Source organism: Nematostella vectensis, chromosome 8, assembly GCF_932526225.1.
Source record: "Nematostella vectensis chromosome 8, jaNemVect1.1, whole genome shotgun sequence".
In the NCBI taxonomy this organism is placed as follows: Eukaryota; Metazoa; Cnidaria; class Anthozoa; order Actiniaria; family Edwardsiidae; genus Nematostella; species Nematostella vectensis.
The window spans coordinates 1,204,053-1,461,276 of NC_064041.1; the positions used below are offsets into that span (position 1 = coordinate 1,204,053).

The 257,224-nt window shown below is 41.6% G+C and overlaps 18 protein-coding genes, 3 long non-coding RNA genes and 1 pseudogene across 36 annotated transcripts; 9 read left to right on the plus strand and 13 right to left on the minus strand.

Annotated features, from left to right (window-relative positions):
- Positions 1–483: 483 nt before the first annotated feature.
- On the minus strand, positions 484–2,066 carry LOC125570188. The gene has a single exon (XM_048731455.1). The coding sequence runs from the start codon at positions 1,789–1,791 to the stop codon at positions 484–486; it is 1,308 nt and encodes a 435-aa protein (XP_048587412.1). The 5' UTR covers positions 1,792–2,066.
- An 8,061-nt stretch (positions 2,067–10,127) lies between these two features.
- Positions 10,128–14,697, minus strand: LOC116615520. Its single transcript, XM_048731456.1, has 2 exons — positions 14,525–14,697; positions 10,128–13,885 (listed from the first exon to the last, which is right to left on the minus strand). The coding sequence occupies exon 2, from the start codon at positions 13,800–13,802 to the stop codon at positions 10,128–10,130; it is 3,675 nt and encodes a 1,224-aa protein (XP_048587413.1). The 5' UTR covers positions 13,803–13,885; positions 14,525–14,697.
- Positions 14,698–29,937: 15,240 nt separating this feature from the next.
- Positions 29,938–32,997, minus strand: LOC116618187. The gene has a single exon (XM_032381647.2). The coding sequence runs from the start codon at positions 32,995–32,997 to the stop codon at positions 29,938–29,940; it is 3,060 nt and encodes a 1,019-aa protein (XP_032237538.2).
- A 1,932-nt stretch (positions 32,998–34,929) lies between these two features.
- LOC116615514 lies at positions 34,930–35,509 on the minus strand. Its single transcript, XR_004294974.2, has 2 exons — positions 35,466–35,509; positions 34,930–35,341 (listed from the first exon to the last, which is right to left on the minus strand). It is a non-coding gene; the product is annotated as an uncharacterized LOC116615514 (long non-coding RNA).
- Positions 35,510–36,828: 1,319 nt separating this feature from the next.
- On the plus strand, positions 36,829–40,086 carry LOC5508412 (hemagglutinin/amebocyte aggregation factor). Its single transcript, XM_001628931.2, has 5 exons — positions 36,829–36,965; positions 38,073–38,281; positions 38,559–38,769; positions 39,070–39,225; positions 39,798–40,086. The coding sequence occupies exons 2-5, from the start codon at positions 38,080–38,082 to the stop codon at positions 39,850–39,852; spliced, it is 624 nt and encodes a 207-aa protein (XP_001628981.2). The 5' UTR covers positions 36,829–36,965; positions 38,073–38,079; the 3' UTR covers positions 39,853–40,086.
- Positions 40,087–41,373: 1,287 nt separating this feature from the next.
- LOC5508400 (uncharacterized protein K02A2.6) lies at positions 41,374–44,754 on the minus strand. Its single transcript, XM_048731457.1, has 6 exons — positions 44,675–44,754; positions 44,344–44,516; positions 44,083–44,214; positions 43,220–43,999; positions 41,809–43,150; positions 41,374–41,743 (listed from the first exon to the last, which is right to left on the minus strand). The coding sequence occupies exons 1-6, from the start codon at positions 44,752–44,754 to the stop codon at positions 41,374–41,376; spliced, it is 2,877 nt and encodes a 958-aa protein (XP_048587414.1).
- A 2,113-nt stretch (positions 44,755–46,867) lies between these two features.
- On the minus strand, positions 46,868–89,936 carry LOC5508415 (low-density lipoprotein receptor-related protein 4-like). 3 transcript variants are annotated; one of them, XM_048731788.1, is made up of 16 exons: positions 89,702–89,936; positions 88,421–88,544; positions 87,376–87,629; positions 87,032–87,192; positions 85,866–86,269; positions 85,169–85,309; positions 84,209–84,632; positions 83,112–83,557; positions 82,530–82,646; positions 81,478–81,892; positions 80,592–81,001; positions 55,437–56,618; positions 54,970–55,010; positions 54,762–54,850; positions 53,547–53,954; positions 46,868–48,465 (listed from the first exon to the last, which is right to left on the minus strand). In XM_048731788.1, exons 2-16 carry the CDS (start codon positions 88,464–88,466, stop codon positions 47,493–47,495), a joined length of 5,511 nt encoding a protein of 1,836 aa, XP_048587745.1. In that variant the 5' UTR covers positions 88,467–88,544; positions 89,702–89,936; the 3' UTR covers positions 46,868–47,492. The 3 variants fall into 3 exon arrangements, with proteins under 3 accessions (XP_048587745.1, XP_048587747.1, XP_048587746.1); XM_048731790.1 differs by having other exon boundaries at positions 83,139–83,557; positions 89,702–89,934; XM_048731789.1 differs by having other exon boundaries at positions 85,169–85,294; positions 89,702–89,930.
- Positions 60,490–64,175, plus strand: LOC125570288 (dermatopontin-like). The gene is made up of 5 exons (XM_048731791.1): positions 60,490–60,682; positions 60,992–61,197; positions 61,839–62,049; positions 62,115–62,270; positions 63,885–64,175. The coding sequence occupies exons 2-5, from the start codon at positions 60,999–61,001 to the stop codon at positions 63,937–63,939; spliced, it is 621 nt and encodes a 206-aa protein (XP_048587748.1). The 5' UTR covers positions 60,490–60,682; positions 60,992–60,998; the 3' UTR covers positions 63,940–64,175.
- Positions 65,578–71,206, plus strand: LOC116615511 (hemagglutinin/amebocyte aggregation factor). 3 transcript variants are annotated; one of them, XM_032377176.2, is made up of 6 exons: positions 65,578–65,948; positions 66,836–66,864; positions 67,086–67,267; positions 69,317–69,536; positions 69,994–70,152; positions 70,888–71,206. In XM_032377176.2, the coding sequence occupies exons 3-6, from the start codon at positions 67,093–67,095 to the stop codon at positions 70,940–70,942; spliced, it is 609 nt and encodes a 202-aa protein (XP_032233067.1). In that variant the 5' UTR covers positions 65,578–65,948; positions 66,836–66,864; positions 67,086–67,092; the 3' UTR covers positions 70,943–71,206. The 3 variants fall into 3 exon arrangements, with proteins under 3 accessions (XP_032233067.1, XP_032233066.1, XP_032233065.1); XM_032377175.2 differs by having other exon boundaries at positions 65,582–65,986; XM_032377174.2 differs by lacking the exon at positions 65,578–65,948 and adding an exon at positions 66,097–66,364.
- Positions 89,937–90,845: 909 nt separating the features above from the next.
- Positions 90,846–95,103, minus strand: LOC116615510. Its single transcript, XM_032377173.2, has 4 exons — positions 95,000–95,103; positions 92,639–92,878; positions 91,574–91,801; positions 90,846–91,192 (listed from the first exon to the last, which is right to left on the minus strand). The coding sequence occupies exons 2-4, from the start codon at positions 92,864–92,866 to the stop codon at positions 90,956–90,958; spliced, it is 693 nt and encodes a 230-aa protein (XP_032233064.1). The 5' UTR covers positions 92,867–92,878; positions 95,000–95,103; the 3' UTR covers positions 90,846–90,955.
- Positions 95,104–95,936: 833 nt separating this feature from the next.
- LOC125570192 lies at positions 95,937–97,111 on the minus strand (annotated as a pseudogene).
- A 4,114-nt stretch (positions 97,112–101,225) lies between these two features.
- Positions 101,226–110,139, plus strand: LOC5508402 (low-density lipoprotein receptor-related protein 8). The gene is made up of 10 exons (XM_048731640.1): positions 101,226–101,405; positions 102,820–103,101; positions 103,664–103,702; positions 104,057–104,277; positions 105,059–105,285; positions 105,857–106,248; positions 107,878–108,006; positions 108,080–108,877; positions 109,362–109,644; positions 109,890–110,139. Exons 1-9 carry the CDS (start codon positions 101,351–101,353, stop codon positions 109,640–109,642), a joined length of 2,424 nt encoding a protein of 807 aa, XP_048587597.1. The 5' UTR covers positions 101,226–101,350; the 3' UTR covers positions 109,643–109,644; positions 109,890–110,139.
- A 2,202-nt stretch (positions 110,140–112,341) lies between these two features.
- LOC116615522 (lactadherin) lies at positions 112,342–127,446 on the minus strand. 2 transcript variants are annotated; one of them, XM_032377190.2, is made up of 3 exons: positions 127,215–127,446; positions 113,654–113,988; positions 112,342–113,174 (listed from the first exon to the last, which is right to left on the minus strand). In XM_032377190.2, exons 2-3 carry the CDS (start codon positions 113,930–113,932, stop codon positions 113,028–113,030), a joined length of 426 nt encoding a protein of 141 aa, XP_032233081.2. In that variant the 5' UTR covers positions 113,933–113,988; positions 127,215–127,446; the 3' UTR covers positions 112,342–113,027. The 2 variants fall into 2 exon arrangements, with proteins under 2 accessions (XP_032233081.2, XP_032233079.2); XM_032377188.2 differs by lacking the exon at positions 127,215–127,446 and having other exon boundaries at positions 113,654–114,169.
- A 191-nt stretch (positions 127,447–127,637) lies between these two features.
- LOC125570193 (uncharacterized protein K02A2.6-like) lies at positions 127,638–131,600 on the plus strand. Its single transcript, XM_048731464.1, has one exon. The coding sequence runs from the start codon at positions 127,638–127,640 to the stop codon at positions 131,598–131,600; it is 3,963 nt and encodes a 1,320-aa protein (XP_048587421.1).
- Positions 131,601–132,525: 925 nt separating this feature from the next.
- LOC5508420 (dolichol phosphate-mannose biosynthesis regulatory protein) lies at positions 132,526–135,213 on the minus strand. The gene is made up of 4 exons (XM_048731088.1): positions 135,117–135,213; positions 134,866–134,955; positions 133,678–133,780; positions 132,526–133,175 (listed from the first exon to the last, which is right to left on the minus strand). Exons 1-4 carry the CDS (start codon positions 135,117–135,119, stop codon positions 133,120–133,122), a joined length of 252 nt encoding a protein of 83 aa, XP_048587045.1. The 5' UTR covers positions 135,120–135,213; the 3' UTR covers positions 132,526–133,119.
- Positions 135,214–135,439: 226 nt separating this feature from the next.
- On the plus strand, positions 135,440–157,772 carry LOC5508405 (rab-like protein 6). Of its 2 annotated transcripts, none has more exons than XM_048731086.1 (21): positions 135,440–135,723; positions 136,121–136,227; positions 136,556–136,583; positions 137,359–137,406; positions 137,537–137,580; positions 138,102–138,199; positions 138,631–138,694; positions 139,076–139,152; positions 139,483–139,588; positions 140,023–140,070; positions 140,147–140,202; positions 140,998–141,155; positions 148,094–148,210; positions 149,003–149,189; positions 153,034–153,265; positions 153,661–153,804; positions 154,452–154,486; positions 154,621–154,727; positions 156,209–156,247; positions 156,427–156,464; positions 156,986–157,772. In XM_048731086.1, the coding sequence occupies exons 1-21, from the start codon at positions 135,597–135,599 to the stop codon at positions 157,211–157,213; spliced, it is 2,088 nt and encodes a 695-aa protein (XP_048587043.1). In that variant the 5' UTR covers positions 135,440–135,596; the 3' UTR covers positions 157,214–157,772. The 2 variants fall into 2 exon arrangements, with proteins under 2 accessions (XP_048587043.1, XP_048587044.1); XM_048731087.1 differs by lacking the exon at positions 135,440–135,723 and adding an exon at positions 135,769–135,852.
- Positions 157,773–161,980: 4,208 nt separating this feature from the next.
- Positions 161,981–168,582, plus strand: LOC116615497. 3 transcript variants are annotated; one of them, XR_004294963.2, is made up of 3 exons: positions 161,981–162,187; positions 167,656–167,742; positions 168,446–168,582. It is a non-coding gene; the product is annotated as an uncharacterized LOC116615497 (long non-coding RNA). The 3 variants fall into 3 exon arrangements; XR_007312463.1 differs by lacking the exon at positions 161,981–162,187 and adding an exon at positions 167,005–167,361; XR_007312462.1 differs by lacking the exon at positions 161,981–162,187 and adding an exon at positions 167,006–167,423.
- A 17,104-nt stretch (positions 168,583–185,686) lies between these two features.
- On the plus strand, positions 185,687–192,681 carry LOC5498963. Of its 4 annotated transcripts, XM_048731090.1 has the most exons (5): positions 185,687–185,852; positions 185,958–185,996; positions 186,319–186,385; positions 192,052–192,125; positions 192,202–192,681. In XM_048731090.1, the coding sequence occupies exons 1-5, from the start codon at positions 185,850–185,852 to the stop codon at positions 192,364–192,366; spliced, it is 348 nt and encodes a 115-aa protein (XP_048587047.1). In that variant the 5' UTR covers positions 185,687–185,849; the 3' UTR covers positions 192,367–192,681. The 4 variants fall into 4 exon arrangements, 3 of the variants coding, with proteins under 3 accessions (XP_048587047.1, XP_048587048.1, XP_048587046.1); XR_007312464.1 differs by lacking the exon at positions 192,052–192,125; XM_048731091.1 differs by lacking the exon at positions 185,958–185,996.
- On the minus strand, positions 185,934–189,085 carry LOC116616715. The gene is made up of 2 exons (XR_007312465.1): positions 188,334–189,085; positions 185,934–186,395 (listed from the first exon to the last, which is right to left on the minus strand). It is a non-coding gene; the product is annotated as an uncharacterized LOC116616715 (long non-coding RNA).
- Positions 192,682–197,192: 4,511 nt separating the features above from the next.
- On the minus strand, positions 197,193–213,434 carry LOC5509769. 2 transcript variants are annotated; one of them, XM_032378706.2, is made up of 7 exons: positions 213,326–213,434; positions 207,748–207,944; positions 206,776–206,951; positions 204,358–204,398; positions 204,210–204,260; positions 203,741–203,798; positions 197,193–199,299 (listed from the first exon to the last, which is right to left on the minus strand). In XM_032378706.2, the coding sequence occupies exons 2-7, from the start codon at positions 207,872–207,874 to the stop codon at positions 199,264–199,266; spliced, it is 489 nt and encodes a 162-aa protein (XP_032234597.2). In that variant the 5' UTR covers positions 207,875–207,944; positions 213,326–213,434; the 3' UTR covers positions 197,193–199,263. The 2 variants fall into 2 exon arrangements, with proteins under 2 accessions (XP_032234597.2, XP_032234599.2); XM_032378708.2 differs by lacking the exon at positions 213,326–213,434 and adding an exon at positions 210,152–210,625.
- Positions 213,435–213,640: 206 nt separating this feature from the next.
- LOC5509762 (endophilin-B1) lies at positions 213,641–221,631 on the minus strand. Its single transcript, XM_001630214.3, has 8 exons — positions 221,474–221,631; positions 221,259–221,400; positions 219,387–219,515; positions 218,632–218,765; positions 217,237–217,329; positions 215,775–215,864; positions 215,238–215,513; positions 213,641–214,409 (listed from the first exon to the last, which is right to left on the minus strand). Exons 1-8 carry the CDS (start codon positions 221,579–221,581, stop codon positions 214,302–214,304), a joined length of 1,080 nt encoding a protein of 359 aa, XP_001630264.2. The 5' UTR covers positions 221,582–221,631; the 3' UTR covers positions 213,641–214,301.
- A 344-nt stretch (positions 221,632–221,975) lies between these two features.
- On the plus strand, positions 221,976–250,770 carry LOC5509746 (outer dense fiber protein 2). Of its 4 annotated transcripts, XM_048731395.1 has the most exons (35): positions 221,976–222,169; positions 222,489–222,522; positions 223,129–223,257; positions 223,339–223,395; positions 223,820–223,903; positions 224,466–224,543; positions 224,835–224,918; positions 225,553–225,648; positions 228,117–228,208; positions 228,635–228,764; positions 228,935–229,066; positions 229,317–229,391; positions 233,317–233,388; positions 233,787–233,903; positions 234,189–234,260; positions 234,473–234,516; positions 236,000–236,069; positions 236,366–236,454; positions 237,266–237,317; positions 237,844–237,927; positions 238,444–238,503; positions 239,088–239,168; positions 239,716–239,799; positions 240,074–240,157; positions 240,453–240,536; positions 240,793–240,876; positions 243,819–244,070; positions 245,126–245,209; positions 246,143–246,226; positions 247,935–248,099; positions 248,385–248,584; positions 248,908–248,989; positions 249,318–249,431; positions 249,718–249,810; positions 249,928–250,770. In XM_048731395.1, exons 3-35 carry the CDS (start codon positions 223,141–223,143, stop codon positions 250,072–250,074), a joined length of 3,243 nt encoding a protein of 1,080 aa, XP_048587352.1. In that variant the 5' UTR covers positions 221,976–222,169; positions 222,489–222,522; positions 223,129–223,140; the 3' UTR covers positions 250,075–250,770. The 4 variants fall into 4 exon arrangements, with proteins under 4 accessions (XP_048587352.1, XP_048587353.1, XP_048587351.1 ...); XM_048731396.1 differs by lacking the exon at positions 222,489–222,522 and having other exon boundaries at positions 223,108–223,257; XM_048731394.1 differs by lacking the exon at positions 222,489–222,522.
- Positions 250,771–257,224: the final 6,454 nt, after the last annotated feature.

The following is a 257,224-nucleotide window of genomic DNA, read 5'->3' on the forward strand; positions in this document are numbered from 1 at the left end:
TTTTTCATTAAGAGTACAGGTCAAACTCGGTCTTTAAATGTACAGGTCAAACTCGGTCTTTAAATGTACAGGTCAAACTCGGTCTTTAAATGTACAGGTCAAACTCGGTCTTTAAATGTACAGGTCAAACTCGGTCTTTAAATGAAAAGGATGGGTTTCCTTTCAATTATGCAAATACTTTTTACCCGCTATATCAAATCGTAAAAATATGAACGAAAGTCCGTTTTACTGCCGTTTTACTGCGTCTTTGAGTATATTCTAGACATATAATCGGATGACATTTTAGTAGTACAAAAAAGAAATTAACACTCACGACACCTGGCGATCTATGACATACTTTGTCGAACAGCCATTCCTTTGTTATTATTCATATTTGCAAATAAAACAGTACATTTACAAGATAAATGACTCAAAATAACCATCCAAGAATGAAAATCTGGAAAATCTGGTCGAACTAATCACTCTTCAACCGAGATGAACAGGTCAATTGTCAGTAAGTAATGTCATAGTCATCTGCGGCAGTTGATTACCAACACAAATAGAACCGCACCCAGAAACTTGCTCTGTAGTCTGAGCATTAGGCTGATCACGTGATTCCTGGTCGCAAATAACAGTGTCACGTGACGCCAGCTGACTACTTACGATGACAGGATTATCACGTGACTTATTGCCTCTCTCTGCAGAATGATCACGTGACGCCAGGTCACCAAGCACACAGGCAGGGCTATCACGTGACACATTGCCTCTTTTTGTAGAATGATCACGTGACGCCAGGTCACCAAGCACGCAGGCAGGATTTTCACGTGACATATTGCCTATTTCTGCAGATGTGTCACGCGACGCCAGGTCATCAAGAACGTTGACAGGATTATCACGTGACATATTGCTTCTCTCTGTAGATTTATCACGTGACGCCAGGTCACCAAGAACGTTGACGGGATTATCACGTGACATATTGTCTCTCTGTGTAGGTGTATCACGTGACCTGTCATGTTGATAAAGTCTGATTCGTCTACAGATTGCACACTGTCTAACGATGTCACGAAGTTCCTTCCTGAACTCCGGCATGCGTATGGAATATACCAGAACATTCCAGAACGAGTTGCTCAAAAGCAACATTTGGAAAACATTAATAATGAGGGGGAGAACGCACGAGGATATTCCGCTCACGTCAATTGCCAAAGATATTACATAAGGAAGATAACAAACGAACGTTGTTGAGGCGACAATGCTCAGTGTCTTGGCGAGCTTGGCGTTGTTCCTTGAGGCTCGCTCGTTATCAAAAGTTTTCCCGAATTTCATCTTGATCCAAATAGAGACGTAGCAAATAATTATGACGGCTGAACATACTGTGAATACAGGTATTCTGTAAAAATTGAAGGATTTGAGTACACGCAGAAACAGCGAAGCTAATGACCATGTCCACAATAAGGCGATCCATATGACGTAGGTCCTGGTTCGAGACGAGCGATGCTTGAACGGAAAGAACACCGCATATGCCCTCTCTACTGCAACACCAGTTAATGAGAGAAGGGACGCTGGTAAGGTAACATCAAGCCAAAAACTGTTAACAATGTCTAAGTAATACAAAATTCCCGCGATACCGACCTGCAAGTCTGCCAATGTCATACTCAGTACGAAGAAGGTCGAAGTTTTGGTCCGGAAAGACTTGCGGAGTAGCACAATAATCGCGATGGCGTTGGCTGCAGTTACTACACATCCCTCACTAATTTTGATAGCTTTAAACATATCAAATGGAATCCATCCTTGACCAAATGTAGTGTTATTCATCGTTGCAGCCAAAATCAAAAACCAAAAAAATTAGCCAAAATCTGGTGTGGGATTATTCATGTTTTGTTGATGTATTGAAAATTGAATGTTAAAATACATGAATAGACCAGTAGCATATTTGTAGGCTCGCCTTTGTCTTGTCGAGATGTGCTGTACTTCAAAAAGGTGTCTGTTGTTTCCGTGATGTTCGCAGCTCTCAGTAAAAGAATCTTGAAGTGAGATGATACCACCACTTTAAAACTCAACTTGTTGTCTGCTGTTTACCTTTGGCGCTCCCCGATGTAATGTTAGAGCTTTAAAGAAAAAACTTCGAAACGTTCTGCACAGATGGGATGCTTATTACAAACCACTGTGTCCTCTTATTGGTCAAACAAAGGCCACGTGGTTAAGCACAAATAAAATAAACTACTTTCATTTTAATTACAATGAGATTGGGCACATGTTGTTTGATTAAATATTAACAAATATTTAGGTATTTGGCGCTAAAGTGAAAATGCCAGATGGGGCGAGACTTCTGTCTCATCGTCAATGAAAAACAAACCCGAGTTTGACTTTTTCTTATTATCCTCTTGATCTTTTACATCTTCTGGCTCATTCGAAGAAATGAGATGGTTTTGGTCTCTGTAGTATTTACCAATTCCTTATGCAAAGTTTGAGACAGTTTATTAAATATTGAAGACAATTAATTCGTAACTCATAATCTTTCGCAGTTGGAATCGTTTTAATGAGAACATTGCGCTTTTAATAAGAAACGAAATAGTTTAACTGTCAAGAATGTCTTTCGTTTTCAAACTTGATCGAGATCCGATAGCATGGGCTCTCAGGCCAAAAACGTTCCAGCACTTGGGCAACACCGATGTCTTCGAACCTTTTCTGAATCGACCCTCGCTTGGTGATTATTATTCATGTTAAAAATGTTAAGATTATCATCAGGAGGAGCCACAAGGACCCGGGTTCCGCTGGGCCTCGGACTTTGTGTACAGTGCGGAACATTACCATTACTCGGACTTTGTGTCATATGGGACATGGAAACATGCGTTCTAAGTTTCTACATTTCTGTCTTTTATAGATAGAAATAGAGAAAAAGCTAGAGAAAAATTAATTTCCCTTTTCTTTTGCAAAATTATTATAAGCTAGATTTTAAAGGAAAAGGTATGACATTATTAACTCTAGACAAGGTTCGATTAGAAAAAAAATGGATTTTAATGTATTTTCAAGATGGAAAGGACATAATTTTTTTTTATTTCAGTTACCTTATTCGCCTGAAAAGTGAAAAGTAGAATTGCCTAAACTGGTCACGGATTCCCTTTATCAAGCTACCTCCAAATAAGCAGCCATCCGATTTCCCGCCGACCTAAATACAAGAAAGAGAGAGGGCCCAAGGAACAACGTTGGACAGCTATCATCACTTTCCAAAGTTTCAGCAAAGCGCAACGTCAGCGGAGCCCCATACCTAAGAAAAAGTGGTATATAAGTAAAATATGGTAACAAATATTGGTAACCCATCGACGTGACCTCTAAATCAAAAAGTTCGTCCGTCCGTTTCCCCACCCCACACCCTCACAAGGGGTGCAACAGGATACCTACGCAAAAACCAATAAAAATAAATAATGTGATGGGGACCCCACTTGGCAAACACGTGTGACTCTATCGAAGATGTCATCAAAAACAAAAATATCTAAATTTTTGTAATATCAAAATCGTAAGGCAACTCGTATTCGGAGATGTCATTTGAGTGGACTAGCCACGTGGTTAGTGATGTAATCGATGACGATAAAGATTTCATTATCTCCTTGAAGAAACAAGTACTTACCACTATTGTACATTCAGCGTCCTTTTTACCGTAACGCTTTCTGAAATTATTGAACGAAAGTAACCCGTTTGGTTTGTAACTTCGCTTTTAGGCAGTGTCAAAGACATCTTTCACAGCTTCTTATGTGATCTTCTAAAAAACTGTGCTGATGATTGCAAGTGAGCAGCTTTGGAAACTAAACAGCGCATGCACAACATGCACTTGATTACATCAACGTTTTATGTATAAAAAACTAATAAAACTGTCGATATCTAGACATACGGGTGAGTGTGGCAAGTGAATATGCACAAGATTTGATGAAGTTAAAACAAAGCTGTACAAGCCAACAGAATAAATCACTTTTCTGCCACATATTTGAAATTGAACACACCCATGGTGTAGACCTTTTGAGAATGATTTAGGCTCTCAAAAGGTCTGCAACGATATCGCATGCGCTGCAAGCTAGACTAAAGAAATGATCAATAATAAACAAAATCTTGTTCCTAGAAAGATATACGAAACCCAAGGACTTCCGATCCTGAACATGATAACTTAAGTTGAAGTTCCGCTGAGCATTCGGATGGCGAACTGAACACTGCTCAACCAAGAAGAACAGACTTATTGTCAATAGGCAAATCTCAGTGGTTTACCAACACAAGTACAATCACACACAGACACTTGCTCGCCAGTCTGAACATTAGGCCGATCACGTAATCCCTGGTCGCAAGTAGCAGTGTCACGTGACGCCAGCTCACTACTTACGATGACAGGATTATCACGTGACATATTGCCTATTTTCACAGATATGTCACTTGACGGCAGGTCACCAAGAACGATGGCGGGATTTTCACGTGACATATGGCCTATTTCCACAGATGTGTCACGTGACGCCAGGTCACCAACAACGATGGCAGTATTATCACGTGACATATTGCCTCTTTCTGCAGATGTACACGTGATGCCAGGCTAACAAGAATTATGGGCTTATCTTTATGTATGCTATCCCTTTAGTGCCTATCTTTGTCTGCTATCCCTTTAGGGCTTATCTTAATGTCTGCTATCCCTTTAGGGCTTATCTTTATGTCTGCTATCCCTTTAGGGCTTATCTTTATGTCTGCTATCCCTTTAGGACTTATCTTTATGTCTGTTATCCCTTTAGGACTTATCTTTATGTCTGCTATCCCTTTAGGGCTTATCTTTATGTCTGCTATCCCTTTAGGGCTTATCTTAATGTCTGCTATCCCTTTAGGGCTTATCTTTATGTCTGCTATCCCTTTAGGGCTTATCTTTATGTCTGCTATCCCTTTAGGGCTTATCTTTATGTCTGCTATCCCTTTAGGGCTTATCTTTATGTCTGCTATCCCTTTAGGACTTATCTTTATGTCTGCTATCCCTTTAGGGCTTATCTTTATGCCTGCTATCCCTTTAGGGCTTATCTTTATGTCTGCTATCCCTTTAGAACTTATCTTTATGTCTGCTATCCCTTTAGGACTTATCTTTATGTCTGCTATCCCTTTAGGGCTTATCTTTATGTCTGCTATCCCTTTAGGGCTTACCTTTATGTCTGCTATTCCTTTAGGGATTATCTTTATGTCCGCTATCCCTGAGAGTTTATAATTATGCCTGCTTGTCCAGATGGTGTCTTGGTCTGGACCAGAAAACTCACTAAGAAAGTACCATTTATGCATTAATCACAGGGGTGCCAGTTAGAATCCTAAAAACGTTTCTGATTTAGGGCTATCACTTTTTGTGACTACGTATTTTTAAAGGGGGGGGGGGGGGGTAGGGAAGTGTGGGAATGCTGCACATGATTTAAAACAGACGATACACCTCCCATAATGCATTGCTTTATTGTTCTTTGCTTAACCAAGAACAGTTTCAAATAAATTCATGTCCACAGACATTCTGAGTCTTATAAAGACTTTCCTGAAAAAAAATGTTAACAAATATTTTCACTTTTGCTGGCGTTGAAAAGGGTTACTAAAGCAATGCATCACGTGTAAAGTGAGTTAACCGATTACACTTAACCCCTGGAACTAAAAATGTCCGTGTGATTTTCTTTAAAAACACAGAAATGTGACGCAGTATTTTTTCTTATTCCGATCTATCAACTCACTGTTAGGACGCAGAAGCATATCAGTCAAGTTATATCACTAATAGCTTGTATGCGCCTTAGCACAATCCAAATGAATAAAGTTTGTATAATTGGTGTAATGGGTAGTCCGAACTACTCAGGGTCGTTTTTGATTTTATACACACGACGTTTTGAGATACCTAGTTGAATAATGAATATATAGTAGAAAAATAATGAAAGCGAGCGACATTCTAAAATTTGGTAATCGTCAACTAAATTTTCCGAGAAGGCTGACTAAAAATAACTCTGTTTGTGAAAATGCGAGACCTTAGACTATGAATTGGCTGTGTTAGGGACACTCTTAACGTTCGATTGCCTGGCTGCTGCTGCCATTATCTATATGTACAATTGCTTGAAGATATCTATTCTCGCAAGTCTAGTGTCTGCTTCATTAATATATTGTCTGCGCATGCTAAAATAATCGTTTCCTCCTCTGATGGTTTGTCCTGCAATGTCAACACGTCACGTGATTATCTTGATTTAGACACCCTTTTTCATAGGAGTTTGTTACGGGGGTAACGCGATGCCTACTTGCTCTGTGATTGCTCGCATGGTGTCTGCTCTGAGGCAACCCAATCTCAACATTATCGTACTCTCCCGGATGTGTAAACCTCATCGCATGCACTTCCTTCTTTCCGGTGCTTTTCCCCGGATGTTTACCTGAATCTCGATTGGTCGTAGCTGCCAAATCGCCTTCATTCCCTTTTCCTGTATGCCCTGCTCGAGAACCCGGATTCCTCTGTGTGTTTCCCGTAGTTGAGTTAAGGTGGAGGAGCAGAATTACCAAATGGCCTCTGATTGGCTCCATGCTGTGTCGTGTTCCACAGGTGACTATAACCTGGCCTCTGATTGGCTCCATGCTGTGTCATGTTCCCCATGTGACTGTAACCTGGCCTTTGATTGGGTCCATGCTGTGTCGTGTTGTCCAGGTGACTATAAACTGGCCTCTGATTGGCTCTATGCTGTGTCGTGTTCCCCAGGTGACTATAACCTGGCCTCTGATTGGCTCCATATGCTTTTGTCAAAATAAAGCTATTTTATGAAGATTGCGAGTTCAAAAAATTAATAGCAACCTGTTTAATCGAGATCCTTTGACAATATGTTAAAGTTTTACCTGGGTTATTGCTAGTAAATAGTAAATCTACTGTAGTCTGTTTTAGCTCTTTTAAAGTACAACATCGTATTGTAACAATATAAAATAAAATAGTGCTTTTGAATGAATTTCTCAAACGAGTTATGATTAGAATCTTTTGAGAATTTTATAGCTTGTGTTTAAGCGCTAAATCTCGAAAGCAACATTATTTTCTACAATAATTTTTAAGCAAAGAATGTAATTTTACTTACGTGCACATGTTAAGTGTCGCAATGTTGAAAAAAATAGTGCGCGCTCCTGCGAAGAACTAGGTGCGCAGTGTATTTCAAAGGAATAAAGACCACGGGTATAAAGGCCTGGTCCAAGTCGTCATTCTCGTCAAACTTCCACGAGTACAGAGCATTTTTTCGGAACTCTATGTCAACAACAATAATTGCCACCTCATTCAGGTACAATGGGACATTATAGTACGAAACAATCAATACAGAAAAGGGAAGGGGCAACGGGACACGGAGTCCCATGCGAGGTACCACCCTTAAGACCAATAAACTAACTGCATTAAATTACAAAAATTACATAATCATTCTGTGACACAAGTAGGTACAAACGTCCACGTGCAAGGAGGTATAATGTCAAATGTCGTACTGAGATGGCTTAAGGAAAAGGAAAAGTGATCGGATCATTATAGCCAAATTCGTTGTTGCGCGACCTCCCAGAATCCAAAATTCCTTTGGAAATAGCGCGTAGTCAATCAAACCAAACAATCATAACCAGACAAATCGCCCCAAAGCTTTTGTCTGACTACACGCTATTCCCAAACGAGACAAAGATTTTTGATTCGCCGTGGTCGCGCAACAACGAATTCGGCTTTAAGGTACAGATATGATAGCATAATTGAAATAAGGGGCATTGATGTATACTGGTCTTTTATGAGGGTAAACTGAGGTTTAAAGATGTGATACGTCTTTTGCGTGGTTAACAAAACCGAAACTTTGCCTGTTTTTGTTCAATAATTTCAATATTGCTAACAGCTAGGGTCATAACTAAAATTTGAGGGCGGCAATTGCCGCGGCGAGAGACCCACGCAGAAAACGTTCTTCTGTCGGCCGAATAATACTCCTTTCTATGATTTATTGCGTTTACTGCATGCTAGAGGAACCCGAACGCCATGTTGTAAAACAGAATCATGGCGATCGTGGGGAGAAAATATTTATTTCAAGATTTACGGCCAACGTCACTTAAAATTTCGCCCTCATGTGTGCCCGATCGATCTGAGAAAGTTGCGATTTTCGTTAGGTCCGGACGGTGTCAGCAAAAAGGGAAATACATCGACAGAATCTACAATAGTTTTTCATCATTTTGATGCTTTGAGCAAGCGAATACCTCGTGGGTACCCCATGCTGTATCATGGAATCTCACGTCCAGTACCTGAGAGCGTGTTTGAGGTAACTCGCATACATCAAAGTCGCAGAAGAAAGGTAGCCGACTAAAACAAGCAAGAAGCAGAGTTGTGGTAAACCTTTTTTGTCTTGTCTTTTCGTTTTGGTTGAGGTGCTACAGTAGCCGTTGCGAATAAAGATCGATGAAAAATCGATGAAATTGAAAGGGACTGGCCTAGTTAGCACATGAGTAGGTGTTATGGACGACGACGACTGATAAGGGACTGTATTTTTTAATGATAAACGAAGAAAAAAACGGCAAACTCGTTGCAGTTCGTGGCGGACAAAACCGAACTGTACAAATTACAAAGCAACCCTGCTCCCTAGTCCCGCGCGGTTCGGACACAGGGCTCCCGCGCTTACATAAGGAAAAAAAAAGCAAATTCAACATATATAAATCGTTCAAAACACCCCCACCCGTGACGTGATCCGGGGTGAAACGTCACTATCTAACACAGTTCAGTATCAATAACAATAATGTAACTATCGTCTTAGCTGTTCGGTCATAACAGTGTCACTGTTCCTGGCTTGCTTCCAGGAGCGCTAGCTTCCCAACAGGTCGGATCAATGTTCCTTTCGTAGTTGCGACTTCCGCAGATCGCACAAGACCATCAGGACTAGCAATCGGTGCCAGAACTCGTCCCAAGCGCCACTTGCCTCTGGGTACATCTCTCTCCACGATCAACACAAGGTCGCCGCGGCGAAGATTGCGCTGGATCGCACGCCACTTGCTGCGCTGGACCAGGTGTGGCACGTACTCTCTTCTCCACCGGCGCCAAAACTGATCGGCTAAGTACTGACTGTGGCGCCATCGACGACGAAGTGACATATCTCTCTCGCTGAATTCACCGGGCGCGGAATTTGTACTCGCACATCCATGAAGGAAGTGGTTTGGCGTTAGCACACTCACATCAGTAGGAGATGACACACTTCCCCCGTACACCAGTGGACGCGAGTTCAGTATAGACTCTGCCTCGGCGAGAACAGTGCGGAAGACTTCATCTACTGTAAGGACGTTTCCTAACATCACTCTCATCGTGCGCTTGGTAGACTTCACCAACGCTTCCCAGGCTCCACCGAACCAAGGCCCATCAGGCGGATTGAAGTCCCACTTGACACCGTGCACACTGAGCTCATCTGCGATTCGTTCTTGACTCAACTCCTGGAGTGCATCCCTCAACTCTCGCTCAGCTCCTACAAAGTTCGAACCATTGTCACTCATAATCCTGACAGGATTACCTCGGCGGGCGCGAAAGCGACGCAAAGCCATAATAAAGGAATCTGTATCGAGGCTATGCGCGGTCTCTAGATGCACGGCGCGCATGTGCAGGCACGTAAATAGGCACACGTAACGCTTCTCCACGCGATTTCGACCAACACGAACTTGAAACGGCCCCGCGTAGTCTAAGCCTACATGCTTGAACGGCGTGTTGACACCAGCAAGACGAACGGCTGGAAGGTCACTCATCTTCTGGGTCATCGGCTGGACGCGACGGCGATGGCACAGTGGGCACTTAATGGTGCACTCCTTCACTTCTGCCCGCCCACGCAGTATCCAGAATCTCTCGCGTAGGTGGTTGAAGACATGCTCCACTCCAACATGGCGAAGCTTCTGATGGTACTCGGTGACTATCAGGCGTGTGACGTCCTGTCCGTGGTCGAGGATTATCTGGTGCTTCGTTTCCCATGGTATGTCGGCCCGGTCTATCCTCCCTCCGACGCGGAGAACTCCATCTACAAGCTGTGGGTCGAGGTTTGCAATACGACTTGCTCGAGGAACTGGCTGTTCCTTCTCCAACGACTCAATTTCTCTGGCGAACCTGTCTCTCTGTGCCCACTTGATCCAGTACAGCTCCTCTGTCTTCAACTCTTCAATGCTTAGTGCTCCCGACTTGGGCTTATCTCGGTTGCGCAGGTTATACAGGAAACGCCAATCGGCCAAGCGTGCACTGGTAACCTCAGGAACTCCGGTCCTTCAATCCAAGTTGTGTGGGCTTGTATGTCGCCTGCGGAGGCTCCTCTTGTTGCCACATCGGCGATGTTCATCTCCGTTCGTACGTGGTGCCACTGGATGGGGTCACTCTCTGTCAAGATCTCAGCTACACGGTTGGCGACAAACGGCTTGAAATTCCTCGGCTCGCCACGAATCCACCACAGTGCGGTAGTGGAGTCCGAAAGGTAGATCACCTCTCGCATACTCAAACTGAGCTGTACACAAGCGGCCTTGGCGAGTCGTACGGCTAGCTGACATGCCATTAGCTCCCCTCTCGAGATTGAGATCGGCTTCAACGGCATGAGGCGCGTTTTTGCGATGACTAGATGACACGTGACTTCCCCGACTGTCGACGTTGCGCGCACGTAGGCGACTGCGGCGCATGCTTCCTCAGACGCATCGCAAAACACTACTAACTGCTTCTTCCTTAACCTACTGGGCTGACGGTAAATGTAGCGTGGGACAACAAAGGACTTTAGGGCAACCATCTCCGCCTCCCACTTGCTCCACTCTAAGCGCAGATCTGACGGTAGTAACTCATCCCAGTCTATGCCACGTGACCATGTACGCTGCAACATGACTTTGGCGCGAACCACGTATGGACTTGCCCATCCTAACGGGTCATACAATCCCGCTAGTTTCTTGAGGACACCCCGTTTTGTTTCTTCTGCGGGGGGTCTTTCGACGTGTGCAAATGCAAAGCCGAGGGTGTCTGACTGAGGATCCCATCGCAACCCAAGCGCTCGACCTTGCGGCAGCTCTCCCATCTCTAGGGCCTCGTTACGGACGGCTCGCTCTGTCTCCGGTACGGTAGCTAACACCTCGGCAGACGACGACATCCACTTACGCATGGGAAATCCCCCTTCAGCCATAAGTGCGGTGACATCCTCGCGCAGCTTTACAGCTTCTCCGACATCCTCACAGGACGTGTATAAGTCATCAACGAATATGTCGCGCTTGACTACGGCGGCGGCGTCTGGCCATTGCTCCTTCTTGTCTTCAGCTGTACGCTGGACGGCAAAGTTCGCTTCACATGGCGACGACTTATCTCCGAACACGAGGCAATTCATCTCATAAACATCAGGCGGCTTGTCCGTCTCTAGATCTCGCCAAAGATAGCGGTGGTACTTGCGGTCCTCTGTACGCAAGCGCACATGACAAAACATGTCTGACACATCACCCGCGAGCGCTACAGGTCGTTCACGGAAACGCATCAAAACGCCTGGTAGATCGTTATGTAGACTAGGCCCTGCTTCTAGACAGTCGTTGAGACAGATCCCATCGTGCACTGCGGCTGAATCAAACACGACTCTTGGAAGAGGCTTGTGTGGCGACAACACCGGGTGATGGGGTAGCAGCCATTGCTCTGTATCCTCCACCCGTTCCTCATCTGAGAGCTTGCGGGCAAACCCCTTCTCGACGTACGCGCTGATCGCCTTTTTATACCCTTGCGCCAGCTCCGGGTCTTTCTGCAGGCGACGCTCCACTGACTCTAGGCGACTCAAGGCTGTGGCGTAGTTGTTAGGTAATGGAGGTCGGTCAGGTTTCCACAAGAGCGCTAACTCGTAACCTGAATCCACTAGTCGGCATGACTTATCCAAGGCATCCAAGGCTCTCTGTTCGCTGCGGCTGTATGGTGGTGATTCCTCGACGCGGACGCCAAACGTGTCTACTTCCCAGAACATGCGCAGGTTGTGATTTGTGTCGTCTTCGGCTTCTGACACGTGTGCGCGGAGTATGCGCTTTCCCCCACCCTCGGAGTCTGAGACTGGGCCCGCGATAACCCACCCCAGCGGTGTCTTCTCAGCATACGGTTCTGTGACCCCACCCCTCCTGACTTCCAATGGGGCCATTAAGGCTGCTGTGTCGAGGCCTAACAAAACATCAACCGTCCCGTTGCCCGTGTTCTCTACTGGGACATCACACAAATGCGCATAGCGTCGCTTGACCTCTGACCAATCAATAGCACTGACAGGAGCACAGATGCTTTTTATTGTCCACGCGCTCACAGTTCCTTTAACCGCAGATGATGCAAATGGTAGATGCACGCGCTCTGACTTGACCGTGGTACTAACCCCCCCTACTGTGTCAACGGTTAGGTTTTGCCTAGGACCTGATATCCCCAATTGCTTTGCAAACCCAGTTCTTACAAGGGTAGTTTCGCTGCCTGAATCCAAAAGTACTAATCCCATAACTACTTGGCCAGAGTCACCGGTAAATGGTACTGCAACAGTTTTGAGCGCGACTTTATTGACACTTGGCGTGCTGGCTTGCGCTTTCCCGCAATGAACCCCTTTATCCCCTGGAGGAAGTTCGACAGTTAAGGGCTCTCTAGGTGGTTGTTTGGGAGCAAAGGAATGCAAAAGGTAATGATGACCTCTGTCACAACCATCAACCCCGCATTTCTGGGATCTACTGCACGAACGTCGCTGATGTCCCCCCCTGAGACAGCCAAAACAGACTCTTTTCTCCTTAACCATCTCCCAGCGCTTGTCTACCGTTGCTGGTAAAAGGGTTGGGCATTTTGACTCTGAGTGATCCTTTTCACATAGGGCACATTTTCGTTGGTGCTTCTCACCAACGTGCATGGTTTGGTACCTCTGGTGTCGCCTTTGTTGGGACGCACCTTTAGCTGCGGGCACGCTTTTAGCTGTGGGCTGTTCATTATAGCGCTCGCGCATGCGCAGTGTCTTTGACCGTGTCTGCGCCCACTCAGCTAACCCCTTTAGATCCTCTTGCACCTGCCCCCTCTCTACTTGCCGCACCCACTCATCCCTTTCTTCAGCAGGCAATTTGCGCACTAACTGGGTGCAAAGTGGCAGACTCTTTAGCTCATGTTGAAATGTAGGGTTATCTAGCGCAAACACTGCGGCCTGCAAGGCGTCTGCAAACCCCTCAAACCCCGTGCGGTCATCACTCCTAACAGCAGGCCAGTCTGTGATTCGGTTTAAATGGGGCTCTATCACATCCCTCGGGTCCCCAAATCTTCCCTCTAACAACTTGACAGACTTCTCATAATCCCCAGGACCCCCGGTTAGACACGAAATCACAATTTTGACATTGTCAGCGAGGGAGTTGTTCAAATGTGCGAGCTTCACAGGCTCACTCAGCGTTTTATTGTCATGCACAAGGGACTTGAAAATACCCCAAAAATATGGCCAGTCTTCCCGATTTCCTTTGAAAAGTGGGACCTGAACTCCCTTCAAACCGCTTCTATTACTATTTCCCATGACATCGCTACTGTTAGCAGGCTCTGAACTCGCGTCTTCACTGAAATAATCTACAACTTCTCCCATAATCTCACTTACGGCTTCCTCTAGGTCTTGTAACCAGTCCCCGTCCGCTTCTATGTGTTCCGGGTCGAGCTCCTCTAGCTCAGCAGTTAATTCACGTGCTTTACCCCTTACCTCATCAAGATTGTTTGCGAACTGCCTCACTTTTGACTTGTTTTTCTTGTCGGGGAGCAATTCTTTGATCTTGTTTATGTTCCTCGTGCAATTGGACCTGACGACTTTTCTCTTCGCTCGGCAATTCTCCACATTCGACCGGGTTTCTGGCATTCTGGTTACTCCAATATTCTTCAATACATCCGGCTCGAAGGACCAACTTGTTATGGACGACGACGACTGATAAGGGACTGTATTTTTTAATGATAAACGAAATTTGAGGGCGGCCATTGCCGCGGCGAGAGACCCACGCAGAAAACGTTCTACTGTCGGCCGAATAATACTCCTTTCTATGATTTATTGCGTTTACTGCATGCTAGAGGAACCCGAACGCCATGTTGTAAAACAGAATCATGGCGATCGTGGCGAGAAAATATTTATTTCAAGATTTACGGCCAACGTCACTTAAAATTTCGCCCTCATGTGTGCCCGATCGATCTGAGAAAGTTGCGATTTTCGTTAGGTCCGGACGGTGTCAGCAAAAAGGGAAATACATCGACAGAATCTACAATAGTTTTTCATCATTTTGATGCTTTGAGCAAGCGAATACCTCGTGGGTACCCCATGCTGTATCATGGAATCTCACGTCCAGTACCTGAGAGCGTGTTTGAGGTAACTCGCATACATCAAAGTCGCAGAAGAAAGGTAGCCGACTAAAACAAGCAAGAAGCAGAGTTGTGGTAAACCTTTTTTGTCTTGTCTTTTCGTTTTGGTTGAGGTGCTACAGTAGCCGTTGCGAATAAAGATCGATGAAAAATCGATGAAATTGAAAGGGACTGGCCTAGTTAGCACATGAGTAGGTGTTATGGACGACGACGACTGATAAGGGACTGTATTTTTTAATGATAAACGAAGAAAAAAACGGCAAACTCGTTGCAGTTCGTGGCGGACAAAACCGAACTGTACCAATTACAAAGCAACCCTGCTCCCTAGTCCCGCGCGGTTCGGACACAGGGCTCCCGCGCTTACATAAGGAAAAAAAAGCAAATTCAACATATATAAATCGTTCAAAACAGTAGGAGCTTATTTATCTGGGATATTTTTTCAAGGGGTATGCTCTTGAAATACATGACAAGTGGAGTTTTCTGCAGTATTCTACAATGAATCATTGCACACCTATCTTATACCATGTTAGATGGCAAAGTTTGAGTGGATACTGCCAAATAAACAAAGCAATTTCTGCCGTATTCTCTTTGGCTCGGTATAAAGATACATGCCTACATTTCAAGACTTCTGCATGGAAAGGAATCAGAAGTTTAGTGCTTATACATCAAACCCCTGTTATCTTTTCTTTTATAAAGATGAAATGTTCATGTAAACTGTTGCACCCTTTAGTCAAGCGGACAGAATTTCTGTTCAAAAGTAGAGAGTTCATGTGGGTGTAATTGACAATTGACCATTCAGTTATATTATTTTGTAATTTTCAAAACATTGTCAGGCTAAAATGGGATGCCTGATTTAATATCAAAAAATATAATTTTTAACTGTTTGAAAATTATCCTGTCTGATATTTTCTGTAGGGCTTTCATGTCTCTATACCTCATTTCTAATGAACACACCCATACAGAGACAGATCCAGGGGTGGGAATGGGGGCGATTTTCTTCTGAATACATCATATAAGTTAACTGTCACCAAACTTTTCTCATACAGTATGTCTGCTTAATGCTTTGGAGTATTTGGAAAGGGGTTGTTGGGTTGGTTTTCTGGAGATGATGGTGGCTACAGTATTAATTTCTGGTGCACAAGTGCAAAGCACAGGATCACATAAATCCCCGCTAGAATACGCAAAGTAAATTAGTGGCACAAAATAATAGAAACAATGCAATCTCAGCATATTAAATTCAAAATTATGATCATTTCTGCTGCTTTTCCACACTTTTAGGCCAAAATAATGAAAAATTGTTTCTAGTGTGCACAAGACTTGTAAAATTTAACAACATTCATGAATTTCCCTTAGTTGACATGACAAATGAAATTTCACCAGGAGGGTAAGTTACACCAGGGATGTGTAAGGTTATACACTTACACACACTGGTTATACACAAGGAACTATTATTTTTTGCTTAGCACCTTGGATTTCTTTTTAAAGTTCCTTTTTATACTAGAATACATGGGTTGTGTCCAAAAATACTTCTCTCCTAATTCTAAAACCTGTCACACTTGAAAATATATAGTCAACGCCCTGATGATAAAGAATTAAAATATGAAAACTACATTTTGGGTGGACAGAGAAAAATAAGCTTTTGAAGCAAAAAAAGATTTTAGTGTCCAGTGGAGTACAATGACTGTGGTCACACAAGTAAACTTGCACCCAGAATAGGTTGTTAAAGTTTAAGCCCCCTCTCTCTCTCGCTTATTTTTTTATATGTACTTTTATTGTTTGACACATTCACTGTACGCCGTTGCATTTTGATCACACGTGAAACTATTGAGAAAATTAAGTAAAATCTATGGAAAATCTCCGGCTTTATAGTAGACCCCTGGTATGAAGTAACTGCCTTGAAGAACAGTTTAAAATAACTTGAATACCTCGTCATTTTGATAGAAAAACAGAGGGGCAAAGTTAGCACTTCTCTATTTAATTTTGTATCAATTAAAACTTTTACACTCTTGTTTTAGTTGCTGTACTTAGCTTTTTACAACGCATTACCATCGAGTCGACGGTGCTTCCCGGGTCTGTGTTCAGCGCTTAGTGAACTATAAGTGCGTGTTTTTCGATATTGATTATTGCATATTATTTTCGGGGTGTCAAACAGCTTCAAAGAAACGGTTAGGCTGTATATTTGATAGCGTGATAGCTTGGCATACAAATACCAAGGGGGGGAGGGTGGGTACTCTGCTGTGATTGGATAATTTCTTTATTTACAAAATGCCTCCAATTTTAGTTATGACCCTAACTGGCTAGAGTCGCTTTTTAAGTTGAACTTATCACCGGGATACCTGTCGTAGCCTAGTGGAAAGTACATGTAGTAAATATTGTAAAACCGCTGACTCCGCTTTTAGGACTGAATTTTCATAGACGATATATAAGTGTTTCTGGTATTCACTTAAATGGTGAGCAGTTGAGGTTCAGCTGAGCATTCGGATGTCGAACTAACACTGCTCGACCGAGATGAACAGGTCAATTGTCAGTAAGTAATGTCATAGTAATCTGCGGCAGTTGTTTACCAACAGAAATAGAATCGCCATCAGAAACTTATTTACCAGTGTGAATATTAGGCTCATCACGTGATTCCTGTTCGCAAGAAACAGTGAAACGCGACGCCAGGTCACTACTTACTATGGCAGGATTACTACGTGACACATTGCCTTTCTCTGCAGATGGATCACGTGACGCCAGGTCACCAAGAACGATGACAGGATTATCACATGACATATTGCCTCTCTCTGCAGATGGATCACGTGACGCCAGGTCACCAAAAACGATGGCAGGGTTATCACGTGACATATTATCTCTCTCGGATATACGGAAAGAACACCGCATATGCCCTCTCTACTGCAACACCAGTTAACGAGAGAAGAGACACTGGTATGGCAACTTCAAGCCAGTGAGTGTAAAACATAATTTCTAAGTAATACAAAATCCCCGCAATACCGACCTGAAGGTCTGCCACTGTCATACTCAACACAAAGAAGGTCGACTTCTTGGTCCGGAAGGACTTGCGGAGTAGTACAACAATCGCGATGGCGTTGGCTACAGTTACTACACATCCCTCACCGATTAATATAGCTTGAAGCACATAAGATGTAAACCAGAGATGGTTTACAAATGTAGTGTTATTCATTGCTGCAGCTGATCATAAAAGTGGGGACTCCCAAGCTTGTTATTTCCTTTTTGAGCCAAAATCGGCTCGTCTTTGACTTGTGTTGAGAAGTGCTGGACTTCAAAAGGGTGTTTGGATTATCCGTGATGCTCGCAGCTCTCAGTGCAAAGGACCTTGAAGGGAAATGAAATCGCCAACTCGAATCTTAACCTGTTGTAGAAGTGAGAAGCAATTGTCTGCCGTTTACGTTAGGCGTTCTCCAATGGATTGTTTGATTTCTTAGTAATTACCTCCAGACGCTGTGCACACACGGGTGCTTATTACAAACGACAGTGTCCTCTTATTGACAAAATAAGGTCACGTGGTGAACGCAAATGAGATGGGTCAATATTTTGCTTTAGCTTTTAAGCTTATTGCCTTCAAAGAGTAGAAAGTTTGATTCTATAATAAGTAGATCATTGGATACATTATTAACAAATATTTCGATATTTTGCGTTAGGGTGAAAATCCCAGATGAAGCGAGACTTGAAAAAATTGAGTTTGCCTTTTTCTTATCCTCTTGATCTTTTACATCTTCTGGCTCATTCAGAGAGGTGGGTGAGGTGGTCTTTGGACTGTTCGCCTTTTACCAAATCATTTACAAAGTTTGAATACATTTAATCCGAACTCATATCATTCGCAGTTGGACTCGTTTTAATAAGGACATTGCGCTTTTAATAAGAAACGAAATAGTTTAGCTGTCAAGAATGTCTTTCTTATTCCAACTTTATCGAGATTCGATAGCATAGGCTCTCATGCAGAAAATCGTAATATCTTCCATCCTTTTCTGAAGCGACCTTTTATGATCCTTCTGCTTTTTGTTTCTGACGTTAATTCGTCTTAAGATCTGCAAGATCTCTTAATATACCATCTGTTCGATGCCCGGATGGATACCAAGAAAATGATTAAGCCATTCCGTTATTGACGTCCTATAACTAGCCGTTTACTGTTTTTATTCCTCATTGGTTTCCCTGCGATCACTGATCAGTACTTATTGTTAAAACCCAAAACAGATTGGCAAAATACGTTTTATTTCAGTCCTTTTTTAGGCAATTTGACGTTCTTACTCTGAAATTGAAGTTATGATAACTTTGTTTTAGAATAACATTAAAATTCAAAGGAAAAAATTGGGACGCCCAACCTAGGCTTGGGCTGTGGGTGACCAAACACAGATGTCAAAATAAGGCTATTTTATGAAGAATGCGTGGTAAAGATTCATAGGAAGCTGATTAGCATGTTATTGCAAAATCTAACTTAATTCAAGCGTTTGGTTTCCATCTTTCCGATGCCTGCAAAAAATACCAAGGAGGGATATCAAGAAAATGATTAAGTCATCCCGTTCATTGACGACCAGTACTTGCCAAGTACTGTTTTATCCCGGTGTTTCCCTGCGATCCATTATCAGAACATCGTCATTGTTAAAAACCAAAACAGAGTCGAAAAATACGACAACGTTTAATTTTTGTCCTTTTTCAGGGCAACTGGAGGTCGTTCCTATAAATTTGTAGTTATGGTGAGATTTTCTTGTAGAATAAGATTAAAATTCAAAAGAAAAAATGGGTGTACCAAACATCGTTTTTGCGCTGTAAGTGACCAAATATAGCCTACATTGGTTTCAATAAGGCTATTTTATGAGATTGCGGGTTCAAAAATTAATAGCAACCTGTTTATCGATATCCTTTGAAAATCTGTTAATATTTAACCTGGGTTATTAGTAGTAAAGTAAATATATTGTAGCCTGTTTTAAGATCTTTTAATGTACAACATCGTATTAAACACTGATAAAATAGTCCTACTAACAAGGGCTTATAGGGCCTATAATATGGCCATATTTGAAGCTTTTTTTCCTTAAAATTTACGTTGATATTCGTTTGAGAATTCATTTTTAGCTTGTGTAGAATGACATTTTGAAGTAAACATTCGGGGTACCCAGATGTTTCTTTGATTAGTCGTCAACTCTTATGAACTCTAACAAAAAGCGAACCCATCACCGTGTGTCGATAAATATCCTAATATATTAGCTTAACATATTCAAAACTTATTTCTGCTGACACCAGTGCTAAGACCAAGGACACTCATTAATACTAAAATGAATGCCCATTCCCCAGCAAGTATACTCAAAAGACTCTACAATCTTTTTTATCCCAAAGACATATGACACATTCTACCACTTTAAGTGCGTTACACGCACAAAACATTCTTTACTTTTCTAATACTTACAAGAAATCGCTTATTTAATAAATTCAACCTAAAAAAAATCAAATGTTTCCCCTTCCCTTGTCTGGCTCTCCTCAAAACTGTTGTTATTGAGCTGCCCGCTCATTTTCTCTTTAGAAATCCGGAGGGAAACATTTGTTTTATTTTGGTTTGACTTAGCCGAAGCCTTGCAAGTCTAATGTGTTGTAAGTCGCTGATTTTAGCAAATAATTGTTAAATCTAACTCAAATCAAGCGTACGGAATTGTATTTACGCTTCTATTCCAGAAGCTTCAAAGTCATTGACATACGTTAGCTGGCATAACTTCATTGGCGAAACTTTACATACCATGGCCTGAATTTTTTATTTGGAGGACTTCAGCGAGACGAAGTGAAAACACGATTTAAATATGAAAATATGAAACCGCGCTGCTTTATGGACCCTCCTTGTTCTTGTCCTTTAACTCGCAGCATTGAAGGTACTTGGGTACGTAAATCTTTTTTCATGTTTTGCCGTCTTTCCGGTAATTGCGTCCAAGCTCAAAGCCAAGAGCTAGTACAGGGGCAACGGGACACGGATTACCGTGCAAGGTACCACCATTAAGATCAATAAACTAAACTAATTCAATTGTTCATCCTGTAACAAAGAGTCCACATGCAAGGACTTTCGTCCGGGGTTTGCTACTGGGAGGAGTAGCACCGATAGAGTAAAGTGAAGACAATGGCGATGGCGTTGGCTACAGTAACCACACATCCCTCACCGATTAATATAGCTTGAAGCACATAAGATGTAAACCAGAGATGGTTTACAAATGTAGTGTTATTCATCGTTGCAGCTGATCATAAAAGTAGTGACCCTTTCCTTCACGGCTCCCAGGCTTGTTATTTCCTTTTTAGCCAAAATCTGGTGTGGGGTTATTTATGCTTTGTTAATGTATTGAAAGTTGAATGTTGAAATACGTGAATAGACCAGTAGCATATTTGTAGGCTCGCCTTTGTCTTGTGTTGAGATGTGCTGGACTTCAAAAAAGTGAATGGATTCTCCGTAATGCTCGCAGCTCTCAGTGCAAAGGACCTTGAAGGGAGATAAAATCGCCAACTCGAATCTTAACCCGTTGTAGAAGTGAGAAGCAATTCTATTCTGTCACCGCACTGAGGGACCATGTGAGATGCCACGTGAGACGTTCGCGCCTGCGCGAACTTTATTGTAATGCCGCCTTTCTGCGAGCAACAAGTTATATTTCACGGTGATAATTTTCTGCGAAATATGTCGTCAAATGAAAGGAGCGAACCGTGTAAGAACAGTGAATGGAGCAAGGAAGTCTCAGGGAAGTCTAAGAGAAAGCGAGAGGACGGAAATCGTCCCCGTTCCACCGACGACCCCGAGAAGATTGTCCACATTGCTGAGGAGAATGGCGCCAAAATTGGCGAACCTACCCAAGCCTCGATAGATGTGCAACTAATGTTGGACGCTATGAGGCAAGAATTTGAGAGTATCAGTAAAACTCTCGCTAGCTCATCAAGTGACACGGCTAATGCCATATCGAAAGCGTTTGATTCGCTTAAAGGAGAGCTTGAGGTCGGTTATGAAAACGAGAGCGACCACGGAACAGAAAACCACGAGGGCGAAGAACCCCCCTTGAAAAAGCGCTGCCTAGAGTCAGCGACGCATGATGAGTCATCACAGGCAGGAAAATCCCCTGATTTTGACTCACCTCTCGAAAAGAAAACTCCAGCCTCTAATGAGGGAGAGCGTGATGAAATGTGATGAGGAAATAAGTCCTAATATTAACAGCGAGCTCGCGGAGATTATAAACTCTTTGCTGAAAATGAATAAATACCACCGCCCAGGAAATTGTGAAAAACTCACTAAAGTCAAAGTAAATCAGGAAGTCTGGGATAATCTGAGTCCGGGAGTACGCTCGCAGGATGTGAAATTGCAAAAAGTGCAAACATCTTTGATCAAAGGCATGTGTGCCTTGTCAAGTGCACTTAGCAAAGTGCTCGACAAATTGTCACTGATTCCTTCGGGAAACGACATATTTAGAGAGGCCAGTGATGCCTTTGCTCTCATTGCTAATGCGAATATGAAGCTAAATCAGAGACGAAAAAACTCATAAAGCCTGACTTGGATAATGAGTAAAGACACTTATGCTCATCCTCTTCAACTGTCACTATTACTGGCCAGCTTTTTGGAGATGATCTGGCCAAGGAAATCAAAGAGTTGACTGAAGTCAATCGTGTGGGGAAGCGGGTTACCACAACAAACCCAACAGCTTACACCAGATCTTGTAACAACAGAAACTCGAGTGCTGAGAGCTATGGCTCCAGGGGACAAATGTTTCGTACAAGGAAGTCTTTTTTTAGACTCGCAAATCTACGGCAACCAGCAGCCGTACAACACAAACCAGACACAAGCCAACAAGAAAAGAGGGAAATGACTGAAATTTCTCTTGATACTACAAACCATGAGGAAAGAAAATGTTCACTTGCGTCTAATGACAAAATAGGTGGACGACTGAAGCATTTTTCCCCCGAATGGGCAGAAATAACCAATGACAAGTACATTCTTGATAGTGTACAGTCTGAGCAACACTTTGTATCCAAGGAGATCAATTTCACTGCCAATGAGGAAAGCTTTGTAGAGGAGGAAATTTGTAAACTTTTGAGTAAAGGAGTCCTTATAGAGGCCAATCACTGCACAGGAGAATATATTTCTAATATATTCATCAGACCTAAAAAAGATAACAGCTACAGGCTAATTCTTAATCTGAAAAATCTTAACAAGTATGTGCAGTACCATCATTTTAAGATGGATACTTTACACCTTGAACACTACAAAACCATTGCCCTAAGGATAAACAAGGGCAATTATTCTGCAAAAATAATCAGAAACTTATTTACCAGTGTGAACATTAGGCTGATCACGTGACTTCTGGTCGCAAGTAACAGAAAAATCCACGACGGCGACGTCAAGTTATGTCGCGCGGGACTGGTGACGTTGCCGTCTTGGATGTAAACAACCTTACGCAATCGTTTTGACACCGCAAAAGTTACAATGCTACGATCATTATGTCCACTTTTCGAGATGCACGAGAGGCTCTTCGACTCGCGAATGATCTTGAAGTAATAGACGACGACGAACTTCTTCTATTACAGAACCTGAACAAGTCGAAAAATGCCGCTGCCCGACAACGAGTGTTAGAGTGAGTTCCGCTCCATTAAAAATGATTTCTATCTCCTTAATAAAGCGCTTAACTTCCCGGACCAAATAACATGTCCGAATAGTCTTACTGTGGATGATATGGAAGCCATGTGCATGACTCTTAGACTATTCGCATATCCCCGTAGATACAAAGACCTTGTCCCTCGATTCGCACGAGCTGTTCCGCAAATATCTATGGTCGTAAACGAAGGGGTCAGCTACATTTGCACCAACTACAGGTACCTCCTATCAAGATTCAACCAAGTTTGGCTCTGCCCCGCACACCTGGAAGATTATGCTAGGCTCGTCGTGGCATTGAAGGGAGATGCACTCGATAACTGCTGGGAGTTTATCGATGGAACGGTGAGACCAATTTGCAGGCCTGGGCTTCACCAGAGGACCATGTATAATGGCCACAAGCGTGTCCACGCAATCAAACTTCAGAACGTTGTCGCGCCTAATGGTTTGATTGCCAACCTTTTCGGTCCCATTGAAGGTACACGACACGACAGTGCCATGCTATATGAGTGAGGCTTGCTGCCGCTATTAGAAAGGCATGCTATCGACACGGCTGGGCAGCCACTCTGCCTTTATGGGGACCCCGCCTACCTGTTGAGGGCTCAACTGCAGTGCCCATTCAGAGGAAGAAACCTGCAAGCCCAACAGGAGCTATTTAACCACTCCATGAGCAAACTTCGCACTGCAGTTGAATGGGTTTTTAATGACATATCAACTTACTTTGCATTCCTGGATTTTAAGAAAGACTTGAAAATAGAGCTGAGCCCAGTTGGAAAAATGTACATTGTTTGTGCACTTTTAAGAAACGCCAACATTTGCCTATATGGCTCCTCCACATCCCAGTTTTTCGGCCTGGACCCACCTGATCTTGAGGTCTACTTCACATGAAAATACCCCTCATGTAACAGACCTGGTGAATGATTCCCAGACAGGTTTTCCGTAAAAAGCTGTGACATAGAGGGGGGTCTCCCATGCCATCAGGTCAGAGTGAAATTGTATGAGGGAAAACTCTGCCATGGAGAGTCTAAAAACTTAGCAGGTAACGGGGAGGCAAAAAGTCCACCAGGAATGTTAAAAGTCCCCAGTCTGGTTTAACCAGGTCAGTAGCATACCTGTCAACTCTCCAGCTCTCCAGGTTTTAACGTGAAATCACCAGGTTTTTGGCAAAAAATTGAACCAAAAAAAACACAAAAAAACAATGTCTACGGACCAAGTCTCAAGGTTTCTGATCACATTGGATTGACACGTATGCAGTGGTAGGGGTTGTATGAAAGCAATTTGGCCTGTTAGCCAAGCTATTTTTCTTAGTGTATTTTTGTCATGGAGGAGCTTTTCAAATAATTATGGTTTGCTTAAAAGTTGAGAAAAAGAAAAGAAACATTTGGGTATTAATTAGTTGTTTCACTAATTTAAACAAATCCTATTTTTTTATTTCAAAATGTTGTTTAAATGATCATTCTAGATTAGGGCTATATGACTTTCAAAAGATTTCTTATCACAACTTGTTTATTATGATAGTCATACAAAGCCCATGAGTTATATGACCACTATTCTTAGTAACATTACCAGTAGTCATAATTGAAAATTAAGAGTTGGAAAGCTCACAATGGTATCACCTGTTTTTAAAAGTTTTCAGTTTACAGGTAATATTGATTGCAAAATAAAAAGTTTCAACCAACTATAAATCATAATAGAGTTGAAATGTTTCACATTCCTTTTAATTTTATTTCTTATTTTTATCTTTGTCATAACCAAGGCTTGAGCCTTTTTGACTGACTGCAAATAATCATAAACACAAACGAAAGCGTTATTTCTTCAATGTCAGAAACATTGAGTGTAATCCGCGTCCCCCCAAAAATGACACAGATGGGGATGGGAAACATTTGTTGTTGTTTTTACTTGGGTATGCTAGTGGAGTATCTGTTAATTATTTGAGACTAGAACACTTTAAAAAAGGACAGTAATTATACACAGCTGCTATGATTGCGATTGTCGGTTGTACTGTGACAGAAATGGATAATATTTTAATTGTTCTTTTTCCGGGGGCTTTTGGATATTTATTTTTTAAATGTTCTTGGGATCCAGACACAAAGAATTTTGAAAAATATAAAGAGTGTAAACATTGCTTTTATTATTATCTCCTTATTTTTTCTATACTTCATGTATGAGATTTAAAGCTTTGAGGTTAAAACACTGCATTTGTCTAATAAATGTCATCTTTATTTTAAAATTGCTCAAGTACAAAACTCAGCGTTTAATGATTTAATACATTTTCTACATGCATGTTTGGATACAAAATGCGCATGAAGTTCATTTTTGAGTAGATTAATTATCATTGTGGTCAAGTGATTCATACTTCAGTAAATATAAGTTAAATAAAAAAAAGATGGAAAAGTCTCTGCAATTAATCGAAAATTAAAAGGGCATAGACAGAGACTTGAGGCCTTGTCTATGGACAAGGAACAGTAAATTCAAGGCTTTTCATAATAATTACTCTGAAATTAAATGGGCAGAAAAGCATTGAATTTACTGCTCCTTGTTTATTTTTTCTATTAGGGACATCAAGAGCTTTGTTTGTGCAATTTGCATTTGCTGCTGTAACTGCATCTCTTGCTGTCGCTGCTCCAGCTGGGATTGCTGTAGCTGTTGCTGCCACTGCCGTTGTTGCTGTTGCCATTGCTGCAGCTCAAACTGTTGGCGGCTTTGTTGCTGAAGGTGCTCTAGCATTCCTTCCTGCTGTTGCAGCTCAAACTGTTGGCGGCTTTGTTGCTGAAGGTGCTGTAGCATTCCTTCCTGCTGTTTAAGGCTGCAGCTGCCTCTTGCTTTCTTAGTTCAAGCTCTTCTTTTTTTTAACTCAAACTGTTCCTACGCCTGATAGTAAAACATATTTTACCATAATAGGGAGTGATCTAAAACTACATTTAACTTTAAACACAATTCCACAATCACAAATTTTATTCCTTATTATGAAAATCTTCCATCACACACAAAATCTTTGCTTCAGCAAAGCGCTCCACCAGCTCCTCTGACAAACGCTCGCAGTTTGTTAGCTCCGACGTATCAATCCCACTTGCCTTCATCTCTTCTGCCATCTTTTTTTTTGTATTTTTTTTTTTCAAGAAGACTGTACCGCTCTCGGACAGAACGCCCCTTCAGTTTGCAGCCATTCGATGAGAATTGTGGGATGACATTAAGTGCCTCTGCCACACCCTCCCACACCTTCCCCCGCTCTGTTGATCCAAATTTACGAACCCATGGTTCATGGACCATAAATTCCATGAGCATCAATTCGTCGTGTATCGCATTCCACTTCATTGCCATCTGTAAATAGAAGAAAAGTTTGTCATTTGTCGTCCTAAATGTGTTAAAAAACTTAGACAAGAGTTTATAATGCTATCGCTGAACTGATGAAATTATCAAAAAAATCCATGTTTGCATTTGTTTGTGTGCTACTTCCTTAAAGAAAAAAACCTTAAATATATTCCTAGGAACAAATGCAGAAAGAGATATCGCCTTAAAACTACATTGGAGGCGTTCAAACATATTTCTCTGCAATGATTTACTTGGCTATGTTTTGACAAGTTGACAACAAAAAATACGCTACGATAAAAGCAAATAATTTCGCAAAAATAAAAGGGAAGCAAGTCATTTCAACTACCCAATTCCATTCCCATATACTTTTTGCATAATTCAAAAGTTATCTGGCAGAAGAATAACCAATAGATAAAGTTAAAAGCAATAAAAAGTACTCAAGTTTTGGCTGATACGGCAAACCCCGGCGTTTCACGTACTCGACGACAACAAGACGGCAAAATAAACCGGAAGACGCGTCACTTTTGGTCTAAAAGATGACATCACCACGTCACACAACGTCGTTTGCCGTCGCCGTTTTGAGTTGCGTAAGGTCTCTAGTATTACGTGACGCCAGGTCACCAAGAACGATGGAAGAGTTATCACGTGACATATTGCTTCTCTCTGCAGATGTGTCACGTGACGCCAGGTCACCAAGAACGATGACGGGATTATCACGTGACATATTGCCTCTCTCTGCAGATGGATCACGTGACCTGTCATGTTGATGAGGTCTGATCCGTCTACACAATGTACAGAGTGCACACTGCCTGGCGAGGTTACCCAGCTCCTTTCTGAACTCTGGCATACGGATGGAATACACCAGAACATTCCAGAAGGAGTTGCTCAAAAGCAACATTTTGAAAACATAAATAATGAGGGGGGCGTGCCCACGAAGATATTCCGCCTACGTCCATTGCCAAAGATATTACATAAGGAAGACAATAAACGAGTGTTGTTAAGGTGACAATGCTCAGAGTCTTGGCGAGCTCGGCGTTGTTCCAAGAGGCTTGCTCGTTATCAAAGGTTTTTTCGAATCTCATCTTGATCCAAATAGAGACGTAACAAATAATTATGACGGCTGAACATACGGTGATTTAAGGTATTTTTTGTAAAAATTAAATGATTTGAATCCACGAAGAATCAGCAGAGGTAATGACCATGTCCACAAAAAGACGATCCAAATGATGTAGGTGCTGGTTCGAGATGCTTGACGATGCTTGAACGGAAAGAACACCGCGTATGCCCTCTCTACTGCAACGGCAGTAAACGAGAGAAAAGACGCTGATACAGCAAAAACAAGCCAGTAACTGTTAACAATGTCTAAGTAACACAAAATTTCTGCAATGCCGACCTGCAAGTCAGCCACTGTCATACTCAGTACGAAGAAGGTTGACTTCTTGGTCCGGAAAGTCTTGCAAAGTAGTACAACAATCGCGATGGCGTTGGCTACAGTTACTACACATCCCTTATTAATATAAATCGCTTGAAAAAAAATCAAATAGAAACCATCCCAGACCAAATGTAGTGTTACTCATTGTTGCAGCTTATCAAGAAAACGGAAACTCTTAACTTCACGACTTCTGAGCTTGTGAGTTCCTTTTTAAGCCAAAATCTGGTGTGGGATTATTTATGCATTGTTGATGTATTGAAAGTTGAATGTTGAAATACGTGAATAGACCAGTAGCATATTTGTAGGCTCGTCTTTGTCTTGTGTTGAGATGTGCTGGACTTCAAAAGGGTGTCTGGATTCTCCCTGATTCTCGCAGCTCTCAGTGAAAAGAATCTTGAAGTGACATGAAATCACCAACTTGAAACTCAACTTACCTTTGCCGTTCCCCAATATATTGTTAGAGTTTTTTTAAGAAATTTCCTCGAAACGTTCTGCACGGTGCTTATTACAAAAGACTGTGTCCTCTTATTGGTCAAACAAAGGTCATGTGGTGAAGCACAAATAAAATAAACTACTTTCATTTGAATTACAAGAAGATTGGGCACATGTAGATTGACTAAATATTTACAAATATTTCGATATTTGGCGCTAAAGTGAAAATGCCAGATGGAGCGAAACTTCTGTCTCATCGTCAGTGAAAAAAAAAAAACCCGAGTTTGATCTTTTACATCTTCTGGCTCATTCAAAGAAATGAGATGGTTTTAGTCTCTGTAGTATTTACCAATTCCTTGTGTCAAGAATGTCTTTCGTTTTCAAACTTGATCGAGATCCGATATCATAGGCTCTCAGGCCAAAAAAGTACCAGCACTTGGGCAACACCGATGTCTTCGAACCTTTTCCTAGATCTTACCATATTCGACAGGAGCAAAACATCTGAATCGACCCCCGCTTGGTGATTATTATTCATGTTAAAAATTTTCAGATTATCATCAGGAGGAGCCACAAGGACCCGGGTTCCGCTGGGCCTCGGACTTTGTGTCATACAGTGCGGAACATTAACATTACTCGGACTTTGTGTCATACAGTGCGGAACATTAACATTACTCGGACTTTGTGTCATATGGGACATGGAAACATGCGTTCTAAGTTTCTACATTTCTGTTAGAGATGAAAAATGCCCAAAGCAAAATCGTGTCTTTTATAGATAGAAATAGAGAAAAAGCAAGAGAAAAAAATAATTTCCCTTTTCTTTTGCAAAATTATTATAAGCTACATTTTAAAGGAAAAGGTATGACATTATTAACTCTAGACAAGGTTCGATTTAATGTATTTTCAAGATCGAAAGGACATATATATTTTTTTTATTTCAGTTACCTTATTCGCCTGAAAAGTGAAAAGTAGAATTGCCTAAACTGGTCACGGATTCCCTTTATCAAGCTACCTCCCAATAAACAAAAACGTAGGAAGAAACCACCGGACAGCCTCTATCTGCTTGTGTGCGTCGGACCTTGTGGTTTGCGTCGACAGTTGATTAATTAATAAAACCTTTAAAAGAAAAAGTCGACAACAACGCAGATTTATGTTTTTTAGAACGATATTTCGGCAGGCCAATACCTGCCTTCTTCAGGTTATAAATGAGTTACAATGGCATGTTATAGCTAGTATATGTACAAAGTTCATTGATGATTAACTAACAAAAGGTAAAAATAGTAATTGAGTGACAAAGTACAAAGTTCATTGATGATTAACTAACAAAAGGTAAAAATAGTAATTGAGTGACTTATGGAAGATGGTAAATAGGGTGGTGTGGATTACTAAGTAGCTAAACGGTTTCTTCACGCCGGTTGAGGCCACCGGGTTCAAGAGTGCCAGCGCGAGCTATCAGTGTGGCTTCTCTTGCTTTGCGGATGGAGTCGCGGTTATTTCTTATTTTTTCAATAGGTATGAGCTCTATGTCAGAAGCGGAGTGGTTAGGTTTGAGGAAGTGTTCAGCGGCGTGGGTTGGTATGGATCGAGATTGGGAGTCTACAGTTCTGCGGTGGTCATTAAAGCGTTCTTTTAATTTGCGTTAGTTTCCCCAATATATTGAAGGTTACAGCGGTTACATTGAATCATATAAATCACGTTTTTAGTATTGCAGGTTATGTGGGAGGTTATAGGTCGTGTTTCACCTGTTGAGAAAAATGTGTAGCTTGTAGATAGATAGATAATGTGTTTATTAACCCTATTGCAGCAAAAGCTGAATTACAGGGCAGCCAGTATATATATAATACATCCTTACATTTACATAACTTGTTGATAACGATAAGTACAGAAATTGTTGAGCCTATTCGTACGGCCGCAGATGGGGACAACAGACGCCGTACCGGACCGTAAACCATACCCATGGTGCGTTGCTACAGGAATAGGAATTAAGCGTTTAAGGGGGCCTCCGCGTTTGGCCTTTGCCACGAGAGCGATGCATGCCGTTTCTCTACGCTGGCATAGTGTTTCCAATTTAGCGTGTGATAATGCCTCATGGTAAGAGAGGTTTGGAAACACTATGCGCAGCACTTTTTTTTGGACCGATTCCACTAACTCTACCAAGTACTCTGGCAATGCCGACCAGACAGGCGAGGCATATTCAAGCACAGGTCTCATTGTGCTACAGTATACTTGAATAAGGTCGTTTGATGATAGACCGCTTTTCTTGAGCGCACGGATTGCATACAAACGCTTGGTGGCCTTCTTCACGATAGCATCACAGTGAGTATTCCACGAGAAGTCACTGGTGATGTGGACACCAAGCAACTTATAGCAATCCACGCGCTCAATAACACAACCATTTATGAGCATAGGAGCAAGCTCAGTAGAATTATAAGTAAGGAAGCACATGGCCATTTCTTTGCATTTCTTGGCATTAAGGCGCATATTGCGTGCAAGGGCATAGCTATTTATGTCATTCGCAACAAACGGAAGGTAGCTAGGAGAATTTCTTGGAACAATTTCAAAAACTGTAGCGTCATCTACATACTTGATGCGATACTGCCAGTCGCGCGCTAACCTATTCACCAATATTGCAAATAGTAACGGAGCTAGCCTGGTGCCCTGTGGGATTCCTCCCTTAGGTGATATTACATGGGAGCGTGAATCCCTTATCTTAACATACTGACTCCTGTTGGATACAAATGACGACACCCATCGAATGATACATTCATGGACACCTAGGTGACTCATTTCTGCTATTAGAACGTTATGGTCCACTAAATCAAAGCCTTTACTGAAGTCAGAAAAAAACAGTCTGACCCAGCAGTCCCCTTTGTCGAGGGCCTCGAAAATTATGTGCATCACATAGACCAGCGCTTCAGTAGTAGACTTCCCAGCGACTGCAAACTGTAACCAGTCCAGTTGATGTAGCACTTGATGGAATAGTGGCTGAAGCGTAAACCCTTCCAGTACTTTGGCGAGTTGTGATGTCAAGGCGATCGGCCGTAGGTCATCTTCGACTACTTTAGGGCGGGGGCACTTGGGGATGGGCGAGATCTCAGACTGCTTTAGAGGAGCAGGGACGTATCCTTGAATGAGCGACGCATTGTATAGATCGCAAACCACAGGAGCGAGTTCGATTGCAAAGGTGTTCCAGATCCTAGCTGGAATTGGATCAGGACCAGATGACTTGTTGGTTTTCACCTGGCGGAGGGCCTGGTACGCATGCCTATTATCGATCAACAGATCATCAGGGACCTGGTAAAATGACCCAGGTGCTTGAGGCGGGAGTGGTTCAAAGTGCGCAGTTAAACTACCGAGAAAATTGTTAAATCTAGTAGCTAGGTCAGAGGTTGTTGGAATGTCGTCACACAACATCTGTTGAGACCAGTCACGTGAAGACCCGCTGTCCCCAGATAGACCCTTGACTTCTTTCCACCACCTTTTCACATTGGTATTCTTGAGTTTGGCGACTTTGGTCTTATAGTAAGAGGCTTTGCTTTTTTTGCACTCTTCCTGAACAGAGTTTCTGTACATTTTGAATTGCGGGGAGTCATTTCCAAATTGATGTAATGCCTTTTGGCGTTTGGAAACAAGGTACTTGAGCTTATTGGATACCCACGGTTTATCACTACTGCAGATCGATATCTTCCTGAGAGGGAGATACTTATCGACAGCCATATACAAAACATCCGAAAATGCCTGGAATTTTTCAGAGACCAGCTGTTTGTCAAATACTTCGGTCCAGCGCTGCTGCGTTATCCAACAGCCAAAGTCCCGGATCTTACTGGGCCGGAGGTCACGTTTCCAAATAGTTGTCTTAGCCCTAGGTTTGAGAGACCTCAGAATAGGCGCTATAAGCAACGTGTAGTGGTCGGATCTTCCAATCTTTGGCAGCTGGCACACAGGAGCGAAGGAGTTGGGCATGTTGGTAAGGCACCAGTCGAGGATGCCGGTATCACGGGTCAGTACTTTGACGATCTGAGAGAGACCCGTAGCACGCTTTGTAGCGACTACACTGAACCGAGTACTTGTGGGATTGAAATCACCGCAGATAAGAACAAGTCCCTCTGGATGATTACGTAGGAAGCTCTCAGTATTAGACTGCAGATGTTCTAGGAGCCTACAGTTCTCAACCTCGTCACAACTAGTGGAGTGGTATACAGATCCAAGTAATATCCTGGAGATTTTGCGAGGGAGCCTGCGTGGTCTAGCATCAATCCATATCGATTCGATGTCCTGTGATTCGTAGTCAGACAGTCTTGTGCACGAGATGTTAGAGTCGACGTAAACGCATACACCACCACCAGACGTGTGTGTTCTATCGCGCCTGAAGCACGAAAACCCGGGGAGGTTAACTGCAGCATCCGGAATGTCAGGGTGCAGCCAAGACTCAGTGATGCAGACGATTTGGGGTCTATTGAGATTAACAACAGTTTGAAGCTCATCGATCTTGTGTTGAATTGATCTGATATTACTGTAAACCAAACTAGGAATTGAAGCTTTAAGAGTTCCAGCAGCGACATCATCGACTGATGGGGTACCTGTGGTCTCAGGCACAGGGAGACCATCCGAACGGTTGACTCGGGACTTACGAGAGGATCTAAAAGGTTTTCTAATGCCTAGATCCTTCAAACGAAGCCACAGTTCTTTATCAATACGTTGCTTGGGTTGTGTTTTCCTAATTGACTTCAGCGTAGCGCTGTCATAAACCCTTCTCGAGCTCAGAGAACGTATCGGATTTCCAAGATGGCGGACATGAGCACTCGGATTCGGGAACCCATGATCTTGACTGAAACAAGGCCAGATGATGATAAAACAGGGCCACCAACACACCAGGAATAAGGACTGCCATTTAGCTGATGTAGTAGGCCACATGCCGGCCGCAAGATAGACTTGAAATTGAACGTTGGACAAAAACAGACAGACAAATTCTAACGTGGGGCAACCCGTGGAGGTGCCGCTGACCGCAGTAAGGCCGTCGGTTCTAATATAGGGGCAGGTTAGGCAGTTTTTTCCGCAACGGAAAGCACCAGGAGGTTGGTTGGTGGGAGAGCGGTCGGAAGGTAGCTTGGCTTTAACGAGGATGTCGCGGAGGTTAGGTGAGCGGCGAAAGGCGACAAGAGGGGGCTCAGTGAAAACCTTATGGCATCGCTTAGACGAGAGTAGAAGGTTGTAGTTTCTACGGATTATGTTGTTGATGTTAGGTAGTGTAGGGTTATAGGTAGTGACAAAGGGGATGCGACGGGAGTTTTTGTGGTTGTTATTATTAGGGCGTAGGGCGTCAATGCGGGAAATGTTAGCAACGCGTAGGATTTGTCTCTTGAGAAAAGCGGGTTTATAGCCACGCTTGAGGAGGTAGTTGGTGAGTTCATTGCAGCGGTTATTAAAGCTTTCTTCTGAAGAACAAATGCGGCGAATACGGAGGGCGAGGCTATAGGGGATGGCCTTTTTGGTGTGATGAGGATGGCAAGATGAAAAAAGAAGGTGTTGGTGTTTGTCAGTAGGTTTGGAGTAGATGTCAGTTTCGATTTTACCATTAACAAGGGAGACATTAACGTCAAAAAAAGGTACATTGTTATAGGAGTGGGAGCTTGTAAATTTAATGGTGGGATGTAGATTGTTAAGATAATCTACAAAAGCGTTCAATTTGTCTAGACCCTCAGTCCATACAACAAAAATATCGTCGATGTATCTTAACCACGTATGGGGTTTGTAAGGGGCGTCACGCAAGGCGTTGGTTTCAAATAGACCACTCAATTACTATTTTTACCTTTTGTTAGTTAATCATCAATAAACTTTGTACTTTGTCACTCAATTACTATTTTACCTTTTGTTAGTTAATCATCAATGAACTTTGTACATATACTAGCTATAACATGCCATTGTAACTCATTTATAACCTGAAGAAGGCAGGTATTGGCCTGCCGAAATATCGTTCTAAAAAACATAAATCTGCGTTGTTGTCGACTTTTTCTTTTAAAGGTTTTATTTCCAAATAAACAGCCATCCAATTTCCCGCCGACCTAAATACAAGAAAGAGAGAGGGCCCTGGGAACAACGTTGGACAGCTACCATCACTTTCCAAAGTTTCAGCAAAGCGCCACGTGAGCGGAGCCCCATACCTAAGAAAAAGTGGTATATAAGTAAAATATGGTAACAAATATTGGTAACCCATCGACGTGACCTCCAAACCAAAAAGTTAGTCCGTCCGTTTCCCCACCCCAACCCCTTACAAGGGGTGCAACAGGATACCTACGCAAAAACAAATAAAAATAAATAATGTGATGGTGACCCCACTTGGCAAACACTTGTGACTCTATCGAAGATGTTATCAAAAACAAAAATATCTAAATTTTGGTAATATCAGAATCGTAAGACAACTCGTATTCGGAGATGTCATTTGAGTGGACAGGTTACAGACTAGCCACGTGGTTAGTGATGTAATCGATGACGATAAAGATTTCATTATCTCCTGGAAGAAACAAGTACTTACCACTATTGTACATGCAGCGTCCTTTCTACCGTAACGCTTTTTGAAATTATTGAACGAAAGTAATCCGTTTGGTTTGTAACTTCGCTTTTAGGCAGTGTCAAAGACATCTTTCACAGCTTCTTATGTGATCTTCTAAAAAACTGTGCTGATGATTGCAAGTGAGCAGCTTTGGAAACTAAACAGCGCATGCATATCATGCACTTGATTACATCAACGTTTTATGTATAAAAAGCTAATAAAACTGTCGATATCTAGACATACGGGTGAGTGTGGCAAGTGAATATGCACAAGATTTGATGAAGTTAAAACAAAGCTGTACAAACCAACAGAATAAATCACTTTTCTGCCACAATATTTGAAATTGAACACACCCACGGTGTAGACCTTTTGAGAATGATTTAGGCTCTCAAAAGGTCTACAACGATATCGCATGCGCTGCAAGCTAGACTAAAGAAATGATCACTAATAAACAAAATCTTGTTCCTAGAAAGATATACGAAACCCAAGGACTTCCGATCCTGAACATGAGAACTTAAGTTGAAGTTCCGCTGAGCATTCGGATGGCGAACTGAACACTGCTCAACCAAGAAGAACAGACTCATTGTCAATAGGCAAATCTCAGTGGTTTACCAACACAAGTACAATCACACACAGACACTTGCTCGCCAGTCTGAACATTAGGCCGATCACGTAATCCCTGGTCGCAAGTAGCAGCGTGTTCCATTGCTGTTTAGAAAAAAAAGAGGTTGTTGAATTATACAGTTGTCTATCTTTTACGGCGAATAAATATGTAATAAAACTGTTCGTTTTATTTGTTTCACATCACATTTATTATAACTATGGCCTGTACCTTTATGCTCATTTCCAAGATAAGCGATACTTTGTCTTCACCTGAAAGTGACAGTCACCGATTGGTTATTAGAACTAAAATATTCGTGTCACTAGGAGACTTACACTAAGAGATCACGTGACGTCTGGGTGATAAACTCTCGTGCTCCGGCTTTTGGCGGCAAAATAACAACTAAAAAGCAACTTATTCAGCACTTACGAATCAGATTGAAAGTTGCTTTGTCAAAAAGTCCCTGCCGTGACGTTACTGCAGCAATAACTGTGTTTATTTAGGCTTGAATTTACAACTCTAAATCATGTGATTTCGCCTATCTAATAATGTTAACAGACTCTAAGTTCCTACTCTCGTTCTCCTGCCCTCTTAACCCTCCCTCCCCATTCCCAAAACCTCCCTCCCTCCCTCCCTCCCTCCCTCCCTCCCTCCCTCCCTCACGCAAGCCCTACCTCCCTCCCTGACTCCACTAATCACCCATCCATCATCTGCGTACGTGAAACGCCTACGCTATCTTTGTGTACTCACCGTAATAAAATTCACATCTGATTCCAGAGCCAAATTTACCCACCCCTCCCCCAAAAATATCCGAGGTAAAAGAATTCTAGCGCTGTTGTGAAACTTAAACAAACTCATAAAGTCAAAAGAGAAATTTAAATTTGAGAAACACGACCAAAATAGTGTAGTGTTGTAGTGTTTTTGTTTATGTTGTTTTCATATAAATTTTAAATCATTCTACTAAAGAACATGCTAAATGTTTTAACATTGCATGTCATGTGCATGAGTGAACATTTTAACCATGATAACATTTTCGACATCTTAATGCGCTTTTGAATTTTCCTCGACGACTTCCAATAGCTAAATCATATTTCTGTTAGTTTGTATGACAAAAGCCAAATAACCATTCTATTATTGTTTAAAATTTAAATTGTTCGATATTTGCATAATCTGTTATATTATATGGGAACACTGTGTTAAGTGCGCGCGCAGGCAAAGTAAAAGCACCAGGTTTGACAAGTTGTAAGAAAGAGGAAGTCTATAGAAATATCCCTATCTTGTACGATCACGAAATTGTTTGTCTTATGTGGCATGTACTTCCTGTTCTTCCTGTACACAATAATAATAATAATAATAACATGATATACACTATATTCGTCCTGATTTTTCTCTCTTTTGGAATTTCAACATAACTTCGGAGAATCAACTAATCACTTGAAAAATAACTTTTAAGATCTAAAACATTTGGCTTGCGAAGACTTTTATAAATTTGAAAAATAATAATGATTTATTTATAATCCTAGATTGCTTGTATTATCTTGCTCAACCCTCTAAACTGCCAAAACCAATAAATATTGATTTAAACGCTCAAACTTCCTTTTCTCCCTGACAACAAAAGTGTCCTAGTCGAAGGCCATAAAAGAACACAACAAGGCCACAAAGGCCACAAAGAACACAACGCAAGCCAAGTGTAAGCAATCTTCAAATTCCTCAAAGAGATTATTGCTAAGGGTAAGTCCCCCTTATTTTACACCTCATATATAATTTATTTTTACGTTTTATCCGGCTTTTTCCTAGTCTTTTTCTTTGCTCTATTATTCATGTAATGCATTTTATATTCACGTTTACTTCATCTCGTGCCCTTTATTGCTATGAAATTTCTTTGGCATAAAAAAGTTTCACTTATTATTGGTTAAGGTCGCTCGCGCGTTAATCACCAGATCATCAATAGAGGGCGTTATATCAATTTTAAACTTTGCACAGAACAGTCAATGTTTATGCGATTGCTCTAGATTTTTTTACCAAAGACGACCCAATGTATGGAGAGCGCACACATTTAAAAATTGTATTTGTATTAACACGCAATAATTTAGTAGCACATAAAAGTAGACAACATGTTTTGCACTTATTTAAGACCGACGCAAAATTGAGCGTTAGCTTTTTGACCATATTGCCCAAATCAGTTCAATATGTGGCGATACAGCCTCTGTGAAGGTTAGAAGCGCACGTTGATACGCACGAGCTCTTATGGTGTTGTATTGTAAACAGTTCAGACTTGACTCTCGTCTAAAAAATAGCCAAATTACAGCGTTTCCAGAACTTTGTCGCAAAAAGGAGCTATTGGTATTACATGCGATAAATTGAAAATTCATGTTCCATTTCAATTTTTTGGAAGTTTTCGTCAATAAAGTACTATAAAACGCACTTTGAAGTGAGTCATTGGGCTACCTGTAGTGTCACGTGACAAGGCGCACAGGGTATCGAGGTCACGTGACAAGGCGCGCAGGGTATCGAGGTCACGTGACAAGGCGCGCAGGGTATCGGTGTCACAACACAAGGCGCGCAGGGTATCGAGGTCACGTGACAAGGCGCGCAGGGTATCGAGGTCACGTGACAAGGCGCGCAGGGTATCGGTGTCACGTGACAAGGCGCGCAGGGTATCGAGGTCACGTGACAAGGCGCATCATTTATTATTTTGATGATGATAATGATGAAAATTTAGTAGAATAGAGAAAATTTGGCTTTTTGTAAAGCATTGAGATTTTTATATAAAATTATCATTAGTATCATTAACATATTAACATATTGCGGTTGATCTTTATCGTTGATCTGTTCCAGCCCTGTCATGCGCACTAAGTGTTACATTGCACTATTGCTTGTGGCTATGATCGTCGTAGATCACGTGAACAAAGCTGGGGCGTGGTGGTGGTATGACAGAAGGCGCAGAAGTAGCAGGCGAAGGCACTATGTGTGCCACCCACCGAGTACAAGCGGTGGAGGTTGGGTGAATAACTTTGACGGACGGGCTTATTTCTCTTGCCCCTGGGGTAAGTTAAACAAAATAACGGTGACCAATGTCTCGTTTAGATCAAGAATTTAGCTCACTTAACAAAGGTTTCATCAAAATACCTACAAAAAAGTACCACGAATGCTTCCGATCTTTGGGCATCATCTAGGTTCTTATGTTAAATAACTCAAGAATTCTAAAAATACAGTCTTCGTCAAGTTTTCCCCGGAAATCGTCTCTGAAAGCCCTTGTCCCACCCCCTGGAATGTTTATATTCCCCTCCGCGGGAGGGGTGGATTAAGTCTTTCAATTTTCAGGGCAGTCTGTGAGCAACATCCAAGGACTGTACAGTGCTTGTCACAGGGACCGCGTGTGGAAGTACCAGTGCACGAATAATCCCGCGACCAGGGGGCGATGCAGCTGGTCGCACTGGGTGAACGACTTCGACCAGCTCATCAACTACCACTGCCCCTACAGCGGATTTATCACAGGCGTTGACAGTCACCATAGCAACCATCACGAGGACAGGTTGGTGGCATAGAGTATATACCGGTATGTAAACACTGCACACATCATCCCGTACAAACACTGCCCACATTAGCCCGTACAAACACTGCCCACATCAGCCCGTGCAAACACTGCCCACATCAGCCCGTACAAACACTGCCCACATCAGCCCGTACAAACACTGCCCACATCAGCCCGTACAAACACTGCCCACATCAGCCCGTACAAACACTGCCCACATCAGCCCGTACAAACACTGCCCGCATTATCTGATTTACAGCCCCACCTAAAAGCTATTCTTTAAAAACGTTCCTATTCTAGGAGGTTCCGATTCAAGTGCTGCCATAGGCACCATTACAAGCGAGTCCATTGCACTACCACTCACTACCGAAACAGCTGGCGTGGCTACATCAACTATTCCGTGCCGTCTGGGTACTATCTGAGCGGCGTCTCTAGCGTTCACGACAACGGACAGGAGTAAGTGATAACAGTGTGATTATTGTAAAGTGGTACCTCTATACCGTCGTGATACCTCAGTGTTACGGGGCTCACCTCGCAACCAAGAGGCCCAGTGGTCGAACCCAGTGGTACCTCTATTGATAAATGGGCCAGCTATCAGGCTATTAAGCGACCAAAATCTGGTGGTGCGTTTGCTCAGTGGTACGGGCTACGTCTTATAAAAGGACCAAGGTGTTCTCAAGTGAACCGTGCTCGAATAGGAGCCTTGGCACTGAGAAATCATTTAATTTTTTGAGTGACAAACTCACGTTAAAATAGCCACAGAAATGGCTACGGCCGTCACGCCAGAGAGCGATGAAAAACCTCAAACCTTTCAATCAGTAATTTCTGATAGAAGCTCTCTGGCTGATTCGTAAGCCTGAACAATAAGTTGCTTTTTGTTGTTATTTTGACGCCAAAGCGCGCGCGAGTGTGCAACTCAAAAGGCACGTGATTTCTAAGTACAAGTCGTCTATAGGATTTCTCAACAGTGCGCATCAGTGTTGCTTGTTCTTAATTTTTGTTATTTTCTGATATCTCGTGTACAACAGGGACCGCCGCTGGCAGTACGAGTTCTGCCAAATAAGGAAGTACCACGCAAAATAAATAAAAGCGGATGGAAGTCAAGAGACCCCGCAGAATGATTTAAAGTTAAGAAACAGAAAACTGGAAGTCAACTCGGCATTCAACTCTTCAATAAAACCATTGAGCCCCACGATGAAACCATCTATAACATCCAATATCCAAGATAACCCTCCTTTCACCTTTTTCCCATTTGCCTATGAGCTGTCTTCTAGCTGTAATTGTTAAACAAACTTGAATAAAAATAATCGAACTGAGGCTTTGGCGCATCGACCTCGATATTTCCCGGCATGACCTCAATCTCGGTTATGCACAAGTCAATTGAAACCACGGCACCCCGACCCCCGGGACATGGCGGGGAAATTATGGCTGCGATAGTGCGCGCGCTCTGATTGGCTGTTGAGCAGGCTGGAATCCTACGATGTTGACCGTGGGCAGTTTTGGGTATTATTTGGTGATGTTTTGTTAGGTCTCGCGAGTTTTGCTCAAAATCAACCAAAAAACCATAATCAACCAAAAACAAACAAACAGGTCTTAGAAGTTTCAAGCCATTTGGGCAGGCATTTCGACAGTTACGTTCTGGCCCAAATTTAAGACTCCACTGTCAGGTCAGAATATTTTTGAGAGTTTACCTTTTTATTTCATAGTAAAGTGAACGGCTTATTTCGATCTCATATGTTTACTGTAAACCATGACACACACAACGTAACATGTACTTTCGATCCTTCAGATGAAAGGTGAGCGTTAAAACTGTCGTTGCTATTTTTGACATTTAAAAAATCTAACATGGGAATCGACTTCTTTTCCAGCACAAAAGTTTGTTGGTCGACTGGGTTATTTTAGCCATGGTTTGCTTACTTTTTGGAAAGAATCTCGTAATAATTACACATCAAATATGAAAATACTGGTCTCTACAATTTTCGTTATAGTTTTATACCTGGAAACGCTCGGTACTCGTTTTTTATCGTATTTTATAGAGAATTAGCTGTGCTGTGATGTCTTATCACGAATCCGTTTGTTATTGTGTGTTTTTTGTGACATGACACGTCATTTTCAGCCCTGACATGCAAAGTGTCTTGTCACGCTACTACTAGTAGCCTTGATCGTCATGGACCACGTGACCGACAGTTTGGTGATTATTATTCATTAAAAATGTTAAGATTATCATCAGGAGGAGCCACAAGGACTCGGGTTCCGCTGGGCCTCGGACTTTGTGTCATACAGTGCGGAGCATTAACATTACTCGGACTTTGTGTCATATGTTTTATGGTTCTGGTAACTCAACCTTTTAATAGAGCTTATAGCTTTGTGTTTACCATTTAAGATGGCGGGTTCTAGCACATGTGTTTATGCTAATTAATGGATACCACAGGGATACCATGACATCCCCCTTTTTCCTAAGTAAACTATTACAATCAATGTTCAGTGTCTCTAAACTGATAATGCTAATCAGGTATAGCAATGTCCAAAGTTAACAGTGTATCAAACAGTAGCAAGACAAAATAAGTGTTGTGAAATCATGCTTGCTTAAACATATCAAGTGTTCTACAAGCTCAGTCTGTCAGGCGGCTTGATGTTTCGGGCTGAGCGACGCAAAGGCTGGGGGCTTGCGATGATGGGAGGCTCTACTGTAGCCTTTTCTGCTGCGAGGCTCGGACCATCACTGGATGTTGACTGTGCTGTATCACCATCAACAGGAATATCTGGATGATCGGTAGGCTTCTCAGCAGGTACCGCTGATGGCCGTAGGTGTTTCCGATCCCGTGTGAACCTACTACCTGTTGACAACTCAACAGTATAAGACTTGGGAGCTGACCTCTGACTGCGTACCGTGCCGGGTTCCCACTTCTTGTTGTGTGGGTTGAATACTGACACATTACTACCGGGTGGAAGTGGTGGAAGTTCCTTCGATGATCTGTCATAGTAGAGTTTCTGTAAGTCCTGTCTGGCTTGTAGCTTGGAGTTGGCATCATGGTCTACCTTGAGTCCAGCCTAGCTGTTCTGGAAACTCCAGGTAGGCTAGACTGATAGACTCGGCCATTCAGGAGTTCTGCAGGTGAGGGCAGATTATGGTCGATCGGTGTGGTGCGGAGGCACAGCATGGCTAGGTGTGGATCAGAATTTGACTCCTTGCAATTCTGAAGCACATTCTTGACGGTTTGCACGTTCCTTTCGATGAAACCATTAGCTTGGGAGTGGTATGGACTTGTGGACGTGTGTTCAAATCCATATGTTTTGCTGAAGTCGCCAAATATCGATGAAGCGTACTGCGTGTTGTGTCCGGTGATCAGCTTCTCGGGGATTCCGTTCTCTTCAAAGATAGACTTCATGTGCTTGATGACGGTCTCAGACCTAACATCGTTTAGTTTGCGGACCAATGGAAACTTGCTGTAGTAATCTGCGACGAGCAAGTACCATGCGTTGTTCCAGAAGAACAAATCCGAGCCAAGGGTGAGCCACGGCTTGGACGGCACGTCGTGCGGTGTCAATGGCTCTTTGGTGTTCATCCTTGCGTTTCTCTGACAAGGGGCGCAACTCTTCACCATGTCTTCGATGTCCATGTTGATGTTTTTCCAGAAGACGGAGCCCTTTGCGCGTAGCTTGCATTTTTCAGAACCTTGGTGTGCGTAGTGGAGTTGCTTGAGGACGTCAGCCTGTAGGGTCTTTGGAATAATGATGCGGGTGCCCTTGAGGATCAGACCATCGGAGACTGTGATCTCATCACGATAGTTCCAATAGCCGTGAAGGTGGGGCGGACACTCTGATCTCTTCTCAGGCCAACCATTGCTGACGATCGATCGGAGTGAGGTTAGGGCTGGATCCTTCGCGGTCTCTGCCTGGATTTGTCGCACTCTAGTGGGACGTGCGTTCAGAAGCAAATGGAGCACATGTACTGAGACATCGAGGTCGGGAATGGTGTCGGCAGGACAAGGATTCAGTCGTGAAAGCGCGTCGGCCAATGGTATCTCCTTCCCAGGGATGTACTTGATGTTTACATCATATTTCTGAATGCGGAGCATCATTCGTGCGATGCGGGATGGTGCACTAGAGATATGTTTCTTAAAGATTGCCTCTAGTGGCTTGTGGTCAGACTGGACTGTGACATGCCTGCCATATACATAGTAGTTTAATTTCTCGAGGCCATGCACAACGGCTAGCATTTCTCTCTCGATGTTTGAGTAGCGCTGTTCAGTCTCAGTCAAGAGCTTGCTCCGGTACTCCACTGGGCCTTTTTCCTGGAGAAGAGTAGCACCTAGGCCTCGAGAGGACGCGTCTACCTGTATGGTTACAGGCTTACGACCGTCGAAGTACTGGAGGGAGCCTGGGGAGGTGATGAGCTGCTTGATCTGTACAACTGCTGCCTGGTGCTCTGTGTGTCACTGGAAATCACTGCTGCTCTTGGTGAGATCCCAGAGCACTGCTGAAACAGAGGAAAGGTTAGGAATGAAGCGACTGAGGAACTGCACCATTCCTAGGAAGGTCTGCAGATCTGACAGGCTCGTAGAGGGGTCCATGTTGATGATGGCTTCAATCTTCTTTGGGTCGACTTTGAGGCCAGAGGAGCTGATGACATGTCCGAAGAATGACAGCTCAGTGCAAGCGATTTTGCACTTGTCAGGGTTAAACCGTATACCAGTTTCATGAGCACGCTGCATGACAGCCTTCAGATTACTATCGTGCTCGGCACGAGTTTTACCATAGATGATGATGTCGTCTGCGATTCCAGTCACGCCAGGGAGGTCGCCGAAGGTCTCGTCAACCTTGCGCTGAAAGACATCCTGAGCACAAATTAAACCAAATGGGAGTCGACAGAAACGGTATCTGCCATGTGGTGAGTTGAATGTGGTACACAGGGAGCTCTCAAGGTCAAGCTTAATGTTCCAATAACCACTACGAACATCCACAATAGAGAAGTATTGCGCTCCATTAAGCTTAGACAGGACCTCGTCAATGGTAGGGGTGTGATGGTGGGGGCGCTTAATGGCCTTGTTTAAGTTCTTAGGGTCTAAGCAGAGCCTAAGAGTTCCATTGGGTTTTGTGACGCAAACAAGAGAGTTCACCCATTCTGTTGGTTCAGTGACCTTGGCAATTATACCTTGTGCTTCAAGACTGTCAAGCTCTTTTTTCTGGGGTTGTTGAAGAGCTTCAGGGACCCTCCTCGGGGGGTGGACTACAGGTGGTACAGCAGGGTCTAGGGTAATGTGAAATTCCCCTCAAAACATCCTATGCCCTTAAAACATTCGGCATGCTCACTGAGAAGTGAAGACTTATCTGTTGGGTGATCAATAGATGCTGGAGCTGTTGCCGCTGAGGCTGGTTTAGCTTGGTTTAGAGTAACTAGCTTTATGTCACTGCATGTCGGTAGACCTAGTATGATAGGACCTTCTGTGTTAACGACATAAAAAGCACACTTGTTAGTAATGTCACCATGTGATAATGAAAACAAACATGTTCCATACTGTTCTATTATGTGTCCACCAAAAGCTGTTATTTTGGTGTTTGATGGTTTCAAACCTTGGGGTCGACCGTCCTGGTCTCGGGGTGTGTCTGGGTGTAGCTGTGTGTATGATCCAATGGGGAGGATGTTTCCCTCAGCACCCGTGTCTATCTTGCATGGCAGTTGTTGCGTGACTTGACCAGAGTCAATTTGCAGATTCACTATGGCTTGGGTTTCGCCCTTAACAATACTATCAATTGCAATCGAGTTGTAATACAACTGGGATGCAGGGGGCTCTTGAGAATCACTTTAATCAATGGTGTGAATTTTCTTGCTAAATTTCCCCTTGTTGGGTTTCCCCTTGTGTTGGACTTTAGATGGTTGGGGATTGCTTTTAGATTTACATACTCTTTCCCAGTGGTGGAGCTTGTGACATGAATTACATTCACAATTGTAAGCTGGGCAAAGAGACCTTGCTGACATATCATGCTTAGTACCACAATTTCCACATGCTGCACTGTGAGACTGGGTCTGGTTTTTTTTGTGAGTACTAGATTGCTTTATAGCATTAACTGCTGTGACTGGGTGCTCTGCCCTTATGTCTGCCAACTGCGCTAGAGTTGCTTCAGCGGTGCGTGCTATATCGATAGCCTTGTCTAGTGTTAGTGAGTTGTCATGCTCGAGCAGCTTTGATTGGACTTTTGGATTTGCTGATCCAAAGATCAAAGCATCAATGATTTGTTCATCAGTGTTTGTGTATTTGCATTCTTTGACTAAAATTCTATCCTTTCTTAGGAATGAATCCACTGATTCCTCTTTTTGTTGGCTTGAGGGTTCGTAGTTTGTATCTGGCTAAGCGAAAGTTGCTTTTCGGCGAGACGTAGTCCTCGAATTTTCTCCAGTATGTGTCGAGCTTCTTGCTGTCGTCGGCAGAAAGAGCCCAAGTAGAGGATAACTCGATTCCTTCGTCTCCCGTCCAGATGAGAAGATAGCTAACTTTGTCCGGCTCTGATTTTTCCTTCAGTGGCCCGGAAAAGTACAGCTCGCAAGTAGCTCTGAATTTCTTGAAGGCTTGTGGGAGGTCTGTGGAACTCCAATCCATGCGAGGACTCGGAAGATCAGCGAGTTCGGCCATATTTCGACGATTTTGACAACAAACGGAGTTTTAAATACCGGCCAGGTAGTCCGGTGTGTTTCCGCTTCCTCTGCCTTAAATCCTGGCTTCTGACACCATGTTATGGTTCTGGTAACTCAACCTTTTAATAGAGCTTCTAGCTTTGTGTGTACCATTCAAGATGGCGGGTTCTAGCACATGTGTTTATGCTAATTAATGGATACCACAGGGATACCATGACAATATGGGACATGGAAACATGCGTTCTAAGTTTCTACATTTTTGTTAAAGATGAAAAATGCCCAAAGCAAAATCGTGTCTTTTATAGATAGAAATAGAGAAAAAGCTAGAGAAAAATTAATTTCCCTTTTCTTTTGCAAAATTATTATAAGCTAGATTTTAAAGGAAAAGGTATGACATTATTAACTCTAGACAAGGTTCGATTAGAAAAAAATTGGATTTTAATGTATTTTCAAGATCGAAAGGACAATTTTTTTTTATTTCAGTTACCTTATTCGCCTGAAAAGTAGAATTGCCTAAACTGGTCACGGATTCCCTTTATCAAGCTACCTTATCTTTATGTCTGCTATCCCTGAGGGTTTATTTTTATGTCTGCTATCCCTTTAGTACTTATCTTTATGTTTGCTATCCCTTTAGGGCTTATCTTCATGTCTGCTATACATTTAGGGCTTATCTTTATGTCTGCTACCCCTTTAGGACTTATCTTTATGTCTGCTATCCCTTTAGGGCTTATCTTTATGTCTGCTATACCTTTAGGGCTTATGTTTATGTCTGCTATCCCTTTAGGGCTTATCTTTATGTCTGCTATCCCTTTAGGGCTTATCTTTATGTCTGCTATCCCTTTAGGGCTTATCTTTAAGTCTGCTATCCCTTTAGGGCTTATCTTTATGCTTTCTATCTCTTTAGGGCTTATCTTAATGTCTGCTATCCCTTTATGGCTTATTTCTATATCTGCTATCCCTGAGGGCTATTTCTATGCCTGCTATCCCTGAGGGCATATATCTATGCCTGCTTTTTCAGATTGTGTCTTGGTCTGGACCACAAATGAACTCATTAAGAAATGACCTAGCATTAATCACATTTCTAAGGGATGGCAGTCAGAATTCCAAAAACATTTCTGATTTAGGGCTATCATTTTTTGTGACTACTCTTGTTTGGGGGTTAAAATTGTCGGGGGGGGGAGGGGCAGTGTGGGAATGCTGCACATGATTTAAAACAGACGATACAACTCCCATAATGCATTGCCTTATTGTTCTTTGCTTAACCGAAACAGTTTCAAATAAATTCATGTTCACAGACATTCTGAAGCTTCTAAAGACTTTTTTCGACTTAGGCTGTAAAAAATGCTAACAAATATTTTCCCTTTTGCTGGCGTTGAAAATTGGTACTAAAGCAATGCATCATGGGTAAAGTGAGTTAACCAACCCATTACACTTAACCCACTGAAACTAAAAATGTCCGTGTCATTTTCTTTAAAAACACACACAATTGACGCAGTTTATTTCCTTATTCCGATCTATCAACTCACTGGTCGGACGTAGTAGCATATCAGTCAAGTTAGGGTAAGTTGAAACGTCGTATTATCCAGGAGCCGTATTCAATGCAAATGCATGCAAATGGAGATGAAACAATCGACTTGATTCATTTGCGAGCATTTGCATTGAATTCGGTTCATGGATAATACGACGTTTGAACTTAGCCTCATATCACTAATAGCGCCTTAGCACAATCCAAATGTATAAAGTTTGTATAATTGGTGCAATGAGTAGTCCGAACTACTCAGGGTCGTTTTTGACTTTATACACACGACGTTTTGAGAGACCTAGTTGAATAATGAATATATAGTAGAAAAATAATGAAAGCGAGCGACATTCTAAAATTTGGTAATCGTCAACTAAAGTTTCCGAGAAGTCTGACTAAAAATAACTTTGTTTGTGAAAATGCTAGACCTCAGACTATGAATTGGCTGTGTTAAGGACACTCTTAACGTTCGAGGGTCTAGTGGCTACTGCCATTATCTGTACATTTGTTTTAAGATATCTACTCTCGCAAGTCCAGTGTCTGCTTCATTAATATATTGTCTGCGCATGCTCAAATAATGGTTTCCTCCTCTGACGGTTTGTCCTGCAATGTCAACACGTCACGTGTTCCAATCACGTGATTATCTTGATTTAGCCACCCGTTTTCATAGGAGTTTGTTACCGGGGTTACGCGATGCCTACTTGCTCTGTGATTGCTCGCATGGTGTCTGTTCTGAGGCAACCCAATCTCAACATTATCGTACTCTCCCGGATGTGTAAACCTCATCCCATGTACTTTCTTCTTTCCGGTGCTCTCTCCCGGATGTTTACCTGAATCTCGATTGGTCGTAGCTGCCACATCGCCTTCATTCCCTCGTCCTGTATGCCCTGCTCGAGAACCCGGATTCCTCTGTATGTTTCCCGTAGTTGAGTTTTCATAAGGTGGAGGAGCAGAATTACTAAATGGTCTCTGATTGGCTCCATGCTGTGTCATGTTCCCCAGTTGACTATAACCTGGCCTCTGATTGACTCCATGCTGAGTCATGTTCCTCAGATGACTGTAATCTTCCTCGTCCGTAAATCGCCTACGTCTGTTCAGATGCGCGTAAGCTGGATTATCATCCTCTAGTAGTGCACCTTTGGGATCTACATGAGGACCCCCACGGGAACCTTCAGTGGATGTCGAAAGGGAGATCCCTACGTAATCCCCACCCCTCCCCTCTAAATTCTCATATTCACCAAGATCAATCCTTCTGGGGCTCTCTTCAATCGGATTCATTCGCCATTCCGACATTCCTTCCGAGCTTTCATCGATCCTCTCGTACACGCTCGGTCCGATCTCGGCGTAGATCGGATTCGACTGGGCGCCCATTGATTCGCTGGATGGTTGTCGTGAGAGATCTCGATGCCCTTTCGTCACGACGACTTCTTCATAAGGAGGTGGCTGGGGATTTAGCTCGTTGTCAAGATTATCTGGATCGTCATAGAAACCAGGATTGTTGAAATCGATGGGTCTGTTTGGCTGTTGTAGGGCTTTTCGTCTCCTGAAAATAAATTAAATCTCATTAATACCTTCCTTCAAAGAGGAAAAAAACAATGACAACAGAGAGTGTCATGTATTGACCAGGATACCTGTGTTGGTTGGTAGACCGCTGTTGTGTCGCGGGCTCGATGGCTCACGTGCTCTATAGCCGATCGGCCTTTAACGTTGTTGTTATGAATTAAAAAAGGATTTAATCAAGATTTTTTTACATGGCGACGAGGGAAAAAACTGAAAACAAATCAAGAAGGCGCTAGTGGTAAATTGGGACCGAAGAAACTCAAGAAAGACCGAAAATCCGGTGTTTGTTCCATAAATGGCGACCGCAGCTTTGTATGGCAACCTCTTTGCTTTCGATTAGACCGAACACAATTGGACGGAGTTTATAGAAATATACGAACATTATTTTGCCGCGAACAAAATAACAGAAGACAAGTTCAAAGAGAGCTTTTTGTGCGCCAACGTAGGGCCAAAAGCGTACCGCATAATAAAAAGTTTGTGTTTACCGGAGAAACCGGCGGACAAAACATTTGAGTTTATTCCCAAGGCAGTGAAACATCACTTTAAACCGAAGCTTTCCGAAGCAAGCGCGTATCTTCTCTTTAACTCGAGAATCAGGAGAAGTAATGAAAGTGTCATGATGTATGTTGCGGAACTCAGGAGATTAGCAGTTCCATGTAATTTCGGAGAATTTCTAAACCGAGCCTTGAAGGATAGATTTATTGCCGGAATAAAAAATGCAGAAATCCAACAGAAAATTTTATCCACACCAGATGAAGATCTAACATTCGATAAGGCTTTCCAGATCGCAGAGGCATATGAATCGGCACGCCGCAATGTTAGAGAAATGCAGAAAAGTGTTGCACAAGAGGAGCCCTCAGTAAACTAAGTGCATTGCTCCCAAGATGCCTAAAGGGAAGGGAGGCCCCACTAGACAGAGGGGTAACTATGAAAACAAAAGGGGGCAGGTTAAGGGGTCCCAAAAGACACCCATGTCAGGAGACAAATCAGGGGGAGAATGTTACAGATATGGAAACTCCCATGACCCACAATCATGCTGGTTTAAAGATCAAATTTGCCACAATTGCGGGAAGAAAGGCCATGCAAAAAGAGCATGCAGGTCCGGGACTAGCATTACCCATGCTGAAGAAGAAGTTTTCAATGAAGATGAAGATAGTGAAGGGGGTCCCGAGAAAATGTATCATATAAGAAACCCATAAAATAAAGTTCCACCAATCACTCACTGTACACCTAGAAGTAGACGGGAGGCAAACTGAGTTTGAAATAGATACAGGGTCACCCTATACCTTGATTTCGGAAGAAACCGCCAAACCTCGGCCAAGTTTCCACAAAATGAAGTCATCTGAGTTAGACCCAACTTCATTTACAGGACACAAATTGAAAGTCCTGGGAACTATTGAGACTGTTGTCAATTACAATGGCAACTCATTCACCGTCCCAGTTGTCGTTACAAATCATAAGAGAGTTTATCTTGTTTGGAGGGATGTAGTAGAGCAGCTCAGCGTGATAAGTGTAAACCATTTGAAGGAAACCTTTACCCTAGAGACTGGGCACCAAGATATTTTTAGAGATGAATTGGGGAAAATGAAAGGTACGCACGCTAAGATTGTTGTCGACCCCAGTGCAAAAACACTTTTCCGCGAACCGCGCCCACTCCCATTTGCTATGAAGAGCAAGGTCATTGCAGAGATTGACCGACTCGTGAAATAGGATGTGTTAGAGCATATCAGACATTCAGACTGGACAGCGCCGATGGTTCCAGTGCTGAAACCTAACGGTGAGATTAGACTGTGGAAACTATAAGGTGATTGATAACAAGGTTTCCAAGATGGAGCAGTACCCAATACCCACCTTGGAGGAACTGATAGCAGGAATCATAGGCTTGATCTCTCTCATGCATATTCCCAGGTAGAGCTTGACCCAGATAGCAGGAAGTTTACAACCATCAATACTGTGAAGGGTGTGTTCCAGTATAACGTCTGCCATACGGAGTCGCCTCCAGCGGCCTTCCAACGTGCGATAGAAGGACTGTTGCATGGAATACCTCAGGTAGCTGTATATATAGGCGATATTCTCGTGACAGGTAAGAGCATCGCTGAGTCGCTTGAGAATTTAGAGAAAGTCCTAGGTAGGCTTGATAAGGCAGGACTGAGACTGAGAGAGAGAGGTGTGTGTTTATGCAAGACAAGGTTGTATACCTGGGGCATCAGATTGACAAGACGGGCGTATCTCCAGTCAAGGACAAGGTTGAGGCACTAGTTAAGGCCAAAACACCGGAGAATGTCACGAAACTGAAGGCATACCTAGGCCTATTGAATTACTACGGTAGATTCTTGAAGGGAATGTCCCAGGTCCTTCACCCTCTGCACAAGCTCCTAGAGTATGGGGTGAAGTGGCACTGGGGACCAGAACAGCAGGCACGTTTTTAACCAAAAAGATGATTCTCTCAGCCTTTTGGTATACTTTTGGTAGACTTTTGGTATACTATGATACCCAAAGAGCACTAGTACTCCATTGTGATGCTTCCCATTATGGCCTAGGCGCAGTCCTTTCCCATATCATGGAGGATGGCTCCGAAAGACCTGTGGGGTTTGCAAGCTGGACGCTAAGCGATGCTGAGAAGAACTACAGCAAACTAGGCAAGAAGGAAGCCGCCGTAATCTACGGCCTAAAGAAGTTCCACAAGTATGTGTTTTGTCGAGATTTTGATATAATCACGCCGGTCATGGCATCCCCCAGGATTCAGCGATGGTCCATATTGATGAGGGCATACCAGTACCACATAAAGTACAGAGCATGAAATCAGCATGCCAACGCGGACTGTATGTCCCGACTGCCATTACCTGTGAAAGCGCGTACTGAACCAGAAGACAAGGTATTGGTGATCGAAGAGTTAGAAGACTCCCTCTATCTTGACCACAGAGCCATTGGACTAGGAAAGATCCTGTACTCACCCATGTGCATTAGTACCTGTTACGCTTACACCATTACACCTTATCGTAAGAGGAGAGACGAGTTAAGCGTCCAAGCAGGTTGTTTCTTATGGGGTGCGAGAGTTATTATTCCACCCAATGGTAGAGCTCAGGTCGAGCGAGAACTCCACTGCACATCCAGGTATCAATCGGATAAAGGCCTTGGCCAAAAGTATTCCAAGTGGATTGAAACATACCTGATGAAGTCAATGACATCTCAAGCAACCATCGACAAGCTGCGAGAATGCTTTGCACGGAACGGTATTCCAGATGTTGTCGTATCAGACAATGGTCCTAACCTCATCTCTAAAGAACTGTCAGCATTCTTCAGTAAGAACGGCATCCAGCACATACCGGTTGCACCAGTGCACCCATCCAGCAATGGGAAGGCAGAGCGAACCGTGCAGACAGTAAACGGAGGGATAGAGAGAGCGCCTGGAAAGGATTTGACCACGAAGCTGCAAAGATTCCTCTTCCAATATCGTGTTACGCCTCACACGACAACCGGTTTGTAAGTTGAAGACCATGTAACCATGTGCGCAGAGACATTGACCAGACACAGACGTCAACGAGAAGTCTAGGGGAAGTCCCCTTAGATCCACTGGGGCTGGCCGGTGTAGGCATAGTTCCAATGGAAAGACTAATTCCACACACAACCACAAACCCCATGTGCGAGCCGGTTGCAGAGACTTTAACAACACCAGAGGATATCCAGTCAGCGGCTATGCTTACTACAGAGAGCCGCTATCCTACGAGAGTTCGACAAACCCCAAGTAATTTAAATGACTATGTTTGTAAATAAGGTTTAATATCCTTGTTTTGTTTCACAAGGACACACACATCGTGAGATGTGATGTAGTATGTTAAGCTATGGAGGAGGATGTGTCATGTATTGACCGGGATACCTGTGTTGGTGGGTGGACCGCTGTTGTGTCGCGGGCTCGATGGCTCACGTGCCTCACAGCCGATCGGCCTTGTACGTTGTTGTACGTTGTTGTTATGAATTAAAAAAGGATTAAATCAAGACTTTTTAGAGAGGGTGATAATAAGGGTAGAGCAAGGAAACTGGGAACAGAGCTTTTCAGGCTGCTTTTAAAGAAACATGAAATTTGCTGAATTGTACTTTTATTTTGTTCATGGGATGCTATTTTTGCAACGCGCTGCCAGAAAAACCGTTCAGGTTATGTTAGAAGATTTGATCCGTTAGATTTAGCTCACCCGCTGGTGCACAACCCCAGTAGCGGATATAGGGGGAAGGGTTAGGGGGTTTAAACCCCAGTAGCGGATATAGGGGGACGGGTTAGGGGGTTTAAACCCCAGTACCGGATATAGGGGGAGGGGTTAGGGGGTTTAAACCACAGTAGCGGATATAGGGGGACGGGTTAAGGGGTTTAAACCACAGTAGCGGATATAGGGGGAGGGGTTAGGGGGTTTAAACCACAGTAGCGGATATAGGGGGACGGGTTAGGGGGTTTAAACCACAGGAGCGGATACAGGGGGAGGAGTTAGGGGGTTTAAACCACAGTAGCGGATATAGGGGGACGGGTTAGGGGGTTTAAACCACAGTAGCGGATATAGGGGGAAGGGTTAGGGGGTTTAAACCACAGTAGCGGATATAGGGGGAAGGGTTAGGGGGTTTAAACCACAGTAGCGGATATAGGGGGAAGGGTTAGGGGGTTTAAACCATAGTACCGAATATAGGGGGAAGGGTTAGGGGGTGAAATCACCAGTTGCGGTTATAGGGGGAAGGGTTAGGGGGTTTAAACACCAGTAGTGTATCTAGGGCTAGGGGTGCGTAAGTTTTATATAACATATATATGTCCCTTTTGCCCTTGGTTTAGTGGGAGAAGTGATGAAATATGACGTTATTAACGTATTTATTTCTGTCACGGGATTTGGGACAGCTGAGATTACATGAGAGGTATCTGATACATTTTGTTCACGTCACACTAGACAAGTGACGCATAAAGAAAAAAATAGATAATTCTTATACTTTTTACGCGATAAGTCACGTGATATATCATGCGTATATAATTATATTAACCTGAAATGAAACACGTGACATGTTCATTTGTTGCGTGACATAACTTACCTGTACAGAATGAATATCACCAGAGCGAGGACGAGCATCAGCAATCCTCCAACCACCGCCCCGGCAATAGACCCGCTCGGGCCTGTCTGTCTTGCGCTAGCCTCCCCTCCCTTACGACCACCTGCGCTCCCCCCTAACTCCTGCCCACACGTCGGGCTCTTGTCACCATTAATATACACAACTCTGTTCCCTCCAAAGTTGCGTGCGATCTGGCTCCTGGAGTCCCGAACCATTGTGCATAGAGAATCACGTGGTATTGGCTGACGGTTCTTATTGGTGGTTGAAGGCTGGAGAACGACAGCCTCGACCTCAAGCAAAGACTCGCTTGCAGGCATTGGCTCTTTGGTAATGATGACGTCACTTGTGATGAATGGCCGGAAGGTGTTTACGTCACGTCGCTTTCTTTCGCTGTCAAGAAAAAAAATACTAGTATTTATGGCTTACCGCGACGTATACCTGGGTACTGGGTACCTCGTATCAGGCGCGTTGTTCCCAGGATTTGCGGGACAGGGGGGGATGGGTTAGGTCGTAATGAAAAGGGACATTGTTCCTTGGATTGGTCTGAATGATGTGATGGAACGTGCGTTCTGATTGGTCTGCTGAGATGGAACGTGCGCTGTGATTGCTCTGGTGCAATGGAACGTGCGTTCTGATTGGTCTGATGTGCAGGTCTCCATATCGCTTTGAAGGTCATGCGTTGTCGCAGAACTAAAACTCGTATTCACTAAATGGCGGCAGTACAATATTTAGGAGGTATTGGCAATTCTGCTCCCGGAATATCTTTGTTGTTAGATACACCAGATACCCAACATCAAAACTAAAACAGTCCCAGCATGCTGTTCGCTTATCAACTCGACCCAATCCCCCTCTCAACGTAAGAAAGGCTAATAGATTGAAACGATAGTGACTTCCATGGTTAAGTACGTCTACTTGTATGCAAATGTCTGCATACTAAAAATTGCCGATAACTTGGCACTACCCTCTTATTCGTAAATGACACATCTTTAAACATGCGCGGCAAATCTTTACTTTCGCGACAATTCATTGAAACCTGTTTCTCTTATATAAGTATATAACATACGCGGCGAATCTTTAATTTCGTGACAATTCATTGATACCTGTTTCTCTTATATAAGTATAAAACATACGCGGCAAATCTTTACTTTCGCGACAATTCATTGATACCTGTTTGTCTTGTACCTGTTTGTCTTTTACCTGTTTGTCTTGTATGAGCAGGGCGCCTTTGTGCAGAGTTCATTAAATGACACCACGACACTTTCTTGAAATTTAAGCGTGTTCCATTGCTGTGTAGAAAAAAAGAGGTTGTTAAATTATACTGTTGTCTATCTTATACGGCGATTAAATAATAAAACTGTTCGTTTTATTTGTTTCACATAACATTTATTATAACTATGGCCTGTACCTTTATGCTCATTTCCAAGATAAGCGATACTTTGTCTTCACCTGAAAATGACAGTCAACGATTGGTTATTAGAGCTGAAATACTCGAGTCAATAGGAGACTTGCACTAAGAGATCACGTGACGTTTGGGTGGTAAACTCGCGCGCTCCGGCTTTTGGCGGCGAAATAACAAAAAAAAGCAACTTATTCAGCGCTTACGAATCAGATTGAAAGTTGCTTTGTCAGAAAGTCCCTGCCGTGACGTTACTGCAGCAATAATTGTGTTTGCAACCCTAAGATTCACGTGATTTCGGCTATCTAATAATGTTTACAGGCCCTATGTTCCCACTCTCGTTCCCCTGCACTCCCTCCCCATCCCCAAAACCTCCCTCCCTCCCTCACCCAAGGCCTACCTGCCTCCCTGACTCCACTAATCACCCATCCATCATCTGCGTACGTGAACCGCCCACGCTATCTTTGTGTACTCACCGTAATAAAATTCACATTTGATTCCAGTGAATCCTTCAGGACATGCACAAATAAAGCCTTTACTAGCCCCAGTCCTTTTCCTACAGGTAGCCCCATTAGCACAAGGGTTAGGAACGCAGACGCCACTAGGATGTGTTGTCGTAGATGATTTGATCGTTGTCGGAGGCACTTTCGTTGTCTGTGTTTGTCTCGTTGTCGGTGGTTGTGTCGTTGTCGGTTGTTGTGTCGTTGTCGGAGGTTGCGTCGTTGTTGGTGGTTGTGTCATTGTCGGATGTTGTGTCGTTGTCGGAGGTTGCGTCGTTGTCGGATGTTGTGTCGTTGTTGGTTGTTGTGTCGTTGTCGGAGGTTGCGTCGTTGTCGGATGTTGTGTCGTTGTTGGTTGTTGTGTCGTTGTCGGAGGTTGTGTCGTTGTCGGATGTTGTGTCGTTGCTGGTTGTTGTGTCGTTGTCGGAGTTTGTGTCGTTGTTGGTTGTTGTGTCGTTGTCGGAGGTTGTGTCGTTGTCTGTTGTTGTGTCGTTGTCGGATGTTGTGTCGTTGTCGGTTGTTTTGTTGTTGTCTGTTGTTGTGTCGTTGTCGAAGGTTGTGTCGTTGTCGGAGGTTGTGTCGTTGTCGGAGGTTGTGTTGTTGTTGGAGGTTTTGTTGTTGTCGGAGGTTGTGTCGTTGTAGGAAGTTGTGTTGTTGTCGGAGGTGGTGTCGTTGTCGGAGGTGGTGTCGTTGTCGGTGGTTGTGTCGTTGTCGGTGGTTTTGTCGTTGTCGGAGGTTGTGTCGTTGTCGGAGTTTGTGTCGTTGTCGGAGGTTGTTTCGTTGTCGGAGGTTGTGTCGTTGTCGGAGGTTGTGTCGTTGTCGGAGGTTGTGTCGTTGTCGGAGGTTGTGTTGTTGTCGGAGGTTGTGTTGTTGTCGGCTGTCGTGTCGTTGTCGGAGGTTGTGTTGTTGTCGGCTGTCGTGTCGTTGTCGGAGGTTGTGTCGTTGTCGGAGGTTGTGTCGTTGTCGGAGGTTGTGTTGTTGTCGGAGGTTGTGTCGTTGTCGGAGGCTTTGTCGTTGATGGTGTCTGAGTCGTCATTGGATTCGTCGAGCAGTTGGCAGCGGTGGGATTCGTTGGGCATGCGCACTTGAAACTCGATCCAGGCTTCACCAAACATAGATGGGTACATCCTCCGTTGTTTATAGAGCATGGGTGAGTGTCTGATGGAAAAAAACACACAACACATTAGTTAGAAAAGACAGATATGTATGATCCTCGAAGGACTCCTTGAAAGATCAAAAGTCTTAAAAGAAAACTCCACCCAAATACAGTATGTCTTACTCTTTATTGCGTCAATTCTGAATTTAAGCCATTAGTCTTGAAATCGTTTTTTTGCAAAACCCGAATATTTCTGAAAAAAAGTCGACCCAGGGGTATAAAATAAGTGTTCCAAACATAAATAGATGCAATAAAGAGTAAGACATACTGTATGTAGCACATGCTACCATACGTTGAGTTGAGTGGGCTCCCTGTGCCTAAATGCTAAATGTTACGTAGTCATTCATGCAAAAGCCCCATTGTCCAGAGTACATACATTATATCCGTGAAACACTAAATCAAAATAGTGAGGTTTAGTAAAAATTTGCAAAATTAGTAAGAAATGGTAAATATACTAGATTTAGTGTGCACGTGCAATAAGCCAAGCGTTACAACGCATAACAGTGAAAAGCAAGCGCTTTTCTTTTCTTTAACTATAGAGTGGTTTTCAAAAACCCGTGAAATACTATTTAGTTTATTTAGTACTAATACACTGTAATGTCTTTGTTCTCTTATGTTCTTATTTGACTATTACACTTTAACAATTACATTTTGTTTCACGGGATTTTGAAAACCTCTCTAATACGCAAATTAACTTTGTTTAGACTTTTTCGCCCTGCACGCCGCAAATCAAGTGACAGGACACAGTTGAAACTACAATATGCGCAAATAAACTCGTTCTAAAGAGCTTTATTCGCATGCATGTGTGTTTACGGTTCAGCGATCACACTATTGAAATCAATACAGAGTTCACGCGTTTGCCGTTCAGTGATTTCCAATTAACAAGAGACTAATTCAGTTACAGTGAGGACACGGAAAGCGGGCCATGCTGAACAACTTTGACCAATCAAAATCGACTTGAACACCGAAGTCGACCATTTTTGTCTGTCGATTGAGCGTGGGAGCACCTTAACCTGATTTGCTGAAACTAATTTTTTCGAAATGTTTACGGTGTTCAAGCCGAATCTGATGGGTCAAAGTTGTTCAGCATGGCCCGCTTTCTCTGTCCTCACTGTAAGTTGAACAAAAAATAGTTTTTGCTAATGTTTCACAGTTATATTATTTGTACTCTAGAATGCACCAAAATGCATTGTATTTATTTTTCTGGTTTATGAACACGACTATTTGGGCCTTTTGTATTGGTTCGTTTGCACTCTAGGATATTTTTGTACTAAACATACAGGCACAATATAACCGCGGTGATCTTGGATACTAAAATTTCTTAGATACTAAACGTATACTAATCAGAAACTAAACAAATACTTAACAGAAAATAATAACAAGGGGGGAGGGGGCTATTGTCAATAACAAAAAAAAATCAAAACTACCTAATTTCTGCATAGAATTGGAGAGTAGGGCTGGAAATACGTCAAAATATTTTAGCGCTATTTAGCGGATTTAGGCTAAATTTATATTTAAATCATCACTATGGTTAAAAATTCAAAAGGCGATCCTACACAAACACCTAGTTTAATACAACTGGATAAAAAACACGGGGGGACGAATTTGGATTTGTTCGTATAGCACCAGCTGGGTAGGAAATTTTTTTTGTTTGAACAGATCAGAAAATGGTACAAAATTATGCAGATCTCCAAAGGAAAAAATCCCCTTCTTTTGGATGATTATATTTTATCCCGGTCAATTCGAGTCCAGTCTATATTTAACTCTCCATAATTGTTGCGATGTATAGCAGTTACTGGAGCTGATTTAGCCAGCGTGACGTCCAAGCGCGTGATCCAAGCGTGACTTCCACTTGGGTGGTCTTCACCGTCGACAACATTCATTATGTCGGCGCCAAAAAGTACAAAAGTACGTTTGCTGTTTGAAAACTTAGCAATAACTAAGCACTAAATCGGCATAGAAACGTTTTACAAATGCATATTTGATAGCTATTTCCTTGTGTATTGCATAGAAATTTGCAACCGTCTAAACCAGAAACCAGACAAGGTATTCTATTCAGACATTAGTCTAGTATCCACAAAAATTACAGACGCTGCTGTACATAATTTAAGAAACCATATTTATAATGCCTGTCCATCGATTTTTAGCTGATTTTACTCGGCAAATAGTTAATTTTTTATTAATTTTTTATGAAGTACCCACCCTTACCGTTTTTAGTATCTGTTTAGTATCTTATTAGTATCTGAGATATTAGTATCTAGGATCACCGCGGTCACAATATATCATAGAATTAGTGAGATTTTGTGGAAATTACATGAAACTTGTGCTCCCTATCTTGGTGTGGTTTTCAAAATATCGTGGAATAAAATGCTATTGTTAAAGTGTAATAGTCAAGCCAGAACAAAAGAGAACAAAGACATTACCTTTTATTTGTACTAAATACACTAAATAGTACACGGGTTTTTTGAAAACCACTCTATTGGTGCCGTAATTTGTATGACAAAAGCCAAATGCCAGTTTGCAGGATATTGAAATTCACAGTAGAATCTTATCTCGAAATTTGTTTGTCTTTCAGTAGATTGAGATTCCCAGAGCATAAACAGGCAATCGATGGATTACAAATATCTAAACCATAGAGATATGAGGAATAAATCGATCGTCACTCTAAGCTCTTTTTACTGCAAAGCATGCTATTATTGCATTATTATTAGTTAATATTTGCAAAAGTGCCGAAACGGGGTCTAAACAAATACACAGTGGCTAAATGAGGGGTAGCTTTTAATTTTTTTGAATAACGCGAGAAAATGTAGCCTTGACGAACAAATAGCCCTCTATTTTTATTCGGATGGAGGAAACATTTATCGATGTATTGATGTCTTTGAAATAAAAAAACTTTCCCCTTGCCTGTGTACAGTAGGACAACGCTACTTTCGGTGGCACTTAGAAAATTCGAGTAAGTGTGGGTGACACAAATTGTGATGTTATAGTCCAAAAGTTGCTAATCTTCTATGAAAACAAAATGGCAAATTACACATTCTAATGTGCCTTGTTATTTATCCTCTTCGTTCTCTGTAAACATCTAAAACCTCAGCATTTCCGTCGAAAGAAGTTTCGCGTGAGGCCCGCTCTCACGCTCAAGGTCTTGAAAATGCTAAGGTCTTGAAAATGCTAAGGTCTTAAAAATGACCTGTATTTTTTATTCTCTTAAATCATCCAAGCGAATAACACCTTTTAAATAAAAGTAAATAAGCACAATTCTTTCCTAGGAACAAGAAGCGATTGCTTTTTATTTGTTTGTTTTTTATCGTCGTTATTACTATCTTGTGAGATGAAATTATTTGTCTAACAGAAGCCAAATTAGAGTTTGTAGAATATTGAAATTCGCAGTAGAATCTTACTGTATCTTGTAATTTATTTGTGTTTCAATAGATAGAGATTCTCATAGTATAACAACAGGTTACCGATGTATTACAATCAGGTTATCGATGGATTACAATATCTAAACCATAGAGATATGATAAATAAATCGATCGTCACTCTAAGTTTTTTTTTACTGCAAAGCATGATATTATTGTTTATAATCTCAATCGTTCGGTAATTGCATAAAATAATTAGTTAATATTTGCAAAAGTGCCGAAAGGAAGTCTATAGAAATACCCCTATCTTGTACGATCAGGAATTTTTTTGTCTTATGTGGCACGTACTTCCTGTTTTTGCAAAAATCATCACAACATGATATACAGTATATCTGTCCTTATTTTACTCTCTTTTGGAATTTAAACTTAACTTCGATGACCCAACTAATCATTGACAAATCAGAAAAGGCCTGACATGCGAGGACTTTTGGTTTCTAATATGAAGAATAATAATTATTCATTTGTATACCTAGTTTGCCTGTATTATCTTGCTTATCCTTCACAATAGAAACCATAAATATTTAATGAAACGCGAAGGTCATAAAAGAACACACACAGATACAAAGAACACAACGCAAGTCAAGTGTAAGCGAGCAACGAAAATTCAGGATAACTTATCTTCAAATTCTTCAAGGACATTATTGTTTATGGTAAGTCCTCCATATCTTACATTTTATTTAAATTTTTTTTACGTTTCATCCGGCTTTCCCTAGTCTTTTTCTTTGCTTTATTATTAATCTATTATACACTCTTTTTTTACAAGAACCTTTTTTATAAGAACGTCCAGCCTCAGATTTCACCAAATTTTAAGAACATGCTGAGAACCTGCCGTTTTAGTCCTGATGCGTTATAAAATGTAGAATAAAATTGAGCTCATAGTAACCTTATTACCACTATTGATCATTAGTATTTATTCTCTCTTTCTCATAATTCATTTGGTATTATATTCTTTTACACAGCCCTGTCATGCGCACTAAGTGTTTCATTGCGCTATTGCTTGTGGCTATGATCGTCGTAGATCACGTGACCGAAGCTAGGGCGTGGCTGTGGGACAGAAGGCGCAGAAGTAGCAGGCGAAGGCACTATGTGTGCCACCCGCCGAGTACAAGCGGTGGAGGTTGGGTGAATTACTTTGACGGACGGGCTTATTTCTCTTGCCCCGAGGGTAAGTTAAACAAAATAACGGTGACCAATGTCTCGTTAAGATCAAGAATGTAGGTAGAAGTTTAACAGCTGAATTAATAAAAGTTTCATCACAAAACCTACAAAAAAGTACCTCGAATGCTTCTGATTTAAGGGCATCATCTAGGTTCTTCAGTTAAATAACTCAAGAAAATCCCAAAAAGGCAGTTTTCCTCGGAAATCGTCCCTGAAAGCCCTTGTCCCACCCCCTGGAATGTCCATATTCCCCTCCACGGGAGGGGTGGATTAATTCTTTCAATTCTCAGTGCAGTCTGTGAACACCATCCAAGGACTTCATGTTGTGAACGAAAGAGTACATGCGCGCGCACATGCTGACGCCATGCGTGGTGTGTCCTCTAATAACACATGGATCCCTGACCAATCAGAGCGCGTGATCGTGTCGTTGAATAAGAATAGTATTGTGGTTTGAATTTACTTACACCGATTGGATTGAAATGGTTAAAAATTACCTAACATTTCAGTCCGAAATTGCCGAAGAAATAAGAAAGGTTGTTATCTTAAAAATAAATAGCGTTAAGAGTGATTAGAAAAATGATCATAGTCCAGATCATTAGATGAAAACAGTAACAATTGTGTATCTGACTAAGATTGTTTAATTCTCAGGGCAGTCTGTGAGCAACATCCAAGGACTGTACAGTGCTTGTCACAGGGACCGCGTGTGGAAGTACCAGTGCACGAATAATCCCGCGACCAGGGGGCGATGCAGCTGGTCACACTGGGTGAACGACTTCGACCAGCTCATCAACTACCACTGCCCCTTCAGCGGATTTATCACTGGCGTTGACAGTCACCATAGCAACCCCCATGAGGACAGGTATGAAGGTTATCAGATTAAAAAGCCGGCCTAAAAGCTATTCTTTAAAAATGTTTCTATTCTAGGAGGTTCCGATTCAAGTGCTGCCATAGGCACCATTACAAGCGACTCCATTGCACTACCACTCACTACCGAAACAGCTGGCGTGGCTACATCAACTATTCCGTGCCGTCTGGGTACTATCTGAGCGGCGTCACCAGCGTGCACGACAACGGTCAGGAGTAAGTGATAACACTGTGATTATTGTTACCTCTATACCGTCGTGATACCCCAGTGGTACGGGGCTCATCTTGCAAGCAAGAGGCCCAGGCTAATGATAAATGGGCCAGCTATTAAGCGACCTTATTATATGGCTACGATAGTACGCGCGCTGTGATTGGCTAATTGGTAGTCGTGACATTCCCCTATTGCCCGTCCCTGAGGGCATTACGGAATTCCGTATTGCCCTACGAAAAAAATTTCACAATCTTCTGTTTTTTTGAAATTTTTTTCCACGTGAAAACTGCAAAATGAGAGACAGCGAACATTCGAGTAGCGAATTCTAACACCCAGAAGAAACAGAAATGGTTGGTTGGCGGGCCGTCTTTTTCCGTATCCGGAGCGGGGCATTTAGTGAGCTTTTTTGTGTTGTTTTGTTCGCTTGCGCGAATTTCACTAAAACAAAATCCAACGAATCACCAAAGACACAAAAAAATGGGATGGAATGGACGAGCACTCTGAGTCGGAGTTTTATTATCCTGAAGAGATTGAAGAGGAAAATTTTGACAAAAAGAAAAACAGAAAGATGACGAGCCGGCGAGCGCCACCGATAGCAAGAAATACAAAGTTTTTTTATTCGGATAAACAAAGGCAAATGAATATATAACAAGGGGTGTAAAGACCCAGAAAAGTCTCTTTAAGATAAAAGTAGTACCTGTTATTTGTTAATACAATATTTCCATCAAATCATAAAGCAGCACAAAGCGATTGGCCTTTTCATTTTACTTCAGAAGTTTGTTCTCTACATACCGTGGAGTTTTCGAACTAAACAGTCCATACATGCCGTGAAGACTGGCATCTGAGCTTTCTTTGTTATTGTTTGGGTCAACTTCACCTATAATAAAACCTGTAGCTTCCAAAAGGTGCAAATAGAAAGAAAATAGCCCAAAAGTCGTCCAGTTACTTGTTGTTGAATCTTTTCACTCATTTACATTTCTGATTTGGCAGCGCGCGAGTGTTTCTTGTTTTCCCGCCTTTTTGAAATCGATCGATAAACTAATCGATATTCGCGCGAAAGCGAAAGTTGATTTTGTTTTCTGGTCATTTTTATTTTAAAAAGCCATATAATAAACAACTCACTAATCTCGACCGCTCGGTCATGCCGGGAAATATCAAACTGAGGCTTTGGCGTATCGACCGAGGCTTTGCGACCTCACTCTCGGTTAGTAAGTAGTTAAAAATCTAGTGGTGCGTTTGCTCAGTGGCACGGGCTACGTCTGTCAAGAGAACCGCGTTCGAATTGGGGACTGGCACTGAGAAATCACTTAATTTTTTGAGTGACTTCTCTAACTCACGTTAGAATAGCCACAGAAATGGCTGCGGCCGTCATTCGACGACCATTCAATGGAAATCAGTAATTTCTGACAGAAACTCTCTGGCTGATTCGTAAGCTCTGAACAATAAATACATTGCTTTTTGTTGTTGTTTTAACTTCAAAGTGCGCGCGAGTTTGTCACCCAAATTGTCACGTGATTTCTTAATGCAAGACGCCTAATTGCATTTCTAAACAAAATACGCATGCATTAGTGTTGCTTGTTCTTAATTTTTGTTATTTTCTGGTACCTTGTATACAACAGGGACCGCCGCTGGCAGTACGAGTTCTGCCAAATAAGGAAGTACCACGGAAAATAAATGAACGCGGATGGAAGTCAAGAGACCCCGCAGAATGATATAAAGTTAAAAAATACAAAACTGGAAGTCAACTCGGCATTCAACACTTCAATAAAACCATGGAGCCCCGCGATAATGCCATCTATAACAGCCAATATTCAAGATAACTCTCATTTCACCGTCTTCCCATTTGCCTTTGAGCTGTCTTCTAGCTGTAATTGTTAAACAAGATTAAATAAAGATAAGATTGCATCGGATATGTCTTTGTCTTAATGATTTCAAGTATCATTTCATATATTTGCGTGACGTAAGCCATGAAACCCTGCATATGATCATAGTAGTGAATTAAATCCCCTTGAATCACGGTGAATTCCAATCCATCCTACATCTGAAACAGCTAAATTCTAAATATCAAATAACAGATAATCAAATCAAATAAAAAACAGCATTGTCGCGCAAGTCGCATCGCATCCGGAAAGATAAATTTCCATTCAAAAATACTTCAACAAAGAATCGCTAGATTTGACCTCTTTTGGGAAGATACCTAATGCCCATGCCCCCTTCAGGGAATCCTGTAGATACACTGGAACCTCGATGACTTAACGAACCTCTAGTTAACGAAGTCCCCGGTTTAACGAACATTTTACTTCCTTCAGCCCGGCCAAAATTACAGTAAAACGTAATAGAACAGAACCTTGATTTAACGAACCCATGAAAACAAAAGCAAGAGTTAATTAAAATCATTCCAAATGGTCATTTCGAGCTTTCATCACACGATTTGCCTTCCAGTATTGAATGATAGCAACAACAAGGTGTGGCTGGCAACGGCTCTTTAAACCCGCCTTCAACTGCCAGGAAACTCGTTAATAAACCCCTTCTACTGCTAGGAGACCGGTTAAACCCGTCCTACTGCTAGGAAACCCGTTAAAGCTCTTCTACTGCTAGGAAACCGTTGTTACAGGTGCTGCGTCAGTAGTTGCGCATCAAATTTGCGCATGTTAGTGTTGGAACTCTCTAGATATAACCCTTTCCTTAAATCAGACTCTCCTCTCTCTACGGATTGTTGAGTGGGCTGCGGCTCGTAGTCGCAGCCGCTTTTCGTTTCGGTCAGGCGATGGGACTAAGGCTACAGAAAACTGATGACATAGCTCATAAAAAAGCCTAAATTGTTTAGTAATTGACAGTCACCATATAGTGACAAAGGCAATCAATGGAGGCTAACCATCATGATGGGCAACTCGACACATACTCCCACAAAGTAATTTCTGCCTCCTGTTTTAACCCTTAAAATATATTTCTGATTGCCCTTCGGATTGTTGTATAGTTAAACGGTACTATCTTGTAACTACATAAAATGCATTAAGTGAATATTTGCAATAAATGTGTATGTAAAAACGTGTATGTAAATGTGTGGCATCATGAGGTCGTAGCAGGAAACACTTAGGGAATTTTCGAATAATTTCAGGTCAACCAAGCTGTCTTTCAACTGTTATTGTTTTTTTGTAAAATCAATAAGGTACCTTAAATATTCTAGAGAGTTCTGTAGTTCATTTTCGTTTTCTATGTCAATTCCGACGTGATAAATCGCAACATTCATTCTTGTGACAGAAAGCTGTTGACATCTTGTATTTTATCATGAAATTATTTGCACTTGTGATGAGTTCATCCTGTTACAAACAAAACTCGCCACACGATGTAACGAATATTCTCCGAATCAACACCAAGCAAATTGTGATTGACACCGAGCACAACCAATACGTCGTAGTACCGGCTATATTGCCTAAGCTTGCAAAGAAGTGTTTTAATTGCAATCATATAATTTTAAGTACTCATATCTTGTTAACCTAGATTGCCTGTATTATCTTGCTCAACCCTCCCAACTGACAAAACCAATAAATATTTACAGAAAACGTTCAAACTTCCCTTTCTTCTTGACAGCAGATGAAGGCCATAAAATAAAACACAAAGATACAAAGAACGTTCACAACTCAAGTAAAGTAAAAGTGAGGCAGAAAGTTAAATACAACGAGGTAAACCCTTCCACTTTCTTAAAAGAGTACTCGTTCAGGTTAGTATTGTCTTTGAGATGCTCTGTATTTTGTAATCGTTGTTTGTACTGGAATGGTTTTGGCATTTCTCAATGCGCTTGATTTTTCACCGCGGAATTTAGGGCACATTCAGTCATCCTTATTTGTGTTATTTTTGCCCCTCCTTGACTAATTTTATTAAAATGATGACTTGGAAATGCCCCTTTCTTGACTACTTTGGTCCAATTTGTTTTTCGATATTTTGTTTGCTTTGCTAGTATCGCTTTCACGGCAAGTCTGCTATTTTTCCTGTGTCTCATTCATTTTTCGTGTGTTCTGATATGTGTTCTGTTCTTCGGCAGCAAAACAACAATAAAAAAGAGCGATGTTCTTTTTCTGAGGGGCGCATAAAGTTAAAGGTTATTTATTGTCTTTCTCGGATGTTATTGGTTATAAATAGTGTATTTGGCAGAAACAAAGTCTTGGCTCTCGCCTTCAGCCGACACATTACCTCAAGATATTTTCCCTATGTTTTAATCTTGTTTTTGGGAGTTCTTTTGTATTAGCGACAGTTATATTTTGCCATTCATATTCTTGTTGGTGTTCTTTATTCTATTTTTTCTATTGTACACCAGAGAAAGATGACGGAAAAAGAGGTGGTTGGCTCGTTCAAAGAGCGTACTCTCAGTGAAATAGCATTTCTCTTCTTGTCATTATGCTATTAAAAGACTAAGCGATTATCTATTTAAGCCATTTTTTCATAAAAAGTGGCGTAAAAACAATACTAGAATGTACTTTCGATCCTTTCAAGTGAAAGGTGAGCACTGAAACTGTCGTTGCTATTTTTTATATTAAAAAAAATCTAACAAGGGAATCGATTTCTTTTCCAGCACAAAAGATTGTTGGTCGACTTTTTAAAGTAAGTTGACTGGGTTTTCTTAGACAAGGTTTGCTTACTTTTGGGGAAGAATCTCGTAATAATTACACATCAAATATAAAATACTGGTCTCTAGTTTTATGCTTGGAAATGCTTAGTACTCGTTGTTTGTTGTATTTTATAGCGAATAAGCTGTGCTGTGATGTCTTATCAGGAATCCGTTTGTTATTATGTGTTTTTATGAAATGACACGTCATTTTCAGCCCTGACATGCGCAGTAAGTGTCTTGTCACGCTACTGCTGGTAGCCTTGATCGTCATGGATCACGTGACCGACTCCATGGCCTGGCGAAGGCGAAGACGAAGGCGATGCAGTACACCGAGTACAAGTGGGGGGAACTGGGTCAACTATTACGACAACCGCGCTACTTTCTCCTGCCCTTCGGGTAAGTTGAAAAACCCAAAGTGGCCCTGGCAATTGTTTCTATGTAATACACAGGGAGCTCGAGGTTTTTTTAGGGAAAAAATAGGTTCGGTTCATTCTAATCATTTCCTAATATGATACAAATAAAAAAAAGATAAGAAGTTAAAAGTATTCTACTCGTGGGCTTAGTCCGTTTTATTTGTAAATATGAATAACTTATGATAATAAATGATATAATCAATGGTTTATGATTTTCGAATTACTTTTGACATTTTGATACCCATTTCTTTTCAAAGTCTTATCGCTTTTATCCCGACAATATTTTCAGGATGAAGTCATCTCTAGCACTGAGGCTATTAGTTTCTGTCATCGTCACTTTATCATCCTCTGCCGTCAGATTGAAAGGAAATGTTTAACGTCGGTAGCAGAGGCTAGAATAGAGGCTAGAATAGAGGCTGAAATATAGGCTAGAATAGAGGCTGGCTGAAATAGAGGCTAGGATAGAGGCTGAAATAGAGGCTAGAATAGAGGCTAGAATAGAGGCTAAGATAGAGGCTAGAATAGAGGCTAAGATAGAGGCTAAGATAGAGGCTAGAATAGAGGCTAGGATAGAGGCTAGGATAGAGGCTAGAATAGAGGCTGGCTGAAATAGAGGCTAGAATAGAGGCTGAGATAGAGGCTAGAATAGAGGCTAGAATAGAGGCTGGCTGAAATAGAGGCTAGAATAGAGGCTGAGATAGAGGCTAAGATAGAGGCTAAGATAGAGGCTAAGATAGAGGCTAGGATAGAGGCTAAGATAGAGGCTAAGATAGAGGCTAAGATAGAGGCTAGGATAGAGGCTAGGATAGAGGCTAGAATAGAGGCTAGAATAGAGGCTGAAATAGAGGCTAGAATAGAGGCTAGGATAGAGGCTAGGATAGAGGCTGAAATAGAGGCTAGGATAGAGGCTAGGATAGAGGCTAGAATAGAAGCTGAATTAGAGGCTAGAATACAGGCTAGAATAGAGGCTAAGATAGAGGCTAGAATAGAGGCTAAGATAGAGGCTAGGATAGAGGCTAGAATACAGGCTAAGATAGAGGCTAGAATAGAGGCTAAGATAGAGGCTAAGATAGAGGCTAAGATAAAGGCTAAGATAGAGGCTAAGATAGAGGCTAAAATAGAGGCTAGGATAGAGGCTAAGATAGAGGCTAGGATAGAGGCTAAGATAGAGGCTAAGATAGAGGCTAAGATAGAGGCTAAGATAGAGGCTAAGATAGAGGCTAAGATAGAGGCTAAGATAGAGGCTAAGATAGAGGCTAAGATAGAGGCTAAGATAGAGGCTAAGATAGAGGCTAAGATAGAGGCTAGAATAGATGCTAAGATAGAGGCTAGAATAGAGGCTAAGATAGAGGCTAGGATAGAGGCTAAGATAGAGGCTAGAATAGAGGCTAAGATAGAGGCTAGAATAGAGGCTAAGGTAGAGGCTAGGATAGAGGCTAAGATAGAGGCTAGAATAGAGGCTAAGTTTGAGGCTAGGATAGAGGCTAAGATAGAGGCTAGAATAGAGGCTAAGATAGAGGCTAGAATAGAGGCTAAGATAGAGGCTAGAATAGAGGCTAGAATAGAGGCTAAGATAGAGGCTAGAATAGAGGCTAAGATAGAGGCTAGAATAGAGGCTAAGATAGAGGCTAGAATAGAGGTTTTGACTGCTTCTGATAACAAAATCAATACTTCTGTACAACATTTGTTTCTTTCATTTCTGTTTAAGCAATTAAGCTTGGACATGTTTGACGATACACGCATTCTAAGAAAGTTAATATTTAGTTAGTTACAAAACAACACATAGCTTTGTTTTTTGTGGTTTGAACACTACTGAATCTCTCCAGCCAGCAGTCCCGTACCAGAACCTCTAGTGCCTACACGCGTGGAAAAACACGCGTGAAATACACACACACATACTACACGCGAAAATCGCGCAGACTAAACGCAAACGCGGGAACCGCGCGTGTTTCGCGCCTTTAATAAAAACATAGAAGAAGTTGACAAATTATGTTATTGTGACAAGTTATTTTTATTTTTCGCCCAATCTCAGGGCAGTCCGTGTACAAGATCCAAAGCCAGTACAGCACTTGCCACAATGACCGCGTGTGGAAGTACAAATGCAGGTCCAACCCTGCACTGCAGCGGGACTCTTACTGCAGCTGGTCAGACTGGGTGAATGACTATGACAACCAAATGGTCATCTTCCACTGCCCACTCAGCGGGTTTATCACGGGATTTGACAGTTACCATAGCAACAGCTACCATGACAGGTATGATCATTTTGAGGGGGATATTACCTAGAAAACTTCTAGCAATATTTGTCTAAAATAGCTTTTTGTCTGACTCGTATTTTACGGGAGCGCAAATGAAGGGGGGATGAAGGGGAGTTCAAGAGCGAATTCAATAAGAGGGGAGTATCCAGGGGGCGTACCTCTACTTGGCAGCAAAAATGTAGGATCTCATTAACGGTTCGGCAAATACTGTCCTTCTTCTACTGGGCCGTAACATGCCTCGAAATATTGGGGGCACAATACAGAAACATTAAGATAATATTGGGGGGGGACAGCCACGCCCCTTCTGATGATACCTATGACTGCGCATCCCCCTCTCAGCCAAACCCGAGTGCGCGACTGAATTGGTTTAATTACTTCACAAAGCTGTCAAGGTACCTACGTCTAGTGTAACATGAGCGCTAAACATGGAAGAATTTTTATTCCCTCTTATCAGGAAGTTCCGGTTCAGGTGTTGCAATGACTTCCACTACTTCAAGCGCTACCAGTGCACCATCACCAGCTACCAAAGCAGCTGGCGGAGCAAGTTCAGCTTCTCCGTTCCGAGTGGGTATTACCTGAGTGGACTGACAAGCGTAAACAACAACTACTACGAGTAAGTGATTGATGGTGTACAAAACACCGAAAAGGCACGAGTGAGTGATTGATAGTCTAGAAAACACAATGTAGGAGGGGTGAAGAGATGTCGCTCCATAAACACTTGAATTCAATTTTTATAGGGCCTTCAGAGCCTTTCCCCCGTCATGCAAATGACAGTAGAATCGAAGTAGAAATCCACTTCTTGGTGCACGGATCTTTATTTCTCGTTCAAAATTATTTTAGGGTGGGGGGGGGGGGGGGGTTGGGAGTTGGCACATGACAATATACCCTCTCCCTGCTACGGCCCTTTGGCCAAAATGTAAATATTTTATCTTAGACAGGCACTATCACGGTGAAGAGTGATTTTAGCGTCATTTAGGCAATCTAAAAATCCGTCAAAATAACTATCAAGGTTTATTCAATGACCTTTGATCTTTCATATAAATACAACATTTTGGTCTGAACGCCTCACATCGGGCAGATGGAAATGGATTGAAAATAGTACTTTTAGGTTTCGGAACAGGCTGTGTCTTCACTCAAACCTTGAAATTGCATAAATAATCCAACAAGATTCTTTGCATGAAATCGCTTTTACGGGAAATTGGTTCATTTCTATTTAATACGATTGGGCGAAGTAATCAGGAAGATTTTACGTTGTTTTGTTACACACTTTTTCATATTTGTTTTAAACTTTCTTAGAACAAGCGTGCGAGTGCCCCTTCATCTTATTCGTACGCTTTTCTGTTGTCAGGGACCGTCGCTGGAAGTACGAGTATTGCAAAACGACCGCGAAGCAGCATGGGTAATGGTGACTGGTCAGCGATGGCTTGCTTGAATACAGAGAAAAATGAGAATACAGAAAAAATGATTTAAGTAAAACTTGCTGCTGTTTAAAAACAGCTAACGGAAAACTCTCCTAACACTAAACCATTTAAAAATTGTTAGTTTTCATGACACTAAGCCACGAGCTAGAACCTCTTATTGACAATGTCCTTCTGTTTGCTTGGAGTCTGATTTCTTGTTATAATTAAAGGATTTGATGATGAATAAAAATAAAGCATTGAACTATGTTTTGAGTTATATCAGTCAGTGTGACATTTTGATGAACACATCAAAATGTAAGGGCGGTTGGAATAATGTTGGTCAAGCGAAAGACTTCTTTTTCATGTTTCGTTACAAATACAAATACATGCGAGTCAACGAAGTCGATTGCTTCATCTTCATTTGCAATCATTTGCATTTGCATATGAAAAGAACAGAGCTTTTTTAGTAGCCTGCTAGCCGGCTCTCATTGTGAAATATTCGGAAATGTTTTATTTTCGAATATTGGGAACCCTGTGCGCGCGCGAAGGTCAAATCCATAGCCTGTGTATCACTGAAATGCTTTCTAAGTAACGGTGGCCCATAAAAAAAGTGAAATCAAAGAGTAGTTAGTTTTAAGTAAAGCCTAAAATGTCACGTGTATTGAAGGGCAAAATTAATTGAATAGGAATTGTTTAATAATTAAATGACGAATCTTTGGAAGTAAAGATAAATAAAATGTTAATTGCTGATGAAGGGTTATTTAATTTTTTGAAGTGGGTTAATTGCTGTGAGTCAACAGGGCCTTTTCAACGTGTAGGTTCGTGTTTTACCTCTCTTGACTTGATTGACACATAATTCCCACAGCACAAATGAACAAACAATGGTACGACTGTTATGGTGGTATGTGGTATTAGAAACGTTCAATCACTATTATTTTATTCTTCGTTTAATTTGTCAGGATAGAAAGCTCATGTTGTAGCAAGGTTAAAGCACGCTTTTTATTTGAGCATATCCATCCGGAAAAATGGAAAAAAGGAAGACTAAAACACTGTCATAAGCTTCTACATAGAAACACTGTCGGTTACAGCATACTGACTCACGACAACAAGGCAAATTAGAATGAATTAGTTCAGTTATCGGAAGGTTTGCGTTTTGGGAGATTACAAACCAATTGTCACCTTTTTTCTTTTGGAAAATGTCAAAAATATAATCGGATAACTATGACGGTTTAATGTTGCGAGAGTATAGAAATATGATGCAAGAAAACAAAACAAACAATTAAAAGACAAACAAATACGTAAATTGGTGCCTTTGAAGTTGTTTATTGGTGAAAACATATTCAAAAGCACCTGAGGTTATCGCTTGAGTGTTTCTGGCTCGATTTACTTGGCAAATCTAGTATAGGAAGTCAATATCAGGGAAAAGAATCACGCTCGAGTTGAGGTCTACGATTATTGGGTCCAGTTTTCCATGCAACGAGATTAGCCCATTACAATGTGTTGGGCTTCTCTTTGTAATGTGATGGTTTATTTATTATTAACATTTTACTAAATTTAATTGTGTTGGTCGGTTCAATTAAATGGGCAAACATATTAAAGACTTTTTTCCCGTTAAAACAAGTAAAAGTGGTTCTAACAGAAATAACAACGAATTATCATATACCAGCAAAACACTCGGCCTTAGAGCAGCTATAAAAGCACCTTCGAGAAAAGGGCAGACGCTCGTTTCCTCTCGTCACCTCGTAAGAAGCTGCGACTGGGAGATACTCATAAGGAACAAGACTCAAGGTAAGTGAGCCTGTCCTTTCGCTTATCATTCCCTACATCATATCTTTTCGTTAATAGAAAACGATCTAGGTGCAAGTCTAAATTCCGATAAAAAATAATTTGGATTTATTCATCGATTATAATGGGTATAATTAACAATTATACCATTTTCATTGAGGTGGATAGTGGCGAAATATCTACCGAGAGTCGAAGGCTCGAGGTAGATATTTTTTAAGCCACTATCCGCGGAAATGGAAATGTTATAATTGTTTTTAGTATATAAATTTTTTTTTGGGAAACACTTGCTAATCGGCTATTATACCCGCCATTTTGCTTGATTTCATTGCGAGGAAAATATCCACCTCCTAGGAGGTGTATATTATACTAATGGATGCTATTCATATACTGACACTAATAATTACTTACAAGTTTTTTTTTGCACTTGCTAAAAAACGATGTAGGTCCAAAAAGAGAAGGTAGTTCTTTCCGATTAAAAAAAGTTTCTTAATTTTGATTTTTTTAAATATAACTAAATGCGTGCTATTCCTTTTTTTCAACTAAATAAAAAAAGCTTAAACTCCTATAGCTTCTAGTTGATAATCCGCTGATTTATCTGTTCGCTATTAGGTTATAGTTTTCACACTAATAATCATAAGTCCTATCTAATTGTGTCAATTAGATAGAAGAACATGTAGTTCTTTTTTGAATATTTTTTCTACTTACTCTGATATATTACGAAGTAATTGTTTTCCTAAGCATCAAATCTACTAATTTTAGTATCTAAAAATAAAATATTCTTTGCGTGCCTTTAAATCTTATGAAAACCGAGGTTTGTTTTACTATGGAGAATTCAAGGGCACTAGTGGAGCACGAAACCCAAGGTCCATCGCTGCAACATAAGACTATCTATCACGACTTAGTTGAAACGCTCCTTCTATTGATTACACTATCTATCACGACTTAGTTGAAACGCTCCTTCTATTGACTACATGCGCCCACCCCTCCCCCCAAATTTAGGGGCCCTTGATGTTTCCATGGCGATGGATGATGTTACTGTGGCTTGTATTGTTCAACTGATTATTGTTATCAACATGTTCAGTCATGCGCACTAAGTGGCTTTTCGCGCTACTTCTGGTAGCCATCATCATCGTTGATCACGTGACCGATGCCAAACCCTGGTTTTCGAGACGGCGTCGCCGCCGCCGAAGATCGTCTCAGTGCATACCACCGTCCACCGCAGGGGGTCACTGGCTCAACTACTTCGACAAAAAAGTTTTCTTCTCCTGTCCGTATGGTAAGTGTTCGGTGAAAATATTTCTTAATTTCTGCCGCACCGTTGAATAGTGATTATAAAGTTATTTAGGAAAGCTGGAAAGTTAAGTGGCAACACCATACGGAATAACCGACGAAAGCTTCCAGGTTATCAAAAGGGTTTTGATGTGAAAAAATTAACAAATAGATCTCATTTCTGCGTGCGTCTGTTCTCTTTTAAATTTTTAGACGCCACAGCATGTAATGAACAAAAGAGTACGCAACGAGACACAGTCGAGTTTTCTTACGTTACAATCTAGTTATGGTGAGCGCATTCTGGAGCCAAGCGTAATCACAGCGCATGATTGTGTCGTTGTATAAATATAGTATTGTGCTTTGAACTCCTTATACGATTGGATTGAAATGGTTGAAAATAACCTAACATTTCAGTCTGAAACTGCCGAAGAAATAATAACAGTTGTTAATAATTGTTTTTTAATTAAAAGCGATAAATGTAAAAGAGTGATTACTATGAGTATTGTTTTCATCTAATGATCCAGATCATTAGATGAAAACAGTAACAATTGTGTGTCTGACTAAGATTGTTTAATTTTCAGGGCAGTCTGTGAGCAACATCCAAGGACTGTACAGTGCTTGTCACAGGGACCGCGTGTGGAAGTACCAGTGCACGAATAATCCCGCGACCAGGGGGCGATGCAGCTGGTCACACTGGGTGAACGACTTCGACCAGCTCATCAACTACCACTGCCCATACAGCGGATTCATCACAGGCGTCGAGAGTTACCATAGCAACCACCACGAGGACAGGTGGGTGGCATAGAGTAAATACCGGTATGTAAACACTGCCCACATCAGCCCGTACAAACACTGCTCACATCAGCCCGTACAAACACTGCCCACATCAGCCCGTACAAACACTGCCCACATCAGCCCGTACAAACACTGCCCACATCATCCCGTACAAACACTGCCCACATCAGCCCGTACAAACACTGCCCACATCAGCCCGTACAAACACTGCCCACATCATCCCGTACAAACACTGCCCACATCATCCCGTACAAACACTGCCCACATCAGCCCGTACAAACACTGCCCACATCAGCCCGTACAAACACTGCCAACATCAGCCCGTACAAACACTGCCCACATTAGCCCGTACAAACACTGCCCACTTTAGCCCGTACAAACACTGCCCACATCAGCCCGTGCAAACACCGCCCACATCATCCCGTGCAAACACTGCCCACATCAGCCAGTGCAAACACTGCCCACATCAGCCCGTGCAAACACTGCCCACATCAGCCAGTGCAAACACCGCCCACATCATCCCGTGCAAACACTGCCCACATCAGCCAGTGCAAACACCGCCCACATCAGCCCGTGCAAACACTGCCCACATCAGCCCGTGCAAACACCGCCCACATCATCCCGTGCAAACACTGCCCACATCAGCCCGTGCAAACACCGCCCACATCATCCCGTGCAAACACTGCCCACATCAGCCAGTGCAAACACTGCCCACATCATCCCGTGCAAACACTGCCCACATCATCCCGTACAAACACTGCCCACATCATCCCGTACAAACACTGCCCACATCAGCCCGTACAAACACTGCCCACATCAGCCCGTACAAACACTGCCAACATCAGCCCGTACAAACACTGCCCACATTAGCCCGTACAAACACTGCCCACTTTAGCCCGTACAAACACTGCCCACATCAGCCCGTGCAAACACTGCCCACATCAGCCAGTGCAAACACTGCCCACATCAGCCCGTATAAACACTGCCCACATCAGCCCGTGCAAACACTGCCCACATCAGCCCGTACAAACACTGCCCACATCAGCCAGTGCAAACACTGCCCACATTAGCCCGTGCAAACACTGCCCACATGAGCCCGTACAAACACTGCCCACATCATCCCGTACAAACACTGCCCACATCAGCCCGTACAAACACTGCCCACATCAGCCCGTACAAACACTGCCCACATGAGCTCGTACAAACACTGCCCACATCAGCCCGTACAAACACTGCCCGCATCAGCCCGTACAAACACTGCCCACATCAGCCCGTACAAACACTGCCCACATCAGCCCGTACAAACACTGCCCACATCATCCCGTACAAACACTGCCCACATGAGCCTGTACAAACACTGCCCACATCATCCCGTACAAACACTGCCCACATCATCCCGTACAAACACTGCCCACATGAGCCCGTACAAACACTGCCCACATCATCCCGTACAAACACTGCCCACATCAGCCCGTACAAACACTGCCCACATTAGCCCGTACAAACACTGCCCACATGAGCCCGTACAAACACTGCCCACATCAGCCCGTGCAAACACTGCCCACATCAGCCCGTACAAACACTGCCCACATTAGCCCGTACAAACACTGCCCACATCAGCCCGTGCAAACACTGCACACATCAGCCCGTGCAAACACTGCCCACATCATCCCGTACAAACACTGCCCACATCAGCCCGTGCAAACACTGCCCACATCATCCCGTACAAACACTGCCCACATCAGCCCGTACAAACACTGCCCACATTAGCCCGTACAAACACTGCACACATCATCCCGTGCAAACACTGCCCACATCAGCCCGTACAAACACTGCCCACATCATCCCGTGCAAACACTGCCCACATCAGCCCGTACAAACACTGCCCACATCAGCCCGTACAAACACTGCCCACATCATCCCGTGCAAACACTGCCCACATCAGCCCGTACAAACACTGCCCACATCAGCCCGTACAAACACTGCCCACATCATCCCGTACAAACACTGCCCACATCATCCCGTACAAACACTGCCCACATCAGCCCGTACAAACACTGCCCACATCAGCCCGTACAAACACTGCCAACATCAGCCCGTACAAACACTGCCCACATTAGCCCGTACAAACACTGCCCACTTTAGCCCGTACAAACACTGCCCACATCAGCCCGTGCAAACACTGCTTACATCAGCCCGTACAAACACTGCACACATCATCCCGTGCAAACACTGCCCACATCAGCCCGTACAAACACTGCCCACATCAGCCCGTGCAAACACTGCCCAGATCAGCCAGTACAAACACTGCCCACATCAGCCCGTACAAACACTGCCCACATCAGCCCGTACAAACACTGCCCACATTAGCCCGTACAAACACTGCACACATCATCCCGTGCAAACACTGCCCACATCAGCCCGTACAAACACTGCCCACATCATCCCGTGCAAACACTGCCCACATCAGCCCGTACAAACACTGCCCACATCAGCCCGTACAAACACTGCCCACATCATCCCGTGCAAACACTGCCCACATCAGCCCGTACAAACACTGCCCACATCAGCCCGTGCAAACACTGCCCACATCAGCCCGTGCAAACACTGCTTACATCAGCCCGTACAAACACTGCACACATCATCCCGTGCAAACACTGCCCACATCAGCCCGTACAAACACTGCCCACATCAGCCCGTGCAAACACTGCCCACATCAGCCAGTACAAACACTGCCCACATCAGCCCGTACAAACACTGCCCACATCAGCCCGTACAAACACTGCCCACATCAGCCAGTACAAACACTGCCCACATCAGCCCGTACAAACACTGCCCACATCAGCCCGTGCAAACACTGCCCACTTTAGCCCGTACAAACACTGCCCACATCAGCCAGTGCAAACACTGCCCACATCAGCCCGTGCAAACACTGCCCACATCAGCCCGTACAAACACTGCCCACATCAGCCCGTACAAACACTGCCCACATGAGCCCGTACAAACACTGCCCACATTAGCCCGTACAAACACTGCCCACATCAGCCAGTGCAAACACTGCCCACATCAGCCAGTGCAAACACTGCCCACATCAGCCCGTGCAAACACTGCCCACATCAGCCCGTGCAAACACTGCCCACATCAGCCCGTACAAACACTGCCCACATTAGCCCGTACAAACACTGCCCACATCAGCCAGTGCAAACACTGCCCACATCAGCCCGTGCAAACACTGCCCATATAAGCCCGTACATGCCAACATCAGCCCGTACAAACACTTCCAACATCAGCCCGTGCAAACACTGCCCACATCAGCCCGTGCAAACACTTCCCACATTAGCCCGTACAAACACTGCACACATTATCCCGTACAAACACTGCCCACATCAGCCCGTGCAAACACTGCCCACATCAGCCCGTACAAACACTGCCCACATCAGCCCGTACAAACACTGCCCACATCAGCCCGTGCAAACACTGCCCACATCAGCCAGTGTAAACACAGCCCACATCAGCCCGTGCAAACACTGCCCACATCAGCCCGTGCAAACACTGCCCACATCAGCCCGTACAAACACTGCCCACATCAGCCCGTGCAAACACCGCCAACATCAGCCAGTATTGCTAGCACAAGACAAAGAAATACTTTGGACTAATCGAAAGCATCTCCAGAAATGTCGTACAAACAGCCAGCATACCTGGGTTTGCTTTTTACTAGCAATATTTACCGCTGCTTCCGCGGGCCCTAATAGTAATTAGATAGTTATTTATTTGCAAACAGAGGTTATCTTTTCAATGTAAAAGTTTGCTTAGAACCGCCAGGATTTATTCAAGTGGCTATTTTTACCATAGAAATTATAAATATTCTGGGTACGTCGTTTTATTAACCAAGCTCGGATTGTAATCCAGACCGGTATACCAGAAGGATTGATGGCGGCATCAGGGTATCAAAGCCCAGTCCCCCTTCATTTGTACTGCCGTTTACTATAAAGAGCCCAACATTAATCCTTGTGGTCATCTTGGTACCTTGTCAAAAGAATTAGCATTTCCCAACCATAAGAAAATAACTAAAAACTCCATGCGCAAGCTATAGGCGCAGCTGGTAACAGAGCCCCTTTAAGCCCCGAACATCATCATGTCGATTTTCAGGAGGTTTCGGTTCAAGTGCTGTAACAGCCATAACTACAAGCGAATTCACTGCACCACCACTCACTACAAGAACAGCTGGCGTGCACGCATCAACTACAGCGTACCGAATGGGTTCTACCTCAGTGGCATGACCAGCGAACACAGCAACCAACAGGAGTAAGTACCGCGTGCACTAGCGCCCCTTGCCGTGTTCGAAAAACAGCTTTATAAAGTATATAAGTACTACGAACTTAGTGTCATACAACGCAAGGTGAGCTCATAATTTTATTCACACATACAGTGTTTAAGCGTGAGAATTCTTATGCTGCCTCACGCGTGACGTTTTTGCGTCAGACTTTTGGTTGACGTGCGAGATGAGTTTGGGCAAGTTTTCGGAGAGTTCGGTGAAGGTTCGAGTTTGAGTTCGTTGAGATATAGACGTAAATAAAACAGTTGAGTGCGAATTTCGTCCCTCTTTGTTCGCCACAACATACAGTACGTTTGGGTGACCTGTCGTATACTCGGTTTCTATAGAGACGTACAGCGTACTACTGCAACTATGTGTGATGTGTTTTTCTAAAAAAAATTATTTTAGTTTTTTTTAGCCATACCATAAAGCACATAAAAGACTCTAAAAGTCATGCAAGTTTACAGTTGTATATGAAAGCAGTATACAGCTTTCCAAACCTAAATTGTATTTTATTTTTTGCGTAATGGTTTCTGTCAGAAGATAGTGCTCGAAGCTTGTTGTAGAGGTGATAATTTATTAATGAATTTTTTTCTTTTACAGAGATCGCCGATGGCAGTACGAATACTGCAGGACAAAGAAACTGTATCACGGCTAATGTTGACAGTGCTGAATTATACACACCAAGTCCCAAGGAAATGATTTATAGTTAATAGAACGTAATTTTAAATTCTCTTACTAGAGTAAGACTAAATGGCATTATAGCGTAATACTCAACTTAGACAATCCATATTAAAAAAAATCCGTTGCAACATTAAACTTCTCTGTTTGCCTGTAGTCTACTTCCCCTGTATTCTAGTTTGCCTGTAGTTTAGTTCTTGAAATAAAGATAAATCAAAATGGTAGCATTATGTATGCCTCAATTAATCTTTTGTGACTTTTTCCCCGGCACATTTTGCGGACACGCAAAAACGGGGAAACGCAGCATGTGCGTCTCTACCGTGTAAACGGTAAAAACATAAAAATTATCTCTTCTCGTGCGTAAACCAAACATTAGCGCGTCTCTTTTCTCATGTAAATAAAATATAAAACCTCTCTATGCCCTTATATACGCAGAACTCTATACACATGTTAAAGAACAGCGCACATCTCATTTCCTGGTATCTACAATATAGACCATCTCTTTGCCCCTGTGTATATGCAAGAAAACTTAAATAAGGGTGTAGATGGGCTCGTCTGGTAAAACTGAAGCATCTTTTAACATGTGTAATCGCAGCATAGCACTTTCTACATATTTTTACCAAATGATAACACACCTTTCTGTCCGTGTCTGGACGGATTCGCCTGATAGAACAGTAGGCATCTTTCAGCATGTGAAAACGCAGCATAAGACACATGCCCGTGTGTGGCGTTACGTACTTGTTTATACGTGTATACGCAGCATATGAACACATGTGAACACACCTCCCCACCCGTGTGTGGACTCACCTGGTGGTGCCGAACTGTTGTAGTAGACGTGTAGGTCTCGTAAAATCCCGGATGATGGAACATGCACCACGGTCGTCTCCCCTGCGCCAGTCAGCTTGTCCGCCCTGTTCACACTCATCGCAAACGTATCCGTCCAGTAAACATAGTTCTCTATAATAGCCAGTCCGAACGGACTTCTCGACCAGCTTCCCCTGAGTACCGTTTGAGCCACACACGGCAGAGTACTGACGTCACAGTATTTAAGGCTACCCCCATACCAGTCAATCCAGTAGATCCGGTTTTGGGCGTGGTCCATGGCGAGCCCATGTGGTTGGACGTGATAAAAAGTCTTGACGGTCTTTAGGTTCTGTCCGTCCATGTCTGTACGTTGGATTTTTGGATTGTGTCCCCAGCACGAGAAGTAAAGAAACCTGAGACAGATTCAGATTCATATTCAAGGAACTCCCACACACAAAAAAGGGTAACAATACAATAAATACCCTTCTTTTAGCGGTGGAGGGCCCTTTTAGTTTCCACAGATACTTAGCTCAGTACTGATTTCCTAATCCCTTATACTTAATACTTCTCACCCTAATTGTTATATTTACATTTTGAAAACTGAGACAGATTGAGATGAATAGCCCAATGGCTAGTGTTGAGCACAAGGTCGAAGAAAAAAATCATGGTGAAAGTTTCAGATATTTAGTATTATGTTATCTTGTTAGGTAATGAAGCTCGGAAAATTCTGTTTTACTGCCCTTCACGAGAAAAGGGCGTTCACTAGGTCAGTACTTCATGTAATATCCCAATGCTAGTACTTCATGTAGGGTTAAGGTAAGTTAACACCCTATACTAGTTCATTGGGTTATATATGAAGTACCAGCCTCTCGCTTCTTTTGACACTCACCCTCGTGCAACGTCTACTACCAAAGACATTGGCGAGTCCAAACTACCAATCAGAACCCTCCTAAACCTCCCATCGAGCTTGGCAACCTCCACTTGCCCCAGTCCTTCATCCGACCAATACAGATTCCCCCCCGTCACATCCACAGCTATCCCCTTTGGACTAGAAAGCCCGGATACGAGTACTTCTTGTGCGCCTCCTCGTATAAGTGCCCTGGAGATGTGCCCATGATAGACATCAGTCCAGTATATAAACTGCGTCACGTGGTCGTAGTCGATGACGTAGGGCTTGCGTAGGTTATTGAGAGGGATCTGTTGACTAGGTCCCAGACTTCCATCGGAGTTTATCTTGTGGGTAAAGATGCCGCGTTCGCTTCGGCTACCGCTGACCGCATAAGCGAGGAATTCTTGGTGGAAACCTGATAAGGAAGGGCTGTTTGTTAGCCAACACACGGCACAGTGCCGTAACGCACTTGTCCCGTGTATCCCCCCCCCCCCCCCCAGTTTCTTATTGTCCGCTACGGACAATGGATATTGCAAGTCATTTCACATTTTTAATTTTACAGTAGAACCAGGACTTTCACGTTAGTCTTACGATGCTGTCGGAATCAGTAAAATGTATGGGAAATGACTTCGATCTATCGATATCCTTGATTTAACGATAGAACCAGAGTAACTATGACCTTAATACCACAATATCACTTCGATCATATCTCTCAAACTCTCAAAAAGAGGGACAATCACTAGTAAATACATGGATTCTACTGTTTCAATTTTTGATTTCCTTATTATCTGTTTTATATGTCTTACGCAACATACTATCTTAGAAAAGATGCTATAATAAACCGACCGTCGTGGTTACAATAATATTTTAATTGATTAGCTTTCACAATAACTAAGAACCTCTTTGCGAGGATTCCTCTATTTTATTACCCCCCTCCTTAATTACAATTAGCTACTCCCCTCCCTGTTCCTTCCTTAATGGTTCCTTACACCTGGTATATTGCGTTAGGATGACAAATTGACGTTTGACAGATATTCTTAGGCTTTACTTACATGTCTTCCCATCAGGTTTCAGGGTCATTTGATTCGGGCATGCGCACTTGGAGCCGTTCGGTGATAGCAAACATAAATGACTGCACCCGCAGTTGTTTGTTTTACACAAGGTCGATACTAGAGAAACACATTTTATGAATATCATTAGTAATTTGATCTCGGCAAATATTTTTGGGGTTCATAATGATAATCTACGATAGCACCAAATAATTTCATCATCTTCATCACAATCATTTCATTAGCTTTATCACAATTATTTCGTTAGCTTCATCACAATTATTTCATCATTTTCATAATAATCATTTGCTTCTTCACAATTATCATCATCGCCATCACCATCGTCACCAACATCATCATTATCATCTTTACATCATCTTTATTATCATCTTTATCATCGTCATCATCATCGTCATCGTCATCGTCATAATCTTTATCATCGTCATCATCATCATCATCATCATCATTATCAATATTATACTCATCGCCATCATCATCACCATCATTTTTATCATCATTATGATTGTTATCATCATCATCATCACTATCACCACCATCACCATCTTCATCATCATCATCATGTACCAGTATCATCATCGCTATGATTATCACCTGGGTTCGTCAAAAGGCTGGAGTTCACTGCACACAAACCCTCTGGATTATTCATGTACCAGGCAAGCTCGATCTTTGTGTTTTCACGAGTCCGGACTACTGATCCTGTCCTGAATTTTGACATAATTTTCGTATAGTAGACATCCCCTGACATTATCGCCAGGCCAACAAAGTGATCAGTGGGGCTGGAAATCAGGGAAAATATGGACTGCGGATTCTGGAGTGATATGTACTGAATTCTATGATAGTAGCTGTCTGAGCTGTCTGTCCAATAAATTCGATTTCCTTCTAGCGCCATTCCATCAGGTGCCGCGTCCCAAGGGAGTTGTCGAATGAGAACGCGATTGTCGCCATTCATGTCCAGTCTCTCTAGCCGAGGCTTGTTGTAGAAGGTACCGTATGACGTCCAGTACAGATGACTGGTGAAGAAAGGGTATCATTTATTTACAATCATCAATAATATGATCATCGTCGTCGTCGTCGTCATCATCATCATCATCATCATCATCATCACCATTATTGTACTTTTTATTTCTGTTTTTATCTATATGATTTGTTCGAAGATCGTCATCCTCAACATCCTCCTAATCCTTAACCCTCTCCTCCCCCTTCCCCCTCCTTTATCTTTTCCCCTTTCTCTTCTCACTCCTTCACCACATCTTCCTCCTCCTCCTCCTCTTCCTCCCTCCTCCTCCTTACCCCTCTTCTCCAACTTCCTCCTCTCCCTCCTTCACCACGTCACCTCCTCCCCTTCCCTCCTCTTCCCCCTCCTCCATCCCTTTCCCCTTTCTTCTCCCCCATCTCCTCCATATTTCTCCTTCCCATCCTTCCCCCTTTCCTCTTCCATCCCTTCCCCTTTTCACCTCTTCCTCCTCCACCTTCTCCTTACCCCTTTCCTCCTTCCCCTCCTGCTCCTTATCTATAAAATAGTGCACCACAAATGTCTTATCAAAACTGCGGGGAACTGGCGGAGCTGGCGCGAGCAAGGAAGTTTCAATTAATGCTCCCCTTCCCCAACTATAAGATTTTGGAGGCTCTTTACTGCCAAAATAGTTAAATACACTGCTTACCCTTTCCCTATATCCAGAGTCAGGGCGGTCGGTCTTGCCAGGTTCTTATAGACTAAAGTCTTTCTATACGAGCCATCAAGGCGGGCGACCTCGATCTTATTCGCTGCCTTGTCCGTCCAATACAGGTTTCTTCCAACAGAATCCACAGCCAGACCTCGCACACTCCCTAGACCGCGTACCACCACGCTGATAGACGAGCCATTCAAAGTGCTTCTTGATATATGAGCATAATAGTCATCCGACCAGTAGACATACCCCTCTATGACGTCATAGGCTACTGTGATTGGCTGTTTGAGGGCGGGTATTGGTAGGGCTACGGGTTGAGGGTTGCTTGAAGTGAGGGAGATTTTGCGAATCGTTCCGTCCATGTTGTTGTGTTGCAAGTTGCGCCAGTCGGCAAAGAGAAGGTATTCTCCTGTGTTCTCTGAAAGGGAGAAACGCTTTACCTAGCTTATAATTTTTGCACGATTGACTCTGAATCTAGCCTGCGGTATTGTTGTCTTTTATTTTGAATAATGGGGCACCTTTTGGGAAAATATCATTCATTTCGTCATTTATATTTTAATAAGGATTAGTTTTCTAAGTGATTCGCGTAGATTTGTAGATATGCAAAACAAACTTACGTGACAAAAATAACGTTACAACAGGTACCGCGGAGCATATTGAAAAGTGGTTGGGCTGACAATTAGAAAAATATCATATTGAAAACCAAAAAAGGAATAAATCATAGCCCTTCCCTCTCCGCCTGGTGCCAATGTGTGTATGCTAGTGTGCTTCTAAAGTCCACATCCTGTACAGTACTTGCGAGATGATATTAAGGATTCAATCACATCTTATATATATCGTATATACTTGCGTGACAATACTTGCGAGACAATACTTCGCAACAATACTTGTGTGACAACACTTTTTTGGATTTTTTTTTCAATAAAGAACAATATACTTTATAACGGAAGTTACCTTTGTTGCAAGTTTGTTGGTCAACGGCAAGGTCCTGGTGGTCTGGACATGCGCACTGGGCTCCATGTGGGGAAAGAGTGCAGAGGTAAGAACATTGATGTACACCGGCCTTGCACGTGGTCTGACCTGATTCATGAAACACTACGGTTCAATGGAATGCAAATACTAATCAATAGAAGAAAAAAAACATAACTGTAACAATAACAATCTATGTCTGCTAATTTTTTTTTTCAAGCCTAGTTGGACTGGTAGATTTTTCTACAGGATATCCGACTTGTTTTGTTGCAATGGTTTAGTTTATCAATATATTTCTAGGTCTTGGCTTGCTTGCTCAATTATATACACCGTATCATTTATTTATTTTGTCCTTGTTGTTAATTTATTTTCGTTGTCCTTGTTATTGTTATAATTTTCGGGTGGGTGCTAAGGGGGGTGAGTCAGGGGGGGGGGGGGGGTGGGAGGGGTGAATCAGAGCAGTTTCTAAATGCGTGTCCTGGACAGACGCTGGACTGGTACAAAGGCCTTTTTCAGCTTAGAGTGAAGCTTGGGGCCTCGTATACCCATAAGGCCTTTCTCACGTGCCATGCTGTGCTGGAACCGGGGGGGAGGACTCCGACCATAATAGTCATACATGCTTGACGAGATATAAATATTGTCCAAAATACTTCCTTCTACCCTTCTATACTTCTATCCCTACCTTGTGGCTGGCTCCCTGTGTCATAAACAGCAAGCCCCTTCACAAGATACGAGTCAGAATACACTTTTGTCGTCATCCCAGAAGCCTTGTCGGTCTTGCGAATAACATCGAAATAATAATCGCTCCAGTACAACATTGATTGTACCATCACCAGGTCCGACTCGTGCATATCGTGATAGGTAGAGTGTACTGACCGCTCGTTGTGCCCGTCGTAGTCAACAGACAGGATCTGATCTGTCGCACTCTCGATCCAGTACACTCTCCTAGCGGCAAGGTCAAGCGCTATCCCGTGGGGGTAGTTCTGTGTAGAAGATTGCAAATCCACTAGGGTGGTCTGGTTATGGCCTGAAAGCGAGGCTCTTTGGATACGCGCTTTGTTGCCCCAGTCTGTCCAAAACATGTAACTGTAGCAAAAGAGGAATATACGACAACAAAGATCAGAAACTTGTCAATATTGCTTATGTAACCTCATTTAATTTAAAGCCACCAAGTCTTGCAACGATTTTAGGGAATTCTCCTTTGAAGTTCGCATGAATCTTGGCAAAAAAAATTATCGTATCGTCCATTGTTTGTTTGCGGAAAAAATCAAGACTTGCAAAATTCCGAGAGGGTTGGTAATAAATCGCAAATTAACGCCGTATTTAAAGAGCGGAGTAAAATAAAAATTCGGGCTGATACGTGTGTTATGACATTTTACACCGAAAGGTACGCGTTACTCAAGGATTCCATTCCATTGGCTAAACCACAGGTAGCCCAAGCTCCGTATTTGTGCCTATTGATCTTACGGTAAACATTTTACGAAACCCCCAAAAAAGTGAAAAAAGAAAAATAACTTGCTGGAAATAAAAATGTAGCTTAGTATTGTGTTTATGTTCACGTTTTGCGTGTTCTCTGGCCGTTTTAAAGCGTGTTTATGTTCACGTTTTGCGTGTTCTCTGGCCATTTTAAAGCGTGTTTTTGAAGAGTCCCGACTCCGCCCTGAACATTGTTTGAATAGGCACAAATACGGAGCTTGGGCTACCTGTGGCTAAATCAAGCAAACAAACAAAAAAAAAAAACTCTTTTTAAAACCGTGCCATATAAGTACCAGCATCAAATTTTGGATGGTTACTTAATAAACTTAAAAACAAAAAATAACAAAGGCATAGAGAAGTTATTTCATTTACCCGCTGCTTGGGTCCACAGCAATCCCATGGGGGTTGGCGACACCGGCGGTGATCAGGGTCTTATTGCGCTTGCCGTCATACGTCACGATACCAATCTCCTCGTAGAAAAAATCCGTGAAGTATAATAGCGAGCTCTCCCAGTCCACATCCAGCCCGCGCACCTAGGAAAGATCATTAGAAGAAAATATAAGTCGACAGCCAGCCCGTGCAGCTAGGGTAGATTATTAAACGAAAATATTAGTCCACAGCCATCCCGGGCACCCAGGTTGATCAGATTATCAGAAGAGAATATTTTCGCTATACAAATATTAACTTTTTAATGCTAAAACATTTCAAAGGCTGACCTGGCTGTTCGGTCTGTATTGAATCGTCTTGGTTTGTCCGCTTATCAGGTTGAAGCTCTTGATCGCTTGAGTCTCACTCCAAAACAACAGCCCCTCCCTAACGTCTATCGCTAGTGCGTTCGCATTACTCAGGCTTTTAATAACAGTGGTCGATGAAGAGGGGTTACTAAGCGACAAGGACTTGATACGCGATGAAGTACTGAAGAACAGACAGGGAGGCGAACTACATGACGGGACCAATGACTTCACAAAACCTAAAAACACAAATTGTTACACACAATGTTTTGAAACAATGTTTAAACTTTACACAATGTACAAAACAACTATATCTGAATTCTTTTACTTTTTTTCTGCTATTTTACGGCTACAGGCTACAGGCTACAGGCTAAATTTCTATACAGGCTAAATTTCTATGTTGAAATTCTACGTTGCATATGAAATTTTTAACATCAATTTTGAGCACTCATCAAATACAGTCTGTGAGGTCAGTTGCTTTCACTGTATGCAAGCAAAGATTGATTAAAACTAAAGTGTTCTATAGCACACATTTGATTCGATGTTCTTATAAACGAAATTATACATAAACATTGTTCTAGTATTATTGATCTAAAGTCTGAGCAACGACGTTTTACTGTAATTTAAGCTTACGGCAAATAAAGTACTGGAAAAAATGTGGCTGGCTTACAAGCTTGGCATTGGCAATGGGAATATTTAAGAGCTCGTGAAATTTTACTTAAAGTAGTAAAGGGCTATTTCTTTTCAAGATTGCCTCGTTCGAACGCTTTTATACTACTGATTTTTGAACGCTAAAAGCTAATGGTTTAAACCTACCTTTTCTTTCTATTTGAGTTTCACACTTGAACTTTTTGTTGTGTGCAAGTAAGGAGCGTTTACAACCGAATAAAATGTTTAGCGAGGATTGAGGGAAATAATACTTTGGAACTGAGCACTTGACTTTGCTCTAAATTGTTTGGAAGCAATATAAGATTCAGCGTTAATCGTATTTTAAAGGAATTCGTTCATGGGATGTTTTCTTTTTACTTACCAACAAATGGAAAAACCACGGCTATCGCCAATATTGCTCTATGCATAATTATCGCCCAGATGTAGGTCTTGTTGTTTGTTAGGCTGAGCGAACGGTTATTCTTCGTGATGTTGACGAGACAAGCCTGGAGAGAGGTCACGGCCGAGGAAAGCAAACAATGACATTAATCTACATCTTCGTTTCCAGTCCCCTTAGGATTTACACCAAATTTACTAGCGTTTATCAGTTTATACAAGAAGGACCAGTTTAAATTATAAATATTTTGAGAAATAAGGATGCCCGATTCCCCCCCCCCTCCCCCATCAAATATATAAATGGTCCAATGTTTTGTCTAATGAAGTCAATTGAAGTTTTTGTGGATTCTGTGTTGTCACCCCTTTTGTCCGGAACACGGTTCGTGAAAGATGCAGAAACGACTAGCAGCCATTGAACACATAATTTGCCTCATAATGTCACATACTCTATAAGAATATAAAAAATGTATTCAAGTCAGATCCTGTGTATTCTTAAGAAAGCATCGCTTGTAAACTAATGGTACTCTGACAAATTTTCTTCTTTTAATAAGACTTCAGGAGAGACTCACTGAGATGCAGTATATAAAGCATGTCTTTGGAGATAACTAAGAAAGAGTTTGTGGATTTTAATTGTCTTTTGTAAAAATCGTAATAACTTTACACTTGAGTGATTAAGGGAAAAGTCCCTAAGTCAATCACTTTTTCCGGTAGACTTAAAATAATTCAACTGCACAACTCTTATAGTGCGAGTTGAAAGTTTCCATTTGTCGTTTATACTGCATAACATCAGCCAGATAACTACCAATCTTTGAGTGGAAAACAAATAGATTGAGTAACACTTTTTTACATTGGAACTAACGACATTATGAAAATAATCTTGCACCTTCCGATATCCCGTCAACAAACCATTCGCAACACCCATACTCCCGCAATCATCTTAACTATAATTAATAAAGTTACTAAAATAAATGAAAAATTAAGATTGAAATCGCTTAACAGTGCTTCAAGATATCACCACGAAGATTCTAATAATATCCTCGTCGTATTTGACACAACTTCTTCCGTATTGTAAATATACTTTACACAGCAGTTCTTATTTCTAATATCCTAATTTCGAAATGCTTATTCTTTATCGTCGACGGCTAATTTCGAAAAATCTTCACATTACAGGGAATTGCTATAACGTAGGCCAAAGCATAATCTATTTTGGAACTCTTTTCTGAACAAAACTACCACGCACTAGTTACAGTCGATTTAATTTACTCACCTCAGCGTCTGAAGTTGCTTGAGAGCAATATTTATCAGTTATACATTGGTTATAGAATTTGAAAAGAAAACAACTTAATTCTTCAGTCTGCTTGCTTTAGCGCGTGTTTTCATAATTGCAAAGGCTTCGCTCAGGATGACAGCAGGAATATTCTCAGTAGAATTGGAGCAGCCATGAAAGTAAACAGTGATACGTCGAACTCGAATGACGTCATTGGGACCGAATAGAGGAAATTTGCATTGGTGATAATATTATTTAGCACTATGCATTGTGTGTAAACATCTTATGCTGTGCAAAACAGCGGCGGGTCTACGGGCAATCATGGTTAGATTTTTTCTAAATCATTGCTTCCTCTTAAGATTTTATGGAAAATAAGAGGAGGGAGGGGGGGGGGGGGGGATTTCGGCTACCAATTCCGAAGGAGTGTGTACACTTTTTTTTTTTCAAAATCCGTTTTATTTCTAGATAAAAAAAGTTTAAAACGTGTAAGAAGGAAAATCCTATGCCATAAGTTTAAGAAAACAAGCTTTGAATGATAAAGTGTACACTGTCTTCTTTGTACGTCCCCTCGTCAACGGTATCTATAAAGTGCACGTCACGCCACGGTCACGACACGGCACGGCACAGTCACGACACGTCACGGTCACATCACGACAGACAGATGTTTTATTGGTACCGTATAACTAAATACAAATTACATGAGTATTTCAACCAATATTTCTAGTGCTTGGAAAGAAAGAATTGTTTTTTTTATATATTAGATATACATAAAAAAAGGCATGAATGAATTTTGCTGCAATCGGTGCCTTTTGTTCTTTGGATTAAATCACGTCACGTCACGGTCACATCACGTCAAGGCACAGTCACGGTACAGTTAAAGCCGCATTGTCACCAGTTAACTTCCGGTCGATTACGTTACAATATCCGATGATTTTTAACGGAAAACGCGAAAAATATTTCAAATTATTGAAAGCAGTGTGTATATTGCAAGTTTCTTCGAGGATGTGATCGATAATTGAGAGCGGATGGCATGTTAAATATCTCGGATTTTAATAGATTCTTTTGTCTTGTAACGGTTGAGGTTTCCGTCGGACCTCCGGAAGTGAACTGGTAACAATGCGGCTTTAAAGTAGTTTACAGAAAATATATGAAGCTCTCTTTAATGAAGCCATGAAAACTCTATTTGATAAAAAATGCGTCACTTGACCCTGTCAGGATTGCAAAAGACTACTGTATCTCTCTGAACTCAGGTACTCAGAAGTCCTTGGTTGCGCAGTACAGGAAAAGACTCGCATCGTAGAGCGCAGGTCTCTTGTAGTAGTGAAGCAGGCGTGATTTCCACACCCTCCACGACTTGGCGTCGCGTAGTTTCGGTATGGGTCTGTTCAGGAGAGTGATGGGTGTGCCTGACTTGTAATGCTCCGCTACCCAGTGCACCGCGCGGTAGATGCCGTTACTGTGGGTGTCAAGTAAGCATTCACACAGGAAATTCTGCAACGGAGATACAAGAGTTTGAATTTGTAATAAGAGACCAGTGTGAAATTAGGGCCTCTAGTCCAATAAGCGCCCTGACAGGATCTTCAATGGGCGCGACCCTGGGGTTGGGGTATAGGTGGCGCAGGCTTATATCAATCAAATGGAAAATATGTGAAAATCTCTCAATAAGAAATGACCCACTTTTTGCGGGCCAAGGGGTAGGGGGTTAGACCGAACAGCGCAATCCTGCTACAGCGGCAAAGAAATGATGTATAGAAAAAGCCTAACCATAGGGGGTGAGGGTATTCATTTCCAAGAAATGATTTATATATAAAGCCTAACCTCACGAGGTGGGGGTATTAATTCCCAAGAAATGATTTATAGATAAAGCCCAACCTGAGGGGGGTGGAGTGCGACGGTATCATCATACACCCCCTTGATCGTCTTCCACACGTCAATCATATGAAACGTGTGCACGACACGCTCCACCGCTGACCAGTTAGGGCCCAAACCGTCGTCGTCCTTACCGATGCGACTGAGCACGGAGTCAATGATATTCATCGTGTCGGTAGAGAAGTCCTCCCCCGTGGGGGAGTCGGGTGCGTAAGGCAGCACCAGGTGTTTCTGTTATAAATACAAACAGTGTACAGGAGGTAAGCAGCATTGATGGATGCACAAACAAACAAACTAAATATACGAAGTAAATAGCAGTTTAAAACTTCTCTTGGTTTCCCAAAGTATCAATGCAAATAAGATCTATTTTAGCGGTGAACAAAATCCATATGCTACACACTTTAACTTTTCTTTTCATCTAAATGGCCTCGAAGGCGCGCAATGTGTCATGGGTAGGGTGAAATCGGCCCATGGAGTGAATAAGTCCATTATAGGCCCATGGAGTGAATAAGTCCATTATAGGCCCATGGAGTGAATAAGTCCATTATAGGCCCATGGAGTGAATAAGTCCATTATAGGCCCATGGAGTGAATAAGTCCATTATAGGCCCATGGAGTGAATAAGTCCATTATAGGCCCATGGAGTGAATAAGTCCATTATAGGCCCATGGAGTGAATAAGTCCATTATAGGCCCTCCTTCAGTGCTCCAGCACATTTTCACTAGATCATTATTCATCTAGGCATATTTTCCATAACATATTGTTCTATTCCATCTTCTATTCTATTCTATTCCTTAATACTATTTTATATTCTATTCTGCTTTTCTATCTTCTATTTTATTTTTTAATCGATTTTCTATTCTATTTTTTTATTATATTTTCTATTCTTTCTTCAATTCTATCTTCTATTCTATAAATATGTTATACCTTCCACGACAATTAGTCGGGCCTGCCTGTAATTCCGGTGAGCAAAAGAGCTGGTCAGTTTAGTTGGGTCTAAATTTGTGTATGGTTTTTAGTTCTCATAAGAATTTATTTTCCTGATTAGTTGACCGTGGTTTGAACTCACCGCGTCTTTGATGTCATGGTTTACGGTGGGTACCCTGTTGTCCGGGTTCGCCCTGGGGTTGAACAGTCTTAGTCCTTGCACCGTCATGGAATGTATGGCGTGTGCGATGGTCTCGTTGAAGTTTTTAGAAAGGTCATATGACTGGTACACGTCACTGCAGTCTGGCTTGACAATAGGTTCAGCTGCGCATGCGCACACTGCGACCAACAAAGCAAGGAGCACCCACATGGTTGCGAAATTCTAAAAATATAGCAATATGATCAACATCTTTTTAGCCCAATCACTAAGCAGCTGCTTCAAATTAATTTCTTGATATTGATTAACAAATAGTATCGGCATTGCATTACTTAAAAGTTATTATTACGTACACTCTTCAAATTTTGATAACATATTAAAACAAATTGTTAATACAATCGATAAACAATGAATAAAATATGAACAACTGATAAAACACTTGCGCAGTTATTTCAAAACCTGGCACTGCATAATATGACGTTAACAGTCGGAAAAACTAAAGCGTAAAATTCTGTGGCTATCAATCAACTACTGACATTTTTTGCTAATCGAACACCCAAAAAATACCATTTCTAAAAGAAAAGCCTTTTTCCCTATCAGATACCCCCTAAAATACTTGAGGCCCGATCGCCAGTATCGAAGGGCGTTCGGCGCTTCGCGTGTAAATAGCGATAGCGTTTTACCCTCTGTATGTGACTGCCTTAGCTAGCAGTTAGTCTCGATAAACCCTAGCTTGTGACAGCACACTGTCCCGGTAAACCCTAGCTTGTGACAGCACACTGTCTCGGTAAACCCTAGCTTGTGACAGCACACTGTCTCGGTAAACCCTAGCTTGTGACAGCACACTGTCTCGATAAACCCTAGCTTGTGACAGCACACAGTCTCGATAAACCCTAGCTTGTGACAGCACACTGTCTCGGTAAACCCTAGCTTGTGACAGCACACTGTCCCGGTGAACCCTAGCTTGTGACAGCACACTGTCTCGGTAAACCCTAGCTTGTGACAGCACACTGTCTCGGTAAACCCTAGCTTGTGACAGCACACTGTCTCGGTAAACCCTAGCTTGTGACAGCACACTGTCTCGGTAAACCCTAGCTTGTGACAGCACACTGTCTCGGTAAACCCTAGCTTGTGACAGCACACTGTCTCGGTAAACCCTAGCTTGTGATAGCACACTGTCTCGATAAACCCTAGCTTGTGACAGCACACTGTTTCGGTAAACCCTAGCTTGTGACAGCACACTGTCTCGATAAACCCTAGCTTGTGACAGCACACTGTCTCGGTAAACCCTAGCTTGTGACAGCACACTGTCTCGGTAAACCCTAGCTTGTGACAGCACACTGTCTCGGTAAACCCTAGCTTGTGACAGCACACTGTCCCGGTGAACCCTAGCTTGTGACAGCACACTGTTTCGGTAAACCCTAGCTTGTGACAGCACACTGTCTCGATAAACCCTAGCTTGTGACAGCACACTGTCTCGGTAAACCCTAGCTTGTGACAGCACACTGTCTAGGTAAACCCTAGCTTGTGACAGCACACTGTCTATTGATGCAACTTAGCGCGATTCGAACTCAAACGGGTTGATTTAAAAACGATTTATTATGTACACGGAATCACACAAATAATCAAATGTTGAATTGTAGATAATATGGATGGTAAGATATAGAATCCACAATTCGGGTCGCAATACCGAGATCGGAAAGTAGCAAATTTGCACTAGGCAATGTTCGTGGATAGCGATGTTCTTAGTCCGCAGACTTTTGGCGTGGATTGAGTTGATGAGTTAGTAGATTTGCAGAATTGTAGGATTGCAGAATTGTAGAATTGTCGGTTCGAATTTGGTTTACGCTTGCACCAATCTTTGTAGCAAAAAGGTAGCAGATCCCATTTTACTGCTGGTAGCGGTAGACTAACTAACTAAAAGAATTTAGGGGTTGTATATACATATTTTTATCCCTGTTTGGGACGTGTCCTAATCGACGTGATACGTAGCGTCGCGGAAATATGGCGTATTGCGATATAGACGTTTTACCGACGTGACTTTTCTTATTTTCCGAATTCTAGAAACTTCTACTAATAATAATGATCAAGCTTTCCTTTCAATCAAGAAATTAAAATATAGTTTTTCTAAAACTAACACTGTATACTCATAGTTAGCGTTTCGATCTCCAATATCATCTCTATGTTGTGAATATCCATGACGTTATACACTGCGTATACAGGTATACTGTATAAGACGGGTTGACGAGAATACTGTCGATCTGCACGCATGAAATGCTACCGTAAGGACATTTTATGTAAAGTGTCCTATGAATCAGTTTAAAGCGAATATTCGCGCATACGTACCTCTTATATGTTTCTCACTGGAGCTTTATTGAGCGTCTGTCTCGAAACGCTCGGTGCAATGCTGTGACCTGCCCGCTCACGAGATGTCAGGAGTCAACGGCAGCCCAGCGGAGCCACTGCTCTATTCGGTTTCGGATTTCCATGTTTTGCAAACAACATCACGGGTTCGTATTTTGCTTTTGCTAGTTTGTACTTTGCTTTTGCGGGTTTGTATTTTGCTTTTGCGTGTTTGTACTTTGCATTTGCGGGTTTGAATTTTGCTTTTGCGAATTTGTATTTTGCTTTTGCGAGTTTGAATTTTGCTTTTGCTAATTTGTATTTTGCTTTTGCGAGTTTGTACTTTTCATTAGTTAGTTTGTACTTTGCATTTGTGAGTTTGTATTTTCCTTTTTTGCGAGTTTGTACTTTCAAAAGGCTTGAGAATTGCTTAGGGGAGGGGTGGGGTATATTTATTTCGGGGGGTGGGGGGGGGGGTGGGGGGGGGGGGTATACCCTCCACAGCGAGCTCGCAAGCTAAAGCAGCTAAATGGCTTTCCTGCTATCATGGAGCCAATAATCTAAATACCAAATAAGCAATTAAAATTAGTAAATAAATCATCTAAAAATGTCTCAAATATGGAATGTTCTGTAAACATCACTCTGAAATAATTGCATATCAATATTTGGTTGACCTTAAATCTCGCTCGGCCAATCTCTTGGAGGCCTGGGTCTAAGGGCTTTTCAAGACTTGTGTGATAAAGATTTGACCAAGCGATAAAGTTTTTTGAAACATTTTTGCCTCGAGTCTCAAATTGAACAATCAGTATTTTTCACCATGTTTTCTTGAGATCAGGGAGCGGGAAAACTTTAGCTCTTCTAAATATGGGCATCAATGCCCATATAAGGCAATGCATACGAAGGACACCATCCGTGGGGAATATGTTTGATATGTTTTTTCATCTCTACCGCCTCTGCATACAGAAGATCGAGATCCAAATATGCCTTTCCTCTGTTGTTCTCGTAGAGAGGCTATGGTTGTTCTTTAGAATACCAGGGGTCACTAAGGATAGTAGAGGATCTTCAACGCGTTGTTGTGACGTTGCAGGTACTTAGACTGCGCAAGCGCACTGCATCAAGCAAGAACATAAGCTCGATTCTCTTCCGTCTTGCCGCACAAAAAATGTCACCCGTGTTAAGCCCAGTCTTGCTCTTATGATAAGCCTTCGTTGGTAGCATCTTTTCATATAGCTCATGTAGGCCCGCTATGGTATTGGTAGGTGCAGTCTTCCATACTGACATACATGAGAAGCATTCTCCCCGTTTCTTTATCATCCCACCTTTGCGTGACAAGTTTCCCCTGCAAACTTGCTAATCTCTCCATAGCACAATCCTTCTTTATTCTTTAGTTCTACTCCTATCTTCTTAGCTGGCACCTCTTCCTTGGTTTGGTCGTTTATCATCGTCGGTGTGGGATGAGACGGGTTCAAACTTTATCCGAGCTCAGTCGCATATTTCTTTGCATCTTCGACCAGCCACCGCCCGCCCCTTCTCTTCTGCTCTCGTCTCGAACTTCCGCACGTCCACGTCTGGGTCCCTATAGGTGTATAGTCTAACCGCAGCTTTGACTTTTCGTTTGCTTATACTCTCGCTCCACATCCTTGAGCCCTCGGCCACCAAGTCCCGTAGGTAAGTACACTAGTGCCGACGATCCGAGAGGGTCCTTGCCTCCATTCTTCACGATTACTTTGCGTGATTCCCTGTCTCGTCTTTGCAGCTCGGCGATGGGCCAAGACTGAGTTGGCATCAAGTAGCCCAAAACCGGCACGGCGAACTTGTCCGTGGATAGCACTTTGATGAAATCCGACAACGGACTATACCATATATTACTGATAATCGCTGTATGTAGGCCTTGCTAGCGATCTCGAGAGCTAAACTGTCATCCTGCGTGGTATTTTCCATCACCCTCAGGAACTTGTAATGTGACCCCTCCTTTAGACTCTCTATAACCTTTGCCTCACCACGCACATGCCTCCAGTATCTGTCTCCAGCTTTCCCCTCTTCACCTATGTCCTCCATTGCTGCTCTCACTTTCCTCATTACCCTTGCCAGTTTCTCCTCAGACGAAGCGTACATCTTAAGGTCATCAATGTAGAGCAGGTGTGTGATGGTCTGATCCGATTGGTTTTGAAATCCTATAACCCTCAGTTGCACGCAGCATCCACGTGATCGGGCTCACACACAGCGTAAAGAGCCTCGGACAAAGGGCCTTGTGCACTCAGCATCCACGTGATCGGGCTCACACACAGCGTAAAGAGCCTCGGACAAAGGGCCTTGTGCACTCAGCATCCACGTGATCGGTTTCACACACAGCGTAAAGAGCCTCGGACAAAGGGCCTTGTGCACTCAGCATCCACGTGATCGGGCTCACACACAGCGTAAAGAGCCTCGGACAAAGGGCCTTGTGCACTCAGCATCCACGTGATCGGGCTCACACACAGCGTAAAGAGCCTCGGACAAAGGGCCTTGTGCACTCAGCATCCACGTGATCGGGCTCACACACAGCGTAAAGAGCCTCGGACAAAGGGCCTTGTGCACTCAGCATCCACGTGATCGGGCTCACACACAGCGTAAAGAGCCTCGGACAAAGGGCCTTGTGCACTCAGCATCCACGTGATCGGGCTCACACACAGCGTAAAGAGCCTCGGACAAAGGGCCTCGCCCTGGGGAAAACCCCTTCTGAACATGATCGCCTCTGATCCATGCCTTGTGCCGTTTTCACTGCGATCTTAGTATTTCATGAACTGCTGAGCCCAATCAACCTTACAAGCCAGGGCGGGAAACGGTGCACAGAAAATATCTCCAAGCGGTGGTCCACGCTGTCATAGGCCTTTCTCACATCTGGCCATGCTGAGATTACGTTAAGCACGTTGGCTGTCCTGGAATACCATCCTATCGATAAATAAATTTTCAGTAGTACGGCACAACCCTCTTAGCCCCACGCTGATCACCTTGCATGCTTGAGCATGAGTCCGTACTTGTTCAGATGCACATCTGTTGGTTCTAGGAGGAACAAAGAGAACAACCTACATACTTTTCAAACATTATATTGGTAGATGATCTCCGGCCCGTAAATCATAATAGAGCATGGTGGTCACCCCGTCCGATCCCTTGAAAAGAACTTGCCACGCCCCCGTGCAGGCATTCCTCCCTTTTCCACCAGTAGTTGACTATCCTGTCAGGGCCTGGAGCACTCCAATTACACTTCTTAGATATTACCTTCTTTTCACCCCTCACCTTCTGTTGACCTTCTTTCTTCTTCAGTAGTTGACTATCCTGTCAGGGCCTGGAGCACTCCAATTCTTCTTCTTGGATATGACCCTCTTTTCACCCCTCACCTTCTTTTGACCTTCTTTCAATGTCGATATTACATTAGATGCTGAGTGCAACTGAGAAGTATAGGATCTCAAAACCAATCGGTCAGACCATCACACACACCTCTGCTCTAGGGACGAGTCAATTATGCTAGTAAAACTGACATAATATGCTAGTAGCATTGTTCGCTTTTAATCAAAATTATGCTCTGATCATGCTCGCTTTTAAAAAATACAATTTCCATTATGCCGCGACAAAAATGGGAAAAACAATAAAAAAATTGCTCTTTAAACCTCTTCTTGTGGGCTTAATATAGACGATCAAGAGACCATGATGTAAGAGAACGAATCCCCCGTATTAGGGTATGTTCCAATGATGACGTCCGTGAAAGCTATTTTTAGAAAAAACAGTTATTTTTAGATACGCCTCTGATTGGTCAGCTCTCACGTTTCCTAGCAAAATGAGTCTTACGCGCGATAACATCTTGAGCGATGTGAACCGGCAAAGGCTGTTATGGAAATCTTTTTGACCGAAAATACCTTCCTTTTTTACGAACGCTGTGAAAATGATTTTCCAGATAGTACGCTGGATTCAATCAACCGTTTCTCGGACTTTAAAGACATTAAAATGCATAAAGTGCGTGATTTTAGGCGTGGGGAACAACTTCCCCAGTAAACGTTTTCACAGCTGATTCGCAATGTAAAACAACTATCAATCAGAAATCTGTGTTTACAACACACAATTCTCTTTCAATTCCCTTTTAATGAAAAAGATACATCCAGAACTTAATACCATTATATCCACGTTCCGGCTCTTTCCCACCCCTGCCCTTGTCCTCAGCTTCCCCTCTCCCCCTCCCCATATATAAAAAAAGTAATAATAAATTTTATAAGAATGATAACAACAAAAACAGTAATGAAATACAAAAGCAAGATCACTTTTACATTTAAATAATACATCATAAGGGATATCTAAATATAAAAATTATGGTAGTTTTGAGCGATTATGCCAGAAATTATGCTAGCATAATCGACCCGTCCCTAACTGCTTGCGATAGCTTCCTTTATCTTCTTCAGCCCCTGTTCCGTTCATGTTTTTATTTTCGAAAATCTGGAGCGGGAGGGGAGGGGGGTGCACCTGATATTTTCAAAGACCATGGTAAGATTGCTAATAGAGTATTTGCATCTGTGACAATCGGGTAGATCTGTTTCATTTGTGCGTTCTAAAATCTGTTGTTTAAGCATCAAGCTGTTTTTAGGGCCTACTCACTTGGATAACAACCACATACCGTTTTTACTCGAATAAGAGCTCCGGCGATTTTTTTTTCCGACTCTCAGACGGGGCGCTTATTCGGGGGAGGTGCTTATTGATCAAGGCTTTTGATCTGGTTAATCCCAAGTCCTACTGCAAATAATTCGCAATCCATCAGCTATATGAAAAATCACTCGTATCGATTTCGAGGCGGCGGTACATACCTGTACCGATACCCATACCTGTACTCAAGATTTTGGACTTCTTCTCCCGCGTGGAGCACCAAATCTCCCGCTTTTTAGCAATTTTTATCGCTCCAGAAAAATCCTTCTCTAGAAAATCGACATTTTGCCTATTTTCTATCAGTAATGAAAAATAATATTTTCCTGTGTAGCGCCATTTATCGAACACGCATGCGAGATCTATATTGTGCGCAAGAACTTTCTGAATGGCAAACGTCTGCTGATTGGCTCAATGATAGCAGGAAAGCCATTTAGCTGCTTTAGTTTGTGAACCCATATACACCCTACCCCCGAAATAAATATACCCCACCCCTCCCCCAAACAATTCTCAAGCCTTTTGAGAGTACATACTCGAAAAAGCAAGTACAAACTCGCATATGCAAAATACAAACTGGCAAATGCAAATACAAACTCGCAAATGCAAATACAAACTCGCAAAAGCAAAATACAAACTCGCAAAAGCAAAGTACAAACTGGCAAAAGCAAAGTACTAACTGGCAAAAGCAAAGTACAAACTCAAAAGCAAAATACAAAGTAGCAAAAGCAAAGTACGATCTCGCAAAAGCAAAATACAAAGTAGCAAAATCAAAGTACGAGCTCGAAAAAGCAAAATACAAACTCGCAAAAGCAAAGTACGAACTCGTGATGTTGTTTGCAAAACATGGAAATCCGAAACCGAATAGAGCAGTGGCCCCGCTGTGCTTCCGTACGTGTCTCACAATACCGACCATTTGATCTCTGACAGGGTCGGTAACGAAATCACCCCGAAATCCTCAAACATTTGGCTAAGAGAAAAAAAAAATCCAGAAAAATAAGGCTTGCAAACTAGCTGGCCACCAATCCTAATAAGATATGGATATGGATAGGAAAATAAGTGAGTCACCTCTACTTCAGACAGTGAAGTCCGTAGACCCGACTTGCGTGACAACTTTGTTTTGTTTTGTTTTCAACATTATTCAAAACTATCATTATTTTCTAAAATAAAATAGTATTTTCTCTTATTATTTGATTCTTTAAATATAGAAGTGAGTTGTTCTAAGTGCAGAATGTACTGTAATTCATCTTGATTCAAGCGGATCCGCTTCACTACTGTTACTCATTTGCAGGGTTTCATAGCTTGCGGAACCATGCGCAACACGGCTTGTAAATGGTCGGTCCCATTTTAGTGTGAAAATGCCTCCCTGTGTACTGGGCCCAAGCTTTTGATGTTAAAAGTTCATTTTAAATTGACTACTTTTGCTTAATTTTATTGTCCTAAAACCCGCGAAAATAAAATGTCGCGATGTAGAATTTGTCTCGCGCATGCTCAGTTTCGAGCCCAAAGAAAGGTGACTCCAAGCTGACCTCCTGTCAGCCCTGTCACTGACAAGCCCTCCTCAAATTTCACTGTCTCAACAGGAACATAAACACAAGATAATACGTAAATAGCACAGGCCAAAACGCGCTGAAATACCTAATTTTCCCTTTTCGTCCTGTAAGAAGCGGCCAAGCTCCCTCACTAGAAAGAATGAAGAATTCTGCCTTGCTTTTGATTGGATTTGCGTGGATGATCACCCCAGCAGGTAAATAGTAAAATTCTCTGAACGATGACATTACTAATATTGCAAAATTCCTCTATGTAGTTAACTAATAATACAATTCTCTGAATGATAACATTACTAATATTGCAAAATTCCTCTTTTTGGTTAACTAGTTTAGTTCAGCATAATTAGGGATTTCTTTAAAATATTTAGGGCAGGAGCAATTTAAAGTCGTTTGTCATAAAGATCGAAGATCTTTTGAATGACATTGACTGAACGACATTTTCCTCGGCTTTCCGTTACGTTAAGCTCCCCGTTGGAACTATTTATTATACGATAGGCATATAGGGAGATTAGATAAAACCCTAACCAGCCATTCAGAGCGATCGTGCTGGCTCGTTATGGTATAAGCAGATAAGTAGAATTTCCCGCGCTTTGTGGTCACCCTGTGTGTCTGGAGCATGTAAGGGCTAAAATATCCAGCTTCCTACTAGTACCTACATACCTACACGTTTTCACCGTCTGCCAGAGAGTGGCGAACGGCGATTGGATACTATACTAAATAGTTCTTATACGCGATATTTCAGCCCCTTAAAAGGTGCTGGTAATAGAGTTTCTTTATATTTCGTGAATTTCCAGTATGCATACTGTCGATGAAGCCCAATCCAGGAGAATGAAATATAAATCATGGGGAATGCGTGCCCCTAAACATCTTACCCGCTATTTCATTGCGTGACAGATATAGGTGGCATTTTATAGTCATCTTACGAGCTAGTGTATTGCGTGACAGGTGTATGGCCCTTCACACTGTAGTGTATTGCGTGACAGATGCTTGCGTCTAAATAGTCATATTATGCGCTAGTGTATTGCGTGACAGATGCGTGCCCCTAAATTAGTCATCTCACGAGCTAATGTATTGCGTGACAGATGCTTGCGTCTAAATAATCATATTATGCGCTAGTGTATTGCGTGACAGATGCATGCCCCTAAATAAGTCATCTCACGAGCTAATGTATTGCGTGACAGATGCTTGTCCTTAAAAAGTAATTTTTTTCGCGCTAGTAAATTGCGTGACAAATGATTGCCCCTCAAGAGTTATCTTACGCCCTACTGCATTGCGTGACAAATGCTTGTTACGCGCTAGTGCATTACGTGACAAATGTTTTCCCCTGAAGAGTTATCTTACGCGCTAGTGAATTGCGTGACAAATTCTTGCCCCTGAAAAGTCATCTTACGCGCTAGAGCATTGCGTGACAAATGTTTGCCCCTGAAGAGTTATCTTAATCCTTAAGAGTTATATTAGTTATCTGATATAATTGAGTTCCGAGCATGGTTTTGGTTAAAATGCGAAAATGCAGAATCGCGTTTTGCTCGCTCGGTCAACTCTATTCGCCCCAGGCTCTTTAAGATCATCTAGGAAAACGACTGCTACTGATTGATAGATTCAAATTTGCAGAGTCGCGGAGTAGGTGCTATAGCTGTACAAGTTCTGTATCATGGGATGACTGCGAACGCAAGCAAATGAGGCGCGGGTGCCCTGTGGATTCCGACGTATGCGTGACAGCCTCAGTCCGAGTGACGTCAGATAACCGTGATGTAACGGCATACTTCAAAACTTGCACTACGCGTGACAGGTGTAACGCAAGTTCTGTTGCAGCATGTAACGTGGAAGGGACTGACAAGTCGGTTGAATGCAGTATCCATTGTTGCTATGGGCTCTACTGCAATTTCAAATATGGTATGTTTCTTACTGTCATTTGAATTGTAATTTAATATAGTTTGTTTGTATACTTGATAGGTGATATTTTCTCATTAAACGATTTATCTATCTATCTGCATACAACAAAGCCGTCCCAGATTAAGCCTTGACGTATAAACAGCAAGACTGTCTTCTGTCAATCAAATGCGTTGATTCGCCGGCGGCAAATCCTAAAACACGACAAAAAACCTAAAACAAAAACAACAGCTTTTGATCCGTCCGCAACAGTCTATTGCTGTCAAGTTTTCAGATCTTCTGATGGGTTATTACACTGACCTTACCGTGGATAAAGATCAAATCTTGCAAATGGATTAAACAAAGCATTCATAAACTCATCTATGTTTTTTTATCATTTAGGAAGCTTAGAGAAGCTCGTTATGTATATCATCACAAATTTTGACACAGGAAGCCCCGATAGTATACCGGAAGTTTTAACAAGATCTTGATAAGAATTGTGGATATTTCACATCACACTCTAATGATAATTGCCTTTTGATACTAGTTGACATCACAGCTGTGATGACTTTCTTTTATTTCCTAGAGGAGGTCACAACTGAAAATTCGCAATCCTTCAAAAGAGGTAACAAAAACCTTTTCCCTCCCCTCTCCCCTCGGCGGCCCAACACTTGTGTGAGTCTGCGAGGTAGTAAGGTAGTACACAAGCCCCTCTCACCCACTCATTTCAAGTAAGGTAGTACCCAAGCCCCTCTCATCCACTCATTTCAAGTAAGGTAGTACCCAAGCCCCTCTAATCCACTCATTTCAAGTAAGGTAGTACCCAAGCCCCTCTCATTCACTCATTTCAAGGTAGTACCCAAGCCCCTGTCATCCACTCATTTCAAGTAAGGTAGTACCCAAACCTCTCTCATCCACTTATTTCAAGTAAGGCAGTGCCTCCCTTGCCATTTTATCCCTTATTTGGATTTGTCAACAGCCGAATTAGCGTTCCCCTGTCGTCCACCATGTCTAATCTACAGCACCGACACTGACATCCGGGGTCTTGAGCTGCTCACACCATCCGGGATCACGGCGCGTCACGCAATAGGCCTGTCACGCCGTGGCCCCGTTGTGGGGTTTCAAGGTCAGAAGAAAATCCGCGCGCTCGACGTGCACGTGGAGAAAATGCTGGTTTTCTGGAGTGACGTCGGAGACAAGGTGACTCTCTTTATGCACAATTTGTTCTCTGTCACAAAACACACTTTCACTGGTCACGTAAATAAGTACTTAAAAAAAAAACGGAGAAGTACTGGGGAGAGAAGTGGGGCGATAGCTCAGTGAAAGGCAAGGCAAGACAAGGCTGTTTGTCAGCCGCCGTTTTGTCATCCTAGAAAAATTCCAAGGCTGGGAAAGTATCCATCTCCATCGGTCAATTTTGGATAGCTAGCTGCAATAATTTTTTGGTAAGCGAAATACAAAACTTTGTTTTTACGCTTCCTTGAGGTTTCTTTTCATAATTTGTGTTCCAACTTGTAAAATAAAAATAATAACAAAGATGGCTGAGTAGAGCTCTTTAATAATTCAGGGTAAGGCGAGCAAAGAGCAATGGAGCCGATAAGCAGCTCCCTGATGGGGTGACGATCCTTGCATGCGAAATTTATCCCGTTCAACACCATTTTTACAGCACTTGCGCGTAATCTCGCTTTCTGATTGAGGGTTAGCAATGGTAAATCAGACGACGTACCTCGTCATCTCCGAAATCCTCTTTTTTAGTTGTTTGTATTGTCGTGATTCCACAAAATTTTGGTGATGATGGTGGTGATGATGCCAAATATTTTGATGAATAAGAGTTCATACCACTGAGACTAGGGGTAATTTGTTAAATCTACAATGACTTTACAAACTTATTCACGATGCGATTATCGAAGCTACGTATTTGTTTTTATCTAATCATTTATTTGGCAGCCTATTCTGTATTTTCCCATCTGCTCTTTTTCAGGTGATCAAAAGAGGTAATCTCATTACTGGTGAGGTTGTTACGGTGGTCTCTGACGTGCAAGCCCAACACGATGGGGTCGCTGTGGACTGGGCCACAGGCCTCCTCTACTGGACAAATAGAGACAAAAAGGCGATAGAGGTCGCGAAGCTTGATGGAAGTTTTAGGAAGACTTTGATAAAAGACAACCTTGTCGGCCCGAAAGGCATTGTGGTAGACCCACGAACAGGGTAAGTGTAAGGGTTTGCTTTCAGTGACTCTTTACAAAAACACTTACATATTATGATTATATATTCTCGGAGAGAAACGAATTAAAAAGGGCGATATAGCGTTGTTGTTGATGATGATGCTAATTACAATAATGAGGTGATGATGATGATGGCTAGGTGATACTGGTGATGATGATGATGATGATATGATTTTGCTGATGAGCTTGACAAGGTATATTGTTGTTATTGGTTAGAACTTTTAAGAATAATATCATTGTTGTTATTGTTTAGTGTTCTGCCTTAATCCAAATATCGCTTGCTCGATTTTTCTTAGAGCTTTTTTTCATCGAACCGTCAAATGGTCTGCCCCTGATAATTCCATGTAAATGTTGTGTCCCCAGCCTTGTAAATGTTGTGTCCCCAGCCTTATGTTCTGTTGTGTCCCCAGCCTTATGTTCTGTTATGTCCCCTGCCTTGTGTTCTGTTGTGTCCCCAGCCTTGTGTTCTGTTGTGTCCCCAGCCTTATGTTCTGTTGTGTCCCCAGCCTTATGTTCTGTTGTGTCCCCAGCCTTATGTTCTGTTGTGTCCCCAGCCTTATGTTCTGGACAGACAAGGGGACACCAAAGATTGAACGCGCCACCCTAGCCGGTCGTGACCGCATCAGCCTCGTTACCACGGCCCTGAAACGCCCAGAGGGGCTGGTCAATGACTACGCCTCCAACCGTCTGTACTGGTGCGACCCTATCCTAGATTACATCGAGTCTATTGACTATGACGGGGGAAATCGGCGAGTGCTGTACAAGAACGGGGTACACCCTTTCGATATGGCCATATATGGGCATATGCTTATCTGGAGTGACCTGGGGATTAATACCGTCGAGCGCGTGGACATGAGGACTGGGGTCAAGCTTAGTACACTGGTTACTTTAAAGGATAACTGGGCGACCGGGATCGCTGTGTTACACTTATCGAGGCAGCCAATTGGTGAGTTGATATTGGTGAGATTCTAGTCCATGTGACGCTCACAACAGTGAAGTATTTTAGTGCGACGTGAACCGCCCCGTGGCGACCATGGTAGTTTAAAGAAGCACGCCAATAAAGATACAGGAAACATGCTGTGATTGACAGGAGCTTCACCAGCTAACGAGCGTGAAACAGAAATGCTAGTGTGAATCAAAACACGCACAATCACAAGTTTGCGGCAATCAAAACCGTTGTTTTCGCTTGGCTAACTTTATCTAACTTTTTCAATAGTCTTTATTACAAAGGCATACTCCTTTAGTTCGGTCATCCTGGTAGGGACTAAGCTATCCCCATTTCTTGTCAATAAAGTTGTCTGCCTTCGGGATTTTAAAACTTTTCAGGGCCTCGCCGCCTTGGAAAATGTTTACATTGTGGCGGGCCTGCAATCAGGGTCAAATAACGCAGGCTCACGATGCTTGGACATGCCAAATTACTGTACCAGGAAAGAAAAGCAGAACTGGACACAGACGTATATATTAAAAATGATGCCGTGACTTCTGTCCGGACTTTTGGCCTCCTATTTAAGAAAATATCTATATTTCATATATTGGTTATCCGGCAAAAACAGGTATTCCACACTGCCAAATTTTCAAAAGAACACGAGCGTTTGGGTATTTTAAATAACCCATAGGTGGGTTGCGTATGAAAAATATATATCAAAAACGAAAGAAGGAGCCGGGAAAGGAAGAAACCATTTTATTTCACTAGGAAATTCTCAGTTCGGAATAAAGCTTTGATTTCCTAGCTGAACTTTTTATTCATTCAAAGTGCGTTAAATCAAGAGTCTACTCAGAAATGTATTGAGTTTTATTAGTAATATTGTTTCAATCAAATTTTGACCCTAAAATTAGTCAAAGATCATCCCGGAACGCGTGCTTCAAATCCAGTTGTGAACGCTGTATTGTTACAGGGTTTGAGCTTTACGGGCTGTATTGTTACAGGGTTTGAGCTTTACGGGCTGTATAGTTACAGGGTTTGGGCTTTACGGTTTGTATTGTTACAGGGTTTGAGCTTTACGGGCTGTACTGTTACAGGGTTTGGGCTTTACGGGCTGTACTGTTACAGGGTTTGGGCTTTACGGTTTGTATTGTTACAGGGTATGAGCTTTACGGTTTGTATTGTTACAGGGTTTGAGCTTTACGGGCTGTATTGTAACAGGGTTTGGGCTTTACGGGCTGTATTGTAACAGGGTTTGAGCTTTACGGGCTGTACTGTTACAGGGTTTGGGCTTTACGGTTTGTATTGTTACAGTGTTTGGGCTTTACGGGCTCTATTTTTGCAGAGTTCTTGCTTTAAGCGCTGTATTGTAACAGGGTTTGAGCTTGACAGGCTGTATTGTAACAGGGTTTGAGCTTTACGGGCTGTATTGTAACAGGGTTTGAGCTTTACGGGCTGTATTGTAACAGGGCTTGAGCTTTACGGGCTGTATTGTTACAGGGTTTGAGCTTTACGGGCTGTATTGTAACAGGGTTTGAGCTTTACGGTCTGTATTGTAACAGGGTTTGAGCTTTACGGGCTGTACTGTTACAGGGTTTGAGCTTTAAGCGCTGTACTTTCTCACATTTGCCTGACATACCTTTTTATGTGAAGTGGCCTCTCCCTGTGGCGACAACAATGGCGGCTGCAGTCATTTATGCTTACCGAATGGTGACGCCAAATACATCTGCGCATGTCCAGATGGGGACTCGATATCTGCTGACCAGAAAAACTGCAACTCAGGTAGGATCCAAGAAAATTGGAATACAACTACCTTTATTTGTATATTTATTTTTGAAGCGTTATTGTCCTTTAGTTGCTCCATCCGTGAATCCAAGAAAAACTACAATCGCGACCACTACGAGCTCACCAACACAAACAACAACAAAAGCTGCAGCATCTACTAAAACTCAGTCCCAAACTCCTACAACTGCCAAGACTCAGGCTCCATCTACCACGATGTCCACCGAGTCTCCCTCCACCACAATGTCTGCCGAGTCTCCCTCCACCACAATGTCGACCGAGTCTCCCTCCACCACAATGTCCACCGAGTCTCCCTCCACCACAATGTCTACCGAGTCTCCCTCCACCACAATGTCGACCGAGTCTCCCTCCACCACAATGTCTACCGAGTCTCCCTCCACCACAATGTCGACCGAGTCTCCCTCCACCACAATGTCGACCGAGTCTTCCTCCACTAAAATATCGACCGGGTCTCCCTCCACCAGAATGTCGACCGAGTCTCCCTTCACTACAATGTCGACCGGGTCTCCTTCCACCAGAATGTCGACCGAGTCTCCCACCACTACAATGTCGACCGAGTCTCCCACTACCACAATGTCGACAGAGTCTCCCTCCACCACAATATCGTCGGAGTCTCCCTCTTCAACAATGTCGACCGAGTCTCCCTCCACTACAATGTCGACCGAGTCTCCCTTCAGCAGAATGTCGACCGAGTCTCCCACCACCACAATGTCGACCGAGTCTTCCTCCACTAAAATATCGACCGGGTCTCCCTCCACCAGAATGTCGACCGAGTCTCCTTCCACTACAATGTCGACCGAGTCTCCTTCCACTACAATGTCGACCGAGTCTCCTACACCAGCCTTTCCAGGTGGGCATATTTTTCTGCAGTTCTGGTGTTTAAACAGGGCTGTGTGCAAAAAATCGTTTTAATGCTGACTCTCCTTGCCTCAACTCTTTATAGTCGCTGAAACATCACCACGACACATCACGGTTAATTTTAAACCTTTATGTACCTCAAACATTAGATGAAAACAACAGCAAAGGTGTGGCTGACAAGGGCACTTTAAGAAAGAAGAGAATCAGAATAAGAAACTCAGTTGATACCCTTTATTACATTTATGTTGCGCAATATAAGATTCAATCAAGAAAGGGGTGCTTTGTTACCTCGTCATACCGTTTATATACCCATTTCGACAGTTCCATAAGGACGGTGTAGATGGATTCAGCTACTACCCAACGTCTAACCACGGAGAGGGGGGGCTTATTTGGGGTGCTTTGAGAATTCCTGACACTGCGCCTGTACTGCACTGCTTTGTCAGGCCTCGGTTACAATGTACTGTTTGTATTCACAGGTACATTCCATTTGTGTGAGCATAGCAGTGCGACATTGTCGTGTGATCAGGGAAAACGACTGTCCATTATCTCAGCCAACTACGGTCGCACCTTTGACCAGCGGATTTGCCCACACTATGCCATGCGCACAACGCACTGCCAATCTGCGTACGCTAGGGATGTCATTCACTGCGCATGTCACAGTAGACGCTCGTGTCGTTTGTACGCGAAGAATGAAGTGTATGGAGATCCATGTCCGGGGACTTTTAAGTACATCGAAGTCAGATATTCATGTGTGTAGGGGTAAGTCTGCCTGTCTTTCTGTCTGTTTGTTTCTGTGCCTTTTCTGTCTGTTTCTGTGTTTTTTTCTGTTTGTCTCTGTTTGCTTTTTCTGTGTTTTTTTCTGTCTGTCTCTGTTTATCTGTTTCTGTTTGTCTATCTGTCCTTCCGTGGTCAGTTTCGATGTCTGTGTGTCTGTTTGCTGTTCGTATTAATTCTTGTCATAAAAAGATTTGTATACACAGTAAGATTTCTTCTTGATTTTGTAGTTGCGGGACCTTCAAGGCCTTTACCAGGAGATCTGTACAATACATCACAGCCCTAAAGGCCCTTAGCTAATAAGGCATTACTTTCGATAGAAATGGATAACTACATACAACTACATGTACAAGTATATAAATTTCTTATTCTGATACAAGTGGACTGGTGCCTGAAAGACGTTTTATCTTTTACACTCTGTACTGATAGAAAGAAGATCAATAAATTATTACATCTGATAAGTCTATCAGGAAGATAAAACGAATAATTAACAAATTCGCAGTAAATCACGTGAAATCTTAGATTCCCCGGATGTTAGACGTTCCCATCTCACAAGGAGGGACGGGTTTTTTGTTTTTGGTGAAAGAGGGCATCTTTATACCTGCTGTGTAGCCACGGGTAGACTTAGAGGAAGCGCAACCCCTTCTCCCCTACCTAGGCTAGCCCCTGCCACGGTTCTTTGCCCAACCTCTCCCCAATACCTACACGACTACCACTTCCATCTCCTCAACTAACCCCTCCCCCATATCTCCTCTACAAACCCCTCCCCCCATATCCCCTCAACTAACCCCTCCCCCATATGTCCTCTACAAACCCCTCCCCCCATATCCCCCAAATGACAAGTCTTCCGTAAAAATTGGAAGCTCCATAACTGAATCCTTTCGATGCTACGCAGGCGTGAAACAAGGCTGTATGATTTCGCCAACGTTGTTTAATTTTTACTTGAGCGACCTCCCAGAAAAACTAAATGAAAAATACCGAAATGATATTGACCTAAACGGTGTGCCATTAAGTTGCATTCTCTATGCCGACGACTTAGTTATCCTATCAAAATCAGCAAAGGGCCTGCAAGAATATCTGAACAGCCTCGAAGAATATTGCAAAGCATCCGAACTATCCATCAATCTAGATAAAACAAAAGTAATGATTTTTAATAACACCGGGAAAACTATGAATAATTACAGAATCTTTTACGGAACTTATAAAATAGAAAATGTCAAAAGTTATAAGTACCTTGGACTCCATTTTTGCCCTTATGGAAATTTTAATTTGGCTAAGGAGGAGCACAAAAAAGTAGCATTAAAAGCGATGTTCAAGTTAAGAAAAGAAATGGGAGAGCACTTCAGACAAGATATCAAACTAACTCTCCGCCTTTTTGACACCTTGATACAACCAATCCTACTTTATGGAAGCGAAATATGGGGAGCGGACTACAAGGGAAAGTTAGAAAAAGATCCAATAGTGGTGCCCACACCACTAACACTATCCCTCTCTTATACCTCTACCCACACCACTAACACTATCCCTCTCTTATACCTCTACCCACACCACAAACACTATCCTTCTCTTATACCTCTACCCACACCACTAACACTATCCCTCTCTTATACCTCTACCCACACCCCAAACACTATCCCCCTCTTATACCTCTACCCACACCACAAACACTATCCTCCTCTTATACCTCTGCCCACACCACAAACACTACCCTCCTCTTATACCTCTGCCCACACCACAAACACTATCCTCCTCTTATACCTCTGCCCACACCACAAACACTATCCTCCTCTTATACCTCTACCCACACCACAAAGACTATCCCCCTCTTATTCCTCTACCCACACCACAAACACTATCCCCCTCTTATACCTCTACCCACACCACAAACACTATCCTTCTCTTATACCTCTACCCACACCACTAACACTATCCTCCTCTTATACCTCTACCCACACCACAAACACTATCCTTCTCTTATACCTCTACCCACACCACAAACACTATCCCTCTCTTATACCTCTACCCACACCACAAACACTATCCCTCTCTTATACCTCTACCCACACCACAAACACTATCCCTCTCTTATACCTCTACCCACACCACAAACACTATCCCTCTCCTATACCTCTACCCACACCACAAACACTATCCTCCTCTTATACCTCTATCCACACCACAAACACTACCCTCCTCTTATACCTCTGCCCACAGCACAAACACTATCCTCCTCTTATACCTCTACCCACACAACAAACACTATCCTCCTCTTATACCTCTACCCACACCACAAACACTATCCCCCCCTTATACCTCTACCCACACCACAAACACTATCCTTCTCTTATACGTCTACCCACACCACTAACACTATCCCTCTCTTATACCTCTACCCACACCACAAACCCTATCCTCCTCTTATACCTCTACCCACACCACAAACACTATCCCCCTCTTATACCTCTACCAACACCACAAACACTATCCTCCTCTCATACCTCTACCCACACCACAAACACTATCCCTCTCTTATACCTCTACCCACACCACAAACACTATCCTCCTCTTATACCTCCCACCTCACCCTAGGTGCCCTGGCACGATTACCCGCTTTAAACAGCCTTTTTACGGGCCTGGAATTGATTGATAATGGTATCGAAAACAGAAAAAAACCCTCAGTTATTCAGATAGAAATTATCTTTAATATTCATTGCATACTTAGGTAATATTCAATGCATGCTTTAAGCAATATTCAATGCATGCTTATGTAATATTCAATGCAGTAGAGTGATTTATCAGTTTTGAACTCCAATCCCCGTGACCAAGTTTTTACCCTATTGTTGAAATAGCTATCGAATAATCAATGCTGCTTTGTGTAATCTAAATAAGTTGGGGTGATCTGTATTATCCAACAAGAACAACAACAAAAAACAGAGGAACCTTAGCTCGAAGTGTGGAATTAGATCCCACTTAAAACCTTTACCTTTGACAATATTTCAATGTGTCTGCTTCTCTAGTCACGGAAAATGCACCGCAAACAAATGGCAAATGCTCCCGTATCGGTGTTCATAACCAAATATCGCCCCTTTCTGAACGCCAACACTAGGGCGTGAAATATGGAATTAGCACCCATTCAAAAAGTGCTTCTCTGTCGTTCTTAGTGAGCTGCTCAGGAACTTTTTGCAAAGAAAAAAGCTGTCGGCCCCCATTTTCCAAATGTTAAAAACGATATATTTTGTTCACCTGCAGAATTTGGGAAACTACTTTGGTGTTTTCAATATCTGGTAAATGTAGTATAACCCTAAATGACCATTTGCCTTTCAGTTTTTAATAAAATCAATATTAAATGTGTGGCTGAGCAGGGCTCTTTAAATCTTGACACAGCAGTAGATTTCCAATCGGAAGGAGCAGTAAACAGAACAGGTCTTTGTGGTGATCTTGAAGTACCGACCAATCACAGGCGGAGAGAAGGTAGTCTTCAAAATCCCGGTGTTGTCGGTGTTGCCAGGGAAAATCTGTGATAAATTTTAAACTATTTATACTTTTTCTCGCCCTCATATTAAAGCCAGACAAGTCAAGGCTGGTTTCCATATTATCGCACTTGATCGCAGCTATATTGACCGAAGTGGTTTTCATATGTTCGCATGCGATCTCACACAATCGCACTTCATCGCACTTGTTCGCAGAGTGAGTTTTCATATAAGTGATGGCCTGCGATAATAGGGAACTAGCCTTAAAACCGTAAATGGTGAAATATTTATGGGAGGTTTTTCAACCAGTCAAAAACAAGATTTTCAAACAATCAGCTTGGAGCATGTATCAGCAAGTCACAGCCTCTGATTTCTCACTCCGTGATTCGTCAAAGAATAAGACAATGAAAAACATTTTTTGTGGGTTCACGGTTATACAGATTGCGCTGTTTAATCACTATCAAAATTATAATCCTAAAAAGCATCATAACCAGCACTCCAACTTGATTTTTCGGAAAGTTTACCTTGGGAGAACCATGTGTATGAGCTACAGACAACCATGCGGCATCATCATTGGACGAGGAAATAAGGAACGATGTGACACGCGCCGCGGAACCAGTTGAGCCGTATCCCTGCATCGCAAACGCTGTGATCACGTGAGTGTTGAGAAGATCGATCTTGAACCAGCCCCCATCACTGTCACTAGCCTTGAGCTGAGCGCCATAGGGAGTCGAGGGAATATTGAGCCGCGCGCGGTCTGGGCCGTAGATAGGGTTATCTTCCGCATAGGAAGACTGGGACATCTGAGCAGCTTCAATCCGACCGTTCTCAATCCCAAGTGCCGGTCCAGAGCAGGCCTCTGTTGGCATAAGATGGGGTAAAAGTGCAAGTTTCTAACACTAGCCTGGCTCTCTTTGCGCTCGACGTGCTGATTCGCTGGAAAGACGGTTCAGTCTTAATTGCATGCGCATGCGCGAACAAAACACCACATATAGTACAGCAGTAATAATGACCACTAACAATCATCACCATCATCATCATCATCATCATCATCATCATCATCACTAATAATCATTACCACTAATAATCATCATCACTAATAACCATCATCACTAATAATCACCACCACTAATAATCATCATCACTAATAATCTTCACCACTAATAATCACCACCACTAATAATCATCATCACTAATAATCATCATCACTAATAATCATCATCACTAATAATCATCATCACTAATAATCATCACCACTAATAATCATTACCACTAATAATCATCACCACTAATAATCATCACCACTAATAATCATCATCACTAATAATCATTACCACTAATAATCATCACCACTAATAATCATCACCACTAATAATCATCATCACTAATAATCATCACCACCAATAATCATCACCACTAACAATCATCATCACTAATAATCATCATCACTAATAATCATCATCACTAATAATCATCACCACTAATAATCATTACCACTAATAATCATCACCACTAATAATCATCACCACTAATAATCATCATCACTAATAATCATTACCACTAATAATCATCACCACTAATAATCATCACCACTAATAATCATCATCACTAATAATCATCACCACCAATAATCATCACCACTAACAATCATCACCACCAATAATCATCACCACTAACAACCATCATCATCATCATCATCACCACTAATAATCATCATCACTAATAATCATTACCACTAATAATCATCATCACTAATGATCATCACCACCAATAATCATCACCACTAACAATCATCACCACCAATAATCATCACCACTAACAATCATCACCACCAATAATCATCATCACTAATAATCATCATCACTAATAATCATCACCACTAACAATCATCACCACCAATAATCATCATCACTAATACTCATCATCACTAATAATCATCACCACTAATAATCATTACCACTAATAATCATCACCACTAATAATCATCACCACTAATAATCATCATCACTAATAATCATTACCACTAATAATCATCACCACTAATGATCATCACCACTAATAATCATCATCACTAATAATCATCACCACCAATAATCATCACCTTAACAATCATCACCACCAATAATCATCACCACTAACAATCATCATCATCATCATCATCACCACTAATAATCATCATCACTAATAATCATTACCACTAATAATCATCATCACTAATAATCATCACCACCAATAATCATCACCACTAACAATCATCACCACCAATAATTATCACCACTAACAATCATCACCACCAATAATCATCATCACTAATAATCATCATCACTAATAATCATCACCACTAACAATCATCACCACCAATAATCATCATCACTAATAATCATCATCACTAATAATCATCACCACTAATAATCATCATCACTAATAATCATCATCACTAATAATCATCATCACTAATAATCATCATCACTAATAATCATCATCACTAATCATCATCATCATTATCATCATCACTAATAATCATCACCACCAATAATCATCACCACTAATAATCATCATCACTAATAATCATCATCACTAACAATCATCATCACTAACAATCATCATCACTAACAATCATCATCACTAATAATCATCATCACTAATAATCATCACCACTAATAATCATCACCACTAATAATCATCATCACTAATAATCATCATCACTAATAATCATCATCACTAATCATCATCATCATCATCATCATCACTAATAATCATCACCACCAATAATCATCACCACTAATAATCATCATCACTAATAATCATCATCACTAACAATCATCATCACTAACAATCATCATCACTAACAATCATCATCACTAATAATCATCATCACTAATAATCATCATCACTAATAATCATCATCACTAATAATCATCACCACTAATAATCATCATCACTAATCATCATCATCATCATCATCATCACTAATAATCATCACCACCAATAATCATCATCACTAATAATCATTACCACTAATAATCATCATCACTAATAATCATCATCACTAATAATCATCATCACTAATAATCATCACCACTAATAATCATCACCACTAACAATCATCATCACAAATAATCATCATCACTAATAATCATCATCACTAATAATCATCACCACTAATAATCATCATCACTAATAATCATCACCACTAATAATCATCATCACTAATAATCATTACCACTAATAATCATCACCACTGATAATCATCACCACTAATAAGCTAACAATCATAAACATCAATAATATTACCTACCACCACCAGGTATGATATCACCAACATGGTCATCAGTCATCATATTTCTTTATCATCATCATCATCATCATCATCATCATCATCATCATCATCATCACCACCACCACCATCATCATCATCATCATCATCATCATCATCATCATCATCATCATCATCATCATCATCATCATCATCATCATCATCATCATCATCATCATCATCATCATCATCATCATCATCATCATCATCATCATCATCATCATTACAACACCTACCGCAGCTTTGTCCGTTGTAACCGAATCTGCATGCACAGCGGTGTGAGCCATTGTTGTGTAGTGGGTGGCAGACTCCTTCGTTACGACAAGGAGACGAATCACAAGTGGACTGAAAATAGAAACAAGAACAGTCTGACAGAATCAAGCAATGAGACGGATCAGAAGATGACTAAATATAGAAAAAAGAACAGTCTGACAGCATCAAGCAATGAGACGAATCAGAAGATGAATAAATATAGAAAAAAGAACAGTCTGACAGTAACTCATCAAGCAATGAGACAAATCAGAACATGATTAAAAATAGAAAAAAAGAACAGTCTGACAGCATCAAACAATGAGACGAACAGAAGATGACTCAATATAGAAAAAAGAACAGTCTGACAGTAACTCATCAAGCAATGAGACTAATCAGAAGATGACTACATATAGAAAAAAGAACAGCCTGACAGTAACTCATCAAGCAATGAGACGAATCAGAACATGACTAAAAATAGAAAAAAGAACAGTCTGACAGCATCAAGCAATGAAACGAATCAGAAGATGAATAAATATAGAAAAAAAAACAGTCTGACAGTAACTCATCAAGCAATGAGACAAATCAGAACATGACTAAAAATAGAAAAAAGAACAGTCTGACAGCATCAAGCAATGAGACGAATCGGAAGATGACTAAAAATAGAAACAAGAACAGTCTGACAGCATCAAGCAATGAGACGAATCAGAAGATAACTAAAAATAGAAACAAGAACAGTCTGACAGCATCAAACAATGAGACGAATCGGAAGATGACTAAAAATAGAAACAAGAACAGTCTGACAGCATCGAGCAATGAGACGAATCGGAAGATGACTAAATATAGAAACAAGAACAGTCTGACAGCATCAAGCAATGAGACGAATCGGAAGATGACTAAATATAGAAACAAGAACAGTGTGACAGCATCAAGCAATGAGACGAATCAGAAGATGACTAAATGTAGAAACAAAAACAGTCTGACAGCATCAAGCAATGAGACGGATCGAAAGATGACTAAATATAGAAACAAGAACAGTCTGACAGTAACTCATCAAGCAATGAGACATATCAGAACATGACTAAAAATAGAAACAAGAACAGTCTGACAGCATCAAGCAATAAGACGAATCAGAAGATGACTAAATAGAAACAAAAACAGTCTGACAGCATCAAGCAATGAGACGAATCGGAAGATGACTAAATATAGAAACAAGAACAGTCTGACAGTAACTCATCAAGCAATGAGACGAATCGGAAGATGACTAAATATAGAAACAAGAACAGTGTGACAGCATCAAGCAATAAGACGAATCGGAAGATCACTAAATATAGAAACAAAAACAGTCTGACAGTAACTCATCAAGCAATGAGACGAATCAGAAGATGACTAAAAATAGAAACAAGAACAGTCTGACAGCATCAAGCAATGAGACGAATCAGAACATGACTAAAAATAAAAAACAAGAACAGTGTGACAGCATCAAGCAATGAGACGAATCAGAAAAATGACTAAATAGAAAGAAAAACAGTGTGACAGCATCAAGCAATGAGACGAATCAGAAGATAACTAAAAAAATAGAAACAAGAACAGTGTGACAGCATCAAGCAATGAGACGAATCAGAAGATGACTTAATAGAAACAAAAACAGTTTGACAGCATCAAGCAATGAGACGAATCAGAAGATGACTAAATATAGAAGCAAAAACAGTCTGACAGCATCAAGCAATGAGACGAATCAGAAGATGACTAAATATAGAAAAAAGAACAGTCTGACGCTAACTCATCAAGCAATGAAACAAATCAGAACATGAGTAAAAATAGAAACAAGAACAATCTGACAGCATCAAGCAATGAGACGAATCAGAAGATGACTAAATATAGAAACAAGAACAGTGTGACAGCATCAAGCAATGAGACGAATCAGAAGATGACTAAATATAGAAATATATAAATAATAATATTTAGAAATATATAAGAAATATATAGAAATAAAGAAAATATATAAAAAAGAACAGTCTGACAGTAACTCATCAAGCAATGAGACGAATCAGAAGATGACTAAATATAGAAAAAAGAACAGTCTGACGGTAACTCATCAAGCAATGAGACAAATCAGAACATGACTAAAAATAGAAACAAGAACAGTCTGACAGCATCAAGCAATGAGACGAATCAGAAGATGACTAAATATAGAAACAAGAACAGTGTGACAGCATCAAGCAATGAGACAAATCAGAACATGACTAAAAATAGAAAAAAGAACAGTCTGACAGTAACTCATCAAGCAATGAGACAAATCAGAACATGACTAAAAATAGAAACAAGAACAGTCTGACGGCATCAAGCAATGAGACGAATCAGAAGATGACTAAATATAGAAAAAAGAACAGTCTGACAGTAACTCATTAAGCAATGAGACAAATCAGAACATGACTAAAAATAGAAAAAAAAACAGTCTGACAGCATCAAACAATGAGACAAATCGAAAGATGACTAAATATAGAAACAAGAACAGTGTGACAGCATCAAGTAATGAGACGAATCGGAAGATGACTAAATATAGAAACAAGAACAGTCTGACAGTAACTCATCAAGCAATGAGACTAATCAGAAGATGACTACATATAGAAACAAGAACAGTCTGACAGCATCAAGCAATAAGACGAATCAGAAGATGACTAAATAGAAACAAGAACAGTGTGACAGCATCAAGCAATAAGACGAATCGGAAGATCACTAAATATAGAAACAAAAACAGTCTGACAGTAACTCATCAAGCAATGAGACGAATCAGAAGATGACTAAAAATAGAAACAAGAACAGTCTGACAGCATCAAGCAATGAGACGAATCAGAACATGACTAAAAATAAAAAACAAGAACAGTGTGACAGCATCAAGCAATGAGACGAATCAGAAAAATGACTAAATAGAAAGAAAAACAGTGTGACAGCATCAAGCAATGAGACGAATCAGAAGATAACTAAAAAAATAGAAACAAGAACAGTGTGACAGCATCAAGCAATGAGACGAATCAGAAGATGACTTAATAGAAACAAAAACAGTTTGACAGCATCAAGCAATGAGACGAATCAGAAGATGACTAAATATAGAAGCAAAAACAGTCTGACAGCATCAAGCAATGAGACGAATCAGAAGATGACTAAATATAGAAAAAAGAACAGTCTGACGCTAACTCATCAAGCAATGAAACAAATCAGAACATGAGTAAAAATAGAAACAAGAACAATCTGACAGCATCAAGCAATGAGACGAATCAGAAGATGACTAAATATAGAAACAAGAACAGTGTGACAGCATCAAGCAATGAGACGAATCAGAAGATGACTAAATATAGAAATATATAAATAATAATATTTAGAAATATATAAGAAATATATAGAAATAAAGAAAATATATAAAAAAGAACAGTCTGACAGTAACTCATCAAGCAATGAGACGAATCAGAAGATGACTAAATATAGAAAAAAGAACAGTCTGACGGTAACTCATCAAGCAATGAGACAAATCAGAACATGACTAAAAATAGAAACAAGAACAGTCTGACAGCATCAAGCAATGAGACGAATCAGAAGATGACTAAATATAGAAACAAGAACAGTGTGACAGCATCAAGCAATGAGACAAATCAGAACATGACTAAAAATAGAAAAAAAAACAGTCTGACAGTAACTCATCAAGCAATGAGACAAATCAGAACATGACTAAAAATAGAAACAAGAACAGTCTGACGGCATCAAGCAATGAGACGAATCAGAAGATGACTAAATATAGAAAAAAGAACAGTCTGACAGTAACTCATTAAGCAATGAGACAAATCAGAACATGACTAAAAATAGAAAAAAAAACAGTCTGACAGCATCAAACAATGAGACAAATCGAAAGATGACTAAATATAGAAACAAGAACAGTGTGACAGCATCAAGTAATGAGACGAATCGGAAGATGACTAAATATAGAAACAAGAACAGTCTGACAGTAACTCATCAAGCAATGAGACTAATCAGAAGATGACTACATATAGAAAAAAGAACAGCCTGACAGTAACTCATCAAGCAATGAGACGAATCAGAACATGACTAAAAATAGAAAAAAGAACAGTCTGACAGCATCAAGCAATGAAACGAATCAGAAGATGAATAAATATAGAAAAAAAAAACAGTCTGACAGTAACTCATCAAGCAATTAGACAAATTAGAACATGACTAAAAATAGAAAAAAGAACAGTCTGACAGCATCAAGCAATGAGACGAATCGGAAGATGACTAAAAATAGAAACAAGAACAGTCTGACAGCATCAAGCAATGAGACGAATCAGAAGATAACTAAAAATAGAAACAAGAACAGTCTGACAGCATCAGGCAATGAGACGAATCGGAAAATGACTAAATATAGAAACAAGAACAGTGTGACAGCATCAAGCAATGAGACGAATCAGAAGATGACTAAATGTAGAAACAAAAACAGTCTGACAGCATCAAGCAATGAGACGGATCGAAAGATGACTAAATATAGAAACAAGAACAGTCTGACAGTAACTCATCAAGCAATGAGACATATCAGAACATGACTAAAAATAGAAACAAGAACAGTCTGACAGCATCAAGCAATAAGACGAATCAGAAGATGACTAAATAGAAACAAAAACAGTCTGACAGCATCAAGCAATGAGACGAATCAGAAGATGACTAAATATAGAAACAAGAACAGTGTGACAGCATCAAGCAATGAGACAAATCAGAACATGACTAAAAATAGAAAAAAGAACAGTCTGACAGTAACTCATCAAGCAATGAGACAAATCAGAACATGACTAAAAATAGAAACAAGAACAGTCTGACGGCATCAAGCAATGAGACGAATCAGAAGATGACTAAATATAGAAAAAAGAACAGTCTGACAGTAACTCATTAAGCAATGAGACAAATCAGAACATGACTAAAAATAGAAAAAAAAACAGTCTGACAGCATCAAACAATGAGACAAATCGAAAGATGACTAAATATAGAAACAAGAACAGTGTGACAGCATCAAGTAATGAGACGAATCGGAAGATGACTAAATATAGAAACAAGAACAGTCTGACAGTAACTCATCAAGCAATGAGACTAATCAGAAGATGACTACATATAGAAACAAGAACAGTCTGACAGCATCAAGCAATAAGACGAATCAGAAGATGACTAAATAGAAACAAGAACAGTGTGACAGCATCAAGCAATAAGACGAATCGGAAGATCACTAAATATAGAAACAAAAACAGTCTGACAGTAACTCATCAAGCAATGAGACGAATCAGAAGATGACTAAAAATAGAAACAAGAACAGTCTGACAGCATCAAGCAATGAGACGAATCAGAACATGACTAAAAATAAAAAACAAGAACAGTGTGACAGCATCAAGCAATGAGACGAATCAGAAAAATGACTAAATAGAAAGAAAAACAGTGTGACAGCATCAAGCAATGAGACGAATCAGAAGATAACTAAAAAAATAGAAACAAGAACAGTGTGACAGCATCAAGCAATGAGACGAATCAGAAGATGACTTAATAGAAACAAAAACAGTTTGACAGCATCAAGCAATGAGACGAATCAGAAGATGACTAAATATAGAAGCAAAAACAGTCTGACAGCATCAAGCAATGAGACGAATCAGAAGATGACTAAATATAGAAAAAAGAACAGTCTGACGCTAACTCATCAAGCAATGAAACAAATCAGAACATGAGTAAAAATAGAAACAAGAACAATCTGACAGCATCAAGCAATGAGACGAATCAGAAGATGACTAAATATAGAAACAAGAACAGTGTGACAGCATCAAGCAATGAGACGAATCAGAAGATGACTAAATATAGAAATATATAAATAATAATATTTAGAAATATATAAGAAATATATAGAAATAAAGAAAATATATAAAAAAGAACAGTCTGACAGTAACTCATCAAGCAATGAGACGAATCAGAAGATGACTAAATATAGAAAAAAGAACAGTCTGACGGTAACTCATCAAGCAATGAGACAAATCAGAACATGACTAAAAATAGAAACAAGAACAGTCTGACAGCATCAAGCAATGAGACGAATCAGAAGATGACTAAATATAGAAACAAGAACAGTGTGACAGCATCAAGCAATGAGACAAATCAGAACATGACTAAAAATAGAAAAAAAAACAGTCTGACAGTAACTCATCAAGCAATGAGACAAATCAGAACATGACTAAAAATAGAAACAAGAACAGTCTGACGGCATCAAGCAATGAGACGAATCAGAAGATGACTAAAAATAGAAAAAAGAACAGTCTGACAGCATCAAGCAATGAGACGAATCGGAAGATGACTAAAAATAGAAACAAGAACAGTCTGACAGCATCAAGCAATGAGACGAATCAGAAGATAACTAAAAATAGAAACAAGAACAGTCTGACAGCATCAGGCAATGAGACGAATCGGAAAATGACTAAATATAGAAACAAGAACAGTGTGACAGCATCAAGCAATGAGACGAATCAGAAGATGACTAAATGTAGAAACAAAAACAGTCTGACAGCATCAAGCAATGAGACGGATCGAAAGATGACTAAATATAGAAACAAGAACAGTCTGACAGTAACTCATTAAGCAATGAGACAAATCAGAACATGACTAAAAATAGAAAAAAAAACAGTCTGACAGCATCAAACAATGAGACAAATCGAAAGATGACTAAATATAGAAACAAGAACAGTGTGACAGCATCAAGTAATGAGACGAATCGGAAGATGACTAAATATAGAAACAAGAACAGTCTGACAGTAACTCATCAAGCAATGAGACTAATCAGAAGATGACTACATATAGAAAAAAGAACAGCCTGACAGTAACTCATCAAGCAATGAGACGAATCAGAACATGACTAAAAATAGAAAAAAGAACAGTCTGACAGCATCAAGCAATGAAACGAATCAGAAGATGAATAAATATAGAAAAAAAAAACAGTCTGACAGTAACTCATCAAGCAATTAGACAAATTAGAACATGACTAAAAATAGAAAAAAGAACAGTCTGACAGCATCAAGCAATGAGACGAATCGGAAGATGACTAAAAATAGAAACAAGAACAGTCTGACAGCATCAAGCAATGAGACGAATCAGAAGATAACTAAAAATAGAAACAAGAACAGTCTGACAGCATCAGGCAATGAGACGAATCGGAAAATGACTAAATATAGAAACAAGAACAGTGTGACAGCATCAAGCAATGAGACGAATCAGAAGATGACTAAATGTAGAAACAAAAACAGTCTGACAGCATCAAGCAATGAGACGGATCGAAAGATGACTAAATATAGAAACAAGAACAGTCTGACAGTAACTCATCAAGCAATGAGACATATCAGAACATGACTAAAAATAGAAACAAGAACAGTCTGACAGCATCAAGCAATAAGACGAATCAGAAGATGACTAAATAGAAACAAAAACAGTCTGACAGCATCAAGCAATGAGACGAATCGGAAGATGACTAAATATAGAAACAAGAACAGTCTGACAGTAACTCATCAAGCAATGAGACGAATCGGAAGATGACTAAATATAGAAACAAGAACAGTGTGACAGCATCAAGCAATGAGACGAATCGGAAGATCACTAAATATAGAAACAAAAACAGTCTGACAGTAACTCATCAAGCAATGAGACGAATCAGAAGATGACTAAAAATAGAAACAAGAACAGTCTGACAGCATCAAGCAATGAGACGAATCAGAACATGACTAAATATAGAAACAAGAAAGTGTGACAGCATCAAGCAATGAGACGAATCAGAAGATGACTAAATATAGAAATATATAAATAATAATATTTAGAAATATATAAGAAATATATAGAAATAAAGAAAATATATAAAAAAGAACAGTCTGACAGTAACTCATCAAGCAATGAGACGAATCAGAAGATGACTAAATATAGAAACGAACAGTGTGACAGCATCAAGCAATGAGACGAATCAGAAGATGACTAAATATAGAAAGAAGAACAGTGTGACAGCATCAAGCAATGAGACGAATCGGAAGATGACTAAATATAGAAACGAACAGTGTGACAGCATCAAGCAATGAGACGAATCAGAAGATGACTAAATATAGAAAGAAGAACAGTGTGACAGCATCAAGCAATGAGACGAATCGGAAGATGACTGAATATAGAAACAAGAACAGTCTGACAGCATCAAGCAATGAGACGAATCAGAAGATGACTAAATATAGAAACAAGAACAGTCTGACAGTAACTCATCAAGCAATGAGATTAATCAGAAGATGTCTAAAAATAGAAACAAGAACAGTCTGACAGCATCAAGCAATGAGACGAATCAGAAGATGACTAAATATAGAAACAAGAACAGTCTGACAGTAACTCATCAAGCAATGAGACGACTCAGAAGATGTCTAAAAATAGAAACAAGAACAGTCTGACAGCATCAAGCAATGAGACGAATCAGAAGATGACTAAATATAGAAACAAGAACAGTCTGACAGTAACTCATCAAACAATAAGACGAATCAGAAGATGTCTAAAAATAGAAACAAGAACAGTCTGACAGCATCAAGCAATGAGACGAACCAGAAGATGACTAAATATAGAAACAAGAACAGTCTGACAGTAACGAATGACTTGGCTCTAACAGGAAGGGGCGTCAGACAGAACCAAGCACTAAATACCAATGATTCCCAACCCTAAATGCTGCAAGCTTCTTTGTGTTTAATCTAGTAGTTAATGTTTTCATTATGTCTCCACATGCTCACCTTGAGAAACAAATGAGTAACACCGCTGGCGGATTGGAGTGCAGACTCGTTGTTATGCTTTGTGGTGTCCAGTAGGTCACATGACCCATCTTTATGATTGACAGACTGACATGAGTCTGTCTCAAGGCAATCTAACGCGCAGTCGACAATGTTTTGCGAGTTAACGGTGGCAATTATATGCAGAGCTTGAATTGCCTGATTCTCAGCCAGATTGAAATTTGCAAACTCAAACTCGCGATTATCGCGAGAAACGAAGACTTAGTCTGCTTGTAATGACGTCACACACATGAGCCAAATAGCGGACACGCAAAGTATATCAGTAAGCATCTGCCGATCATAGATTATTATAGTTTAATATTAAATTAGATTATCTTCTCTGATGCCATGCAAGTGTAGCCTAGCAAAGAAGGATGCAAAAGGTTCAAATCAAATTATTTTAATTTTGCATAGCAACGCAACCAGCGACCACAGAGGCACTTTGATTGGTTCTGTCAAATCAACAGCTAAAAATTACAGATATTTTATGTTTTAATTGTCATCAAACAAAGCTAAAATAAATCATATTTAACAACCCTTGAGTCCTTGTAATTCCTTCATATCATTTGTTGGATTCCTGTTGCCTATCATAATTCCATAATTTACTTTTAAGAACGATATTCCCGAAGTTAAACATAATGTCACAAGTTAAACATGATGTCACAAGTTAAACATGATGTCACAAGTTAAACATAATGTCACAAGTTAAACATGATGTCACAAGTTAAACATGATGTCACAAGTTAAACAGGATGTCAAGATGATGATAAGCTGCATTGTAAAACATTTGATTGGTGATATTTGATTGGTGATATTTGATTGGTGATATTTGATTGGTGATATTTGATTGGTGATATTTGATTGGTGATATTTGATTGGTGATATTTGATTGGTGATAATGATTGGTGATACTTGATTGGTGATAATGATTGGTGATACTTGATTGGTGATATTTGATTGGTGATATTTGATTGGTGATATTTGATTGGTGATATTTGATTGGTGATATTTGATTGGTGATATTTGATTGGTGATATTTGATTGGTGATATTTGATTGGTGATATTTGATTGGTGATACTTGATTGGTGATACTTGATTGGTGATATTTGATTGGTGATATTTAATTGGTGATATTTGATTGGTGGTATTAGATTGGTGATATTTGATTGGTGATATTTGATTGGTGATATTAGCATTTTGGCCCCAAGACCCAGAATTTGTTATAACAAATAACGATAAAAGGTTTAGCGGGACTCCGCGCTTCGTAAAACTTCTTTGAGGCTCTAACAATAATAAGGCATTATTAGTTGTAAGTATTTGGAAGGTTCAATGAGAAAAAGAGTGTATAAAAGATAAAAAGTAAAGACCCAGAAACAAAATTTATTTCATACATTCTTTTCTATTTATCCTACGTTTTCAAACCCATTTTTTCACTTTTAAGTAATTTTGACTTTATTTCTAGTATGGCGAGATTCAAATCGTTCTTAATCTTACATCCTCATCATTGGTAAGAAAGTTTAGTGTGTATAGACTATCATCCAAAAAAGCCGTCTCTTCCATTTGTTAGAAACTGCCAAATCCCCTTATTCTGCGATCGTCTAATTTCTCAACGCAACAAACACATTTGCTTTATAATTATAGAGATAAAAAATACAGAGAGCTTGACTTACCTTTAGTCAGAATGCGACCTAGGGAACTTCACTCCTTAGTGAGCTCTGTTTTCTTATATCCTGTACATAATGGATTGTTGCCTACTTTTATGGGTTATTTTTTTCAATTCTATAAAATTTTAATGTGTCTTATTGAGGGTTCCAATTGTTTGCCATGTCTATCACTCTAAATCACAGCACATAAAACGTGATATCAGGCATAACTGATTACCAATCTTCGAGAACAAAATATAAGTTTTGTAATATATTCGGATGGGCTCCCTGTGTTGTACACCATATTTGGAATGCCTCGTGGGCATGTCGGGGGTTGTTCAGAAATAAATGGAGTTCAGTTGTTGTGTTCAACGAGCTGTCTATTTCTTCGTGATGTTTTAGTCCCGAAAACATTACATCTGGCGACGAGAACCGGATCTGTGGAACACCATGAGTGTCATCGGTCAACTAAGAGAGTTCGACCGGCAAAAAGAGTCGTTTGAAGCTTACATTGAGCGGCTTGAAAACTTCATGAAGGCGAATGGCGTGCGAAAGGAGAACGAGGTAGCTGTCTTGCTCACTGCAATAGGTCCTGAAACGTACGGACTGTTGAGGAATCTTTTGACTCCGGAAAAACCTGACACCAAGACATATAAAGATCTTGTGGATATTTTGAGTGGCCATTTGCATCCGAAACCCTTGGTTATTGCCGAGCGATTCAATTTTCATAACCGGTTTCGTCACGACTCCGAAACAGTTGCGGACTTTGGCGCCCAACTAAAGAAGCTTTCAACTCACTGTGAGTTCGGAACTTTCCAAGATGAAGCTTTGAGAGACCGTTTTGTATGTGGTCTACGCCAGGAAGCGATTCAACGGAAACTTTTAACCGAGAAAACCTTGACGTTTGCGAAGGCTTTGGAGATCGCTCAGTCGATGGAAATGGCGGAATCGAAGTCGTCGGAATTGAAGGGCTCTGGATCGTCCGGATCGGGCTGCGTTGAAGAAGTTCATCAGCTTGGAAAAAAGCCACAGAAACACAAGAAATTCACACAGAACAAGGGAGGAAAGCCCAAAACAGCATGTCATCGTTGTGGCAGTGCTGAACATGATGGCAAATCCTGTAAATACAAGAAGTATAAGTGTGATAATTGTGGCAAAGTGGGTCACCTAAAGAGAGTCTGTCAGTCCAAGGAGTGCAAGGAAACCAAGTATGTTGAAGTTTCAGTGGACAATGACCAAGAAGATGAGTCATTGGGGTTCTTTTCAACTCGTGAACCCAGCAGCAAAGCAGTGACAGTAACTATCACTGTTAACGGAAAGGAAATTCCAATGGAAGTTGATACGGGAGCTGCACGCACAGTCATCCCTGAAAAGTTGTTCAAAGAGAATTTTGGACATTTGAAACTCAAGAATGCAAGTACCTCATTAAAGACTTATTCTGGATCAGTGTTACCTTTAATTGGTGAAACCGAAGTTCTAGTTGAGTACGAGGGTCAAAGTGCCAAGTTGCCTCTGATTGTGGCAAAAGTTGAGAGCAAACCAGCTATTCTGGGTCGTAATTGGCTCAGTGTTGTTAAGCTGAACTGGGAGCACCTTTTTAGTGTTTCTTCTTCTGATTTAGTTCATGAACTGACTGCACGGTTCAAGGGTGTTTTCGGTACGGGCCTGGGCAAAATCAAGGAGTTTCAAGCAAGAATCAATGTGCAACCTGAGGCCACGCCTAGGTTTCATAAGGCTCGCCCCGTGCCGTATGCCCTAAAGCCAGCAGTTGAAGCAGAGTTGGATCGCATGGAAAAGGAGGGGATCGTGACAAAAGTGTCCCATAGTGAGTGGGCTGCCCCGTTAGTGGTCGTCCCTAAGGCAGATGGTGGTGTTCGTTTGTGTGGAGACTACAAAGTTACGGTGAATCCAGTTTTGGACGTCGACCAATACCCTCTGCCTAACCCTCAAGATTTGCTCAGTGCTCTGGCAGGTGGTACCAAGTTTTCTAAACTTGACCTCAAGCATGCATATCAGCAACTGCCTCTTGGTGAGGAGTCCAAGAAGTTCCTCACTGTCAACACCTGTAAAGGGCTCTATCAGTATAATCGGTTGCCTTTTGGTGTCGCAAGCGCACCTGCTGTATTTCAATCTACTATTGACACCATTCTCAAGGGCATTGATGGTGTTGTTTGCTATATCGACGATATTTTGATCACTGGAAGGAATGACCAGGAACACAAAGCAAGATTAGAGGCGGTGCTGGAAAGACTTGAGAAATACGGAATTTCTCTCAAGTTGTCGAAATGCAGTTTCCTGGAGGACAGGGTCGGTTTTCTCGGTCATGTCATTGATGCCGAGGGTGTCCACCCTTCACCAGAGAAAGTTCGGGCTGTTGTGGATGCTCCTGCGCCAACTAATGTTACCGAGTTGAGATCTTTTCTGGGTATGTTACAGTACTACGGAAAATTTCTCCCGAACTTGTCAACATTGCTGCACCCGTTAAACAACCTCCTGCGGGACGGGGTTGAGTGGTCATGGCTGCCAGAATGCGAGCAAGCCTTCACCTCTGCAAAAGAGCTCCTGCAATCAGCGAAAGTCCTAACTCATTATGACGTCAATCTTCCAATTAAATTGGCTTGTGATGCATCACCCTATGGCATTGGAGCCGTTATTTCACACGTTATGCCAGGAGGCGAGGAGCGCCCCATTGCTTTTGCCTCAAGAACCCTCACTGGTAGTGAAAAGAATTATGCTCAGCTAGAGAAGGAAGCCCTGTCCATTATTTACGGAGTTAAAAAGTTCCACCAGTTTTTATATGGGCGACGATTTATTCTGGAGACCGACCATAAACCACTCCTAACAATCTTAGGGCCAAAGTCGGCAATTCCCACACTAGCTGCGGCTCGTCTTCAGAGGTGGGCTTTAATTTTAGCATCCCACCAGTATGATGTCGTTTACCGTAAAGGTGTCGATCACAGCAATGCGGATGGGCTGTCCAGACTTCCTGTTGATAAGCCTAGAGTTTCAGAGGAAACTGAAATTTATCATTTCAGTTATGTGGATGACCTACCTGTAACGGCAAGGGACATTGCTATGGAAACAAGAAAGGATTCTGTGTTAAGCAAGGTACTTCATTATGTGAAAAGTGGCTGGCCACAGCAGACACAGGAGGAGGAATTACGTCCTTATTTCAATCGTCGATTGGAACTGTCTGTGGAACAAGACTGTGTTCTCTGGGGTCTGCGGGTCATTATCCCAGAGGCATTTCAGGAGAAAATCCTGCATGATCTTCACGCAGATCACCCAGGTATGTGTCGCATGAAGTCTCTCGCACGCAGCTACCTGTGGTGGCCAAAGCTCGATCAGGCTATCGAGAACATGGTGCATCATTGTGAGGCCTGCCAGTCTGTTCGTAAGCAGCCTGCCACAGCACCTTTGATTCCATGGAAATGGCCTGTTAGAGTTTGGCAACGAGTGCACATGGATTATGCTGTTAAAGACGGAGTGAACTTTTTTGTTGTTGTCGATGCACACTCAAAGTGGCCTGAGATTATTGCTACATCTTCCACTACGGCACCCAAGACCATTGAAATGCTGGCTGGTCTATTTGCATCACATGGATTACCAGAGGAGATGGTCTCCGATAACGGTCCACCGTTCATTTCTAGTGAGCTGGACATGTTTATGAAAAGTAATGGAATACGGCATACACGGGTCCCTCGCTATCATCCCGCTTCTAACGGGGAGGCGGAGAGATATGTTCAAACTCTCAAGCAGGCGTTACTTACCAGCAAGTTTGATCAGGGGAAACCGCTACAGCAACGGCTGTCAAGTTTTCTGTTTTCGTACAGGAACACGCCCCATACGGTTACTGGGCAGACACCTGCTGAGTTGTTCTTGAAGCGTAAGCCTCGCACACGTTTGGCATTGCTTCAGCCCAATCTGGCCCAGCATGTTGAGGAGCGTCAGATGAAGGAAAAGCAACAGCATGATGGTGGCCGAACAAAAACTCGTGAGTTTCTTCCAGGAGACATTGTTTTAGTTCGTAACTTCAGAGGAAAACACAAGTGGGATAAAGGAACAGTGATCTTGAGAATCGGTCCCCTAGCATACCAGATACGTATTGGAGGACGAATGTGTCATGTACATGTTGATCACCTTCTAGCAGCTGGTGATGCGGAGCACACATCCCCACCAACTACAGCTACAGCTATGACTGGGAGTGGCTTTGTTTTGCCCTCTACTCCAGTAGTGTCCTCTAAACCCATTCTTCCTGAGCCTGAGGTTACCCCTCTACCTGAAGTCTCACCTAAATCTTCAGAGACTGTTGTTCCTACATGTACAACTGAGTCACCACCTGACGTGGCATCTACACCTGTGAGGCGTTACCCAAGGCGTACCCCTAAACCTGTAGTACGTCTGGACTTGTAAAGAGACTATTAGATGTATTTAGCTCTCTAGTCATTGACATTGTTTACATGTTTGTAGCTAGTTCATTCCAGGAACGGGGAGATGTAATATATTCGGATGGGCTCCCTGTGTTGTACACCATATTTGGAATGCCTCGTGGGCATGTCGGGGGTTGTTCAGAAATAAATGGAGTTCAGTTGTTGTGTTCAACGAGCTGTCTATTTCTTCGTGATGTTTTAGTCCCGAAAACATTACAAGTTTCAACCTAAAACGTAGTAATTGGTGCTAATCGTGCAATCAAACTTCCGCTAATTTATGGCTGCTTTCTTAACTTTTTTTAATGAATAAGTGATAAAACCTGTTCTCGAAAATTCTAATTAACATAACATTTTTGTACACACCTGCCGATAATTTTCGTTTTTTATGCCGAATTTTAAAAAAAGGCTTTTAGATTTTAGACATTTTACATCCGATAGCGTGCATGTTAATTTTCAAAATTTAAAACAGCTCCCTTTTTGATTTCTTAGATTTTTGTTTAATAAAATAGAAAGTAGAAATATCTAGATTCCTATTGTTAATTGTTTGTAACAAGTGCGCAGAATAAAAATAAATCAATAAAATTTAACCAAATTTGCAGTTTTTTAAATTGTAAAAATACAATTGATGCCCTAATAGAATCTACAGTTTTGGTTTCATTAATTATAAAGGTGTGACGAGTTCTAACACTCAAAAGAATGATTTAGACAGCACGATTTATAGTCGTATACACCTATCTAAAATATCAATCAATTAATCTTTTATTGAATATTTTAAATGTATATACAATAAGGGAAAAGCCAAAGGCTTATTAGGCTTGGTCAGCAAAGTATGTTGTCAGTGCAAATGGCAAATGCCATTATTTATCAAATGAAGCTCTATTAAAAAAAAATACCATGGAACTCTTCGATTATATTACTTTATCATCTTTATTTTTACAAATAATTATACCCATACGCAGTGATTGGTCAATACATAAGCAGTGATTGGTCAATACATAAGCAGTGATTGGTCAATACATAAGCAATGATTGGTCAACACATAAGCAGTGATTGGTCAACACATAAGCAGTGATTGGTCAACACATAAGCAGTGATTGGTCAACACATAAGCAGTGATTGGTCAATACCCTCCAGCGCAGAGCTTTCTGTGTCCCCCCCCCCCTTGGCTAGGAGTCTGCATTGACTCAAAATTAGAGTCTGTTAATCAAAACATTGCCCATATTACACGAATAATGTGCATACGACATTTATCATAATTTAACTTCTTCTTTGCCCTGTTTTGCTTAGTTTGAAAAATATTCCCTATACTAAGATGACTTTTCGCTGACCCTTACTTACAGCCAAGCATGGTCTTCAGGCTGGTGTGCATATGATTGATTGAGATTGTACGGTCCATTTAGTTGGAAACCATACTAAAATGACTTCTTCCTTCTACATGATCTCTATTTACAGACAGTCTAGTTTAGTTGCATTATGTTGATTCTAAGACATGTTTTTTGTCATCACTGGGTCTTCTTGGATGTTTTGCTTTTCAGTAGAACAACAGCAATAAAAACACCTAAAGGAAAGATAGGAGTCAGGAATTTGACCTAGAATAAGGTATTCAAGCAATAAATATGACTTCTAAATTTCAGGGCAACATTTAATTTGTAAAATAAGTTTCATTACTTTTGTTTTGAACCACTGTAATAGAGCAACCCATCAGGTAGGTGAAGTTTGAATAATCCTGGATCCATACCTGATGGTATTTTGTGAGTCCAGGGGAATAAACACAAGCCATGCAACACAAGCGCATAGGTAGTTAAGATTCGTTGAGGGGGGAAGGGGGGTGAATATTATTATAATATAAGCTTGGAACTCCGGAAAAATGCTTTATTTAAATATGTAAACATCAAAATCAAAAAGATATGGCAAGCCTCCTTAATGTGCTGTAATGTACCTACCACACCCAACCCTCTAAAGCCCCCTCTAGATCCAGTACTGTATTAAACAAAAAATCCCTGTCATGCCAATAACTGTAAACCCCCTGAATTTCCATTTTCAGTAAAGCCATACCATACCTATTAGACCCAGTAGAATGATGCCGGCAACAACAGGAATGATGACAGCAAATTCTCGAGGAAGAAACAATTTGTGCAGGACATGCCCTGTCTGTACAAAAGGCTGAAAAGTAGGCATACAAATTTCTTTAATTATCTGCAAGGAAGTTTTTTATAGAAGTAAGGGATTGGTAGAGGTTAGGGATTTAGAAAAGGCAGGGGGCTATGGAAGGAAGTGAGAGAAGGGAGTACAGGAAAAAGAGGAACTGTCTGCAAGGGAAGAGTGAGGAGGTTTTCTTTAGCAAAACCAATTTCATTTAACCCTGAGGAATAGCACTGGGTGGGTTCAACAGCCATTCTTACCCTTATAAGATAGCAAATTAGGTGTGGTTGAAGCATTTTTTAACTCTATACAGTAAAAACAAACTGACTACATTCATGTCCAGTTGTCATTAGGATGTAATGATCCACTATGGTGAGACCCCTAAGGGATAGCAGAAGGGCAAAAATTTGGAACACCTGTAAGAGATATCACTAATTAGAATTTTATACTGTAAAAAATAGCAAGGGCCGATGCAAGGGTTTCAAAAAGGGGGATAGGAGGTGGACGGACTGTTTGTTCTTGGATTATATTTCTTGTTATTTTTAAGCCAAATATCCCCCCCTCCCCAGGACCATATTGCGCTGAGTCTGTCGCGTAATGCAAAAACAATGTAAGCTTTTATTGAGTTTGCTACTTGCACTAAATATTACAACATCTTAGGCATTTTTTCCACATATTATTTTTCTAGGATTGGTGTTATAGAGGGGAAAGGATGGAGGTTATGGATGTAAGAAAAGCAGGGAAACTATGGAAGAAGAAGGTTAGAAGAGAGTAAAAATTAGATAATAAAGGTAAGAAAGAAGAGATAGGAAGGAAGTGTAAGGGATGGAACCCGGGGGGGGGGGGGGTATGGAATCTCAAGACAAGTAGACGGGGGTGATCGTCCTATCTTTTAGGGTATAAAATTTCGACTGACTGCTATTCCTTCCTATTTTGGAGTAAATAGGAGGGACACCTTACATCAAATGCTAGCAATAGAGTACCTCAGGTTGTGTGTGTGTGTGTGTGTGGGGGGGGGGGGGGGGGGGGCTGGATATGGGGATGGCGAATTGAGGCTTTTGAGGGGTAGAGCAGGAAAGGCATGGTTTATTATATTCAATTCTTACCAGAATAATAACCCATAACGTGTAATATACGAATATCAGACCTCCCAGTAAAGTCATGCCTAAGCCGGCCAGTCTGTCTAGTCCTGTAGCCTGTAAAAATGAATGATAAGCTTAATAAGTCATATTTTTAGGCCTATTTTAGTTGTGTCAAATAGAGAATTGTGTCAGATCGTTCTTTACAATTTTTCAAAATAAAAAAAAAGTTTATAGATAAATATATCACACAGAATAATAAATTATAACTAACTCACCATTTTAAATTAAAGTCTTTGTTTTTTTTAGCAATTTTTTGTTTGCAATCTTCCTGATTTGGTTCCACGTCGAGGTAGAGCCCGCGATATATGGTCAGCTGCCTCGAAATGAACAAACCGGAAATGATCAGAAAAGAAAAAAAAAGCTTTATTTTGTAGTTATAAACCAGTCTTTTGTCAATGTAATGCCAAATTTCATAGAATGGTTAAGCATTTTATTTTAAAAAAAGATATAAAAAAAAGAAACAAAAAAAAAAACTAAAAGTCCTGCTAGTCGCCCTGTGTTCTCCCATGCTCCTTCGCAGGAAGGCAATGTTTGGCCTTTGTGACCTCGCTTATTCCGCCATATTGGCCTCTAAGACAAAATGAGAATCTTTCCCGATCTAACCAGAAAACCTTAGAGAATTTCCCCCTTCCCCTTTAAAAGACTTACCCCAACCTGCCATTTAGGCATTTCACCTCCACATAACTTATCCAAATATGCTAAGCGCGCTGAAACGCTGGACGAAGATGGGTAACGAAGACTCTAAGCTCAGTATGCCTTCGGGAGTAAAAGCAATGGGCCAGGCGCTACAGAGGAAGTTCGCCCGCGGCGTGCATTACAACAGTAAGTATAGTTATAGACACGAGATTCATGCAACGAATGAACGAATATGTAAGCTCAGTATGCCTTCGGGAGTAAAAGCAATGGGCCAGGCGCTACAGAGGAAGTTCGCCCGCGGCGTGCATTACAACAGTAAGTATAGTTATAGACACGAGATTCATGCAACGAATGAACGAATATGTTTATAGCAAATATATCTGTCATATTAATCTGATGGTTGATTTGATCTAAGTCGATATATGGTTATGTTATGGTATTCGATGTGGTAATCTTATTGTTCTGATTCAATCAGTGTTAATTCATGCTGTCATTTTACTTCAAATAATCACATCGTAAAATCAGTGTGACATTCATACTAGAAACAAAAAGCTTGATACATCTTTTAAATCATTGTTTTTAGTGAAAATTGTGATCAAAGGAGATAGAAACACAGGCAAGACTTGCATGTTCCACAGACTTCACGGCAAACCATTCAACGAGCAATATATACCTACAAACGAGATTCAGGTATGTGTTTTTTTAGCTATTTAGGGGGCATTTATGATATGATTTATAATATGGTATACGGAGATTTTCTTGATTATTAAATTTGGATAACTGTCATGTGATTTGATACATAACAGATTAGATGTTTTCTATCTCTTTTAAGTAGTCTCAGTTAGAATTGCATTTCCTGTTTATTAGATAGATCATTCCAGTTGGGTGGTTGTTATACTCTTCTATGATATCCTCACAATTTACTAAATGTCATTAATTGAGTTTTACTTTGTTGGAATAAAACACTATTATTTGCTGAATTATAGTGTTTTTGTTCAACAATTCTTATTATTTACAGGTTGGAAGCATTCAGTGGAGTTATAGAGGTATTTTATGAATTCTTTTTTCATCAGAAAATACACCTTATTTATTCCAATGCATTATTATCCCAACTATAGCACCTATTGCTTTTATTGTGGCAAAAACTTTATACAATGTGATTGGCTAATTGGTGGTCATGGCATTCCCATATTTCCTGTAAGGGCATTACGGAATCGTGTATCGCCCTACAGAAAATTTTCACAATCTGTTTTGTGAAATTTTTCTAATTTCAAACTATAAAATGAAGAAAGAAAATGAAATTGCCATATAATAAACAACTTACTAACCTCAATCCTTTAGTCATGCTTGGAAATAACAAGGAAATAACAAACTTCAGCTTTGGCGCATCAGCCTCACAAAGCCTTGATTGATATGCCAAGGCCTCGGTTTTATATTTCCTGGCAATGGCTGGCTCTCAGTGAGTAGTTAATCAAAGATGCTACCTGAAATCACATTCACATATTCTATTGACAGTAATATTATTCAATCAGATACTGTACTCATCAATTGACATAGCTGACTGCATGGGGCTCTTTTATGGGATACTGTATAATTTTTCTGTTGTTGACCCAACAGTTTATAGTATGAAAAAGCATAGGGCAGTCTGAAAGAATGTGAGACATTTGGCTCAAATTTGTTTTGTGTTGTGGAAGGTGTGTGTGCCGGGGAGGGGGAGGGGTACAACGGCAACATCCTCTGCTGGCCATGAAAATTCACCACTCTCTGACAAAGATCATGGAAGTGAAGTGACCATAACATGTATTTCTTGTTTCCTCTTAGCTACTGATGATGTCGTGAAGGTGGACATATGGGATATTGTTGATGTTGGTGAATATCTCGGTCTTCTACTTCTTACTCTATTACTATGTGTTGTATAGTCACTGTCATTGATAGTGACTGTCATAAGAAAAGCCAAAGCTGTACAATATTGTATTATTGATTGATTTCTAAATTGAAGGTAAAAGCAAGAAGGCAAGGGATTCACTAAAGTTTGAAAATGATGTAAGTAGGTCCTACTGTGCAGTAATGGTGAGAAGTAATGCAATCAAAGCTACATTTCAGAAAAAATATCACAAAATTTTAACAGTGTCTAAAGTCTTTGAATTTTGGACCTTGGAATTTTGTTGAATTCTGATTTTAGGCAAACAAAAGCTACAGTAGCCAAAATGTTTGGTGACCTTTGAACATCAAACATACTGTAAACTTGCTGGCTTTTTTAGCAGTGTGTGAGAAATGACAACTTGAATAATGAAAGAAACATTTGTTACTAAAGAGTAATAGCAAATGTTGTAGCAACTTCTAGATCAAAAGCTATGGTGGGTAATTTTGGACCTTGGAATTTTGTTGAATTCTGATTTTAGGCAAACGAAAGCTACAGTAGATCCAGAACTGTCCAGTTTACCTCAGTTAAGAGCAATAGGAACCACCCATAAACGTATCATTTCTCCTTTACACTTCGTATACTAGTCCCTTGAGGGTTTAAGTGTATTTACTTAATCTTTGTCAATCATTCCTTGTAACAGGAAGATGATGATGGCAATGCTGTGCTGGATGCAGGATTTGTTGACGTGTATAAAGGCACTCATGGAGTTTTGATGTTACTTGACATAACAAAACCTTGGTAAGAAGAAGAACAGCTATTACCTTGCGTAAATATTTATTATTGATGTAAAGTATTACTCAGAACTTTGGTAAGCTCTCTGTGTACTTAATCATTTTCTTCATTTTTTCATAATAGTCTTCAGTTTTTGTTTTAACACAAGCACAATTAGTATTTTTTTTTACAGTTTTTGGCACATTAGGTGAGGTTTGAAAAATTTTGCATGATGTTAATCTATCTTGAAAAGTGCCAAAATAAAAAGTAGGGCAAAAAAAATTCAAAGTTTGCTGTGAGGCCTGTAGATCAATACCGCTACTCAGATAATGGGATGTTAAATTAAAAAATAAATTTTCTTACTCTTTTTATTAGAAGATGGATGAACAAGTTTGAAATGATGCATGACTGTTTTGTTGAGTTTTAACAAGAAAGTAATTTTATTCCTTTGTCTGTAGGACGTTCACTTACGTGAGAAGAGAGCTGCCCAAAGTGCCTCCTCATATTCCTGTCTTAGTTCTAGTAAGTAAACCTTGCATCATAATCATTGCCAACACCACCGTCATCGCCATCATCATCATATTTATCATCACTATCACCAGAGTGTTCTTGGTAAATATTCATGCAAATTTCTGAGTTTGAAATTGTTATAAATATTTACGAATGACAAGCAATAGGCAATGCAATCTTTTGTGAATACTGCATTTTTTTTATTTATCAACTTTCACATTTAAGTTTATATCCAGGAAAAGATTTTAAGAAGTAACTTCAAAATATCCTGCCACAAATGCTTTACAAATATAACTTTACACGCTTATTTCATATGGATAAAAAAATAATTTATGTGCCTGATGTTGAATCTCATACAAGCTTTCATGATTTGTAATGTGTGTTCTTTTGCAGGCTAACAGAAGAGATATGGAGGAACACCGCCTTGTTGATTCAGAAGAGATAACATCCTTTATAAATAGTTTAGAAAGGTATGGAAGAACTACGTCTTTTATAGATTAATAGCTTAAAAAGGTGGGCAGATGATGTTTTTATAGATAGCTTAGAGAGGTGTGGAGATAACGTCTTTCTAGATAGCTTAGAGGGTGAGCAGATAAAATCTTTTATAGATAGCTTAGAAAAGTAATGAGATAACATCCTTTATGCTTAGAAAGGTACAACACAACAATTAAGTTGTTCTTTACATCAAACTTAAATACAAGTACTATATTTGATCCCTCATCACTTCTTCATAGCATCTTGTTCTTTTTTATTATATCAAATTAATATTTGTGTCCATAGCCTTCTAATGCTTGTTCTAGGCCTGACCGGTCACCTCCAATCCACTACGCCGAGTCCTCTATGAAGAATGGCTTTGGGCTTAAATACATCCACACTTTTTTGAGTTTCCCTTTCTTAATGCTGCAGGTGGGTATATAAGGCTAAATGTTTAAAAGAAGCAGTAAGTGCTTGACAGAATATTTAGCAATTTCCATTAATATGTGATAAACAATCATGTACTAGGAAAGTTTGAAGCCTTTGGTTTTTGGTGTCTATAAAAAGTTAAACGCTAGTAATCAATTGTGTTTCAATTGAGATTTCTTTTATTAGTAATTATTCAATTTTTTGTTGGATTTTTCCAAAGACAATGTTTTTTTCAGGATGATTTTCAAAAAATGTCAATTTTAACTCTATAGGAACCCCTGTGTAAATTTGATTTAATTTCAACAATCATCCAAAGATACAGTATGTCCTTACTATGTTAAAGCATGTACAAGATTTCTGGCCATGAACTTATACATAGTATTAATAGCAGTTTTTTTTTTCTTTTTTGGAACTTGCTGAGTCTTTGTGTCTTTCAGAGAGAAACTCTACTGCAGCAACTCCAGGTCAATGCCGTCGATATGGAGGTGAGCAAGGGTGCAGTTACAATTTGCAAGTTGGCAATCTTCAACCCCACAATTTCTGTATTGTTTGATTCTTTAGTCAACTCTTGAAGAGCTTCAAATTCACAAGGAGTCTGAGGAACAAGACTATGACAAGTAAGTCATGGGACCCTGTTGGGATGATTAAAACGACATGTCTGATTGTGCAAGGGAGGGGGGCGGAGGGTGAAGTGAGAAGATGGAAGAAGGATGAGGTGAGGTGAAATGGGTGGAGGTGGGGTGTGAGATGAAGTGATATGTTTTGAGGTGAGGTGTTTAGGCATAGTGATTTGTTGTAGGGTGAGATGGGCTGAGATGAGGCGATGTGAGGTGAGGTGCTGTGTGATGTGTTATGTTGAGGTAAGATGGAGTTAGTTGGGTGTGGTGGGGTGTGGTGTGGTTTGGTGAGGTGTGTTGGGGTGGGTTGGGATGGGGTGTGGTGGGGTGTGTTGGGGTGGGGTTTGGTGTGGTTTGGTGAGGTGTGTTGGGGTGGGTTGTGATGGGGTGTGGTGGGGTGTGTTGGGGTGGGGTGTGGTGTTGTATGTTAAGGTAAGGTTCAGTGAGGTGAGGTGTTGTGTGATGAGGTAAATGTGTTGTTGTGAGGTGGGATGGGGGTAAGGTATGTGAGGTGGTGTGGTGTGGTGTGATGAGGTCATGTAAGGTGAGTAAGATTAGAGGAATATCCAATGGAATCAGTCAGTTTAGCAGATACATAATATTTTTGTGGTGATGAGCATCAGAGAATAATTACTATTATCTAGATCCATCATTGATCAGTATAACTCGGCTAATGGGGACTGAAAAGTCAATGGGCTCTGCTCCATGGTTTTTTTTTTGGAAAACGACCTAAAAAATCAGGGTGCATATCACACATGAGTAAATACGGTAATCAGACTATCCCCGTTTCATCAGATTTTTAAGCTATCTTGATCGCCGTAAGCGAGAGCGTGAAGAAGCCAAGGCAAAGGAGGCTGCAGCAGCTGCGGCGTCTGAGGCGGAGCTTGCAGCAGGAGGCACAAAGACCCCCAATGCTGGTACCCCTAGCAGTGCTAGTAGCACGGCAAAGCCAGGTGGGTACCACTAGCAAGGCTAATAGCACGGTAAAGCCAGGTGTGTACCACTAGCAAGGCTAGTAGCATGGTAAAGCCAGGTGGGTACCACTAGCAGTGCTAGTAGCACGGTAAAGCCAGGTGGGTACCACTAGCAGTGCTAGTAGCACGGTAAAGCCAGGTGGGTACCACTAGCAGTGCTAGTAGCACGGTAAAGCCAGGTGGGTACCACTACCAGTGCTAGTAGCACGGTAAAGCCAGGTGGGTACCACTACCAGTGCTAGTAGCATGGTAAAGCCAGGTGGGTACCACTACCAGTGCTAGTAGCACGGTAAAGCCAGGTGGGTACCACTAGCAGTGCTAGTAGCACGGTAAAGCCAGGTGGGTACCACTACCAGTGCTAGTAGCATGGTAAAGCCAGGTGGGTACCACTAGCAGTGCTAGTAGCATGGTAAAGCCAGGTGGGTACCACTAGCAGTGCTAGTAGCATGGTAAAGCCAGGTGGGTACCACTGCCAGTGCTAGTAGCATGGTAAAGCCAGGTGGGTACCACTAGCAGTGCTAGTAGCACGGTAAAGCCAGGTGGGTACCACTAGCAGTGCTAGTAGTACGGTAAAGCCAGGTGGGTACCACTAGCAGTGCTATTAGCATGGTAAAGCCAGGTGGGTACCACTAGCAGTGCTAGTAGCACGGTAAAGCCAGGTGGGTACCCCTAGCAGTGCTAGTAGCACGGTAAAGCCAGGTGGGTACCACTAGCAGTGCTAGTAGCACGGTAAAGCCAGGTGGGTACCACTAGCAAGGCTAGTAGCACGGTAAAGCCAGGTGGGTACCACTAGCAGTGCTAGTAGCACGGTAAAGCCAGGTGGGTACCATTAGCAGTGCTAGTAGCATGGTAAAGCCAGGTGGGTACCACTAGCAAGGCTAGTAGCACGGTAAAGCCAGGTGGGTACCACTAGCAGTGCTAGTAGCACGGTAAAGCCAGGTGGGTACCATTAGCAGTGCTAATAGCACGGTAAAGCCAGGTGGGTACCCCTAGCAAGGCTAGTAGCACGGTAAAGCCAGGTGGGTACCACTAGCAGTGCTAGTAGCACGGTAAAGCCAGGTGGGTACCATTAGCAGTGCTAGTAGCATGGTAAAGCCAGGTGGGTACCACTAGCAAGGCTAGTAGCACGGTAAAGCCAGGTGGGTACCACTAGCAGTGCTAGTAGCACGGTAAAGCCAGGTGGGTACCACTAGCAAGGCTAGTAGCACGGTAAAGCCAGGTGGGTACCACTAGCAGTGCTAGTAGCATGGTAAAGCCAGGTGGGTACCCCTACCAGTGCTAGTAGTACGGTAAAGCCAGGTGGGTACCACTAGCAGTACTAGTAGCACGGTAAAGCCAGGTGGGTACCACTACCAGTGCTAGTAGCACGGTAAAGCCAGGTGGGTACCACTAGCAGTGCTAGTAGCACAGTAAAGCCAGGTGGGTACCACTAGCAGTGCTAGTAGCACGGTAAAGCCAGGTGGGTACCACTAGCAGTGCTAATAGCACGGTAAAGCCAGGTGGGTACCACTAGCAGTGCTAGTAGCACGGTAAAGCCAGGTGGGTACCACTAGCAGTGCTAGTAGTACGGTAAAGCCAGGTGGGTACCACTAGCAGTGCTAGTAGCATGGTAAAGCCAGGTGGGTACCGCTAGCAGTGCTAGTAGCATGGTAAAGCCAGGTGGGTACCACTACCAGTGCTAGTAGCACGGTAAAGCCAGGTGGGTACCACTAGCAGTGCTAGTAGCACGGTAAAGCCAGGTGGGTACCACTAGCAGTGCTAGTAGCATGGTAAAGCCAGGTGGGTACCACTAGCAGTGCTAGTAGCATGGTAAAGCCAGGTGGGTACCGCTAGCAGTGCTAGTAGTACGGTAGAGCCAGGTGGGTACCACTAGCAGTGCTAGTAGTACGGTAGAGCCAGGTGGGTACCACTAGCAGTGCTAGTAGCACGGTAAAGCCAGGTGGGTACCACTAGCAGTGCTAGTAGCATGGTAAAGCCAGGTGGGTACCACTAGCAGTGCTAGTAGCATGGTAAAGCCAGGTGGGTACCACTAGCAGTGCTAGTAGCATGGTAAAGCCAGGTGGGTACCACTAGCAGTGCTAGTAGCAGGGTAAAGCCAGGTGGGTACCACTAGCACGGTAAAGCCAGGTGGGTACCACTAGCAGTGCTAGTAGCACGGTAAAGCCAGGTGGGTACCACTAGCAGTGCTAGTAGTACGGTAAAGCCAGGTGGGTACCACTAGCAGTGCTAGTAGCATGGTAAAGCCAGGTGGGTACCACAAGCAGTGCTAATAGCATGGTAAAGCCAGGTGGGTACCACTAGCAGTGCTAGTAGCACGGTAAAGCCAGGTGGGTACCACTAGCAGTGCTAGTAGCAGGGTAAAGCCAGGTGGGTACCACTAGCAGTGCTAGTAGCATGGTAAAGCCAGGTGGGTACCACTAGCAGTGCTAGTAGCACGGTAAAGCCAGGTGGGTACCACTACCAGTGCTAGTAGCACGGTAAAGCCAGGTGGGTACCACTAGCAGTGCTAGTAGCACGGTAAAGCCAGGTGGGTACCACTAGCAGTGCTAGTAGTACGGTAAAGCCAGGTGGGTACCACTAGCAGTGCTAGTAGCACGGTAAAGCCAGGTGGGTACCGCTACCAGTGCTAGTAGCACGGTAAAGCCAGGTGGGTACCACTAGCAGTGCTAGTAGCACGGTAAAGCCAGGTGGGTACCACTAGCAGTGCTAGTAGTACGGTAAAGCCAGGTGGGTACCACTAGCAGTGCTAGTAGCATGGTAAAGCCAGGTGGGTACCACAAGCAGTGCTAATAGCACGGTAAAGCCAGGTGGGTACCACTAGCAGTGCTAGTAGCACGGTAAAGCCAGGTGGGTACCACTAGCAGTGCTAGTAGCAGGGTAAAGCCAGGTGGGTACCACTAGCAGTGCTAGTAGCATGGTAAAGCCAGGTGGGTACCACTAGCAGTGCTAGTAGCACGGTAAAGCCAGGTGGGTACCACTACCAGTGCTAGTAGCACGGTAAAGCCAGGTGGGTACCACTAGCAGTGCTAGTAGCACGGTAAAGCCAGGTGGGTACCACTAGCAGTGCTAGTAGTACGGTAAAGCCAGGTGGGTACCACTAGCAGTGCTAGTAGCACGGTAAAGCCAGGTGGGTACCGCTACCAGTGCTAGTAGCACGGTAAAGCCAGGTGGGTACCACTAGCACAGTAAAGCCAGGTGGGTACCACTACCAGTGCTAGTAGCACGGTAAAGCCAGGTGGGTACCACTAGCAGTGCTAGTAGCACGGTAAAGCCAGGTGGGTACCACTACCAGTGCTAGTAGCACGGTAAAGCCAGGTGGGTACCACTAGCAGTGCTAGTAGCACAGTAAAGCCAGGTGGGTACCACTAGCAGTGCTAGTAGCACGGTAAAGCCAGGTGGGTACCACTAGCAGTGCTAATAGCACGGTAAAGCCAGGTGGGTACCACTAGCAGTGCTAGTAGCACGGTAAAGCCAGGTGGGTACCACTAGCAGTGCTAGTAGTACGGTAAAGCCAGGTGGGTACCACTAGCAGTGCTAGTAGCATGGTAAAGCCAGGTGGGTACCGCTAGCAGTGCTAGTAGCATGGTAAAGCCAGGTGGGTACCACTACCAGTGCTAGTAGCACGGTAAAGCCAGGTGGGTACCACTAGCAGTGCTAGTAGTACGGTAAAGCCAGGTGGGTACCACTAGCAGTGCTAGTAGTACGGTAAAGCCAGGTGGGTACCACTAGCAGTGCTAGTAGCATGGTAAAGCCAGGTGGGTACCACTACCAGTGCTAGTAGCACGGTAAAGCCAGGTGGGTACCACTAGCAGTGCTAGTAGCACGGTAAAGCCAGGTGGGTACCACTAGCAGTGCTAGTAGTACGGTAAAGCCAGGTGGGTACCACTAACAGTGCTAGTAGTACGGTAAAGCCAGGTGGGTACCACTAACAGTGCTAGTAGTACGGTAAAGCCAGGTGGGTACCACTAGCAGTGCTAGTAGCACAGTAAAGCCAGGTGGGTACCACTAGCAGTGCTAGTAGCACGGTAAAGCCAGGTGGGTACCACTAGCAGTGCTAATAGCACGGTAAAGCCAGGTGGGTACCACTAGCAGTGCTAGTAGTACGGTAAAGCCAGGTGGGTACCACTAACAGTGCTAATAGCACGGTAAAGCCAGGTGGGTACCACTAGCAGTGCTAGTAGCATGGTAAAGCCAGGTGGGTACCACTAGCAGTGCTAGTAGTACGGTAAAGCCAGGTGGGTACCACTAGCAGTGCTAGTAGCATGGTAAAGCCAGGTGGGTACCACTAGCAGTGCTAGTAGCACGGTAAAGCCAGGTGGGGTTCAGGACATGCTGTACCTTGACTATTTTTCGTGTTTTATTGATTCATTAATATCGATAAGAACCACACACACACACACAAGGATATATAGGTATAGCTTTTCAATAAATGCTGCTTATTATTTGATTGTTTACCACTAAAATGGGTATTTTTGTGACAGCTACAATGACCAGCAGCTAAAAAAATTGTGGCAGGTGTTGCACTTGATACTCGGGTCATATATTTCCCCTTTTTGCAGTTGTGAAAAGTCAGTCGTTAAATTTGGCTTGCTTAGAAGATTGACTTGTCTTTTTCCGTCGAAATGTGTGTAAATCAAACACCAGGGTAAAGTAAGGGATTTTTGTTTCAATAAAATGCTCGGATCCTGTGAATAAAACCTCAAAATAATTGAATAAATATGCAAACTTTTAATCCCGTTTCCTTTAGATCATCATGCACACATAACCTGTTAATCCTCTTTCCTTCAGATCCTCCTGCCATATAACCTGTTAATCCTCTTTCCTTCAGATCCTTCTATGCACATTACCTGTTAATACTCTTCAGATCCTCCTATATAACCTCCTATAGGTTCAGTACTTGGTCCCCTTCTCTTTCTTCTGTACATTAATGATTTTAATAACTGCTCCAACTTATTTGACTTTCATTTATTTGCTGATGATGCCAATTTATTTTGTGCCGATTCTTCATTGACATCCTTAGAGACCAAAGTAAACACAGATCTGTATAATATAAATCGTTGGCTTTGTGCAAATAAATTGGCTTTGAACATCAGTAAAACTAATTTTGTCATTTTTCGACCAGCACAAAAGAGGCTGGCTAGTTCTATTTCTTTATCAATCAATAATAATACCATTAAACAAAAAAATAATATCAAATATCTTGGTGTAGTTATTGACTCCTTTCTTAACTGGAAGGAGCACATTAACCAGTTAAGTAAGAAAATCTCCAGAGGGGTCGGAATAATAGCAAAGCTGCGTTACTATGTATCACCAACAATTCTCACTCAGCTATATTATTCTCTAATTTATCCATTTCTTACTTATGGTGCTATTATTTGGGGCAACACATATGAATCAACAATCAAGCCTCTTTTTATTTTACAGAAGAAAGCTGTTAGAATCATAACTTTCTCATCTTACATTGAACATACTTCTCCTATCTTTAGAAAACTAAATATCTTGAAATCTCCTGATCTAATCTATTACTTAAACACAATATTTATGTACAAATTTAATTTGAATCTACTTCCAACTCCTTTTGATTCTTTTTTTACTACGGTTGCTTCAAGGCACAAATATAATACAAGACTGGCTTCTAAATCATCGTACTGCCTCCCTTTACCTCGAACTAATTATGGAAAGTTTAATATTCGTTTTAAAGGTGCCTCAATTTGGAATAACATCAAAGAACCTACCAAAACCATGCGTTTGCCTAGCTTCAAGGCTGCAATAAAGACCTCAATCCTTGAAAATTATTAGCTTCTATCTAGTTTTTTTGTTTTATTGCATTTTATTTTGCTGCTGCTTTCATGTATTTTGTATTCGTGCCTTGTACGTCCTTGCTATACGCTCCATTTAATTGAACTATTTTGTGCTGCCTAGCCAGATTAGCTTTTTAGTTACTTCTAGGCAGCCAATACCCAAAATCTGTAATTATTATTTATTTTCTTACTGTAATTTCTGTGTGTGGTATAAATAAAGTTATATTGCCTTGCCTATACACATTACCTGTTTTCACTTTCCTTCAGATCCTCTTACACACATTACCTGTTAATCCTGTTTCCTTCAGATCCTCCTACACACATAACCTGTTAATCCTCTTCTGATCCTCCTACATACACACATAACCTGTTAATCCTGTTTCCTTCAAATCCTCCTGCACACATAACCTGTTAATCCTTATTCCTTCAGATCCTCCTATACATATTACCATTTCATCCTCTTCAGATTCTCCTACACACATTACCTGTAAATCTTCTTTTCTTCAGATCCTCCTCCACACATAACCTGTTAATCCTGTTTCCTTTAAATCCTCCTACACACATTACCTCTTAGTCCTCTTTCCTTCAGATCCTCCTACCTACATTACCTGTTAATCCTGTTTCCTCCAGATCCTCCTACACACATAACCTGTTAATCCTGTTTCCTTCAAATCCTCCTGCACACATAACCTGTTAATCCTCTTTCCTTCAGATCCTCCTATACATATTACCATTTCATACTCTTCAGATTCTCCTACACACATTACCTGTAAATCTTCTTTTCTTCAGATCCTCCTACACACATAACCTGTTAATCCTGTTTCCTTTAAATCCTCCTACACACATTACCTCTTAGTCCTCTTTCCTTCAGATTCTCCTACACACGTTACCTGTTAATCCTGTTTCCTCCAAATCCTCCTGCACACATTACCTGTTAATCCTCTTTCCTCCAGATTCTCCTACACACATTACCTGTTAATCCTCTTTCCTCCAGATCCTCCTACACACATTACCTGTTAATCCTGTTTCCTCCAGATCCTCCTAAAAACATTACCTGTCAATCCTCTTCTGATCCTCCTACATACACACATAACTTGTTAATCCTGTTTTCTTCAGATTCTCCTCAGGCTGCTGGTGCGGCGCCTCCTGCTTCACAAGGGGGTGGGGGTGGGGGTCTCATGAAGCGGTGGTTCTCCACATCGAAACCAAACGTTGCTGCCACGACTGAAGAAGGTACAGCTCTGATTGCATCTGTATTTTGTTTATACAAAGTGTCTACATGGCTGACAGCCGGCCAAAGTATTCAAACACTTGCCACAGCTGGCAGTCTATAACTTATGTTATTTTAGTTAACCATACCTTAATAAAACTATTATATTTTGATAAAGGATTACTTTGCGAATGACAAGAATCTTTTGCATCTGAAAATTGATTAATTCGCACACAAGCAATCATAAATAAATGACAATGCAAAATACTACTTTCCCAGAAAAAGAAAGTGTTGTAGATAGAGCTAGAAATACATTAAACAAAGTTTGTAGACTGATAGCCATTTGGTGTTTCAATACCTTGTCATGCTAACTCGAAAAAACTTACCCTCAGAACCGTGCTTATGGGCTGCTTATAGATGTTCAAAATAAAAGCAATACAACTAAATACATTCCTTACGATAAAAGCCGCTGTTAAATATCTAACGAACATTGGACCCTTTATAGCGGTAATAGTTAAAGTGAATGATACATTTCGGGCTTAATGGTCGGTTTATTGAGATATAAAATACATTGGTTGAATGACCATTGTTTTGTGACTTTGGCAAGTAACCGCTTAATAGAGGTGGTCACTTTATTGAAGTATAGTATAGTGTTTGAAAGACCAATATTTTTTACTTTGAAAAGTGGCCTTTAAGCAATGGTGGTCACTTAACTGAGGGGCGTAACAAAGTGTTTGAATGACCAATTCTTTGGGAAGCGGAAGCGTGCCACTATAGATGTGAAACTAATAATATGACTCCTTTAACCTTTTTAGTGATCCCACGGCAGCCTTCATCATCGTCCGCGAACATCGAGGAGTTTGTTCCTGGTGACAACTTAGACTCTGGCTTCCTAGACGATAGGTCAGCTAAACAAGATAAAACCAATAAGACAAGGAAAGCAACAGTGGAGAAAGTTGACGTAGCGGAAACTCCAAGCGAATCTAGCGACGATAGTGACAGGTATTAAAGAGCCTCTGCCACGCCACATCTTGTCATCGTAGGATACTATCTATCCTATCTATCCTAGCTATCCTATCTATCCTATCTATCCTAGTGATCCTAGCTATCCTATCTATCCTATCTATCCTAGCTATCCTATCTATCCTATCTATCCTATCTATCCTAGCTATCCTAGCTATCCTATCTATCCTAGCTATCCTAGCTATCCTATCTATCCTAGCTATCCTATCTATCCTAGCTATCCTATCTATCCTAGCTATCCTAGCTATCTTATCTATCCTAGCTATCCTATCTATCCTAGCTATCCTAGCTAAAGAGTGGAGCCGTTTTATTGTAAGGTGGATTGGACTTCATATCGATTCAAGTGGATTAGTTCGCTAGTGAAATGAATATCTCTAGCAGTAGCGGATCGAGGGGGAGGATTAAAGGGGGTTAAACCCCCTTTGGTCCTATCTATCCTAGCTATCCTAGCTATCCTAGCTATCCTAGCTATCCTATCTATCCTAGCTACCCTAGCTATCCTAGCTATCCTATCTATCCTAGCTATCCTATCTATCCTAGCTATCCTATCTATCCTAGCTAACTTATCTATCCTAGCTATCCTATCTATCTTAGCTATCCTATCTATCCTAGCTATCCTAGCTAAAGAGTGGAGCCGTTTTATTGTAAGGTGGATTGGACTTCATATCGATTCAAGTGGATTAGTTCGCTAGTGAAATGAATATCTCTAGCAGTAGCGGATCAAGGGGGAGGATTATAGGGGGTTAAACCCCCTTTGGTCCTATCTATCCTAGCTATCCTAGCTATCCTATCTATCCTAGCTATCCTATCTATCCTAGCTATCCTAGCTATCCTAGCTATCCTAGCTATCCTAGCTATCCTATCTATCCTAGCTATCCTATCTATCCTAGCTATCCTATCTATCCTAGCTATCCTATCTATCCTAGCTATCCTAGCTATCCTAGCTAAAGAGTGGAGCCGTTTTATTGTAAGGTGGATTGGACTTCATATCGATTCAAGTGGATTAGTTCGCTAGTGAAATGAATATCTCTAGCAGTAGCGGATCGAGGGGGAGGATTAAAGGGGGTTAAACCCCCTTTGGTCCTATCTATCCTAGCTATCCTATCTATCCTAGCTATCCTAGCTATCCTAGCTATCCTAGCTATCCTATCTATCCTATCTATCCTAGCTATCCTATCTATCCTAGCTATCCTATCTATCCTATCTATCCTATCTATCCTATCTATCCTATGTATCCCTGCTATCCTAGCTATCCTATCTATCCTAGCTATCCTAGAAATCCTAGCTATCCTATCTATCCTAGCTATCCTATCTATCCTAGCTATCCTATCTATCCTATCTATCCTATCTATCCTAGCTATCCTAGCTATCCTATCTATCCTAGCTATCCTAGCTATCCTAGCTATTCCATCTATCCTAGCTATTCCATCTATCCTATCTATCCTAGCTATCCTATCTATCCTAGCTATCCTAGCTATCCTATCTATCCTATCTATCCTAGCTATCCTATCTATCCTAGCTATCCTATCTATCCTAGCTATCCTAGCTATCCTATCTATCCTAGCTATCCTATCTATCCTAGCTATCCTATCTATCCTAGCTATCCTAGCTATCTTATCTATCCTAGCTATCCTATCTATCCTAGCTATCCTAGCTAAAGAGTGGAGCCGTTTTATTGTAAGGTGGATTGGACTTCATATCGATTCAAGTGGATTAGTTCGCTAGTGAAATGAATATCTCTAGCAGTAGCGGATCGAGGGGGAGGATTAAAGGGGGTTAAACCCCCTTTGGTCCTATCTATCCTAGCTATCCTAGCTATCCTAGCTATCCTAGCTATCCTATCTATCCTAGCTACCCTAGCTATCCTAGCTATCCTATCTATCCTAGCTATCCTATCTATCCTAGCTATCCTATCTATCCTAGCTAACTTATCTATCCTAGCTATCCTATCTATCTTAGCTATCCTATCTATCCTAGCTATCCTAGCTAAAGAGTGGAGCCGTTTTATTGTAAGGTGGATTGGACTTCATATCGATTCAAGTGGATTAGTTCGCTAGTGAAATGAATATCTCTAGCAGTAGCGGATCGAGGGGGAGGATTATAGGGGGTTAAACCCCCTTTGGTCCTATCTATCCTAGCTATCCTAGCTATCCTATCTATCCTAGCTATCCTATCTATCCTAGCTATCCTAGCTATCCTAGCTATCCTAGCTATCCTAGCTATCCTAGCTATCCTATCTATCCTAGCTATCCTATCTATCCTAGCTATCCTATCTATCCTAGCTATCCTAGCTATCCTAGCTAAAGAGTGGAGCCGTTTTATTGTAAGGTGGATTGGACTTCATATCGATTCAAGTGGATTAGTTCGCTAGTGAAATGAATATCTCTAGCAGTAGCGGATCGAGGGGGAGGATTAAAGGGGGTTAAACCCCCTTTGGTCCTATCTATCCTAGCTATCCTATCTATCCTAGCTATCCTAGCTATCCTAGCTATCCTAGCTATCCTAGCTATCCTAGCTATCCTAGCTATCCTATCTATCCTATCTATCCTAGCTATCCTATCTATCCTATCTATCCTAGCTATCCTATCTATCCTAGCTATCCTATCTATCCTATCTATCCTATCTATCCTATCTATCCTATGTATCCCTGCTATCCTAGCTATCCTATCTATCCTAGCTATCCTAGAAATCCTAGCTATCCTATCTATCCTAGCTATCCTATCTATCCTAGCTATCCTATCTATCCTATCTATCCTATCTATCCTAGCTATCCTAGCTATCCTATCTATCCTAGCTATCCTAGCTATCCTAGCTATTCCATCTATCCTAGCTATTCCATCTATCCTATCTATCCTAGCTATCCTATCTATCCTAGCTATCCTAGCTATCCTATCTATCCTATCTATCCTAGCTATCCTATCTATCCTAGCTATCCTATCTATCCTAGCTATCCTAGCTATCCTATCTATCCTAGCTATCCTATCTATCCTATCTATCCTATCTATCCTAGCTATCCTATCTATCCTAGCTATCCTATCTATCCTAGCTATCCTAGCTATCCTAGCTATCCTAGCTATCCTATCCATCCTATCTATCCTATCTATCCTATCTATCCTAGCTATCCTATCTATCCTAGCTATCCTAGCTATCCTATCTATCCTATCTATCCTAGCTATCCTAGCTATCCTATCTATCCTAGCTATCCTATCTATCCTAGCTATCCTATCTATCCTAGCTATCCTATCTATCCTAGCTATCCTATCTATCCTATCTATCCTAGCTATCCTATCTATCCTAGCTATCCTAGCTAAAGAGTGGAGCCGTTTTATTGTAAGGTGGATTGGACTTCATATCGATTCAAGTGGATTAGTTCGCTAGTGAAATGAATATCTCTAGCAGTAGCGGATCGAGGGGGAGGATTAAAGGGGGTTAAACCCCCCTTTGGTCTATCTGCCAAAGGAAATTGATATGTAAAAAAGATGCCATAAAGCGTTCCTCTAAGCTTCACACTAACTTAAACTAAGAAAATAGAGAAGTTAGAGTACCACAATAAAATGAAAATAGAATTCCTTCTTTGGAAACACCCTGATTGGTGCTAATTTTAACGATAAAACCTTCTTACGTATTTGTGTCTGTGTGCGTCAGAAGGCCAAATGGCAAATAATTACCCCCCCCCCCCCCCCCCCTTGTCACTGAATCAACCCCCCTCCAGCTAAACTAGATCCGTCCCTGAAATAGACTCGTCACAACTCGTCACACAAGCCGGCCCGTGACTTGCTAAGAATAGCGTATCATGATTACTGTATTTTTCTTTTATTTCCAGTGATTCGAACCCAAGAAATCCGATGGTCGCGGGTTTTGCTGAAGACCTATCATCAGATGAAGACAGACCTGCTGTGCCACCCATCCCAAATGGGAATATTAAAAACGATACAAGCGATAGAATAATGCCAAACAGATCAAATCCGGTCAAACCAGTTGTAGCGGACGTGGTTCTGACTTCGAGTGAAGAGGAGGAAGAGGAACCAGCTCCAGCTGTGACCCCTATACCTAAGGTGGGCTTGCATTTCGTATGCCGTTATATACCGGAAACCTTATGGTAAAAATGATAGTTAGAGCTACAAAGTATTAGAAGTGTACATAATAAGGACTGAAAATCGCTTCATCGTGAGCACACTTTTAAGTAAGTTTGATTAACTTTAAGGAACTAGTTGCTTGATTATGTTCTTCTTTTTCTTAGTCTTGTCTTCTACTTTTCTCCTTTTTTTTCTTCCTCTAAAAACACCCTCTTCTCTGTTGCATCCTTCTTTTATCAACTCTCTTTTATACCTCCTTATAATCACCGTTTTCCGCCTCCTATTCCTAATCCTCCACTTCCTACTGTTTCCTTCTGCTTATCGTCCCCCACCCCACCTGTCAACACTATTCCAACTGTTCCCATTTTTTGTAGCGATCCACCCCACCCTCACATAACAAACCTGCGGCGCTAAGACTTGACACAAAAGGAGCGCAGGCAGCATCTGCAAAGCGCGCCACAGACGAGGATGACCTTGGCATGGATGACTGGCTCAATTCGCCTGAGCTGGAACCACAGGTAACCCAATCATTTGTTTGTTGATCCCCTTTAAAGCGGCAATCGCACCAATTTACTTCCTGTGGGCTGACGGAAACCTCAACCGACAAGAGACAAAACAATCTATTAGAATCCGCGATATTTAGCAGGACATCCGGTCGAAATAACAGTCACATTATCAAAGAAACTTCCAAAAAACACACTTTTTTAACAATTTTTAAATATTTTTCGTGATTTTGTTACGTAAAGTAAGCTGGTGACATTGCCCTTCTCAATATTTAAAGACAAATAATTAAACGTTATTGCCACTTTAGTAAGCCCTTCTCAATATTTAAAGACAAATAATTAAATGTTATTGCCACTTTAGTAAGCCCTTCTCAATATTTAAAGACAAATAATTAAACGTTATCTCAAAGATACATCTTATGGTTTATTTACTGAATTCAGTCGAAAGTATCACAAAAGACCCCCAAATCATCACAATTGGTATTTTCATAAGATAGCAGAATGGCGGCCGACAAAGGTTCTTCAAGTCACACAGTGAAAGGAAAAACAAACCTTGTTCTGGTCTTTGTTTGTGTTCAGGGCTCACACTTCGGTAAATTCCAATACTAATTTAGATGTTCGTTGATGCGTTTCATAGAAAAATGTTTATTTTTTATTTTCAGATTCCATTTGCGTCAGAACCACAGTATACCGTAAGGTCTGTAAAATCAACAGTGTATCGCACGTGACAATACTTCACCCCCCCTACTCCCCCCCTCCCCCCACCCACCCACCCACACACACACATCACGAATCAAATGATCTTCTTTCTTATCTATCTTGTCTTCATAGGAAAGTGGACCTGGATAGCCCGGAGCCCCAGCATCAACCGTCATCAATCTCGGTAGACGAGTGGGCCATGTTCATGAGTGAGCAACTCAGCACTTCAGGCAAAAAACGTAAGTCTTAACGTAGGTCGTCACTCACCTTAGAGCCTCACACCACCGAGTGAGCAACTCAGCACTTCAGGCAAAAAACGTAAGTCTAAACGTAGGTCGTCACTCACCTTAGAGCCTCACACCACCGAGTGAGCAACTTAGCACTTCAGGCAAAAAACAGGCATAAAAGTCTAAACATAAGTCGTCACTTAGATTCTAGCACTGCCGAAAACTTGAAAGAGCAACGGGTGAATGCTGATGGCTTGGCCCCTTATTTAAAGCCTTTGACTGGCAATCCTTTGACAGCCAGGGTCGCCACAACATCAAACGGAGTGTCAAGTAAGGCGAATAGAGCGGGAAAACAGGAGACAAGATATGTAAACACAAAATTGACACAACAGGCTTTTCAGTTGCAAATCTAGCTTGTACATGACGTTTGCCGTTGGCAACGCTAGAGGTTGAAACGTCATTATTCTTTGGATGACCGAAAAAGCAAAAAATATCTATCAGGGATTCTTCATGCTAGCTTGCCTCCTTCCTCAAACGGCGAATTGTTAAGTAAACCGCGGCTTACAGAAATCTCATGATACTACCCCTAATGGCGAATTGTTGAGTAAACCGTGGCCCACGGGAAACGCATGACTCTGCCCCCTTAAAGCCGCATTGTCACCAGTTTACTTCCGGTCGATTACGTAAAAATATTTAATGATTTTAAACGGAAAACGCAAAAATATTTCAAAATATTGAAAACAGTGTGTCTATTGGAAGTTTCTTTGAGGATGTGATCGATAATTTAGAGCGGATGGCCTGTTAAATATCTCGGATTCTAATAGATTCTTTTGTTTTTTTTAACGGTTGAGGTTTCCGTCGGACCTCCGGAAGTAAACTGGTAGAAATGCGGCTTTAATAGCCCTATTTCTAGTTCCACTATGACCGCTGGACTTACAGACTAAGGACGCATAAATACAGTGTAAGCCTCGACTTCATGCGCATACCAGCGAGAATCCTCTGGAACTTGGAATAAAACAATGCAAAAACCTGTGAATACTTCATGATTTCGCTGGTATTTGCAATCGATTCAATTGAAACCGAGGCTTGCACTGTATTTATGCGCCCTCTGTGCCTATGACCAGCAGGCACAGTGGAACTCGAAACTGGACTATTGATAGCTTCCATCTCCTCTAATAGTGAATTGTTGAGTACACCATGGATCACGGAAAAAAAAACTCATGACATTTCCCCTTAAACTGATAGCTTTCGTCTCTCCTCTAATGGCCGATTGTTGAGTAAACGGTGGCACACGGAAGTCTCATGACACCACCCTTTTAATTGATAGCTTCCGTCTTTCCTGTAATTCCGGATTGTTGAGTAAACCGTTGCACATGGAAAACTCGTAGCGTAGACCCTCTGATCACGCTTAAAAATTCAAAGAAGAACCGAAATAAAGGTTATAATAAGCAACGTTTCATTGAACTGATCGATGTATCGTATCTTTTCGTCAGATTCTACGAAAGAGCCCAAAGACGACGGCAGCGACTCAGGTCAGTATTTATGGCTTACTATCTACGGCTCGTTTGTTTGATCACTGAGATAATAAACGTTCTACGGACACAGCTTACGGTTCCTAAAAGGGATATGTTAAAATAAGAATTCAAAAAATGTATTAATAATGTTGACAGGAATCAATAACTCATTGAAAGTGGCTTTCTATTTTTTTCAGAAAAAGAAGCCAAAGTTAAAAGACACAAGGAACATAAGGTATGTGCTGATTACCATATTATTGGTTGCTATGGTGAATGATGCTATTATGAGTGTTGTCACCCTTACTAGGAACATGTAATTGTTTAAAAGATTTCTATGGTGATAGTTTCCATGGTAACGTTTTTTTATGGTGATGGTTTCCTTAGCGATGATTTCTATGGTTTCCTATTGATGGTTTTATGGCAATAGTTTCCTTAGCAATAATTTCTATGTTGTCTATGGTGCTGGTTTCCTTAGCGATGGTTTCCTTAAGGATGGTTTCTTTGAGGATGATTTCCTAATTGATGATTTCTATGGTGATGGTTTTCTTAGCGATAGTTTCTATGGTGATGGTTTCCTTTGTGATGGTTTTTATGTCGATGCTTTCCTTAGCGATGATTTTTATGATGATGGTTTTGCTTTGTCTTGGTTTCTATGGTGATGATTTCCCTAGCGATGATTTCTATGGGGGACAGCTTCTATGGTGACCGTCTTAGGTTGATGCTTTCTATGGTGATGATTACATTTTCCATTAATAGAGCGGAGAGAAACCAAAGAGCAAAAGCAAACACAAAAAGTCCAAAGATAAGGAGGAACACAAGGAGAAACGCCGGTCCAGACATAAAGACAACGACTCGGCTAAGGAGCACCGCAAGAGCCGAGACGAAGAAGGAGACAAGAAAAAGAAATCGAGCAAGCATAAGCACAGTAAACGGCGCGGCACTGAGTCGGGCCCTAGTGAAGGGGTCACATATGAAGAGCTTTAAAATCACCGTGAAATCGTTACATACAATATAAACAATTCTTTGAGAACGTGAATTGGAACTAGGAGAATAGGTTCCATATAAGAACTATGAAAATGAAAAAGTATTTCTATGTAGGGAAGGTTTGGAACAGGTGAAATGGAATCAGGAAATAGATTTATTATTAAAGAGCATGAAACTATGTCGAAACAAGAATTTGAGAAGGGAAATGGGTTTCTGATTTGGTTTGATGAAACGATAACACTGTAAAAAAGAGGTAAAAGTGAACTTGAATCAAGTGAGGAAAGATAGCTTGAATCAGGAAGTAGGTTTTGTGTTAGTAACTAGGAAACCATTACTCCATGCAGGGGAGTATTTAAGCCCGGAGGCGGGTAGCTTGGAAGAGATTTTAACCCACAATTGTAAACTGCCTTCGACAGAAACTTGAGTCAGTGGGAGCCAAATCTCCCCTATTTTCATTTGGTCAAAACCACCTCTCAGCAAAACGCCGATCCACCCCTGTTATCTGATTTTAACCCACAGCTGAAGTTGATGAAATTAGAATAAAAACATAAAAAAATTACCTGAATGTGCATTTGAATCAGATAAAGGCTTCAATAAAAAGATTTGGTCGTTTGGAGCTCCGCTTTAAGGCAATGCCTAAATCTATATATTATGCATTTGATCGATTGTAAACTGCCTTCGACAGGAACTTGAGTCAGTGGGAGCCAAATCTCCCCTATTTTTATTTGGTCAAAACCACCTCTCAGCAAAACGCCGATCCACCCCTGTTATCTGATTTTAACCCACAGCTGAAGTTGATGAAACTAGAATAACAACACAAAAAATTGCCTGAATGTGCATTTGAATCAGATAAAGGCTTCATCAAAAATGGCCGTACATAAAAAACCTAGTTAACTCATTCTCTCTTGCATCGCTCTTAACCTGCCTTGAGAGGGATATTGAGACGAGGCGGATGAAGAGCCTATATAATAAACAATATTCACCCATTAGCGAATCTGGAATGTGAAGTAGCGAATCTGTAATGTCAATGCATACATGTTCCACCAATCCCAAATGTCTCCTCTAATTGGCTCTCAGAAATTAAGCGGATTAAGAGTTCTTGGAAGGGCTTAGAAGAAAATGCAGCATTTCCTTTTTGGGGATGCATATGCCCCAAATCAATTCAAATGGTAGCGGAGCTCCCACGCGGCGCGAAGCGCGGATCCCCATAACCTAAGAAAAAGTGGTTAACAAAACAAATATAGTAACAAATATTGGTAACCCATTGACTCGAGTTTTCGTCCGTCCGTCCGTCCGTCCCTTAAAAGCATCATATGACAACCAAACCAAGAGAGGTGCACAACTGTGGTCACGTGATTTGTGACGTCATCGATGACGTCACTAGAAGCAAAAATATGCTGACATCAAAATAAAAAATATTTATATTTCACAAAGGAAACATAGTATTACAACCAAACCCGGTAGGTATCATGAAGTTGTCAAGAAGTTGTCAAGGGGAATGCAACAATATGGCCAGGTGTTGTGTGACGTCATCGATTACATCACTTTAAGCAAAAAACGTGATTAAAAGTATAAACATTTTTATCTCTTGAAAGAAACATTGTTTCACAACCAAACTTGGCAGCTGTCATGTTTGTGTCAAGGGGGGTGCAAAAATATGGTCAAGCGGTTTGTGACGTCATCGATGACGTCACTAATAGCAAAACTATTCCGATTTATTAAGAACAACAATATCCATATCTCATGAGCGAAACATCATATAACAACCAATTTTGGTATGTGTCATGAAGGTGTCAAGGGGAGTGCACCAATATAGTCACGTGATTGTGACGTCACCAATGACGTCACTCGAAGAAAAAATATGCTGACGTCATCAAAATAAAAATATATTTATATTTCATTAAAGAAACATTGTATGACAAAAAAACTCGGTAGGTGTGATATATGTTTCAAGTGTGGTGCAATAAGATGGTCAAGTGACGCCATCGATGACGTCAATAAGTAAAAACTACCCTGACGCGGAAACATCGTATGACAACTAAACTTGCTATGTGTCATGTAGATGTCAAGGGTGGGGGGAAGGGGGTATAACAAGTTGGTAGCGTGATCTGTGAAATCGTTGACGTCGTTAAAAACAGAAATATAATAATATTTAATATTTATTAAATTATTAAGCGAAAAAATCCACTACCTGTCCACAACGATACCGTCCCAAACCCTTCTTGGGGTGAATAAAATTAGAGTCAGAGAAGGATGAGCTAGTGAAATAATTGTAGCTTTATCAAGCATGTATAACATTTATTATCCTCTGTACCGACCTTGAGGGGTCAATAGTATCACACAGAATAGTCTAATATTAGGGCGCGCTTTTTTACTCGTGAATGAGAATGATTACAATAGAAAAAGCGCGCGTTCGTTAATCCCGCGTTCCCATTCCGGAATGGAATGAAGGCCGTTCCACCTATTCTGCTACCTGTAGCAGAATGACTCGAATACCATTCTGAACATTCTTTACCAACCATTCCCATTTCAGAATGATAGAAAAAAGACGCGCCCTTAGAGTGCTGTCAAGCAGAGCTTAAAAAAATGCAATTCAACGCCATAATTTCAAGTGCCGGCATGTCCAAAATTGCTAGAGAGCTAGGCTTTGGGGCGGACGGATCTATCTTTTCGCTTAGAGTGGGGTTTGACCTAATGGCAATATGGGAGAGAAAAATATTTTTGTTATAAAACCTTCTAGCTCCCACAGACGCAGAATTCTGTATGCATTTTTTGGGCACATAAAGCTTTCCCATGACAGCACAGAGGGGGATTTAAACATTTAAAACCCCTCCCCCTCCTAGATCCGCTACTTGTGGCCACTGTCTTTAAATCATAGTTTTATTTTACCTGTAGTTTTTCAAACTTGTACACACACTTTGATTGTGCATGAAGGGCCATGGTTTACAGAAGACAGACATAAGTTAGTCTGAAGAACCATACCTGTCTTGTTGGTCTTTTCTGTAATCATGAACGTATCTTTAATAATAGGATAATCTTTGCGCGGATTTATTTGCATTTTTGTCACACATTTCTTCCGTAATAACGGGATGCCCATAGAGCAAGAGTTGACTTTACATCGAAAGAGTCACAAGGATTTCTGTCAACCGCCATCACGAGATCTCTTTATATATAATTATATTTTGTGAAAGTCCCCATGTTACGGCGGAATTCTGTTTTCGTTTTTCATTGTCTTCTTTTTGTCAATTGTTTGCTTTGCGTATTGTTTTACTGGCCTTTGTTCTTTGCGTTCCATCGTACTTAGCTCATTAGTCCTTTCTATTGGTTATACCTAGTATTGCGTTTTATGTAAATCTTGTCAGTTTTGGCCAGCGCTCCGAGATGTACGCTACCGTTAAGGTAATATTGGTTTCATTTTTCTTGTAATCTCCCTTTTCTCGATCTCTTCACGTATTGTATGCATTTGTTTGTTTCAGTACCGTTAGTTGTGGTAGCTACATATCGTACCAATGAAGGGCGAAATAAGCAATAGAGAACTGTGTGATTCTCCCAGAGGAACAAGTCTATAAAGCTGCAAAAAAGATTTTAAAAGAAAACTTTCATCTATGTAATGTGATCATTAGATCGTTAATCGACCAAGTCGTCAAAGGGTCGTCAAAAAGCTCAAATGATCTGCCCAAAAGATTATCATGCGCCTTCCAGTACATACGCTAGCCAAGTGGGCTGTAGAATCTGGCAAGTTCATCGAGGTGAGGCTAGATCCAGCATTTAACATCCTAAAGGATTTTACTGACAGAAGAGCTCTAGTGGCTAATACCGAATTTGGTACAATCTATATTTTCCGAGTGGAATTGACACATTTCCGTATTTGATCGATGTTTTCCGTATGTAACCGAGATATCCCATGATGTGGTTTTAACATCTAGTTACGTTGTTAGTAATGGCTTTTGATGTTTTGTATCTTGCACAGCGGAATGTGAAGGAAATGCTTGATGTTGGCGAGGTACGCGTGCTGGTCGATATGCTGAGGCTTGTCGACCTACACGAGCCACCGTGCCACTCCAGGGTACCTATGATTTATCAAGAGACTCGATACCATAAATTTTTACATAGAATAGACGGACCAGGATGTGTGGATCCTAGACATGGGGGGACGTTTGGGTTTGTGGTATCGGCGTTATTTTTACGCGGTATTGCGGTAAAAAAAGTTTCAAACGTGCGGTGATGCGGTATTCGTGAACCCTACGGTGTGCGAGATGTTTGCTTTTCAAACCGCGGTATTGCGGGATTTTTGTCGTTCTGCGGTGCGCGGGATTGTGTATTTAGATTATTTAGAGATTCTTTAGAGAAACTGCATAAAGACGTGTGTAATATGTAATAAAAACCACAGACAGACAGCCTATGGAGCTGCAGTTAGGCAGCGAACCGTGCGTCAAGAGACCACCATGGCCAAGCATGGTACTTTGTCGGAGTTCATGTATCAAAGGCAATGCACTTGTACCGAAACCCCAGTGAGCGTGGTTTTCGAGGAGAGTACATTTGAGGAAGCTGAGGTCGAGGAACGACAGAGTGGATACGAAAGTAAGGGCAGCGAGGAGGAGGTCGAGGAGGATGAGTATGATGAGAGCAGTGACGAGGATGGACAGGATGAATCTACTACTTCAGACCAGGGACTCCATGGCGAAATAGGAACATCAACCACTTTCCTGTTTGGCGCAAGGTCGCGGTTTGGAAGAGCCGTTAGAATCAACAACCGGTACCTGTCTTGACTTTTTTCTAGATGACTCCGCCGTGACTAGACTTCAATTATAAACATTAAAAGCAAGGCTAAATTGAAGAAAACTATGACGGTGCTAAAAAGTTGACATTGTCGACATTGATTTATAAACACCCTTTCACGAATAAACATATTCACCTCCAGTATATCTTATCGCAACGGAAACCCTATCAAAGCAGTCAAGCAGCATGTCGAAGGTAAGAATATTATTGTTTCTCGTGACGAAATGCAGATTTGACAGAACGGAAGAACGTATTCGAAGTAAGAGAAAAAACACACCTAAGGGCAGGGGTTAATACGACTTTTAACTTTATATACGGTAAACATCACGAGTTTTCTACGAAGTTTTATCACGTTTGCGATGCAGAGTGACTCTTAGAGCTTAGTAATCGGTACATTTCGTACCCTAACGCTTGTTTTACGAACGACTATTTTCTGTATGCGGTATTCTCGATTTTTTTGTGCGGTAATGCGGTATTTTCGGAAATTTTGTGCGGTATTGCGGTATTGAACACCCCCCAACGTCCCCCCCTAGACATCAATAGGCAAACTACGTTAGCAATGGCCCTTCTTCCATTTGTTCGTTGCTATCGATTCTAAAGCGCAGCATTTTACTTGAAACTGAAGCTTGCAGCCACAGGGTCTTTGAAAGCACTACAGTGTTACCGAGCTGCTCTAAGGGCACCTGCCTAATAAGCACACCATGTTATAAGCACACCATGCTATAAGCACACCATGCTATAAGCACACCATGTTATAAGCACGCCATGTTATAAGCACGCCATGTTATAAGCACGCCATGTTATAAGCACGCCATGTTATAAGCACGCCATGTTATAAGCACGCCATGTTATAAGCACGCCATGTTATAAGCACGCCATGTTATAAGCACGCCATGTTATAAGCACGCCATGTTATAAGCACGCCATGTTATAAGCACGCCATGTTATAAGCACGCCATGTTATAAGCACGCCATGTTATAAGCACGCCATGTTATAAGCACGCCATGTTATAAGCACGCCATGTTATAAGCACGCCATGTTATAAGCACGCCATGTTATAAGCACGCCATGTTATAAGCACGCCATGTTATAAGCACGCCATGTTATAAGCACGCCATGTTATAAGCACGCCATGTTATAAGCACGCCATGTTATAAGCACGCCATGTTTTAAGCACGCCATGTTTTAAGCACGCCATGTTTTAAGCACGCCATGTTTTAAGCACGCCATGTTTTAAGCACGCCATGTTTTAAGCACGCCATGTTTTAAGCACGCCATGTTTTAAGCACGCCATGTTTTAAGCACGCCATGTTTTAAGCACGCCATGTTTTAAGCACGCCATGTTTTAAGCACGCCATGTTTTAAGCACGCCATGTTTTAAGCACGCCATGTTTTAAGCACACCATGATATAAGCACGCCATGATATAAGCACGCCATGATATATGCACGCCATGTTATTAGCGCGCCATGATATAAGCACGCCATGTTATATGCACGCCATGTTATATGCGCGCCATGTTATAAGCGCGCCATGTTATAAGCGCGCCATGTTATAAGCGCGCCATGTTATAAGCGCGCCATGTTATAAGCGCGCCATGTTATAAGCGCGCCATGTTATAAGCGCGCCATGATATAAGCGCGCCATGATATAAGCGCGCCATGATATAAGCGCGCCATGATATAAGCGCGCCATGATATAAGCGCGCCATGATATAAGCACGCCATGATATAAGCACGCCATGATATAAGCACGCCATGATATAAGCACGCCATGTTATAAGCACGCCATGTTATTAAGGGTGTTGGGACATATCTCGTTACTTAGGGATTCGGTTGTTAGACCGAATTTTTGCCTTGAGTCTCAATTGACAGGAATCGTCATTTTTCACCATGTTTTCTGTAGATCCTGGAGCGGGAAAACTTAAGCTCTTCTAAATATGGCATCAATGCCCATATAAGGCAATACGTACGAAGGATACTATCCCTGGGAAATATGTTTGGAATGACCCGAAACTGGCGAGAAAAACCTTATAAAATAGCAAATACTGTAAAACAAAAATAAGCGAGCATGATTTTCACCTAGGGTACCTACTTAGTAATCTAAAGTGCTGATTTTAGCAAGAAAAGAGTCGTTTCAACGCGTATTTTACTTAAAAAGCTGGAGAAACGTCGATATTTTGAACACAACATTCGCATTAGTAACCAGGCTTTATCATAATATTCAATTGCGCATGCGTAGATAATTATACTTCCGGTTTGCGTTTCCTATAATCTTTGAAAAGGCAGGGAATATTCACCTGGTTGCCCTCTACAAAACTACCTATCGATTTTCTGATATTTTAAAAAGTAAAAAAGTTATTCAAATAAGATTGGAAAATTTAAAATTATAGTTGTGCGAAAATTTTATTTTATGGCAGATTCTAAATACGCACACGTAACTTTGCAGGCACCCTCATAGATAATGTTATAAGCTACATTGATCTTTGCAGATATTCCAACAGCAAATATTATAGACTTTTTCTATTGTGCATCATCACATGGCGTCTCAACTGATAACGTCATTAAAATTTAGGTGCTCATAAACAATGGCCAATTTTCGTGTGATTTTGCAGACATGTAAACTGTAGGGGTTTTCTTTTTGTGTATTGTTTTTTAATCAAATGTTATTCTTGTCATACGGCCGGAAATTGCCAAAATGTACATACGGCAACTTTAAAATAAAATAGCTCTTTGGTGGAATACGGTATGGATAAAGAAAGATATCCTTTAGAAGATGAGCATGTACTGATGGAAATAAGACTATTACTTTAATCTAGGCGCGCGGTTATTGTACTAACATTTTCGCTAAAGACAGGGCTCTGCGTATTTCGGCCACTTACCACAGGTAACCCAAGCAGTCGGTTTTTATTCTAGTACACAAGAGAATTTGTATAGTAATAAAAAATTTAAGAAAATAGACATCATAGTGGACTAACTTTATTCTTGTCTCTTTGGGATTTCTCCTAAGTTTTATGGGCCCATTTTACTCACTCGTTTCCCTTTCGCACCCATCTTGTATATAAAATTCTCTTGCGTACTAGAATACAAACCGAGTGCTTGGGTTACCTCTGCCCAAACTAAAAACAAATCCCTTTAGAAAAAACATAGGTACGCAGTGCGTACGTGAAGCTATTTGCAATATTACTTCAGTTGCTTATTGCTTGTTCGAGCCATACAGAAATTCGTGTTATGAGATGTGTTATTTTCACAACCATGCATGCAAACATCCTCAACATTACCACATACTTTTTACTAAAACTGTAGATCTTTTCTTTTCTTGATAATTAAAGTAGAAAATAGAGAATGTTTTTTATAATAATTTTTTTACGTGATCTGTAATTCTCCCTTGGCTTTATTTAAAAGTGCCACACACACACTATCCATTTGAGTCGCTCAAGCAGGTGTGATGCTGAATGGTTTCTAAAATTGACCCTTTAGAGGAACCTGACAATTGTGTCAGACCACTTCACTAGCAAGTTTTCTTAACACCTTCCAGGATCTTTTCTCCCTCCCCTTCCGTTTGGTAGGGGGTGGGGCACAGGGGGCTTGTGTCGCCCTATAATTTCAACTCATGTTGCATTATACCACAGCTTACATATCATGTTGCATGCCTCTGTGAAAACAAGTTTCGCTTATGTTTCAAGCTTTGACCCTTGTCTCCACCAGGCCTACACAGATCACCTGGATTTCTAGTTTTTAGTCTGTAGTCTGTCTAGTTACACCAATGACAAACTAAAATGGCTGGTTCATATTGTTTTATTGGTTGATCTTTATAAGTACAGGGGAGTATACCTAGACTGCCTTTTTACTAAGAGATGTTGTATAATTTTTATCAAACCCCCTGAAATTAGGGAGACAGATCCACGTTTTAAGGAGGCTGGTATTGATAAGTAGATTGAAATATTTATGAGAAATAAAAAATAATAAATAAATGACAAAATTATATCATATGTACTTAAACCCATCTTAGTATAAATCAAACTTAAAAGGACAAAAATATTATTTTGAACCCTTTGAAGTTCTTTTTTAAAAGAAGCAACCATAATATTCCTATTATATAACAGAAGTATTTAGCCTGCACACAGATAAAATATGGAGATGTTACTCAAAGAGTAATGTCAGTCTTATGAGGATCAATACATACTTCGGTTGAGTCTTTTACTTCTTATAGGAGTTCTAGAATCAAGTCGAATTGTGTCCCGAATTTAATACAGCGCTTTGCTGTTTTTCGAAGTTACCAGGAAAGTTTGCTGGAATAATTCAGTCGGTAGTGGCGTTATACGCTCAAATTTGGGAATGGGAGTGATAACGGCCGTTCATTGTCAGAATTCATGTGATTCCATACCTCATTTCACAAATCTGTCGGCCATATTAGATTCGGAAATTACTCTACTGTCGGTCTACCTGTGAAAATGGGGAGCCTTGGGACAAGGTTGGGTTTGCAGTTGTAACATGGACAATAGAAAAGTCTCGTGTTATATCGGGGCATTAGTTTGATACAAGATTGTTTTTTTTTATGAGCTTCGTTAATTTGAGTATAAAAACGCCGGAGTAAAAATATTATGTACAATTAGTTGTGACGTCGTGGTTATCCTGATATACGAGTTTGCTTGTTTCCATCAAAATGGCTTCCCACATGGTTGTCTACAGCAACTCTCTAGCGTAGAAATATTCGCTCGCAAGTCACGTAGTAAAGGGGAGGGGTGGTATGGGATTCACAAGAAACAATTTGTCACTAGGAGAGGGGTGGTATGGCATTCACAAGAAACAATTTGACACTAGGGGAGGGGTGGTATGGGATTCACAAGAAAAAATTTGTCACTAGGGGAGGTGCTTTGCACAGGGGAGGGGTGGTATGGGATTCACAAGAAACAATTTGACACTAGGGGAGGGGTGGTACTTTGCACAGTGGAGGGGTGGTACTGAGCACATGTAGGGTCCAAAGGGCATTTGGGAAGCAAAGCCAGCCACGCTTCACGACGACTTTGAAGCTATGTTTAGTGCATGGGAAAATAGCTTCAAAAAGTATTTGCTTAATATTACGAATCTAAGTTTTTTGTTATTACCAAAAACTTGTTTCGCGCATTATATTTTAATACACGGTTGTGAAGGTGAAACGTTACCTTAACAGGGTGACCTTTTTTGAAAAATGCGTTAAGACTGAACGAAAATGTATGAAACCTTTTTTAATCAGAAGTTTCAAGACTGTTCTTAATCAAAAGAATGTCAGTTTATCAGGACTTTGGAGACTGGCCTTGATAACGAGGTGTTCTTATTAGCAGATATCCTACTTTTATCAGGACTTTGGAGACTGGCCTTGATAACGAGGTGTTCTTATTAGCAGATATCCTACTTTTATCAGGACTTTGGAGACTGGCCTTGATAACAAGGTGTTCTTATTAGCAGATATCCTTCTTTTATCAGTACTTTAGAGACTGTCCTTGATAACGAGGTGTTCTTATTAGCAGAAATCCTTCTTTTATCAGGACTTTTGAGACTGTCCTTGATAAGGAGATGTCATATGAGTGGTGTTTTGGGGGCTTTTGTCATTATCTTCAAATGTAAAAAGTAACAAATGAGTGGTTGACACTCTGTAACCGTTATCTTATTTTTCTCTTGCAGGGACTCGGATGGCGATATTGTTCGCCCACTTCCACGAGTAAAGCGAATGTTGAGTCAGAAACCATTTGCCTGCCGCATGTGGTACAGGTATGAACGCTCTGAAGGTTTAACTGCATTGTATGCCGCTTCTGGGTGTAGGGATTGATAGGATCAAGCAACCTTTTTGTTAATAAATTTATTATTTTGTTAAGTCTATCTGATAAATCCATCATTTACACCTCAAACAATCACCGGCACCAAGTGTTTTGTTTCTGTGTTAATCTTTTTCTTTTTACCAACACATTACCAAATGTGTATTGTATGCTTTTTGTTCCATTCTTGTTTCTTCCTTTTTCCTTCCATTCTTCTCAGTGACATTATGCTGGTTAGTGCATAAGGCATCTTTCTGCCTCATTATCCATATCCTAGCCGTTTTGTTTGTGCAATAAGATATTTAGCATTGATGTTTCTCCTTCCTAGCCCTCACAAGGCCAAACAACGAAATGTTAACCTGACGCATCGCCTTATTATGCAATCAAACAAGCTTTGTGTACATAAACATGCGTTTCTCAATGCTATCACAACTATATTATGTGTTGGAGAGTCTTTTTTTTATCTATGGATAGGTTTCTCGACTTGCTTAACTTTTTTTCGCTTGAACTACTTTTTAAGAATATTGGAGACATCACCAACATCGCTTAGCATTGCTAGAAAGGCTAAGTCTGCTTAACTGCTTCTGGCCATTTTGACCAGGTCAGCGTTATTAGCACAGAGCTTACAATCATTATTGATGAGATGTTTTTTTTTCTAGATTCGCAAGTTGAAGGATCTCTTGGAGACGTGGAGGAAGGAGGTTGATTAAAAGCTGTCAACCATGCAAGACAAGCAAGACAAGCAAGCCGCAAGACAAGCTAGACACAAGACAAGCAAGCAGCAAGACAAGCAAGCCGCAAGACAAGCAAGCTGCAAGACAAGCAAGCCGCAAGACCAAGACAGGCAAGACAACAAGAAAAGCAAGACAAGCGAGACAAGCACAAGACCAAGACAAGCAAGCCGCAAGAACAAGATTAGCAAGCCGCAAGAACAAGATTAGCAAGCCGCAAGAACAAGACAAGCAAGCCGCAAGAACAAGACAAGCAAGCCGCAAGAACAAGACAAGCAAGCCGCAAGAACAAGACAAGCAAGCCGCAAGAACAAGACAAGCAAGCCGCAAGAACAAGACAAGCAAGCCGCAAGCAGCAAGACAAGAAAGCCGCAAGACAAGAAAGCAGCAAGACCAAGACAAGCAAGACAAGCAAGCCGCAAGACCAAGACAAGCAAGCCGCAACACCAAGACAAGCAAAAAAAGCAAGACAAGCAAGCCGCAAGACCAACAACAACAAGACAAGCAAGCCACAAGACAAGCAAGACAAGCAAGCCACAAGACCAAGACAAGCAAGACAAGCAAGACAAGCAAGACAAGCAAGACAAGCAAGACAAGCAAGACAAGCAAGACAAGCAAGACAAGCAAGACAAGCAAGACAAGCAAGACAAGCAAGACAAGCAAGACAAGCAAGCCACAAGACCAAGACGAGCAAGCCACAAGACCAAGACGAGCAAGACGAGCAAGACGAGCAAGACGAGCAAGACGAGCAAGACGAGCAAGACGAGCAAGACGAGCAAGACGAGCAAGACGAGCAAGACGAGCAAGACGAGCAAGACGAGCAAGACGAGCAAGACGAGCAAGACGAGCAAGACGAGCAAGACGAGCAAGACGAGCAAGACGAGCAAGCCACAAGACCAAGACGAGCAAGACAACAAGCCACAAGACCAAGACAAGCAAGACAACAAGCCACAAGACCAAGACAAGCAAGCCGCAAGATTATGACAAGCAAGACAAGCAAGCCGAAAGACCAAGACGAGCAAGCCGCAAGACAACAAGCCGCCAGACCAAGACAAGCAAGCCGCAAGACCAAGACAAGACAAAGACAAACAAGACAAGCAAGCCGCAAGAACAAGATAAGACCAAGACAAACAAGACAAGGAAGCCGCAAGACAAACAAGACAAGGAAGCCGCAAGACCAAGACAAGCAAGACGCAAGACCAAGACAAGCAAGCCGCAAGACCAAGAGAAGCAAGAAAAGCAAGCCGCAAGATTAAGACAAGCAAGCCGCAAGACCAAGACAAGCAAGCCGCAAGACCAAGACAAACAAGCCGCAAGACAAGACCAAGACAAACAAGCCGCAAGACAAGACCAAGACAAACAAGACAAGGAAGCCATAAGACAAGCAAGCCGCAAGACCAAGACAAGCAAGAAAAGCAAGCCGCAAGACCAAGACAAGCAAGCTGCAAGACCAAGACAAGCAAGCCGCAAGACCAAGACAAGCAAGCCGCAAGACCATCAAGACCAAGACAAGCAAGCCGCAAGACCATCAAGACCAAGACAAGCAAGCCGCAAGACCATCAAGACCAAGACAAGCAAGCCGCAAGACAAGCAAGCTGCAAGCCGCAAGACCAAGACAAGCAAGACGCAAGACCAAGACAAGCAAGACGCAAGACCAAGACAAGCAAGACGCAAGACCAAGACAAGCAAGACGCAAGACCAAGACAAGCAAGACGCAAGACCAAGACAAGCAAGCCGCAAGACAAGCAAGCTGCAAGACGCAAGACCAAGACGAGCAAGCCGCAAGACCAAGACGAGCAAGCCGCAAGACCAAGACGAGCAAGCCGCAAGACCAAGACGAGCAAGCGGCAAGACCAAGACGAGCAAGCGGCAAGACCAAGACGAGCAAGCGGCAAGACCAAGACGAGCAAGCGGCAAGACCAAGACGAGCAAGACAAGCAAGCGGCAAGACCAAGACGAGCAAGCGGCAAGACCAAGACGAGCAAGACAAGCAAGCCGCAACACCAAGACGAGCAAGACAAGCAAGCCGCAAGACCAAGACGAGCAAGACAAGCAAGCCGCAAGACCAAGACAAGCAACCCGCAAGACCAAGACAAGCAAGCCGCAAGACAAGACAAACAAGCCGCAAGACAACAAGCCGCAAGACCAAGACAAACAAGACAAGCAAGCCGCAAGAACAAGACAAACAAGACAAGCAAGCCGCAAGAACAAGACAAGACCAAGACAAGAATGACAAGCAAGCCGCAAGACAAGAATGACAAGCAAGCCGCAAGACCAAGACAAGCAAGCCGCAAGATTAAGACAAGCAAGCCGCAAGACCAAGACAAGCAAGTGGCAAGACCAAGACAAGCAAGCTGCAAGACAAGACCAAGACAAACAAGACAAGGAAGCCGCAAGACAAGCAAGCCGCAAGACCAAGACAAGCAAGACAAGCAAGACAAGCAAGCCGCGAGACCAAGACAAGCAAGCCAAGCAAGACAAGCAAGCTGCAAGACCAAGACAAGCAAGACAAGCAAGCTGCAAGACCAAGACAAGCAAGACGCAAGACCAAGCAAGCAAGCCGCAAGACCAAGCAAGCAAGCTGCAAGACCAAGACAAGCAAGCTGCAAGAACAAGACAAGCAAGACCAAGACAAGCAAGAAAAGCAAGACCAAGACAGGCAAGACAAGCAAGCTGCAAGACCAAGACAAGCAAGCTGCAAGACCAAGACAAGCAAGCTGCAAGAACAAGACAAGCAAGCTGCAAGAACAAGACAAGCAAGCTGCAAGAACAAGACAAGCTGCAAGACCAAGACAAGCAAGCTGCAAGACCAAGACAAGCAAGCTGCAAGACCAAGACAAGCAAGCTGCAAGAACAAGACAAGCAAGCTGCAAGAACAAGACCAGCAAGCCGCAAGACCAAGACAAGCAAGACAAGCAAGACAAGCAAGACAAGCAAGACAAGCAAGACAAGCAAGACAAGCAAGACAAGCAAGACAAGCAAGACCATCAAGACAAGCAAGACAAGCAAGACAAGCAAGCCGCAAGACCATCAAGACCAAGACAAGCAAGCCGCAAGACCAAGACAAGCAAGCCGCAAGACAAGCAAGCTGCAAGCCGCAAGACCAAGACAAGCAAGCTGCAAGAACAAGACAAGCAAGCCGCAAGACCATCAAGACCAAGACAAGCAAGCCGCAAGACCATCAAGACCAAGACAAACAAGACGCAAGACAACAAGCCGCAAGACCAAGACAAACAAGACAAGCAAGCCGCAAGAACAAGACAAACAAGACAAGCAAGCCGCAAGAACAAGACAAGACCAAGACAAGAATGACAAGCAAGCCGCAAGACAAGAATGACAAGCAAGCCGCAAGACCAAGACAAGCAAGCCGCAAGACCAAGACAAGCAAGAAAAGCAAGCCGCAAGATTAAGACAAGCAAGCCGCAAGACCAAGACAAGCAAGTGGCAAGACCAAGACAAGCAAGCTGCAAGACAAGACCAAGACAAACAAGACAAGGAAGCCGCAAGACAAGCAAGCCGCAAGACCAAGACAAGCAAGACAAGCAAGCCGCGAGACCAAGACAAGCAAGCCACAAGACAAGCAAGCCAAGCAAGACAAGCAAGCTGCAAGACCAAGACAAGCAAGACAAGCAAGCTGCAAGACCAAGACAAGCAAGACGCAAGACCAAGCAAGCAAGCCGCAAGACCAAGCAAGCAAGCTGCAAGACCAAGACAAGCAAGCTGCAAGAACAAGACAAGCAAGACCAAGACAAGCAAGAAAAGCAAGACCAAGACAGGCAAGACAAGCAAGCTGCAAGACCAAGACAAGCAAGCTGCAAGACCAAGACAAGCAAGCTGCAAGACCAAGACAAGCAAGCTGCAAGAACAAGACAAGCAAGCTGCAAGAACAAGACAAGCAAGCTGCAAGAACAAGACAAGCTGCAAGACCAAGACAAGCAAGCTGCAAGACCAAGACAAGCAAGCTGCAAGACCAAGACAAGCAAGCTGCAAGAACAAGACCAGCAAGCAGCAAGACCAAGACAAGCAAGACAAGCAAGACAAGCAAGACAAGCAAGACAAGCAAGACAAGCAAGACCATCAAGACAAGCAAGACAAGCAAGACAAGCAAGCCGCAAGACCATCAAGACCAAGACAAGCAAGCCGCAAGACCAAGACAAGCAAGCCGCAAGACAAGCAAGCTGCAAGCCGCAAGACCAAGACAAGCAAGCCGCAAGACCATCAAGACCAAGACAAGCAAGCCGCAAGACCATCAAGACCAAGACAAGCAAGCCGCAAGACCATCAAGACCAAGACAAGCAAGTTGCAAGACAAGCAAGCCGCAAGCCGCAAGACCAAGACAAGCAAGCTGCAAGAACAAGACAAGCAAGCCGCAAGACCAAGACAAGCAAGCCGCAAGACCATCAAGACCAAGACAAGCAAGCCACAAGACCATCAAGACCAAGACAAGCAAGCCGCAAGACCAAGACAAGCAAGCCGCAAGACCAAGCAAGTAAGCCTCAAGACAAAGACAAGCAAGCCGCAAGACAAAGACAAGCAAGCCGCAACACCAAGACGAGCAAGCCGCAAGACAAGCAAGCCAAGTAAGCTGCAAGATCAAGACAAGCAAGCCGCAAGACCAAGACGAGCAAGCCGCAAGACAAGCAAGCCAAGTAAGCTGCAAGACCAAGACAAGCAAGCCGCAAGACCAAGACAAGCAAGCCGTAAGACCAAGAGAAGCAAGCTGCAAGACCAAGAGAAGCAAGAAAAGCAAGTCGCAAGACCAAGACAAGCAAGAAAAGCAAGCCGCAAGACCAAGACAAGCAAGAAAAGCAAGCCGCAAGACCAAGACAAGCAAGACAAGCAAGCCGCAAGACCAAGACAAGCAACACAAGAAAGCCGCAAGACCAAGACAAGCAAGCCGCACGACCAAGACAAGCAAGCTGCAAGACCAAGACAAGCAAGCCGCAAGACCAAGACAAGCAAGCTGCAAGACCAAGAAAAGCAAGCCGCAAGACCAAGACAAGCAAGCTGCAAGACCAAGACAAGCAAGCTGCAAGACCAAGACAAGCAAGCCGCAAGACCAAGACAAGCAAGCCGCAAGACCAAGACAAGACCAAGACAAGCAAGACAAGGAAGCCGCAAGACAAGCAAGACAAGGAAGCCGCAAGACAAGTAAGCTGCAAGACCAAGACAAGTAAGCCGCAAGACAAGCAAGCTGCAAGCCGCAAGACCAAGACAAGCAAGACAAGCAAGACGCAAGACCAAGACAAGCAAGACGCAAGACCAAGACGAGCAAGACGCAAGACCAAGACGAGCAAGACGCAAGACCAAGACGAGCAAGCCGCAAGACCAAGACGAGCAAGCCGCAAGACCAAGACGAGCAAGCCGCAAGACCAAGACGAGCAAGCCGCAAGACCAAGACGAGCAAGCCGCAAGACCAAGACGAGCAAGCTGCAAGACCAAGACGAGCAAGCCGCAAGACCAAGACGAGCAAGCCGCAAGACCAAGACGAGCAAGCCGCAAGACCAAGACAAGACCAAGACAAGCAAGACAAGGAAGCCGCAAGACAAGCAAGACAATGAAGCCGCAAGACAAGTAAGCCGCAAGACCAAGACAAGTAAGCCGCAAGACAAGCAAGCTGCAAGACGCAAGACCAAGACAAGCAAGACGCAAGACCAAGACGAGCAAGACGCAAGACCAAGACGAGCAAGACGCAAGACCAAGACGAGCAAGACGCAAGACCAAGACGAGCAAGCTGCAAGACCAAGACGAGCAAGCTGCAAGACCAAGACGAGCAAGCCGCAAGACCAAGACGAGCAAGCCGCAAGACCAAGACGAGCAAGCCGCAAGACCAAGACGAGCAAGCCGCAAGACCAAGACGAGCAAGCCGCAAGACCAAGACGAGCAAGCCGCAAGACCAAGACGAGCAAGCCGCAAGACCAAGACGAGCAAGCCGCAAGACCAAGACGAGCAAGCCGCAAGACCAAGACAAGCAAGCCGCAAGACCAAGACAAGACCAAGACAAGCAAGACAAGGAAGCCGCAAGACAAGCAAGACAAGGAAGCCGCAAGACAAGTAAGCCGCAAGACCAAGACAAGTAAGCCGCAAGACAAGCAAGCTGCAAGACGCAAGACCAAGACAAGCAAGACGCAAGACCAAGACAAGCAAGACGCAAGACCAAGACGAGCAAGCTGCAAGACCAAGACGAGCAAGCCGCAAGACCAAGACGAGCAAGCCGCAAGACCAAGACGAGCAAGCCGCAAGACCAAGACGAGCAAGCCGCAAGACCAAGACGAGCAAGCCGCAAGACCAAGACGAGCAAGCCGCAAGACCAAGACGAGCAAGCCGCAAGACCAAGACGAGCAAGCCGCAAGACCAAGACGAGCAAGCCGCAAGACCAAGACGAGCAAGCCGCAAGACCAAGACGAGCAAGCCGCAAGACCAAGACGAGCAAGCCGCAAGACCAAGACGAGCAAGCGGCAAGACCAAGACGAGCAAGCGGCAAGACCAAGACGAGCAAGACAACAAGCCGCAACACGAAGACAAGCAACCCGCAAGACCAAGACAAGCAACCCGCAAGACCAAGACAAGCAACCCGCAAGACCAAGACAAGCAAGCCGCAAGACAAGACAAGCAAGCCGCAAGACCAAGACAAGCAAGCCGCAAGACCAAGACAAACAAGACAAGCAAGCCGCAAGACAAGCAAGCCGCAAGACAAGCAAGCCGCAAGACCAGGACAAGCAATCCAAGCAATCCAAGCAAGACAAGCAAGACAAGCAAGACAAGCAAACTGCAAGACCAAGACAAGCAAGACAAGCAAGCTGCAAGACCAAGACAAGCAAGACAAGCAAGCTGCAAGACCAAGACAAGCAAGCTGCAAGACCAAGACAAGCAAGCTGCAAGACCAAGACAAGCAAGCTGCAAGACCAAGCAAGCAAGCCGCAAGACCAAGCAAGCAAGCTGCAAGACCAAGACAAGCAAGCTGCAAGAACAAGACAAGCAAGCCGCAAGACCAAGACAAGCAAGAAAAGCAAGACCAAGACAAGCAAGACAAGCAAGCTGCAAGACCAAGACAAGCAAGCTGCAAGACCAAGACAAGCAAGCTGCAAGAACAAGACAAGCAAGCCTTAAGACAAGCAAGCCTTAAGACAAGCAAGCTGCAAGACCAAGACAAGCAAGCTGCAAGACCAAGACAAGCAAGCTGCAAGACCAAGACAAGCAAGCTGCAAGAACAAGACCAGCAAGCCGCAAGACCAAGACAAGCAAGACAAGCAAGACAAGCAAGACCAAGACAAGCAAGACCAAGACAAGCAAGCCGCAAGACCATCAAGACCAAGACAAGCAAGCCGCAAGACCAAGACAAGCAAGCCGCAAGACAAGCAAGCTGCAAGCCGCAAGACCAAGACAAGCAAGCTGCAAGAACAAGAAAAGCAAGCCGCAAGACCATCAAGACCAAGACAAGCAAGCCGCAAGACCATCAAGACCAAGACAAGCAAGCCGCAAGACAAGCAAGCCAAGTAAGCTGCAAGATCAAGACAAGCAAGCCGCAAGACCAAGACGAGCAAGCCGCAAGACAAGCAAGCCAAGTAAGCTGCAAGACCAAGACAAGCAAGCCGCAAGACCAAGACAAGCAAGCCGTAAGACCAAGACAAGCAAGCCGCAAGACCAAGACAAGACCAAGACAAACAAGACAAGGAAGCCGCAAGAACAAGACAAACAAGACAAGCAAGCCGCAAGACCAAGACAAGCAAGAAAAGCAAGCCGCAAGATTAAGACAAGCAAGCCGCAAGACCAAGACAAGCAAGTGGCAAGACCAAGACAAGCAAGCTGCAAGACAAGACCAAGACAAACAAGACAAGGAAGCCGCAAGACAAGCAAGCCGCAAGACCAGGACAAGCAATCCAAGCAAGACAAGCAAGACAAGCAAACTGCAAGACCAAGACAAGCAAGACAAGCAAGACAAGCAAGCTGCAAGACCAAGACAAGCAAGACAAGCAAGCTGCAAGACCAAGACAAGCAAGACAAGCAAGCTGCAAGACCAAAACAAGCAAGACAAGCAAGCTGCAAGACCAAGACAAGCAAGCTGCAAGACCAAGCAAGCAAGCCGCAAGACCAAGCAAGCAAGCTGCAAGACCAAGACAAGCAAGCTGCAAGAACAAGACAAGCAAGCCGCAAGACCAAGACAAGCAAGACCAAGACAAGCAAGAAAAGCAAGACCAAGACAAGCAAGACAAGCAAGCTGCAAGACCAAGACAAGCAAGCTGCAAGACCAAGACAAGCAAGCTGCAAGAACAAGACAAGCAAGCTGCAAGACCAAGACAAGCAAGCTGCAAGAACAAGACCAGCAAGCCGCAAGACCAAGACAAGCAAGACAAGCAAGACAAGCAAGACAAGCAAGACCAAGACAAGCAAGACCAAGACAAGCAAGAGGCAAGACCATCAAGACCAAGACAAGCAAGCCGCAAGACCAAGACAAGCAAGCCGCAAGACCAAGACAAGCAAGCTGCAAGCCGCAAGACAAGCAAGCCGCAAGACCAAGACAAGCAAGAAAAGCAAGCCGCAAGACCAAGACAAGCAAGAAAAGCAAGCTGCAAGATTAAGACAAGCAAGCCGCAAGACCAAGACAAGCAAGTGGCAAGACCAAGACAAGCAAGCTGCAAGACAAGACCAAGACAAACAAGACAAGCAAGCCGCAAGACCAAGACAAGCAAGAAAAGCAAGCCGCAAGATTAAGACAAGCAAGCCGCAAGACCAAGACAAGCAAGTGGCAAGACCAAGACAAGCAAGCTGCAAGACAAGACCAAGACAAACAAGACAAGGAAGCCGCAAGACAAGCAAGCCGCAAGACCAGGACAAGCAAGACAAGCAAGACAAGCAAACTGCAAGACCAAGACAAGCAAGACAAGCAAGACAAGCAAGACAAGCAAGCTGCAAGACCAAGACAAGCAAGACAAGCAAGCTGCAAGACCAAGACAAGCAAGACAAGCAAGCTGCAAGACCAAGACAAGCAAGACAAGCAAGACAAGCAAGACAAGCAAGACAAGCAAACTGCAAGACCAAGACAAGCAAGACAAGCAAGACAAGCAAGACAAGCAAGCTGCAAGACCAAGACAAGCAAGACAAGCAAGCTGCAAGACCAAGACAAGCAAGCTGCAAGACCAAGACAAGCAAGCTGCAAGACCAAGCAAGCAAGCCGCAAGACCAAGCAAGCAAGCTGCAAGACCAAGACAAGCAAGCTGCAAGAACAAGACAAGCAAGCCGCAAGACCAAGACAAGCAAGACCAAGACAAGCAAGAAAAGCAAGACCAAGACAAGCAAGACAAGCAAGCTGCAAGACCAAGACAAGCAAGCTGCAAGACCAAGACAAGCAAGCTGCAAGAACAAGACAAGCAAGCCTTAAGACAAGCAAGCCTTAAGACAAGCAAGCTGCAAGACCAAGACAAGCAAGCTGCAAGACCAAGACAAGCAAGCTGCAAGAACAAGACCAGCAAGCTGCAAGAACAAGACCAGCAAGCCGCAAGACCAAGACAAGCAAGACAAGCAAGACAAGCAAGACCAAGACAAGCAAGAGGCAAGACCATCAAGACCAAGACAAGCAAGCCGCAAGACCAAGACAAGCAAGCCGCAAGACAAGCAAGCTGCAAGCCGCAAGACCAAGACAAGCAAGCTGCAAGAACAAGAAAAGCAAGCCGCAAGACCATCAAGACCAAGACAAGCAAGCCGCAAGACCATCAAGACCAAGACAAGCAAGCCGCAAGACAAGCAAGCCAAGTAAGCTGCAAGATCAAGACAAGCAAGCCGCAAGACCAAGACGAGCAAGCCGCAAGACAAGCAAGCCAGGTAAGCTGCAAGACCAAGACAAGCAAGCCGTAAGACCAAGACAAGCAAGCCGCAAGACCAAGACAAGCAAGAAAAGCAAGCCGCAAGACCAAGACAAGCAAGAAAAGCAAGCCGCAAGACCAAGACAAGCAAGAAAAGCAAGCCGCAAGACCAAGACAAGCAAGAAAAGCAAGCCGCAAGACCAAGACAAGCAAGCCGCAATACCAAGACAAGCAAGCCGCAAGACCAAGACAAGCAAGCCGCAAGACCAAGACAAGCAAGCTGCAAGACCAAGACAAGCAAGCCGCAAGACCAAGACAAGCAAGCCGCAAGACCAAGACAAGCAAGCCGCAAGACCAAGACAAGCAAGCCGCAAGACCAAGACAAGCAAGCCGCAAGACCAAGACAAGCAAGCCGCAAGACCAAGACAAGACCAAGACAAACAAGACAAGGAAGCCGCAAGACCAAGACAAACAAGACAAGGAAGCCGCAAGACCAAGACAAACAAGACAAGGAAGCCGCAAGACCAAGACAAGCAAGCCACAAGACCAAGACAAGCAAGACAAGCAAGACAAGCAAGCTGCAAGACCAAGACAAGCAAGACAAGCAAGCTGCAAGACCAAGACAAGCAAGACAAGCAAGCTGCAAGACCAAGACAAGCAAGCTGCAAGACCAAGACAAGCAAGCTGCAAGACCAAGACAAGCAAGACAAGCAAGCCGCAAGCCTTAAGACAAGCAAGACAAGCAAGCCTTAAGACAAGCAAGCCGCAAGACCAAGACAAGGAAGCCGCAAGACAAGCAAGACAACAAGCAGCAAGACAAGCAACACAAGCAAGCCTTAAGACAAGAAAGCCGCAAGACCAAAAAGAGCAAGACAAGCAAGCCGCAAGACCAAGACCAAGACAAGCAAGACAAGCAAGCCGCAAGACCAAGACAAGCAAGCTGCAAGCCGCAAGACAAGCAAGCCGCAAGACCAAGACAAGCAAGAAAAGCAAGCTGCAAGACCAAGACAAGCAAGTCGCAAGAACAAGACAAGCAAGACAAGCAAGCCTTAAGACAAGCAAGCTGCAAGACCAAGACAAGCAAGACAAGCAAGACAAGCAAGACCAAGACGAGCAAGACAAGCAAGCCGCAAGACCAAGACGAGCAAACCTCAAGACCAAGACAAGCAAGCCGCAAGACCAAGACAAGCAAGACAAGCAAGACAAGCAAGACAAGCAAGACAAGCAAGCTGCAAGACCAAGACAAGCAAGCTGCAAGACCAAGACAAGCAAGCTGCAAGACCAAGACAAGCAAGACGCAAGACCAAGAGAAGCAAGACGCAAGACCAAGCAAGCAAGACAAGCAAGACAAGCAAGCTGCAAGACCAAGACAAGAAAGCCGCACGCCCAAGACAAGCAAGCTGCAAGACCATCAAGACCAAGACAAGCAAGCCGCAAGACCATCAAGACCAAGACAAGCAAGCCGCAAGACCATCAAGACCAAGACAAGCAAGCCGCAAGACAAGCAAGCTGCAAGCCGCAAGACCAAGACAAGCAAGCTGCAAGCCGCAAGACCAAGACGAGCAAGCCGCAAGACCAAGACGAGCAAGCCGCAAGACCAAGACGAGCAAGCCGCAAGACCAAGACGAGCAAGCCGCAAGACCAAGACGAGCAAGCCGCAAGACCAAGACGAGCAAGCCGCAAGACCAAGACGAGCAAGCCGCAAGACCAAGACAAGACCAAGACGAGCAAGCCGCAAGACCAAGACAAGACCAAGACGAGCAAGCCGCAAGACCAAGACAAGACCAAGACGAGCAAGCCGCAAGCCGCAAGACCAAGACCAAGACAAGCAAGCCGCAAGACCAAGACGAGCAAGCCGCAAGACCAAGACGAGCAAGCGGCAAGACCAAGACGAGCAAGACAACAAGCGGCAAGACCAAGACGAGCAAGACAACAAGCCGCAAGACCAAGACAAACAAGCCGCAAGACCAAGACAAACAAGACAAGCAAGCCGCAAGAACAAGACCAAGACAAACAAGACAAGCAAGCCGCAAGACCAAGACAAACAAGACAAGCAAGTCGCAAGAACAAGACAAACAAGACAAGCAAGCTGCAAGAACAAGACAAACAAGACAAGCAAGCTGCAAGAACAAGACAAGACCAAGACAAGAATGACAAGCAAGCCGCAAGACAAGAATGAAAGAATGACAAGCAGGCCGCAAGACCAAGACAAGCAAGCCGTAAGACCAAGAGAAGCAAGACAAGCAAGTCTCAAGACCAAGACAAGTAAGCCGCAAGACAAGCAAGACAAGCAAGACCAAGACAAGTAAGCCGCAAGACAAGCAAGACAAGCAAGGCGCAAGATCAAGACAAGCAAGCCGCAAGACCAGGACAAGCAAGACAAGCAAAACCAAGACAAGCAAGACAAGCAAGACAAGCAAGACGCAAGACCTAGACAAGCAAGCCGCAAGACCAAGACAAGCAAGCCGCAAGACAAGACCAAGACAAACAAGACAAGAAAGCCGCAAGACAAGCAAGCCGCAAGACAAGCAAGACAAGCAAGCTGCAAGACCAAGACAAGCAAGACAAGCAAGACAAGCAAGCCGCAAGACAAGCAAGACAAGCAAGCTGTAAGACCAAGACAAGCAAGACAAGCAAGACAAGCAAGACAAGCAAGACAAGCAAGACAAGCAAGACAAGCAAGACAAGCAAGCTGCAAGACCAAGACAAGCAAGCTGCAAGACCAAGACAAGCAAGACGCAAGACCAAGACAAGCAAGACGCAAGACCAAGACAAGCAAGACGCAAGACCCAGACAAGCAAGACGCAAGACCAAGCAAGCAAGACAAGCAAGACAAGCAAGCTGCAAGACCAAGACAAGCAAGACAAGCAAGCCTTAAGACAAGCAAGCCGCAAGACCAAGACAAGCAAGCTGCAAGAACAAGACAAGCAAGCCGCAAGACCAAGACAAGCTGCTAGCCGCAAGACCAAGACGAGCAAGCCGCAAGACCAAGACGAGCAAGCCGAGCAAGCCGCAAGACCAAGACGAGCAAGCCGCAAGACCAAGACGAGCAAGCCGCAAGACCCAGACAAGACCAAAACGAGCAAGCCGCAAGACCAAGACGAGCAAGCCGCAAGACCAAGACAAGACCAAGACGAGCAAGCCGCAAGACCAAGACAAGACCAAGACGAGCAAGCCGCAAGACAAAGACAAGACCAAGACGAGCAAGCCGCAAGACAAAGACAAGACCAAGACGAGCAAGCCGCAAGACCAAGACAAGACCAAGACGAGCAAGCCGCAAGACCAAGACGAGCAAGCCGCAAGACCAAGACAAGACCAAGACAAACAAGATAAGCAAGCCGCAAGAACAAGACAAACAAGACAAGCAAGTCGCAAGAACAAGACAAACAAGACAAGCAAGCCGCAAGAACAAGACAAGACCAAGACAAGAATGACAAGCAAGCCGCAAGACAAGAATGACAAGCAAGCCGCAAGACCAAGACAAGCAAGCCGTAAGACCAAGAGAAGCAAGACAAGCAAGCCGCAAGACCAAGAGAAGCACGACAAGCAAGCCGCAAGACCAAGAGAAGCACGACAAGCAAGCCGCAAGACCAGGACAAGCAAGCCGCAAGACCAAGACAAGCAAGCCGCAAGACCAAGACAAACAAGACAAGCAAGCCGCAAGACCAAGACAAGCAAGCCGCAAGACCAAGACAAGCAAGCCGCAAGACCAAGACAAGCAAGCCGCAAGACCAAGACAAGCAAGAAAAGCAAGCTGCAAGACCAAGACAAAAAAGCCGCAAGACCAAGACAAAAAAGCCGCAAGACCAAGACAAGCAAGAAAAGCAAGCTGCAAGACCAAGACAAAAAAGCTGCAAGACCAAGACAAAAAAGCTGCAAGACCAAGACAAAAAAGCTGCAAGACCAAGACAAAAAAGCTGCAAGACCAAGACAAAAAAGCTGCAAGACCAAGACAAGCAAGCTGCAAGACCAAGACAAGCAAGCTGCAAGACCAAGACAAGCAAGACAAGCAAGCCGCAAGACCAAGACAAGCAAGCCGCAAGACCAAGACAAGCAAGCCGCAAGACTAAGACAAGCAAGACAACAAGCCGCAAGATTAAGACAAGAAAGCCGCAAGATTAAGACAAGCAAGACAAGCAAGACAAGCAAGCTGCAAGACCAAGACAAGCAAGACAAGGAAGACAAGCAAGCCGCAAGACCAAGACAAGCAAGCCGCAAGACCAAGACAAGCAAGACAAGCAAGCCGCAAGACAAGCAAGCCGCAAGACCAAGACAAGCAAGGCAAGCAAGACAAGCAAGCCGCAAGACAAGCAAGCCGCAAGACCAAGACAAGCAAGAGAAGCAAGCCGCAAGACAAGCAAGACAAGCAAGCCGCAAGACAAGCAAGACAAGCAAGCAGAAAGACCAAGACAAGCAAGACAAGCAAGACTCAAGACCAAGACAAGCAAGACAAGCAAGAGAAGCAAGCCGCAAGACCAAGAGAAGCAAGCCGCAAGACAAGCAAGCCGCAAGACCAAGACAAGCAAGCCGCAAGACAAGTAAGCCGCAAGACAAGTAAGCCGCAAGACCAAGACAAGCAAGAAAAGCAAGCCGCAAGACCAAGACAAGCAAGACAAGCAAGCCGCAAGACCAAGACAAGCAAGCCGCAAGACCAAGACAAGCAAGCCGCAAGACCAAGACAAGCAAGCCGCAAGACCAAGACAAGCAAGCTGCAAGACCAAGACAAGCAAGCTGCAAGACCAAGACGAGCAAGCTGCAAGACCAAGACGAGCAAGCCGCAAGACCAAGACAAGCAAGCCACAAGACCAAGACCAAGACCAAGACAAGCAAGCCGCAAGACCAAGACAAGCAAGACAAGCAAGCTGTAAGACCAAGACAAGCAAGACAAGCAAGACAAGCAAGACAAGCAAGACAAGCAAGACAAGCAAGACAAGCAAGACAAGCAAGACAAGCAAGACAAGCAAGCTGCAAGACCAAGACAAGCAAGCTGCAAGACCAAGACAAGCAAGACGCAAGACCAAGACAAGCAAGACGCAAGACCAAGACAAGCAAGACGCAAGACCCAGACAAGCAAGACGCAAGACCAAGCAAGCAAGACAAGCAAGACAAGCAAGCTGCAAGACCAAGACAAGCAAGACAAGCAAGCCTTAAGACAAGCAAGCCGCAAGACCAAGACAAGCAAGCTGCAAGAACAAGACAAGCAAGCCGCAAGACCAAGACAAGCTGCTAGCCGCAAGACCAAGACGAGCAAGCCGCAAGACCAAGACGAGCAAGCCGAGCAAGCCGCAAGACCAAGACGAGCAAGCCGCAAGACCAAGATGAGCAAGCCGCAAGACCCAGACAAGACCAAAACGAGCAAGCCGCAAGACCAAGACGAGCAAGCCGCAAGACCAAGACAAGACCAAGACGAGCAAGCCGCAAGACCAAGACAAGACCAAGACGAGCAAGCCGCAAGACAAAGACAAGACCAAGACGAGCAAGCCGCAAGACAAAGACAAGACCAAGACGAGCAAGCCGCAAGACCAAGACAAGACCAAGACGAGCAAGCCGCAAGACCAAGACGAGCAAGCCGCAAGACCAAGACAAGACCAAGACAAACAAGATAAGCAAGCCGCAAGAACAAGACAAACAAGACAAGCAAGTCGCAAGAACAAGACAAACAAGACAAGCAAGCCGCAAGAACAAGACAAGACCAAGACAAGAGTGACAAGCAAGCCGCAAGACAAGAATGACAAGCAAGCCGCAAGACCAAGACAAGCAAGCCGTAAGACCAAGAGAAGCAAGACAAGCAAGCCGCAAGACCAAGAGAAGCACGACAAGCAAGCCGCAAGACCAAGAGAAGCACGACAAGCAAGCCGCAAGACCAGGACAAGCAAGCCGCAAGACCAAGACAAGCAAGCCGCAAGACCAAGACAAACAAGACAAGCAAGCCGCAAGACCAAGACAAGCAAGCCGCAAGACCAAGACAAGCAAGCCGCAAGACCAAGACAAGCAAGCCGCAAGACCAAGACAAGCAAGAAAAGCAAGCTGCAAGACCAAGACAAAAAAGCCGCAAGACCAAGACAAGCAAGCCGCAAGACCAAGACAAGCAAGCCGCAAGACCAAGACAAGACCAAGACAAACAAGACAAGGAAGCCGCAAGAACAAGACAAACAAGACAAGCAAGCCGCAAGACCAAGACAAGCAAGAAAAGCAAGCCGCAAGATTAAGACAAGCAAGCCGCAAGACCAAGACAAAAAAGCTGCAAGACCAAGACAAAAAAGCTGCAAGACCAAGACAAAAAAGCTGCAAGACCAAGACAAAAAAGCTGCAAGACCAAGACAAGCAAGCTGCAAGACCAAGACAAGCAAGCTGCAAGACCAAGACAAGCAAGACAAGCAAGCCGCAAGACCAAGACAAGCAAGCCGCAAGACCAAGACAAGCAAGCCGCAAGACTAAGACAAGCAAGACAACAAGCCGCAAGATTAAGACAAGAAAGCCGCAAGATTAAGACAAGCAAGACAAGCAAGACAAGCAAGCTGCAAGACCAAGACAAGCAAGACAAGGAAGACAAGCAAGCCGCAAGACCAAGACAAGCAAGCCGCAAGACCAAGACAAGCAAGACAAGCAAGCCGCAAGACAAGCAAGCCGCAAGACCAAGACAAGCAAGGCAAGCAAGACAAGCAAGCCGCAAGACAAGCAAGCCGCAAGACCAAGACAAGCAAGAGAAGCAAGCCGCAAGACAAGCAAGACAAGCAAGCCGCAAGACAAGCAAGACAAGCAAGCAGAAAGACCAAGACAAGCAAGACAAGCAAGACTCAAGACCAAGACAAGCAAGACAAGCAAGAGAAGCAAGCCGCAAGACCAAGAGAAGCAAGCCGCAAGACAAGCAAGCCGCAAGACCAAGACAAGCAAGCCGCAAGACAAGTAAGCCGCAAGACAAGTAAGCCGCAAGACCAAGACAAGCAAGAAAAGCAAGCCGCAAGACCAAGACAAGCAAGACAAGCAAGCCGCAAGACCAAGACAAGCAAGCCGCAAGACCAAGACAAGCAAGCCGCAAGACCAAGACAAGCAAGCCGCAAGACCAAGACAAGCAAGCTGCAAGACCAAGACAAGCAAGCTGCAAGACCAAGACGAGCAAGCTGCAAGACCAAGACGAGCAAGCCGCAAGACCAAGACAAGCAAGCCACAAGACCAAGACCAAGACCAAGACAAGCAAGCCGCAAGACCAAGACAAGCAAGACATGCAAGCCGCAAGACGAGTAAGACGCAAGACCAAGACAAGCAAGCCCCAAGACCAAGACAAGCAAGCCGCAAGACCGAGACAAGCAAGACAAGCAAGACAAGCAAGACAAGCAAGAAAGCCGCAAAACCATCAAGACCAAGACAAGCAAGCCACAAGACCAAGACAAGCAAGCCGCAAGACCAAGACAAGCAAGCCGCAAGACCAAGACAAGCAAGCCGCAAGACCAAGACAAGCAAGCCGCAAGACCAAGACAAGCAAGCCGCAAGACCATGTTAGGAGGAGCTATAGCCTATAAGGTGACCCATAAATGGTATGTGTTATGAGGAAAAAGTATTCTTCTTTCTCCATTAAGTTAAGCAGTTTTGTTGCTCAGTCAGTTTTGTTTTCTGATGTTTGAACATGTCCCTTTCCATAGGGTTCCAGCACAGGCCAAATGACTAGTTTCCCCTTGATGGTAAGTGTCACTCTGGAATAATGTGTAAATTTTTTTATTATAAATAACACTATTGTGTCAATCAGTTTGACGATAAATCTAAGATTATTTATAGTTGTCAAATTATCAGGCGCATAACCAGGATTGGCCGATGGGGTGCACAGTATAGGTATCATATGGAAATAGCATGGTATTTGAAGATTCCTTAATAAGAAATGACCCACTTTTGGCCGCCAAGGGGGGGCGCACGTGCACCCCGCACACCCTCCTGTGGACGCACCTGATTATGTCAATTGCAACAATGTTACTTATGTGCACCATGTTACTTATGTGTTGTTCCAAGAATCATCCAACATCAACGTCAGCAACCTCAATCACAGTGCGTCAAATGACTAAGTTCCTCTTTGGCGGTAAGTGATTCTGGAATAATATATATAAAAAATAACACCATTACAATGTTTCTTATGTGCACCATGTAGTTCCTAGAATTATCCAACGTAAACATCAGCAACATCAGTGCAACAAATGACTAGTTCCCCTTTGGGGGTAAGTGATTCTGGAATAATATATATAAAAAATAACACCATTACATCAATAGACAATGTTTCTTATGTGCACCATGTAGTTCCTAGAATTATCCAACGTCAACATCAGCAACATCAGTGCAACAAATGACTAGTTCTCATTTGATTCATGAATAATATATACTAATATTTATTAGAGATAACACCATTACATCAATAGACAATGTTTCTAGTGTGTACCTATTGCGCATTACGCTATTAGAGTAATATCAATCACATGCCAAATGACTCTGGAAATATAACACAATTTTTAAAATGTCTTTTAAATGATTGCTCACAAGGGAAAAAGAAAATTTCCCGAATTCTCTCGGTCAATAGTTTTTTTTAAATATTAACCAACTGGGGAACATTTGATTTGAACTTCTGCACATAACATTGACTAATGCCATTTAGGCATTGCTTAAAGGCGGAGCCGGCACATTTGTATTCCAAACGTCTTTCACAGTTTTTACAATAATAATACTATAAGGTATAGCCTACACACAATGGTGTCAGGACTAATCTAATTCAATGGCGAAGAACAATAACAGGGATAATACAGTTCAGATACAAGGGAAGTATAGTGATGCCTCTGCAATCACCTCTGGGAATGTGCTGAGAAGCCTTTTGGTAGGGATTGGCCACTTTTTTATTGTGGTTCACAAGAAAAGCAATGAAAGTACTATTGACTACCTCTGAATTTGTTATTGTCCCTTTTTATATCTATCACAGACTAGACAATCATCTAATTTTATGGTCACTAAAAACAACAAACACCCCAGTAATCTGTTGGAAATGTGGCTGCCTTACAGGTGTGGTTTAAATAATAACTAAAACTGCTTAGAATTGTTTTCAAAATTGCTGAAAAACAAGATAACTTTTTTCATATCTTTTTATGTACTGCCAAGTTCAGTGAATTTTATGTACCGGCAAGTTCAGTCCGGTATCAAGAGCCTTATTCATTCTTTTACAGAGCAGTCAGATTATGGAACCTCTAACCTCTGCCAGCCTTCGAGGAAGGCAACACCACACCTTAAGCAGCTTTGATTAAATTTTTTTTCCATAAATTCATTTGTTTGACTATTCATTATTAGTTATTTATTATTTATGTCTATTTTTAATTTGTAAGGACCTTCTAGGATTAGTGCAAACTAGTTGTTGAGGTGAAAGAAACTAATAACGCCATCTTTAATATATAATTTTACATGGTTTTAATTAATAGTTTTAATAATATAAATTATTGCTTACATATTTTCAAATTTTTAATATTATTGTTATAATTATAACATAAACGTAATTCAGCCTACTGGCTGCAATGTTTTATGAATAAACCATCTATCTATCTATCTACGCCGAACTAATAAGCATATATTCCCCTCAGAAAGAAATAATTTACAAAACTAACCTAAATTGTTCTTACCAAACAAAAATCAAAGATGAGAAAATATGAGATAACATACATTCGTTTACTCTTTTTGCCTTTTAGTCTGGCTTAGATTCTATAGTAAGTTATATAGAATAAGATTGACACGAGAAATTGTCATTTGGACAGAAATAACAGAAGCGGTTTTGTTCGAACAATTCGCACTTATTTTAGATTTTTGAGTACACCATGATTATAAATAAAAACAGTAACTCTACAAAAGATATAGTTACAGTAAAGGAAAACTACAGTTTAAGTTAAGACTAAACTGAACACCAACGAATGAGTAAAGTATTCAATCAGAACAATAGTCTACAAACTACGATCAGAAGCGATAAAATTGTTTGATAAGTTTACGATTTGAAAACGTACCGTTTCATTCGTTTCAAGTCGGCGAGAGACCAACATTAATAATCTTACTTTTGCTGCTTTATTGTCTTCGATTTCTTCGTCATTAAGACATGGATCCCTTCTTATATTTGAGGCTTTTTGTAAAGACTTTCTTTTGAAGACTTTCTTTCATCGCTAAGTTGTGATTCGGTAGTGTAAATCGATCTTCCGCCGTGTGATAACCAGTTTGTTGTGGGCGAAATTCGACAGCGGAATCAGAGAAAATTGTAGATTCATTGATTTAAGCAATTCATGACTGTAAATAAGATTTCTGAAATATATTTTCCACTCCTTAGATGTTTGGAAGTTTGCATTTTTCTCGAGTGAATGCGACCGTGTCAACGAAGCGTGGCAGAACGAGGCAGAACCACAGGGCTCCCGCGCAATGACCAAAAAACAGTCGCATGTATATTTTCTACTAGTGGTTACCCGTTTCAATCCTTCAATGTATTGGGCTTCCTGTTGCTTATATTTATCTCATTATTAATTTACCTTAAAAAATGTGAAAAGGCGCTTTCTATAAAATACCGCCCGTGTTTTAGTATTCCACCTTTTCCAATATCCGTGTTGGGAGCCCTGTGCATGATGTTTTTGGCGGGAATCGAACAACCAAATTCAAACCACGAAAGTCCGCACGGGCATATGTTGGGTTTTGTGAATAAGACCCTGTCCCCACCTATCCGTTTTCGTATGAAAACGCAACCTTTTTGTTCCGTTTTCAAAGAGATCCGCGTCCACACAAAGCGTTTTCATTTTGATACGACCCGTCCCCACGGAAAAAACGATACGAAAACGATAACAAGCTCTACAGCGCATGCGTACTCGCGCGCCAAGTGGACTGGACCTGAGTTATCACGCCATCGTTTTCGAAAGGTTCCGTTTTCGTCCGTCCCCACGGCGCCGAAAGGGTATCGTTTTCAAATTGTTCCACTCTGGAGATCGTTTTCAAATTGTTCCACTCTGGAGATCGTTTTCGTTCCGTTTTCGGTCATCGATTTCGCGTTTCCGTGTGGACGATACCCGTATCCGTATCAAAAAGGTTGCGTTTTCAAACGATCTGATTAAATAAGCGTTTATGCACCGTCCATTAATGGATTGAATTGAAGTTAAAAGTCGAAAAGTCTTGCAGTTGTAGATAAAAGCTGTCTTCTTCCGTGTTTTTGTTTGCGAACCGTTTTGGTTACGCGACTTTCTTTTCGAGGTAGGAATAATGGCTTTCTAATAACGATAAAAAGACGGTTGTGTTTTCCGCTACAATTAATCTATCCATGCAATGAAACTACGGCAAGTATTCGAATTCATTTTCAGATTTGATTTCTACACATATTCCGAAAATTGTCTAGAATAAGATTTCTCCTCTACGATGATATTTTTGAGATAGACTTATTGCTGTATACTTTTAGTGTGTCTTTCTTGAGAGATACGGAGGTCTGAAGATCATTAGTCCTTTTTTGCTGAGGGAAATAAATTATTTTTGTGCTTCTGTGAAACCTCGAAAATGGCGCCTTTGCGAGTGTGATACTCTCGCTTGGCGTGAGTTAGAACCCTTCTATCCGGTATTATCTTGAAATAAAAACCATTTTGCACACCTCCTCTCCGGCAATGTGTTTAAATGGCGTGGTTCCGGAGTTTTCTAGCTCAGCCGTTTTTTCGCAAAAGGTGGTCAACAGTCCATTCCTTAGCGTATTATATATAATAGACAGATGGGGCTCCGCTGTGATGCTAGTAACGGTTGCCCACTGACTTCTAGATGGGAATCAAGTTGATGTCATGTTTAGTTCCTCCAGTGGCAGCCTTCCTTATTCTTTCAAAAGTCGAATTTTAATAGAACTCAGTTTTTATATAATTTGATTGAATGTTTTAGTCTTGCTTGCGTACGATCCGATATGGGAAGATCAGTCCGTCCTTACGCGCAGTTCTTAGGCGTTAGGTTGAATCTTTTTCATTATTGAATGGGGTGGGGTCTCTGTTCATAAAACTTTTATGAACAGCTTGTCGGCGAACTGTCAAAACCTCCTACTGTTGCTTAACAATTTTATCATGACAACAACTTGATCGTCTGGAACTTCGCTTTTTTGATTTTAACATTCGGGAGACCAGGCATTATTTGTTGAACATTAGGAGAGAAGAGGGGAAAGAGGAAAATATGTAGAGGCGAGGGGGTGTTTGGACATAATAAGGCCTGGATTTGTGACTAGCATGAGGTCTAATAGCTACGTCATAGCAAAGAATCTATTTTATTTTTATATATATTTTTAACATTTTCCGCTATGAGACCCAATAAGGTCGAAACAGATGTCCGAGATGGATTCTATGATTTGTGTGAACGTCTGCTCCATCCAAGACGGCAGCATGCTTTCCAACGTAACATCAGTTACGTGTAACGTGCAGTTGAATAGCGTTTTCGTAACGGCTCTGAGCATGTGTTATTACATTCCGTGATCTTTTGTTTTGATAATAACTATTGTTTTATGTTTGTAAAACTACGGGAGAGATGATTTTTTTAGTGTTTTGAAAATAAACGAAAACATATTCTCTCGGCGGTATGTATTATCAAGGGATTTAAATTAGGTTTTTGTGTTTTTTTCTTTCTCTTGGTGTTCGCTCTCGAACCGCTGTAACTTTTTTTTATATGTTCTTTTTCTATATTTTTTAGAATGGCCTATTTAGCGGATAAGGTATTTTTTTCTGTTTTTATTGTTAGTAACGTTTCATTGATTTTGTTTTGTTTTGTATTTTCAGGTTGTTGATCTTCGCTTTATCATTTGTTAGTTTTTTTTTATATAATCATTCAATTTTGTAGAGAATTCTGATATCTATGCCTCGGATGGGCTAGTAAAGGTTATGCGCCGGATGCGCAGTTTTCCCCAGATGCGGGCTAAGGATATGCGCCGGATGCGCAGTTTGCCCCAGATGCGGGCTAAGGATATGCGCCGGATGCGCAGTTTGCCCCAGATGCGGGCCTAATTATATGCGCCGGATGCGCGGTTTGCCCCGGGATGGGCTTTAGCCGGATTATGCGCCGGATGGGCTTTTGTATTTATACTGTTTTTTTTTTTAATAAATTAATTTAGTAAGGTTATTCTATCTATTCTGGGTTTATGTTTGTTTGCTTTTTCTATTTTTCCTTTCACATGTTTTTCAGTTGTTTTCGACTCAACGCTATGGTCCGACTTCAAGTCGGTTATGCCCTCTCATCTTCTCCACGCAGTAGATAAAGTACAACAGACTGTTTTACGTTCGAAATCTAATGGAACTGTCAAGACCTTTTAGGAGGTTTCAATCGTTGGAAGCGCTGGGCGACTAACAATCATTTAAGTCATTTTCCTGCTTACCCATTCTATGTTGCAGTTTATTTTCAGTGCTTATTGGAATCAGCACAAAGCCCTTCGCCCATCTTGAATGCGGCTTATTCAATTGACTGGGTGCTCTCCCTAGGGGGGGGGGGGGGGGCTACCAAAAATCTCGGATCATGCTATAGTTAAGACGCTGCTTGATGCTTCCAAAAGAATGCTGGGAAAGCCTAGAAACAAAAAAGAACCAGTAACTGAAGAGATGTTGTTGGCGTTGGTCTCAAAGTTTGGGAAAAATCCTTCTCTGAGCCTTGTGTTTAGTTGGTTATGCGGTTTTTCTGCGGTTCAGTGTAGTATTAGATGTTGTGATGTTAAATTGTTCCCCTCGTATGCGTTTATCTTTATAGAGTCATCTAAGACTGATCAACTACTCGAGGGAGCCTGGGTGACAATTGCTCGTTCTGAATTGATGACATGTCCGGTAGCTGCCCTGGAGAAATACATAGCATTCGCTGACTTGAAACTGGACGATGATCTGCCTTTATTCTGTGTTTTAGCTGGACCATCTTGCTCTACCAAGGTACGCTCTCAAGGAGGCGTTCACTGGGATTACAGACGTGTCGAAGATTAGTCGCACAGCCTTAGATCTGGTGGAGCTACAGCCGCAGCCAATAACGGGATTCCCGATAGACTGTTTAAACGTCATGGCAATGGTCGAGTGAGAATGCTAAAGACGGCTATGTTAAAGACAATCTAGACTCACTTTTATCTGTTTCCAGAAACTTAGGAATTTAATTTGCCTTGCCCAGCTGGCATAAGAGGTGCGGTCCTTAGGGCTGGGGTTTTCCCCGTGTTTTCAATGTGTATAAGTGCTGCGGAGCACATAGGGGTTTTTCACCCTTTGGAAATTCCGCACGCCCTCTTTTCAGATATTATCTAGACAAGGTATCAGTTTTTAATATGTAAACACTGACTCACCCAGTATGTTTGTAAATACAACTAATAAATGCGCTTCTCAGCCGAGCACACGACAAATATAAAGGCGTGCTTGTTGTTGTGTTCGCACGACCGGGGGGGGGAGGGGGGAGGGGGAGGGGGGGGAGGGGGATAATAAATTTAGGAGAGAGATGATAATTTTGTCATCTCGCCTGTTGGACACCGAGTACCACTGTGTAACCAAACTTCATGACAGTTTAGATTGAGGCCTTAATCCTCGAGGCTATAAATCAACGCATTCGATCAAGGAGAACGTTCCCGGTTTTTTTCCTACAGGGTTTTATTCCGGTTTTTCGTATCGGGCGTGTGATTATGAGGTTGTATTTTTCTAGGATTCAATTTCTACTGTGTAATTGCTCCTGCTCCTAATTTATAACTAAGTATTATAAGTCACGAGTATTATAAGTCGCCAGTACTCCAAGTCACGAGTATTATAAGTCACGAGTATTATAAGTCGCCAGTACTCCAAGTCGCCAGTACTCCAAGTCGCCAGTACTCCAAGTCGCCAGTACTCCAAGTCGCCAGTACTCCAAGTCGCCAGTACTCCAAGTCGCCAGTACTCCAAGTCGCCAGTACTCCAAGTCGCCAGTACTCCAAGTCGCCAGTACTCCAAGTCGCCAGTACTCCAAGTCGCGAGTACTCCAAGTCGCCAGTACTCCAAGTCGCGAGTACTCCAAGTCGCGAGTACTCCAAGTCGCCAGTACTCCAAGTCGCCAGTACTCCAAGTCGCGAGTACTCCAAGTCGCGAGTACTCCAAGTCGCGAGTACTCCAAGTCGCGAGTACTCCAAGTCGCGGGTACTCCAAGTCGCGAGTACTTCAAGTCGCGAGTACTTCAAGTCGCGAGTACTTCAAGTCGCGAGTACTTCAAGTCGCGAGTACTTCAAGTCGCGAGTACTTCAAGTCGCGAGTACTTCAAGTCGCGAGTACTTCAAGTCGCGAGTACTTCAAGTCGCAAGCTTAGAATGCTTCTACATATATCTATTTTCTTGTATTAGTTTTCCAAGTTTGACATTTTTAAATAAAATGTGTAGTGGTACCATGTTCGCAGGCACCCAGAACGAGCCACACACATGGTGTTTTTGTTGTTCTTGCGCATTAGCGCGTTGTTAGCGGAGGGTAGTAATGAATAGCATATTCTTGATAAGGACAATACTAGCTCTCGCCACTAAAGAGGATAGTCTTGTATCTCAGATTCCTGTCGCCAGCTATCCGAGACTAACACAAACACAGCACCTACCAATGTGATAATCTAAGATCCGCGTTGTTAAGCCAGCCATTGCAGCAACTCCTTAATGAAAACACACTTAAACAATTAGTATACGACCGCAAATGGCTAAAGCCTGAACGTGTTAGTGAATGTATGAGTTTGAAACGTACAGCAGAACAGGCCATGATACCGCTGATCGTTAATTTAGGCCCTCAGAGTCGGATATGTCGTTGGGTATAGGCACTTTTCGGTCTTTTTGAACAACCCCTTGTTTAGGGCGCAAGATATATATGGCTAATAGAACGGTGGTCACATTTGACGGAGATTCAAAGTCCTTTGGTGGTAAATGCTGTGGTAGTAGCCTTTGTGTTCATAGAAACACAACAAAATGATCACGTTTCATATGGGTTTATTTATGTCTCGGCAATAAATATCACTTTTAGTGGGAAAAAAGATCGAAGAATGCATATCGATCATTCGTTGTCTAGTTGTTGGTTTGGTTGTTCTGATGGCATTTGACTTTCTTCCAGTCTTTCTTCCAGTCTTTCTTCCAGACTTTCTTCCAGTCTTTTTTCCAGTCTTTCTTCCAGTCTTTATTTTTAATCTTTCTTGCTTATGCGTGGTCACCTAGTCCCTCACTACCTTTCCACGCGATTTCCAGCGCCCTGCGGAGGTGTCGGGATGTGTCAGGATGTATTAGGATGTGTCTGTACGGTGACCATAGCCTAAGGGCGTACTGTAACCTTCTAGACAGCTTTTCGCAGTTGAGTGGGGGGGGGGGGGGGGTTCCTTGCTAGGGGCCTGTGTCAAGAGCCGAAAATACAGTTGCAAGTAGTACAAGATAAATGAAAGATTTAAATCTTGACGTAAAGTTGTCTTGATTTGATTGAAAAAGTAGTAAAAAAAACCATAAGCAGAAGACATTACACCACATTGATCAGAAGACTATGAAAGTCAGCCCCTTGAGTGTACTCACATTGGATTCTTAATTATATATATTACAAAAAAGTATACAAAGTGTTTTAACCTTTAAACTATAGAATTGTATACTTAATACTCGAAACGTCAGTAGCTAGACTTCTCTTTTTTACACAGAGGCGTAAAGCATTCAATTTCAACCTCGTGTTAATTTTTTACTCTGATTCCACCATGCATACGCAGACTTCTTCAGCTACTCTGTAGTTTTTCTAGTCAGACCACAGGTTAAACCCCTGAATACACTCGTATGGGATAGCAGCTAGTAGAATTTTGAGAACTGAATATCCTTAATTATGACGTAAAAATATGGTGCCGTAGCACCATAAGTTTCATAGGCGGGCATGTGGTTATACCCGTTGTTATAAATGTAATCCTTGTAGAAGATCTCGTCTTTGACTTCGAATCCAGGTCTTGGAGAATAGCGCCTGGCTTTCATTTCCAGAAGCTGTGTCAACAAAAAACTTCGCTCCTTCCTTTTCGCCAAGATCTTTGCAAGTCTCCACAAGATTTTGGCTATCCCGAGTCTTCTATAATCAGGAGAAACTCCTATTTTAAAACAAAGCAAAACATTTGCATAATTGTTTTGTAATTCCTGACTTTGATAGAAAATCCTCTCGAGATTCCCATTTAAAGTAAAACTTTGCTCGTAATATTGTTTTATATCCTCTGGTAGCGCTATGTCATCCGGAAGGTCTTGGTAAGCTTATACCAGTTGTAACGCCCACTACTTCATTGACAGAATTGGGCTTCTTTTCGGTAGCCACTACTGATACCCCATCTTTCACGGAGGCTCGGCAGGTCACCGAGATTTGATGATTGCTCTCATTACCTCTCCATTCAAGAACGCCTTCGTTAGCGTGTGAGCAGCTTCCTGTACATTTTCGTCCTTTTAACACTTTGTAAACGATCTCTAGCTTGGGTTTAGACATGTAAAACATTGGAAGGGAACAATATTGAAATTTTCTCTGGTTTTGGGTTAAGACGTCTAGGATGAACAATATTCAAATTTTTATTTAAAAATTTTGGACTCGATTAACCGAAATGGGTCATTCTTTATGTGTTTTAGGGATGTTGTAGGACCTTTTAATGACAGCAATATTTTAAGATAGTTTCTTTTGGGGTCACAGGTTTTAGGTCTTCGTTTTGTAGTGTTACGAGGTTTTGGGTGGTGGTTCTTGTATGGTGTTGGGGGGTAGCCGTGCATCGTACACGCTAGGCAATGGTTAGGCCGTCTTCTTCTTTATTGAACCGCTTTAGTGTTTTCAAATGGTAGAGCAACTGATGGCTAGCGGGAGGTTGGCAGTAGGAAGGCAAGTACTTTCGGAAGGTAGTGAAAGAACATCTCTATCCGGGAAAGTTGACGAAGCCAACTTTAGAGAGTCCTCACTAAGCCAACCTAGTGAAAATGCCGAGTACTATCCCCGTAACACGTTACAGTCCAATCCTCAAGCTAGTTCCTATGCTGCTCAATTTATATTAGTATCATTAATAAACTGGTCAAACTGGTTTTAGGGATGTTGTAAGAATAGAAGATCGGGTGTTGACTTTGAGAAGAAAATCAGCTATCATCAACCAAATCCAAGCCATCCTAACCAAAGGTTGAAAGAAAAAAACACACCCTTTATTTGGTTAAAATGTGCCTTGTTTGCGACGCGCTCCCCGTGCTAGGCTCGATTTCCAGCCGTCGCTAGGCCCCACTAATAATAAATGTTTGTCCTAAGGGATCAAAGCAGACCTGTATTTAGTTCGCTAAATCTCTTTTTATATAAAGATAATAGGGTTTAGGGGTTCGTAGAATTCGAATCTACGTGCTAACGTCCTCTAGATTGTTTTTACTAAAATACTTCCGCCTTCTAAACAAAACACTTGAAATGGGATACTTAAATCTGTTTTTTAGGGCTAAGTTTTGCTTCTGAGGTATTCTTATGATAATTTTTGGGGTGCTGGAATATTTTTAAATTCGCGACGATCATCCCTATCACAGATCTGGTTTGTATGAGCGAGCCTATCTTGTTAGAATATTTTCAAAATAAAACAACAGTTTGACTATTACTATCTATAATATATACTGTTGCTGCTTAAACTCGCCATTTATTGCCATTCTAAGCGAATGTTAGCGTATTGTAAGATTTTCGCGTCGCCTCTCTCCGGTTGAGGTCGAGTTAATCGGGCGGCGGAATTGTCCTAAATGTGGGAGGGAGGGAGAGGGATTGGAGACAAAGGGGGGTTGGGGGCTTGTGATTTCGAAGGATGGGGAGGGGGTACCTGGGTTTGACATCCCGTAGGAGTTCGAGTTAGCAACTTCTACTTGTTACATCCCCACGAAATCATCTACGAGCAACCTTACGAGAAATAGAGAAACACACTATTTTTCATTATTTTTATTAATTACAAATTACTACAAATGTACATTAACCATTAAACTATATCTCTTTATATCTGATTATATCATCTGTGTATATTTTAGGTACATTCTCTTATCTACAATACGCTTCGTGCCGTCTTTTAAGCAATACTCTCCTTTATAGACCATCTGTGTCGCTTGTTCCATAATAGACAAGAATTCTCTAAAAGAGGAGTGTAATAATGTACAATAAAGGCCGAAAGAATACAAACAGCCGACATATGATGGAAAAGAGTCGCCCTCTCGATTTTTTAATGTTTTCCATGGGCCAAGTCAAGGGAGTAGAACCTGAATGATTATTCCATTACAGTAAACGCCCGCGTAATATAAGAACCAAGAGATTAAGAACCTACAGGCTGAAATTTGGAATTTAAAGCCCTTTTTTATAAGAATCTAATCAGCTTTGTGGGGAAGAATTTGAGTGATATTTGAAAGATCACTGAAATGTTGATTGTCAAAATTCTGGATATAACTTAAACGAAACCTATAAAATATAACACGTGGAGACTATTTGAAACATAATTTACGGTTGATAACAGAAAAGAAAAGATTTCACAAAAGTTGGCGCATTGCAAATTGTAGCTGAATACAACATGAGCTTGTAAAACTGGTTCAGCATTTATTCTTGTTATGCCTAGAACACACTAGTGATCATAACGACATAACAACATAGGCGCGCGCACTCCTTTAAGCCCGACATAACGACATGGACATAAAGGTGCACGCCCATGTCATTACGTCGTTATGCCGCTAGTGTGCACCAGGCATTAGAGTCAGCAAACATCCCGACTAGTGACTATTATTGTTTGGTGTATAAAAATAAGAACCAATTGAGATCCTAAACACTAGCAAAAATCGTTATAAGGTACCCCTATTATCAGAAGTTATTTTGCCTGATCTTGAAAATTCTAAGTTCTTATATGCGGGTGCTGTTTAAAAGAGGCATTTATGTGGAATTCTTCAACTACTCTTCTATCTTAAAGGCTTGTTGCCCCAGGTTTCAAGTTATAGCCGAGCGGTAAGTCACAGCTCGTCCTCCCGTCGGCATTTGTTCGTCGCGCCTTCGGGTTTTAATCTTATGGCGGATTTGTTTTAGTTTAAGTGCCCCACGGAAAACTCATGACGCACTCCCTTTAAATCATTCTTATTGATGGATGCTATAAATACACAATTTTTAGGATGGGATATCAGGCTGAGTAGGGGTTTGGGGGGGGTGTGATGGATACTGCTGTAGGAACAGGTCGCAGAAAATTAAATATCGTGAAATGTTACTTGCTAGAGGTTTTTGCGTCAACTTATCATCCCTGATTTTCAACCCTTACTCCTGACGTCATTTTTTCTGAGAAAGTCCATGTTTCCTACTTGTACCAGACTTGCCTTTCTTGGAATACCAGTCAGGTAAGGGAATGAGAGGTGACGTCATTACTTCTGAGGTAGTCCATGTTTCCTCCCTGTACCCGACTCGCCTTACTTGGAATACCAGTCACGTGAGAGAATGAGAGGTGACTTTATTACTTCTGAGGTAGTCCATGTTTCTCCTTGTACTCGACTTGCTTTTCTTGGAATACCAGTCACGTGAGAGAATGAGACGTGACGTCATTGCATATGCATATTGATGGTATCAAGGTAGGATGAGGTCATGACAGGCCTTACGTCACTATAGTTGAGCATGGCATGGGATGGTTTTATTCAGTCGCGGAAAGGAACGGAAATTGGAGTAAGGGATTGCCAAAATCATTGCTGAATTTAAGAAACAATGTTCCGTCGGAGTACGGTACAAAAATCTAAAAATGTTGAATGGATACTTGGGCAATTTCCACAATAACTTCTTTTCGTTCACGGGATATTGGAACATCGCGCATAGAGCCATCTGAAAACGAATGAATTCTGGACTGAATCCCCTTGGATTTCACTCCTTATGGAAGCACTTTCCAGAACAGTTCGCCCTCAGGGACTACAGATAGCCAGCGATTTCCACAATAGTTTGGGAAATACTCTGTTGTCGTATGTTAGCACACTATATAGAAAAGCGGTTATCTTTCTCCAGTATCAGATATATAGTCCTCTCCCTGAAAAACAAATAAAGAATAAACGCACGATTGACAGACACGGGTATGTAACATAGAAAATAAACGATTATAACGTGACGCGTTCACCGAGATGACGTTTTTATATCGAGAGTAACACTTGATATTTGTATCAAACCTGTCCCTAGTATAACAAAAAAAAATTAATAACTATTTGCACCATTTCTATCAAAACAACCTTAAAATAGGCGCTGCGCTAAAAAAGATGTCAGGGATGTCAGTTTGTTTAACTTCATTAGGCAGAAAGTTCCAGATTTTTGCAGCACCAAAAGAGAACCGATTTTCACCAAATGTACGATTACGGCCTGAGTCGCAGGGCTCTTTGACGGTCTGGCAAAAATGGCAAATTTTAATTTCATGTCTGATTCACACGAGCTTTAAAACTTCCGTCGTCATGTCAATTAAATAGCATCTCGCACCCTCATTGGCCTATTGGCAATCAGAATAGTACCTATCTCGCCCCCTCATTGGCCTATTGGCAATCAGAATAGTACGTATCTCGCCCCCGCATTGGCCTATTGGCAATCAGAGTAGTACGTATCTCGCACCCTCAGTGGCCTATTGGCAATCAGAACAGTACGTATCGCGCACCCTCATTGGCCTATTGGCAATCAGAATAGTACGTATCTCGCCCCCTCATTGGCCTATTGGCAATCAGAATAGTACGTATCTCGCACCCTCATTGGCCTATTGGCAATCAGAATAGTACGTATCTCGCACCCTCATTGGCCTATTGGCAATCAGAACAGTACGTATCGCGCACCCTCATTGGCCTATTGGCAATCAGAATAGTACGTATCTCGCACCCTCAGTGGCCTATTGGCAATCAGAATAGTACGTATCTCGCACCCTCATTGGCCTATTGGCAATCAGAATAGTACGTATCTCGAACCCTCAGTGGCCTATTGGCAATCAGAATAGTACGTATCTCGCACCCTCATTGGCCTATTGGCAATCAGAATAGTACGTATCTCGCACCCTCATTGGCCTATTGGCAATCAGAATAGTACGTATCTCGCACCCTCGTTGGCCTATTGGCAATCAGAACAGTACGTATCGCGCACCCTCATTGGCCTATTGGCAATCAGAATAGTACGTATCTCGCCCCCTCATTGACCTATTGGCAATCAGAATAGTACGTATCTCGCACCCTCATTGGCCTATTGGCAATCAGAATAGTACGTATCTCGCCCCCTCATTGGCCTATTGGCAATCAGAATAGTACGTATCTCGCCCCCTCATTGGCCTATTGGCAATCAGAATAGTACGTGTCGCGCACCCTCATTGGCCTATTGGCAATCAGAATAGTACGTATCTCGCACCCTCATTGGCCTATTGGCAATCAGAATAGTACGTATCTCGCACCCTCATTGGCCTATTGGCAATCAGAATAGTACTTATCTCGCACCCTCATTGGCCTATTGGCTTATGGTAAGGTGCGTCGCACAGTACCTCCCGCAATGAGTTATGGGTAAATTTTACCGTAGCCTCTGAAACGCTGAAATAATCGCGTACCGCGGTGATCCTGGTTTTTAAAACTTCTTGGTTTCTAGTCAGTTCCTACTCAGTTCCTAATGGTAAGGGTGGGTAATTTTTCAATAACAAAAGACATCGAAATTATCTATTTTCTGTATAGAATTGGAGAGTACGGCTGGAATATACGCCGACATTATTTTTTTACATCGATTTTTGCGCTATTTAGCGGATTTATGCTAAATTTCTATTTGATTTATTACTGGTGCAAAACATTCAAAAAGCGTTCCTCTTTGTACAAACAAATCCAAATCTGTACCCCTGATTTTTTCCTCAGTTGTATTATACTATGTGTTGTGGCTTAAAGTGTGCGTGAAAGGTTTGAAAGTATTTTCTATAATTAGGAACTAGATTCTACTTCCGGTCACGAGTAGAAACCGATTAAAAACTGGTCTAAAATAATGCAAATCTCTATGAATTTTAATAAATTTAAAAGAATTCCTCTTTCTTTCGGATGATTCAAATTATATCCCGTTCAATTCAGGTCCAGTTTTTATCCGTTATTTAGATTTAGCAGTTGGGACATGACGGAAAAACATGACTTGAAGTTTCCAATAAGCTCATTTCACATCAAATAAGGCGGAAAATTCCACTAAGTACTTAGTGAGTAATATCGAACGAAATATCAAATGCGACTATTTTTAAATTGATGCGGCTTTTTGTAGAGTGACATTGAAATTTGAGCTTTTGGTCTGTGAGCACATACATAGCGCAAGGATGATAAAGGAAAAAAATTATCTCTAAAGGCCAAAATCTGGGTATGTGCATTTCAGCCTCACGATTTTTGTGTTTTGAAAAGGGAAAATCAGTCCGAAATACAAGGAACTGATGGCCATTGTAAGAACTTGTATCTTCTTTCTCCATTTCTTCGAAGTGCGCATGTTCAGGGTTTTTCCGTCATGTCCGCAGTTGGTTATTGGTGTAGCTAGCGTGACTACTTGGTGTAGCTTGCGTGACTACTAAGCGCGTGATCCAAGCGTGACTTGGGTGGTCTACAAAAATAAACGCTTACTGTTTGAGAAGTTAGCAATAAATAAGCGCTTAATCGGTGTAGAAACCTTATAGAAACACACGATATTCTTCCTTTTGTAGTCACATTAGAGCTATTTCCTTGTGTATTACATAGAAAATTGCAATCGTCTAAACTAGAAACTAGACAAGTCTAGTCAATGTCTAGACACTACTAGACATTAGTCTAGAGTAAAAATTACAAAAAATGCTGTAAATAGTTTTATAAATCATATTTATAATGCCTCTCCATCGATACTAGCTGATTTTACTCGGGTAAATGAGTTATCTTTGCCATTCTAGCACCCCCTGACACCGATTAGGAACTGACTAGGAACTGAGGAATTAGGAACTAGAATCAGCGCGGTCATCGCGTGGCTAGCAGACAATTAATTCCGGATGTTAAGGAGCCAAAAGCCCGGATGGAGCCAAAAGCCCGGATGTTATGTAGTCCACTTGTGTGGGCTAAGGCATTAACTTAGTGTTTCCTTGTTCTTCCAGTTGAAGTCTTTCACCGGGGGCCACAATAGTGCTCAACTTGACATCAATGTTTATCTACGTAAAATGTGCATGAATTGAAAAGCCGTTACAAACAGTGCGCGCGCTGTTTAAATCGCCTAATAATTACCGAACTTAGAATGAATTCGCGTCGATGCCTACATGTGGAAACCAGCTCGTTTCGCTTGATAAGTGTTGCCATCTCTGGCTTCATAATTATAAAATGTTTCTCTGTAGTGCATAAATTACATTTCTTACTTTCCTTAGAGTATGCCTTTGCTCTAGCTATTATCTTCCAACTTACTGTGTAATTGATTCTCCTATCTTTTAAGGTAATTCCCTTGAATTGCACTGCGCACCCCTTCTGCGCATAGTGGCGCGCGCGCCAAAGTTGTACAAGAAAACACAGCAAAAGGCGCCCGTTTTTTACTTAAAATCGCTTTGATAGAAAAACGAAGTCGGTTACCCCCATTTTTTATTTGCTCAAATAGTTAAATATATACGGAGAAATGATATACTGAAAGAAGAAAAAAAGTTGGGTTGCAGAAGTTTTGTTTTTTTAATCTTAAAAGCCGTAAAAATACTTCAAAATGGCGCTTTTTACCGTATGAATAGTGGCGAAAACAGTGTCGTTTAGTGCGATCTCTTAAAATGTGATTTGTTTTGAACGTTTGCTACTACGGGTTTTTGTTTAGGAGATCGGATTTTGGCAGCTCGACAAACAGAACTTATTTTTTTAAAGACTATAGGCGCTACTTTTGAAAATTTAGAGTTGTGATTTTTCCTCGCACGACCAGTAAAAACGTGTCAAAAGTACGCCCCTATGTTGTGAAAACGAGGTCGGTTACCCACATTTTTTAAAAGCCCTTAACTTCCATATTGTTTATTCCAAGTTTTAAAAAATTCTGGGTTGTAGAACTATTTCAAGGGAATTACCTTAACTGCCATATGTGCTTACTCAATTCCGTCTCGTTTCTCCTACTTTCAATTCTAAATGAAGAAGCGTGATTTCTCCATTTTGTCTTAAACTCGTTTGCTGTTAGACCTACATACGTTTCGCATTTGTCCCCTGACTCTACTCTAGCTTGGTAAACTATCTCTTTTACAAGGCATTCCCCGTTTAAAGGACATTCTTCCCTTTCCCTACAATTACATTTCCTATGGTCCTCCATCTGCTCGTTGTCCCTTCTATTCATGTATATATATATATATATATATTTGGGAGTAACTAAAGGATATAAAAAGCGCTTGCAAATACAATGAACTTGTAAAGAAAGGAAATATTTAAGACATTCAAAACCATTTTGTAAAATATCGGTACGTAATTGCTTTTAACGAGAAAATAGCAGACATACAAACGAATGAAAGAAAAATGAAAACATACCGCTTCGATTTTCCTATCCAGCATTGTGAAAAAGTCTGTTTGAGACTGTGTTAACATCCTGAATAAAATAAATAAGAAAGCAATTTGTCAGAGATTGATTTATGATTCCCGACATTCTTAATCAGAATTCTGAATTCTGAAACTCCGATAGTTAGGCCTGTTAACTTATGCACACAGTTTATTTCAAAGGTACTGGCTAGTTCTCAGATAATCTAAGAAGATGAATTCTTTGTAAACTTGTTTTAGTATCTTAATACCAAAAAATATTATTTTTGTGCCAGGTTTGTGTTCAAAGTTTCTTTGTCATATTTCTAAGTTTTGTCATATTTCTAAAAAAAAACACCTGCAAGTACATTATTTAGTTTGCCTAAATTTTGTATAAAGCCATGTTTTGCCTTCTAGCTTGATAATATTTATAAAATAATAGCATCAGCAAGAGCTAAATATAATTTAGAATACAAAGACTCACATTTTTTGCTGACCAATTTGCTGAGGTCTTGAGGGAAGATCGTCTGTATTTCTGGGTAATTTAAAAATATAATTTCAGATATTAGATCAAACAGCATTTTCTTTTTTATTTGAAGTTTTCTTGTAATACATTTATATCACTTTCCTACCTTCTGTTTTGTGTGTTTTTCTTTAAAAGATTCCCATTATCCTGTAAAATAAAAAGCATCAGAATACAGTGCAGTGCTGTAGTAGCTTAGGACACTCATAGTCTCGAAAGAATACCTGTTGAGCACAACTAGCTTTAACTACATATGATTTTTAAAATAATTGAGGTTGAGGGGAAGCGCCACTGTTAAAGCCCTGCAGTAGGTGTAAGGAGGGAAGTAGGAGTCAACCCTCTAAAAGTATCAAGGCAGCTCAGGTCATGACAGCACTGGTGGTGACAGGAATTGTGATAATGAAGATAATGATTATTGTAACATTGGTGGTAATAATGGAAATGGTGATGATGATGGTGGTGGTGAAGGTATTGATGAAAGTGATGAAAATGGTGGTGATGGAATGGTGATGGTGATAATGGCGATAGTCCGGTAGTTAGTACGACTTTGATCGATGGTGGTGGTTGTAATAGTGGTGATGATGATAATTGTTATAATTATGGTGGTGATGTTAATTGTTATAATAGTGGTGATGATGATAATTGTTATAATTATGGTGGTGATGTTAATTGTTATAATTATGGTGGTGATGTTAATTGTTATAATTATGGTGGTGATGTTAATTGTTATAATTATGGTGGTGATGATAATTGTTATAATTATGGTGGTGATGTTAATTGTTATAATTATGGTGGTGATGATAATTGTTATAATTATGGTGGTGATGATAATTGTTATAATTATGGTGGTGATGATAATTGTTATAATTATGGTGGTGATGTTAATTGTTATAATTATGGTGGTGATGTTAATTGTTATAATTATGGTGGTGATGATAATTGTTATAATTATGGTGGTGATGATAATTGTTATAATTATGGTGGTGATGATAATTGTTATAATTATGGTGGTGATGATAATTGTTATAATTATGGTGGTGATGTTAATTGTTATAATTATTGTGGTGATGTTAATTGTTATAATTATGGTGGTGATGATAATTGTTATAATTATGGTGGTGATGATAATTGTTATAATTATGGTGGTGATGTTAATTGTTATAATTATGGTGGTGATGTTAATTGTTATAATTATGGTGGTGATGTTAATTGTTATAATTATGGTGGTGATGATAATTGTTATAATTATGGTGGTGATGATAATTGTTATAATTATGGTGGTGATGTTAATTGTTATAATTATGGTGGTGATGTTAATTGTTATAATTATGGTGGTGATGTTAATTGTTATAATTATGGTGGTGATGATAATTGTTATAATTATGGTGGTGATGTTAATTGTTATAATTATGGTGGTGATGTTAATTGTTATAATTATGGTGGTGATGATAATTGTTATAATTATGGTGGTGATGTTAATTGTTATAATTATGGTGGTGATGATAATTGTTATAATTATGGTGGTGATGATAATTGTTATAATTATGGTGGTGATGATAATTGTTATAATTATGGTGGTGATGATAATTGTTATAATTATGGTGGTGATGTTAATTGTTATAATTATGGTGGTGATGATAATTGTTATAATTGTGGTGGTGATGATAATTGTTATAATTATGGTGGTGATGTTAATTGTTATAATTATGGTGGTGATGATGATAATTGTTATAATTATGGTGGTGATGTTAATTGTTATAATTATGGTGGTGATGTTAATTGTTATAATTGTGGTGGTGATGTTAATTGTTATAATTATGGTGGTGATGTTAATTGTTATAATTATGGTGGTGATGTTAATTGTTATAATTATGGTGGTGATGATAATTGTTATAATTATGGTGGTGATGTTAATTGTTATAATTATGGTGGTGATGTTAATTGTTATAATTATGGTGGTGATGATAATTGTTATAATTATGGTGGTGATGTTAATTGTTATAATTATGGTGGTGATGTTAATTATGGTGATAATGGCAGTGGTAGTAACAACAGAGATGGTAATGATGATGCTCATGATGATGACGGTGATGATGATGGCCCTGATTGTAGTGGTGGTGGTGATGGCGGTGATATGTGATAGACCTGTTAACTTCAGTTTTTCATATGAAATCCACAGGACGTTTATTTCACAGATTTTGAATATTCGCAAGTTTCTCCCATGTTTCTTCACAGGAACTTCACAGGTTACTCAGCAGCCACATACACAGAGGGGGGCCATGGCGGCCAAAAAATAGGTAATTTCTGTTTAAGGAATCTTCTATGTTTTTTCATATGATACCTATGACTGCACACCCTCGGCCAATCCTGGGTGCATAACTGCTCTGTAGTGGATTATGATAGTAGTGGTGAAGAAACTAATGATAATGATTTTGGTTTGATAACTATAGACATGACAGTCCAAAAATTTAAATGATATATTGATTCCAAGCTGTTGCTACTGATAATGGTACAATTGACAGATTACCTTTTCTTTGTTAAGCTTTGACAGTACAGGAACTGGTGTGACTTTCTTTGGTAATAGGACAGGTTTTGAGGCATTTTCATGTACATCACATTCTGAGTTATTAGGTGAGGACTGTGTGGAATCCTTTTTTGAGTTTCTTCGTATTGTTTGGGCAGTGTTTCGTGGTGGAGGCATGTCTGGAAATAACCATAGCAATAAAATCAATTATCTTATGTTTGCCAGTTGCAGTGTTGCATTTATGGACACAATGACAATAAATTTCCATAAAAGTAGACGGGGGTGATCATCACACCTTTTACGGTTATTAAATTTTGACTGCCATCCCTTAGGGGGTGTTGAAGCCAAGGATTTTTCCAATTTTGCTATTTCTTAGGGTATAAAGTTCAACCAATTGCTATTCCTAAGGAGGTGTTTTTTTTCCAAAAAAAAAAGGAAATAATTTTCTTTCACCACACCAAATTTGCTTTCTTTTTGTGTTAAGAATTTCTGTTGACCACGACCAAAGTGCCACCTCTTAGGGTTAAAACTGATTTTGCCATTGATCACCCCATCTGTTTTTATCGGAGTCACCCCTCGCAGGCATAATGTGTCACAAACACAACCCATTATAAGAAAGATGTCACATCACCCATTATAAGACAGATGTCACATCACCCTAAGGCCTTGCTGATTGATATTCTGTGGCTAAGCTGGCTCCATTTGATATGCCATGTTACTGGAACTCGCAATGAAGCACTATTCATTTTGTCAGTTTTTGGAGCATGCTTCATGCAGAATTAAAAACAAAAAATTTAGGTATAGTATATGATTGTATCTAAATTTATTCAACTTTAAAATAATATATTGTTGAAAATATTTTGTTTTCAGGGCAATTTCCCCTAAAAAATACCACACCAGCAATTTCAAACCCTTAAAAACAAAATAAATTAATCCCTGGCATTTGGATATGGTATGCCATAGTTATGAACTTACCGACTACCCCAGAGTTTGTCCAGCCATTTTCCTTCTGGTTTGGAAAAGATGTAACCACATTTGAAATTTGAGTGTTGGTGCTCAGTTCTGGGCTAGCCGACACATGCTTGCCTGCAGAACATCCCATAATACTAGCCCTCAAGGGGCAGTGCTGGGGGTGTCCACCACCAATGGTGACGCAGTTTCCTTGTTCTGTCCTGAAAATAACAAGACATGGGGGATTGTTATGGGTGTATTAATTGAGGAGGGGGGAGGGGTAAGTAGACTTCTTTATCGTTCAGATTTAGCCAATATGCTTTCTTACAGACTGCCTTGTTTTATGTCTTCTATTTCTGCCTCCTCACAGAATTGCCCCCTTCCTGAATTTCCCACACCAGAGACCCATAAAAAGGTTCTTGGCTGCCACCCCTCACAGCAACTCAAATAATATTGAGTCCCCACCCATGTTCCACGCTTTAAATAATATTTGTTATTCCTACTCATTTCATTTCCTGCCCTCTCACAATCCAAAAGCTCAGAATTACATCTGGTTGTCATAGCAACAGTTTAGCTTCTCTCATAGCAAAAATAAATAAAAATAAATAAATAAAGCCATTTTCATCAAATGTAGCTACAACAAATTTTGTAATAGATAACAAAATAGTGCAAAATATAAACCAAGCTAAAACTTCCATAAGGGATGCAAACACAAGATATACTATTTTCATTTGGTGAGTAACAGAGGCAAAATGTGTGTTTATTGTCATTACAGTAACACCATGAACCATCATGTTTACATGCATGCGCCACCTTTTTGTAGGCTGCAAAGAAATTGAGATGACACGTGCTTCTCCATTTAAATAGAGATAGGAAATATTAGCTCTCAGAAGCTCAATTAGTTAAGGCAACACACTCTAAACAAAGACAAAACAATCTCCTTATCTAGTTGGGAGGTATAAATTACTGAGGAAAAAAAAGATTCTATCCAACAAAGGCTTTTGCTTCTAAAAGAGCAATAATTTTGACACAATTCACTTGATAGCGAGAGTTTCATTAAGGAAAGTTGATTGAGAACAATAAAGCTTTAAACAAATAACAAAGGATATATTGTAACTAAGTCATTTTAGTTATTTTAGTTAATAAGTTATTTTGAGATTTTTTGAGAATATTTATATGGGAGATATCTAAAGAGCTTTTTGTAAAGAAGTATTTCTTATAATCCAATACGGATCTTACAGGGAACTAAATGAAGCCTGGTGGATATAAACCTGTATATTTACTGAAACCAGATGGTTATAAAAAAGTAAACTCTGAATATCTAATTAAAGCTAAAACTTGGTTCAAACCGAATCGCAATAATCTTGCAAGCAAGTTGCCTGTATTGAAACAGAATATATAATAAAACAGTAAAGCAGTACAAACATAAAGAAAATTTCTATATGATTTAGCTTGGTAGGAGGCCAATTAAAATCAAGCGCTGTTACTCAACTGTATTCTGAACACGAATAAAAGCTACAGGGTAACATCAAAATAAGTATAAAATTATGAATAATTTACTTGAAACGTCCATGTGATTTAACAAGGGTTTTAAACGCATTTTAATATATATATGTATATTTTTGGTAAAAAATCGAAATATGATCTGGTCGTATAGACGTCTGAAAATTACAGAACATATAATAAGCTTAGATTCCAATCGTCTTGATTGAATCTTTAAGTGGTTTTGGTATATGCGGGTAGCTATCTATACACTGAGGACATTTATTTAAATGCCTGCGTAAATTCGGGGACAATTTCCACAATTTTAGCAACAGCGCAAAACAATTAACCAAGTTTAGAACAGGGAAGCGAATTCGATCCCTAGAGTTTCGAGGGTATTCACGCATAGACACAAACATTAGTTGACAAAAAATAATCAGAATTATTAGCGAAACGTTTTCCGTGTTAAAAGGCGACAACATAAGAAATGAAATGTTCTTCTTCATTCCAGGAGATGGCATACAATCGTTGCGAATCCGGTCTAGAAACTAGATTTTATCCTCGAATTTTAACAGCTTTGGTTAGCAATTACAAATAAGACCACTCCGCTTGCTTACATGTAAACATGTGCAATTTACATCAAAAGCACCTAGTTTCATAATTCATAGATGGCGAATTTCATAGACATTATTGTGTTTTACTATCGGCTGATGATATGTCGTTTAGTATTTTACAACCACTCACAACCATTAAAGAATATTATTTCTTTTTACGAGTACCAGGCAAATGTTGCATAAATTCGAAACTTACAAAACAGCCACGAAATACAGTATATCACGTACCGAATGCTTAGAATCATGTGAAGAAATCTCAGAATTATAAATCATGAATGAGACATCCCAGAAATCGCAAGTGGCAATATACACTTAATCGACACAAATTTTACCTTCTATTCTAAGGTTCGATTTAGTGACTTCGAGGCTTCAATCGCTGAAGAAGATTCGATCGTGTGTTGAAATTGTCCCATCTGCACTGCAGCTCCGAACTCCAATGCACTCGAGTCACTCCTCGCCTTCTTCTTAAAACCACCAGCACAGATAACGTACTGATGAACTGTTAAGCCGCATAAATATATGTATCCTTCTTTCTTTTCCGAAAATACAAACAACTCGAACACCAAGGGTTCGCGGTTGTTAAACACAACAGCAACCTTTGAAACAACTGTTCAAACGTCGTCAAATTCTTGGCTTTCCAAAATCGACAACTGCCGAAAGAACACAACCGAAAAAGATTTTAGAGAATTTACAGGCAATATAGTGTACACCTGGAGAATTCCCCGCTTTTTATAGGCGTTTTGTGTAGGTCAATTCTCCAGAGAGCTGATAGCCAGCCTAACCGGCTGTACTTATACTGTTTGCGTGTGACGTTTCCATGGGGAAAATGACGAGAGACTGGGACGGGTAATAATGTTGTTTGCAGAAAAAAAAGGGAGAAAGAAAAAAAAAGAAAGAAAGAAAGATAATGATAATATAAAATGATAGAGAATATATGTATATGAAATCAAACAGGGAAACATATTTACACCAAATAGTGTGTTTTGGCGAGGGAACGATTTAGAATTCCTCTATAGACGACTGCCTTATATTTCAGTAGGTATTACCCCCCTGGGGGAGGGGAACTCCCTTATATGGGCTTTATACGGGGACGTGCCGCTGGACAGGGTATGGTTTTTGACCTCTCTGTCATAAACAGGGTATACATTTCAGGCCTCTCTGTCCTGAATAGGGTATATATTTCAGGCCTCTCTGTCCTCCTGAACAGGGTACATAAAATTTAAGCAAGGCTGTCCTAAACATGGTACCGATTTGGTTGCCTTGCTAAAACTCGTAACCGCTGATCCCGCCGCCGATCTGATTGCCTTGCTTGCTCTCACGTGCTAACAGGGTCCTAAAATCAAGGGTGTTGTCCTAAACAAGGTATGGTTTTTCAGAATTTTTGTCCTAAACAGGTCAGGTTTCAAAACCCCAGCGGCACCCCTATTCCCAAACATAGGCTGAGTCCCACCTGGTATTAACAAAAAGTATAGCAAAAAAGGAACATTGCTTTATGTAAGAATTGAGCGACACGTGTGTTCTACAGTCTCCGTCTTGGAAGTTTGTAAATTTTCAAGGTAGAACTTTTAGGTAGATAGACGTCAAATAAAAGTTAAGAACAAACAAAAGCACCCGACGATCTTTTTATTTCTACCACAACCGTTCGGAGAAAAGGTAGCCTAGACTTTAACAATAAAGCGTCGGGCAAGCTCTTTCTACTCTATCCGGAACTCAGCTAAAAATATTGAAATGACATTCACATTCTCCTAAAAATAAGGCATTAACTATGCCCTAATATTTGGAAAAAAACGCCCTTGTTTTTTATTTTTCGGAAAAAGACAGGCAGGTGGCTGTTGTGATATAAAGTTTTTCGCAAAGCAAAAAACGAAAAAAAAAAAACAAAAAACAGATGAATCAAAACGAAGCCCTGAATTCTCAAACACTCCCCCCCCTGAATATTCAAACAGAGATGTTTTAGGCCGCCTAGGCCAGAAATACGTATTGTATATTTTCATGCTTGCCTTGAACAGAAGGGTGTCATAAACATATAGGTTTTGCTATCAACCACCAGGTGTTCACTTTATCGATATTTCCTTACGGCGACTTGTGCCGGCTTTGGGAAACCTAAAAGAAATCAGGGAAACGAGGTATATGGTTTCCTCTTGAGGCTTCCGAGAGTAGTTTGTTCTGAGTAGGCAAGTTTTGATTGAAGCCAAAGGCTTGTTGGATTCTATTTTGAAACTGATGTTTGTTTCAGTGTGCACTTAGTCTGTCGCAGCCCGCAGTGTACCATGGATAACTACGCCTTTATGCTGGAGAAGAACTGAAAACCACATGTGTGTGTGTGTGTGTGTGTGTGGAGGAGGCCGGGGAGACTCGACGGGTGGTTGAGAGGGGTGGGGTCCAATTCTCCACTCCGCCGCATCCATTAGCCCCGATGTGAGGGCAAACTGTTCTAGGGCGGGCTGCAATGGTTTAACATTTACGTTGCATACACGTCGCATCGCTCCCTTGCCTGTTGGCTATTAAAACAATATGAAAAACGGCCTCCAAAAGCAAGACATCAGCCCCTGTTTGGTACAGGGGTGTGGGTGTGGCCAGGGGCTATAATCCTGACCCTGTTTAGGACAAAGGAAAACCGATCGCGAAAAACATGTAAATAAGACCACATTATAAGATTATATTTGAATGTAAAAGCAATATAAGATATAAGTGATAAAATCGGCTGAGGACAGACAGGTTTGAAATATATATCCCTTATTTAGGATAAATAGCTATAAATATTGTGTGCGTACCACAATCCTGTTTCGGTGAAGAAAAAATAAACATTTCTGGGTATCTTTTATCAATCAAAATGCACACGGGCACGCTTGCTACACAGGCTTTTCTATCGACATAAACCAGGCTAGGAAAAAGTTGAATTTAGTGAACGACCGCAGTCAATTATAATATGACGTCAGAATCAAGAGCTTTGCGCTTCCCAAAATGTGTTTGTTTACTTTTTGCAGATGTGTGAAAATAAAAGTAAAGATTGCTTGCGGCCATTGAATATCGGTGAATTGATTCGGCAAAATGATTATTATAACACTTATGGAAATTCAAAATACTCTTCTAAGTTTCATAGGTTTAATATTTTCCACAAATATAGGTATGTTATAATTGATAGTTATTCTTGAAACTTAGAGAACTGTCAACATAGAGAACTGTGAAAAAAAAAATGACGATTCTAACATGTTTTCTTGTATTAACATTTCGGGCCTGTTGATATAAAATTGCTTGTGTAAATAATGATTTTTAGGAACTTCTCCCTTCACATCAGCCCGGTTTTTAACTGCGAACGTCAAAACGAAAAATCTTTTACTACGGGGCCCAGTCAAGGCGTTGCGCTCGATCAACACATCGAGCCCAACATTCGACAGGCATCGAGTGAAAGGATGTATCTTACCATAAATTCGTATCGTTATTACTTAAAACAGGTAATCGTCTAGATCTGTACTTTGGGAATAGCGTTAATGGTATATTCTTACCTTGATGAGCGCTTTACACCATGTCTTCTAAACCCGTTCCGCTAGATTTGGTCATACCATTCAAAGGCTATTCTTTCAGCACTAGGATATTTTTATCTCTGGTTACTAGAAGAGGTTTTTATTTGTAATTATAAATGACCCGGTTTGTTATCATAGCCGTGGAAGGGCACGTTCAGCCGGTTAGGGCTCACGTACGCTCTGCCATCTGGAAAACTGATTCGCTCCCTAAGGCGTTTTGCAGAGTCGAACTTAGGGGAAACCTTCTATCATAAAAGCAAAATGGGGCAGTGGGGGTAATTAAACAAAGGCAGCCAATTTTTAAGATGTTTTTTAAAGATTTTAATATCAATAATAAAGAAGACGTATAACATAAAACCGTAAACACATATCCAGAATTTTTTCAGAGGTTAGGAGGCTTCAAGATGTTATTCATAAGTCACCCTACATATTTTCTTTGTAGCTATGGAAATAGGAAAAGGTGCTCTCATGGCAGATAGCATAAGCATGTTGCTGTGATCCCTTTTGTTCTTGTCAAATCTTACTCTATAAAACATAATATTTGTAGTTATTTAAAATCATTAAATCTTGAAGCAATGTTAGTAGTCATTTTACTCTTTTAACTTACAACCACTTCCTCAATGGAAAAAACATTTCTATAATCCATGCTCCATGGGTACCTTACAGGGGTCAAATTGTGAAATCACCTCCACTGTCAACAAACTATGAGGATACATTTATGGGCTACCTGGGGTATACACAAACATCACTACTGTGGAAACCCTAGAGGGGGTCGAATCTACTGGTATCATCTCTAGCAAAGCTCCCCTTTACATTCTTTTCGCTATCAAGAAGCCTAGTTGCCTTTATAGGCTACCTGTGGTAATATCACACAGAAAGCCCACAAGAATAGCTCTTTTTTTTTAGTATCACTGATTCTTGAAAATTGTATTGAATGTGGTATAGATGTGATGGGAGATTACGACAGAAGCTCTAGGTAGGTGACAGGGACTTTTCCTCGTTGGCTCCCACGTTCGCCAACCATCCAGTCATTGTCCATTCCGGGCACGTTGTACACTGTTATTACCTGATGGAAGATAGCATCAGACATGGTGAGCATTTAGAGACTGGTTTAACCACTTGCTTGGTGAGTAGATTTATAGCTGTATATCAAGTTTATAGCATACTTTAAAGCTGAAAATTTTTTAATAGCTAATTGTCATCATCATCGTCATCGTCATCGTCATCATCATTAGTATTATTATTATCATTATTATGCCAATCATCAAATGACAGTTCTAGTATTTAGAGATACTATGGACCTTGGTATATTTCTACTGAACGCTAGAAAATATGTGATTGGTTTACTTATTATCTTTATTCTTAAAAATAATTAACCCTTATAGGTAGTAGTTTGGTCTAAGTGTTAGGGCCAGCGTAATGAATAGCCTGTGCAGCTGGTGGTTTTGTTGGGTTTCAGAGCAGTTTTTATCCGTGAATATGTGAAATCGTTTGTAGTTTGTGCTAGCTTTTTGTATGGCCGCGTGAGAGAGCTGGGGCAAGTGTTATGGCATCCTGACCTTTTTCCAGGTAACCATTACACTTGCCCCAGCTCTCTCGCACAGCCTTAAAAAGCTAGGAAAACAAACTACAGTAAATGTTGGAAAATTCGCGGGTCTTGGGGTCCGAGGGTTAAATCCGCGATTTAAATCGTCAGCGGTTTTTTGTAGTATTTTGTATATTAGTAGTATTTGGGGGGGTCAAAAAAACCTTGGGGTCCAAGACCTGACAGCAAATTTTCAGTGTACGCGAATTTTCCGGAATTTTCTGATAATAAAAACAGAAACAAAACCGCCATCCATGCAGGCTACATCAACAGGGTTAAACAGTAAACACCCAATACATGTGATCTTACCTCATCAGAGAGAAGTGACAGTTCGCTGGAGTCTGTAGCATCATAGTCATACAGGACCTTGGCCTTTTTTGTCACTGACGGTCTAGGGTAAGCATTGACGTCCAACACACCCCTGACATCAGCAGCCGAGGGTGCAGTTGGTGGTACTAGGGGTACAGAGTCCGTGGGGGGAGGGGTGCCTAGCTGGCGTTGTAGGTCCTGCATGTATTGGAAGCACTGTGCGTAGTACTGGGCCTGGGCCTCAATAAAGCTCTGTAGGGCCCGGTGGTGGTTGGCCTGTCATCACAAAAACTATCTATCATATAACATGGATGTGCCTAAGGCAAGTTGTTACTGTGAGAGTGCACATTGTAGTAGGGGAGCAAAAATGTAATGAAAAAATATTAAAAGGTATGAAATGTTGGAGAATATTCAGAATGAACAAAAGTGAAGATTTTGAAGCCATAAAACCTTACAAATAAGTTGTTTGTACAAGCACATACCATAACAGTATTTCAAGCATCCCTTGAATTTATTGTGAAAGGGGTTTTGACTTACATGTGATGTGGCAATACCATCCAGTAGCAGTTTCGTGACCTCGTACTGTCTGTCAAACTCTGCTTGGGCGACCCGCAGCTCACTCTCAGCCTGGAGATGACACATATTTAAAAGTAGGCAGTGTTTGGTTTCCACTTAGGATTCCACTTATGATGTTTTTTTTAAAAATAGATTACTGATGACAGAAAGTGCCTCACGATCTCCTAGGCCACAGTATTGTAGCGCCCCATGAAACAAAGGCACTTAACAATGTTCGAAGTAGTTTACTTACAAGCACGTAAGCACATGCAGCGGGGTTAAGTGTGTGGCCATGCAAGGCTTCACTTTTATCTTGCAACGTGTGGGCGAATCAAAAACAGATGTGGAAATGCATGTGCAAGTGGCAGTTTTCAAAATTCTGTGATATTGAAATGTCCACTACATCAAAAACTGAATTTTTTTTTTTACAAAATTACTTACATACTAAAAATAAAATTGTACTACATTATAATTTGCAGACAAATTTGTAAGGGAAAAGAGACATTTTCTTGGAAATATTATTTTGCAAACGTGACTTGTTCTCTCATACATATTTTTAGGAGAGCTTGGTGAACTAACCGCTTAGGAAGTGTTAATTAATTACCCTGAATAGGAGAGGGAGTTCCAAAATAAAAGGGCCCTCTAAGGATCAGGGAGAGGGGGTTCCAAATGATTGTTTTAACACTAGAGGGGGGATTCAAAATCTTCCCTTCCCACTTACGAACACTCCCTCAGTTGAGGATGGATGTCCGCATAAAAGATAGCTGCTATCACAACATAATCAATGAGACAAGAAGAGGACAAAGCTTATGAGTACAAGAGGAAACAAGAAAATAGTTCAAATAAGCACAGAGTTACAGCTATCCATGTTAAAGTAGAAAAAAAAAAACTAATCAGGTCCATGGGAAATTTAACTCAGTCCAGGTCAACGTATATACAACAAGAATATTATTCTACTCTAAAATGTTTGTTAAAGCTTTGTACAGTACATGCAGAAGGGCAAAGTTTGAGGCCATGGGAAATTTAACTCAGTCCAGGTCAACGTATATACAACAAGAATATTATTCTACTCTAAAATGTTTGTTAAAGCTTTGTACAGTACATGCAGAAGGGCAAAGTTTGAGGCCAACTTACCCGGTCATGCTCAGTAACAAGGTACAAACTACAAGAACCATTATTCTTTGCTGAGTACATCTATGGTTAGGAATTAGAGGAAGTTTGAGAAAGAAATAAGAAATAAGTTATACGAGAAAGAACTGTTACTACAAGATAAGAAGTCCACAAATACAGAAAGGCATTTAATTTTTAAAGGTAAAAGAACTATCACCCATACCCAGGTATTTATTACCTTTGTATTCTTTACAGCCAAAATGTTTGGTGAAATATAGTAATCATGAATTTTTACTTTCATTTTTTATTATCACAGTAAAATCTGAATTTGTACCTGCTGGATCCTCTCTGGGGTCTGTGCCTTTCTCACTTTGGCTTTGCATGAATCCAGATCCAATCGCTTTGCTAACAGGGTCCTTCTCTCTGTCTGCAAAAAGATCCAGTATATATAGGGGCGGCATCATAAGACCCCCTGGATCATCCGCGGGACCCCCGTATCTTACACTTGAAACCTCTGGACCATCCACTGAGCCCCTGGATTGTTCACTGGACCCCCTGGACCCTCTACTTGACCCCCCTGGACCCTCTACTTGACCCCCTGGATCCTCTACTTGACCCCCTGGATCCTCTACTTGACCCCCCTGGATCCTCTACTTGACCCCCCTGGATCCTCTACTTGACCCCCTGGATCCTCTACTTGACCCCCCTGGATCCTCTACTTGACCCCCCTGGATCCTCTACTTGACCCCCCTGGATCTTCTACTTGACCCTCCTGGATCTTCCACTTGACCCCCCTGGATCTTCTACTTTACCCCCCGGATCCTCTACTTGACCCTCCTGAATCCTCTACTTGACCCCCCTGGATCCTCTACTTGACCCCCCTGGATCCTCTACTTGACCCTCCTGGATCCTCTACTTGACCCTCCTGGATCCTCTACTTGACCCCCCCTGGACCCTCTACTTCACCCCCCCTGGATCCTTTACTTCACCCCCTGGATCCTCTACTTGACCCCCCTGGATTCTCTACTTGACCCCCCTGGATCCTCTACTTGACCCTCCTGGATCCTCTACTTGACCCTCCTGGATCCTCTACTTGACCCCCATAGACCCTCTACTTCACCCCCCCTGGATCCTCTACTTCACCCCCTGGATCCTCTACTTCACCCCCCTGGATCCTCTACTTCACACCCCTGGATCTTCCACTTGACCCCCTGGATCCTCTACTTGACCCCCCTGGATCCTCTACTTCACCCCCCTGGATTCTCTACTTGACCCCCCTGGATCCTCTACTTGACCCTCCTGGATCCTCTACTTGACCCTCCTGGATCCTCTACTTGACCCCCATAGACCCTCTACTTCACCCCCCCTTGATCCTCTACTTCACCCCCTGGATCCTCTACTTCACCCCCCTGGATCCTCTACTTCATCCCCCTGGATCTTCCACTTGACCCCCTGGATCCTCTACTTGACCCCCCTGGATCCTCTACTTGACCCCCCTGGATCTTCTACTTGACCCCCCTGGATCCTCTACTTGACCCCCCTGGATCCTCTACTTCACCCCCCTGGATCCTCTACTTCACCCCCCTGGATCCTCTACTTGACCCCCTGGATCCTCTACTTCACCCCCCTGGATCTTCCACTTGACGTATCACGATCCATTGGATCTATTGCTCTATACAGATTCTGGGAGATGTAAAAGGAGTGAGAGATGCACTAGCATTCTTCTTACAGATATGGTCTTCATGTCACCCTCCAGGAAGGACTTCAAGGGGTGGAGATAGTGCGATACAGACTTTGTCATGAAGTCTCTCTCCGCAGATGCAAGCTTCTTCTCTGTTGCACCACACTTTACAAGGGTGCTACCTGTAATGAACAACAAGATTAAAGCCACATTGTCACCCAGTTTACTTCCGGTTGATTATTTAACAATCTCCAAAGATTTTTAACAGAAAACAAGATAATTATTTCAAGATGTTTTAAATAAGGATTTTACAAGACCCTTACACAACCAATAGAAAAGAATAGAGCCGACAAACTCCTGTGTTATTGCCTAACGCTGTCAAGGGTAAAGATAAATGAATAATATTTTGTCACAGAAGTGAATAACATATATAATGTTTGGATCTATTGGAAAAATGTGAAATTAATACCCCAGCCTTCTCAAAATCAGCTGGCTGGCAGTTCAACGAGCTGCCTCCTTTAGATGTTCGACTGTCTCGATCCAGACAGAAAGTACACTATGTTACTTTTGTTTTGTTAGTGGGCGTCTTTGTCAACCAAACAGCCTCAAAACTTACAATACCCTGCTCCTAAAAATCTTTTTGAGAAGGCTGATACCCCCACTGCTCAAGTGGGAATTTTACATCATGATCATAGTAAAATCGGGTTAATTCTGACAAAATTCAAGAAAAAAGTATTGGTTTCTTAAAATGTGAAAGGGAGTCCCTGAATTTAGAGGTGGCCACTGTGAATGAACTTCCATACCATAACTAGTGCCAGGCCCAAGCTCGTTACCAGCATCTTCCATGATCTTGCCGAGTGTTTCAAGGTGAGTGAGGCGCTCAGGCTTTTTTTCTCCAAGCTTGGAATAGAAGTATTCTTCAGCCCTAATGCCTAGAAGACAAAGAAAAGGAGCCTAAATTGTCTAATTACCCATTGATACGTAGCACACCAAACAAGAAAAAATGTATTGAAGCAAAGTTTATCCCTCCCCACAGCTCAAGAACATGTTATATCTGGCACAACACAATAAATAATAATTAAGATAATATCAATGATAACAGTAATAACAAAATAATAAAAACATCATAATAATTTCATTACATTTGAACTCCAAAAGTGAAAAGAGCAAACATTTATGCATAATTATCCGTTGTATGTGCCTCCAGTCAAAACCACTATAAAAATTACACACAAGCATCTTTTTTAGAATTAGACATTGATTCATAATCAAAAGAATATGAAAAAAAGAATCTGGCTCTTACAATAGAGAAGAGGAAATAAACAATTGAATCCCTTCAAGATTTATCCACTTAAGCAGTTTCGACCCTACATACATTTATTGGCTATATACCATTTTTTTTAATTAATGGACCTTATCACAACATCTAATATTGCACTTAAAAAATCACAACCTCAAAGAGAATGCCATACTTGATTAAAAGCTTATCTTTTTTAATAAGAGTTTGCTCTTAGCAAGTCTGTGTATGCTAATGAAGGCTATGCTAATGTAAACTAAACACCATGTATTCTACTATAAATACCACACCTTTTGCAGGTCTGTGGTAAAGTGGTAGGGAAAATATAAACAATTTATGAGTTTAACATTCAAGAAAAATAAATTGCATTTATGCATCAGCAAAAAATACCATTTCATAGGTGGGTAATATTGATTGGCAAAGTGGTTTTATCTCTTGGGGTGCTTAGAATTCTGTCTGAGAATTTGTCTCAAGTTTTTATTTAAATATTTTAAAATTGCCACTGATAAGCAAGAATAGTGCAGGCTGATATCCAATTTTGATTGGAAAATATGTATGCCATATATCATGTAAAAGGAAATACTGCCAACATCTAAAAGAGTAACAGCTTATATCACTTATATAAAGTCACAAAAATGAGAGCAATCTATCACGCGAACTGAAAGCCATTTGTATGCCATGAGATACGAAAACACACACACAAACAGGCTTTACAATATAACGATTTGCAAAAAAATCCTTGTAGATAAATTTTTCTCTGTATAATGCAAACCATATTTATTTTCATAGACGGTCTGAGGCTTGATTTATTTTTATCTAACGCTATGGCAGAGTTAAGTACATACATGCAAGTTGTACTCTTCTAAAACGAAGTTATAGTTAATATACTTAAGTAATGCAAAAGGTCTAATAGCTTGTTAAAGTTCATAAATGAAAAATGAATAGATAAAACTGATATAAAAGCAGTTGTTTTAAAAGCCATTTAGTCAACTTAGCAGTTCGGCATTGTTATTCAAACACACCCTAATTAACGAGTTCCCTTCGATAAAGTTAAAGTATATTTCTAGTGTGCTAAAGATTTTCCCAAAAACCTAATTTATTTTTATTCCTTAAGATACATTTGAGGTTTGTGCTAGCTTAAAAACCATACATGCACCGAGGAACTAGATACGATCTATGTGGACTCGAACCTTACTACGTGGCAAAACCAATACAACATGATAATGGGATAAAAATAGCATCTCGTTAATGAGAAACGTAGAAGGGAAACTGTGAAATTGAAAATGTTCGGGTGTTTATGTATCAGGGTGTCAAAGGTCTTTGTCTTATTGTCAGGCCGATTCTGGTGGGCTAAGTAGAGTGTATTTGCTCATGTTACCAGGATTTGGCTGAAGTAGAGCCTCTGTTTGCTTAAGCAATCTCTCTGTCCATTGCTTGGTGCGATCTGCCCTTTCTAGCAAGGACTCAAACCTCGCATCAAACTCTGTGGCTTCTGCTTTGCCCAATTGCTCTTCCGTATACTATAAAATAAAGATAAATAAAATACCGTGCGAAGTTTACTACCACCTGAGCCCACATTAGCCATAAAGATACCTGCTTAGCACGGCTAAAGAAAGTAGCCGTCGTGGAGCCGAATTTCTTCATGGAATCGGAAAACTCTGCCATCTTGAAGGATGGGAACTGACTTCTTGAGAGAGACATTTTTACTTTATAAATCGCAATACTAGCGCCCAGCCCCTTGGGAAATCACCCACGGTAAAATCACTCAAGCGAGGCAGTTCGTTACCAGTTTCTAGCTTATTGCAAACCACAGGGTCACAAAATGAAAAGTCTTCTTGTTTTCTTGCCTTTTAGGAATAAAAAATGCAAATGTCGATGTGAAAAACGTTTTCTATTCCAACAAGTTGGAATAAAAATTAAATCATTTAATGATTCCTTTTTTCTAAAAAATCCTTTGAATTAAAGCGCTTTTTCTTCTGGGATATGGAATGGGAAATCAGGAAAAAAGTAAAAAGTACAAAAATCGCTCGATATTGCGCGAGCTAAAAATGATCGAAGCCAAATTGTCCCCAGTCTTCCTCGGAAACTCGCACAAACGAGGCTCTAGCGTTTCAAAGAGATTATAGCCAATCAGCGGTTGCTGTTCGGCGTCTAAACAGAGGTCAACGGCTTGGTTTGTAAAGATTGTCGCATTGAAAATGGAGGGTTATTTAGTAGCTAATTTAGTTTGATACAAATCATTGTGCTCTTCACAACACTTCCTAGCCTTGGAAATTACTTTCGTGCGAGGTAAGTTATTTTAGCGCTGTAAACTCGAGATGAAGTTTCTCTGAAAAGGGCGCGAAAATTCGGAAATGTACAACTCGTGGGTTCGATTGTTGACGTTGTGATCACAAATATAATTTTTATCAGCGAAATCTCGACAACATATTTATGAATCTCTATGTCACTATAAAAAATGAAGGACTTTAATAGTAAAATAGAGGGCTGGAGCAACACCAGACTGCTCTTTTGCCAGTTCGACTGTTTGCAAGTTGATGTTTACGTCCAACAGACAGGCTCCAGCTCACGTTTTGTGATTTGTGATCTTCTCTTTGCATAAATACAGGAGGAATGCATTCATTTCATTGTCTGAGAGAAAGGTCGTATGTCTCTTTACTCTTTCTTTTGTAAATACTATGCCTATTGCGTTTGCAATAATTTCAATTTCTTAGTAACATTCTCATTCACACAGCAACAAAGATATTTAATAACCATTTGCATTGGTGTTGTTCAAATTATGAAAAGAATATAATTCGTTTTTTTTATCTGCTAAATCTCTTTTACTTTACATTCCTTACTAGATATCTTACTTCTTTCATCTTTTATATATCATTCCGTGGACTGCAATTAGATAATGTAATGTAATGTAAAAAATATATAAATACAAGTCAAACTCAACCCCTTACCGTACTATATGGTACAAAAGATGACTAAATAGACAAGGTGTTTCCATAAATCTTATTAAACGGCCAATATTCCCTCAAAGGCTTCTTATGTACTCACTTAATTTTTGTGCATCCTAATTTTCGCGACACTTAATTTTCATGTCACTTTATTTTCGCCAATCTTTTGAAATTGTGGAATTCGGGAAAATTAACGTGACGTGATAATTAAGTGTATTTATTATAATATGGTATTATAATAGGGTATTAATTAATATTATAGTAGGGTATTAACTATAATAGGGTACTTTTATTCTGTTTCAGGGCTAGTCGTATATGATGACTGTTGATAATGATAAACCAGTCCATGTACACGTAGATAGGAACACACCAGTTCATGTTCATCTAAAGAAGAAAAAGAAAAAGTTGAAGGGGGCCCCTACCGCTGTCGAGGTAACTTAAGACACCTCACGCAAATGATTGACAGGTATAATGTATATTGTATATAACTTGGCTTCGCTATTTAATTATTAGGAAAGGCTGAAACACAGGGATAAAAGAATGACTGGAATTCTAAGTAAAGGATCTCAGGTACGTTTGTTGGCTTACATAAGTTTATGATTGTATAAGTACTAACAAGTAATGCAACTTGACAATGAATGAAAACTATTAATAAATGTACTGTATGTCCCTTCAAAACAATTGCAATTAAACTCATCAACACAAAATAATTGGCCAGTGGATGCCCAATGGAGATTTCTTGTTCTGTAACCGTGGCAACCATGTCACCATCCTACACTGGGCACCCGTCACACTGATGATCAGTGGAATACTATTAATTTATTTTATTTTTTTTATAGGTAAATAATATTTAGTGGTACCTGTGGTTAAACAGAAGAATCCCTTTTAATACGAAAGCCATGATATGTGTTTTTGTTAACAATGTAGATGAGCTCAACCTCATATTGATGGGCCATCGTGATATGAATCTCATGTGTGATTTATTAAACTACAGGGAAGATCAGTAAAAAGAGTAAAGTCTGCATCCCCGCCCTTTATCCCTGCACCAGCAAGAACCAGTAAAGGCATATCATGGGAGGTAATAAATACATCAGACTGTCTCCTTAGATTTCTAACCATTTAAAATAACATGCTCTCTGACTAGATTTATCATGTTGTGTAAGAAGGACTCTTATTAAAGACAAACATTTGGCTGCCCGTTTCTGATAGACTATTTAGATTTCTTTCTATCATACTCTACAGTAGGTTGAACTACATGTGTAAGAATGGATGACCACGCCTCCATATTATTCTATTATTATTGATTATAATAATATAAACCTCATCATTTTGGCTGTACCTAGTTTCCCTTAGCCATTCTGGACTTGTCATGCTTTGTGGTGCTTGAGGGGGGCACCTAGTGTGACGAGTACAGAACAGCTGTAAGGGAGACAAGCCTGTACCATATGTGTACTCTATTTGGTACTTGTGTTTGGCAGATATTCCATGTCATGGATTCTTTCTAGAATAAATATCTCCACCTGTGTAAACTATATTTAGCTATGTCTGGTTTATTGTCTGGCCTATACTCGGTGTATACTTACTATATGTTTGGTTCTCACTGTGTTTGGCAGACATTCAATGTTATGGTGTTATTCTAGAATGAATCTCATCGTCTGGACATCAGTCCTCCAAGTAGAAATGGTGCAATGAATATGGATGAACTCTCAACCTCAGAGGTACTGTAGGTGCAGTCTATAGCAGGTAGCCAGCCGGGGTAAGGGGGGAGCCCCAGGGTAGGAGGGGGGGGTTTCAAAGTAGGATATTTTGTCAATCCAGATTGAGGGGTATCCCTTTATGGTGTTTAGGATGTAACATTTTTTTTACCATACAATATCTCTGATATCTTTCTTTTTTTCTTCAAATTTTTAGCCCTTTGCATTTAAAACAGACACATTGCAAAGTCAGAATACAAAATTATTTTCCTTTATTCACGCAATTAACAATTGTTACTTTCTTACTTCTCGTAGGAGGAACTTGTTCATGGGAAAATGAGAAACTATGAAAAGAAAATCAGTAGCTTGATGAATGAAGTTGGAACACTGAAAAATGAGGTGAGCTATTACTAATGGACACTTGGTATAAAGACCGCTCTTTCGTACACAGGAAGGGATCTAGGATAGGGGGTGCTTACAAGGGTGGGGAAGGGGGGGATTTGTTGATGCTAGCCCCCATCCATTTCTTTTACAATTTCAGTCCGAAAGAGAGGGGAAGAACCCTGGATCTGGTACTGACACCCTTTCCAATCTCCAAATTCACTCTTTTTATTACAAACGCATTGTATCTTTTTGTACTGCACAGCTGATGTGTATGTATTTTAGTTAATATAATCAATGAATTCTTTTGTAGCAAAAATGTTAAAAGATGTAGTAGTACGTCGTGTACAACGTGTGTGCCATATAAGAGTGGTTACAGTAGTCGGAAATACTGAGCTCTAATGACAAATTTCTGTCAGATTCCCACATCCAACGAAGGACACTTTCAAAAGTATAATTTGGTATGTTTGTGTTCCCTTTGCGAACCCTACTAGAAAGAATGGAATCTTTTTTGGCGGATTCAGAGGTTTGGAATTTTTGGGGTATTGGAAAATGGATGGTAATGATGCTAATGTAAATAGGGGGTAGACCATAAAAAAACTAGCTTTTATCAGATCCCTAAATCTGCTGAAGATATTATCACCCCCTGCAGATGGACTTGCGCAAGTCTCTCAGAGTTGTCGAGAAGAAGGATGAACAGTTAGATGCATCACGGAGAATCCTACAAGACCAAGAGAGAGAATTACAAGTAAGTTTAATCGATTTGTCCCACCACTGGATAATTCTACTAATCACCCCCACTGTAGCCAGCGTTGACAACCAAACCTATTCTTGAAAAGTCCATTTGCAAAACAGTGACTGTTGTCTTGTTCTGACCTACTTGAAAATGAGTAGTCCATTCTGATTGGTCAAATACAACACACCCTCTCATTTACCCATAGACTATTTGAAAGTCTCTCTCTCTTGGTCGATGTTTGTTTTTTTAATGAATGCCTATCCATCACACATCTGTTCGACAGAGTGTTCGATGTCACGAAATCCTTCGGCCTCACAGATGACAAAAACTGTGTTTTATGCAATCGTATCATCGCCAATGCTTTGATGGCCCTTCTTTGCCCTGGAAAGAAACTGGAAATGTTGAACTGCTTTTGTGCCGATTTAAACGCTGAATTCCACGAATTTTCACTTATCGCATCTTCTGCCCTTTTCTTTTACACATGTTCGCTTGACCAAGCGAGAGATACTGGCACAGAGTCTATGGGCTTTCCATGACTGGCGCATTGTATTTGTCCTATCAGAATCGACTTTAGACTCATTTTCAAGTACAAAAATACAACGGTTGCTGTTTTGCAGACATACTTTTTCGGGGTAAAGTTCAGCTGTCAACGCAGGCTATGCCCATTGATAATGAAGACAGCCCTTAAAGCCACTTATCCGACTTGCATGACACCTGGTTTCATAGGCTAAAATACCATTTCATTAGTGAACACCCATTTTATTAGTGAACTAAATCTGTGAAATTCAGCCCCTCCTGCAATGATAAATCCAAGATGTTTCTTGAATATTAAATAATTAAGCGAAAGTTATATTTTTAAGTAATGATTAAACTTTGAAATATTAAAAAAAATCAACATTGTGAGGAAAGTTGGACAAATTGTATTAAAGACTGCATTGCTTACTTTCCTTCTCCATTTTTGCACAGAGGATACTACTAGCATCTTATGTGTGCTCTTTCTTCTGTCTTTAAAGGAGACTCTAAGACTTTTAAAAAGACTCTTAGCCTGCATGATAACCCCCAAACCCCTGTCTTAAGGGAGTGTTTATTAAATACACGGGGGGGGGAGGGAAGATATTGAGGGGGGGCTCCGAAAATGTTTAACCACCAAAAGGGGGGGGGGCTCTGAAAAAAAGGTCCTCTAAGGGAAAAGAAAGAAAAAATTGGGGTTCTATAAGGGGGGGGGGGGGGGGGGGGGGGGGGCACCGAAAGAAATAATTACAATGAAAGGGGGGAAATTTTAAGGTGTCTTGAGTAAAAATCTTCCCTCCCCCCCCCCCCCCCCCCCCTCGGTGTAATTAATGAACACTCCCTAACCACTAGAAATCCCATTTTTCCTACTATCAACACATATTGTATCTATTTCAATCTCTCTCTCATCCTGGTCCAATCCTACTCCCTCCACCCTTCCAACACATATTGTATCTATTTCAATCTCACTCTCATCCTGGTCCAATCCTACTCCCTCCACCCTTCCAACACATATTGTTTCTATTTCAATCTCACTCCTCCTGGTCCAATCCTGCTCCCTCCACCCTTCCAACACATATTGTTTCTATTTCAATCTCACTCTCATCCTGGTCCAATCCTACTCCCTCCACCCTTCCAACACATATTGTTTCTATTTCAATCTCACTCTCCTCCTTGCCCAATCCTACTCCCTCCACCCTTCCAACACATATTGTATCTATTTCAATCTCACTCTCCTCCTTGCCCAATCCTACTCCATCCACCCTTCCAACATATATTGTTTCTATTTCAATCTCACTCTCCTCCTTGCCCAATCCTACTCCATCCACCCTTCCAACAGATATTGTTTCTATTTCAATCTCACTCTCCTCCTTGCCCAATCCTACTCCCTCCACCCTTCCAACACATATTGTATCTATTTCAATCTCACTCTCCTCCTTGCCCAATCCTACTCCATCCACCCTTCCAACAGATATTGTTTCTATTTCAATCTCACTCTCCTCCTTGCCCAATCCTACTCCCTCCACCCTTCCAACACATATTGTTTCTATTTCAATCTCACTCTCCTCCTTGCCCAATCCTACTCCCACCACCCTTCCAACACATATTGTATCTATTTCAATCTCACTCTCCTCCTTGCCCAATCCTACTCCCACCACCCTTCCAACACATATTGTATCTATTTCAATCTCTCTCTCCTCCTGGCCCAATCCTACTCCCTCCACCCTTCCAACACATATTGTATCTATTTCAATCTCTCTCCTCCTGGTCCAATCCTACTCCCTCCACCCTTCCAACACATATTGTATCTATTTCAATCTCTCTCCTCCTGGTCCAATCCTACTCCCTCCACCCTTCCAACACATATTGTTTCTATTTCAATCTCACTCTCCTCCTGGCCCAATCCTACTCCCTCCACCCTTCCATTCAGGCCATACATGCATTCATGGAAACTTTTTTGACTTTGTCAGGATTATAGAAAAGAACTTAAAAATTCAGTGAAAGAGAATGAAGCCTTGAGGCACTCATTGACGAAAACAAAAGAAGACGTGAACATCTCAAGGTAGAAAATCATGTTTCTTTTAAAGAAAGTCTGAGCACTGTTCTGGAAATTCTATCCATCTCAAAAAAGCGTACCCCATATCATTTAGGGCAATTCAGGGTCTCACTGTATAAATACATTTTCTTAGATCACAACATTTTCTTAGATCACAACTGTATCCTTGTTAACGGGGTTTCCTTGTATGAGTACAGTTTTGTGGTACCAACGGTGTCCTTATTAACAGGGTCTCACTGTGTGAATACATTTTCTTAAATCACAATTGTATCCTTGTTAACGGGGTTTCCTTGTATGAGGACAGTTTTGTGGGTCCCAACGTTGTCCTTATTAATTAACGTTCTTTTAGGTCATAATGAAGTCCTTATTAGCGGGGTTGATCGACATTCTTTAACCACTATTTGTCATTGCTGAAGCCGTTTTTTCTGTCAGAACTGAATTAGACATGGTTGAAGATGAACGTGAGCGTTTAATCAAGAAGCTAGTTGAGATGGAAATGGACGGGAAAGCCGCTAGCGAACAGTTCCTTAAGCTACGAGATGTCGTACGGAGACTCAAGGAGGTGAGGAGAAATCCAACCACCCTTAATCCTTCCAAAGGGTTCAAGCCGGTTACTGAAAAATGTTTGAGGTTGTGTTCTTTCATTAATTATGATACACCATTCATGATCTCCACAGATAGAATATAAGATACAGATATTTATTTGCCACAAACATGTTTTTATTTTCCTAGGATAAACGCATGTCCGCGGCAGACACTGCCATGCTGACACGACAACGTGAAATACTGCTACAGAAACTCGAGGAGTTCGAGAGAACCAACAAGGCGTTAAGACGGATGCTGCGAGAGACCCAACAATCTGAGGTGGGTAACCATTCATCTCACGTGATGGTCAGACGTGCGGGAAGACCGACGGACGGATAGAGAAAAAGGCTGGACAGACAGACAGACAGACAGACAAGTGGATGGATCAAACATACAAATAGGCAAACAGACGGAGGGGTAGATATACTGAAGGATACAGCGCTTTCACACTAAAACTCGCTAGTGACACCTGCTCATAATGTTATAGTGTTTGTTCTTTGTATGTTTATACACTTGCGTGATATTGTAGGAAGAGCATCAGCATCTCCGTCAGCAGCAGGACGTCCTGCTCAGAAAACTCACCGAAGCCGAGACAAGCAACGAGGTAAGCCTATAATCATAGTTTGCACTCGGAGACATGCTGAAGAGTCCAGCGCTTTCTCGTTCGGCCACGCAGAAAGTACTCCCGTGAAATCTGTGAGCATGCACTGGGAGCGTACAACTGTGATATAGTAGGTACCATGAGTGAGCCCATCACTAGGAGCGTACAACTGTGATATAGGTACTGAGTGAGCCCATCACTAGGAGTGTACAACTGTGATATAGGTACTGTAAGTGAGCCCATCACTAGGAGCGTACAACTATGATATAGGTACTATGAGTGAGCCCATCACTAGGAGTGTACAACTGTGATAAAGGTACTATAAGTGAGCCCATCACTAGGAGTGTACAACTGTGATAAAGGTACTATAAGTGAGCCCATCACTAGGAGTGTACAACTGTGATATAGGTACTATGAGTGAGCCCATCACTAGGAGCGTACAACTGTGATAAAGGTACTATAAGTGAGCCCATCACTAGGAGTGTACAACTGTGATATAGGTACTATGAGTGAGCCCATCACTAGGAGCGTACAACTATGATATAGGTACTATGAGTGAGCCCATCACTAGGAGTGTACAACTGTGATATAGGTACTATAAGTGAGCCCATCACTAAGAGTGTACAACTGTGATATAGGTACTATAAGTGAGCCCATCACTAAGAGTGTACAACTGTGATATAGGTACTATGAGTGAGCCCATCACTAGGAGTGTACAACTGTGATATAGGTACTATGAGTGAGCCCATCACTAGGAGCGTACAGCTGTGATATAGGTACTATAAGTGAGCCCATCACTAAGAGTGTACAACTGTGATATAGGTACTATGAGTGAGCCCATCACTAGGAGCGTACAACTGTGATATAGGTACTATGAGTGAGCCCATCACTAGGAGTGTACAACTGTGATATAGGTACTATGAGTGAGCCCATCACTAGGAGTGTACAACTGTGACATAGGTACTGTGAGTGAGCCCATCACTAGGAGCGTACAACTGTGATATAGGTACTATGAGTGAGTCCATCACTAGGAGTGTACAACTGTGATATAGGTACTATGAGTGAGTCCATCACTAAGAGTGTACAACTGTGATATAGGTACTATGAGTGAGCCCATCACTAGGAGCGTACAACTGTGATATAGGTACTATGAGTGAGCCCATCACTAGGAGTGTACAACTGTGATATAGGTACTATAAGTGAGCCCATCACTAAGAGTGTACAACTGTGATATAGGTACTATGAGTGAGCCCATCACTAGGAGCGTACAACTGTGATATAGGTACTATGAGTGAGCCCATCACTAGGAGTGTACAACTGTGATATAGGTACTATGAGTGAGCCCATCACTAGGAGTGTACAACTGTGATATAGGTACTATGAGTGAGCCCATCACTAGGAGCGTACAACTGTGATATAGGTACTATGAGTGAGCCCATCACTAGGAGCGTACAACTGTGATATAGGTACTATAAGTGAGCCCATCACTAGGAGCGTACAACTGTGATAAAGGTACTATAAGTGAGCCCATCACTAGGAGTGTACAACTGTGATATAGGTACTATGAGTGAGCCCATCACTAGGAGTGTACAACTGTGATATAGGTACTATAAGTGAGCCCATCACTAGGAGTGTACAACTGTTATCGGAACTTCCTTGATTTGAAGTTCGATTTTGTTCCGTTTTTTTTCTATGTAAGTTCGATTCGATTGTGATTGCCGAAACACTTTCTACTTTCTCGGGGGTGTCTACAAAACGAAGACCTAAAACCTAATACCTAAAACCTGTGACCCCAAGCTACGACTCCCAAAAAATTGCAGTTATTATTTAGTTTACCTTTTTTTTTAAATGGCTACACAGCGCGATAGTTCATAAATTTTGTTGTGCTTTTCAACAAAGTAATATTCTCATTTGCACGCGCCAATGAACAAACCATTTTTAATCGTCGTTATTCGCCCCATTGAAAATTATAGTTGCACTCATTTTTCAGACACGCTCCTTTGCCAGAAAAATTATCCCGAAAACTCTCCCGGTAACCTAACAGACCCGGTAATTACCCGTAATTTAGAGAAACGCTCTTCCCTGGCGAGGAAGAGAGTTTATCGAACCAAAGCTTTAGCGTAGCGTGCCAATACGGGTTTCCGACAAGTGAATTATAATTTCTAAAGTTTATGAATAGATTGGCCAAATAGTTATTGAAATCCTAGTTTTGTCGATGTCTGTAGAGAACTTGAACCCCTAACATTGTGTGGCATTTTACGTAAGGAAGACAAAGAACAAGTAAATAAAGTCTCATTTTTTAGAAAAAAACTCGGACGGTACAAAATGCAGGTTGCAGGTTAGATGCAGGGTCAGGTCGGATCAAGGTCGGTTGCAGGTCGGGTGTACAAAATGCAGGTCGGGTGATTTTACTGTTTTTTTTTTTTTTTCTTTTTTTCTTCCTCTATTTCCTTCAATTTCTACGGCTCACGTGACGCGTTAAAATATTGAATACTCAGATTCTCTTTTATTACTAAGCAATCAAGTGACCGTGGGAAAATAACGAATATCTCGCCAGCGATTTGCTGCACATCATCTAAACTTGGGTTAAGTAATGTATAACGGTAGATGGACAAGTAAAAAAAAAATTATAGGTGATGACCACACAGATCACGCGACCGTGGGAAAATTACGAATATCTCGCCAGCGATTTGCTGTTCATCAGCCAAACTTGGGACAAGTAATGTATAACGGTAGATGGACAAGTCATCAACTATAACTTTATTCGCTTGTAAGGATCACTGATTCCACATGAAACTTAGCAATATTTTGGGGGTCGTTGCTTTTGGGGTAGTAGCTTTTGGAGTCACAGGTTTTAGGTTTTTGGTTTTAGGTTTTAGGTCTTCGTTTTGTAGACACCCCGTTTCTCGGATGAAAGTTACACGTTACCTCTTGTGACTTGTGACTTGGATCGTCGGAAAAATACATTTTAACCCTAAGGGATAGCACCTTGGGTGGGGTCAACAGAAATATTTACCCCAAAGAGATAGCGAATTGGGTGTGGTAGAGATAATTTTTTTTACCCGAAGAGATAGCAGAATCGGAAAAACCGTCAAAACGTAAGAAATGGCAGTTGGTCGAAATATAGAACGATCATCCCCGTCTACTTTTCTGGAGAGTCCCCCCCCCCCCCCGGGCTTGCGACTGTGACGACTTCAGCGTTACTTTGGCTTGGTAAAGAGTTATTACTGTTCTTGATAAAAGTTTCAAGAATGAGTTTCTTGAAACATGGGCCGAACAGCCATGTATACAACGAAACAATTCGACTTTCGAAATTCGTATTTACTAAATTCACTTGGAAAATCCGTCTCAAGATTCATAAAAAGGTTTCATCAACTTTAAGATAAAGTCTGCGAAATTCCACTAAAATTTCGAATAATTATAACAAAGTCCTAAATGACAACTTGTCAGTGTTCTGTTTAGAAGTCGGAATCGTAGCCCCTCCTCTTGCAAACCCCAAAGAACACCATTTCTAATAAAAATGTTTTTATTTTTTATTTTTAGTCGCCCTGATACTATTGCCAAGACAAGAACTCCTAATCCGCGAAACAAAATAGATTCTATTTATCAACACAATGTGGGATTACCTGACGTTTTCTCATTGTCTGACTTTCTTTACAGATGGCATTTCAATAAGTCACTTATAAAGATTAATCTGTCCAGAGGATCGCATTACACGAGACCTTTTGCCCTGAGGCGACACGCTGTAAACAAACCGAACTCCAGCGCGTTGTTAACCGGCAAAAGCATGCTTTCATTCTTCGTCCCATTTTCCTATATTAAGCCCCTATATGTCTAACACCCCACATAGATACTTTCCTAGAGTAACAACATGAGTTCTAGTACGTTCGAGTGTGAAGGTCTGGATTTCGACTCGGATTTGTTGCAGAGGTTTCAAGTGGAGATTTCTGAACGAGACCGGCAGATAGAGACGCTTCTCGCACAAGTCGAGGCGGATAAGGTGAGCAGTAAACACATGCTGCACAGTCTAAGCTCATCTCTTGGGTGGGTTTAAGGTACAAGTACATCCTGATAACTAGACCTCAAAAGAATATCGATCTATCGGGAGTTCGTGTTATTTAGAGCAAGAGTACCTTATATAGAAACAGAAATACTCCGAGATAACGTTAGGTTCGTGTTAACGAGGGTTTGAGCTGACACGATTATCATTTATTAAAAAAACGTAGGCGATGTCATTGTATTGTAATATTATGTGAATTTTCCATATTTTGTGATTCTCGAAAATTAAAAATAAAAACTATTGAGGGCTAAACATTTCAACATTTCAACATTATATTATCTCTCCTCCAGAGCTCTACCTTTTATTTACTTTTCCCTTATTTCGCTCATCTGTGGTAGGATCAAGCCATAGCCTTTGACGATCTGAAGAAGACGATGGAGACGACACGTGCGCACCTCCAGAATCAGCTGCGCACCAAAGAGATGGACATAAATAGGCAGCAGGTCCAGATACGGGTAAGAAGGAGTCCAGCCAAGTTTTTCTGGGAGTGGGGTGGGTGAAGGAAAAGTAGAAGTTATTGGCGAGGTGGAGAAAGGAATGGATTGATAATGGATGGGTTGGGTGGAGAAAGGATTAGATTGAGAATGGTTGGATGGGGCGGGGAAAGGAGGTTATTGTGTATTGGAAATCAGCTGGTTTCTGGAGCGCCGATGGAAACCTCAACCGAGAAGAGACAAAAAATCTATTTAGAATCCGCGCTATTTTACAAGCCATCCGCATTCTTTCTCTTTCATTGACAGAGTATGAACGAACAGCTAGAGCAAAGTCAGCTTGAGGTGGAACATCTTCAGGGATTATTAGCAGCTTCTAGGGTAATGGCTTCAGTCTGTTCACATGGTTTCAATTCTCAGTTTGAAGTGTGCTTTAGTAATTTCTTAATGGTAAAGGCCTTAGTATGCTCAGTTTGAGATATGGCTGTGTTTGTATCAGGGTCATGAGAAAGGGGTTTTGTACTATCAATTCACAAAGTAGGCAAGAAAAGGTTGTGATCGTTTATTCGGTATTTTTTTATATTCTTTTCTAGGAGAAATCTGCTAGAGAAAAGGAAGCACTAAAAAAAGCTGCAAGGTATGCCACATTGGCTACACATCCATCACACATTGGCTACATATCCATCACACATTGGCTACACATCCATCACACATTGGCTACACATCCATCACACATTGGCTACATATCCATCACACATTGGCTACACATCCATCACACATTGGCTACACATCCATCACACATTGGCTACATATCCATCACACATTGGCTACACATCCATCACACATTGGCTACACATCCATCACACATTGGCTACACATCCATCACACATTGGCTACATATCCATCACACATTGGCTACATATCCATCACACATTGGCTACATATCCATCACACATTGGCTACATATCCATCACACATTGGCTACATATCCATCACACATTGGCTACATATCCATCACACATTGGCTACATATCCATCACACATTGGCTACATATCCATCACACATTGGCTACATATCCATCACACATTGGCTACATATCCATCACACATTGGCTACATATCCATCACACATTGGCTACATATCCATCACACATTGGCTACATATCCATCACACATTGGCTACATATCCATCACACATTGGCTACATATCCATCACACATTGGCTACACATCCATCACACATTGGCTACATATCCATCACACATTGGCTACATATCCATCACACATTGGCTACATATCCATCACACATTGGCTACATATCCATCACACATTGGCTACACATCCATCACACATTGGCTACACATCCATCACACATTGGCTACATATCCATCACACATTGGCTACACATCCATCACACATTGGCTACACATCCATCACACATTGGCTACATATCCATCACACATTGGCTACACATCCATCACACATTGGCTACATATCCATCACACATTGGCTACACATCCATCACACATTGGCTACATATCCATCACACATTGGCTACATATCCATCACACATTGGCTACATATCCATCACACATTGGCTACACATCCATCACACATTGGCTACATATCCATCACACATTGGCTACACATCCATCAAACATGGGCTACACATCCATCACACATTGGCTACATATCCATCACACATTGGCTACATATCAGTCACACATTGGCTACATATCAGTCACACAATCGTTACATATTCATAACACATCCGTCACACATTCTCTCCTTATCCATCGCACATTCGCCAGGCATTTGTTAAAATCAGTTACACACTCACTAGATATCCATTACACATTCGACACACCAGTTACACACTCACTACATATCCGTCACACATTCGACACATATCAGTTACACATTCTCTACATACCCGTTACACACTCGTTCATATCCGTGACACTTTAACCGTCTACGCTTCTCGTCAAATATCTAAACATTTTATATGGAGTAGTAGCCAAAAGGTGAAGATACTTCTATAATACTACTGCCTCCCCTCCTCCGCAGATAAGTATTTTCATCATTACTACGGTTCTGATTTTTAATATGGGCATGCTGCAGGGTACAGAAAGACCGAGTTTTAGAGAGAGACAAAGACATAGAAAACCTTCAGCAGAAGCTAACGGACAGGGTGAGCACCACTTTACGTGAGAGTAACAAAAGTAGAACTGATCACATCACCACCAGAATGATTGTTGTTAATAAAAATGTTATCTCCGTTGCGATGAAGTTTAAATCTTGTCTTTGTTTCTTAAATACTAATACCTCAAACTGAGATCGATTTTGACTTGAATTAACGACTTTTCCGTTCCGGTAACCGTTGAATTTAGGGTTACACTTTCCAAGTGTCCGCTTTAAGAGAAAATGTTGATTGACAGTATGACAAGGGAGTGCAAATGGATAATATTTTTGATTTCATGTTTGCAGGAAGTAGCATTGTCAGAAGTTCGCCGAAACGAAGGGTCTGTGAAGCAAGAGAAGGAGAACCTCGAAAGTGATATGTCAACCCTGAGAAGGTAAAGGAACATTTGTAAACCTTGAAAACGAAAATTCAATTTTGCAAAGTCCAGTTGTAAACCTTGAAAACGAACATTCAATTGTGAAGTTCAGTTGGAAAACTCGAGAACGAAAATTCAATTCTGCAAAGTTCAGTTGGAAACCTTGAAAACGAACATTCAATTCTCCAAAGTCCAGTTGTAAACCTTGTAAACGATGATAAAGCTTTGCGAAGTTAAGCGGCCATTTGTAGAAACTTGGAAACGAAAATTCAATTTTGCAAAGTTTAGTTGTAAACCTTGAAAACGAATATTCAATTCTCCAAAGTCCAGTTGTAAACCTTGTAAACGATGATAAAGCTTTGCGAAGTTAAGCGGCCATTTGTAGAAACTTGGAAACGAAAATTCAATTCTGCAAAGTTCAGTTGTAAACTTTGTAAACGATGATAAAGCTTTGCGAAGTTAAGCGGCCATTTGTAGAAACTTGGAAACGAAAATTCAATTCTGCAAAGTCCAGTTGTAAGCCTTGAAAACGAAAATTTAATTTTGCAAAGTAATGATAATAAAGCTTTGCGGACTTATAGGGGCCATTTGTAAACCTTGAAATCGAAATCCAATTCTGCAAAAGTCAGTTGTAAGCCTTGAAAACGATAACAAAACTTTTCGATGGTGAGGGCTATAGTACATAGTCACTGTACTTTGATTGTCGAGATAGCGTCCGTATTAACGGGGTCTCCTTGCCAAGCACAGTTTTTCTCTTCTTCAGAATTCGAAAGATGGTAACAATATAAAACATGCATTAAATATTGTGTTCTCCTGTGTTTGTTTTCAGTCGCCTCCGTGAACTTCAAGAAATTATCGAGAATACGGAAAAGGCCGCCCAGGTTGGTTAATTAACACTTTCCCAGAAAGTCCCTGCTTCGCCCAAAGTCGTTGTTGACAAACGTGTTGAGACAGAAAAAAAAAACGTTTGAGCGATTTCCCTGTTCCTGTAAAATCGGCACTGTCGTCCAATTTTTGCTGTTTTTAATTATTTTCAAACTTAATGCTATATCACCTAATTCAAAATCCTTGCAATCGATTCGTTGGCTAGTATTGTAATGGCTTTAAATCACACCCAAGGTCCTGACCAAGAAGTACCATTTATAATTCCGTTAATTTGAATGACGGAAGCCAGAAAGAGATCCAGTTATTGGAAGTTGCTGACAAGAACCGGCACAATATTGGAAATCACAGTAAAAAGTCAGTAATGGCGCTAAAATTGACAAAAAATGGTTGAGTGAAAAGAAGTGGGTTAAGAAAAAATTAGTAGAGTGTTTGTGGAGTAATAAAGAACTGCTCACCAGTAAACAACGTAAAAGCACGTACCAGACTTTTGTAGGTCAAACTGTTGATATTTGTTGTTTGTAGAGTAACACAGAACTGCTCACCAGTAAACTAAGCACACGAACTCAGGAGGTCAATGCACTCAGAACCGAAAACGAGGAACTCAGGGTGAGTGGAATGTCCGGAATCGTAGTTTCTTTTAACCAAACCAAAGCGAGCATTAAATACAGTGGAATGACAGCGGAATCTGGGTTTCACAATATGCCTTTCTACCCTTTGTGGAATATAGTCTAATAGGGTGTTCTACTGATTATGAAAAAAATTAGAAGGAAAGATGAAATTTAAAGTATCACATATGGCCCAGTGGTGTGTTAGGGCGTCAGCAAATGATGCCTCTCACCACAGGTGGACCAGTGGTGTGTTGGCGCGTCAGCGTATGGGGCCTCTCACCACAGGTGACCCAGTAGTGTGTTAGGGCCTCAGCGTATGGGGCCTCTCACCACAGGTGGACCAGTGTCTCTCACTTCTGCTGAAACGGGTTTGATTCCCGGTCGAGATATGGATAGTATCTTTCTGTTTCTTGGCCCTGAATTTGACTTGTTGAATGTATGTGAGCTTTTAACTAGAAGCTTGTGTTCGTAAGATCGTAACACAGTTACAGTAACACGGTGTGTGTCTTACCAGGCGGATATTGCTGCGATGGAAGACAGGCTCCGAGGTGAGGAAGAGCGAATGGCACATAAGGTAAGTGACTGGAAGGCTCAACTAGTCATCTTATCCAAGACCCACTGTCACAGTGCGACGAATGCTACCAAGACAAGGGAATTTAGCCAATCAGGCTGATCCTTGATTTACATGTAAACTGGCTATGTAATCCTAATAATAGCAATTCAAGGATAGGATTTGATTAAATAGCGAACCATGATATTGTTATCCTGTTATTTAATCAATTTTGAAATACTTTTTATCTTCGTTGATCAGCAAATGGTTATATTTTCATTTTGTTGCTTTGACTACCTTCCAGTTTTCCGTAAAACGTTATAGCTTATTTTTAAAACCCATACCTTATGTCTATCAGGCCTTTTTTGTCTTTGCTTCTTTGTTTTGTTGTTGTTGTTGTTGTTGTTGTTGTTGTTGTTAAATAACGCTAATAATGATACAGTGTCATTCTTTCTGTGTGGTCGCCGAGGTTTTTCAAAAATCGATATTCCTTAACACGAGCCATTGCCTGTGAATCCAACTGTGCAAGTGCATGTCCAGGAACGCCTAGTCAATAATGTGGCAACTTGCTAACCTAGGTCTATTCGCACGGCCGATATATCTTTTAGGAAAACTTGACTCGCGATCTGTCAAGTCTTGTAAGCAGTATGAAACATTACGACATCCTAGTGGAGGATTACAGACAAAAGGTAGATAGACATCGTATGTAGGCAGTACACAAAGCACAAAACATCACATTATAACTTGTCTAAACCGGTCTTGAATAAAGGGATAGTTGTATAGGCAGTTCACAAGTCACAACACATCACCGCATAACTCGCCTAAATATAAGGGATAGCCTCTTAGGACTGACTTGCAAGTCTCTGGAAAGTGTATAAAGAACACAAATCATAGGTTTCAACCGGTTCCCTTCATACGACTTCCACTGCAGAGGATTTGACAAAGGTTTTCAAAGTTCAAAGAGAGATATAGTGTAGATTCCAGCTGGTAGATCCATACTTGTCCAGTTTATGCAAGTCCCACTGTATGGTAATATAGTGTAGGTCGCAGTTGGTAGGTTAGCTCATACATGTTCTGTTGCACAACACTGTTGTTATCAATATTTAACTACAGTTAGAAGACACGCATAGCAAGATATGTATGCTCCCAAAATAATTATGCACTGAAGAAATACCCTCGCACGAAGCTTACTTTGCACGTTCATCCGCCGGGGGCTTGTTTTTGTGCATCAAATAGGTGGAAAGCCTGGAAAGTGAGAAGAGTCAGCTTCAGGGCAGCGTCCAAGAGAACAGGTCAATCTTGGAGGACTATAAGAAACAGGTCAGTCCGGTTAGTGTAGAACAGGTCAGTTCTGTTAGTACAAAACAATTAGTCTTTAGAGTAAAAAAAAAGCTGACTGCTAAAAATGGACAACTGGTCTTTTTAGCTTATCGATTGGTTTTATATTGTAGTATTATAAGAGGGTTGGGATTTCTTGTTATCATAGTTAGAGTTACTAGTGTGCTATTAGGTAGAGAAAATGCTTCCTTCACAAAATTAGCCCCCAATATGCCCCTCTAGCTTTCAGACTGAATAAATTAATTATTGTATCCAGTGTGATAGTAAGACAGATGAGCTTGAAAGACTGAAATCCTACTTGAAAGACAAAGAGGACACCTTAGATCAGCAAAGATTACAGGTACATGCTAAGAAGACCCTTAGCCCCATAACGCTACATGTACATAGGAGAACTTACCCAACTGCCACGCCCTTAATCACTTATATTCTACATAACGCTACAGATGCATAGGAGAACCCACCGTACTTCCACGCCCTTATATCACTGCCCTTATATCACCCAACATAACGCTACATGCTCAGGATCGGCGATCTTTAAGTAATGAGTTGGTCCTCTCTGATATTACAATGGTTTGTGTGATATTATTAAGTAATGTCCTCTCTGATATTACAACGGTTTGTGTGATCGAATGCAGGTAGTCGCTCAGGAGAAAGATCTCAGCAAGCTTCAGACAGAATTGTCACGGCAGAAATCTTTAGTGGAAGAGTTTAGAAACCAGGTACAAAAGATTTAGCTGTGCATATACGCCTATTATATATACCATATAGGATGTCATGCACTGTCATTGCCAAACGATACTTCTACTGTAAACAAATCATGCGATTCAAATTCTTACAAATGATAAATACCCATATCAAGCGTCTTAGAACTGCCATTCGCCATTTGCACTGACAGGCATTATGGTAGGTTTATCTATAGTATTTGTCGTGAAACTCGTTGGCTTATTCCCTTATTAAGCTATTTATTTTGTGCAGTCAATTTGTAAGTCAGAAGAGGTAGATCAGCTTCGTATGGAGCTCAAAGACTTCAAGTCACGTGCAGATGAGACGTACTTGCAGGTAATCGCGAACTGTAACTCTAATAAGGTAGAACTTTTACCATTAGGCTTTCACATTCAGTTTTTGGCGTATTTGGGACTTCAGGAAATTGTCATCCCTTCTTTGATTCAGATGTAATTATACTATTGTTTGATTTATTCCTGGACCTCTAAATTCCACAAGTGTACTTGTGGTGCCCTCCATGATCTATTATTGATTCTCTAAATATAAGGCAAGGTAGATATTTTTTGCTAGCTAAGGTTAATTTTTCACATCAAGTTGTGTTGTTCCCAATGATCTATTCTTGGACCCCTCAAGTAAAGGAAACTTATATTTAAACCAGGCCAAAATATTACTACGGTATTAGTTGTGGTGTTCCTTATGATCTATTCTTGGACCCCTCAAGTAAAGGAAACTTATATTTAAACCAGGCCAAAATATTACTACGGTATTAGTTGTGGTGTTCCTTATGATCTATTCTTGGACCTCTCAAGTAAAAGAAACTTATATTTAAACCAGGCTAAAATATTACTACGGTATTAGTTATGGTGTTCCCCATGATCTATTCTTGGACCCCTCAAGTAAAAGAAACTTATATTTAAACCAGGCTAAAATATTACTACGGTATTAGTTGTGGTGTTCCCAATGATCTATTCTTGGACCCCTCAAGTAAAGGAAACTTATATTTAGACCAGGCCAAAATATTACTACTGTATTAGTTGTGGTTTTACTTATGATCTATTCTTGGACCCCTCAAGTAAAGGAAACTTATATTTAAACCAGGCCAAAATATTACTACGGTATTAGTTGTGGTGTTCCCCATGATCTATTCTTGGACCCCTCAAGTAAAGGAAACTTATATTTAAACCAGGCCAAAATATTACTACGGTATTAGTTGTGGTGTTCCCAATTATCTATTCTTGGACCCCTCAAGTATAGGAAACTTATATATAAACCAGGCCAAAATATTACTACGGTATTAGTTATGGTGTTCCCCATGATCTATTCTTGGACCCCTCAAGTAAAAGAAACTTATATATAAACCAGGCCAAAATATTACTACGGTATTAGTTATGGTGTTCCCCATGATCTATTCTTGGACCCCTCAAGTAAAGGAAACTTATATTTAAACCAGGCCAAAATATTACTACGGTATTAGTTGTGGTGTTCCCCATGATCTATTGTTGGACCTCTCAAGTAAAAGAAACTTATATTTAAACCAGGCCAAAATATTACTACGGTATTAGTTATGGTGTTCCCCATGATCTATTCTTGGACCCCTCAAGTAAAGGAAACTTATATTTAAACCAGGCCAAAATATTACTACGGTATTAGTTATGGTGTTCCCCATGATCTATTCTTGGACCCCTCAAGTAAAGGAAACTTATATTTAAACCAGGCCAAAATATTACTACGGTATTAGTTGTGGTGTTCCCCATGATCTATTCTTGGACCCCTCAAGTAAAGGAAACTTATATTTAAACCAGGCCAAAATATTACTACGGTATTAGTTATGGTGTTCCCCATGATCTATTCTTGGACCCCTCAAGTAAAAGAAACTTATATATAAACCAGGCCAAAATATTACTACGGTATTAGTTGTGGTGTTCCCAATTATCTATTCTTGGACCCCTCAAGTATAGGAAACTTATATATAAACCAGGCCATAATATTACTACGGTATTAGTTATGGTGTTCCCCATGATCTATTCTTGGACCCCTCAAGTAAAGGAAACTTATATTTAAACCAGGCCAAAATATTACTACGGTATTAGTTGTGGTGTTCCCCATGATCTATTCTTGGACCCCTCAAGTAAAGGAAACTTATATTTAAACCAGGCCAAAATATTACTACGGTATTAGTTATGGTGTTCCCCATGATCTATTCTTGGACCCCTCAAGTAAAAGAAACTTATATATAAACCAGGCCAAAATATTACTACGGTATTAGTTGTGGTGTTCCCCATGATCTATTCTTGGACCCCTCAAGTAAAGGAAACTTATATTTAAACCAGGCCAAAATATTACTACGGTATTAGTTGTGGTGTTCCCCATGATCTATTGTTGGACCTCTCAAGTAAAGGAAACTTATATATAAACCAGGCCAAAATATTACTACGGTATTAGTTGTGGTGTTCCTTATGATCTATTCTTGGACCCCTCAAGTAAAGGAAACTTCTATTTAAACCAGGCCAAAACATTACTACGGTATTAGTTATGGTGTTCCCCATGATCTATTCTTGGACCCCTCAAGTAAAGGAAACTTATATTTAAACCAGGCCAAAATATTACTACGGTATTAGTTATGGTGTTCCCCATGATCTATTCTTGGACCCCTCAAGTAAAAGAAACTTATATATAAACCAGGCCAAAATATTACTACGGTATTAGTTGTGGTGTTCCCAATTATCTATTCTTGGACCCCTCAAGTATAGGAAACTTATATATAAACCAGGCCATAATATTACTACGGTATTAGTTATGGTGTTCCCCATGATCTATTCTTGGACCCCTCAAGTAAAGGAAACTTATATTTAAACCAGGCCAAAATATTACTACGGTATTAGTTGTGGTGTTCCCAATTATCTATTCTTGGACCCCTCAAGTATAGGAAACTTATATATAAACCAGGCCATAATATTACTACGGTATTAGTTATGGTGTTCCCCATGATCTATTCTTGGACCCCTCAAGTAAAGGAAACTTATATTTAAACCAGGCCAAAATATTACTACGGTATTAGTTGTGGTGTTCCTTATGATCTATTCTTGGACCCCTCAAGTAAAGGAAACTTATATATAAACCAGGCCAAAATATTACTACAGTATTAGTTGTGGTGTTCCCCATGATCTATTCTTGGGCCCCTCAAGTAAAGGAAACTTATATTTAAACCAGGCAAAAATATTACTACAGTATTAGTTGTGGTGTTCCTCATAATTTATTCTTGGACCTCTCAATCAAAGGCAAACTGTAGCACCAACCAGGTAGAGATGTTACGTGAGAGACTAAAGGATTACGAAGATAGGATAGATGAGCTAAAGGCACAGGGGTTGTCTCAAATGAGGGAGATAGATCAGCTTCGCGCCCTGAACAAAGAGTATGAGATCAGAGTGGAGGGACAGAGACTTCAAGGCAGTAATAAGTCCCAGGACCTGGTTAAACTCAAGACGCACATGAAAGATTACAAGGATAAACTAGAAGAACACAAGTTCCAGGTAGGGTAGTTGTTAGCCTAACATGATAAAGTCGCTGCTTGTGATGGTCTAAATAATCAGGGTAAAATCATGGTGATGTATTATAGAGTAGTCATACTACTGGTCTGTGTAGCGAGGTTATAATTGTCAATCTATTGTAGGTAGTCGTACATGTGGTCTGGATAATCCTGTTTAGGAGGTGTGCTTTGTTGTAGGTACTCTTACTGGTGGTTATTATAGCCAGGTTTATGTTGTCAATGTATTGTAGACAGTCGCTTATGTGGACGAATGATCAGTTTGCAGGAGTAAGCTTTGTGTGGTCTTTATAACCAGGTTCCATCGTTGTATATTGTATTACTGATGGTCGGTAAAGCCAAGTTCTACTGGATTATATTGTATTGTAGGCAGTGGAGCTGGTGGTCTGTATAGCCAGGTTCTACTGTATTATATTGTATTGTAGGCAGTGGAGCTGGTGGTCTGTATAGCCAGGTTCTACTGTATTATATTGTATTGTAGGTAGTGGAGCTGGTGGTCTGTATAGCCAGGTTCTACTGTATTATATTGTATTGTAGGTAGTGGAGCTGGTGGTCTGTATAGCCAGGTTCTACTGTATTATATTGTATTGTAGGTAGTGGAACTGGTGGTCTGTATAGCCAGGTTCTACTGTATTATATTGTATTGTAGGTAAAGGAGCTGGTGGTCTGTATAGCCAGGTTCTACTGTATTATATTGTATTGTAGGTAGTGGAGCTGGTGGTCTGTATAGCCAGGTTCTACTGTATTATATTGTATTGTAGGTAGTGGAGCTGGTGGTCTGTATAGCCAGGTTCTACTGTATTATATTGTATTGTAGGTAGTGGAGCTGGTGGTCTGTATAGCCAGGTTCTACTGTATTATATTGTATTGTAGGTAGTGGAGCTGGTGGTCTGTATAGCCAGGTTCTACTGTATTATATTGTATTGTAGGTAGTGGAGCTGGTGGTCTGTATAGCCAGGTTCTACTGTATTATATTGTATTGTAGGTAGTGGAGCTGGTGGTCTGTATAGCCAGGTTCTACTGTATTATATTGTATTGTAGGTAGTTGCTCTTCAGACCGAGAATGCCCAGCTCAGGTCCAACGTCAAACAGTACAAGCGCCTCATCGATGACTATAAGGGCCAGGTACATAGAGATAACCTCCCGGGACCGAAATATAGTGCCCGTAATACAGTCCAACCTCGCTATTACGGACACCCCCTGGACCGAAATATAGTGTCCGTAATACAGTCCAACCTCGCTATTACGGACACCCCCGGGACCGAAATATAGTGTCCGTAATACAGTCCAACCTCGCTATTACGGACACCCCCGGGACCGAAATATAGTGTCCGTAATACAGTCCAACCTCGCTATTACGGACACCCCCGGGACCGAAATATAGTGTCCGTAATACAGTCCAACCTCGCTATTACGGACAACCCCGGGACCGAAATATAGTGTCCGTAATACAGTCCAACCTCGCTATTACGGACACCCCCGGGACCGAAATATAGTGTCCGTAATACAGTCCAATTTCGCTGTTACGGAAACCGGGAATTTATGTTGAACAAGAGAAGGCGGGCTGTGAAATGGTCACTTAAGCAGCCCCTCCCCCTTCCCTTCCTTTCAGGGTATTTTAGGAACACTTCCATACATGGCTCCAACAGTGCCAGAGAAACAGCCTTATACAGAGGCGACGACGACTATCGATATCGGAAAAAAAATGTGTTAACGCTTGGCGTTCAATTCCAAACTGATTGCAATGTAATAAGCGTGACAGTGTCAGGTACAGATAAAGATGAAATCTGGAACATTACTTCGGCAGTAATGTAGGTAGTTAGAGGAGTTTACAGCACAATCTGTCAAATTTGGTAAATTCCAGGGGGTGTAAATTTCGGGTGGAGATGGACGTTGTCAAAAATTTCGCCCTGGGAGGGGCAAGGGTATCACCCTAGCTACCAGATGCTAGAAAATGTCACTATAGAAGCTTCACTCAATCATATAAAACTCATGTCGTAACACGGTCTAACGTAAATATATTACTTACGTCTAAACCCGGCGTTACGTCATTGATAGGCTACTTACTCCCAAGGCGAGATGTCTCAGATGAGGGCGACCAACGCTCAGTACGAGAAGTTGATAGAGGAGTATAAGGCACAGGTAGGCAGGTTGAATAACAAGTAGATGCGACTGACTTGTTAGTATGTAGATATGGGCTGTATGGCCGCTATCACAAAATCCTCTTCCGTGTTCACATGCGACCGACTTTAGATATTGATTGTATGGCCGCTATCACAAAGTCTTCATCCGTTCCCATGCGACCGTCTTTTACTTACCAATATGACTTTTTTACATAGTTTTTAAAACTGATGTTAGCTCCTCAAATATCTCTGTCATCCGCCATTTTGTCATCCTTTTACATACAAAGTGTGAAAAAGCATCCGTTTCCATCGTCGGATTGTCTTTCGCGATATTTTCGATTGGATTTAGTAAATTAAGTATAAATCATTGTTTTTAGACGTTTTCTTAGATTGCTCCTCATAATTTGTTTACCAACATTAAATTATTAAAATCAGTAAGGTGTAGCTGACTAGACCCCTTTAGCAAGGTATTTCGTACTGTTAGAGGTGGAACCCTGTGACAGTAGTCGTGTGATGATGGGAAGGATGTGCGTGGTCTTGATGGAGATAACAATGGACTGTGTTGACTCACACTGATCGACCAATTCAGTGCTGCTTGCTCAGATGTAATACCTTCAGTAAAGTCACGTGAGCAATACCAGCCAATCAAGAGCAGGCAGGTTTCTTTAGCCATTTTACAACCTTTTCAGCGAAATTTGTATCTTGACCTCGTCCACCAAGCCGCAAGTTCTTTTGTGTTTGTGTTTTTTGTTTTTTTGCTGATCAGGTTTAACTCTTTAGCTTTCTAAAGAAAAAAACTGAATATCCGTAGATTCCTTTTGTAAAATATCGGCCAATTCAAACCAAGATCATTTTAAAAGTAGAGTTTTGGCTTTTTATGTACCAAGTTCAAATTAACTTTTGCTCATACTGTTACAACGTGACCTGTAAAACTATGAACAAAAACACAATATGGGGAATGCGTTCATTAACTGATGCGTTCATACCATTAGCTGATGTGTCCATACTGCTAACTGATGTGTTCATACCATTAACTGATGTGTTCATATTGTTAATTAACGTGTTCATACGGCAAGTGAACGTGTTCATACGATTAACTTATGCCGTGTTCATAGTGTTAACTAATGTGTTTATACTGTTAACTGCTGTGTTTATACTGTTTACTGATGTGTCCATACTGGTAACGGATGTGTTCATACTGTTAACTGATGTGTTCTTGCTGTTAACTGATGTGTTCATACTGTTAACGGATGTGTTCATACCGTTAACTGATGTGTTCATACTGTTAACTGATGTGTTCATACTGTTAACTGGTGTGTTCATACTGTTAACTGACGTGTTCATACTGTTAACTGATGTGTTCATACTGTTAAGTGACGTGTTCATACTGTTAACTGGTGTGTTCATACTGTTAACTGACGTGTTCATACTGTTAACTGATGTGTGCATACTGTTAAGTGACGTGTTCATACTGTTAACTGATGTGTTTATACTGTTAACTGACGTGTTCATACTGTTAACTGGTGTGTTCATACTGTTAACTGATGTGCTCATACTGCTAACTGATGTGTTCATACTGTTAACTGATGTGTTCATACTGCTAACTGATGTGTTCATACTGTTAACTGATGTGTTCTAGCTGTTAACTGATGTGTTCATACTGTTAACTGGTGTGTTCATACTGCTAACTGATGTGTTCATACTGTTAACTGGTGTGCTGTATTAAGATCGACAAGTACCGCCGCGAGGCTGAAGATGCGCGTAACCGAATCTACGAGGCGGAGCAGGATGCACAGCGCGTCCAGCAGGAGTCGGTCATGGAAACCGAGAAAACCAAGATCAAAATGCACCACAGGCTCTCCGAACTTGAACCCCTCGCCGAGATGCTCAAGGTAAGGTCATGTGACTTGAACTGCCAATCAACTTGTTTAGACACTCCCCTCGCTGAGATGCTCAAGGTAAGGTCATGTGACTTGAATTGCCAATCAACTTGTTTAGACACTCCCCTCGATGCACAGATGTTTGGTCTAGCATTGAAACGTAACAGGTTTGTGCTGTTTATACATGACTTTAATGCAGTCATACATGAAAAGTAAAAGCCTTCAATCTAAGCTTGGGCTACCTGTGGTCTAATTGCCTTTGAGTCGATGTTTGACAATGTTATATCTCATCCCCAGTCTACTGAGCTGCGACTCCAAGAAGCCCAAGACCGACTCTTCACGTACGAGAGACGAGCTAGCGAGCATACCAAGCTGATAGCGGAGCTGACTCAGAAAGTGGAGTCGCAAACCGATCAACTCGAGCACATGCGCGAAAAGTACCGCTTAACCCAAGATGAGTACAGGAGCTTACAGGGGAAATACGAAAGCGTAGATAGGTGAGAAATCATATGGATAGCACAGAAAGATCTTTCTTGGAATCAGACACTGAAAAAATGATAGACTTATAATTATTTTAAATTTGAAGGCGTATTAAACTCTGTGGAAAGCTTAAGATTAATAAATATTTTAATTGAAGGCGATAGATTAATGAATATTTTAATTGAAGGCGATAGATTAATAAATATATTTTTAATTGAAGGCGATAGATTAATGAATATTTTAGTTGAAGGCGATAGATTAATGAATATTTTAGTTGAAGGCAATAGATAAATAAATATTTTAATTGAAGGCGATAGATTGATGAATATTTTAATTGAAGGCGTATCGCCGAGACTGACCAGCAAAACAGGGAATTACTCGGAGTCGTCAGCAAAAAGGAGGAGGCGCTCAGCCATAATCAGGTATATCAATAGAATTACAGACGGACAGACAGACGGATAGACAGACATACTGACAGATAGACGGAGGGATAGACAGACGGACTGACAAACAACAGATGGACAGACTGAGAGACTGACTGATAGATAAAAAGATAGACGGATGTACAGAAAGAAAGGCAGAACGACAGACACTGACTGGTCACATCCATCAATCACAAATCGTGACTTGTCTGGTCACATCTACCAATAACAAATCGTGACTTGTCTGGTCACATCCACCAATAACAATTCGTGACCTATCTGTCTGCTCATATCCACCAATCACAAATCGTGATTTGTCTGGTTGTAGCAACGGTTGGAAGATCTTCGGGATGAGAATATTCGTCTGACCACGCAACTAGAGTCCGCATTATCAGAGGCAAGACGACAGGCGGAGAGCCAACGGGAGAAGACGCAAGCCAAGGTACTCAGTGATGTTGAAAACACCTTTTGAGCCTAAAAACGTCACCACACATTGAAAACCCATATCACTAAGACTAAGAATGCCCTCTTCTTGCTTCTTTTTAGAATAGGGCAACCTTTAGATCAATTTTTTTATATCAATACTAATGGAAAATCAATTCCTCTCTGTCTATTATATTTGTTGGAGTAAACATAACAATTGATTACTGCGTCCTACAAGTTAGCAACTCCACATGTTAATTCATTCATGAACAAGATTGCATATCTGTTGTTTTAAATGCTCGAAGGAACGTGCGGCGCAAGCTAGGATCATAGACCTTGAGTCGCAGCTGAGCAGAGCGACCGCCAACGCGGCGTCCCTGAAACGGGCCAAAGACGAGGTAAGGAGAATTGCCATCGAATGAATAACGAGATGCGAAAGTGTCCGGATGCCGCATAGAACGCCATATTAGCACGAATAGCGTGTCGACACTTTGTAATTGATATTCTCTCCGTAGGCTGAACGTCGCTTCAACTCCAAGCTTCATGACATGAAGGATCGACTCGAGCAGGCGAACAGCACAACTCGAAGCATGCAGAACTACGTCGCCTTCCTCAAGTCTTCCTACGCAGACGTCTTCGATGAGCTCGATGCCACTTCCTAGCACGCATGCGCCCACTTTCCCGGATGTCACAAACTCCCGGATTTTATAAACCCGGATGTAAAGCAAACCTTTCGTTGTAAATTTATGATTTTTTTTAATGGATATAAAGTATTTTTTTACAAGGTAGAATGCTTATTTTAGAAATTGTATCACTTCTTTATTAACGGAGCCTCCTTATAAGTGAATGTGTTTTCCCATTCAGGATTTCGTGCTTTGAGAGGAAAAATGGGTGAAACTCTAGGGTCAGTTATATGAAGGCTCCAAATGTACACAATCTAAAGAAAACTTTAACTACTTCTATTTGTGAATTCTAGACAAAAACATCCTCTTTTGTTCTCTATCATACATTTGCCCAACCTCATCCATATCCTTATCCTCTTATTTTCAAAGATTTCCGAGTATTCTAGATTTTTTTTCCATTTGTTGTTTCGTCTAAATACGTGGCGGCGATTCTCTCCGCGCACGCCGGGGGAATGGAGACCAGGTATGACGTCATACTCGAGGATTCAGTGCGAGCGACCGCTGGCTCTTCGAGCATGCGTGAAGGTGGAAACGCTTTGTTAGTAAACACGAACCATTTTCCACCCTGTTCTTAGAGATACAAACGTCTCTTTCTCTGTAAATATATTTTATTGTATTTTATCATTTATCTCCACTACAAGCTCCTTTCTAAATAAAAGTAAAAAAGACATTAAATATTGCTGTAATGGTTGTTGCTACATTCACAACGCTCATTGAACAGGCGGGCTATTAGGCTGGATTTGCCGAGAGAGTGGTGCAGTTATCATATCAAAGAAAACATAAATCTTGATGATCCTTCAATAATAATATTATATTGCCAAAGCCAGAGTGCTTGATCTTGTTAACAATATTTTACTTCCAAACTTTGTTATTTTATTGTGGAGCTTAAAACGAGTCTTTTTTTCTAACGCTCTCTATTCCTAGTTTATTGGTATTTTACTTTTATTGTTTTTGGACATTGATGGACTAACATCTATTTAAAAAAAATGATGGCCGTAAGAATAATGGATGATTGACAATATAATGGATTATTTTTTTCTTGCATTTGATAGTAATATATAGGACTAGTTGTTCCTCCTGGCGCCCGTTTCTCAAAACACGAGAATTCTTGGGCCCGAAAACTTTATTTTGCATTTTTGCTAAACATTTCGCATGTTTTCCTTTTGGAGAACAGCTTTCATGTTTTAGAACAGCTTGAACTTCCTCTTGGTTCGTATTCCAGATGATTACACTCAATAGGGCTATTTTCGAAGTTTTGCTGGAGCCAAAAAGTTACCCGAAAAGTCTCGGGTGACTGCGAGGTCCCGAGAACTTTCTTGATATTTTAGCAATGTGAATTTCGGGCCCGAGAAGTTCCGGAAAGATCAAAATCTATAAAGAGAATCATCCTTTGTGGTAAAATACGATGTTTGACGATATTTCAACAAATTTAGATACCATAAATTTTATAGAAATTATTTAAGGAATAAATCGTTTTCGGGCCCGAGAATTCTCGGGTGTTTTAAGAAACGAGCCTCTGGTCTCAAACTGCCAATTGCCATTCGTTTCTAGCAAAGAAAAACAAACACACACCGATTTCGTTCGGAACGTTCGGCTACCACATGGTCTAGATTCCAGTTTGCTGTGTTAACGATTTCGTTCGGCTACCATGTGGTCTAAGTTCCAGTTTGCTGTGTTTACGATTTCGTCCGGACCGTTCGGCTACCATGTGATCTAGATTCCAGTTTGCTGTGTTGACGATTTCGTTCGGCTACCATGTGGTCTAAGTTCCAGTTTGCTGTGTTGACGATTTCGTTCGGCTACCATGTGGTCTAAGTTCCAGTTTGCTGTGTTGACGGTTGCGCCAGTGATGTCGACTTGTTCGATGATCGTTTTTTCCCGAATCTCCCTCGCAGTAAACCAAGAGTTCTTTTGTTTGTTGCGAAGGAGAGGAAAATGAAGAAACCTATAAATGGAAACAAGACTTTAAAAAGTAGATCCAATACAGGCCCGTAGCCAGTGTCGTAGTAATCCCCAAGTTGTCGTAGTAATCCCCAAGTTGTCGTAGTAATCCCCAAGTTGTCGTAGTAATCCCCAAGTTGTCGTAGTAATCCCCAAGTTGTCGTAGTAATCCCCAAGTTGTCGTAGTAATCCCCAAGTTGTCGTAGAGATCCCCAAGTTGTCGTAGAGATCCCCAAGTTGTCGTAGAGATCCCCAAGTTGTCGCAGAGATCCCCAAGTTTTCGCAGAGATCCCCAAGTTGTCGTAGAGATCCCAACTACGATCTGGGGGAGTAGCTGTATTTATTGAAGACTGAATTTTACCTAGATCCAAAGCTCTATTTATAACGACCATTATTTGTAAAGCTTTGCATCTAGTTCTACATGTATTACAAAAGCTTCGCTGCGAACTGCGCCTAAAATAACATTCAGGTGCGTATGCCAGAACTTGGTGTTAGGAACCTCTTTCGAAATTCCTTTTCCGGTCCCTGGTTGCCTGTGATTGGTTGACAGCCGATAGGTTCTTGCGTCATCACAGAACATAAGGTATACAGCAAGGTCACTTTGTTCGCGAAATTATAATGTGTTGAATTGGGTTGGATAAAATTTAGTTGAATGTTAGCGTGTGTCTATAGTGGGAGAACGCCAATGTAATTTAAAAATACCAGCACGCTACCTGGTTTCGTCGGTAACGACCTTTAATTTCAGGGTCACGAATGTTTTGGCGTCCAAGAGTAGATTCGACTCATGGTTCGCAGGTAAACATACATGACCAATATTACTTTTTGGCGGGAAGGGGTCATGCCAATCATTCGAACAAAGGTTGCTAATACAGCTTATGACTATCAACAAATCCATTCAAAGACCGTACTGAATGTTAGTTCAGCTACAAAAGAAGGAGGTTAGATGATGAACTTTGAAAAATACCTAAATTCAACTTCACCTATTTTTAATCGATTACAGAGAGATGCCAAACTTACGGTCAATAGCCACTGGATGATAAATCCAACAAAATCTTATACCTTTCAATTGTGAAACACTAAACATCAAAATTTTACCAAGGTGAGTGCCTCACTTGCCTCGTGCTGGATATACAGCATAAAAATCTGTTTATTCTCATCTGTTTAAGTATTTATACTAAGAAATTATGCCCAGACAGCTTGGATTTTCATGTGTCTGATTGGTTGAAAATTCCTTCGACCTACCCAATTTGCCATCTCTCTTATGGGTAAGAATTTCTGTCGACCACGCCCAAAGTGCCCTCCTTTCGAGTTAAAATCGATTTTGCCAAAGATCACCCCGTCTAAGTTCTCCTACCTTGTAAACTGTTGAGTATGACGTAGGGGTACTGCAGATATGGCAAGGCCACTAAGCTAGTCCCAGTAACCATGGAAACCACATGACAGTCGACAGCTTGAGGCACATGTGGGCGTGGTGACTTGCTGGTGACACGTGACTGTTTGGCCGCGCCATTGTAGAAGACTAATAAAACAAGCATTTTTTGTTTAAAAACAATCGAGATTTTGAGACAGCAGCTTCTTTACTACTACGAAAAAGTTGCCAAGACCTAAAATCTAAAGCAAATAAACAATTAACGCAAAACAAACACTACTTGCTCAAGTTACTCTGGCATCAGTCAAAGAATTCCTATAATTCTTTCGCGCTACAACTCTATCTATAGATGGACTGAAAACCGTATGCTGCTATTTAGCAATTTCTGGCAAAATTGTATACGACGCACACTTGAATATTGCTGTTAAGCAACCATTCGTAAAGTTATAGTTATGCAATAAAAGAGGACTACATTGTAAAGCCCCGCAGGGTTATGCAAGTCCTTCAATTACAATCCATTCATTAGTCATGATGTAAAGATTATATATACAGTGATTTATAATTAATAGATTTTAATGGTGAATAAATGATCTGATAACTTAACTGTGTTGAAAATACGAATCTAATAAATGTAATAGGAACTTCAAAATAGCCGAAAGGGAATGAACTAAAACAAGATGTCCTAATATTTCAACAGTGTATTGTATAAACTCTTTCTTGGCTGCCCGAGGAACGTACAAAGGCGTGAAGAGAGCGAATTTGTGACATTCGACAAGCCTAGTCCCAGGCGTTCTTATCGGGTTTCCTGTGGTTGGGTTTCCTGTGGATGGTAAGAGTTGTGCCGTCACAGGAAACCATGGCCCGTCCCAGCCCCCAGGTTACCTCACGGTTCATCTTCGAGCACAGGAAACCCGGTAAGAACACCTGGGACTAGGCTGACATTTACCTTCTTCGTGCGCCGTATGCCCACCATGGTCCTAGCAAGTGCGCATGCGTTGAACACAATCACCATGGCAATAGGCACGTGGAATGTGACGATGAGAGGAACAAGGTCTGTGATCCAGCAGTACACCCCTGTGCCTTTTGGGACAAAGTAATGAATAAAATTTTTAAAACGTATATTAGATTAATTAATATCTGTTCTACATTACGAGGATAGAAGAAATTCGTGCCCTCGAGGCATGCGAGGACGCACTTGGCTGCTGCCGCACATTTCGAGTCTGTCCATGAAAAACAGTTGAGGATCATAGAAGGGAAAAGAAAGTAGAATCCAGGAGCCACCCCTTTGCACGTAATGTGTTCAAATCTCGAAATAATCCTCTATAACAAAGTTTAATACTTTATTTACAAAATACAATCGAAAATATCGCATTGGCTTTCCCAAATAAGCCGATAGAAATGGATGCTTTTTCACACTTGGTACTTTCAAGGATGACAAAATGGCGGCTGCTAGAGGCTGATTAAGAGCAGGTATAACGCACAAGTATGACATGCCTAGGATGAAAGGCCCCTTACCCAACCCCTGCGTTGCATGCCTTGGCTTTTCTCTCCCACCTCCCCTCCCCTCCCCTCTCTGGTATGACATATCTAAGATGGAAGGCCTTTTACCTAAACCCTCCCTCTTTCTACGACCCCTGAACGCCTCCCACCTTCCCTTATGTTCCCTCCTCCTCCCCATCTTTCCTAAGAGTCCCTCCTCCTCCCCTTTTTCCATAAGGGCCCCTCCTTCTCCCCCTTCCCTTATGGTCCCTCCTCCTCCCCCTTTCCTTAAGGGTACCTTCTCCTCCCCCTTCCCTTATGTTCCCTCCTCCTTCCCCCTTCCCTAAGGGTCCCTCCTCCTCCCCCTTTCCCTTATGGTTCCTCCTCCTCTCACCTTTTCCTAAGGGTCCCTCCTCCCCCCCCCCCCTTCCCTAAGGGTCCCTCCTCCCACCTTTCCCTAAGGGTCCCTCCTCCCCCCTTCCCTAAGGGTCCCCCTCCCCCCTTCCCTAAGGGTCCCTCCTTGTCCCCCTTCCCTAAGGATCCCTCCCCCTACCCCGCCTCCCCAAGGGTCCCTCCTCCCCCCCTCCTTCCCTGTTATCTCGCTCCAGGATGAACCCGAAGACATAGAATGGTGTCCCCCTGTTTCTAGCCCTTCCGCTCCCTGCCTGTAAATCTTCTCGATCTGTCCTTTCTCCCTTTCCCTTTTCTTATCATATCCAAAGTGCACGGCATCTGTCTTGTCCAAGATGATTGACAAGAAGACGATAATGGCGGGGAGAGTGAAAGCGGCGCAGCAATATTTGATGATCGTCTTGAGAGAGTAGCTTACTTGCTTCACCGCTAAAGCGTAGAAAGCTCGGTGAGTTCAGGGACGTGAGAGGAGGAGCATGGGCCCGTAATGCCGGAGGTGGTTGGAAATATAGACGGACTTCCATAGAGCCCGGACGTGAGTAAAAGAGCCCAGATAACAGGGGATTTGTCTTTCGTAGGTAGAAAAAAGGAGGGGTGGATCCACATAGAGCAAAGGGGTGGATCCACATAGAGCAAAGGGGGGGATCCACATACGATGTCTGCAAGGTTGTCTCCAATTCAACATACCTTTAGAAGCAAAAGTCTTCACACTAATCCACACTTCAAAAGCCATCACACTAATCCAAGTGGACGCAGCCAGTAGGAAGTAATGTACGATGACAGCTACGGCTACACATAAACCGCTGATTTGGTTGAGCCCCATCATAAGGAAGAAGACTTGATAGACGAGGAGGCAGAAGACAAGACTCATCAAAACCTTGCCCGGGACGTTCCTCAGCTCTTTCAGCCAGAGGTACAACAAGAGAAGAGCGACTTCCGCCAGAAGAGACAGCCCCGTGCACACATAAGTAAGGATTTGAAGGGCGGAGAGGGACTTATCCCCAGTCTGTGACTGTTGTGTCATTCCAGCACAGGTTGACCGTGTCATTGATCACGATGTAGCTCCGATTTTCATAAATACGCTTCGAGCCTTTTAACCTCACGAGTACGCATATGTTAAAGATGAATGTTACAAAGGAGGTGTTTAACATAGCGACCGTGCAGTTGTCACCCAGCAAAGAAAGCAGGGTTTGGTTGTGTTTGTCTTGGTGTTGTTTTATCTGTTGAGTAAGGTTGACGCATTGCAGGGTGAACGGGTCAAATACTTGTAAGCTGTTACAGCCGTAGCTACCTGTCGTCTCCTTCTGCACGTCCCCGGAGATGGATACCTTGTAGCTGTCTCTCGTGTTCACTTGGAATAAGATCGTCAGAGCGGGCGGTTTTAGTGGGCTCGGAGGATCAGTTGGACCCAAGTCTACAGACATTTAGTAAGTACCCGATCTTAATACAGCGGTACCTCTATTAAGCGGCCACCCTCGGGAGCGTACCCAAGTGATGTATACAGTGGTACCTCTATTTAGCGGCCACCCTAGGGACCGGGCCATGTGATGTATACAGTGGTACCTCTATTAAGCGGTCGACAGATTTGGTGTAACGTCATCACTTATCCCTGGGGGTGGGAACGTCATTGCGTGCTTGGCTGAGGTAAGGGGCGGGATGGGTTGGAGGAGCGTTTCTTTGCGCCATCATTTACAATTTTGTCACCCTCTTATGTGCTGCAGGTTTTCGTGTACAACTCGTCCCCATGTTTTGTATTTTTTTTTGTTATACTAATCCGTAAATTCAAGAGATCATTATACTTATCTCGAGAAGTGGGCGACCATTACATACCTGGAGGAGAGGAACCATTACATTCCTGGAGGAGGGGGGACCATTACATACCTGGAGGAGGGGGGATCATTACATACCTGGAGGAGGAGGACCATTACA

Bases quoted from the DNA above. Each gene is read 5' to 3' on its own strand.
- LOC5508400 (XM_048731457.1), bottom strand. From the start codon at position 44,754: ATGATATGTCAGCAAGGTCTCTTTGCCCAGCTTACAATTGTGAATGTA. The intron at 44,215-44,343 runs GTTTGAAACCAT...TCGTTAACACAG, and splicing joins CCAGGACGGTCGACCCCAAG to AAGGTCCTATCATACTAGGT. The intron at 44,000-44,082 runs GTGAGCATGCCG...TACCACCTGTAG, and splicing joins AGATAAGTCTTCACTTCTCA to TCCACCCCCCGAGGAGGGTC.
- LOC5509769 (XM_032378706.2), bottom strand. From the start codon at position 207,874: ATGGGATGTTCTGCAGGCAAGCATGTGTCGGCTAGCCCAGAACTGAGC. The intron at 206,952-207,747 runs GTAAGTTCATAA...GGTTATTTCCAG, and splicing joins GACAAACTCTGGGGTAGTCG to ACATGCCTCCACCACGAAAC. The intron at 204,399-206,775 runs GTAATCTGTCAA...TTTATTTTACAG, and splicing joins CAAAGCTTAACAAAGAAAAG to GATAATGGGAATCTTTTAAA.
- LOC116615520 (XM_048731456.1), bottom strand. From the start codon at position 13,802: ATGCCAGAAACCCGGTCGAATGTGGAGAATTGCCGAGCGAAGAGAAAA.
- LOC5508415 (XM_048731788.1), bottom strand. From the start codon at position 88,466: ATGCATAGAGCAATATTGGCGATAGCCGTGGTTTTTCCATTTGTTG. The intron at 86,270-87,031 runs GTAAATGAAATA...CTTTTGCTACAG, and splicing joins GCTGTGGACCCAAGCAGCGG to TTACATGTTTTGGACAGACT. The intron at 81,002-81,477 runs GTGAGTGTCAAA...AATCTGTCTCAG, and splicing joins GTAGTAGACGTTGCACGAGG to GTTTCTTTACTTCTCGTGCT.
- LOC5508405 (XM_048731086.1), top strand. From the start codon at position 135,597: ATGCTAAGCGCGCTGAAACGCTGGACGAAGATGGGTAACGAAGACTCT. The intron at 139,153-139,482 runs GTATGGAAGAAC...TGCTTGTTCTAG, and splicing joins TTTATAAATAGTTTAGAAAG to GCCTGACCGGTCACCTCCAA. The intron at 154,487-154,620 runs GTCTGTAAAATC...TTGTCTTCATAG, and splicing joins GAACCACAGTATACCGTAAG to GAAAGTGGACCTGGATAGCC.
- LOC5508420 (XM_048731088.1), bottom strand. The intron at 133,781-134,865 runs GTAAGAATTGAA...CCTACTTTTCAG, and splicing joins CGTTATGGGTTATTATTCTG to CCTTTTGTACAGACAGGGCA. The intron at 133,176-133,677 runs GTATGGTATGGC...TCTTTCCTTTAG, and splicing joins CATTCTACTGGGTCTAATAG to GTGTTTTTATTGCTGTTGTT.
- LOC116615511 (XM_032377174.2), top strand. From the start codon at position 66,287: ATGTGTTCTGTTCTTCGGCAGCAAAACAACAATAAAAAAGAGCGATGT. The intron at 66,365-66,835 runs GTTATTTATTGT...TTTCTTTTCCAG, and splicing joins AGGGGCGCATAAAGTTAAAG to CACAAAAGATTGTTGGTCGA. The intron at 66,865-67,085 runs GTAAGTTGACTG...CGTCATTTTCAG, and splicing joins TTGTTGGTCGACTTTTTAAA to CCCTGACATGCGCAGTAAGT.
- LOC116615522 (XM_032377188.2), bottom strand. From the start codon at position 113,998: ATGCCAACAGAGGCCTGCTCTGGACCGGCACTTGGGATTGAGAACGGT. The intron at 113,175-113,653 runs GTAAACTTTCCG...AATTTATCACAG, and splicing joins ATACACATGGTTCTCCCAAG to ATTTTCCCTGGCAACACCGA.
- LOC125570288 (XM_048731791.1), top strand. From the start codon at position 60,999: ATGCGCACTAAGTGTTTCATTGCGCTATTGCTTGTGGCTATGATCGTC. The intron at 62,050-62,114 runs GTATGAAGGTTA...TTTCTATTCTAG, and splicing joins AGCAACCCCCATGAGGACAG to GAGGTTCCGATTCAAGTGCT. The intron at 62,271-63,884 runs GTAAGTGATAAC...TGTATACAACAG, and splicing joins GTGCACGACAACGGTCAGGA to GGACCGCCGCTGGCAGTACG.
- LOC125570193 (XM_048731464.1), top strand. From the start codon at position 127,638: ATGAGTGTCATCGGTCAACTAAGAGAGTTCGACCGGCAAAAAGAGTCG.
- LOC5508412 (XM_001628931.2), top strand. From the start codon at position 38,080: ATGCGCACTAAGTGTTACATTGCACTATTGCTTGTGGCTATGATCGTC. The intron at 38,770-39,069 runs GTTGGTGGCATA...TTCCTATTCTAG, and splicing joins AGCAACCATCACGAGGACAG to GAGGTTCCGATTCAAGTGCT. The intron at 39,226-39,797 runs GTAAGTGATAAC...CGTGTACAACAG, and splicing joins GTTCACGACAACGGACAGGA to GGACCGCCGCTGGCAGTACG.
- LOC116618187 (XM_032381647.2), bottom strand. From the start codon at position 32,997: ATGTGGCCTACTACATCAGCTAAATGGCAGTCCTTATTCCTGGTGTGT.
- LOC5508402 (XM_048731640.1), top strand. From the start codon at position 101,351: ATGAAGAATTCTGCCTTGCTTTTGATTGGATTTGCGTGGATGATCACC. The intron at 105,286-105,856 runs GTAAGTGTAAGG...TTGTGTCCCCAG, and splicing joins GTGGTAGACCCACGAACAGG to CCTTATGTTCTGGACAGACA. The intron at 108,007-108,079 runs GTAGGATCCAAG...ATTGTCCTTTAG, and splicing joins CCAGAAAAACTGCAACTCAG to TTGCTCCATCCGTGAATCCA.
- LOC116615510 (XM_032377173.2), bottom strand. From the start codon at position 92,866: ATGTGGGTGCTCCTTGCTTTGTTGGTCGCAGTGTGCGCATGCGCAGCT. The intron at 91,802-92,638 runs GTGAGTTCAAAC...TATTTATAACAG, and splicing joins ACCATGACATCAAAGACGCG to AAACACCTGGTGCTGCCTTA. The intron at 91,193-91,573 runs GTTGGGCTTTAT...TCTCCGTTGCAG, and splicing joins TCGCACTCCACCCCCCTCAG to AATTTCCTGTGTGAATGCTT.
- LOC5509762 (XM_001630214.3), bottom strand. From the start codon at position 221,581: ATGTCTCTCTCAAGAAGTCAGTTCCCATCCTTCAAGATGGCAGAGTTT. The intron at 221,401-221,473 runs GTATCTTTATGG...TTTATTTTATAG, and splicing joins TCTTTAGCCGTGCTAAGCAG to TATACGGAAGAGCAATTGGG. The intron at 214,410-215,237 runs GTAAGATCACAT...ATCTTCCATCAG, and splicing joins TGTCACTTCTCTCTGATGAG to GTAATAACAGTGTACAACGT.
- LOC5498963 (XM_048731089.1), top strand. From the start codon at position 186,262: ATGTCAATTGCAACAATGTTACTTATGTGCACCATGTTACTTATGTGT. The intron at 186,386-192,051 runs GTAAGTGATTCT...TTATCTTTATAG, and splicing joins GACTAAGTTCCTCTTTGGCG to AGTCATCTAAGACTGATCAA. The intron at 192,126-192,201 runs GTAGCTGCCCTG...TCTGTGTTTTAG, and splicing joins CTGAATTGATGACATGTCCG to CTGGACCATCTTGCTCTACC.
- LOC5509746 (XM_048731395.1), top strand. From the start codon at position 223,141: ATGATGACTGTTGATAATGATAAACCAGTCCATGTACACGTAGATAGG. The intron at 225,649-228,116 runs GTAAGTTTAATC...TGACTTTGTCAG, and splicing joins ACCAAGAGAGAGAATTACAA to GATTATAGAAAAGAACTTAA. The intron at 237,318-237,843 runs GTTGGTTAATTA...TGTTGTTTGTAG, and splicing joins ATACGGAAAAGGCCGCCCAG to AGTAACACAGAACTGCTCAC.
- LOC125570188 (XM_048731455.1), bottom strand. From the start codon at position 1,791: ATGAATAACACTACATTTGGTCAAGGATGGATTCCATTTGATATGTTT.